This window comes from Scleropages formosus, chromosome 8 (genome assembly GCF_900964775.1).
Source record: "Scleropages formosus chromosome 8, fSclFor1.1, whole genome shotgun sequence".
Taxonomy (NCBI): Eukaryota; Metazoa; Chordata; class Actinopteri; order Osteoglossiformes; family Osteoglossidae; genus Scleropages; species Scleropages formosus.
The window spans coordinates 3,531,287-3,819,644 of record NC_041813.1 but is presented as its reverse complement, the minus strand read 5'-3'; the positions used below and the strand labels follow the sequence as shown (position 1 = coordinate 3,819,644).

General features: G+C 41.6%; 5 protein-coding genes across 9 annotated transcripts; 3 read left to right on the top strand and 2 right to left on the bottom strand.

Moving 5' to 3' along the window:
* Positions 1-135,997: 135,997 nt before the first annotated feature.
* chac2 (ChaC, cation transport regulator homolog 2 (E. coli)) lies at positions 135,998-138,859 on the top strand. Its single transcript, XM_018766165.2, has 3 exons — positions 135,998-136,291; positions 136,811-136,846; positions 137,572-138,859. The coding sequence occupies exons 1-3, from the start codon at positions 136,157-136,159 to the stop codon at positions 137,968-137,970; spliced, it is 570 nt and encodes a 189-aa protein (XP_018621681.1). The 5' UTR covers positions 135,998-136,156; the 3' UTR covers positions 137,971-138,859.
* A 608-nt stretch (positions 138,860-139,467) lies between these two features.
* erlec1 (endoplasmic reticulum lectin 1) lies at positions 139,468-146,122 on the top strand. The gene is made up of 14 exons (XM_018766031.2): positions 139,468-139,725; positions 140,935-141,039; positions 141,243-141,323; positions 141,677-141,754; positions 142,370-142,424; positions 142,540-142,583; positions 142,710-142,933; positions 143,053-143,191; positions 143,427-143,588; positions 143,856-143,915; positions 144,124-144,248; positions 144,869-144,946; positions 145,066-145,141; positions 145,224-146,122. Exons 1-14 carry the CDS (start codon positions 139,582-139,584, stop codon positions 145,293-145,295), a joined length of 1,443 nt encoding a protein of 480 aa, XP_018621547.1. The 5' UTR covers positions 139,468-139,581; the 3' UTR covers positions 145,296-146,122.
* A 460-nt stretch (positions 146,123-146,582) lies between these two features.
* Positions 146,583-148,987, bottom strand: gpr75 (G protein-coupled receptor 75). The gene has a single exon (XM_029254374.1). It carries the CDS (start codon positions 148,696-148,698, stop codon positions 147,049-147,051), a length of 1,650 nt encoding a protein of 549 aa, XP_029110207.1. The 5' UTR covers positions 148,699-148,987; the 3' UTR covers positions 146,583-147,048.
* Positions 148,988-151,722: 2,735 nt separating this feature from the next.
* On the bottom strand, positions 151,723-192,400 carry psme4a (proteasome activator subunit 4a). 2 transcript variants are annotated; one of them, XM_018725024.2, is made up of 47 exons: positions 191,961-192,400; positions 186,237-186,377; positions 185,626-185,742; positions 182,190-182,234; positions 180,652-180,801; positions 180,341-180,404; positions 179,889-179,963; positions 178,148-178,270; positions 177,894-177,986; positions 175,949-176,214; positions 175,304-175,490; positions 175,051-175,140; positions 174,399-174,463; positions 174,152-174,302; positions 173,701-173,799; positions 173,551-173,620; positions 173,396-173,463; positions 172,712-172,927; positions 170,693-170,850; positions 170,112-170,207; positions 169,480-169,535; positions 168,986-169,042; positions 165,217-165,272; positions 164,752-164,850; positions 164,585-164,647; positions 164,342-164,437; positions 164,114-164,245; positions 163,436-163,645; positions 162,666-162,802; positions 162,476-162,529; positions 162,216-162,345; positions 162,035-162,116; positions 161,615-161,768; positions 161,381-161,450; positions 160,885-161,010; positions 160,630-160,782; positions 160,128-160,232; positions 159,779-159,870; positions 159,487-159,618; positions 158,590-158,798; positions 158,281-158,366; positions 157,978-158,106; positions 157,471-157,626; positions 154,131-154,296; positions 153,598-153,731; positions 153,125-153,264; positions 151,723-152,726 (listed from the first exon to the last, which is right to left on the bottom strand). In XM_018725024.2, exons 1-46 carry the CDS (start codon positions 192,155-192,157, stop codon positions 153,130-153,132), a joined length of 5,490 nt encoding a protein of 1,829 aa, XP_018580540.1. In that variant the 5' UTR covers positions 192,158-192,400; the 3' UTR covers positions 151,723-152,726; positions 153,125-153,129. The 2 variants fall into 2 exon arrangements, with proteins under 2 accessions (XP_018580540.1, XP_018580541.1); XM_018725025.2 differs by having other exon boundaries at positions 151,723-152,635.
* A 546-nt stretch (positions 192,401-192,946) lies between these two features.
* On the top strand, positions 192,947-270,875 carry wdr27 (WD repeat domain 27). Of its 4 annotated transcripts, none has more exons than XM_018766092.1 (25): positions 192,947-193,010; positions 196,144-196,357; positions 196,497-196,638; positions 197,044-197,168; positions 197,355-197,468; positions 197,688-197,739; positions 197,817-197,887; positions 197,965-198,079; positions 199,415-199,517; positions 201,059-201,150; positions 203,646-203,710; positions 206,463-206,584; positions 207,021-207,097; positions 212,058-212,136; positions 213,997-214,065; positions 214,185-214,294; positions 215,615-215,704; positions 217,828-217,949; positions 220,016-220,149; positions 223,997-224,094; positions 227,078-227,199; positions 233,143-233,240; positions 245,238-245,340; positions 250,682-250,780; positions 270,332-270,875. In XM_018766092.1, exons 2-25 carry the CDS (start codon positions 196,175-196,177, stop codon positions 270,410-270,412), a joined length of 2,466 nt encoding a protein of 821 aa, XP_018621608.1. In that variant the 5' UTR covers positions 192,947-193,010; positions 196,144-196,174; the 3' UTR covers positions 270,413-270,875. The 4 variants fall into 4 exon arrangements, with proteins under 4 accessions (XP_018621608.1, XP_018621607.1, XP_018621609.1 ...); XM_018766091.1 differs by lacking the exon at positions 192,947-193,010 and adding an exon at positions 194,046-194,095; XM_018766093.1 differs by lacking the exons at positions 192,947-193,010; positions 245,238-245,340; positions 250,682-250,780; positions 270,332-270,875 and adding an exon at positions 194,046-194,095 and having other exon boundaries at positions 233,143-233,327.
* The last annotated feature ends 17,483 nt before the right edge of the window (positions 270,876-288,358 follow it).

Below are 288,358 nucleotides of genomic sequence, written 5' to 3'. Positions count from 1 at the left end.
CTAATTCGGTCAAATGGCATAATGCTGACCTACTTTGACATATGAGCACATACACATATGAGCTATTTAAAAGGTTCAGGGATGGGGGGGGGGTGTATGATCGTGTTTTTTATGCCGTGGTTGATTAACCAGCCCGTCCTCAGAGCTGAGCAGGAGCACCTACTCAGTGGCCCACATCAAACATATGGAGCCTGCAAAATTACGTGTGCAAATTCCAGACTGTAAGAAGAAAAACTAATAAAAGGGGCTTAGTGGAGCAAGATCCATTTTACAGTACATTACGCCTCCAGACAGTGACAGAGAGAAAGAAAAAAGAGAGGGAGAAGTGGCCACGTAATCGATGGACATTTCTCCTCGCCTCTTACCATCATTTACTCCCATCCACATTGGGGCTCGGTCTCCAGACAGACACACTGAGCTGTCCTCCATCTTTCCTTGCATGCTCCATTCTACTGATTGTCTCTCCCACAGACTATTAATTTCTTAATTGCCTTATTTTAAACTGAGAAGGGCAATTGCATTCACAGACATTACTTTCTGTTGCTGTTTTTGCCTCCCCTCTTATTTGGGTTCAGATCTGCTTTAAAGTCTTTGAAGACCATACTTTGTATCCAAAAAGCTCTTTACTCCTTGTACTGTTTTTCGAGATTGTCTTACAATGCGCCACATATTTTGCCAAGCCAGGTCATTTGAGTTAATCTAAGTTACTTAATTGTTATTTTGCCAGTGTCCATTTTGACATATTTCAAATCTTTCATAAAACAGTACATTTAAATATTGTACTTCACCTTTAATGGTAAATCTAAAAGAGGAAAGCAAACGTGTATAATTCTCTTATGTTTCAACCATCCAGGAGGATGATAGTAGAACAAATAGTCTCAATGCCACACCAGCATAGAGCTGTGTCCTGGAGAAATGCCATTTCTTTCTCCTTAATGCAGAATTTCTTTGTGAAGTCAGACACTAAAACCATGTCAATCTCTATTAAAGGTGACATGCAAGCGCAATTTGCACCGAAGGCTTTAAAAAAGCAAAGAAAAATTTCACTGCATAAAAATGTTTGCATAAAATGTCCTTGAACTACAGTGGCTGCAGCTAAAATTTTTGTATTATGATTAAACTAAATAATCTCTGAAAATTTATGAGTACTATACACCTTATTAGTAGCATGTAATGAAAGATACTAGAAGTTTGGGATGTTAATGAGTAGCTAATGTATACTTTTCCCACCATGTGTTTAATTTGAAATTTCCCATTAGTGTCCTTTAAAGTCCCAGACATTCATATTTTGTTATATTTATGTTATTATACATCAAGGATTATGAGTACATAAAAAATGACATCATATGAGATTGTTTTAAAGTAAAGCTTGGTATTGAGCATAAACTGAGCAATAATGTTGCCTGGAATAAAGAAAAAAGTCAATCAATAAGTAATGATTTCCTCTTTTCTAACAGTATAAACAGGTAGTTTTAGAACATTAAGAACATTTAATACAGCATATTAAAGTACTTGAAAAGAAACCATTGATTTTGCCTGTGTGCTCTGAGAATGTCCCACATGGATTAGAACTTTAATAAGAAACCATTGGAAACTTGCAATCTGGGGTGCTCCTATCTTTCTTTGTTGTATAATGTGTGAATAAAAAAGTTTATGGACTTTCAAAACAAGAAGCAGTTCCCTTCCAGCTTTTCATTAGCAGAGAAAATCATTGTCCAGCAGAAAATCATTCAAAAAGCAGCCCACTTTCCTTTGCCATCTCTCTGTTTGGCCCTGGGTCAATCAGTCTATTGATTTTTGTCAGATATTACTAAACAAAGCTTTACATAGAAATCAATGAAATGGCCTCATTTCTTCCCAAGACAAAATAATTTGATTCGGACAAAATTGCCCCATTAGACTGCTTTTTAATCTTTGGTACTTTAGTTGCACATTTAAACCATCAAACATGAAACGTATGAAAATGACCAGAATAACACAGTTGTGCAAGTTTTGCCTACATGACAAGAAATATTATGTATATATATATCTATATTTCTTTCTTTTTTTCTGGCAGTCCCTAATGTTATGTTAGAAAATGTTAGAATTCATCATTGAGTGGGAAGTGTATTTCTCATAAATTAATCACTGAGGTCATAATTCTGCGGATACTCTGCATGCCCTCATTCTGCGTCTTATTTGAACAATGTCATTATATCCCTTTGCTTCAGAATTATTCCTCCCGGCGCAACGCAGGTTTTTTTCTTGGGTGCAGTCACACTGTTCTCCCACAGTTGTGTGGACAGAGTGGCAGAAAGGTCAGGCTGCCTTTTCGCTTAGCACTGTTAAAATTCTGCCCTTGTGACAACATGACAGGGATTGAGGAGACGTTAGCGCGGAGCGGCACGAGGCAGCTCATCATTTAATCACTAGGGATGTTTGCAGAAGGCTCTGTCTACATCCACACTTTGGTCACTGTTGCTAAGCGCAGGTGACATACTGGTTAAAGGCATGGATTTGTAATGCGAATTTTTTTTGCTCGGCTAAATATTATTTAGCTTTATCGGAGGCTATTTATAATATCTTTATGATGATTTGCACGTCTGTACAGCTCTTTCAATACCTTGCTCAAATGTACTAAAATTCTATTCAATTCAATTTATTCTTACAGAGAGAGGGGGGACAGTGGTGCACTGGGTTGGACTGGGTCCTGCTCTCCAGTAGGTCTGGGGTTCGAGTCCCGCTTGGGGTGCCTTGCGATGGACCGGCGTCCCGTCCCGGGTGCGTCCCCTCCCCCTTCGGCCTTACGCCCTGTGTCGCCGGGTTAGGCTCCGGCTCCCCGTATGGGACAATCGGTTTCAGATGGCGTGTGCGTGCGTGCGTTACTCTTACAGAGCACTCTTCTCACATAGTGACACAGTGTCCTGAAGAAAGATAAACAAATAAGATAAAATGGGAGTGTTATTCAAACTCACAACCTTTGAGGTAATGACTCCAAAAATTACAATACTTCCTGCCCCTGAAACATAACCTTCACTGCTTGTGTGAAGTCACTGGCTTTTTAAATAACAGTGTTGGCTAAGCAACAAAATAAGAAAAGAGGATGTGATACATATCGGATACAAACCAGAAAATCAAGATTATAACCCGATCTGACAATATTATAGATCATTATTTATATAAATAAGAAGTGGTAGTATGGCGGTTAGAGCTGCTGCTGCCTTCGGCTTCCCAGAGCACAGGTTCGATCTCCAGCTATACTGTCCTTTAGCAAAGGATTTATTCTGTATTACCCAGCTGTACAAATGGGTAAATAATTGTAAGTGGCTTTAGAAAAAAGTGTCATGTAAATAAATAACACGTTCCGGCTACAAGTATTGTGAAGACATCTCATTATATACGCACCCAGGACGGGACGCCAGTCCATCGCAAGGCACCCCAAGCAGGACTCGAACCCCAGGCCTGTCAGAGAGTGGGACCCGGCCAAGGCCCCTGTGCCACCGCAACCCCCCCATCGGTATAGTATGTTTCCTTTATGCAGGTTGGTATCACAACTAAAATTTGGTGAATACTGTGCAATATGAGAAAAATGTATGCCTGTGCGATATTCACCCATCTTGGAACACAAAGACTTACAACAAACACAATACGCACAGGCAACGTTCCTCCAAAATTTCACAAACAGGAGTTGGACCATATTTTACTACACTGCAACAGTGCTCCAGTGTGTCAGTTTTTATACACTTGACTAGACACGTACACTCTCCCTGCTCGCGCTCGGATACACATACTGTATACAATAGGCGTTCAGTAGAGATGATGTGCATGTTATCAAAAAGAGTTACTTTTTTCTTCAGTCCTTAGAGATACTATATTTTTAAAATATTGTGCAGAACCCTTAGTTCTTAGACAAATTGAAAGCAGCACATAAATTAAAAGTTTGTGGTCTTGATCTCTGCCGGTACTCGAAAGCTTTGATGGGTCAATATGCAGTTACGGAATACAAACAGATAGGCACAGATACATACTGATGCACTCCCACCTCCGAGCGAAGGGCCACAGCGGAGGGGCTGCTAGCCGAAAACTTAGTCGAGGCTCCGATCGATGGAGCCGGCAGCACGCGGCCGGTACAGGGACCACAGAAAGCAGCGGGCATAAGGCACAGCCATGCATTGAGGTTCTGCTCCGATGATTCCGAAGAACCGTCCCAGGAACGCGGTGGGAACTCAGCCATGGCCACAGGGGGAAAAAGAAATGGGAAAATACAATGGTCTTATCTGAATCAACGAAGGTTCTGATACTTAGAAAATGGAGTTAAAATGCACATTGTGAAAAAGCTGCACTGGAAGGAGAAGGTCTGAAATTTGATTTAAGTCAAATTTGCTTTCTTCAAAGGCAATTGGTGTCATAGGGGTTGGCGCTACCACCTTTAGGCCTGTAGGTTCTAGGTTCAAATCTCAGCTGTAGTACTCTTGGGTGAGCCACTAACGCTAAAATTGCAACACTAAAATTACCCAGCTGCATAAATGAGAAAATAATTGACAGTAGCTTAACATTGTAAGTTTCTTTGGAGAAAAACATCAGCTAAATGAATGAATATAAGACATTACATTAAAAGAGCCATTCTTAGAGCTAATCTGACGATGTACAGTATTGTAACGACCCACGTTACCGGGAGTTTGAACGGGAAAATTGTTTCACTGTAAATATTTGGACTTTGGGTAAGATATGAATGAAGCGTTTAACCGTTGTGAGGATTTATGGGGAATATAAGGGGGTGAGTGTGTTGGCCAGGAGGAAGGAGGAAAGCCTGAGGGGTACTGAGCAGGCTGGGAGAGCTGGCTTGAGGGGCGGATCCGGAAGGAAATAGGATCTTCGGACCGAGAGAATAATTTCTTTGTGCGCCGGTGTTCCGATAAACGTTCGTACTGAACGCCGTCCGTCCGTCCGTCCTTCTTCGCCCCATCCGAACCCAGGGTGCAGCGCGCTGCGGTACGTCACAGACTCGGAAGCTTTTGGCTGCATTCAGTTTGCCCTGTGAACGCATGCGTGGCTGCGAGTGTGCGTAAGCGAAGGAAGAACAGGTGCAACGTCAAGAGTGCGGCAGGGCGTGATTCGAGTCGTATTTCGCCGGCGCTCTGTAGGCAGCACGGCGGCCGGAGCAAGAAAGGAGAAGAGCAGCGGGGGATTGGAGCTCGGGGCCGGACACTACGGCGGCGGCGGGTGGCGTGGGCAGGGAGATGCGGAGACGGGGCGGCGATGTGGCCGCAGAGCTGTGAGGCGGATGTGCTGGTGTTAGAAGGCAGGTAGAAACAGGGCTGGATTTCGAGATAATACAGCCAGGAAAATGAGGTGGCAGATGGAGATTTATATGCAGACAAGGCCGGATTTTACCAGCTGACGGTGAAGCTGCATCTCCTTTTGGAATAACATTTCTATTCATTCTACCAGTCACTGGCACAACTGAATCTTTTGCAAACGTGATTTTTTGGGCATCGATACAGATCAAGCGCCGTGTATGACCAAAGTGTTCAAAACACAAATAATGCAGCACCAGGTTAAGTTTTTTTTAAAAATCAGAATTCCATAGTTTTCATAAAATAGTACATTTATGTATTGTATTCCATCATATTTAATATGAGAGAAAACTGAACGGCACTGGCAGTAAGCGTTTTTAGAGCGTACCTGTCAATACAGCTGTGATTAAGAGAGCACCAGCGATAACTGCTGCTACTGGATAGCAGATATGATTATAATAGTAATATCTGGATGATGAAGTGGTTTCAAGAGGCTGTTGCGGCAATGCAAAAGCACACCACATTTTACACTGGCCAAGACCGATCCTGCAGGAGCACTGATTCTGGAAGCCACAAGCTAACAGGAAATATCCTGCTCAGCCTGCTGGAACTTGGGCCAAACTATCCCCGGAGCCAGAGGACACGCGGCACTCTCGGACCGGCCGAGCCGACGAGCTCAAAACAGCAACGCATTATGAAGCGAACCAAAAACATCCAATTTGAAAAACAACAGACAACGACATGCTGTTCAGGTTCACCCGTAGTGTGTGAGTGACAGAGAGAGCGTGTGAGTGTGTTCCACTGATGTATGGATGAGTGACCCCGTGTAAGTAGTGTAGCTGGGTGCTCTGGTTTCCTCCCACACTCCAAAGACATGCTGTTCACGTTCATCCGTAGTGTGTGAGTGACAGAGAAAGAGAGTGTGTGTGCGTTTCATTGATGTATGGATGAGTGACCCGGTGTAAGTAGTGTATCTAGCAGTGTAAGTCACTGCGGTGAATAAGGTGTGTGGGCTCATAACACTACATAGAGTTCATTGGAAGCCGCTTTGGAGAAAAGCGTCTGCTCAATAAATAAATGTAAAATGTAACTGTAACAATGACGGTAATCTCTCCACTGTCAATCACAGGGAAGTGAGATGGATCCCGAACCGCTGAAACACTACGGCAATCGAACCAGAGGTCCGTAATATAATACGAACGCATTTATATAAAAATAATCACCCTCCATTTCCCAGAATCAAAGGGACAAAGAACTCTCGGTTCCTCACGTTCAACGGCCTGAGGGGCACTGAGTAACCACTCTGTTTTGAGACAATTAAACCTAATTGTGTTTTCAGTGTATTGTCATTTATTCCGCGCACTTCACTACATTTGGGGCGGCTACTATCTGTATCATTCCTATTAATATGTATTTCGTATCAACAAGCACAAATTCCTTTTTCTGTTATTGTCTCATATTAAAAGCATTTTAAGTAGTCAAATTTATTAGCCTTGGCAGTGCTTAGTGGCATGTAATGCAAATCAAGCCGAGCGAATTTGAATTTAAATTGGAGCGTGTTTAGAATACGGAGGACCGCACTAATCGGGGAAGCTAGCTCCCTCTGCGTTCCAACGTGCCAAAACAATTCAGAGCGTGGGGAAATGGGCGGGCGGTGCCATGACATGAGCAGGACAGGAGCCCGAATGAACCGTTTACAGCCAAGAGATCGGTCGATTCGCGCCGGCAGAATCTCATCGCCGCGAAAATTCTGCATGACTCCCAAGCTTAGTTAAGGGCCTTCGTTGCGTTTCCCAATTACAAACGGCCCAGGATCCAAGACGGTCCCCTATTGAGATCAAATAATGAAATGCAGTGTTTGTTGTTAATAGAACCATAAGAAAATTGAGTGGGTTGCTGGAAAAAAACAGTAATTTTTCCCTTTTCTCAGCAATCCCTTGCCTACCCACTCACGCTCACTCAGTGACCCTCCCACACCTTTGCATCTTTCTACGTAAAGAACAGGCATTTTAAATAATGTCTTGCATATTGAAATTGCAACAATGAAACATAAATCACACAAAGCATCTAACAACGGTTGACGCTACGGTCTTTTGAAATTTACATTTACGTATATTCACTGAGCAGAAACTTTTCTCCATCTCACAGAAAATACAACGTGTTCATTACATTAGCAGAAAGAGGCACTTAGATGCAGACGTGCGATTCTTAAGTGCAGTTAGTTTGTTTCTTTCCACCATATGAACCCACGTACATCACACGAGTAGCTGCATTGAACTGAATCAGAATATCCACGATTCCTGATCGCCTTCCTCGTCATTTTTTTGGAGATACGTACAAACATCTAAACATTAGGCAGGCTTTATTATATGTCATAGGCTAACACATGAACATATTACTACTGGTTCAAACAACAGGAAGGTACCTGCTGCAGGAATCATAAACAAGATCCTTCGACTGAATGTTTCCACCAAAAGGTCCTGCTGTACAAATCAGTAAAACTAGCACGCTTAAAACATATCCATATAATAATTACAGCGACAAGGTGACCGAAATATCGTATCCCCGTGCCGAAACGGGAAGACGATTCCTCCAGGCCAGACGGCCCCTCAGCTTCCTACAGGCGCCAGCAGCAAATTCCCATCTTCAGCATCAACACAGGGGCTGTGCTGTAAAATGGGTCAGTCTCACTTTTGGCTGCAAATGAACTGGTGAAAATAAATAAACAAACACAATCATTACAGTAATTTGCCCTCATGAGTGAGGTCTGTCTTCACAAGGTAATAAAGCCAGCGTGCTGCTTATTTAAAGGCCCATAATCGCCCAGCAATACGCAGCACATTGGGCAGCGTGGGCCCTTCCAAATAGATATGCCATAATTTTTAACCCATGCAACATGATCGCAAGTAAATCCCACACATTTAGCGCTAATAATCGTTGGCCCGTGTACAGCGTTCTTAGTTGAGCTAAAATTAATTTGCTTCTTATTATTTTTATGTAAATGCGGCTTAGCTATTCTAAGAGGTCTGGAGGAGAAGATGAAAAACAGATGAATCCCCCGGCTTGATGAAGTCATTTGGAATATTCCCATTAGCATCCTTGACAGCAGAATGGATGTGGGTGGAGAGGAGAGGATGGGTCACGCCGACAGAGGGGAGCTCGCGCTCCGACGGTGCCGACTGGAACGGGAAGACGGATGAAAGGCCGGCGGAGCGGCGTGCCGCTAGCGCCTCTGCCAGGCCCCGGGCGAGCCCCCGGCGGAGCCTAAAAACCACAGACCCCACCCTTCCATCACCCCACCTCACCGCCTGCGTTCTCTGTGTCACCCTCAGCTGCGCCTCCCAGCCAAACCTGCACCACTCTTCGTTTCCATTTTGTTTCGCTAGAGGCTCCACGGCAGCATTGAAATTTCCTATTACATTTCCATGTATTTATTTAGCAGACTCTTTTCTCCCGAGCGACGCACATCTCATAGAAAATACAACGTGTTCATTACATTAGCAGGAAGAGACACTTAGGCGCAGATGTGTGACTCTTACAGTTAGTTTGTTTCTTTCCACCATATGAACCAATGCTCACCACAATTTTTATTACATTATTGTGGCCAGTCCAGTCCTAGGGTGATGCTATGTTTGGTGCAATAAAATATTCCACTCTGGTTCGTCATCATCCGATCGTTTTCCGCTTAGTGTCTTTTTGCATTAAACTTTATCAGAATATCCACAGTTCCAAATCACCTTCCTATATATTTGAGATACACATATATATGCATATAAACATTTACGCTACATTACAAGAGTGTAAAGGTTTATCTGGGCATGATACGAAAATTATGGCGCGCGAACATTAACACCTTACGTGAGCTTAAGAGATCATAGGCAAAGTGAGTCTGGAAGAAATTAGTTTTAAGACCCTTTTTCAATGCGGACAGAGATTCAGCAGTTCCGAGTGAGGGGGGGAGGTCGTTCCACCACATCGGCTCCAGAACCGAGAACCTTTGTGCTTTACCTTTCGTGCGTGGGACCACCAAGCGGGCAGATGTAGAAGAGCGAAGCGGTTCGGTTGGCGTGTAGTGGATGATCAAGTCTTTTAGATAGCTGGGACTAGTTCTTGTATGCATCTGTAGGCCACAAGCATATTACGTAACATGTTTCACTTTTCTGCTTTAGCTTTCCATTGAAAGCAGAGGATTTGGCATTTTTTACTTTCCTTTTTGTTATGTATCAAGCAAAGACGGTGAATGATATTCAGGAATGCTGCCGTAATGCCGTCAAACATTGTTTGTTTGCTGCCTTTCCCTCTGTTTCCATGCAGAAGCATTACGTTGCTGTTTTGGAATATTAACCGATATCTTGGCACTGTTCCGGGCATCAATAATTCAACTCCTTTTTGACCTCCAGACAGGCAGTGATGGATGAGTTATGTTTGGATGCGATGCAAACTTTGTTATATATAATATTTTATATATATGGAATTGCTGTTTATGACTTCATGAAAACCTCATAAAGAAGCATGATAAATTGATCAGAAATTTAAATCATTGCCGCGGGTAATCTCTGCTTTCATCAATATACTTAAATAGAATTGTGATAATTAGTTGATGGCTTGTCTTAATATCCTTTGCTTGAAAAAAGAATCCAGGCTACTCCTTGCTACTTATTCCAACACCTTTCTGAAATGGAACAAACCATGAGAAATCTTTGCAGGTTCATTTTTGTAGCCTCCCTTTTATTACCATTGGTTAACTTGGTCCAGTCTGATCAAATCCCTTCTTCACCCTCATCCTCTCCCCAAAAACTGCATGTATTTTTTCCATCCATATTGATCAGCTCACATATATAGCGCTCCTGTGCCATATCGGGTAACACAGGAGAAGGAAGTAACTGAACGCTCCCACGGGGGGCCATGGATTCTCCTTTCCCCAATGAGCTTCCTGTGCGATCCAGTTGAGGTGGAAAGAGATTGTAGCATTAAACAGGAACTCTTAGCCGGACTTAAGAGGGTGGGACAATGGCCATGACAACTGGAAGAGCTTTGGAACGAACATGCAGGACATGAACTCCAGCCTCCGTTCTCCCCCACATAGACAATTTTCAACAGTATCTATTTTCTAAGTGTGGATCACTTCTTCGAACTAACTTAAAAATGGATCTAAATCGTGAATGCGAATGTGCGAATAACAACATGGACCCAGTCTACCTCTGCAGGACTTTGCATGTATTCCATGTTACACTGTGCACTGTACACTTTATACATGCACATAATTCTGTCTCTTGCTTTTGCACTAATAGTTATTTTGTAAAATTGTAATTTATGTCTTGCGTCCTTTTTCCCTATGTCTTTATAATCTATGTCATAAGATGCTGTTTCTTGCATTTGCACTAATAGCTATTTTATTTTGTAAATTTGTAATTTATGTCTTGTGTCTTTTTTTCCCTTATGTCTTTATAATTTATGTCATAATCTGCTGGGAGGATTCACAGAGTAAGAATTTCATTGTATGGTGTAACAGACTGTTTACTGTACATATGACAATAAACTCTTGAATCTTGAATCTTACTGTGCATATATTATCATTGCCTGGAATACAAGTTATTACATAATATTCTCCTTTCATCCACAGTGGGTGGTTACAACTTTTATATTACATGTAGCAGGACTTATATGCTTTTTGAAATCTTAATTTTAAATAATATGAAGAGAAATGTTTGAATGTAGGCCATGAGTCACTTTACCAGCCTCAGAGGAAAGCAGAGCATTTATGACTTCACAATAAGTAACAATGACAATTTGATGCAAATTTCCCCACACCCAATAAGCATAAAACAAATACAGAGGGAATCTTTAATATGACAATGAAAACAAAAAAGAGGCAAAATACTCAATCCGGAAGAACAAAAGAGCAAAATCCAGATGAATGAAAAAAAAAACTGATTGCAGACTGCTTTTGAATGCATGGAGAGGAAAGAATTAATTTTCAAATGATATCATTAACAAAATAATTACTTGTGTTCATCAGCAATTTGTTCTGCTTTTTTAGACTACTCTGTCGGTGGCGCAAGGGAGCGGAACTCTCCTTACCGGCATGTAAGGGCAAAATTCTCAAGCTCACAGTGCTGTGTCTTTCTTATGCGTCTTCTCATCAATCATGATTATTTTAAGGCGCCGGGTAGGGGGGGACGAAGGGGGGGCACATCCACTGGCGTTGCCTTCCCCTCGACTCACAGTTTGAAGTACCTAGGAGGCGACCATCTGTCTGACCTGTTTACCGCTGTCAGTACGGTGGTGTCTGCAGCACCTAAGAGAGTTATCCATCTCTCAGCCACCGACCTGTGTCCCCCACCGGCTCCGACTCCCCAGCCTCCCTGATGATCATTTCCCGGAGGTATTAAACAAACAATGAGGGGTGTCAGCGGGCCTCCTCTCCCTTTCCTTCTCCTTATCTCCTTAAATTTCACCCCCATCAGTTCAGCTGCTTTTGTTTAAGTTGTGCACGCTCGCAGGAGTATTACCAAACACATTAATCAAACTATTTTAAAAATCTCAGCACGTATACAACCACATAAAGATCACTCCATGCATAAACGGGGTGGAATAAGAATAACAAGGGAACATATGGGCAGCAATATTAATGGTATCACCCCAGTCTGTATTCACAACCTGGGTGCTTCCTTTCCGTGGCTCCTTCCACTGAAGTCTTAGCGAGCTGTCTTCGTGTTATTTTGACCAAGTTAGCTTTGTCCACAATGTGTAGGACCACCGGTGAAGATGAAATGGAAAGGCAGCTTTCCTCTGTCAGAATGTGCAGCTAGATCAATGACAGAGTCTGAATGCAGCAGTCAGCAGCGTCACTTGGGGGCGGGGGGTGCGGAGCACACCGGGTGACACCGGGGGTGATGCTAAAATGACTCTCTATAAAATTTGTGTGCAGTGGTTTAGCAGAAATTCATTTTTTTTTTTTAAAAATATCCCTGTAGTTAATTAGTTAATTAGTGTTTGTGAACCTATATCAATAACATTAAAATAAACATCATTTCGATGTAGTTCTTAAACGTTTTTACTTCAAAATCTATTGTTTTCTTACTGAATTTTCACTTTAACCACATGAAGCTATGTAAATGTAAACATATTTAGGCTGTGCGTATGATATTGTAATTTAAAGGTGTAATTTTAATTTTGCTAGATGTTTACGTCACTACTATTGCTATTCCATTCAGTGATATACAGGAATTACAATTTACGAGTAACATTAGTACAAAACACGTTACTAAGGATTCTTGATGGTCTGGTATGGGAGGAGGTCCGTGGGGAGGTGACACCATGAGTTACCGCACTGGGTGACACCAACCCTAATGACGTCACCGGTAGCGGTCTGTTACTCCAGTCCTGCCTGCTTGTAGGTATGCCACGGACTCTGTTTCAAAACACATGAGCATACACCCATTGGGTTTCTCTCAGATTTTCCTGGCACCCTCCATAATTTAATTTTTTTTTTTTTTTATACCGGGACAGAAATCATCAATGGAGAAGGCTCGAAATTAATGGGTGGAGAGCCAGCTGGCTGACAGCGATGGGTTTATTGTAAACTGACATGACAGGGTGTTGTCAGCAGTGAATGAGCGGTGTCCTCTGAAACCTGGGCCCAGCCGTGTGACTTAGACATGTAGTTGCAGGCTACATGTGCATTGTAATGATGTCTACTTCTTGACGGCAAAGCTATCAGGCCCAATCCACTCGATTTTAATAAGTTATTTAGTCTTCAAAAATTCTTTGCAGTTAATTGCAATTGGTTCGCAGTCAGCAGGGTAAAGGATAGAAGAAAACAGAAGGAAACGCTTCTATTTATTAAACAATACAAGAACCGGACTAAATCACAGCTCAGTCACACAAGCCTTCTGGATTGCACTCGTAATAGGAGGACTGAAATATGCAGTGTTCATATTAATTCTGTTTCTCATTCCGAATTTCCAGCAAAGCTCAAGCAACACAAAATGTATACAATACCATGCATATTATAGCAATTGAAAATTATATATAATTATATAGTCAGTATGTATATAGTTATATAATTGTACTCATATAAAATTGTATATAGACAGTATATAATAAATATATATATACATTTTTAGCATTCTGACTGTTTCATCTAAAGCAGCACACCTTTTGTACACCTGGATATCTTAAATGGACATGGTTATGATAAGGAGCATAACCCTGGACTATTCTATAATGTCAAGCAAGGACCTCACACGCTCCCGAATACAAGTCTATGTCCGAACCGCCGTGCTATCCGCACCACGTGGAGGTAAACGTTATTACTACTCTCAGCACTTGTAGGAGATTATACTTTCCACATTTCCCTGACAGGTTAAAGCACTGCAAAGCAGAATGTTAGAATTCGGGCATTGAGCTGGCTAATTTTGCATTGCGATGGTGTGATCTGAGAGACTGAACCGCCCAGGCCAGCTTTTTCCGTACCGAAATGTGCAGCAGCAGCTAGAACTGATTAAAACCGAAATGAAGCTATAAGGACATGACTGACTGAACAAATGAACAGGAAGCCATTTGGGAGATGAGAGGCAAGTTTTCCAAAGTTTTAATCGCTATCCTGACTGCGACTCGCTTTGTTTCGCCAGCTGTTCGGGCCCCTCGTGCACCCGCGAAAATTCCCGCATCTGCCCCACATGAGGTGCCGTGCGATGCTTTTCAAAATCCACAAATATGTAGAAATAAGTAAACACCATATGAGCATGAACCTGATTGACTCCCAAGGGGTGAAAAGATTCATTCCTGGAACAGATCTATGCAAGACTTTTGACTGGTCACAAATCACAGGACTGTACAGTAAAATTTATTGCGAGCACTACTGATGTTATAATATATTGAGTTTTATGACGTGTCGTTTTATATGGCTTTTAATGGCGTTGGCTCATGTCTCAAGAAACCAGCATCTTTATTTTCATCCTTATGTTTTTTAAAAAGAGGGGGTGCGGTGGCGCAGTGGGTTGGACCACAGTCCTGCTCTCTGGTGAGTCTGGGGTTCGAGTCCCGCTTGGGGTGCCTTGCAGCGGACTGGCGTCCCGTCCTGGGTGTGTCCCCTCCCCCTCCGGCCTTACGCCCTGTGTTACCGGGTTGGCTCCGGTCCCCCGCGACCCCATATGAGGCATGCGGTTCTGAAAATGTGTGTGTTTTTTAAAAATGTCTTATTTTTTATATTTTTCAGAACCTTTGCAATCTTTAAATCACTTCACACTGAAATGCATTGATTGGATGAAGCATAAAAAAAAATCCCTTAAAGACTCAGTCCTTACAGGACTTAAATAAGGGGTGAAGGGGAAAAGACTATATTTGCAGCAATATGTATAAAGCTGTCTAATGGTTTTCATAAAAAAGGATTTTCTGTACCTGTTTCTACTTTTAAGCAATCATACAAGAACACAGATGATCAAACACAGATGAATACTTTTTTTTTATTAAGTGATGCCATTAACAGGCAAAATTGCATGCACAGTCATTTGGTTTACATACTGAAATTGGTAATGGTCATGCTTTGTGAGCACAGCGTCTCCGTTTTGGAAAAGAAAAGAGAGAGAAAAGATAATACATGCAGAAGACGTACCCAGCAAAACGAAACACTGTAGATATACCAAGCCAATGGGAAGTGCTAAGCATATTCAGAAGGGACATAAATTGAGCTTGCTGCACTCATTATCTGCTTTCTCTCTCAAAGTCCACAGAACAAGAAAGTAGAAGTCCTGGTGCTCATGCCAGGGGCTTCTCCAGCTCAGCCAGATGAGACTAAGTGTTGAAAACAGAGAAAATAGCCTATACAGACTATAAGAACAACCAGTTACCAAAGAAGTGACTCACGCATGTTATCATTGCCAAAGGGAACCATTTTTCCAGAGAAGACAACATGTGCCAATATGGGCTTATGATACATTAGGGACATTTACTTCTGTAGGAGCCGTGTGGGAGACAGGGCTACTGTCAAAACTACAATGAGGTAATGGGGTCAGCCCCTCATTCGATGACCTCTATTTACATTTATTTATTTAGCAGAATCTTTTCTCCAAAGCAACTTCCAATGAACTCTATGTAGTGGTACCAGCCCACACACCTTATTCACCAAGGTGACTTACACCACTAGGTCACTATGGGTGAACCTGAACAGCATGTTTTTGGACTGTGAGAAGAAACCAGAGCACATGGAGGAAACCCACACAGATACAGGGACAACATGCAAACTCCCCAGAGACTGAGCAGGGATTGAACCCACATTTTCTCACACCACTCAGGCGCTGTGAGACAGGAGCACTACTGGCTGTGCCACTGTGCCGCCCCAAACTAACTGTCCCCCCAGCTGTGCCGGCCTGAATCACATAGACAAATCAAGTACCGCACTTCTTTGCTCGAAATTCCAGCACTCTTACAGACATTTTCTCATTGCACACCCATATTTTCTGCTGTAGAAGAAGAACACAACCTTTTCACATCACCTGCAAGACAAAGTGATTTAACTGTGTAGGAGCATGGAATCTTGAGCAAGACCCCTGGACAATCCTGCACTCGGTGTCAGGTGTGATGTCCTGCTTCACTAGGATGCCAGATACATACCTGTAACATCAGGGAAACACAAACAGCTGAGCACCAGGTTTCAGCCAAAGTCAGAATCCAGCCATCACTAGGATGCTGCTGATGACTAGAATCATGATGTCTAATGAAACAGTGGGAGGAGGTTCTAGCACAGAATGGAGACGCCCACTGAAGAAGCGGTCAGACAGGTTAGCGGGTGTCATCGTGCAAAGGGTCAGCGATGAACAAAATCAGCACGCAAGCAAAGGAGGAGATGAGAAAACCTGTTCCCGCAGCCTCCTGGAGGCTGTAATAGGTGCAATGACATGAGGAGGCTGTTGAAATATGTGGTGTTACCACTGAGTCATTTTGGGTGGGAAGAACCAAAAAAAAGGAACACGAAAAATTTACTGCACACATTAACATAGAAGAGCATGAAAAGTCAATGAATGACTCTTCACAATGTGATGTCTCAGCGGAACTCTTTTTCAGACCTGATTCTTTTTATAGGATAAGACAATTGTGTTAGATGATTTCCATTTCTTGAAGTGTTTTATGCTGTTTTTTAAAGTTGTCATATTACATATATATATGCACACATATATACATACATACATATCTATATACATAATGTGTTTACATTGCTTTCTTCGTCTAGTTTCCTCCGACAGTTCAGAAGCTTGTGGGTCAGGTAAATTCTTCACTAAACATTGCCTTTAATGTGTTTCTGACTGAGGGTATGTGACTGACCTGCAATGGACCAGCATTCAGTCGATTATGTAGCCTGAGTCACACCCTGAAATTCCAGGATAGGCTCCACACCATAATGACCCTGCACCAGGGAAGTGCTTACTGAGAATAAAAGAATAACTGAATAAATTAAATGTAGCGGTTCTCTGGTGGCATACTATTCATTGTTAGACTAATAAAGGAAATACTGCAAGATTATTTAACATAAATGAGAAGGGAATCAATTCCTTACAATTTCTTATTTATTCATGATTACATTTTAATTATATTTATTAATCAATTTATTTATAACATATGAAAGCAAATGTAAAATGTACAGATATATCATTTTTAATTTCTATATTTCAAGCAGGTCCCACTCTTTACCTTGTGTTCTCTGGGATGTACTTCATTTTTAAAGGCTACTTGCTAACATAACAACAATATTCCAAAATTATTTTGCATGATCAACGTCTTACAGTTCGGTGACTCGCACTCTTGTAGTAATACGTACAGCACACGGGATTGTGGGAAAGGCGGACTGCTGTCATTATGTTGAGGACAGAAAGTACCGTTTGTCTTAATCATTCTACTATTGAACCCTGATAGCACTGCAGAAATAGAGAAAAACACAGTAAGATAAACAGATACAGGGCTCAGGATGGGTCTGAACCGTATTTGCCTGGGCTTGCGACTGATTTTAATTTCTATCGGAACGGAAGCGGTTCCATTTGACTCGGTTTCACAGAGGGTACCTCACTTTATCCTAAAGCGCCAGACCATCTGCACAGCTGTTCAGTCCTCATCCTTTGATAGCCATCGTATCTAGGCAGGCAAATCAGGAACCAGAAACCAACACAGCTACCCAACAGTGCTCTCATGGAAATACGCTGCAAATAAACAGCCCACAAATAAACTACATAAAGACATTGCTTATTATATGTTTACATTACTTCATTCAGCAGACACTTTTCTCCAAAGCAACTTCCAATGAACTCTATGTAGTGCTACCAGCCCCCACACCCTATTCACCACGGTGACTTACACTGCTAGATACACCGCTTACACTGGGTCGCTCATCCATACATCAGTGGAACACACACACTCTCTCTCTGTCACTCACACACTATGGGGGAACCTGAATAATGTGTCTTTGGAGTGTGGGAGGAAACCAGAGCACCCATAGGAAACCCACGCAGACACGGGGAGAACATGCAAACGCCACACAGACTGAGCAGGGATCGAACCCATGTCGTCTCGCACCTGGCTAGGTGCCGTGAGACAGCAGCGCTACTCATTCTGCCACCATGCTACCTGTAAGATCTGTTTGTCCAAGTCAGGACTGTGGCAGTCTAGAGTCTATCCTGGAGATACAGGGCACTAAGCAGGTCAGGGGACACAAACACTTCATCTCTCTTCAGTTTCATCTGCTTGGGGTCCGCAGTGTTTCGGGGTGCTGAACGACTCCGCTGGACAAGAAAGGGGTTCTTCATTGGACACTATGCCCAGGTGGAAAAGTTTGAAGTTTTCACCCAAATGCATGTTCACAGTCTAAAAGAAAGTACCTGAAGTGTTAGTTAATACTACCCATATGATAGAAATAAATACTGGAGAGCCAGAGTTTAGCAACCAGCTTTTGTGTCTTGTTCATTCCTTCCACAATTTCAGCTCAGAAATGTCTCTGTTTTACATACTTATTGATTAAACCCAGTTAATAAGAGAAAATATTTACTCATAAATACTTTATTGACCTTTTTCCTTCTGCGCTCAAATAATAAACATGATATTATCGGTGTTAGGGCGCATGTTTGAGGAATACAGCACATCAGTGGAAAACACAAACAATGACAACTTATTGCACTCCTAAAATCCTACAGCATCAACTGGACATTGTCACTGCAATAGATCTATCTAAATCCATTCATTACAAGTAGCAGAAAAATTTGCCTTAAACAACCCCTTTTCAATCAGATGCTTCAAGTTTATTTATATTAAATAGGAAATCACAGCACTATCCCAAGCAATCATCATTATCATATCTGACAGTTTTAATTTGAAATAAAAGAATAGTATAAAATCCTGCAGTTCCAATATAGACAGTGAGCAGCAGACCACGTGGCAGATTTCGTAATTTTTTTTCGAATGTGTGTCTGACAGGCCTGGGGATGTCCCTTCCGTCTTCCAGAATAATTTAAAAAGGAATTTCACCTTGTCTGGCTGGAGAAAGTCTTTTTTTCAATCTCTCAGAGAGCTGCTCTTGGTTAATCCTTGAGTTAACATAAGAACCTCCAGAAAAACAAGTTGCTAATTCTTCAAAAAGAAGATCGAGATTTCAAAACGGAAATACGAGGAGAAAAATAAAATTCCAAAGAAAACACGAGTTTTGAAATAGCCCAAAATTTCTCTTACTTTGTGATTTTAAGGAAGAGAACACTCCAGCAAGGATGTCTCCTGGAGCCACGCTGCATAAGTGTCGCTTCAGTGGCCCTTAATTGGGTTCAGTCTTCAAAAGGCTTTCATTGAGTCGCCAGTTCAGAGCAGTATGGGGGATTACATCTCTTGATCATGCTTTTTTTATATCATTCTTTAACCTCAAAGACCGGGCACCCAAGTGAGATGTCCAAAAGATGGCTTCGCCAACCCCATGAGGGCCTTTGCACTGGGACACAAACTAAGGTCACGCTTTCTTTCATGCATGAAGGGAGACGACCCCACTCACAGGAGGCCCTCAGACCATGGGCTTGAATGACTGTTTTCTAGAACCCAGGGTAGTCCGTGGTATGAGATGCATCAGATGCACAAATGCTAGCAAGCATAAGCACAAGCGTACAGAAATATTAGCGTGCACAAACACAAACAAAGCCGTACACGCACGGCCGCCTCCGCACATCCCTAACGCTCTTCTCCCTAAGGCATTCAAGTTCTGAAGCTCAGGTCTATGATCAAGTCGGTGTTGTTGCGTTTATCCGCTGTAACAGCAACAATCTGGCAACACCCTCCATCAGAGAGGGAGAACAGCAATGTTTGGCATTGGTTGGAGAGTTTCACATAGGTGCTCCAGAGCATCTTTGACAGCTTCTCAGCTGCCAGAAAGAGTTTCACCGCTCTGTCAGGAAAAAGAAAAATCTGCTTGCAAATGCAGCCCCAGCTGATATTCATTTCATTTGTTCATTTTTATAAACCACTTATTCGGACAGGCTAAGGTTATCCAGAGGCAATTCTGGAAAGCATTGGAAAGTCACATGTGCTACTGGCATAAATTCATATATAAATCTGTTGGTGTTCAAACTACACATCCTTCTGCGTATAAAATATACACATAAACACACAACTATACAACCGTAATAGACACAGATTCGCACACCGCAACAAAATGCCTGCAGATACACAACTAATAAACATGAAAAATGGAATATTAAATATCAGCTGAAGGTTCTTAATATCATGTAGTTATATCCTAGTCAAAACAAAAGTAGGCTGATGTATAAGCAGCATATAATAATATAATAATATATATGCGCATATGATATTTCACACTGACAGTGTGCTTTTTGAATAAGGACATTTAATATGATGACAGATTTTTTTCTGTTTTTATTACTTTTATTCTTATTCTTTATTTTTATATTTACCCTATTTTGAGTTTTTACCATACTAACATGTTCCTGGTTTTACCCATTACTACATTAAAGATAGGTGCACCAACGGCCAGACTCCTGTTGAATCTGACTTCTCTTCTTTTGTTGCTACCACAATCTTCTCCTCTCTTCAGCAAGTCCTCCATCTTCCACATGCCAGTACCGGCAAAAAAAAAAAAAAAAACTTTCTTTTTGCCCTTACTGCTGAAATATTTAAAAGGGCTCATTTCGATTTGGTTGGGACATAGAGTGACCCCTCAGCATCCATCACTAGACAGGTTGCATCAACTATTCATTAAGCAATATGTTAGGAGAGCAAGCTCTCTTTAATTGCATTATGGGAAAAAAACAGAAGATAAATTAAAAAAGGATAAGGCATACAAACTTTTCTCCACCTTCAAGTTCTTTGATGATTTGTTGTACAGCCTTAGCTTCAAAACTATCTGAGAAAAATGAGTCAAGTTTTGTTGCTAGTTATATCTAAACTTGAGAAGTTTTACTTTTTACAGATTCAAGAGTCAAATCACATTACTCCAAGGCACAGTGCAACAATTAGTTATAAATACTACAAATATCATGTATTCTTGTTTGACTTTGCAATGTTTAAAAAATACATACTGACTAAATAAATGTATAATATTGATCAGTTGTAATGTTACCCTGAAAAAACACTTTTCAGTGTAATCATATGTCAATTACCCCTCTGTCTCAGTAATTGTTCTTCTAAGGGTCACAGTGGTCCAGAGCCTGTCCCAGAATCACAGGGTGCTAGGCTAAGATGACTACACCCTGAATTGGAAGCCTTGCATCACAGGGTCGCCCCAGAGACACACAATCACATACTACGGGCAATTTGGAGTCTCCACTTCACCTGAAACACGAGTCTTTGGACAATGGGAAGAAACCAGAGCACCTAAAGTAAACCACTGCAAACTCCTAACAGACAGCTGGATTCAAACCTATGCCCAAGTGCAGGGAAACAGCAGTGTTACCTACTGTAAAACTGTGCCACCCTGTGTATCGCCTAAATTCGATCTAAAGCCAGACTCCTGGATCCATATTTGCCGCTCCCGTTGAAGGGAAAACCTTCTGTAATTTCCTCACGTTCTGATTTTCACTTTGTTTTCACAGAAACTTTTTGTAAGCCGTGAAATGCGGAAATGGAAAAGTCTCGTCATCCCAGCAGAATTCAAAGGAACTTCCCTCCAAATTCATAGGACGTCAAGGGGATAGTAGAGTTTTCAGAGAAGGGGACAAAATGAGCAGCAAACAGGCAGCAATGTGCCTCTTCCTTATTTTTCCACGGTGCTCCAGAGATCCAACAGCTGATCCTAGGGAGTTGGCACCAACTGCATATTATGACGCTGTGCCATCCTACCAATGAGTTATATCACCACCCTCCTCACAAAGATAGCTTTAGGAGGTATTAAAAAAGACATGTCACGATAGACAGCTGTATTTTCTAAGGGATTTTGGATTTTAGTGTCAGACGAGAATTTGTGGGATGCAGGTCCATGAAATTGTCTCAGATGACCGTGTGCGTAATCGGTTTTGTGAATGACACTCTTCTGCATGCCTTGCTGGCAAAAGCGAGGGCTGAAATGCTAAAGGCAATGTGGTGAGAGTGGACAAAGTATCATGTGCTATGATGATACGATTGTTCAGCAATGGGACGTGCGGAAAGGAGGTCATTTAGGGTCTTTGAGCATATTTTAAGCGCAAAATAAACTATTTTCATGGAATTAATATCTCTAATTTTATTTGTAGAAGGATCCCCCTTATTTGATACAAAGGCAGACTATGAGATTGCATTTATTCTTTGAATGCACATTTTGCAGTGCAGCAAAAAATGATATCGTAGCCATCTCGTGCAACATATTTCAGTAAAGTAATTTTTATAGGTCTACGAATGACATAGGTAACTTTTCATTCAATCACTATACACAGTATGCATATCTAATATCATATTTATCCATATAGCTGACACTTTCCTCCAAAGGAGCCGACATGTTAAGATACCTAAAACTATTCACCCATTACCTGGGCGATTTCACGGCAGCAACTCGTTTTAGGGTAAGTACGCAAAGGGTACTACAGCTGGAGGTGGGATTTAACCCTACAACCACCAGCTCCAAAGGCTTCTGCTATTATCACTACACCATCTAGTGCCACATGGTGCCAACACCACCTGTGACATAACTGTAATGACAATGAAAATGCAAATCTGAAATGTCTATGTAGAGATCCTCTTTGACAATCTTGAAAACAAAATTTTCGCGTATGAATTTAAAATCAAGACTCAACAAGTAAATGAAACAGACATTGTCCCGACAGCACAGACAAGGTTAAAACTACAGAACTTTTCTTGGGTGCTGGGAAATGTTACACAAAATAAATGAATAATTTTCTAAGAGCAACCTGATGACTGTAAAAGAAAGCAGGATCCCATTTCTTAAAAAATGAACAGGGCACAGGACAGGGTAAATTAGCATGCACACACTCACTCACACACAACGTGATTACAAAGGTATAATTTTCCTGTAACAGTTCACCAGTATTATAAAAAAATTGACTTTTCTTACAGACAAGAGAGTGCTGAGTAAACCACTATGAAGAAAGGTAGATATTGAACTGATTTGCTCCTTTCACTATATCTTCATTGCTGTCTCCTTCCCTGCTATTTATATCTGTAGAATGTCTGCAGGTGGTGGGCACTATAAATAAATACCATTAAATATACATCAAGTGAGATGACAACGTAATAGGGCAGAGTGACTTATCAAGAAACCAACATGACTACAAACATGCTTTGTGTCAGAGCTTCTATCTCCCCTTTACTCCTGTTTTTTTTCCCAAAGATCAGCATTTACGCAAATTTAATAGGTTATGCTGCAACATTTCACATTTGCATATTTCTGAGTAGTTATTAAATGACACATGAATAAAATATCAAGATAAATGTCAAATTTGGAACATAATATTTACCCTTTAAATAATTTATCAGATGTTGGATGAGAAATGTTTGCTGCCTGCACCACATTTAACTATGTAACTATATTTTTTCATATATATGAAAAGATATATATCTGAGTATATATAGAGAGATATATATATATATCTTCATACATATTTGAATGTATATGTGTGTATATTTATATATGTATGCATTTATGTCTGTGTGTATATATATATATAAAAATGTGTAAAGCCTATCCTCCATGTGTAACCATATATACATTTATTTTTGGACAACTCAGCAGAGAAAATGGTAGTAATAGCAGCAGACATTGCTGCAGGGGTACAGAAAGGAGTAACCGTGGTTTGTTGTAATAGTGAAGGCAATCACGGTGTTTTTGATCCTGATGTTGCTATAGTGGCATCAGCAACGATAACAAGCCTGGAAAAGCTGGATTTATGCAAGAATATTATAGCTCGAGACTGTCCTTCAAAAGACAGTTTGCTTTGAGCAGGGCAAGCTGTCTTGCAAATGATAAAAGCTACCATTTTGCACATGGGCAAGATTAGGCTCAAAGAAAGTTATTAACTTCGGCCGTTTGAAAACGATCCGAGAGAAAATGACGAATAAAAAAAAATCACACACGTACAAATACAGAGCATAGAAATTCGGAACCACGATTTGCAACCATGATGCGTCAAAGTGACAAGAAACACTACAGGTGTTTGCCTGAATAACCCAGGTGCAGATACACCTGTTGTAAAGGGACTCATTTAGCACTGCTTCATTTTTTAAAATTCAATGTATATCCATCCATCCATCCATCCATGTACATAGAATTCACATTTGCATTTTTTGAGATGTAAACACTTAAATGAAATCGGGACCATGGGAAGGGTATTAGGATAGAGGAAGTAGGGCATTATAGCTCGGCAACAAAACAGTCATTCTCAAGCCGACCACTTTAATATATGTTTACAACAGACCTGCTTGCTGATGCTGTCTCTGTAAAGGACAAGGCCAAGAGGACACAGAATACAGAAAGATGGGGTATTTGCTAAACACACTCTATTGCTTTGCACACTTTACTACATTACATTTTTTTTTATTTAGCAGACACTTTTCTCCAAAGCAACTTCCAATGAATACTATGCACTAGCATTATCAGCTCACACACCTTTTTCACCAAAGTGATTTACACTGCTAGATACACTACTTATACCAGCTCAGTCATCTATGCATCAGTGGAACACACACACACTCTCAGGGAACCTGAACAACATGTCTTTGGAGCGAGGGAGGAAACCCACACAGACATAGAGAGACCATCTAAACTCCACACAAACTGAGTGGGGCTCAAACCCACGTCTTCTCGTACCACCAAGGCACTGTAAGACAGCAGCACTACTCGCTGTGCCACCATACTGTTACGTTCTGCCTTTATCCAATGAGACTCATATACCTGTATTAATTTCTGCAGCCAAAGCTTTTATCTGAGTGAGTCAGGTTAAGTAAGAAGGCTTAAAGCAGGACCCCTTCTGACACTTATTGACATGTTTTAGTGAAACAAAATCTGCAAACACACCTGATGAACCTTGACGTAGAGGACAAACGGAACGTGCCCTACTGGGATTTTTCCTATTGTACTTTTCCCATATAATCGTAGCCCATTAATTCACTCTTCTTCTTTTCAGTTTAAAGTTATTCTTGGCCTCAAACAGCAGGTAAAGCAGAAAACAAGTCAACACTTAATGATAAAACAAGACCTAATGAGGAGAAAAGTAAAATAAGTCCATCAAGGCTTGAGATTCTATGCACAGGTGCAGAAAACCGTCCTTTTGAAATAACAACTAAAATAATAATAATAATAATAATAATAATAATAATAATAAGAATAATAATGATAATAATTTGGTTTTCATATTACAGTTTGTGCAGCAATACAAAGATTAATAGATTCTGAAATACTAAGTCACTCACAGTTTGGCTGCCTCAAGCCCACAGAGGTCCATCTGAGGCCAACAGCTTATTAACAGGATGAACCCCATTATACATTAATTTGGCATGGGAGGTTTGTTTATGGGTATGGTTGCAGTATTGCCAGCTGAACAAGAGAGTCCTTATGTAGGCTACCGTGCTCAGCAATTTAATTGAGCATCATGTCATTAATGCAATCAGCTTTAACACATGTTACATTACGTGCCACATCTGACTTTTAAATCACACAATGTGCTTGTATTTCCTAGTGTAGTTCCAGCCTGTAAGTTTTTGCTTGACAAACTTTAGTCAAACCATTTTAAATTTTAATCCCGTTAATCCCAAGCGGCATGGCGTGGAGTTTGCATGTTCTTCTCGTGCCTGTGTGGGTTTCCCCCGGCTGCTCTGGTTTCCTCCCACACTCCAAAGACATGCTGTTCAGATTCACCCATAGTGTGTGAGTGAGTGACAGAGAGAGTGTGTGTCTTCCACTGATGGATGGTAAGTAGTGTATCTAGCAGTGTAAGTCACCGCAGTGAATAAAGTGTGTAGGCTGATAACACTACACAGAGTTGGTTGGAAGACGCTTTGGAGAAAAGTGCCTGCTAAATAAATGTACATAAATGTGAATGTAAATCTCTGGGTAAATGTAAAGTTGCACTGTGCTGCAATGTGACTTGATTCCATCAGTCTCGCCCCAGGTTCTTGGAAACTTACATGTTATATGGGAAAGATAGCAGGTTTTCACGTGTTTCTGGAAATGCATGATTTCTGGCAATTACAGCTGTACACATTGATACAACTCAAATGTTTGCTTCGGTTGGGCTTCTGCACGTGTTCAGGTAATTTTACATTGCTCTGACATGTTTTTAAAGAGAGGTGAAGTAAATTCTCACAAAATGAGAGAAAATCTAACTCTTTACACACTGGAAGGTGCTCTTCGGTCTCAGGAGATACTATTATAAAAATAATCGTAAAAATTCCAAGACAGCTGCAGGAGCTGGAACATTTAACTAGGCACTGAAACTATGGAATGACCTTTCATCACATGCAAAAGATATTTCCTTGGACTCAGTCCAAATCCACACGAAAGACAACCTTTTTTTTTAAAAAAATATTTTTGCGTTCTCGAATTCGCATTTGTTTAACTCAGTGCTTGTGGTTACATTGTGATTATTGCTTATCAGGTTATATCTGTCAAATGATGTACGTGAATGTACCTGTCATTCAGCCAGGTATATTGGAATTAATTGGTGGGAGGGAGATGGGACAGAGAGAAATGCTGTTTGCTTGTGCGTACCTTTATTACGAAAGGCTACATTTCGCTCCATTATGTGCGAAAGATGTGTTTATAGAGTAGACTGGCGTTGTGACTAGTACTGTACGCACAAGGGTTTTAAGCACAATACAATTGCTTTTAGAATAGCCTGCCTTTAAGTTTAATGTCAAAGACATTGTGTTGAACTCTATTCTCAAACGGGGAACCCTTGCGTGTTTCACATTCCGAGAAGTTGACTGTGTTCATTGTACTGAAATATTTAATCTATGTTGTGATTATGCTGAGCACCACTTTCGTTATATTTTTGGAGGAAACAATACATAAAGGTCTTTCAGTGTTTGAACTATGGTGGAATTATTTATTTAGCTTGAGTGAGAAAATACGATGGTTGATGGAAGCAGTTACAAGTTGTGTTGTGCTATTTACATTTTACAATCTGCATGTTGTTTACTGTGATTTTACTACAGCCAGCATTCTGGTATCCTGACATCATATATTTTTTGTTTATTTTAATATGATCTGGCGTAAGTGCATAAGCATGTTATACATATATTTCCATGTGCTCTATGAACTTCTTATGACTCGTCATTCAATGTATCCATTTATTCATCTGTTAACTCAATTATTTTCAGACTACTAGTGTTTTCAAAAACCCAAAAAGCATAACTTTCATGGAGGTGCATTATTTGATCTCAAAAAGTCGAAACTAGGAAAAAATCTGAAAGTGACTACATCTGACAACCCTGTTCAGCCATACAGCTGTACATTTCCGAAATATTTTACATTTTAACCATTGCATCAACTACTGTCGGGCCCAACTTCGGAGGTTTGCAACGCATTGATATTCGAGAAGAATACACATCTGAGAGCAAGCTTTCCTACAGGAGTATCTCAACAATTAAACTCACTTGTAAGAGGTGTCCCGCTTCTCTTGTCTACGGAATTACCTATTAGAGCAGAAACCATTCATTAATTTATGGCTCACTGCTGTTCTAACAGCTACACAAGGAAGTCATCTTGTAAAGTTATGCGTTACTGAATACTTAATCAGCTAGAGATTTTTGTTTTTGCCTTTTTCAGCTGCATGGTGAGTCACGTAAAAAATTTTGAGCATACTAGAAATGTGACTTACAGAGGAACTAGAGGAAATTAGTGTGACACCTCAGGGAAGGTGTAGACAATTGAATTGCAAAAGAGAAAAGGTCATCCATCTTTATCTTGCCAAATTTAGGAACAAGGACAGGAGAAGGCAAAGAAAGAGGCAATCCCTGTTTTTTGCACCAGATAAAAACACTGAGTATGAAAAATGTGTGCGTGTGTGCGTTAGAGCGAGATCTTCAAATAAACACATATATATTTATACATATACAGTATATATACACACACACACACAAAAATACTTGCTGCTTCTGTGATGCACATAATATGTCACCATATTTGGGAAAATGTGTTCCAGGTGGGGGCTGCTGGTAGCATAGTGGTCAGAACAGCTGCCTTTGGACTCAAAGGTCCCTCGATTGAATCTCACCTCCAGTTATAGTACCCTCGAGCAAGGTACTTACCGTGAATTGCTCCAGTAAAAATTACCCAGCTGTCCAAAACGGTAAATAATTGTAGCTAGATTAACATTGCAAGCTGCTTGGGGAAAAAAAGCACCAGATAAATAAACTTACGTATTATTTATTCTCAGTTGAAGTATTTTTTGTTTGTCTTAATGTACATAGTTGGACATGGAGTCTACTTGGACCATTGACTCAATGCTGAATTCTATTTCAATCTTCCAGAGATCATCTTTAATTTGTGAAAAATTGCAGCCACCAAGGTGGGGGGGTGGGAGGAAGTGACTGTGGTCGGTACCCAAGGAGGCGTAAGTGAAGAACAAGAAAACTCCTCTCAGTTTGAGAGGGAAAACCTGGGTTGCCAAAGCATCATCCTGAGTCTCATCTGTCAAATCTTGTTTTTTGCAGGTGGGTAATGTGCTATTTACATAAATCACATCAAAATGTGTTCATGGTAATAGGTTTATAATTGTGACAAATAAGATGATCATTTTAAAAAGTTTAACGACTTTCTATGGTAGGCGTGACAACTGAGTATTGGAGACGACAATGCACTTTTACTTACGAATAAAAAAAAGTTGCAAGCTGCTGTACTTTTTTTAGAAACAAGTTAAGTTTCTGTATGTTTTTTTTTTGGTTTTATGAACAAAACAATTGGGGGTGCGGTGGCGCAGTGGGTTGGACCACAGTCCTGCTGTCTGGTGGGTCTGGGGTTCGAGTCCCGCTTGGGGTGCCTTGTGACGGACTGGCGTCCCGTCCTGGGTGTGTTCCCTCCCCCTCCAGCCTTACGCCCTGTGTTGCCGGGTAGGCTCCGGTTCCCCCGCGACCCCATATGGGACAAGCGGTTCTGAAAATGTGTGTGTGTGTGTGTGAACAAAACAAACAGCACAAACAGCACAACATCAAAACAGCATTTAGACAGACGACATACCGAGAAATAGCAAATATGTCCGCATATATAGGCTGAGGGCGTAGGGTCAAAAGGACACAATTTATCACAGGTATGATCACATGACACTTGCTAATAATTTCCAGAGGGGTGTCCAGATATTCCAGAATTCACTGGAATTGTCAGGCAAATCACCTGCAAATTTTTCAAGGAAATGTGTGTTTTGATATGCTTGCAAACAGTAGCTGAGAATCTTTATCTATTTGTAGTTCTCCACTAACGACGATTTAAAGATCGCCGGTTTTATTAGAGCCATCAGGCATTTTGTTTGGCTTTTGCAAATGTACTAATAGCAGAAATGTTAGCATTGAGCATGAAGGAATAAGGGTTGAAGACAAATGACCAAAGATGATGCATCTGAGAATTTAAGAAAGTTTGAGAGGGAAAATGTGGTTTCCCAAACCACCATCCCAAGTCTCATCTTTCAAATTTAGTTTTTTACATTAACTCTCAGCGGAGGCCCGTAACACATTTTTTTTCATTTTAAATTTGATTAGATTATTTCAGGCTTGTTATGTGTTGCATCTTAGTACTTTAGTTACGTAACACAGATAGTTCTTTGTCACCAAAAAGACTGACCTCCCATAAACTGTTCCCACCGCTGCATCTCTAACTGTCAATCAATGCTGTACATTTTCAGCGCAACCTTAGTTCACAGATGACTCACCAAGCTATGACTCTTCACTGCTCCAATTGATTGTATTAAATAACTTCTCATAAATGCCTCATGGAAACAACCTTTATCAACATAATTTTTTTTTTAAGTTTCAACTTTATCGCTGAAAAACAAACCATCGGTACAGTAGGTCTTATCAGGGTATTTCCACATTAACGTCTCCAAATGAAATAAGTGATAACGGCTCATTAGTTAACTTGCCAGAGTTTACAGTTAGTTAAAACACAGCAGTGCCCCTGGCAAATTTCTAATTAGTCAGAGGCAACGTAGGAGGATTATCCCAGTGATTGGATTTCTCAGATGTCAAGTACCGTGTTGATTTTTCACGTGTTTGAGTGCTGATAAAGGTGGTCACGTCACAGTCCTCTAATACTGCGGTTAGCCTTTCGACGGGCATGAAATTTCAGATCTGCTTCGTATACGAATTTGAATGTGTGCCGGAGCTGCGCACCGTTACGGGCTGCATTCCATGTTCGCAACCGCACAACTTGCTCCCCTTAAAAAACAATCACAAAAAAGGGTCAGTCTGAATCTTTCCCCATAACCGATTAGTGCTTGGTATCCTACCTTTTGAACGAGGGGGGAAAAGGTCGTGGTAGCAGGAAGCAAAACAATTTAAAGATAAATGTAAGATACGTCTTAGACACTGGGTGTTCAGTGTAAGTCCCTGGTGTAGTTTGTCCAGTAATATCTGTCTTCATGTTATCTTCACCGAGGTTTATTTATTAATTTATTTATTAAGGGAGATGATTTCCCCCGAGTGTTGTGGATTACACAGCAGACTAATTATATCGGCTTAACGAACACCAGGCTGTGATGGAGTCATCGAGGGGGACATCTGGTAAGAATTCACCAAGCATCTGATAATTAAAAATACTTTTCAATAAAGGAAGAGCCGCAAGGGGGGTCTCTTTTGTTCTGATCTGTTACTCTGACCCGCACGTTCCCAAGATCTTGCACGCTCAACATGCAGGACAAAACAATGTCAACTAAGAATAACTTGGCATGACTACTATTATGTTATATGTGGTGCTTTTTAACATTGCATCCAACAAAAGACCAGAAAGACTTCATGTGTGGGTGCTTAAAGTACATTTGAAGAAGTATTGCTTTCGCAGATAGCAGGGTCTCTCCTTCAGGACCTGGTGGGGAAACCCAATACCACAATGAATCGATGAAGGTGCTGTGGTGAATGAAAGAATTTCTTACTAGTTCACATGTCCTGGATGAAATACCAGAAAAACAACACAACCAGTCCATTTCCCTACCCAAGAATGTCAAACTGGTCAATGAGTCACACCCTAGTAGAGTACAACCAGTTTCCTGTCTATATTCATTTTGTTTTTATTATTTTTTTATAGCTCCGTTCCCTAAAACTTTCCTCGGAGCACTAAACAAAGAATGATGCAAAAGGCTCAGAGAAACATGCAACATGTAGCGCCAGCAATAACAATAACTCCTAAGGCTGGTACAAGAGAAAAATACCTCTGTGAAAGACCAAGAGAAAGCCCATTCTTCCTGGGCATACAAACACGAGACAATTAGAGAAAGAAGTGTTTAAAAAGTAGATTTTGTAATAAAATTGGGAAGGACAGCTCTAAATGCATTACATTCATTCATATAGCTGTTGCTTTTCTCCAAAGCAACTTACATTGTTGATCTAGCTACAACTATTACCCATCTGTACAGCTGGGCAATTTAGGGTAAATACCTTGCTTGAGGGTAGTACAGCCAGAAGTGAGATCTAAATCTACGACATTTGGGTCTATAAGCAGCAACTCTAACCGCTACACTATCAGCTGCCACAGCAGAATTTCGAAGGGACACCATGACAAAATTATACTTTTGGAGGAAAACCTTTCTGTCCCTCAATTTTTCTTTGGTTTTCAAAGGAACGTTATTAACATTATTGTTTCCTCTACTATGTTCATTTTTTTCTATTAGATTCATGAAAGAAGCAAAAACAGATATTAAATAAAATGGTTTATAATCAGGCAGCACGGTGGCATAGCAAGTAGCGCTGCTGTCTCACAGGGCTTGGGAAGTGCAAGACAACGTGAGTTCAATCCCTGCTCAGTCCGTGTGGAGTTTGCATGTTCTCCCCGTGTCTGCATGGGTTTCCTCCTCCAAACATGCTGTTCAGGTTCACCCATAGTTTGTGAGTGACACAGAGAGAGTGTGTGTGTTCCACTGATGTATGGATGAGTGACCCAGTGTAAGCAGTGTATCTGGGTGCTCTGGTTGCCTCCCACACTCCAAACACATGCTGTTCAGGTTCACCCATAGTTTGTGAGTGACACAGAGAGAGTGTTTGTGTGTGTTCCACTGATGTGTGGATGAGTGACCCAGTGTAAGTAGCGTAGCTGGCAGTGTAAGTCACTGCGGTGAATAAGCTGTGTGGGCTGATAACACTACATAGAGCTCACTGGAAGTTGCTTTGGAGAAAAGCATCTGCTAAAAAAATAAATGTAGAATGGTCCAGTGTTTAGTTGTATCGAAGGTCACACTCTGAATGCCTTTATGGTGTATGTCTATGTAAAATATATTTTTAAAATGTACAACTGAGAAGAATCTTAACCAGTGTTAAGCAGTCCCATACTTTACATGCATTCCACTTTACCTTATTTATTGTTTTCTGGAAGGTATTACTTGAATTGTGAGACACTTGAACATTTCTTCCTGTTGTGAAACAGCTACTAAATTAAACATGATTCTACAACCTTCAAAACTACAGCCTTTAAGGATCCAGATTCCCCCAAAAGATAAAAATTATGATGGACACATCATAAATTATTCATATATAAATAATGAAATCCTCTGTGTTAAAGACCATAACTGTTTTATTCATGATAAACATTTTTTGATTGTTTGATCCTTCAAAATGGTTTAGTGATACAAAAAAAATATTTCAAAACCTTGTGACATGCAGCCATGAAAATTTATTTAGCAGGACATGCTAAATAAATTCTTTATTTTTTTGCAGTGTATGAAAATGATAGGGAGCTAGATAACAGGTGTTTCACCATATTTAGGGCAGCATCACATAACTTTATAAAATGGGGGAAATAAATTATTTGGATTCCCAGATGCAACTGAAATAACACTGGAATGAGATTTAGTAGTAAAATGCCACCCCAGTTTTTTTTCACCATAAATGGTATTAACTATTTCCCTATGAAGCCAGAGAGATATGTTTCTGTAGATGCCTGCAAAACTCAGAACAGCTTGAGCAGTCTTCTAACAGTCCTTATTTCATCAATATCGTTTATATAAAGTGGGAGTTTAGGAAGGAAAATAGGAACGTGAAAAAGAGAACTTATATTTTCTTTTATTTGCAAGTTCATTCTCAGATGCCACTATTTCCATCTAGTTCCCCATATATTACATTTACATGTATTCATTTAGCAGATGCTTTTCTCCAAAGCGACACACATCTCATAGAAAATACAATGTGTTCGTTACATTAGCATAAAGAGACACTTAGATGCAGACATGTGATTCTTGAGTGCAGTTAGTTTGTTTCCACCATATGAACCAATGTTCATCTCACGAGTAGCTGCTCCAAGTATCCAGGATTCCAGATGACCTTCCTAATAATTTTTTTTTTTTTTAAAAATACATATAAACATTTACGTTACATTACAGGAGTAGCTGTGTAAAGGTTTATCCGGGCATCATCTTACAGTTACAGAGCATGAACATTTACACCATATTAGTCTGGAAACGAATAAGCGAAGCTTCAAGTTGCAGCCACCAGGTTTGTTCAGACATGACTGTTAGAATGATACACCAGTATCTTTTGACATACAGAAACCTTTTCAAAAACTAAATGATGAATGAACACTGAAGGTTGAGGCATTAAACCACCCAGAAACACATGTATTCTCCTATACAGAGTTAAAAGGATCTGGCAGCACAGGTACAACTTAAGTTTAGTGTAAAAGAGAGAGAATGAGTAAATGTAAACATAAAATTCTTTTTTACTCTTCTTATTTTCAATCACGTAGTTTTTTTTTGAAGTTTACAGATTAGAATGAGGTGATTCCTAACAAGAACTGGTGTTGCGGCCAGGATCAGGATTTCTTTTCACATTGACTTGGAGTGACTGGTACACTCCCCCTAGGAATAGGTGCACTGATGCAAACTCCAATAACCTGAGACATCTCATTAAGGTTCCCGACATAACCTCATACCTCCGGGCTAGATGCACCTCTGTGTGGGAGGGGATGGGATCTAGACATGAGGAAACAATCAAAAAGAGGACAATTCAGCCACTCGGTAAAGCTGTGATGAGCTACAGCGCACGGCAGAACGGGGCACGCTGTGTACAGAAGGGTTAGGAGTTACTTTTTAGAGACATGAGCAAGACTCACACTTTCCAAAACAGCCAACAAGAAAGGAACGACCCAAAGCAACAAGAGGCAGATGATCACCCGCAGGTTTAAGATCTGTTTAGATGGATGTAGCCGAGATTCTATTCAAACACGCTGCTTTAAGGTCAAAAACCAAGGAATAAGCATTTACCATTAGTGTTTGTTGGCTGCGGTGATTTTTGGTAATGCTGGTCAAACATCTGCGGCGTAAGATCCGAATTCCATCCGAGCAATCCAACACTTGTGTTTATACAAGGCGATTTTTCACTTGTTTCGCCTGCCTGAAACATCTTGGAACGGGCTGCTGAAACAGAAAGCGCGCGTTTTCTGAACGGATTCTTGAGAGAAGTACGCTTAATTCTGTTGTACTATTCCTTCATGCATTTGCTATCTAGCCATTTTAGGTCTATTCTTTGTGGGAAACAAAATAATGAAACGTCTCGAGTGTTTGTTGCCGGCGCGTGGGTGTTTGCTGCAGAAGTAATGGCGATGAAATTGGACATAACTGACCTGTTCAAACTACAGGGATGGTGCTATTTTTGTACATTGAGCAGCTGTATTATTATGTATAAAAGTGTGTTCTGTAAATAAAAAAATAAACACTGTGATATATCTGATTCTTGTATCAAAAGCAATTTTGCTCATTTGCTCTGATGGATGTTTTACTACAGAACTTCAGGTTAAATACCTCGCTCAAGAATGCAACAACCGGCCCCTTTGTAAGACTTGCACCAGTTAAAGGATGTAAAGTACAAGGATGTATCCACGTGTAGATCGCTTCACGGCAAATGGGTGTGCTTTCCCTTTTTTCATGTCTAAGTGCAGCATAAGCCTTGTACATTAATTCCCCTGCCACTGTCTTTCCGGTAACTGCTCATCCTCCGCCGAATAAACTTGTCTAGTGGTAGTTGCTCAGAGTGTGACACCGTTCACAAGAGAACTAGCCAACTGCAGTTTTATCAAATAAAGAACACCGGGCTGCATATAAGTTCTCTAGATTCTATAACCTCCTACAACCTCTATAACAAGTAGCTGAAAAAACTTTTTAAGCCAAGTAAATTTTTTAATTTGTAAACATAAAAAAGCCTTTTGCTGTTTATTCATGTGCCACATTTTGTCCGAAAAGTTCATGAATGGTCTTCTGGAAAAACTTTGGTCTGATTTATTTTTGACAAAGTACCAGAATATATTTATTATATGTTAGGATATTGTATCCTCCTGCAACGTTGTATAATTTTCAATAGACTGGGGCAGCCTAGTCTGTCACATAGACCATGCAGCCAGAATTTTGACACAAATAAACAATGCTGCACAAACAGGGCTTAAAGATCCACAGTGGGAGATGAAATTTACATTAACATTTATTCATTTAGCAGACATTTTTCTCCAAAGCAACTTACAATGGATACTATGTAGTGTTACTAGCCCACACACCTTATTCACTGCGGTGACTTACACTGCTAGATACACTACTTACACTGGGTCACTCATCCATACTTCAGTGAAACACACACACTCTCTCTGTGTCAATCGCACACTAAGTATATGGAAATAAAGCTGTTCTTCCCCCATTCAGAAAACAGTGCTGGAACACAGCTTTGCAGCATGAAGGAGGAGTCCTAACTGCACAGGTAGTTGATTGATTGACCCTGGGGTGAGAGCAAAGAGCCATGCAAGGTCAATTAATCAATTAACTTCTCTCAGACGGCAGACATTGGCTCGCTAATCAAGTTCCTTAGGTAAAGAAAAAGTAAAAATAAAGCACAGAATGATTCAATAAAATGCATTATACTTAATTTAAAAAAAAAAACTTGGTCTTCATTTGAAAATAAGTCCAGAGGAATCCCAGTAAAATATACTTGTTATACTTCTGGTGAAGTATCCTGGTTAAGTTCTCTCGGATATGCATAGTGAATACAGTTTTTTCATATTCATAAAATTCTATATAATATGTGTGTTATTATATACATAATATAGAATATACATTTATATAATGCATATAATAAATGTTACATATATAAAATATATAGAAATATTTTTCATATTGTCATATAACACTGATTACCCCCCTCAATGAGGATGTTTCGGGGATCAGACATTTTAAAAACTGTCACCATTCTGGGACTTTGGAATAGTTTTGTGAGGTGTGTACCATGTACATATTATATACAGTAGGTAGAGAAGGCACAGAGTTTATTTTGTGGTGCCAATTATTTGATACCTTGAGAAGGACCCATGTAAGGCTCCTGTACTTGAGTTTTGTAGGATACAGGATATGGACAGTCTCACCTGACAGGCATCCAATAATAAAAGGTAATAGTATAATGGCAACACGAGATCCCTTCATGTATATGCCACGGGGTAATGTGTGATATCAATCAAAGCAATGGAATGGGGCACTTTGCTCCCTGCTCGTGCAGTTCTGGGGGCTCGTGGAAGGAGCAGGTGGCTTGCGCAGCACCCAAAACCGGAGGCACGGCCGAGTGATAACTCTTTGCTTCCATCTGTTTCTGCACTCCCTCCTTCCAAGTGACTCTCTCCAAGAGCCTGAAAAGTTGGTCTTTTAGGCTGACATTAAACCAGCATGCTCGGCAATATGTGAAATGCTGGGCAGCAGACGATTCATCGTGGCATTTGGTGAACGCAAACTAACACATGCTGATCTCGAGAAAGTCCAGGAGGAGATGACAACGCTGTTAAGAGTCAGACATGGCGAACTAGCAATAGGTCATTTTAGCCCTAGACCTAGTGGAGGGCCTGTGGAGCCATCTTTCTTTTTAACATGAGAATTAATCAAATCTCAGAGTGATCCAGGATCAGCAAGGTTTCTGTAAACAATCGTTATCGGATGTATGTCTCGCTTCTTATGCTTTCCCCATGATCTCTCAAAGTGCACCTTCGGCATTGTCAAGTAAATATATCGCGTCGCGTGGCAGCCCCTCAAAAAATCCAAGCGCAACTGATTGCAGCGCCGCGTATTTACAAAAGACGTATTATATAATATTCAAGAGGTACCACATACAAAGAGGAACATCAAAGGCCTGCCAAAGGTCAGAGTTAAAAGAAGCGCTCCATTCCAGGTCTGGAACCCACAGCAACATGACTCTTTGAGGATAGCATCCTGCTGAAGGTGTACATTTCTAATGAATCTGGACATGCAATCTAAGTCAACTGTGCAACCACTGAAATAACCAACAAAGTGGCCTTAATCTAGGTTCGTTAATCTTAAAAAGTGTTTTCCTTAAATGCGGTCTCACCATTTTTTAATTCAGCAGACTTTTCTCCAAAGTGACTTCCAATGAACTCTGTGTAGTGTTACCAGCCCACACACCTTATTAACTGCGGTAACTTACACTGGGTCACTCATCCATACATCAGTGGAACACACACACACACTCTGTCACTCACACACTATGGGTGAACCTGAACAGCACATCTTTGGACTGTGGGAGGAAACCAGAGCACTGAGAAGAAACCCACACAGACACGGGGGGAACATGCAAACTCTACACGGAGTGAGCAGAGATCGAACCCATGTCCTGTTACACCACCCAGGTGCTATGAGACCACAGCACTACTTGCTGTGCACTGGGGTGCATTGGTTACTTGATGAAGTTAAATAAGGTCCAAGCCTGAGGGTGATCATAAAAGCTGGAATGGATTAAAGCATGTGAAACTACATTCAATCATTTACATGATGCTTTTCTCCAAAGTGATGTTCAATATTAAGGTACACACTATTGTTTATCCAGGTATACAGGGTTTTCACTGGAACAGTATAGATAGGTATGTTGCTTAAGGGTCCTACAGCTAAAGGGGGGAACCAAACCTGCAACCTTCAGGGCCAAAGGCAGTAGCACTACCCCCTACGCTACCAGCTATCACAGAGATGAAAATCAGAGAAGGAAACATTTCCAATAATCCACATGTCTCCACTGCCAACCAGATTAAACCTGAAGTTAAACCTACCTTCTTCAAGGTTACTTTAAGCTCTCATTTTCCTCTAACTGTCTGGTTAGTGTCATACTGGATTCGTTGTCGTCTGGCATCAGAATATACCTATATATTATTAGTATATTATATATACTTACAGTATATATACTTAATAAATGGGTAACGAAGAAATCTTAAACAAAACAGCGCGTCCTTAAAATTATAAGCACTCAAACATTTTTTTCATAAAAATTATTTAGATGGAATGTTGGGCCTAGAAATGTGTGTAGATGAGTCCAGTAAAATGTGCAAAATGTATTTTTAATGCCCAGCCCATTTATGCAAACATTTTCCTTTTTATGTCTCATTATGCCTGGACCCCGAAGGCTAGATATACAAACAGGGAGATGTAGGACAAAGGCAACACATATAAACGAGACTTTAGCTTGGTTTGCTCAGTTCGGGTTTGGATAAAGGTTTTGTTAGATAGACAATTTAGGGCCCTGTGTTTGTTGGGATTTATTTAATAAAGCCATGAAATCAGTTGCTCTTAAAAATCGTCACCTTAAACTCACAGCAGTCTCTCAATTTCACTCAAATGTTTTTTTTTTTTCTTCTTCTTCTTTCTTCTTCTTTTTCATTGATGCCTTTCAAAAAGTCCTTGAAACTGTACATCGTGCCTTCCGGATGGTTCTGTGTATTACATCCAATCAAAGGAAACCCAATCCACATTCAGGTCCCCATGAGCTGCCAAAGGCATAATCAAAGATCCAGCAGGACACTGTGGGTCAGGAAAAGGTCCAGGTATGAGAAAGGAAAATAAATGCTATGGAAATGCTCAAAGGTTCTTAAAAGCAGCATGAGATGCCTGTGTGGAATTCCAACATATCTGTTCCTTTGCCTACCATCCCCCCATCCTTCTCCCCCCCCCATTTCCCATACAGCGCCACCATCCAGATTTGACCAGCATTAAAGCTATAGACATGCTGAAGAAGAGGATCAGATCACGTTGCAGGAACAGGAACATGTCCTTACTGAGTTTTGTGGGTTTTTTAATGCAGAACATGAGATCCAGACCTATGGAACGGAGACCAAAACTATTTACACGGTGACTGCAGTGTCACTCAATGTCAGGTTTACGACAGGGGCTGCATCACAGATGTTCAACGATGCAGTCTTGCGGTCACTTGGGGTAAACATACACAGGAGATGCCCTCATCGACAGACGACACGTGTCGTAAAAGAGAAATCAGAGTTGGGAGCCGGAACCTTCTACAAGATCCTGCTGTTGCTGGTTCCAAGAAAGGCTCCAAACAGTGCTGATTATGCGCTGGAGCACCTGTATCTCGCTGTGCCAAGCCACCGCCAGCAGTTTGACAATATTAACCATGTTTGCTGTCTCACATTAGCGAAAATGTCAGGCGCCCGTGGGGTTGGCCGATGCAACATTTAAGGAACCCTCCTGTGAAAGTGAGCAAAAAGAAGAAAAAAAAAGAGAGCGAGAGAAAGTGAGAGAGTGATGAGGTGGGATGAAAGACACAGAGTAGTGAAGACCTTTATCTCTCACCACCTTTCACGGCAGTGATGGTATTGATGATTCAGGCAGTCTGGTTACTTCTGATTGGTCCAGAGATAGAGCCGAGACTGCTGGATGTTAATATTGTGACACCTAGTGGCACAAGGTTGATGGACCGTCCCTCAGAGGGATGAGAAATGTGGTGTTTCTGAAAATCTGAACCCGCTGCCATCGCTTTTCAAACAACTATCAATACCACCCACTGATGTCCATCTTGACCTTAGATATATATATATATATAAATATATATATATAGACTGTCCATCTGCTGCGCTACCAACGACAATTGATTTCATGGAAAATTCTTACTGTATTTTCATTCTGTCTTAAAATGAATCACTTATGGTTTTCTCTTTTGGTGAGTCTTTAAGAAAAAGCAAAAACAAAGCGTGCTTGCGTAGAAACTGATGGCAGACCCTGCTTCAGAATTGTCTCTCCATTGAAGATGATTACAATCATCCTTGACTGCAGACGTGTGCCGCTTAACGACGGGATGCGTTCCGAGAAATGCGTCGTTAGGCGATTTGTCGTCGTGCAAACCTCACGGAGTGTACTTATACGCACGTAGATGGTATAGGCTCGATCATAGACCTCAAGTCAAGAGCCACAGTAAACACAAGATTCATGGCGCTGCTGCCGGCGTAACACAGCATACTGTTTTACAGTAAACTTTTTCATAAGTAGAAAGAGTACACTGTAATATAAGGATAAAAAGTACAGTATAGTAAATACATAAAGCAGTAACATAGGTGTTTATGATCATTATCAAGTATCATGCACTGAAGATAACTGTATGTGCTATACTTTTATACGACTGGCAGTGCAGTAAGTTTGTTTACAACAGCACCACTGCGAACGTGCGAGCGACACATTGCGCCACGACGTTACGATGGCTACGACGCAGCTAGTTGATCAGAATTTTTCAGCTCCATTATAATCTTACGGGAGCGCCGTCGTATATGGAGTAAGCCGTTAAGTGAAACGCCGCATTGTAATAGTTTGATGATATCATGATTATGTTAAAACTGAATAAAAATTAAATTGTCATAACGAAATGAAGCATGTTATTTCAGTGAGGTGGAGCGCCGGGGAGGATTTAAGCTACAATTTTCACTGCTGACCTGAGGAACAATTGTGCATCCTGTACTATTGCTTTGGACAAACAAACTGGTCGATTAAAACAGCACATACCCTGACTGCTGGGTAATGATCCTTTCATTACACTTTATATGACCGCAGCTGCTTTTAAATGAGCCCATGAACATTATACTTGTTTCGATTGCACAAAAAAACGACACTTTCGTTAGATTGAAGACGTAAAAAGTGGAACAACCGGCTTGCTCTCTAGAGACTTTTTGCGAGGCTCACCATTCTTTTACATTCTTTATGGAGCTTAAAGGATGTCAGCTCCCAAAGGATGTTCTTTGGAAGATGTTTTATATTAATAACAAGGGCCCACGATAAAAGTTTATGAGGAAGAGAAAATGAATAATTAACATTTAAAAGCTTCAACAGTATTCCGCTGTAACGAATGCGCATTCTTCTTCTTTATTGCCAGAAATTGTCAGAACTGCTGCACCAAATTCCTTCCACGACAGGTAAAGAAAGGTGCTAACTTGGGCTACAACAACTGATGTTGCCATGTGCAGGTTGCACCTTGCAGAAGACAGCGTGGGGCACTTCACAAGACCTACTTTGGCTTCACGCAGACAACGATGCAGGAAAACACAAAAAACAAGGTCACTGAAAATGAAATCATTGGAGGTTGCTGTCACCTCTATCGGTAAAGCTTGCGAGTCTCTTCATACTGGTCTCTTGCTTTATTGCCTTCACATCAAATAATCTCTTTCCATCTATCTGTACAATTTGAATAACTGCTTTTCCTTAGCAAGGCTACAAAGAAGTGGAAGCTGTCCCAGAAGCATTAGGTGCACGGTTTGGGGGAGGGATAGACCCTGGACAGGATGCTAGTCCATTGCAAAGTACACATATCTTCTATGGCACAAAATATTACTTATGATGCATATTACTTTTGTCATTATTATAATATCTGCTTATTTTTAGTCACAAATCTGATCCACATATGATCAATTATGAATGCTCGTGCAAATATTTAAAGCAGCCTAAGAAAAGCATTGTACAATATTAAGAATGTGCATTCAAGAGTTTCATATCATCAGTGATCAGAATAAGAGAGGTTTCAAGATTCAGTAGCCTTCTGACATGAGTGTAGGTAAATTATAATAATGACAGTATGATTATGACCATGTAATTGTTATTAATTGTAATTGCCAATAAGTGTGTTGTAATACAAAACAGGCTGGATGTTGCATTGCTGTGGAGGACAAGTAGCGGGTTTCCTGCCAGCATCAAAATTTCTCTTAATCCTCCATCTGAAGTTCATTGCTGCCTCCCACACAAGGAAAGAGCACTCAGTCGGTCCTGCATCGGTTCCTCTCGGGTACATGCCTTGCACGCCCCCATCACTCCACCTCAAACCAAGAGAAGTGAAGAAGAAGAGGTGGCTCCATTGAGCTAATGGTCTCTTCCATATTCCTTGTCCTTCATTAGAGAGCCTGGCCTCCTTTTTAAAGAGGTCATCACCACAACAAGAATGACTTCATTAGCTGATGGGAGGGGGTATGGGAGGACCTGCCTAATTATCCTTTTCATAATATCTTTCTTCTGTAAAGCAAGGGTGGATGAATGGTTCAAGAGCAATGAATATGTTGATATGTTGCAATATGCTGCGCATGTACATTTTTAAAACTTTATTCAAAAATGGTCATGGGTAATCACTTCATAATTAAACATAATTGCTCATTTTTCTACTCTGACAAGGTCAAGAACAATAGTCAATGGCCCATTATAAGGAGTAGAGTATTTCTACACTGAAACTGTCCCTGGTTTCCTACGGAGCTTTGTGTTGGGTTTATTCAGGAGCTGTATCCGTGTACCACCAGCGAAGGAGGTCCGACTTCACACTTTGAACTGCTCAAACCAAGTCCACGTTCCCCTGCACCAAATGATTACAGTGGAGCCACTCAGCTCCCTGGTCAATCTCTCATTTCCCTTTCAGATGACATCAGAACATAGGGAGGAAAACAAGACTTTTGAGGTCCAACTGTTGTGGACCTTCCAGACTCCTGGGCTCTGTTTTTCTTGGGATTCCATATGCCATGCCACATGGGTATAACTGCACCATATTGATTGTCTAGTTAAATCACAGGTACTCTTGCTGGATTTGTCTTGGTCGGATGTTTATTTCAAGGCAGCTGTTTTGTTTTGAGGGAAACTCTGGTACCTTTCCCATCATCCTTTCTGAACAATGCAACAATATGGCCATAGCATGTGAGTAATTGTAAAGGTATACATTTAAATTTACTAATTTGACACTTTTCTCCAAAGCAACTTCCAACAAACTCTCTGTAGTGTTATCAGCCCACACACCTTATTCACCGCGGTGACTTACACTGCTAGATACACTGCTTACACTGGGTCACTCATCCATACATCAGTGGAACATACTCTCTCCATTACTCACTCACTAGGGGGGGAACCTGAACAGCATGTCTTTGGACTGCGGGAGGAAACCTCACACAGACACGGGGAAAACATGCAAACTCCACACAGGATGAGCTGGGATCAAACCCATGTCCTTTCACACCGCCAAGGTGCTGTGAGACAGCAGTGCTATTCTCTGTGCCACCGTGTCGCCTGTAGAGGGGCACATAAAGGTACACAACAGAGCATGGTTCACCAAAGGGATATTATTTTAAGCCTACTTTGTAAGCATTGCGTGCTGAAACCATATTCACTTTCAAGCTCTTAGTGAATATTTTACATGTGTATGACCAGAAGAGCGAATGCACAAATACAAATACACATTTAAAGCGGTCTTAGTTCACTGCAACTAATACTGTGCTATTACTATTACTTATTAATATTTCATTGCCAAGGGCCTTACAGGGATTAAGCAGCACTGAACATTTTGTTAGGTGGAACAAAATGAAAAAATTTTTATACACCCATAAAACTTTAAATGTTGGGTGTCATTTGTAATATCCCTCACTGGAAGACAGACTGAATGCTCTTGACCTGAAGATACCAATATTCTAGTCTCATGGTTGAGTAGCATATGGGGAATATTCTCTTCCTGTCTGCTTACTGAATATTAACTGCCTGTTAATTACTTCTACATACAGTATGTCAGCCCAAGGAACGATGCAAATATTCCACATATTACCCTCTAATACCAAACCACTCGTGCAGTATTCTGCCACGGTTTTATTGCTGTAATTTCATTGTGCCTGAACTTTACATACTTGATTCTTTATTAATACTCATTATTCAGTATTATTAGTTACTGATTTAGAAAAATATCATATGACTCAAAATCCACCCACATTTACTCAGCTGCACGAAAAGACTTGACCTGATGTTTCTTTAAATATGGTATTGAAGTCGTACATGAAGCTTCATTGTTAAATTAATTGTCTGTTTATTGGTGTTGTATTTACCATGTGAGTATTTATTGCCTAGTTTGTTTTAGTAACTTTTACAGTCTGCAGGAGACATGGAAGCAAGAACTTCATCGTGCGATGTACACCGTATTCTATACACAAGCAGATAAACAATACAGTTGACTTGACTAGATCCATTATGTTACAAAATTGAGTTTTGAACTCTGATAGGAAAAACTATATTTGAGAATATGACAGCATTGTCTTTTGGGGTATGGGACTTCAACCTTTTGATTACAGATGCTCCTCGACTTACGATGGTTCGACTTACAATTTTTTTTACTTTACGACGGTGAGCTGGCAACAGTCAGTCAGTAGAAACCGTACTTTGAATTTTGAACGTAGATTTTTTTTCCCGGGCAAGCGATATGTGGAGCGATATTCTCTCGTGATGCCGGGCAGTGGCAGCGATCCGCATCTCCCAGTCTGTCATGCAGAGGTGTGTATTGGGTTATTAAATGCATTTTCAACTTAAGATATTTTCGACTTCGCAGTTTCGCAGAACGTAACCTCACTGTAAGCCGGAGGCCACCTGTACAAGGCCAGTTCATTAACTCATTAACTCCTACACCGTTTAGACAGGATACCGATGTCTCCATGTGTTAGTCTTAAAAAGAAAGGATCTGTATGTAGAAAGTGTGTTGTTCACCCTTTCGACACATGTACAGACAGCAATGACTGTAATTTATTGAGCCTGACATATTTTGTTTAGCCTCTCTTTAACTGGACATCTGTGACACTCACATTCTCTCATACAACTCGCAACAGACTGCAGCTCAGCGAAAGGGCTGTATTTTTTCAAATTGCTTCTGTCACCTCGTTGACACTATCAACGGAGCCACTGCCCGACAGACAGACGCATGCTAATCAAATATCTGAATGCAAAACCCTCCATCTTTGCGGGAGCACAGTGATGGAGCGGCTGTGGGAGACCATCAAGCTCTCTCTCTCTCGCTCTCTCTCCGCACCTCTCCTGTCCTAAACATTTGCAGGGGAGGAAGAAGAATGCTAATCATGAGGCTTTTTGGCAAGCCATCCTGGCCATGGAGCATTTCCCTTTTATTGATACCCATAAACGCGGCAGCTCTTTGTCTGGCCTTTGGCACTGGGGGGAACTCCCAGTGGATGAATGAAGGAGAGAGGCCATTGAATGGTGACAAACGGGATATTAATCCTTTCCTAAGAACAGTGCTGGAGTAATGTTGGAAGTGTGAAAATACTGTGTGGGTGGAAGGAGGGGATGAGAAGGGGATGGCGAACTCAGACAGGGCCATGTCTCCCATCTGCACCGCGGAGCAAGGAGGGAAGGGGCACTGATTTAAAGTATTTTGTAACATAATAAAAGAGAGGGAGATGGACTGAGAGAGACAAAGAGCACTGGGGGCCTGCAAGCTAGTGACAGTGAACACTCCAACTCTCTGAGACAATGCCAGGAGATGGGTACCAGGAACTCCTGTTTCCATGCCAACATCACCAGGCGGCTCCGTTTCCCACATCCTGCCATCTCCCATCAAGTAAAACACTCATACAGTAATAGAGCTGCACATGGCAAAATTTGATTTCTAAATATTGTGCGTGCAATTCATTTCATGTGTCTTTTAATGCATATATCCGAAATAAAGCAGCCGTTATTACGTACTTTTTGTATACTTCTCACTGCAAGGACAACTGTGTGGTATACAAGCAGCAGCTCTGTCTTTTAAACAAGGTTACCCTGGTAATTGTTTTCTAGTGTTTGGAACTGACGGCATGCAGCATTTCGAAGCAAATTGTATAATCCACATAAATGTTCCAAGCGGAGGGAAAATTTTTTCTTCTTTTAATTTTTGACAAAGGGCCTCTCTGATTAAAAGGGATGCATTAAATGAATTGTGGGAGGTGGGGGTGGGATGAAATAATGCTGTAGCATAAAAGCTATTTTTATCAGTGTGGGATTGCGACCATCTGTTCCCGATGTTCACATTGTACAGACAGAGTTTCGAGATGAGCCAGGGTTTAGAGAGCGAGGGAGAAAAAGAGAGAGATGGAGGGGGGGGGGTCATAATTAAAAACCAAAAGCAGAACTGATATAGCTACAGTTGAGAAATCAATTACGACAACACAAAGTTACGTTTCCCGTCTCCCGTCTGTCTCCAGCTCTTGCTTTATGTTTCATAAAATGCACTTGCTGTTTGTATCTACTGTCCAGTAACACACTTGTGTGGGCATACAAAGGGCTTCCTCTTATAACGGAGTTTAAATGGAGATCAGCGTTTTAATACATGGATTGTGATTTAATAAAAAAGAACCCTTGCAATGAGAGCAGTACTGTTAAAAAAAAAAAAAAAAAATCAGTGGCTAAAAGTAGGTTTGTGGTGTTCTACTGTTTCAGAGCTGAACCCACTTTATGAATTTTATCCCAATATCCCTCTCCGTTTCATTGTTCTTTTCAAAAATGTTACCAAGATGATACAAATGAAGACATGGGTTCGATTCCTGCTCAGTCTGTGTGGAATTTGCATGTTCTCCCCATGTCTGCGTAGGATTCCGCCGGATGCTCTGGTTTCCTCCCACAGTCCAAAGACATGCTGTTCAGGTTCACCCATAGTGTGTGTGTTCCACTGATGTATGGATGAGAGACCCAGTGTAAGTAGTGTATCTAGCAGTGTAAGTCACCGCTGCGAATAAGGTGCGTGGGCTGATAACACTACATAGAGTTCGTTGGAAGTCGCTTTGGAGAAAAGCGTCTGCTAAATAAATAAATGTAAATGTAATGTACAATTAGGTGAAGTCGAGGTGTAAAGAGGTGGAAAAAAGGCTTTCCTCTCTGATTTTGTCCTACTGTCCATGTGAACACAGGGAAATGACTGTAGTATGAAACATTTCAGTACTTATTTCACCTGAGTTCATTAATACTGCACATGCGAGAAATCAATAACAGGTCAAGGATCATGAAGAGGGATCCTGGAATGGCAATACCAGTTCAGAAATAAAATGTTATGACAAGTCTGCCAGGCTTCTTTTATCTTTCCAGAGTAAAGTGATATGAAATAGGATTTTATACTGAGGATAGATGGGGAAGAACAGATTTTTTTGCGCTATTACTGCAGCACTTTACTTTATACATGGTTCTTCACTTGCATGTACATTTAATGAAATTGCAACCACAACCTTAATCTTGTGTCCTTTTACTGCTTTTGAAATTGCACATTTCCAATGCTTTATAAGGTTTCTTTAATATATAAAAATGAAGCCTATATGGGTCTATATATCAGAGTCTATATGTGCTTCATTCATATACATTTTTGTCTCCATTTAGTGCTCTGGAACTGGACTTTGACCAATGGAGCAGTGATTCAGCTCTGAAACCGTTGCTGTACCCTGAGTCAAATGCTGCGCTGATACATAACTGGCTCAGTAAATGTCTACGTTTATAAACGGAAAAAAGTTAGTGTGAAAAAGGTAGTTTGCTAAGCAAATAAATCATGTACAGCAGTTTGCCACGTTTTGTTTCGCTCTAGGATATCACATGCGGTACTTCGACAATTTATGATAATAACTCTATTTGCAGCATTAGCAGGAGGTTAAATAGATGACCATATTTTTGTAGTTGTAACTCAGCTGGCATTTTATAGTTTGCTCTCCACTTGCACCCAAACATGTTCTGTGTGTCTCCCTGGGTAAAAGCTTTTACCAAACAGCAATGTGGGGAATTATTTGAGAGTGGAGCATGTTGAGGATTGTTTTAGTGGTTAGTGTTTGGTCCTACACTCAGAGTGTCTAACCTAAACTCACACTGACATAATCACAGATGGAATGAAGTGGAGGGTTTAACGGGATGAATTTTTTGGTCGCCTCAAGGGCGACACCTTTAGGCCAACATGGGATCGGCACCCTGGGGAAAACGACAAAGGCGTGGTCGAGGGAAGCGCAAACTCGATTCGCACGCACTGTACCCTCGCAATGGTTTACTCAGTCGTTCATTAACTGAAACGCAGGCCCTCGTTGTCTGTAACATGCCGCACGCTTAATGATGTAGGCGTGAGTCACGGCGTTTTGCGTTCTGCCTCGTTGCGCGGCAATTACGCGTGCGGCTGCCGGCGAAGGCGTTCTCCAGCTGGCTTGTATCCTAGATCCAAACAGACACGCGTGTCCCTGACATCCAGCGGCTGTCCAGAATAACGGACTGACACCTATCAGCTTTAACCGGATGGGCCCCAGCAAGATAAATTACCACTTGTTTCCCGATGCTGCTATCAGTTCTCTTGTCCTCCGCATTTCACACTGTCCTGTTTTTTTTTTTTTTTGTTTGCTTCTTTTTATTTCAGTGTTTTTCTGGTCTTTGTCACTGAATGAGCCGTTCACCGAAGCCCACCATTACGTGTCGAAGGAGCGACGCTTTCCCGAGTTCTGTAATTTAACAGGAGTGCAAAGATGCATTTGGGTCTGTGTATAGGTATGTGTGTGGACACTGATGTGCACGGGCATTTTGACGTGTGTTTCGTGTAGACATGGGAGATAGAGCTCAGCCGAGCTATTGACTGAATCCAAGCAGTAATTTTACACATCTGGACATTTTTGACATTTAGCTTGGCCCCGTATAACCTGAAGTCATCCGTAGAATACCCAGGGCAGGCCTCACTTCGGCACTCTCAAGAAAAGTGCTCAATTTAAATTCTCTCCAGTCCTTTACCTGCACATCAGACACACAAAGTGCAGTTTCCGCGTACAATGTGTTAACGTTGTAGGGGAAAAAAAAAGGTTTAAAAATAAAATTGCTACTGTAGAGGTGCGCCATAGAAGGACAGGGCTCCACTGCGATCTGTATATGATGGTACAAACATAATTTCAGAGGTATGTGCTTCTCAGTGAGTGTGTTGCAATTAAGCACCTTAATTAAACTTTTGTCGCCAGCTACGGTATCTTTTCTTGGCCAACTGGTTGCTTCATTAAGACAATCATTTGATAACTTAAAACCAATCTCTGGGGACTTAATGTCTGTTTTTCCATGGCTGTTTATCCATAAAGACCATCTGGAACCAAGTAATTAGTGCGAAACAACCTGAATGCTAACCCTGGGCAGTTTTGCCGAACGATGTCTGCCCTACATTGAAGGGTTTTACTCATGTGTCAGGTAAGCTACATGTAACTTAAATCAATACGTGGCAAACAGAGTCGCAGTGAGAATCTAATCAAAGTGCATGGCAGGGGGTTGTTTTACCCTCTTGAAGGGTAAAGTCACTTTCTCACATTTTTCAATTATTTATTTAGCAGACTATTTTCTCCAAAGCGACTTCCAATGAACTCTGTGTAGCGTTATCAGCCCACGCACCTTATTCAGCAAGGTTACTTACACTGCCAGATACACTACTTACAACGGGTCACTCATCCATACATCAGTGGAACACACACACACACTCTCTCTCTGTCACTCACACACTACGGGTGAACCTGAACAGCATGTCTTTGGAGTGTGGGAGGAAACCGGAGCACTCACAAGAAACCCACGCAGACACGGGGAGAACATGCAAACTCCACACAGACTGAGCAGGGATCGAACCCATGCCCGGTTGCACCACCCAGGTGCTATGAGACAGCAGCATTACTCGCTGTGCCCCCATGCTGCCACTGCACAAGAAAGGAAGTATTCCGATATTGCTATTGGCGAGGAAAAAAACATGGATGTGCTGCTTCAAACAGGCTTCATGAAACATGAGAAGGAACAGTTTTCATTTCGTTGCTTTAACAGACTACAATGCTCTTGCCTTTACCCTGCTCACTAGAAGGCACACACTCATCCACAGTGCCTTTTCCCTGCCTTTACCTCTTCTTTGCCTTGGGAAGCAATGCAAAGACTGCTGCCTCGCTCTCGTTGCCGGCACTCGCCGATTTGCTGGCTTTGAAACCAATGATTAGCTGCTTCTAAAGACCGGGGAGAAGCACAGAGGGAGGGCTCTGCCCTCAGCACCCGACCCCCCGATGAGCTGGAGGTATGATCACAACGGCAGCCCACGGGACGCAGGACTTTGTTGTTTTTCCATAGACCGTCGCTCCATCAGGGAAATTAGAAGTGTTTGTTTTGTCACCAAGAACACCACACCCATTTTTCTCATCTTAAGGCAGAAATGAGGGGCTGGTGCATATAACTCTTCCAGTGAGGCGGAGAAAGGAAAGGCAGAGCGCTAGCAACAAAATGGCCTGCAACCTTTCCACCTTCTGTCCCAATGCAACACAGGTACATTTCGTCAGTCTAAAGCATATTTAACATTTATTCATTTAGCTGATGCTTTTCTCCAAAGTGACTTGCAATGTTAAGGTTACAGTTACAACCTTACAACTATTTAACCATTTATACAGGTGGGTAATTTTACTGGAGGTGGGCATCAAATCTGCAACCTTTGGGTGCAAAGGCAGTAGCTGTAACTACTAGGCTACCAGCTGTCTACTACTGTCATGCCAAGCCATCAGCCCAAGTGATGGCACCTGCACCAAATCAAAGCAGCGGGGTATAATAGCACCACGGCAACTCTCCGGCATGTGGAAGCTTTTCGGAACCAATGCTTCGACTACGCGTCCACAGAGCGTACAGATACATTTCCCGTCCCTCTTGATCCTCTTCGCCTCTTCGTTCCTGATCCCCCGGCTTCTCGTCTTTGGTTCCAGGCCTCGGCTTCACAAAATCTACCTTGGCTCCAGCTTTGTTCCCGGAACAACGTTAGCCCCTCGGCTGACCCTTCCCTGCCCCACGACTACCATTCTGGTTTGCCCTTTTGGTGTTCTTAATAAAAGGTCTTATGATCTGGTCCACTGGGGGGTGCGGTGGCGCGGTGGGTTGGACCGCGGTCCTGCTCTCCGGTGGGTCTGGGGTTCGGGTCCCGCTTGGGGTGCCTTGCGACGGACTGGCGTCCCATCCTGGGTGTGTCCCCTCCCCCTCCAGCCTTACGCCCTGGGTTACCGGGTAGGCTCCGGTTCCCTGCGACCCCGTATGGGACAAGTGGTTCTGAAGATGTGTGTGTGTGTGTGTGTGTGTGAGATCTGGTCCACCTATCCTTCTGTCTCCCAGTCTCATCCATGACAGCTACTTACCCATTTATACAGGTGGGTAAGTTTACTGAAGCAATTTTAGAGTAAGTACCTTGTTCAAGGGCACTAGAGCTGGAGGAAGGGCTCAAACCTGCAACCTTTGGATTCAAAGGCAGTAGCTCTAAGCACTACACTACCAGTTGTACCACATACATGGCTAAAAGGTAATGTGTAAAAGTGGGCCTATGGGCCAGCCAGCCCTTGAGGGTATCCTATAACACATGCAAAATGGATTTGCCCGTGCAGATTTCTTGAACTATTTATCCTGTAATTAGTGTGTCATGGATTGTGCGCTCATCCTGGGCAGCATTGAAGGTTGTAAGTGCTCATACAGCAAAGTAAGTGGCATTATAGTTTTCATAGGTGTGTTATCACCTGCTGTGCATCTCAGAGGGAGCTGCTGTGAGTTTACTACACCTGGCTAAGTTGCAGCAAACCTTACTTTTTATCGCATGCATGCATAAAGGTCCATGAGGCACTATACATCTTTCAGAAGACTGCAGAGGGCAGTTCTTGACTGGCTCCACTTAGTGTAAAACTGCAGAAGGGATTACTGTACTGTACTCTTTTTTTTTCTCCGTTCAGTGTTGTGCTGTTGGTGATTTCAACCGATTTGTTTGAAGAAATTTGAAAAAATCCTCCATAATTTCTAGAAAACTAGCAGTTAGTGTAAAACACATGTTAAAGTCACATACTGTCATGTCTGGTTCCGGAAGGAAGCGGCGAACCCAAGTGCAGAGCGGTATACGTGGTGTATTCGGGGAAATCCAAGAGCGGAGGTCAAAGAACAGGCGATTGGTCTTCGAGGTGCGAACGTCGTTACGGGGAGAATCCAAAAGGCGAGGTCGGTACACAGGCAAGAGGTCGATGATCATAAAGAGGTACTGGATCGTGGGAACAAGGGACGGGATCGGGGAAGGCGTTAGGGAACAGGAATTAGCTAGGAGGTCGTAAACAACAAGGCTGAACAAGGTCGCAGCCTTTTATGCCCCAGTCTGCGCTGCGTCCCGGGTGTTCCGTGTCGGCTCGGAGGCGTGGGCGTGGCGCATACATGTGAAGTTTTACTTTTACACACATTAAGGCCATGAACTCAGACTGAATTTGGTGCCACTGCAACACAAGATTTCATAATTTAATAGCATTTTGTGCTGTAGAACAAAACTTTTTAAAATGGAAAACTACTGGATGCGGTATATTCTGTGTAAACGTATCAAAAACTTAATATTAGATAGTGTTACCCTTCCTTTAATCTCACACACTGCACTAAATTGACAGCTTACTTTTTTACAGTATGCAGTGGAAACAGAACTATATCCATAACATAATACACCTGAGTATTATAATAATGAGTATGAACGAACTACTAAAATAGGAGAAGCCCAATATAAAGAGAACACAATGAACTCAGTGACTGTTGGAAAACCTGAAACAACACAGCCTGCTTGATCAGCTTCCCAGCATTCTGTTATATGGTCAGTATTTGTTCCATGTAATTAATTTAATTCAGTCATGCAAATATTGCCACATTGAAAATTACATTCCTGGCACTAGAAATTAGGGTGTAACTGTTTTTAATAAAGCGAACAACTTAAAACAGAACATATCCTGAGCCATTTACAGAATGACATTATCAGAAAATCATTGACTAGCTCAGGTTATCATGGTAACAACATTTACCATTTTCTGAGAGTAGTAATCTCATGAATACTGAGTGAAAGTGAGTACATAGTAGCTGCTATACTTGTTTGGTATTTGCCATTGAAACAAGTTCTGAAAACAAACACAGCTGAAATTACATTACATACATTTACATTTATTTAGCAGATGCTTTTCTCCAAAGCGACTTACAATGGATACTATGTAGTGTTATCATACACTACTTACACTGGGTCACTCATCCATACATCAGTGGAACACACACTCTCTCTGTTACTCACACACCATATTACTGCTAAATTAGTGTAATTACTACTGTTGCGTGGGAATTTCATGCAATATTTGTTTATGTTTATTGTACTAAATGTGAATATTTATTCATGAGAAGTTAAAAACGGAAGACAATTTGATGCAGTGGCCTCTGTTCTGTAATCGGTGTACCACCGATAGTGCCTACTCAGTGTTTATTTTCTTATTCCAGTTCCCAGGTGCATATCTGCTCAAAGGTAAATAGTTTAATGAGCATCTGGCAATGGCTAACAAAACAAGCTACTGTGCATCGTGCAAAAGCCCCTGCATCCTCCGTGCCCTAAAGCCCATCACTTGTTTTGAGCAATTATTCTAATTACAAATTAACAAGATTATTTGTTTGTGGTGTAATCATAGTGTTTTGCTGTGATGCACATGCATTCCGTCTGTCTCAGAGAAGCGGTATAAATACTCCTTGCATGGCGGTAAGAGTGGGGCATTGATGTGCCAGTCTACGTACAACTGCCAGCTGTTTAAAAACGTACGACGTTTTGAATGTAGCAGGACCGCAGTAACTTTTCCATGCATTGGATTTGTGTGATGCCTCGAGTTCAAGCTGCACTCCCCTGGTTCTACATGAATCAATGGCCTGTTTCTCACTAAGACAGAGAAGTCATCTCTGGGATGAACAACAGCGAGTATAAATACAGGAAAGCCAACCTGATAATCTACTGCTGATACCTGCTGTTGCCAAAACACTCCATACCTGTGGTACCCGGAGAACCAGAGGCAGAAATTCAGTCTGCCTTATATCCCTTGTCCGTTACTTAGTCGGCACTTTAATCCAAAAACAACCAAAAAAATCTGTGTTACGTCCCTGTACAGATTTTGAGTGCGCTTTGTCATTCCATTCTGTGTTTGCGTATTCTTGCTCGCCTGGGGTCGTAACAGGAAGTAAAACCGGCAAATATCAGTTTATGCACCTATTGTTTGGCAGCAGGAGGGGGTGCGGTGGCGCAGTGGGTTGGGCTGCAGTCCTGCTGTCCGGTGGGTCTGGGGTTCGAGTCCCGCTTGGGGTGCCTTGCGACGGACTGGCGTCCCGTCCTGGGTGTGTCCCCTCCCCCTCCGGCCTTACGCCCTGTGTTGCCGGGTGGGCTCCGGTTCCCCGTGACCCCGTATGGGACAAGCGGTTCTGAAAATGTGTGTGTGTGTGTGTGTGTTTGGCAGCAGGATTTCGAATTGGTTAAAATGGCTTTGTTCGGATTCACGGGTTGTCGGTTAAAACCCTACCTGCCGCTGTAGTGCTCTTGAGCCAAGTACTGTAAATGAGTGTAAACTGTACCTGTAGCAACTACCCAGCAGCGCAAATGGCCAAGTCGCTCTGGAGAAGCACTGTTTCAGCTGTTAGCAGTAACTGTAACTGCGAGTCGTAAACCCACTACATTCTGTGCAACGGGAAGATGTGTTCCCTCTTGTGACAAAAGAGTTCAATGCCTTAAAATGCTTCTGTCAACAACCACAGCAAACCCAAAAACAAACATTTGTTTCTCCCTTCAACAGCTAATTGATGAAATAAGCAGCGCTATGGAGCTACAACTTTAAAAATTATACTTGTGCACCATTCAATATACTGCACCTGTTAAGGCTTTACGTTGTTTCACGAACATGTCTGAACGTGGATTACAGTGCGAACACTTCACTTTCACCATCTTGATGTCTTAGGTCAGATTTACATGTTGCGGTTTGATCGTTTTTACATAAGCGCACAGCGTGGAGAGAACGAAATAAGCAGGCGAGACGAGCGCCCGCGACCCCGCGCTGTCAGTTTACACTCCGCCTGCCGCAGCAGCCTGCCTTTTGGTGTCGTTTAATGCAAAGTGACAGCTTTGTACAGCGTGTGTGTGTGTGTGTGTGTGTGTGTGTGTGTGTGTGTGTGTGTGTGTGTGGATGCAAATGCCCCACTCACAAGCACTGCGCTTTCTCCGATGGGAGAGGGCGCTGTGCTTCCTGGGTATCAATGAGGCCCATGACACCAGTGCGGGCAGTTTGATCTATGGGCATCAGCACAGAGGAGCCCATTTTATTATCGGCAACCGGAAGATAACTGCCTGCGAGGACAAATAACTGCCCCGGTCTAATATTATGTACATATGCAGCCAGGGCTAACGGAGGAAACGGCTCGTTGGGCAAACAGGGGACATCAATCTTGGTTACGACCTTCGAGAGGGACCCGGGATGGGGCCCTGCAAGGCTACGGTTCTCTGCCGCCCAGGCTAGAGGCCACTGAGAGCTCTGGTTTATTTTCTTGTGTATCGTTCCAGTCCATTTGTCCCACGCACTGTGCTGTGCATTTGGACAAGCGCTGGGGCGGCATGTGACCGAGAGGATAAGGAACTGAACTCATAACTGAAGTATGGAAGGCTAAGGACAAGTGTCACTGCCATTATACCCAAGCAATCCAGGGTCACAGCTGATATACCGGCTGGATCCCAGGGAGGCTGTTGATGGACCCCCGAGGAAGGTACTTAACCTGAATTTCATCTGCAAAATACCAAATTGCATACGTGTTCATGAAGCTCTTGACAGAATATGAAATTATAAAATAAATTGCTTTAGACAGAGGTGTCTGCTCAGCGACTGAATGACTAAGGTGTGCTCATGAAGACCAAAGCCTGCTAAAGAATGGGCTTTGATGACAAGGAGAGGAAGGCAATTAAAAATTGAGGTGTTGCAGCACACTGACGGCCAGCGTGTGGGGGAGGGTCTGGGTTTATTTTCCGTTTGCTCGTCATCCGCAGGCAGCTTTCAAAAAGAAAAATCACCTCATCAGTTGATCTAGTAAGCTCTCGCACTGCGCATCCACACATGAAGGTTAAATTTTAATATTCTCAGAAACAGAGAAGAACAGAAGAAAAAAGAATGCCGTAATGTATCTGTAATGAAAATCACTGAATGTTCTAGAAAAGGTCTCTGGGTCTCCTTCAGGTGCTCTGTAAGGGAGCAGTATGAAACAGTGAGATGTGTTGCCTCACTAGTCTGCTATCAGGGGAATAAAGGCACAGAACAAATGTGAAATTAAACAATAATAATAATAATAATAATAATGGGGGGTGTGGTAGTGCAGTAGGTTTGGCCATGTACCACTCTCTGGGGGGTCTGGGGTTCAAGTCCTGCTTGGGGTGCCTTGCGACGGCCTGGTATCTCGTGCTGGGTGTGTCCCCTCCCCCTCCAGCCTTGCGCCCTGTATTGCCGGGGTAGGCTCTGGCTCGCTGTGATCCCACTTGGGAGAAGCAGTTTCAGACAATGTGTGTGTGATAATAATAGTAATAATAATAATAATAATAATAATAATATCAGAGTCAAAGAACCAAAGGTGCACATTGTGCACTGCATTTTTTCACCCCTCCCCAGTGTCCAGTCGACTGTGTATGAGGTGTGTCCGGTTGGAACAATATGGATCACTGCGCAGCTTCAGTCACTTCTCCATGTGTCACAATTGCAATTTATCAGTGTCAGTTGCCTTTTTAGTTGCTTAGGAAACACACAGTCTCACATAGTGAGGAACGGGGGGGTCGATGGCAAGTAGGGTGAGCTGTACAAATGTCAAGGTGCAAGAGACAAAGTACATATACAGACAGTGAGATAACTGCTGTACTACCAAAAAAAATACTCTTTGCTGGCATGTAAAAATAGCATCCATTTCAGAACCACTTGTCCCATACAGGGGTCACGGGGAACCGGAGCCTAACCCGGCAACACAGGGCGTAAGGCCGAAGGAGACACCCAGGACGGGACGCCAGTCCGCCGCAAGGCACCCCAAGCGGGACTCGAACCCCAGACCCACCGGAGAGCAGGACTGTGGTCCAACCCACTGCGCCACCGCGCCCCCGCGCCCCCGTCCAAAATAGCATCCATAAAAAGAGAAATTTAACAATACACACTGTAAATAATAAAAAGCTTACCCTAGTTATTATGTGGGGGCGCGGTGGTGCAGTGGGTTGGACCGGGTCCTGCTCTCCAGTGGGTCTGGGGTTCGAGTCCTGCTTGGGATGCCTTGTGATGGACTGGCATCCCATCCTGGGTGTGTCCCCTCCCCCTCCAGCCTTATGCCCTGTGTTGCCGGGTTAGGCTCTGGTTCCCCGCGACCCCGTATGGGACGACCGGTTCAGAAAGTGTGTGTGTGTGTGTAGTTATTATGTAGTCATTTTTATGAGAAACGAAAGGTGGTGTTGCAGTAACAATCCATATTTTAGGTTGTTTTCATAGGTCATAACTATACTGTGACTAAAGAAAAATAATGAGTTGTAGGAGTTTTTAAAATTAAACTTGAATAGCTAAAAATCCTTAAAATGTCCTCTGACCAAATTGTAACACAGCAATACAAAATGTACAAAGAAATTAAAAAAAAAAAACACTGAAGAAAGAAGAAATAGAAGCAGACAGATCACAGGCAGGTGTAACAGGGCTGTAAATTAGCCAGCTTGTTTTCCTGATAAATATTGCATGCATGAAGTATCTTCATAACGCACACAAAGACATTCTACCATTTCTCTTTTTTTACAATACAGACTTTGCATAAAAATAAACCACACACTTCTATCTTGCCTTGTTTGTTCCAATTTACACAATATCACACACACACACACATTTTCTGAACCGCTTGTCCCATATGGCGTCGCGGGAAACCGGAGCCTACCCGGCAACACAGGGCGTAAGGCCGGAGGGGGAGGGGACACACCCAGGACGGGACGCCAGTCCGTCGAAAGGCACCCCAAGCGGCACTCGAACCTCAGACCCACCGAGGAGCAGGACCCGGTCCAACCCACTGCGCCACCGCACTCCCCTCGTACACAATATCATTGTGTGTTTAATAAAATGGTGTATAAGGTTGATGGTGATCCCATCTGAAAATACAGTACTAATGACTGATGCTGCTATTCATGACACTCATGATTTATATTGCTGTCACAAACGTTAAATCCTTTTTAATTATTCTAGATTACACAAATCTGTTTACTTTCAGTTTTTTAGTCTTAGACATCCCCTCCTTATTAGTGTCCTCACCACGATCTAGAGTGGCACTTTTATTTACATCGTCAGTAAATACAGACAGGTATCTTGGGATCTTGGGTTACCATGAAAAGAAAAGATATGAATCTCTAAAAAATCAAGACAGAATCAAATAATCTTTACTGTCTATAAAGACATCTCTAGTAACAATGACTGACAAATGCATTCATTGTCAACAACCGCTTATCCTGAGTAGGGTCACAGAGAGCCGGGGCCTTACCTGGCAACAAAGGGTGCGAGACTGAAGGAGGGGAGACGACACACCCAGGATGGGGCACCAGTCCGTTGCAGGGTACCCCAAGCAGGGCTCAAAGCCCAGACCCACCACACAGCAGGTATCAACTGAACCCGCCGCACCAGCACGGCCTCCCGACTAACACACGGTTTCTTCAATAAGAACAACAGCAACAACAATTATAATCACACACACACTTTCTGAACCGCTTGTCCCATACGGGGTCGCGGGGTACCGGAGCCTAACCCAGCAACTCAGGGTGTAAGGCCGGAGGGGGAGGGGACACACCCAGGACAGGACGCCAGTCCTTCGCAAGGCACCTCAAGCGGGACTCGAACCCCAGACCCACCGGAGAGCAGGACCCGGTCCAACCCACTGCACCACTGCACCCCCTTGCACAGAATAAATAATAAATAATTAAATAGTAATTTTGACAGTATGCACACATGGTTGCACCATTGCCATGTAAATATAATAATTTTACATAAATAATAAAATTAATAAAAATAATACGAATTAATAAGTAATAATAATAATTAAAATGACAGCTTCAGACTGATGTACATATAGTAGCACAGTTTTACACATATGTCCCAAACAGCCCTGCAGTGTCCTTAAATATGTGCGTGTTTGCCTGAATGCTGCGACGAGACGACTTTTGGAAGGAGTTATTTCAAAGCTCAGTGTCTTCCTCAGAGCATGTAATTGACAGGATATAACACGTTTGTGCTGTGGCGAGAGCTGAGACACAACTGTCACTTCGCATCCCAGTTGCACTGGGGTGGGGGGGGGTGCACATTTTCTTCTTTCTTGTTGCCCGTTATATTTCCCCTGTGACTCCCCAGTTTTCTTTGGTATTCATCGGAGCCAGTGACATAAACACACAGAACAAAGTGTATAAACAGAAAGAGCTCGAAATATAATCCTCCTATTCTCTTTCTATTTGTGGTTTTAAAGAGTGATGTAAGAGTCTCTCCTCTCTGCACACTATATATAGGACCTTTTTGTCAGGCATATCCCACCAGCCTGGAGAGAGCTTGCTGGTGTTGTCCTGCTTCACCAGCATTGGTTGTTGGGACGAGTTGGACGTTGGCTGGAGAGGAAGGCAACTGTCTCCTTGGGTTGTATATGTCTGCTTGATATCAACCAATCGATCGATCGATCAATCAATCAATCAAAGGTTATCAAAGATATCACAGAGGTTAAAGACTATAGGTTTGCAGGGTCATCCTTTGGACCTCAGAACTGAACCTAAATAACCCAAACATCAAGGCACATAAAAGAATCACAACTCAAAACTTTGCTAATTGCTCCAAATTACTGAACAGCAATCTGTTGTTCTTAGAATGGAAAGTGAAACATGATGATAATAACATAATCTGCTTCTCTGCACAGCATCAAATATGGATTTTGTGTTGATGGCCTTGGGGTAGATTTTGGGATGAAACATCCTTCTTGTTTCAAGCAGCAGAACAGTGCGGTCTGACATGGTCTTCGGTGTCCAAAGAGGAGCACAAAGTACACAATCCTAAAATGAATGTCTTCTGCAGTGTGTGGTTGCAATGTAACAACTCTGTTTCACTTGGGCACCTTGGCATTTCTACCACTGCATCTAATGACATGCTGTAGAACTCTTTATCAGCCATAAAAAATGCATTTTTTCCAACTACTGAATATAAAAGAATTAAAAAAAAATTAAATTTAAACATATAATCAATGTGAACTGAAATGAACACAAGAACATGACACATTTACAAAATAATACTGTACAGTCACCAAAATAGGGACATGCCATCACAGAACCATGCTGAAATGAAGTTACACTGACGGATCAGACACTGCACACCTTGCAGGTCTTAGCGATACCAGGGACAGCAATTGCAGGAGAACACAACAGGATATTTGACTCTAGAATTTTGGATGTAGCTTTACCAACAATATCTTTTAGGAATTTGCTATTACTGTTGAGGTGGGGGGTGTTATTTACAGTACTGGATGGTTGTGGGAACAGCTGGTAGTATGTTGTTTAGCACTGCTGAATTTGGACCCAAAGGTTGCAGGTTCAAATCTCTCCTGTAGCTGGAGAAATCATGAGCAAGGTACCTACCTGAAAAATTGCTCCAGTACAAAAATTACCCAGCTGTATAAAGGGGGAAATTATTGTAATGTTTAAAGTTGCTCTGGAGAAAAGTATCAGCTAAATGACTAAATGTAAATGCAATGGTCAGTGCTTCCAGGGTAATGTAGAGGTTCATCCATTCCAGAAAACAGCCAGATTGACACCACTGAGGAATTGAAACCTTTTGGTTGGAGGCACCAAGTGTGCATTTCAGGCCCAAAAGGTCATGTACAAGTGTCTGACACAAGTCATTGCACAGAATAAAAAAATCCTCTGAGGAGAAAAAATGACCATGTAATGGAGAAAAGTGGAGCTGTGCTGAATGAATTAGAAGGGTATGTATCTTCATCAGTTATTGCAGTATTTTTTATTCTATGGGAACATGCTACAAAAGGGATAAGTATAATTCAAAAAAGAGAATTAATTAAGAGAAAGGAACATTCAGGCAAAAGAAAATGCTAAAGCTATGAATTAATGTATATATGGTGAACGATGGATGGTATTAATCAACAGTAATACACACACACACACACACACACACACACACACACACACACACACACACACAAACTGTCTGAACCACTTGTCCCATAAGGGGTCGCAGGGAGCCGGAGCCTAACCCAGCAACACAGGGCGCAAGGCTGGAGGGGGAAGGGACACACCCAGGACGGGACGCCAGTCCATCACAAGGCACCCCAAGCAAGACTCAAGCCCCAGACCCACTGGAGAGCAGAACTCACTCCAACCCGCTGCGCCACCTCACCCCCCACCTCAACAGTAATAGCAAATTCCTAAAAGGTATTGTTGGTAAAGCTACATCCAAAATTCTAGAGTCAAATATCCTGTTGTGTTCTCCTGCAATTGCTGTCCCTGGTATCGCTAAGACCTGCAAGGTGTGCAGTGTCTGATCCGTCAGTGTAACTTCATTTCAGCATGGTTCTGTGATGGCATGTCCCTATTTTGGTGACTGTTTTGATCAGACCTGATGTGATGTTCGCAGCATCTCTACCCCAGAAAATCCACCTTCGGAAAAAAGAGAGAATGTCGACTCTCTCTGCTGGATCTTCGCAGTTCATATCACACATTTTTGCACATTTCTTTGTTTTTTTCCAATGTTGCGAAAGCAGAACGAGTCACATGCGGCCATTTCGGTTCCCCGTGTCCTCAAGTTGCACCAGACTATTGCTTTTCTTCTCCTGTAAGTGTTTCAAACAAGGACAATTCATCAAGCCCTCATTGCTATTCAACAAAGCGTCAGGAGGCAAAGTGACAGGGCATAACAATGAGTTCAATTTAGTTGTGGTGTTTTCAGTAATCAAACTGGATGCAACTTGAAAGTGTACTATTCGCTCTTGAATATGGAGTACCCATTAGCTGGACAATCTGACTTCATTTATTCAATGAATTATATGATATTCAGAGAGAAAACACATTCACAACTGCAGTATTTTAGACTTAATCATTTTATTCTTATATGATGGCACATGTTATATGTTATTTTTCTTAGTTATGACACACCGCAGATGCCAGTTTGCTACCGGTGCTCCGATTCAACAAGGTGTAACCCAAGGTCAAATGTTTTGTCCACTTATTTGAATATTTCTGTTTTTGCCAAAAGTCTTGGTTTTCATTTGCATAATGATGTACAACGAAATGGTACAACTAACACTGTCTCAGACAGCACTGTCAGTTTTAGCCATAGTATCAATAACCAGTGGTTCACCTCAAATTTTGCAAATCAGTGCTTATCCAAATTTATTGGGTTTAGTATTGGAACTTGTGGCTGACCTTATGTTTGAACATCAAAATAATAAGCAAAAAGACAAAGTCAGGTTGTGTCATCAACTGTTAAAATCTTTGTTTCCTCTCACCTTCACTGCCTTTATCGTCTGCTGAAGACCATCCAAGTTAAAGCTATGCATAAAGTTCAATGTGTCCATAACTTAGGAGCTAGAGTGCAGACTCATCACATCACCCCTTCCGTAGAAAAGAAAGGCTGGTTCATTGGTAAATCCTACATGTAGCTAAAGTGCTGTTGCTGACATTCAAAGCATTCAGCAGGCTCCCAAAAAAGTGTGTGTTGGGTGTGTGTTGGGTCGGCAACAGCTAAAGATGCCAAATCAGATTCTCATCCTCTCCTTTGGAGGATAACAGTATAATGGCACCTACTGCAGAACTTATATTACACTTCAGAGGAAAAGGGCATTAGCACTAGATTAAAGGTATACATTTTTCCATTTTATTAATGACGTTCAAAGTGTAATATATAAGGCAGTCGGTTTGTTTTATTTCTTCTTCAATTTTACTATTTAATTCCTGTGCTTTTACAGATATTCTGTTCATCTTTTTTCTTTGGATGCAATTTTACTTACCCTCAGTTTAGTCAAAGTAATATATATTTCCTTTGTACTTATTATTGGGGCTACAGCATGAGTCGCGTGTGACCCATAAAACAATCCAACTAAAGGCAACATCTCCAGTAAACAGTAACACAGGCTCTAAAGAAGGTGTTTCTAACATTTTATAACAATTTTTCACAATAACAACTATTAGTTTTTTTTCAGTAAGGAAAAAATGATAAAGGTAAAAATATTACACTGTCTCAGACAAACAGATGAAATGAACAAACTACTACTTTTGTATGGAAATATGCAAGGAAGAAAAAAGCCTCTTTTCTTTTAAATGTGATGCTAACATTTAAGGAAAACAAATTGTTGCGAACTGCTCTGTTTGTTTTTAAAAAAAAAAAAACATTATTTTCATACTCTGAGTTGTAGTTATTTGAGAAATTCATTCAACCGTATGGATAAAAATTCCATTAGATACATGTGAACTATTTATGAGCATTATTAACTATTGATTAGACACTATTCATAGTAATGGTTTGCTTAGAAAACATTTTGGACGATAAAATAAGTGTGCAGATTTTCCTTGCAGCTTAAGTCTGGAAATGCAGTTTATTGTAGGAACAAATATATTTGACTTTCAAAAAAAACTTAAAGTGCAAAAATTAAAACACCAAGATGATCAACACATTAAAAATTAACTGATTGCTAACCGCGATGGTGTTCAAAGCACATTTTCCATATCCAAAGCAAAGGCATTCCTTTTAGTGCAACTTTAGATCGCAAAGAAGTTAGAATTTCACCAGAGAAACAACGTAAATGAAAGAGGAAGGAAGAATTTAAATATGAAAATCGATGTAAGAGGAAATTTAAAAAATGTTTTGCATTTAAGAATTTTCGAGTGAAGTCTCAGAATTTGCTGCCACGTTCACATTTGAAGGTTTCCAATTTACATCCCACCTACTGCTGTAGCACCCTTCAGTAAGGTACTTACCCTGAATTACTCAAGTAAAAATGACAAAGCTGTATAAATGGGTATATCACTGTAAGTAGCCTAACATTGTACGATGCTTTGCAGAAAAGTCTTAGCAAAATAAAAATCAGCAAAACACACACACACACACACACACACACACACACACACACTTTCAGAACCGCTTGTCCCATATGGGGTCACGGGGAACCGGAGCCAACCCAGTAACACAGGGCGTAAGGCCGGAGGGGGAGGGGACACACCCAGGACAGGACGCCAGTCCATCACAAGGCACCCCAAGCGGGACTTGAACCCCAGACCCACTGGAGAGCAGGACTGTGGTCCAACCCACTGCGCCACCACACCCCCCACAAATCAGCAAAACATTAAAAAAAATTCTTGATTCTCATAAACACAAAGAAATGGCATGTTAATGAGTAAATTAATTAAGTAAAGGAAAAAAATGAATGAATGAATGACATTTATTTAGTAGATCCTATTCTCCAAAGCGACTTCCAATGGATACTATGTAGTGTAATCAGTCCACGTACCTTATTCACCAAGGTGACTTACACTGCTAGATACACTACATACACTGGGTCACTCATCCATACATCAGTGGAACACACACACTCTCTCTCTGTCACTCACACACTACGGGTGAACCTGAACAGCATGTTGTTGGACTGCGGGAGGAAACCAGAGCACCCAGAACATGCAAACTTCACACAGACTGAGCGGGGATCGAACCCACGTCCTCTTGCACCAACCAGGTGCTGTGAGACAGCAGCACTACTCACTGTGTCACCATGCCACCCTATGAATGAATGAATGAATGATCAATTAATTGATCAATTAATAATTAATTAATTAATTATTAATTAATTAATTATTAATTTAATTGACTGATTGATTGATTGATTGAAAGGAAAAAAAATCTGTTAAGCATGATTAGTGCATACTTTAGATGTGCTGTAGAGTATTCCGCTATTAAAGAACTCATTATTTAACAGAATCAGACCCTTCTGTGCTGTATTCTGACCTGAAGAGGGATATATATCCTAAACAAAAATATATTCTTGTTTAAGATAGTCAGGTGTAATAATAATAATAATAATCCTTTTATTCTGTTTCATTACTTTGATGCCTGGAGGAAAATAATAGCAAAAGGTCAGTCCTTCACAAAACACGGACAGGCGAGAGAAAGTGGGGGAAAAAAGTGTATAAAACAATGGCTGATGGTCTCGGGCCTGACAGAGGCGTACCGACATGCCATTTAAAAAGCAATGAGGCCCGGCTGGTAATCCATGTGAAAGCCCGCCGTCTGATTCTCCAGCCGCTGCTGCTATTGATTCCTGGTTTTATTGTACTTTGATTTCCATTTTGGTTATTTAACGAGGGGATGATGGATTGATGACCTTCAGTGGCGGCATTTTCCCGGAGTCATTTGCTCGATCGCACAGCATCACCGTCCCTCTGGCCAAGTAGCCCCACTGAAATGTAGGCTAAGGTCCCCTCCACGCAAACACTGTGTCTTTTTTGTTTCACATGTTCTTGTCTTTTCTCATTCTTTCCCTCTGTCCATCACTGCACACACTCTTTTTGGTTCTTTCCTTCCTTCCTTCCTTCCTTCCTTCCTTCCTTCCTTCCTTCCTTAACACCACACCACTTAGTTTCTTTTTCACAAATTCATTCTTTGCTGCTATCACTTATCATTTAAATTAGGTTGAAATCTCTACTATATTGGCCTGAAAAACATATGTTTGCAATATTAAAATTTGTAAATGGAGGGCTGCTCTGTGCTCGGTGTTTGCATGGATCATGTGGAGAGGCTTTCATTACCTCCAGTGACCTGATCTGGGTGCTGTTTCAGAGAGATTTCTGGAGACACTTCGGAAGTTCTTAAACTAAGACCCTGAGAACTTTAATGCAGAATATTTTATGTTGTATTACAAAATGCAAACTATTTTTTCTCCTTCAACTTTATTTTACACAAATCCAAACACCTAATTCAATAAGACACCTCCTTCTAGAGTTTAGTATTAAGATTAATTTTATATTTTTGGCTTTATTTAATGCCACTTATCTTACCTGCACTCTGCAACTGTTTTGCAGTAAGAGTACAAAGTGCATACATAAAAATGTGCTTATGATAAACTTAAATAAAATCACTCTCTTTCTATATAGAGTTGATTTGAGCTGTAAAAGCATTAAACCGAAGGGTCGTGAATCATCTCCTGGGCTTTGGGTTTAGCTGTGGGATTATATCCACGAGTTTGCATGCTCTCCCTGTCTTCGCATAGGTTTGTCCTGCGTGCTCTGGTTTCCTCCATCATCCAAAGGCATCCCTTTAAGGTATGTATATGGGTGTGTAAATGTGATTGCCCTGTAATGGGCTGCCACCCATCACCTCATGCTACAGGCTTCTAGGATTAGCTCTGGAAATCCATGAAGCATTTCAGCAAGTGGTGATCTACATGTACATTTATTCACTTAGCAGACGCTTTTCTCCAAAGCAACTTACAATGGATACTATGTAGTGTTACTAGCCCACTGTCACATTCTTAGAATAAATGTATCGAAGTGCCATAAGTGGCCAAGCATTTTTATTTAAAACAGCTGAAAACATGGACTAAGAGGGAAAAATGTTACTTTATACAGTGATACTTAAAGAATTTTATCCTTTTTGAATGAAAGGATTTTTGAATAGTTAATGAATGTTACTCCAGTAAACTTGTAGCCTGTTACATTCTGAGAATAAATGTATCAAAGTACCTGGAGCGGCTATATCTATAAATATGCACATTTTTCCGGCAGACTACGAAGGCTAGTTTTTTGACAGTGCACTGTAAGAATAAACATTTTCTCACTGTTGATATCAGTACTGGAAATATATGGACCGGACCAGTGAAGTGCCTCAAGAAGCAATAACCCTTGCATGCCCTACCTCCTTTTTATGTACATCTAAGGGTCATGGGCAGGACTACCTTGTTATATCCTCAATATCAGTACTTTAACTCAATTTCTCCATGAACCGGCAAACTGTTAAATAGGTTATAAAATGTGCAAAGGGCAAACTGCTGCCAGCATACTGATGTGCCCTGGAAAATGGTGTCTGCTACGCAAAAGTAAAAAGCTGCTGTATAAGAACAGGCGGAAGCATGCAGTGCAATCTTTCCAAGGAAGACAAATTTATTATAAAGGGTGGAAGGTTCCCTACTGGCCTTGTCTGCTCGGCCAGAAAAGCAATTAAATATTTAAAATAGAAGCTAGGTGAAGTGTTGCCATAGCGAAGCAAATAATGGTCGGCCAGACAAAATGCTGATCTCTCTCCTCCCAACTTTGTTCTGTTAATTAACAGACTCATAAGGTTCGAGACAAAAGGATCACCGGACCCCAGACTCTGAAGATCCCCTCTCATTTTGATGTGCAGCCTGCTATGGAAAATAAGAAAGTAGATGATATTGAACCTTTCACCTGGAAGATAATGGAAAATGGCAAAGCTTGGCTACTTCGTGCTCCCTTCCCAATCCCCTAAACTATTGTAATTCCAGGGGTCCAGGGGCCCAAAGTCTGACCACAGAGATCAGTAGATCTGCTACTTACAGTTATAACTGTGGTTAATTTGGACTTCAGGTTAATTGTGCAACATTCCCAAACTTCTTGTTTCAGTTCATGAATATTTTTTAGACTTATTGCTTGCTTGAATGGACTGCATTTGAATGCCTCAGCATTACAGCAAGATTTGAGGTCAAAACTGAGCCAGCCTAAAATATTGTATGTCATTTTTTTATTTTGTACTGTGTTTTGGATTGTGGTCACTTTTCAGTTTTATACCACAGACAACCTGATATTCTGCTGTAGAATTTGCAGATGTAAATTGGAATACGCTGGTGTCGCAACCGGACGCAAGTCGGACACGAACACGTGTTGCTGTAACGTCTGAACGTGGACATTAAGTATAATGACCCAGAGTGTATTTATAAATGCACAGTGCAAACTGGGAATTACAGTGTAGAGGTGAAAGAGATGCACAGTGTATTGTCACAACGGTGAAAAGTGAAACGGGAATCTGCGAGTGGAACTTGAATATGGAGATGTGACGGAATACCGGACTAGAACTCTGGACCTGGACAGGAGAACAAAAGGCAAGTGTAGACAGGAAGGGCACTCGAGACTGGAACATAAAGACCTATGGAACAAGACTTCAAAAACAGGTAACTAAAGTTCACCAAAAAATCACAATGATTAGGAATCACTGACTAGGAATCTACAGTTTTGCTTCAGTTGTTCGTTCCTTTCATACTGGACTAATCACCAGATTGTGAACAGGTGAATAGGTGCATGAGTCTGGGCTAATGGCACCGAGTGGTACCTCCTGTGGCCCCTAAAGGTATTGTCCCTGTGGATCATGACAATTGGCCCCTCAATGGCTGCAAGGCCTCCAGGCCCTGAGGAAGCAAAGCAGCCCCACAGCATTACATTCCCACCACCTTGCTGCACGGCTGGGATCAGGATTTGATGCTGGTCTGCAGTGTTTTGTTTTCTCAAAACACAACGTTGTGTATATTTACAGAAAATTTCTACCTTTGTCTCATTTGTCCAGCATTGTTCCAGTAGTGCTACGGAACATTCAGGTGGTCTTTTCATAATTTTAGATGGGCAGCAATGTTTTCTTTTTTTTTTTTTTTTTTTTGGAGAGCAGTGGTTTCCTCCATGGTACCTTCCCATAAACACCACTCTTTCTCAGCTATTTTTCTGATGATCTTCACACAGCAGAAACCAGGAGTAAAAGGGTTTTTTCAAGCCAGCCATACTGAATTACAGCAGCCACTATCTCTGTGGCTCTATTGATATACTAGCTGTCACGGAGCCAAACAAGCCTATCCTTTCAAATTACGTATACAAATGTGTTATGTCAGTCATTTCAAATGACAAAGTTGAAGTGAGAGTTTCTGTGAGTTGCAAGACCAGGAACCTCAAGACTATGTCTTCCACAAAGTCTTGATTGTATTCCCAGGGAGGATTTTTAAAAAGACTGGAAAAAATTTAACAAGTATAGGAATATCAGTGTTTCCAATAATAAATATATCATAAAAGTGTATGTGAGTCACTACATTATCTCATCTATTTTATCATCTATTTATTTTTATTTACTTCAAAAGAAGGGTTAGCTCTTTAAAAGGTAGAAGATGACTGTGAATGATGATGTATAAGGTTAAGTGAAACAATGGTTTTTCCTTTCGAGATCAAGGGCCCAGGGGAGCAAAGCCCAGTTCTTAGATTTGGCACCTCGATGTATGAGATTATCAGGACAACAGCAGCACCATTTTTTCTTGCTTGCTATTCCTGTCCTGGCTTGCTCGAAGTCAGCAAAATCCCTAGACCTAATAGCAGGAAGGGGAGAGAGAACTACTCTCATTCCACTCTGGATGTAGTTAGAAAAAGGCATCTCATTAAGTGTCCTCACATGATTTTAATTGTAAAAAACTTAGTGATCGTTATTTGTGCTTGGAAAAAGATTATCACTGCACCACATTACTCTCCTGCCATTGTGGGAAGCAAAGCGGGTGGTGTGCCAACAACTGTAAGAGGGGCATCATGGGAAATGTTGACAAATCATCAGAAATGTTCCCGAGCTCAGATCTTTCTAATTCGCTGTGATTCCTTTTGCTGGTGTTGTTATTGCCTTTCCATGAGGGAAATAAAAATTGGTAAAGAGAGATGAGTTGTGACTACAAACCAGCATAACAGTTTTGTGGGATGGAGGATACAGAAAAGACTGAAAAGGAGAGCAATTTGTTACAACTCCAGGGTGACATCTGGATGTAATCTGACCAGTTTTCTTGCCTGCAGTTTAAAAAAAAAAAAAAACAAAAAAAAAAGTATAAAGGGCTGCAGACAAACATGCCATGCACAGTAGCAATCTTGTTAAGGATGCAAGGAAATACGTATTTTTTTCCATTTGGCTTTAATTTTTTTCCAGAACTAAAATGCAAGGATTTACTCAGAGCACAAGAAAATATTTTATTCACACAGCTGGTAGAGCAGCCGTTAGAGGTGCTGCCTTTGAACCCAAAGGATGCAAGTTTGAGTCTCACCTCCAGCTGCAGTATCCTTGAGCAAGGTACTTATCATAAATTGCTCCAGCGAAAATTACTCAGCTGTATAAATGGGTAAATAACGGTAAGTAGCTAAACATTGTAAGGTGGAGAAAACTTTGGAGAAAAATGTCAGCTAAATGTAATCAATAGATCCATCGGTCCCTTTTCAGTTACTTTTTATTTTTAGTGGTAAGGCAGCACAGTGGTACAGCAAGTAGCACTGCTATCTGTGCGCCTGGGTGGTGTGTGAAGATGTGAATTCAATCCCCACTCAGTCTGTGTGGAGTTTGCATGTTCCCCTGAGTCTGCATATGTTTCCTTTGGGTGCTCTGGTTTCCTCCCACACTCCAAAAAACATGTTGTTCAGGTTCACCCGTAGTGTGTAACAGAGAATGTGTTCCACTGATGTATGGATGAGTGACCCAATGTAAGTAATGTATCTAGCAGTGTAAGTCACCTTGGTGAATAAGGTATGTGGGCTGATAACACAACATAAAGTTCATTAGAAGTCACTTTAGAAAAAAGCATCTGCTAAGTGAAGTAATCTAAATGTAAACATACTTACAACGTTAACAATACTACGACGAAAAGTGAACCTAGTAATTGACAGGGTATAAGGAGTCCACCCAGGACAGGATGCTTATCTACTTCAGGGCACTCACACACATTCACTCACATACTAGCCGTTTGCCCAAGGAATGTGATCACAAGTACAGCAGAGCAGGGCCATGCATGGGGACAAGGGCCTCCGAGTCTCTTCAGACGGGGGCAAACAGGCATATCGCACAGAAGTTGCTGGCAGAATCTTTACCTTTCTCCAGGCTCGCAGAGGCAAAGTGCTGGAATTTCTGATTCAAAGCAAAAGATGACCTCTGAAACTCTTTCTCAACCCCTGGGTTTAAGCATGCATGGCAACTCCATCACAAAACCGTACCACTTCAGGGCTCAGAGGCTTTGGCCGTTCGTCGGCTTTGTCATTCTGGGGGAAACACTCGCATCTTTACCGACAAACAAAACGAAAGAGCACACGGAGCGATACCAACTTCATTGTAGGATGCTTCTAATGTTTACATTCACATTTATTTATTTATCGGACACATTTCTCCAAAGCGATGTCCAGTAAACTATGTAGTGTTATGAGCCCACACACCTTATTCACCAGGGCAACTTACACTGCTAGATATACTACTTACACTGGGTCACTCATCCGTACATCAGTGGAACACACTCTCTCTTTGTCACTCACACACTATGGGTAAACCTGAACAGCATGTCTTTGGACTGTGGGAGAAAACCCAAGCAGAGACGGTGAGAACATGCAAACTCCACACAGACTGAGTGGGGATCAAACAGACTGAAGCGGGGATCGTTATGTGAACATAATGACTGACCGTAAATGACTGTACCGCAACGCTCCTGCACGGCCTAACCACAGCGTGCTGAGACTGAGCAACGCATTCCGGGGAACTTTATTTAATGCTCATAAAGGTTTCATCTCAGCACATGTGCTTCTTATAGTGTTCCCCAATGGTGAGCGAAAGACTCCCTTTGTTGTGGTCCAATTAAGGCATTAATTGCCATCGGCCTGAAGAAACCCTGAGATGAAACTTTTACAACGGTTCTATTAAAATTCAAAGGTTTCCAATGAACAGCTGCAGGCCAACATTTCTTTTTTGTTTTTCCAGAAAACGTAGTAGCACAGCAGTTATTAATTTGCAACATACATAGCTGTTTCTGTCCTTGTACCTCGGCAAACGTGAGCTGTTTTAGCGCTAATGATCTTCGTATTGTATGTTAGCGAGAGTGCTGAATGACCCACAGTCTTGATGACGGAACCTGGCTTCCTCTTAGGGCAGAGGTGGCATCAGTAGAAGGAAAAGTGTGTAAAGGGGCTTAAAGACAGTTAGAAATGGGAGAGAAATTCACTGTTGGGTGACTGAAAATTCAGTTGAAGCCAGTTCTCATTTCACTGTCAATTTGCTAGATGTTACAGCACAAAAAATTTGCTTTTTTGCTCATCAACTCGTAATGCGCTGGAAGTTGCATAGCTGCATTGTGCGTGTGTGTAATTATTCACAGAATAATTGCTAATATACTCATATACAAATCGTAATAATTATATGATAATTATACCAAGAAAGTATCTAATATAGTAATAATTACTAATATAATTACTAATAACTACACAGTAGTTACTGTGATTATGAGTAATTTAGTACTTGGATGTGAAATATTGCAAGGATTTTTTTTTACCCCCAAAAACCTTGGTAGATACAATCCTGAATTAGATGCCTTGAGTTTGCTCTATGAACACTGTCACTTGGTTTGACAGTTTGAAATGCTGAGGATCCATTAACTTGTAAGTCAGAGATGACATGGACATTTAGACTGACATAGTGAATATGTAGAGTACAGATACTGTGCTTTGACTTGTTGTGCTGTGTTTTGACACACAAAGTTCATAGCTATTGTCCAGCCTCAAGGCTACCACAATTTCAACTGAAGCAGCACAAAGGTCAGTGCAAGACACCCTTTGCTTCACCGAAGTGAGGACGACAAAGGTAACCATTTATACTGCAAGTTTGTGATATACAGCATTGAAGCTTTGAAAGTGTAAACAGCAGGTGTGCAGAAATGGTGCAGAAAAGATGCAGGGTTTGGTACACACAACAACACACACAGGGGGCCACTTCCACACACAGGAACTCTGGGTTCAATCACAGACTTGGGTTCCGAATCTCAAACACCCCTCCCAGCTGGAGACAGTCAAAACAAGTAGTCAGTGGTGATGTGTTGGGTTGCCGGTGTATCTTGAGGGTCTGTTCCCTCCCCCTGTCAAACTAGTCATGCATGCCTCAACCAGATTGATCAAACCAGGGTGATCCTTGGGTGCTGTCCTTTCGAAAGGTCACATCAACTTGAAGTGTAGTACCTAACATTGAAAGCACTGCACAGACCAGATGAACCAGCTTGAACCACTAAAGCCGGCTTGAAACCTCTTGAAAATGGATCTGAACCCATAGCAGTCAGTTTAGAAACCAGTAATATATCACATGCAAGACACAGAACCTATTGTATACTTTTTACTCTTTCAACTTTAACCTTTTCACGTACTCTTGTGCCACAATGAAGTAATGCAAAAAAAAAACAAAAATTGTTGAGCACATTATAAAGTTTCTAAGTTATCGATTGTACATGGTTTCATTCCTTTATTAATTATATGACAGCTACATGGTTGTGTTTATACAACAAGAACATCCTGAGTTTATGTAGAACCTGAAACTGTTAACGTAAAACTGTTGCCCTTCGTGGCGTCAAGTCCATAATATTCTAGTACTATTTTCAGAGAAGTGTAAAATTCCCACTGAGTTAAGTCTCTTGGTATGAGGGCGGTGGGTCTGATATTCTTTAGGGAGGTTCATACGCAAGTGCTAGTGGAGTGAAACTGTTCCTGCTGTCGGAAGTTTATTGCTTTACTGCTGGTAGCTCATGTCACTAAAAGAAAGGGATTGGGCTACATTCTCCCATGACATAGCACTTGAGTAACGAACAATCTGTGTTTAGTTCATCCCACCATGCTCAAGCCCAAATCCCTTCAGCATACCTCCCAGCACCATTTTCTCAGAGAACATGAGTCCCAGGATAGGCTGCTCTGCAGTTAATTACAACTTAATTACACCACATCGCTAAGGGAAGATAGAGAACACTGGAGCCCTTGCAAGGCTGGCTGGCCTCTGATGAAAGCAGGCTGGGCTGTGGGTTTGCTTTGTGTTCTCGTTAGAACCAATTGTAAGAACTGAATCCCTGGACATTCCTTGTTCCCCGGAGGGAGAGCAGTTCTCAACAGAACCTGAGTACAGACATGCCTCACTTAACGACGGGGATACGTTCTGAGCAATGGGTCATTTGGCGATTTCGTCATTGTGTGAGCATCATAGAGTGTACTTATACACACCTAGATGGTATAGCCTCGATCATAGAGTGTAGTTATACAAACCTAGATGGTACAGCCTCAATCACAGCATGTACTTATACAAACCTAGATAGTATAGCCTCGATGCAGTAGAGACACGGTAAACACAATATTTATGATGTGCTGCCGGCGTAACACAGCATACTGTTTTACAGTAAACTTTTTTATAAGTAGAAAAAGCACACTGTAAAATAAGGATAAAAAGTAGTGTATAGTAGATACATAAAGCAGTAACAGGTGTTTATTATCATAAACAAGCATTATGTACTGTACATAATTGTATATGACTGGTAGCGCAGTAGGTTTGCTTACAGCAGCACCACCACGAACATGTGAGTAACACGTTGTGCGATGACGTTACGATGGCTACAACGTCACAAGTCAATCTGAATTTTTCAGCTTCATTTTAATCTTATGGGACCACTGTTGTATATGGGGTCAGTCGTTAAGAGGCGCATGACTGTATCAAAGTATTCTGTAGCAAACAGGTAGCAAAATTATTTCAGTTAGCTGACTCTTTTCTTCAAAGCAATGTTATATTTACATTCTAAGGTACTTAAAATTATTCAGTCATTTATGCAGGTGGCTTATTTTTCACTGGAACAAACATTTTGTGAAATGTGCTACGGTAGGAGTGGGTCTTTTGACTGCAGGCAACATCCTTAAAATATATCCTGTTGACCCTGCTATCAGTATTCTTACTTTGAATACCTAAACCGCTGCTTCTGCTACTACTGTCTTATTGCTAAACTGGAGCTTTTATTCAAAGCGATATATGCTGAGATATTTCATGCTAAGCACATTGATGGCGTGTAGTAAAACACAACTACTCTTGGGAGCTGAACGTACAACCTCCCAGTCACAACCCTTACTCTACCAGCTGCCATACGATATACATATACAGAATCCTGTATTATACACAGTTTTACATGTTCACAAGAGGTACTGAATCATTCATACATGTATATTTTTAAAAATAAAAAGACAAAGTATTGCTATTTTTATTTTATTTTTGTTTTTTTTCTGATCTACTCACAAAAACAGCTTTATCTTTTACTGCTCCTTACAATTTCTCATCAGTAAAAAACACATACAAACTTAGAAAAGCTTGTATATCTTTATGACTTATGTGCTGAATATTTGTATGCTCTTCCCCTTGAATGAAGTGAAATCCACATGATATGTTGCGGCTGCTCTCCCTAATACAACGTGGACACTTTCACTCTAATTTAAAGTATAACCCAATCCAGCAGGACAGCCAAAGCAATCAAGTTATGTGTGTTATTCACTGACTGTAGATTGTGTTATAAAACATTGCTGAGTGGCACTTTAATACATCTATGTTCGGTGTTTTACGTAACACAATGAATTGGCACGCCACTAGCCGTAATAACCTGTCCCTTCGGCAATGTTATTGAAGGAAAGGTGCTGGAAATTCAATCAAATAGGAGTGTTTGTGTCGAATAACAAGATTGTATTTATGCTGTAGCACTAAATCACAAGTACCTACCCAGTCGACTGCACCAGTTATGTAAGGATCTGCGGACACCGTACTTGAGAACTCCACTATGCCACTCAGATTTATACCAAACAAATGGCATTTTCCATGTCATTCATCTGGATTCAGTCTTTTTTTTATAAACCCAAACTTTTAGCACATTACAGTACTATACGGTGTGGCCTAAGTGTTCATATAAAGTACTTTAATGTGTTCAGACAATTTGGCTCCATGAAATACAGAATTTGCTTTGCATGACTTATAGTCTTCAAGCCATTTTAATTATAATCACATTAATGCAAGTGCAAAGAGGTTCTCAAAGGAAAAATGGATGATTAAGACAAACCTGTGGTAAAGAGGTGGGATATCCCAAACCTAATTTTTTAGAGTCACCTTGTCAATTAGTGAGTGATTTATACCTGGAATGCCAGTCAAGGTGATCTACAGTACCAGACAGTGACTTCCATCTAATTAATATAGATGGTGCCCAATGCCGTACACCTTACTGCTGCTGTGGATCAGGATTTACCACGTGCTGAGGAAGAGATTTCACTGCAAATCAAGTATTGGCTCATTAGAGCACTTGACCATATGGGTATATTAAGATGCATTTGTCTTTCAGTGACTTGAATGAAAAGTAAAATGAGGCTTTGGAGGCACTGCAAAAGACAAATTTCTGTCTTACAGGCATTTTACTGAAGTTTTTGTGATGTTGCATTGGTGTGGTTAGTCAGAGAGCCTACGCTCCACTTGGCTCTCTCTGCCTGTGCTGAATCATTTGTTCTGCTTGTTCCTTTAGACACAGATTTTTTTTGGCAGTGAATTTCATTTGTTTAGCCGACACTTTTCACCAAAGCAACTTATAACGTTTATCTACCTGAACTTACCTATCCAGCTAAGTAATTTTACCGGAGCAATTTTGGGTAAGTTCCTTGCTCAAGGCCGAACCTGCAACATCCTGCGTCTTTATGATCTGCAGCGAAATATCACAGCCTCACCAAGAAAATGAGATTTTTAATATGTTTTCAGTCGATGCACTGGACCAACCCATCATGTTTCGGTAACAATGTGTTTGACTGCATATTTTTCTTTGTCTGCCTAAATAGTATAACTGATCTTAGCCAATACAATGTCTACATTACTGCAGATGACACTGGCAGCACACCCACCTTCACAATGTATAATGCAGCGGACTCACCAGAGTGAGTGTGTGAGAGAGATAAGGGCCCAATAAGGATGTCTCTCAACTCAACCACGAGACTTAAAGTATCATTTGCCCAAATGGAGACAACCGATGCAGCTCCGCAAAAGGATTTGTCCAGTGGAGCTCTATGGATAGGGTACACATTGCATGTCCCCTCAGACTTCTGTCACTCCATTTCTATCCCACTCTACTTCATCCCCCCTTCCCCTATATCACTCATCCACTCAGTTCTCTTCCTATCCTTCCTCTTCCTTTTGAGACCCACTCTGTATGGACTAATGGAGCCTCAGTGAGATTCAGATTTCAGCTGAACCACACTGAACTGGGTTGTTTCAAGGAACCCTTGACTTTCCTTAACACTCTTTAAGCTATTTTCAGCATCATAACAGTAAGTGCACACAGACACTCTGGGCACGTGCTATTACAGCAAGAACAATAAAACACTGGCCATGTTTTGCAGTGTTGTCCGCACCACATCCAGATTCATTCAGGGATCGTCCAGGGGTAATGTCATCGGTATCTTGTTTTTTGCGGTGCTGCGCAGAATGCCAGACAAGCTGGAATTCTCCGGGGGCAGTTTGGTGTTGTGATGACCCAGCCTTTCAGTCCTCTCACATTATATTCTCATCGCTATCCAAAGGACCACTCAGAAAAACTGACTCCAGACATTTGCCTTGAGCACAACAGAGATTGAGGAAGGAAAGTCCACACCTTGCACTTGACCTCAGAACACCCTAGTCAGTCAGTTTTGCCTTCTGTCATAAAGATAAATGCAGTTTGTTTGCTTATTTATTTATTTATTTTATTTATTTTATTTAATTTCTGCATCAAAGTTTGAAAATCTGTGTGTATGTATATGACCAAGGCTGTTAAACTCCCTTTCCTTTTTTCATGTATTAGATACTTTGTTATACCGCATAAAGTATCACTGAAGACAACTGATTAAGTGATTCAGTTCAGTTTAATTACATTTATTTTTGTATATTACACAAGCTGTATGAGGTGAAAACTGGTTTTTGAAGGATATGGGAAATGAAACATAGTGAAACTGTGCTGACTTAGTGAAAAACACACACAAACCATTACTTTAACTTAACCACAGCTGTGCTATCTTTCTTTAAAATCAAACTGCTGAAGTAACAGAGGAGCAGAGTAGCACAAATTACTCCCCTCCTCCAGAAAAAAAAATGTATAAATATATATATATCTATATATTATATAGATATACATATCTAGATGACCATATCAGACAAAACTTCAGAGTGATCTTGTAAATAAAATAAAGTGATCTATGGGCTCCTTCATTTGAGCACTGAAACAATAAGGTAGTAAAGACTGCATTCCACTGATCCCAGTGACCAAACTATAAGGGAATCGGATCATGATGACAAAACGAAGGACTGGAAGAAAAAGACGATAGTTAGTTTATGGAAGGGGGAGTAAGCCGTGATGGCAGATGCCACAGGCTGTTATGCCAGTGGCTCTAATTAAAACTTTAATGGGACGGCTGCTGATTTTTGCAGCACGGTCCTCTCCCCAGGATGCTGAGCCCTCTGTGAGATTCCACACCATAGGGACCCCGTTAAGGACCCCCTCATGTTTGCATCCACGGGGGGTAGGAAGAGACGATGAACAGCGTTCTGACATCGTCTTACTGGCAGCAGCCACCTAAGAATGAGCAGCAGCTTGAGAAGATCAAACCCAACCTTGCAGATGACTGGAGTTACCAAACAAAGAACATGTTCAAAAACCCCGCACTGAGAATGATCATGTTTAGAGTGAAAGTTTACATTCTCCAAGTTCAGCAGTAAATGGTGAGTGCGGTAGGTTGCATAGTGATTAAGAAAACACTGTGTTACTGTGTTTTTTATCCATAACACCAACCACCCACCCACATAATTGGGTGTACAGTGCATGTGTCATACATATATAGATTTCCCACCCTCCAATGGGTTGAATAGAGAGGAACCAGTACTGACAGAGCTCACTGTTGTACAAACTGGTTGAGCAAAGCAGAAACACCAGTTATGTAAGTTTACCTGACCCACATTACTGAACCATGTCACCAAATTGGGTTATTGAGAAAACCAGTGCCAACCCGTTGCCTCCCCCAGTTCCCCAGTCCCCCAGTCCAGACAATGCTAATGCCTCGGAGTTGGTCACCACCAGTGTCCCCTCTGTGTGACAGTGCTGCAGTCAGTCTTGTGTCGTGGGAAAACTGACATGTCCATGTCCTGCATAAAATTGCTTACTCTGGTATTTTGAGATAGATATAAACTGCTTTTCTGTACTGTATACTTCAAGGCTGTAATAAACGAGTGTTAAAAATAATCAGCAATTTTGGAAATTTACTAAAAAATAAACTGAAAAACACACACACATTTTCTGAACCGCTTGTCCCATACGGGGTCGTGGGGAACCGGAGCCTAACCCGGCAACTCAGGGCGTAAGGCTGGCAGTGGAGGGGGAGGGGACACACCCAGGACGGGACGCCAGTCCATCCATCGCAAGGCACCCCAAGTGGAACTCGAACCCCAGACCCACCGGAGAGCAGGACCCGGTCCAACCCACTGTGCCAACGCGCCCCCCTCTGGGAAAACACAATGTAACAAAAATTTTCTGATGTTGATTTTTTTTCATTTTCCATTCAGTTTTGTTAGATTCAGAAAACTTCTGGCGTTAGTTCGTACTAAACGTCAGTTCTTAGCAAAATATTCCAAATTCTTGAAATTAAGAAATTTTGGCAAAATTTGGACCCGAGTTCCAAACATAACGTATTCCATTACTTTTTAGGATCTGATGCTTTCCAGAATGTTCTGGGGCTTTCTAGAATCTTCCAATGGTGGTAAAGTACCAAACTAAAACTGACACTCTAGAAAAACTAGTGGTGTTTCAGTAAATTTTAACCGATTATAATCAACGCAAAAATCAACATAACTAAGAACTTTGAAAAATTTTGTTGTGTTGTGTAATTAAACCAAGGACTACTTTTAACCCACAAATCATTTTGGACAAAACTGATCTTATAAACAATTATTTTCAATTCGGTATTGAGTTTCTGAAGAGACAGCACGACTAAACTCTTTTCATTTCATGGTGAAAGCTGGCTGTTTTCTGAGTGAAATTGACCTTACTCACAGAGGAAAAATGGATGATGAGATGATTACAGGGATGAACATCCATGAGAAGGGGGAGTGTGATGTGGTTTCATTCCTTAATCACCCCATCCAGCAGAACAACAAGCTCATAAGCCCATTTTCATTCATAAACTAAAGTCTAAAACACATCAGTAATAATACAGCACACATATATTCTTCTTCGAGGTCATTTATGCAGTGGGAAATCTGACATCTATCTATTTATCTATAAATAAATAACACAGTGACATTGCTATAGACTACAGATACCAAAGTAAAGTAACCAGTCATTAAGAGAAAGAACTTCCATTTATTTATTTGGCAGACACTTTTCTCCAAAGCGACTTCCAGTGAACTTTATGTAGTGTTATGAGCCCACACACCTTATTCACCACGGTGACTTATACTGCTAGATACACGACTTACACTGGGTCACTCATCCATACATCAGTGGAACACACACTCACACTCTCACTCACACACTATGGGGGAACCTGAACAGCATGACTTTGGACTATGGGAAGAAACCCACACAGGGAGAACATGCAAACTCCACACAGACTGAGCAGGAATAAAACCTACGCCCTCTCACACCACCCAGATTATGCGAGACAGCAGCACAACTCGCTGTACCATCATGCTGCCCCTGACTGGAAATGAAGGACTGGGATTCAAACTGTGCATCTGAAAATTCCCTGGAAAAATACATGGCAGAACATTACAAAAGCATTCCCATCAGCTTTGAAATAAACGCTGTCCTTGACATTCTGTAATTGATGGAATATTTCACATCGCTAATGGCAATGGTGAAAAGCAGAGTTTTTTTCCTCTTTTTTCAGAAAATCATTTAAGTTGTCCTTTATTTGTGAAAGGAATGTTCTTTTTATCTTTCTTTGTTTTGTTCTTTCTAAACTGAGGGCAAAAAAAAACAAATTACTCCTGTGGATGTGTCTGTGAAAGACACCTTACAATTGACTTGTTCTTGCTGCATGTGTGAATACAGATCTGGATATCTGGATGTCAGTGGTCACTGAAAAATCATTTACTCTCATTTGTACAGGTAGGTGTTTTTCTGAAATTCATGTGATACATTTGACTACAAAGAAGTACAGCAGGACTCTTTGTTGGACTTGAACCAAAAACTTGTGGTTGTAAGCACAGGTCCCCATTCGAGCACTTACTTTCGTGGATACTGTGAGCTCAGTTGCTTTCTTTCATTATTAATACACAAAATGCTTGCCATTAATATGCCACCTACTTAATGAATGGGTTACACTAGTGTGCAATAAATACACTGAATGTGTTTGAAAGCATCTAGAGGTTAAAGAGACCACAGCACTGACTCAAGTGACATATTACCATCATAAGTGTCAGTTGTTGGCAATAATGGCATAAAACGGGGGCAAATTAGCATCTAAAGAACAATATAATGATCATTGTTCTGTAAAGTGACACGGTGGCACAGCAAGTAGTACGGCTGTCTCACAGCGCCTGGGTGGTCTGAGAGGATGTGGGATCAATCTCTGCTCAGTCTGTGTGGAGTCTGCACGTTCTCCCTGTGTCTGTGTGGCTGTGCTCTGGTTTCCTCCCACAGTCCAAAGACATGGTGTTCAGGTTCCCCCATAGTGAGTGAGTGACAGAGAGAGTGTGTGTGTCCTACTGATGTATGGATGAATGACCAATTGTAAGTAGCGTATCTAACAGTGTAAGTTACCTTGGTGAATAAGGTGTGTGGGATGATAACACTACATAGAGTTCGCTGGAAGTGGCTTTAGAGAAAAGTGTCTGGGAAATAAATAAATTTAAAATACTCTATTTCTGGAGGTACATCTTAAAGGAAGCTCCCAAGACTTCTTTTTAAAGGTGTTAAACATGGACAGTATGAGAGTTATTTCCAGGTCCTGTCCACTCCTTCCATTCGAACAGTTTCTACAACATCTCCTGTGACTGCTGTGTCCTCCACTGTGGACTACCAGTTTGTTCCACACTTCCCCAAACGCATAACGTGGCATCTCCATGTCCCCGTGGCTCTCCTCAATCCCCTGCACACCCGTGCTTCACACAGCTTCCAGCGTAAAAGCAAGCAAGGTGCTGAGGAAAACAGACACATGCTGCACTTCTGCATCCAAAAAGCAATGGGCCCTCGAGCCCTACAACGTCTAATCCGCACTGATGATCCTGATTCTTGAGAAACTTATGGCCACAGGTACTGCCCAAGGTGCTTCTATTAAAAACTTGAGAAAAAACAAAAGAGAGATGGAGGGAACAAGAGAGCGGGAGACAGCGCCCACCGGAGAGTCCGGCTTATAGACTCGTGTTATTCCAAATTTAAGCATTTATGCATCCGAAGTTTTGTTTAGGTTTGTTTTTTCCTGCCGGGTTTCCTTTTTGTCTGCACGTCAGTCAGGCCTCTAAATGGGCTCCCGCTCACCACCCCCCCTTCCCCACCCAGTCTTACATCTCACGCTTCAGAGCCTTACTGATCTGAAGCTGTGAAAAGCGGTTATTGCTCTCCAGCAGCCTGCACCGATGTGCACATGGGGGATTTCATGACATAAATAACAAAATGCAGGAACAGATTGAAGCCTTTCCCAGCCTCCTGCACAGACGGAGCACAGCAGCTATGCTAATTGCATCAAACAAGTCCCCTGGTTTAATTTATGTTGTTGCTATGGGCTTCTTTCTTCTGCTTCCGCAAGTGCTTCATGATGATGACTTTTTTTTTCCCTGTCTATACTCCTATAGTAGATGAACAAGAAGAACCATAAGGGTGCCTTGTTGAGGGTTAATGCCACCAGCAATGGAACTCCGCACCAGAGGTGGTTAAAGGATGGGCAAGGAAAAGGCAATGTTTTGTTAACTCCTCATATCTCACACCATCATTTCAAAGTGGAGGGGGAATTTGAACCTTAAGTTATTGCACCCACTCCAAATAATTGCCTCTTCAGGTATATATCTATGTGGTGGCAGGGTGGTATAACGAGTAGTGTTGCTGTCTCACAGTGCCTGGGTGGTGTGAGAGAATGTGGGTTCAATCCCCACTCAGTCTGTGTGGAGTTTGCATGTTCTGTCTGTGTGGGTTTCCTCCAGGTACTCTGGTTTCCTCCCACACTCCAAAGACATGCTGTTCAGGTTCACCCATAGTGTCAGATGTATGGATGAGTGACCCAGTGAAAGTAGTGTATCAAGCAGTGTAAGTCACCTTGGTGAATAAGGTGTGTGGGCTGATAACACTGTATAGAGTTCATTGGAAGTTGCTTTGGAGAAAAATGTCTGCTAAAGGTAAAATCTAAATGTGTTTGTACATACGTTTGAATGAGCAGATACAGAATTTTTATTTTATTATTTTTTATGTCCATTTCCGTTGCTTGTTGAGCACATCTGAAGCATGACTCCAGTGTACTATCTTCATTGCAGCTGTCAGCTCCTTTGAGCTCAGCCTCAAAACTGTAATAATATTATAAAATATGAGATTCTGTAAAATATGAGACTCCATGCTGCGACACACAGAATCCCTAGCCAGACACTTTGCTGACCAGTATGCCGGTTCAGGGAGTCTAACAGCAGACTGAGTTCAAGACCTCATGTTCCAATGTGCAGCTTATCCAACCTTTTCCAATGTCAGTTATGTCAGAGAAAATTTTTAAAAATTACATTAGATCAATGACATAACAGTTTTTCAGGGCAACAAAAAAAAATATTAGCAAGACTACCTTAGTGGAGTTATGCAGGGTACTGTGTTGCATTGCTTATATCTACAGACAAAACACACTCTTTTAAAGCTTAGGCAGTAGTAAGTAATTTTTAAACAATTTAAGAGGTTCTTTGGGTGATTTCAATACCTCTGTGCTAACCAAATATGGTCTTTTTTTCTCTGCATTTGAGAACTGGGAAAAGCATGGTGTAGAATACACAAGCCTACAATGTCTTAAAAAAATAAATGACCATATATTTTCATCTCTTCTATGACAAGTAAATGAGAAACACATTGGCGTATTTCTGATCGAAAGAAGGAGATTGCTTGGACAGCAAATTGTATCGCACTTATCACAACGTGCATGAAGTTACAGGTCCTCCCCACCACATCTTCAAAGCTCACGTAACACCAAGAACAAGACTTAAACTGAAGAAATATAATAAAACCTACAGTAAAAGTGCCGTTTCAATAATCATCATCATCTCCCCTCAGTGTGATCCTGTGCCTTTGGAGCCTGATGAATTCCAGGAACAGGGAAACCATGAGAAGAGCAGGAGGAGCAGGAACAAGCATCTGTAATTGCCATTCTGTTGTTACTTTTTACAAGTTGGCAAGCGGGAGAAAATGAGATTGCTTTCTAATGAATCACTTTAACCAGATTTATTCTCCCACACTGTTTTAAAAGCAATTAGACGTCTGCGGGGTTATTGAAGAAAAATCTGTCAACTGTGTGCAGAGATAAATATGTAGATTTTTTTGTTGTTTTTCGTGTTTTATGTCATTCTTACCCACACAAATTTAACTCTTTGAATCTGGATTTTTGAAGCAGGACATGCAGCGAAAAGCGCAACAAGAAAAACATCTAAGCACACGATTTTGTTACTAAAGCAAAAATTCTTCCATCCATCCATTCATCCATGCACTTATAAGGTTAGACCTCCAGTGATCTAGAGCCAATTCCGGGAAGCACAGGGAACAAAGAGGGGTTCACCATGTGCAGCGCACTAGGTCATCACACAGCACACACATACACACACATACACATTTACTAAAACATAAAACATAAGACAAACGATATTCATTGCCACTGTGACTGTTATAATATATGTATAAATAGTGGATATTTTAACCTATTATAATAATATAATTGCACATTGTAGTGAGGTGTCATAATTGTATAAAATATCTACAATTACATTCTTATAAATATAATAACATTGTAAATAAATTATTGTATAATTGTATACTACTCTGAAGACTCCAAACCACTACCCATGAAGAGTAGATTCTCCTCCCAAAACTACAGAGGGAATCCCAAGGTTTGGTCCAGGACTTCACTTCTGGCTGACTAAAAATGTCCTTTTTGTAACGAATATCATTCCAGGGCTATTTTATCATCACCTTTCTCTGTAGTCCCATTAAACTTCTGCATAATTTGACTCCCTGCAATACATGGGCTGCTCCAGCACCCCCTGGAGGATGAGTAAGGAACTGGATGGTGTGGCTCACAATTACTGCTGATTGGCCAATCAGGGAGACTGCTCAGGGCAACGCTCCATCATTTCCCACCCATCCAAGACAACTTGGCATTGGGCTGAGCAATAGCCATGCACCCGCATCCTCAGTGCGAGGGAGATGTCGCTTTACTGTGATTGCACCCTATGGAGTCTTCCGCACTCTGCGGGACCAGCAGCGGCGCCATTAGGAGTCGATTGTTTGAAGCAAAGCGCAGGCGGGCGTCGGTGATGGGGCTTTCAGCACAATGTTCGTCACTCTGCAGCAGCTGCACCGGCTGCTCCATTATAGCCTGTTATTCACAGTGTCTGGCCGTGGCATTATCATACAAAAATGGAACTATTTATAAGGTGGCTGGTCATTATAATTACAATTACTGCTGTTGTGCGTTTTTTTCTTCTCTTTAACTTCTCCATCAGTGATTTTGTACTTTGATCCAGCAGCTTTTATTATTGTAATTCCAGCTCTGATGCAAAATCCAATCTCGCCGGCCTGTCCATCCACCCTTCCCTTCAGCCTCTTCCTTTGCAATGTGTTGTCTGTATGTTGACCCGTGTCACTTAAAAAAAAAAAAAAATTATGACTCAAGTGCCCCCTGCTGGTCACTATAACTCAAAGCAAGTACTGTACACAAAAAATTCTGGAAAAAAGACTGAAAAACCTAAGATAAAGAGGTCGCACCATTACTGCATCTAAAACTTTGTTGCATAAGTTTTAAAGCATATAGGTTTAATGTTTCCTTACTTTACATTGCATTTCCCTCTCATCTAGAAGCACAGAATCTGGAAGTTTCTGACCAATTAAACACTAGCAATAAGAGCAGATGGTGAGGAAGCCCCTTCTCTGTACACTCACAGGCACACACACCTCTCTCTGTTGAGTGGAAATCATTGGCTTCCATCTGTTACATGCAGCACTGCACTTTGCATCGTACACATCCTGATGAGGGAAACTGATCCAGAGTGTCCGTTCGCCCAGAAGAGGACAGGGGTCGGCCAAGATGGGCCAGAGCTCTTTATATCACTGTTAGAGCTCCGTTGAGGAATGTCATTATAAAGCATTCAGACCATCCCGAGGACACAGCTGCGCTGTGCTCATATGCAGGTAGAGAAATATGAGTATCCCACCATCGACACACACACTCCGTCTCACATTTCCTCCATGTCACTCAGATCAGAAGATGGCCTAGTGCAAGATGAGCTCCTGAAACATTAGTCTTCATCAAATAGCAAACTGTAAGTGGCAAACTGCACATCTCACCAACATGTTAAAGTCACAGCTCATGATTTTACCCTATCTGCAGCTCTCAGGAAAGAATAAAATATTAATATTTTTCCTGCTTCGCTTCTTTCTTCAGTGCAGTACACGCAGTGCAGCACCCAGTACACACAGTTAATTTTATGTTTTTCACATATGAATTATTGTATGAAGGTATGCCATGAGATAGAAATCACACAAACTCAAACATGATAATGCTATTCTTTTCACAGAAAACTTACAGTTCCAGCACTTAATTGCCATATTCAGCATTCACTAAGACTCTGAAGATACATCACATTGAGATGCTCATTCAAAAGTACATAATATCTGCATATTGAATACATCTAACAGATACGTGGTAAGAAAAAGCCTGTTTTCATATAATTATTCATGAGCATCTATTCAGAGTTATGAGGATGATCAGTTTAAGGTACATGGCTATTCAGTTCAACAGCTGCGGAGTGCAGAGATACAGCCTCAGAGAACCTGGGAGCTGGAAACTCTGAAAGACCAAAGAATTTTCATAACAGCTGGCAGATATTACAAGGTCTGCTGGAGCATCAGCTTCATTCGATCGCGGGCAGCCATTGTCATGCACAAGGGCCCTTTTCCAGAACTTATGGCAAAGCCACAGATAACTGAGGAGAAGAAGAAGAAGGAAGAAGAAGAAGAAGAAGAAGAAGAAGAAGAAGAAGAAGAAAAGAAGCATGCATCTTTAATCTGCTATGAAATAAAGACTGCAGGTGGGCAATGATGGACTCCTCTTGTTCTTACTTCTGAGGCATCTGTCACCTATTATGTGTTATGTGTGGTATTATTAAAAGAGACAATAATGACAGTGACATTCTCTCGCTCTTTCCAACTCTCCCACTCTCATCCCCCTCTTGTTTCTAAACTCAGCAGCTGCTTATATTCCCTCATACGTACTTTCTCTCCTCCCCACAGATCATACTGCAGTCATTTTCCATATGGTCCAAATTAGAACTCAAAGAGAAGGATGATGTTATTGAGAACCTCTAATTGCTTAAGTAAAGGTTGTGGGAGCAACAAGGGTGCAATTCGTGAATGACAAAGGGGCTGGCTGTCGAGAATGGGGGCGCACTGATTATCGTCAGCAAATTGACCTGAAAGTTAACAAGAGCTCAGCGGTCCACATGACTGCAATATTAGTGCAGCGTGGAGGAAGTGAGAGGGGGGAGGCGAATACGCATGTGCCCTCTATTGCTACGCCATTCCCTTTAATTGTGGCTTCACAATAAGCGTGTATAGAGGGCACGGAAAAGCTAGCTTCACCGAATTCTTGTTCACCCTTTACCCACATCCAGGTGAATGAATTCCCACTGTAATTCAAAAGAGTTCTAGTTAAGACAGTCCACAAATAAACTAGATAATAAATACATTGTTTATTATATGTTTGGAGGGGGTGCGGTGGCGCCGTGGGTTGGACCGCGGTCCTGCTTTCCGGTGGGTCTGGGGTTCGAGTCCCGCTTGGGGTGCCTTGCGACGGACTGGCGTCCCGTCCTGGGTGTGTCCCCTCCCCCTCCAGCCTTACGCCCTGGGTTACCGGGTAGGCTCCGGTTCCCTGCGACCCCGTGTGGGACAAGTGGTTTTGAAAATGTGTGTGTGTGTGTATTATATGTTTACATTACTTCATTCAGCAGATGCTTTCTCCAAGGCAGCTTCCAATGAACTCTATGTAGTGTTATGAGCCCACACACCTTATTCACCACGGTGACTTACACTGCCAGATACACTACTTACACTGGGTCACTCAACCATACATCAGTGGAACACACACACTCTCTCTGTCACTCACACACTATGGGTGAACCTGAACAGCATGTCTTTGGAGTGTGGAAGGAAACCAGAGCACCCAGTTACACTACTTACAATGGGTCACTCTTCCATACATCAGTGGAACACACACACTATGGGTGAACTAGAATAGCAGGTCTTTGGAGTGTGAGAGGAAACCAGAGCACCCGGAGGAAACCCATGCAGACATGGGGAGAACATGCAAACTCCACACAGATTGAGTGGGGATCGAACCCATGTTCTCTTTCACCACCCAGGCGCTGTGCCACCTTTACACACATATTAAATGGTTCAGGTGAATTTGCGCTCTAAAATTCCCCCAGCGCACATGTCCAAGTGAATGATAGTGTGTGTGTGTGTGCTTGCCTTTCAATGGACTGGCATCCTACACAGGGTGTACTCTGTCTCACAATCTATGCTTCTACAATAGGCTCCAGACCACTGTGATCCTACATTGGACAAACAGGTATTGATAATGAAAAAAGAAAATTTACAAAAATAAATAAAACTTGAGCAAAGGTCAAAAAAATGCCTAAGAGTGATAAATGTCATCCTAAAGGTATTATAATCAAATCTGTATTCACCAATTTCATGTACTACTGGAGCCAAGAGGAATAACGGAATAAAATGCTATTGAAATACAATATGACTTATGACAAAGTCTAGTCTATGTGGATTTTAAATGACAACTTTATAAACCTAAGTTTTATTCTTTTTTAGACCATATTTGTAATTTGGAATTTTGATGGCCTTAATTAACAGCAAAATGAATTTCTTAATTGACTGCTTGCCCAAAGCCCTTCTCAGCAATAAGATATCTTCACTAAACATCAAAGAAATGTTCAGCTAATTGAGTGATGTCAGATATTTTCATTTGTAATCTCCTTCCAGCTCCTGACACCCAGACTACCTTTCGGTTGAGATCAGGGATGGCGAAGTTGACATAAATATTATATAATGGAAAATGTGCCGTCCAGCCACAAGTGTGACATGAGAGGGAAGAGCAGCTACATCAGAAACATCAAAGGGAGACAGAGCCGGAGGTCCATGTCCATCCTGCACAATCTGAGCTGCTGTTATTCATTACAAGATGGGTAGGATCTCCTGTTAGAATTACAGACAGGATTTACAGCCCAGTGTTATCAGCTCAGATAGGCAGCCTATTTATGACATGCTAATGAGAAGGAGAAACATGACATAAATTAACTAGGAGATGAAACATCAACTATACAATCAGAAGCTATTTACATTAACTCATTTAGCTGACACTTTCCTCCAAAGCAGCTTACAAGGTTAAGGTACTTATAATTATTTTTCTGTTTATAGAGCTTGGCAATTTTCACCATGGAAATTTTAATGTAAATACCTTGTTTAAGGGTACTACAGCCAGAGTTGGGACTCAAACCTGCAATCTTGGGGTGTAAAGGCAGTATCTGTTACCACTATACAAACAGCAGCCCCTACATTTGTTCATTTTTTATGTTTCTAAACGTTATATCATTTTTTTATTTTACACTGTAACAAATAATCCAAATTGGCCTGTAAAGATAGCCATTGTTTCCTCAGCAATATGTGGTGATGGTGGGGGGGTGTAGTGCTTAGAGCTGTCAGCTTGTAATTGAAGGGCTCAGGTTTAAATCTTCTTTCCTGCTGTAGTACACTTCATCAAGGTACTTACCTTGAATTGCTCCAATAAAAATGACCCAGATATAAACATTACGCTAGTATATAACGACTAACATTGCCTGTCACCTTGGACAAAGGCATCAGCTAAATAAAGAAACGTTAATGTGTTTTGCAGACAATATCAACAAAGAATAATACTGGCACACTCATTCTCACTTGCCCAGTATCCATCACCTTTCATGTGAAGACACAGTGACGATGACCCCAGTAGGTTATGGCAATACGCTGGTTAGGGAATACCCCGTATATGAAGTCAGTCCATGACAAATAAAAAATATTGTTTTAAAAACTCGAAATTTTTCATTATTCCAAACTTTTTTATAACCAAACACCTGACATTTACATAAACCGTTTGCAGCTGAGCAAATGGTTGATGGAAATATTAATTTAGCTCTGCAGGCAACTGAAAGTTTGGTTGGCCAACAACAGCCTCCAAGGACCACTGGATGTTCTGCCTTTTCTGCTATCTCAGGTCTTAATTTTTCATTGTTTCATTTAATTTCTGAGTAAGTCACCTTGCCTGGGGATTCAGCAGTAAATTAGATACTAATTGAAATTAATTCCAAAACTTCCAGGGCTTGTTTTACAATGAACTTTTAAACTTTTTAATTTGATTGAAGAAAACCTAATTTTAAAATATTTAAACTATAACCTGATTACCTGTTTTTTCCTGTGCAACGGAGCTGTATTAATTGACCATGTATTGTCATTTTTCCAATATATTATCAAATTTCAGCTACGGGCAGTTCCAGTCCTAGAGAGTCAAGCAACTCACACACACACACACACACATTTTCAGAACCGCTTGTCCCATACGGGGTCACGGGGAACCGGAGCCCAACCCGGCAACTCAGGGCGCAAGGCTGGAGGGGGAGGGGACACACCCAGGACGGGACGCCAGTCCGTCGCAAGGCACCCCAAGCGGGACTCGAACCCCAGACCCACCGGAGAGCAGGACTGTGGTCCAACCCACTGCGCCACCGCACCCCCTCGAGTCAAGCAACTTTTAAAATAATTTTCAGTTACCATACGCTTTACCCTGCTTACCTTTTAAATAATAAACTATAAGGTCCAAGGACTGAAACTGCCCATACCTTCCCGGAACAAAGCAACCACTATGTGTCACTTCTTGCCATTGTTACTGAAACTATGTCCGACATTGTGGTTTGCACCACCACCAATTCTACAAACCTTAAATAATACTAATAAAGCTGCTAAATGAAGAAGCTTGTGTATTCATTTACTGCGAATCTTAACACGATTTCTATTGACAGGACATTCTGCAGCCAGATTAATTGCTAATAATCATCTGCTCCTCCTTTCCGTAGAGAAATACTTTAATTTAAACCACATTTTTTATACATTACACACTTTCTTAAGGCTGTAGGACCCGGATGGTGTGCAACAAGCATGATGTTCTAGCTTTGCAGGAAATACAAGTACTGTCAGTGTAAGTGAAACATTTCACTGAGCTTGAGAATAGGAAGAACACAATAGCTATTGACCTTAACCCACGAAAATGGAGCAAATTTCACTCTTCCACCATATTTATGATTTTCAAAGGCTGGAAAATGCGGCAAAGTTAAACTGCAAAAAAGAAAATACACCTATCTGTTCCATTCAAAGTTTTGGACAAATGCTTTTGCAGTTTGCTTAAATCTGGGCATAATGGTGAAATAATCGCTTACATCTGCTGACATGAATGTTGTTTCTCCTCTTGGGGAGCTATGGAAACAAAGCCAAGACGTAATTCATGAACAAAAACAACTCTTATGTCGGGATATGCTATAACCATAAAGCAGGCTCACTGCAGGACTGTTAAAGAATGCACCAATCTAAACACTGAAGGCGAAGAAAAGAGAAGGGGATGAAATGAGGCATCATCCATTGCTATCAAACTGTCAGCCAACACTGACATGAGACTTTTTGTGCTGCAGCTTGGGATTCCTACAAGCAGAAATAGTCCCATGACATGTTTTTGGGGGTAGGAAGCAGATCTGATCAAGGAGGCACTGATTGTGGCTAATGCCCCAGGAGCCTCACGAGGCTGAGCCTGGAGGCAGAGGAACTGGCTGACACCTTGGTTCCCAGGGCATGGATCTTGGTTCCAGATTATCGTATCCATCCAGGATTCCTGAAGATCCCAGCAGGAGGGATGTGAACACAGAGGAAAGGAATGGAATCACTCCAAGGAAAAGACATCAGAGCTTGTCATTTGGTGGCAGCAGACTGGTCAGATGGGACTCGTGCACAAGAGAAAGGAAAACTTTAGTAACAAAAGGCTACAGCTGACTGAGTGTGAGCCTCAGACTAAGTATTACGCTCATTGGTTGGCTAATATAGGCACTTGAAAAAAGTTTTGGTTCTAAATTTGTGTATCCTCAAACCTTCTTTTAAAATCCTTTGGCCTCTATAAAGTCATTTGAATATGATAAAGAAACCCAAGGGTGCTTTGCTTTTCGAGACAAAACATCCCACCCTAACCCCCCACGATCTGCAGTCTGGAACAATGAAAGCGCATCCGATTGAATAAGTAGAAGCCATCTCCACTGTTGAGGGGATGATGCTGCCTGTGTACTCACTTTCCCATTTTCTTCTGTGGGAGCCAGAGGGGGCGACAGCATGAGATAGAACGCAACATTACCCGTCCCACATGGGCGGGCGGCGGGGCGAGGATAAGGCAGGTGGCCCCTTACTCCTTCCTGGCAGAAACTAGACACAGGGGAACTGCTGGGCAACCACACTCTGCCACACTCAGAGACACTGCTTATTTTCCTGTTCCTTTTAGACGGAATACACCTTGGAATGTATTTTATAGATTTTTAAAGTTGTGAAACATTACATTATGTTTGCTTTGTAGATACTGTTATGTGGTTAGTGGATATTTACTCGAGAGGGGGTGCGGTGGTGCGGTGGTGCAGTGGGTTGGACCACAGTCCTACTCTCCAGGGGGTCTGGGGTTCGAGTCCCACTTGGGGTGCCTTGCGGCGGACTGGCGTCCCGTCCTGGGTGTGTCCCCTCCCCCTCCGGCCTTACGCCCTGTGTTGCCGGGTTGGCTCCGGCTCCCCTCGACCCCGTATGGGACAAGCGGTTCAGAAAGTAAGTAAGTGTGTGTGTGTGTGGATATTTACTCGTTCACTATAGATGAAACCTTGTGTGGAGGCACATTTTAAAGAAACAATGCTGTACATGATTAGGTTCTGGTATTATAAACACTTCAGCTGAATCTATGTAACGTTGCAGAGATGTTACAGAATGATATATGTTATGATATGCTGTGTGGTATTAACTGTGCTCCAACATTAGAGTGACCGGCTTGGACAGCAAAATGCGAGTAGTCATATTCCTCACAAGTTACAAGCCACTAGCACTTGGGTTTCTGATGCAAACATCGTACTGCACTGTCAGTTCACTCCAGTCTCCCTGCTTTGCCTGAATTCACTTGCCTCATGTTTTAGTACCAGCAGCCCGAGTTTGTGTCTCGATTGATCCTGACAGTGCTGGTATCAAAGCCCCAGTAGGCGAATTGTTTCCAGGCTGACAGAGAGCCTCGCACCCTCTGTGCGTCTTGGTAGGAATCCATTCTCTTTCTTTCCTTCTTATTCACTCACTCTTCCCTCCTCGTCTGGACCTCATGTGTGTTATGAATTATGTCCAAACACCTAGATCCAGGGACCCCTGGTAGTGTAGTGGTTAGAGCTACTGTCTTTGGATACGAAAGTCACTGGTTTAATTCTCACCTCCCACTGTAGCAACCTTGCCCAAAGTACTTACCCTAAATTCCTAAGGTAAAATTACCCAGCTGTATGAATGGGTAAACAATTCTCAATATTTTAACACTGTAAGTCATTGTGGAGAAAAGTCAGCTAAATGAATAAATGTAATGTAATATTCAATGCTCACTCACTGAGCCACTGCCTTTTAATTTTGTAATGTCTTCATTTAACTTGTTCCATCTAGTTGGTTTTTTTTAGTTTTTTCAAGTGTCTAAAGTACAACTATTAAAATAACGTGTTTGTGAGCATACCTATAGCACATACGTGCAGACAATGTAATACGAGCAGCATCCAGAAGTGAGAAATTTGGGAGATACGGCACAAGATCAGATTTGGCAACCACGTTATTATTAGAACTTGTAATGAAAGCTCTACTACTGAATTTAAAGCACCATGTTTTAAGGCCCCCTTGGCAGGTGGGAGCACGGGACAGAGCAGCTGCCTGTTGGAGAATGTGAGATTTAGCCTTGTCCTTGGTGTTGAAATTCCCGAAGTCAATGTCTGCAGTGCTGAAGAACTGACATTGAACTGCTCTTCATGGGGCTAAAGTTTCTTATGGCACAAAGGGTACTGAATGAACAGCTAGCTGTCAGCGTCATTCCAATCCTTCAGCCGGCCAAACAGCACCCTAACCAATCAGTGCTGCCCTGCATTTTACGAACAAGACCACCTAAAACATCTAAGGCAATGTTCAGAAGTCTGGGAACTGAGCATCTTGGTTTTCATTTATAGTGTTTATTGCTTGGCAAAGAATTTCACAAAAAGCATCCTACACTGTTCATCATCTTAAACTTTGCCAATTTCCTCACAGTGAGACAGGTTTAGCAAGGCCATTCAGTTTAAGTACCTTGCTCAAGGGTAAAAAGCAGAGATTTCTCCCAGGAGTCAGGTCCACAGCCTTTCGATCAACCACTGCTGCCCTTGTAATTTCACCTGGTTTGTATGTCATACTTGTCCATTTGCAGTATGCATAGCTTTGAGAAAGCTTACAATCACTAGCAGAGAAGTGGCATAGATTTCCAGTAAATGGGAAATATCTGCCAGGTGACAGGTTTTCCTTGGCTGTTGATAGAGAAGGGGCTGCTGGAACATTTCCAGATATAGAATGAATGAAAAGGGGATAGCTGGTGAAAAGAGGCAGCAGCCACTATTCCAGAGTACCATCACGTGTATCAGAACTGTGGTATCTTATCAAAAAAAACCAAGTGACAATACATTTTAGGGAAATGCTACAGGATTTACTTGTGTTGTGCAAGTATCATATCACAAGTTTTTGCTTTCATTTCACATTCATAGCTTTACTTATTCAGTCCCTCCTGGGACTAAAGTTCAATGCCAGATCAGATAGGGAAGAAGAAAATTTATTTGTTTGCCAAGCGCAAAGTGATTTACAATATCACTGCCTTTCGGGGGAGTTGACAGAGGAGATGAGAATGAGAAGACAAAGGGATGAGATAAGCCCCTCTGAGAAGAATTTATAATAAATTGATCGCAGTCCAAGCAGGGGAAAGTCTCAATCAGATATATAGCTATGTTTCTTCCTTCATGGTCAACTGCATCAGCCAAGCTAGAGGAGCAAAACCTCGATAACTTTCAGTTTATGCATTAGCCTTTCACTTCGGAAAGTGCTGAATCAGCTATAATAAGGAATGGAACAAAAGATGTTTAAAAATTGAGCATTATATTTAACCTAGCCCTGTCTGAATATGCATTTGTACACAGTTGTTCTATAATTCTTTGTATATCTCCTCGAAAATAAAAGGAAATAAAAGATTCCTAACCACATATCAATAAAACATAAAAAATCAAAAAGCGTACATTGCCTTCAGAGGTATCCCCAAAAAGTCAGAACATACTGCACCGTGTCTGGTGTGTACAAAATTTATATCTGTCCATTACTTGTGAAAACAATCTGAGAGTGGTGCATTCATTATATACTACTGATCCTTATATACTACATCCTCCTGACCAGGCAAGCCGTGGCTGCAAGGTGGCACTTGGGTCGGGCAACCGTGGCGTCTCTCTGACCAGTCCAAAGCATGATCTTCCAGCTACCTTCCACAGCCTTGAGTCCATGGCTAGCTGATCACAAGCTTCTTCATGGCACACAGTACAGTACTGCAACATTTACATTTACATTTGTTTATTTAGCAGATGCTTTTCTTCAAAGTGACTTCCAATGAACTCTATGTAGTGCTACCAGCCCACACACCTTATTCACCAAAGTGACCAGATACACTACTTACAATGGGTCACTCATCCAAACATCAGTGGAACACACTCTCTCTGTTACTCACACACTATGGGTGAACCTGAACAGCATGTCTTTGGACTGTGGGAGGAAACCAGAGCACCTGAAAGAAACCCACACAGACACGGGGAGAACATGCCAACTCCACACAGACTGAGCAGGGATCGAACCCATGTCTTCTCACACCACCCAGGCACAACTGCCTTAGACTTCGTAAAGTATGTAACCTATGAAATATCCCTTTTAATCATCTTAAAAAAAAAAAACAAAAAAAAAAAACCCATCAAAATATATCACAGACAAAAAAACATTTAAATTAATATCAAATAGAATGCATAATGCCATGGGTAACTAGATGACATTGTCAGCATAAATTATTTTTATACTTTTCTGATAATCTTTGTTTGTACACAACATCAAGAGGAATATTCCTAGTGCATATTTTCTTGATCTCTGTACAGATCATTTGAAGTGGAATTCGTGTTTGATTAAAAGCTTAATTTTACAGAGCACAGTTTACAGGGAATGGTGAAAATCGCGGTTGAAGCAGGGAGGGTAATACAAGATGTTATTTCATGCAACTGAATCAGAAGGTATAATTTGTGTTAATAATTTGCATGACTTTTGAGCAGTATTTAAAGAGTGTACTAAAATCGCTACCCTGAAGGCACTACATATAGCATTCATGGGACCAATATTTCATTTATGTTTGTTCACGTAGTACTTAGAATGTCACAACACATTGCAGATGTTCTATACAGATGCTCCTCGATTAACGATGGGGTTACGTTCCGATAAACCCGTCGTAAGTGCAAAAATCGTAAGTCGAAAAAGAATACAGTACCGCACCTACGAAACATCATAGCTCAGACTAGCCTGCTCAGAACACTTACCACAGCCTACAGCTGGGTAAATTTAAAGAGACACACATGGGCCTTTAGTAGACATGATGGGATGCGAAAACATAAAATGAAAAAAAAAAAAAGCGTTTTCAACACAGTATCGGTCGTTTACACTCGTTAGCATGATTGCTATAAAGACTGCAGGCGTGACTGAGTGGATGCTGCGGCTCGCTACTATCGCCTGGCATGGAGAGAGAGTATCGTACTGCATATCGGAAGCGCGGGAACGGATCGAAATTCAAAGTACTGGTTCTACCAAATGCGTATCGCTATCGCACCGTCATAACTTCGAAAAATCGTAAGTCAAACCATCGTAAGTAGAGGAGCATGCCATGATGTCGTCCGGGAGCAGGAGGCAGACCCAATTGCGGAGCACTCCGGAGTCGGCGGGGTGAGACAGAAACCGTGGTCAGGGACAGGCGTGGGTCTTCTACGGCAAACTTCGTTTAATGGACAATCCAAAATCGTAGTCAAGAAGTCAGGCGAGGGGTCAAAACACAGATCGAGAAACCACAGAAAGGAAGGGGTCACGGGAGAGGACGTCGGGTTATGGACAGGGGATGAGGAGGAGAGTAAGGAGCAGGTTTGTGCAAGCACGGACGCTGGTCGGGTCGGCGAATCAAGGTTCCGCATTTGTCTCGGTTAGACTTCTCCCTTTTATCTTGCTTGGTCCAGGTGCATCCTATCCTCGCGATGGCATGGGCGTGGCAGAGCATCTGTATTTATTTTGCCAAGTATGGTTGTTGATATTTAAAAATGAACACAGCGCTTGTGAGGAAGTGACAAATTGCAGTTCAAAAGTGGTATTAAGAACTTTTCATATTATATTACTTATATTAACATAGGTCCATTAAAATGAGAAAAAAAACTGCAAAGGTTATGTAACCAGTCTCAAGTTTCCTCAAAGCCACGTAACACACAGCAACACTGTACCCATGTGCCCCAACTCGACTCTGAATTTCCCCGTTCTTACTGGTCTCCTACAGCATATCTGGCTACAGTCTACTATCAGTTCACACCCATTTTCTCCTTTTTCTTTTTCTCCTGCACCACTGTAACTCCTTCTCCTCTTCAGCTTTTTTCTTCCTCCCTCCTTCCCTTCCACTGTGCTTAAATCTGTCTCCATCCCTCCCCATTTCTGGCCTCCTCACCTCCTATCTACATGCAGCTCTCCATTTTGCTTTCCCTCTTCCACTTTATGCCCCCAACCTCACCTTTTTGCTTTCCCGTTCCATCTTGTGATGACCTATGAGGGACCAAGCAACACGCAAGCACCCACTCCTCCACCCACTGTCCCACCCATTCCATTCTTGTTTCTTGCTGAACTTGAATCACACGGTTGGTGCCACAGAGAGGTGAGTGAGGCCTTTAGGGGACGTTTTTAGAGGTGGAGCAGGGGGAACGACAGACACTTTTTTTTTTTTTTTTACAGCACTAGAATAATGCTTGCAGGTTAGTGCTCCCAAATGGAAGAACAAATGGCTCCTGCTGTGGTGATGTGGCAGTATTGGACCTACTCACGAAACGTCCACAGAAAGACTCCTAGATGAGTTAACGTAGTGGTCCAAATGATCCAAATGAAAGATTATGAGATCATCGGTCGAGCAAGGCAGTTTTCAATACCTGTCTAATGGCTCTAACACAACACAGGAGTCAAACATAACTGAGAAATTATTGGAAAGCAATTTGCTGTTTTTTTTAAGTTGGATGTATAGAAAAAGGTTTGTAATAAGGTGAAGGCAGTCAATGCATTGCTACAATCTGTGGTATAAATTTGCATAATCAAGTTTCCGTAAGAAAATACAGGTTCTGAACTATTACGTTGAATTCATTTCAATTCAGTTTAATTTTACATAGCAATCTTGTCAACAATTCTAATGCTGAACCCGAAACTTAACCATTCATATGGTTTATGCTTTGCCTAAGGATGGACAGTTGAGCTGGAGGTATGGACCTCTTAAAAACTGAAAATAATCATACACAGTGCTGCTTGAAAGTATGCGAACCCCACAGGGATGGTCATTATTCTTGCATAAAATATTAAAATAAACTAATTATGATTTACACAGCTAATTCTACTTACCTACTTTGTTCAACCAATGCAACTTGGGGTTCACATACTTTTGCACCTGCACTACTTCTGTGTTTCTGCTACACACGATTTCCTCTAAACCAACATATGGAATCGGTCATCACACATCTATTATGTCACATGAGAAACACTGGTTCTCATTAAATAAAGATTTCATGGTAAAACGAAGAGACAGGGGTTTCCATACTTTCAAGCAGCACTGTATACACGCACACGGACACCTACACACACAGCACGTCACACATACATTTCCATATGCTCGGGTGCGTCGCTCTGTAAACGTCGCCTGAAGCATTACGGCTGCCGCTGAGTGCTGCTCTGAGTGCCTTGCAGGCCCACAGCCAATCCAGCAAAATGGAATTTTAATGCTGTCACTTTCAGTTTCCAACAAAATCAGCTGACTCAGCATACCGAAATCCGTCGTTTGTTTTCACTGAAAGTGGGCTCAAATTAAAGAAAGAAAAACAGCATGCTGCCTCTTGGGGAAACTTTTAAGCTTCTTTTTTCTGTCACTGGAAAATTAGGCAAGGTTTTAATTTCTCACCCCTGACTTATCTGACGAAATGGGCTTTGCTCTGAAGTTTTGATACGAAAAATAGAAGGTGAGGGTGATTACTTAGTGAGATTCCCTACAAGAGCCTTTCATTCCACAGAGGGCTCTTGTCCAATGAAGGTCATGTGGCGGACAGCTTGTTATGAGCACAAGAGCTGCGCAATGAAGACTCAAAGCTGCAGATGATACAGGACTCAACTGCATGGAACCCCAGGTGATTCTGGAGCTCAGCTCTACTCCTATAACCCTCAGAAAAAGGTCAGATGACAACCACTAAATCTGACCTTTATGTCAATCAAAACACCAACCTCAATTAACTCTCTTACACTACACTCTTCACGGTAAAGTAGCGTATTCAGATCCTTGTACTGGTGACAACTACGCTGCTACTGCAACCCCAGTGAGATTTTGGAAATTCCCGAAAAAAGACATGTTTGAGAATGTTTCCTATTATATTCTGAAGACTGTTGGGAAAAAAGAATAATTTTTTTATTTTAAGAGCATTTTGAACTGAGCTGCATTTTCTCTGGCCAGAACCCCAGTAACTACCCTAGCAACCACTGCATGCTGGCCAGAAGGGTCCTGCTGTTTTTGTGATCTAATGAGCTTTCAACAGCAACGTGTGTAGAGAGATAGGAATCATTCAATGGCAAGATAATCTATACTTTCAAAACTTTGTTCTTTGCAGGGAAATGAAAACATTGCAGCTCTTCATTGAGTTTCTTTTGCATGATCAGCTACAAGGCACTACTAATAAACAGGGACACTGAATAAGGACCAATAGTATGATAGAAACAAAGCACAGCTGGCATGCTTTTACAAGAACAATGCATCTGTTCATTTATTTAGCAGATGCTTTTCTCCAAAGCAACTTCCAGTGAACTCTATGTAGTGTTATCAGCCCATCATTCACCAAGGCAACTTACACTGCCAGATACATTACTTACAATGGGTCACTAACCCATATATTAGTGGAACACACTCTTGATGAACCTGAGCAGCATGTTGTTGGACTGTGGGAGGAAACCCATACAGACATGGGGAGAACATACAAACTCCACAGAGCAGGGATTGAACCCACATTCTCTCACACCACCCATATGCTGTGAGACAGCAGCACTACTTGCTGTGCTACCATACCACCTCTGAAATTTCCACTTTCAGAATGTTTTTTTCATTTTTGACTTTTTAAATAATTCTCATGACTCATCACTGCTACTTTATCAAAATAAACAAAAGATCCTGAAGATTTAGGGATTTATTGTAAAGTGCTTCAGCTTCACAAACTGGTAAACCGTGTTCAAGAATCTTTAAAATAAGCAATTTTAGCCATTTCAAATCTCCACTCATAGATATCTTTCTGCCTGAAATGTACCTCACTGTGCAGTCAGTCTCCTTAGACTGTGTTCATGGCACACACCCCAACAGTGAAACTGTCACTTGGCATTATAAAAAAACTGCCATAGTAGCCTTGGTCATAAATAACTCTCACCATTCTTGAACTAGAATACCACACGTCTCAGTGCTGCTTAAAGGAATATTTGTAATAAGTCATTTGTATTGCCCACCAGTTATTTCTACATAAGATGTTGCAGTAGTCATAAGTGAAAGTGTAGTGGATTTAGCTCAGCCAAAGCTCAGTTAATATGGTTTTTCTAAAATTGCACTCTGGGATTATCCTGAGTGTGTCTTAGTGCATTTTTATTTGTGTTTGTGTGTGTGTGTGTGTGTGTCCGCATTGGGAGGAATTACTGTGAAAATGCTGTCCTTGCCTGTTTATCAACATAAACCATCAAGAGGCCAACTGCTCTCCAGCAAACTACTGCCAAGTCATTCGCTCAGTGAAACAAGGCAGAATTCGTTGCCTCGTCAAATCGACGTTCTTTTCCTTTGCAAAACCCCATCCAACAACACAACGTGACTCTGGTGCCTTACTGTCCTTGAGGCTCGCGGTCATGACAGCGATACAGAGGAGGAGAACTTTGGCGGCGCAGTTTGTCGCATCTTCATCTCTCTGCTGAATACCGCAGTATCTGTAGGGTGAAAATTGCTTCATGCAGCACCAAAGGAGTAAAAAAAGAAAAAAAAAAAAAAAAACAATAACAATCACAGGGCCTGCCTGGCAGCCAATCTAAAATTGGAAGTAGAAAGATGGTGTCCCAGAGCCCCTCATCTCTGGGATGAGGTTATCACTTCAAGATTCTCTGCGTTCCTGTCTCCAGAGGTAAGAGTTAACCAGCAGAGAGAATAAGACGCATCTGTTCAGTAAGAATAGGCCCACGCGAGGAGGGGGTGCTCATCCTCAACCAGAGAGATTGATTCTCCCAACTTCCTGTCACAGAGGGCAGCCGGCCGATGGCCAGGAAAGCAGGCTGGTACTCAACCTGGCAAGGACTGAGGGGAGCAGGTGGGGTCAGAACCCTCCTTCTGTCAGCAAAACAGGTCTGTCACCACACCCCTCCCCAAGTGCACTGGTGTTCTGGAGGGCAAAACAGTAAACGTGGAGCGAAGAACATTATTAAGAAGAAAAGGAATAAATGTTACATATTAAAAATCCTTAATGTAAACTCTCCTGCTGCCTTAAAATGAGCCCCGCTTTGGGCTTCTTCGTACCATTTCCTTCCCTTTCGCATTCAAGCACAAAATTTATTTAGCTTGTAACAGTAGGATTGCCTCACAAACAGGAGACTGCATGTACAGCACTGAATATTTGGCCATGGGGGTCATGTTTATTAATGAAGACCTTGGGTGATGGAGAAGGGTATGGCAGCAGCCCAGAGAGAGTGGCTGTGCACTCACACTTTATATATGGATATTTAACTATTTTTGCTCCAGTTGCAACAGTAAAGGCAGACAAGGACAGGACAGGAAGCCCCCAATCAAAGCCCCCCGACCCACCATGCATAAATAACGAGGCCTAAGCTTTTAGGATCCGAAAAACAGAAGCGAGGCTTTCTGCTCCGATCCCCTTCAAAGGCAGAGCTGTTTGCAGAGTGGTATTTGTGTTTGGTGGATTTTGAGACAGACGGTGACCGGCGCGAGACCCGTCAGATCCCTTTTTCCATAAAATATTTAGCAAGTCAGCACAACAGAGAGCAGTGGAGAGCAAATACATATTTCCGGTGGTTTTAAATAATACAGTTGCCTTTTTTTCTGGTTTTCCCAACACTGTGTGTCCTGGGCTCTGATTACTGCTGCAGCAAATAAGAACATTTCAAGCAATGAAGTGATAAGTAATGAAAGTTTCTTTACCCATTATTTCCTCTTGACAAGGTGGAAGAGAAAATTTTTAAAAATAGAAAGATCACAAAGACTATTAAAGATAAGCACATGTAAAGAATGATTTCTGTCAAGGACACAATGAATAAACCATTAGCCCTACTTCCCCTGCATGAAAAAGTGACATACTTTAGACCAGCTATAACTGACTGTTTTGCAAAGCAATGGCTTTTCAAGAATCATGGCTGAGAGAACAGAGATCTGGAGGTGAATACAATATTGTGTATCAAGAAGCACCAAAGGGTCAAATTGTCTTACATTGTTTACAAATTGAGAAAACCTGAAAATCAAGGACAAATTCTGCCAAGCAATGAAACGGACAGAAAATAAATATGTTTATAGTGAGAGTTACCCTCTAGCTTTTTTTGTTTGTTTGTTTTTTGAGTGAGGGTGTAATACGATTGCAGTATGCAGTAAATACTTCTAAACAACACAGGGTAACAACTTTCACATGGAATGACACAACTTATGACAGACACAGAGCCAATAGGTCAAGACTTCAACACACGTCCATGGTTTGGCAGAAAAATCCATCATATATTAATTCTTTCAAGTCATTAAGCAGCTTTCTGAATAACGCCTGTCACATTCTGGTCAGGATACTATGGCAGTGGAAAGGCAACACGATGATACACAATAAAAGGGGACAGCCAGTAGAACAACGGTTAGAGCTCCTGCCTTTGGACCAAAAAGTCCCAGCTCTGAACCTCACCTCCGGCTGAAGTACTCTTGAACAAGGTACTTACCTTAAAACCGTTCCAGTAAAAATTACCCAGCTATATAATTGGATAAATAATTGTGGGTAGACTAATATGTTAAAGTGATTTGGAGAAAAGCGTCAACTAAATGAATAAATGACATCACAGCAGCAATGTACTGCTGTACAGAAAGATGCTTTTGCCAGAAGGAGACTGCACTACCTGGTATGATTGCTGACAGTATGATTAAACAGAAGGGAAACCATACATTGGGGCAGCATGTACCAAGAGGCTCACTCCACTTTGAATCTGGAAGTGTAAAGTGCTGCATACTAATGGCGCCATTTGTCAGGGAATGACGATCGCTGGAATGCCCGAGGACATCAACAGATGTCGGGTGCGTCTGTCAGGGCAGGTAAGAGGCACGGCGATGGGCTTTTCGACTTGCAGCTTGTGATCCCTTGCCTTGCTTCGCACTGAAATGAGAATCACCAGGATAATTATGAAAGCATAGCTCTGCTTATTGGTTTAAAGAAGAGGGGAAAAGAGTGTATAAGAAAATAGTGCAAAGCTAAAAGCTCTTGAATCCTTCGCTTTCATTGATGTGTAATAATCATTAGCCAGCACACTGGCGAGAGAGTCAGCAGTACGCTTTCTCAGCTCAACACTCTCGCCCACACGGTTTGCAACTGTCTGTCTGCATGGCTGGTTGCACACACTGCACCTACTCCCTGGTGGGACTAAAGCAGTTCAAAAAAAAAAAAAAAACCTGAGCCAACCATGGAAAAAGAACAAGGCCTCTGATAAGAGCAATAACTGGCCTACTGCAGGCAACATCTACAAAATACCCATACTTTTCATAGCGTATGTGTCAATGTAAATGCACCCCTTAGAGCAGGTGCTTTTACACACACACCCCTAGTACAAAGTCCAAATTTCCACAATGCAGCACGCCTTCAAAGAGCAAAATTACATTGATTTTATTTATTTAGCAGATGCTTTTCTCCAAAGCAACTTCCAATGAACTCTGTGTAGTGTTATGAGCCCACACACCTTATTTACCAAGGTGACTTATACTGCTAGATACAATACTTGCAATGGGTCACTCATCCATACATCAGTAGAACACACTCTCTCTCTCTCTCTCTCTCTCTCTGTCACTCACACACTATGGGTGAACCTGAACAGCATGTCTTTAGACTATGGGAGGAAACCAGAGCACCTGGAGGAACCCACACAGACACAGGGAGAACATGCAAACTCCACACTGAGTGACTGAGTGGGGATTGAACCCATGTCCTCTCGCTTCACCCAGGCACTGTGAGACAGCAGCGCTACTCACTGTGCCACCATGCCACCCATAAATCAAATTTCCAGTCAAAAAATCAAGAGCACAGATCACCATGTGCTGCTTGGCGTTTCCACTATACAAGTAACTGCCCAAAATTACTCATTGCCAGCTATTCCTGAACAACTGTTTTCACCCACTGTCCCTAGCAGATCGTTTCCACACAACACTGGATTTACACTGTATTTTAAAGATCCCACTCCCTATCAGTAAGTAATTCCCACTTTCCACACTTACGCAGTGGACTAAAATGTGTGTGTACATATACATATATATATATATATATATATATATATATATATATATCTGTGTACATATGTGTGTATGTATATATATATATATATATACACACACACACATATATAATATATATATTTTATATATACAGTAACACCAGCTTTGCACTGTTGAATGTACAGTGATAGTAAAAGTGGGAAGGAACACACAAAGCACAAGGTCTACACAGTTAGCGCCAAAGAATCCCTCGAGCATTAGACCGTGAAGCAGAGTTAAAAAAAAAAAACCTGTTTCACTGAAATTTACATTAGAGTGCAAACTGCACGTATTATTCACAAATATTTTAGTGGCAGAGTGATGTTTAATAGAAAGAGAGGTATATGTTTGACTGCATTCTCTTTTCTACCAGTCTTCACTTTAAATAGCTTATTTATGAAGTTGCAAAGTGTTTGACTAGGTTATCAGTCAAGAGAACAGAGGACTGTTGGGAAGGACTGACGTAATATTCAGAGCTGGTCCATAAACAAAGACATATTTTTTAGAAGTGCTACCAGTGCCTGTACTGTGTGTAAAATCTCTTTCACAGTGGTAATAGCATTGCAGTGGCATTTGTATCCGTGGCAGCCGTGTTAGCTATGCTTGAAGTGTGATTCATTTCTTAACCATACTCCTACTGTAAGTTATAGCAACTGAAACAAAACTTGGGGTTCCGTTTTACATACCGTTGACAGTATATCGACTCAGGACTACTGTGGCACACACCACCCATAGAAGTACAGAGGGGAAGGATTATTCCCATTCAAAAATCAAGCAACCATCTCTATAATGAGATAATGGCAAGCACGTCTATTTAAGTTCCCCCTGTGACAGCAAGAGTGAGCAGGGAAAGAGGTTTACCTATGAAAATGACAGCAAGCAAACCACCAAGCAATTTATATTCTACACTTTTATTTGTCTCCTACATTATTCTATTTGTTCAGTTTGATTGACTTCTTGGTTTTGTTATATTTTTGATATAGTTGCTTTTTGTGTTTATTTCTTTGCGGAACAGGGATTTTTACCTATGTTATTGACAATGACCTAGTGTTTTATCAATTCCTGCCAAGATATCCATGCTTCTCTTCTGAACTGTGAGAGCTGAACTTGTAGCAAGTGGTGCCAAAACCCAGAAAGGACTGCACAAGCATCATGGGAAATTCATAGGTGGTTAGACATGTTAACATAGTGTCACCTAAATGTATGATATATGTTCACAATGGGAGGTGCCACCACCAGGTTGCCACCTTCAGACTGTGGTATGAAATTCCACCCAGGGGCATTCTAGACCTGGGAATGCAAGTTCAAGCAAAAATGGGGTTCAATCCCTATTTGCCCCGCAGGCGATTTATCCTCTGGGAGCAAAACACAGGCCCGAGGATTCAACACACTTTACTAGAACAGGAGGACCCAACTGAAGCCGAAGAAAATGGAGATAAAACTCTGGCATGAACAAGGCCTTTAGGGTCACACTCCAAGTCATGGGTGTACATTATGGGGTTATTCAAACAGACTGGTTACTTTATGGCAACTGTGTCACTACTTGTTGAAAAAAATGGCACTTGAGCTGCTCCAACCAATTTCTGGTTGCTGAAATGCGCAATCTTCAAAGCTTGACAAAAAGAGGAGCAAACACACCCATGCAACAAGCTGCATAATGAAACAATATCAATCAGGTCTCTAATTGCTATTTGTTTGCTTACAGGGGAACATAGCAGATGTAAAGTTTCAGATAAACGTAAAGTTTCATTATTATATCTATTATTTTGATCCCTAAAGGTTTTTAAACTCCACTGAAAACAGGCTGGAAGGAAGGAAATTGTAGAAAACAACATCCTAATTCTTCATTTTCATTTTCCTTTATGCACTTTATGGAGTCATCCAGTTACAAATCTGATCTGTCTTATTTTCATTAAATTTTAGTACTTTCTCCCCATTTTAAGAATAAATTTAATTGCGCAGACTCTACTTGTTTGCTGTGGTATATCTGCACACATTCAGTCTAGAAAACAGCTTTTGGCTAAAACCAAATGAAATTTTATCTTTGTGGCTACTTTCTAGTAATTTATTACAAAAAAATCAGTTAAAATGAGGGGAGAGCTAAAAGCTAATTTAAAATTTAGGAAGATGGAAAACTAGGCTCTGGGTACAAGTGTATGGCTAATATTCCTGAAGTTGTTAGGTCAACTCTTATGTCATAAATCTATAATTATTTGCATAATTTATTAAATGGCTTGGACCGGAAGACACAAAACTGATTTCTTATACATGTGTGGACAACTAATTTCTTGGTTACTGCATGACAAAGTTTAGAGGAGAAACTAAAACTCCATGACTTGAAATGATTTATACAGATTGACATCTGTGGTGTTACAAGTGCTAATTCTGTGTCCAAACCTAATTTAATAATATTCAGCCAAAAGTACAAATCACACCCCTACTCTGAGAAAAGAAGGAAGGAGAGTGCTGCCAGTAATCAGTAAACATACTAGAGCTTCCACATTTTACTCTCTTACTTTACAGCCTTCACAACCTAGTGTTCTGACTAAGGCCACAATACTGTAGTCTTTCCTTCTAGTCCTTTTTTGGCCAGTGATACTACAAATCTTAAGCCCAGTTCTTTCATCATTGTTGCACACTGTACTGATATCATACGTAAGATATCAGTACAGTGTGCAACAATGATGAAAGAACTGGGCTTATAAATCATATGAGGTCACAGATTTAAAAAAAAAAAAAATCAAGCTTTTTAAAAATCGAAACAATTCTAATAAATCTGAATAAATTCTATTACATTTTTCTTCTGTTTTATTAAACAATTTAGTCTCAGTAGTGACAACTTTAGGGTGCAAAAGTTTGAAATTTCCATAATGTACACACAACCACACAGAGAACCACAAAAAAAGAAATTCAGATCAAGTTTTCTGTACAAGAAGTAGAGATCAACATATACAGTATGTATTGCACTTCTGCCTATGTAACTCAAATTGTTTGTTCTGGAAATACAATGCAGCTGCAGTGTTCCATTTGGTTTATGGAGCCACTTAAAATATTCAACATTAAATATGAGATAATATCACTTTCAATGCCTGGCAATACACTGCCCTATACTATGTTCACCTGCAGAATAGAGTTTTTATTAGGTATTTGTACTGCTTACAATGGAAAAAGGGGGAAAGGGGCCAGCAACAAAAAGCCATGCTAACTTTTTCCTTTACTTCAATTTTATAAGGTGTATTGACTTTTTTCAAAAGGAGCTTGAAATCAATTTAAAGCTCCAATTGGATCAATGCTTTAAATGATAGCAGTGAGTACTGATCAATACGGGTCATTGATCTTTACCACAGAACAAGGGAAAGGGTGTGGATAGGGAACAATTCTGTGTGCCCTCACTCCAGCAACTGCGGAGCACATGTGCAACCAGCAAAATGAGGACTGAGCTCATTACTTCTTGGACACAGATCAGGGGCTGTATTAATCATGTGCGGACAACATATTTGTGGCAATCTGTGCATTTTACTGAGAGTGCAGAATTGAAAGGTCTGTGTGGGGAAATTACCAAGTTTACATACTGTTATGTCCATTTTAATAATGCAGTAAAAAGTAATCTTCACACATCTGGAAGCATTTGTTATTTTTACTAAATGCCACACTGTAACTCGTAATTTAAGAGATGCCATGTATTGCTAATTAAATTCATTAATATAATTTAAAAGTACATCTGACTGGTGCGATTCTTCTACGAATCAGAGGAACTAAGCCAATAAATTTATTTTCTGATAGTCTGTCTATGGTTAAAAAAAAAAAAAAACTGCTACTCAAATTCAAAATTATCCATCTATATGTTTAATGAAGCACAAGATAATACATGTTTCAAAGTTTCATTGGTATAGACTGTGTCTGTGTGATGTATAAGGTCCTCCACAACACCACCACCGCCAACCCCCAGGTGTCTGGTATTCTGCTGAAAGAGCAGAAGGCAATAGTAGCAGAATCTCTACAAAAACAAAGTTACACACATAAGAACAACAAATTTAATTGATACTAAGAAGACTTTTTAAACCAGCTTCCTAGATTAGGGGTTAATGAGAGCTTCATGGATGGTCTGCGACTCCAGAATGGACTACTCCCCAGTGCCAGTAAGCCCTGGTCACAAAAATAAGACCCTATATTAAAAAGTGTATTTAGAATTCACACACACACACACACACACACACACACACACACACACACACATTTTCTGAACCGCTTGTCTCATACAGGGGTCGCGAGGAACCGGAGCCTAGCCGGCAACACAGGGCGTAAGGCCGGAGGGGGAGGGGACACACCCAGTACGGGATGCCCGTCCTGCGCAAGGCACCCCAAGCGGGACTTGAACCCCAGACCCACTGGAAAGCAGGACCTGGTCTAACCCACTGCACCACCGCGCCCCCCAGGGGTTAAGAATAATAGGTATAATTATTTTAAATATTCCTGTATATATGTAACTTTGTAACAGTAAAAACATTAAATAATAAAATATTGCTCTGAATTTGTGTTACAGAATGCTATTTATGCAGATAGATTTTATGAGTTTTAAGCACTTCAAATTTGTCATTGTTTCAACATCACACTTGTTAAAATGTACACAAAATTCTTAGAGTGGCTAACAACAGAAGGGGAACCTTGATGCAAAAAATGCCATCTCTTTTCCAATCATTTTTTTAAAAAAAAAAAAGACTTGTACAAATATGTGTTACAGACAAGTCTATAGAGTAATCTAACCTTTATCGGTGCTTTAAAAATGGGTTGGAAAAAAAAATGCATTCATAAACCCATTCACAAACTGCGATATGCAGACATCCATTTCTGACAGCCTGCATCCATCACAAGGTCACCTTTGCCTGGCTTTAATAAATTGCCTTGTCCTCATCTTTTTGTTATGGCTGCTTTCAGGTAGATAGTGTTCATGTTCTTTGGTCACCTCTAAGTAAAGTTTTGGGTAGATAAAATTCCAGCAAGCACCTTTAGATGTTTCACTTAATTTCTTTTTTAAGTTGTTCTGAGCGCTAGATTCTAGTGGTACCAGGAGGTACTTTTCTAAGATTAGGGGCACAACATGATCCTGGTGAAAGCTTTGTTTTCACTGCAGTTTTGACTTAAAGGTTCCCGTAAGTTGATTTAACTTCTTTTGTAAAATTTGAAGACACTCATCAGAAATTTAGTCTTTAATTTTCAAATTAAACTATTGCTTTCGGTAGACAAGAAACTGTCAAATGTTTCATTTTCCTGTCTTGTTTCTGGTTGTTTCTCTTATCTGTGACACAGAAGATAATAAATCTCAGTGCATTATCTGAAAACAATTTTTAAAAAAAAAAAAATATTAATGAGTGATCAAGCGATATATTGCTAATATTTTGAAGTGCAATGTCCAGCAAGAATAATGAAGAAACATCAACCTCTAGACAGTTTTTAAGAAACTATGTTGAACAATACCAGGAAGCATAAAAAGATCTTTTTTTGTTTAAGACATTTTTCAGAAAACAAATCATTAAGTTACTACACCTTGGTACATTTTGAACAATATATATACTGTATGGTATGACTGGTGTGCAGAACTTTTAATGCTGTGTGCTAACATCTTCTTCACATGTAACCTCTAAGTACTGTAGCACAAAACATTTTTGTAATGTTGCAGCAATGCCTTGAAGCAACACACAAATCACATTAATCTCATAATTTGTGTTAATGGGAAACTGAATGTTTTAAGATCATCCATGTTGCTTATGGAATCAGAGATTAAGGCGACATCCATGTACAAGAGATCCTATCACAGATCTATTATGAACTCAACAAACTAACAGTGCACAGGTGCTAAACCACAGACACAATGAAGACACATGGTGCACAGATATACCCCTGCCTCTATTACAAAAATTAACAAAAAATGGATATATACATTCAATGGCTGCTGTAGCTTGCCTGTGGCCAATGCGATCTTGTGTGTTACCTGTATATTACCTTAAACCTACATCAACAAGTAATCAGAAAGGGGAAAGGAAAGTGCAGCAGAAAAAAATGGATACTGCAGATGTAAGGCTGAGTGCAAAAACCCCAAAGTCCAAAAGAAGAACATGCTGCATTCAGGTCTATTTGGTTCACCAGACTACACAGTATGCAGGCTGCAGATTCCATAGTGAGAGTGAGTGTGTGAATTATGTGTGCCTGTATGCACATCCCTGTCCAGACTCAGTGAAAGAGATGAGAAGATTTAAAGATTGTGATAAAGAAACTAAGGCTTAGCAAGTATCCCTCGGTCCCTCCTGCATAGTTTTCTTTCTTTTTCCTGCCCTTCCACTCTCCCCATTCTGCAACCAATCCTGGAATTAATGGGATTTAGACTAAGAGAGGTAACACCCTGGATGGGGTCCCAACATGAAAGTCACAGTGCAGCTTTAGTGTACTTCACAGAGGTGGCTAACCTGAACTGTTCTACTAAAATATCGAGCTTCACAACTGGATGTCGAGATCCATCAGCTCCCAACTGGTCCATTCACCTGTCGAGAGCTCTCTATTGAACTGCAAAACTTGCTCGTTTCACCTGCTTCATCGGTTCAGAGCCTGGGACGATCGACTCACTTCTCTGCTTCCCTCAAAGCACTGATGCCGTAACCGGGTCCTACAGGACGTCTACAGAATCTACCCTTATCTCACAACAAAGTCTACGCAGCTTCAGCTCCAGGGCATGGTGATATCATGCCTGGTCTACTGCAACTCTCTCCAGTGTGGTATGGCTTGAGGAAAGAAGACCAGACTGGAGAGAGTATTGTTAGTAGGGACAATTTTTAATATTACAATGAGTATTATTAATACTACAAGAATTAACCATAATAAGCATGAACATCATAATTATCAAAATTGTTAAATTAAAGCACATTAAAGTAAATGAACTTATTTCATTCATGTGTAAATTTTCTCACTGAGTGAACGAGAAAAAGAAAGACAGATCCATGGCATATAGCAAGGCTGAACGTAATAGATACCTCCCTGGGATAAGTTCATGGTAGTTTTCCTGGGAAATTAAGGACAAGTTGCCTTTCATTAAATGGATAACTGGGAGAGTGCATGAGGCAGCTGGTCTGAAGTCTGACATAACAAGACTGAAAATTCAGAGGAAGGAAAATAGCCCCTTGGCTTTAAGACAGTTTACGTCTCAGTTTTTTCATAGTTCTTTCAGGTCTCTGCTTTAAAAGGTTCACATTTCTAATGTATGTTTGACAGTGCAATTAATAAAAACCTTTTTATGATTTTTGTTTAAAACCCCTGCTGTACCTATGTGTTTGCAGTACAAATACAATGTTGCTTAAAGGCATTATTCTTGTATAAAATATATATTTTTTTTAAATCTAAATCTTAAACTTATAAAATGATTAAATAATTACGATGTACATAACTGATTCTACTTACCTACTTCGTTTAACCAATGCAATTTGCGATTCACTAATTTTTGCATTTCTGCCATTTTTCTAGTTCATGCATGATTTCCTCTCAGCCAACATATGGAACTGAGATTTGGACTCCTAATGTACCAGATGAGAAAGACTGGTTCTGATTAAGAAATGATTTCATGGTAAAACTAAACAATGCAAGGAGTTCATATACTTTTAAGAAGCACTATACATGTCACACACAGTACAGATATAGTCTGTATGCACACTTTCTTCTATTATATTCTTACATGCAGAATTAAAATCAAATAAATTACACACACACACACACACACACACATTTTCTGAACCGCCTGTCCCATACGGGGTCGCGGGGAACCGGAGCCTACCCGACAACACAGGGCGTAAGGCCAGAGGGGGGAGGGGAGGGGACACACCAAATAAATATTTAATTTAAATAAATTAAATATTATTAAATATTAAAATCAACTTTCACCAAGAAGAGAATAAACTTCAAAGCTCTTATATTAAAAACGGTGAATATTACATTTTCTTGTGTTTTGTTCTCTTTGCTTTAAACTGTGATAATCTGTCAGGAGCATTAATTGACAACTTTATTTTTTTTGCTGGCTGCAGCTCAGTGTTTCAAGGATATCAATCAAATCTCATTTGATGTATTTTCTGCCTTGTGTGCACTGTTTTTTTATTTAGCTCTATTTTTCCATATAGATAGTGGTCTTTGTTTAAATTTTAAAAAAAAAAAAAAATCTCATCACAAAGATTAATTGATGTTTTAATTCTGAGCAAATCAGAAGGTATTTCATTTGTACAGTGGACTGTTATATTGGAGAAATTCAGGTTTAGTTCCTAACAGACTTAAAATAGCAGGGTCCTTTCTGAATAAGTTTGTGAACTATAAATCAGTGCTCATCATTACCCTGTTGCCGTGTGTAAGAAATTACATACCTCCTTTCTGAAGAACACAGCGAGCATTCAGACTGAAATGTTTTCTCATTTCTTCTTTCTTCGCACCTTGAAACAAGAACATAAGATTCTGAGGGGTGAAACAGAAGCATTGAATTTGACTGCATGTTCACAACAGCCTACAGTCCTTTTGGGCTCAAGAGTACTTATGTTTTCTATTGCTGTTGTTTATATTTCTGATGCTGCTGCTATTTATTCTTGCTGTTGTTAATTTGCTTCTGCTTCAAACCAAATAATCAATCATTCTATGCACTCCTTGGACATTTAGTCAATTAAAAGAACAAGAGACATCTCCTTGTGCAGCAACTGCCTGATGACTTGACAGCCCAGCATGTTCTAATTTACTGCAATGCATGCAGTACATGCTACTGAAAAGGAAACTTTTTTATTCATATTTGCTGTCATTTTGGATTTGTTTCCAAGCTGTTTTTGCTTGTAATTGATGTAATATGCTGGAGCCCAAGTGATATAAAAGTTCCAAGGAATAAGTGAGAAATTCACTCACACAAATTAAATTAAATTTTAACAGGATTTATGCAGAAAATGTAATGCAATTATTTAAAAAGTATTTAGTTTGTAACATGTCCTCAGCAATTATGTGTAACTTTAACAAAGTACTCCAGGTATTCTGGGCAAAATGACAAAGCGATGCATGAGAAACGTGAGAAGACTGTAGGTCATAGAGCTCCATCACACTTACACATGAACTATGGTACAGGTGAGCACTGGGAGAAATAAATGTGTCCTTTTCCACACGGACAGCACAATTTATACAATTACAAATAGGCATGCTTCCATGACTTAACATTTTCCAAAAATTGGAGAAACATTAGTGATGGTTCAGGAACTCAGTTTAAAGCAAGACTTATTCATTACATGGTGTCCTGAAGTCAGACAACACTCCGCCCCATTTTTTTTTATATTAAAGGCAAGAGCCTGCATCATGCAATGTCTTTGACACACTGACTGAGAAATAAATCAGCACATCCGTTTCTTTTCTACTATTTGTTTTTTTTGTTTCCAAGACTAATTTCACGCAACTCTCAGACATCTCTCAGTAAAATTACTTTCACCCAAATGCCTCAGACGTCTATTACCAGTATCAACCTTTTCCCCCAATAGAGCCAATGCAAACACTACCATATAAAATTGCAGGAGGTAAATGGAAATAAATGACAAGGATGTTATTAAAATTAAAAACAAATGAGGTGATATTAAATCCAATCAAAGTCTCTGCATCCAGTCACCTTATTTTCCCCAAACAAGGTTTGATATCGTGTTCAAAATTTTCCATTTGTCTTTATAACATTGGCACTCCCATGATATACCATGTTAAGATTTAGCCCTTATTACCTTTGGCCAAAGAAACCAATAGGTATAATTGCTATACCAGTCATTTGGGATGTTTTACATTTAGCAGTTTTACTGCTAGAATAAATGAGGCAAAATTACTGACCAGAGTTTTCTTCTTTTATTTTAGGACCATTGGCTCCACACTTCTTCAACAGGCAAATGTTAATGGAGTTATATTTATTTCGAGTTTTGTTGATTGTGAATGCCTGGTAAAGGAACCACTGAATGATACGGCAAGGGAACATACTTTGAGGTCTGCATGCTCGGCGATGCAGGTATATTATTCATTAGCCAAAACAGAATGAAATCATTGCTCGCACATTGCAAACAAATCATCACACCATTTTTGGTTGCCGCTGAGAAATCTGTAATGAAAGCTCGCTGGTTCTCATACATTAAAGGGAGAAAAAAGTAGGCCTGTAGGACTGAACTGTCTACCTCTGCATCCAGGGAAATGACAGATCATCAGCGGTCATTCAATGACACGTGGTAAGCTTTTGAAGCAAAGATGCATTCGATAGACCCAATACAAATTTAGATTTGGACAAATTCCACAGAAAAACACAAATCTCATGACTTCTTCCATGGCAATCGGTAGCTCTATAGTCCTTTTTCAAAAGGATAACAAGAGCTAAAAAAACCTTGGACTATGAAGAGGCATATAGTTTTGTGAATGTATAAAATTCTTACTCTCCCATGCAAGGCTGACTTGTTTCTCATCATAGTATGTGTATATTGCTCTTCCGAGACGTGCATTATGTGTTTGTAATAGTAACTCATTCAATTATTCCCTCTCCCCCTCTTTTCAGAATATAACAAAGTCCGAAAGACTCAGATGTATTTCGGATTCTGTAGAATGCGTTTGTAGCACGCACTATAATGAAGTAACAGGAATTCGGTGACATACAGTAAAGAACAATTTAATTTCAAAATGAATATTTAATTCGATTTCTCCACTATAACGAGGAACACGGAGCTACACAACGGGGAGAACCATTGTGTAGCAAAGGTGGAAAGGCTGTGCTATATTAAATGAGAATGAGAAAAAATTCAAAGGACACCACAGTTTACACTGTCCCCTTTAGGTCTTGGGAAAAGGTGGAGTGGATAAGACCTTGTCATGAATTCAGTCCCAGTGTGACAGCAAGTTGCACAGGGAGATTCATGCCGCTTGCCGGGCATGAATTTTGAAGCTGGGATTTAGGCAGTGTAAGAAGGCAAGTCAACAGACAACAGCTGAAGTGAAAAGCCAACTGATCACTGGGACTCTAAGTGATTCACGGCAGTTCTCTTGCTGTTGTCAAATCCGTATCCATGGAGTACCCCAGCTATGTAACTATAAAACCCAGCTATGAGCAGTATTTCTATTTACTGCAGTAAATCAATGCAAAAATGATTTGTACACTATTGTAATTTGTATTCAATTTGGTTAAAAGTGGGGGCAGTAAAACAAGATAATAGCAACAATAATATAAAAAGAATTTTAAAGTGCTGAACAGAACGAGGTACAAAAAAATAAGTTGTTTTGCTGTCATCTATTAAACCAGCATGGAGAACAGTTGCTTCTCAGTTCCTCTGCAGACACTTCTCCCAAACTTATTTTTAATTTGGTTGGTAGCCACTTCCCACACTTAGGTGCAAAGCAGAAATGATCTGTGATGAGCAGCATATTTGTTCAGATACCGTTATCTCAGCAGTATCAGCGAGTGGGACCAAATCCTGCACTTCTTTCAGGCATTAACAAAGGCACTAGTTCAGACACGGAACTAATTTTTAACGTATGCAACCTTAGGTTCTTAAAATTAATGTTTTCAAATATCGTACAACACTATCTGGAGAAATCAACTTTTTGCAGGACAATTTGGAAGATGACAGAGAAAATGAAAACTGAAAGCCAATAATTCACATGTTCCATTTAAACAGGACAGGTAGTAGTGTAAAAGTTAGAGCTACTGCCTTTAGACCCAAAGGTTCCAGGTTTGATTCCCACCTCCGGCTGTAATACCCTTGAACAATATATTTATCCTAAATTGCACCAGTAAAAATGGATAAATAATTATCAGCACCTCACCTACACTGTAAGTTGCTTTGGAGAAAAGCATCAACTAAATAGATTGCCATGTTTTCACTGTATGATTTATCACAATGATCCTTGTGTGTACCTAGGAAGCTTTGCTAATTCTGCTGTAATATTCTTGCTAGGGTGAAAGGACTGAACTTAAGGACAAAATTGTTTTTCTTTTTTTTGGGGGGGTGGCAAGGAGGTGATTAAAATGGTACGTCTGCAAGCTTGTTGCCAGGATAGGAAATGCCAGCTGGTGTGTGGTCAACTGCCAGAAGATGAACACAGCACAGGACTGCCTCTCTCTTCCGCACTGTAGGGGACCATGTATGGTTCCAACACAGTGGGGTAAAAGGGAGCTCGGGGGGCTGCCACTGGCGCAGGTGGCAGGTGGACAGGTGGAGCAGGCTGCCAAATCAGCTGGCCGGGTCGACATGGTTCGCCAACACGTTTGCTTTGCCCTCAGGCCCAAAACAGATAGGCTGTTTTCAGGGTCATGTAGGGATTACACACACTGTGATGAGACCTCTACAATAACAGAGCTGACGTATCAATGTTCGTCCATTTAGTTAATGTGCTGTAAATGTATGGTGCAAGGGTAAGCATACGAGTGTGGTGATGAAATTTAAAATATTTTACTTTTATAAATTTAAAATATGAGCAAATAAATTTATTCTAAATGTGAAAAAAGAAATTTGAAGATGATTGACTCCTGGGAAGCATAGTACACTGTGCCCAACCTTGGCCATAATATCCACAATAGCTGTGGTGACTTAAAAACCACAACTGAAAATAACGATACAAAAATACAATTCAGGCAAATTGCCTTGTCTCAAAAAAGCTACTTGTTTTTGCAGCTATGATTCGGTCAGTCAAAGTGTGCAGCATATGACAGAATTGTGTAATTAATTATGTACATAAATCTATGTTACCTATCTGCAAAAACTTTCTCTCTAATCAAAGCTATACTGTAGGCCGATGGCTGGTTAGGGTTTTACTGATATCTCACTCTTATTCTAAAGATCCTTCTCTCTGTTGAACTGAACTAAGCATTCAAAAACTTGAAACATTAAAGCGTGGATGAGCTCTCAGCAGCCCATCCTTTACACATAAATATTAAGTTTACAAAAGAACACAAGACCACACCCCACATGCACACTTGATGAGTCCCCCCCGCCAACAACAGTGGGGCTGCATCCTCCTGCTCAAGACTTGATTATCAACATCCAGAAGTCTCGTGTATTTGACCAACAAACCTTACCGTTATGAAAAAACACACCTCGCTCATTTTCAGCAATCTCTGATCTGCAAATGGTATTTTTACTATGTCACTCAATAGCTTTCAACAGCAAATTGTCCATTTTGAATGGAAAACTACTTTATAGGCAGATGCTTTGCTTTTACACTTTCTACTTATTTTTTAGTCATTACCATATGTTTATCCATGTCTCTGAACTTACCAGAGAGTATTGAGACCAGGAAATATGCACACCTAGAAAACATGGTCCAGTCAACCAGTCCCCCACACTGTGAGGCTGGAGGTGAGTCTGCAACCATCGATTCACAAACTCAGCCCAACACATTTTTGACAGGTACTCTTCCACAGAAACAACCTCGCTCAGTTTTTCCCTTGGTTAGTGGATGAATTCTAAATAATACCACAGACTTGGCTGTAAACTAAGATACAAAGCTCAGGATGAGTACATTTGCCAGCATAGCTGATCTGAGTCCCCTACTCCATTTTTAATTATCATACAACACATAATTTGTCTTCCCTTGCAACTTAGAAGAGATTCAGGCCTGTCACTGTGGGGTGGCGTGTGTTCCGAGTTAAACAGAAATTTTATTTAAAAAATATAGGTGGTAGCTAGGCCCTTTGTCAGTGGCGAAAGGTCATAGGTCAACTTGGCAGCCGCGGTCCTCTCTGTCCCAGGAGCGCTAGGGGCTGGAGGGCATGCAGCCTATCAGTGGAAAAGAGAACAAGCTGGCAGTGCATTGTTAATTACCTAGGCTAGGGCATCAAGTGGGGGCTGCGAACTGACCTGACACTCTTTTTTGCATGCTTTCCTCAGGACAAAGAGGCCAGGTGTAGCGGCATGCGGATGTGTGTGGTGGGAGAGAGAGCGCCCAGGCAGGCCCCTGTGATCGGACCCCGTCATTCAAATGGGGCCCAGTGAGCGGAACAGCCGGGAGCCAGCAGGACGGTCCGACAGATGGCTGCTCCAGGATATTGCCCTTGTGACATCTGCACAGACCGTAATACATACAGATTCACCTGGCTGCTTAAGGGACCACTCTGCTACCCTCATGCCATTATGGTATTCACCACCCCTTCATCTCCCCTTCTGCACATGGGTCTGAAATCCAGGAAAGAAAATTAGCTTTTTAATATTTGCAGTTTCCCAGATCACTCAAAAAGGACAGCTTACGTAGTTTCATCAAGAAATATTACACTCTGCTGCAGTGTCTCATAATGAAAGAAGCCTCTTTTTTGCTCCTTTAGATCCAGTCGTGTGTTGTATCAATTATCTGAAAAAAAAACTATATTCAAACTGTCATCTACAGATGCCTTCATGTGTATTTCCTCATTGCTGCATTTCTGTTGAATCCAGTATATTTCATGCACAATCATTTTTGACAACAGTAAAAACTGTAACTGTCATGTTGTAGTAGCCATTAAGAGGAAGTCTGACTGATCATGAGCTTATATAGCAGATACATCAATCAGCGGTCTATCAGAAGGTTGTGTGTCAAAAGGTGGCAAGTACTATAGATATATATATAGTACCCGCCACCTTTTGACACACAATAATATATATACTGTATATATTTTAAATCTAAAGGCTAAATTTGTTTTTTTTTTCTGTTTTGTTTTCACTCATTCATCCCTTATCCTATTCACTCCAGTTTTCCAAGAAATTTTATTTTTCCTCTCTCTGCCCTTCTATTTGAGCATAAAAAAGAAACCCAAAAATGTTTCCATTTTAATTAGCTTTCAGTCTTACTCTGTCAGCTTTTAGAAATTGTTTAATTTTATTGTCTCTAATTGTGTGTTCTTGGTTTCTTATCATAAAAGTTATCATTTTATTTTTTTAAGAAAAAGTAAAGGGAAGATGATAAAAAGACAGACAGAGCATCTGTCATTCCCAATATGAGAGTTAACCTGACAACCCTTACTTAATACAGATTTTTATTCTTGCCGTTTTTCCGAAAAAATGGCAAATAACACTTGGAACACAGAACTCTGCTTCTTGCAGTCCCTATGAACTAATGTCTTCTGCCACCATTATAATTCCGAGAGTCACTCTGCAAATTAGAATTTTTGAAAGTCTTCAGATCCAAACTATTTGTCATATTGCTCGTGTCCATGTAAAACAGCATGCTATTATGCTGTTAAAACTACGCTATGACTGTCAGAGAGGTATAGCAAATACTAATGTGATTTTGACAACACAATTTTCTAATTTCACTATAACATTAGACTCTCCAGGTTTCATGAAATGTACTGTATGAGGCACCATATAGGAATGCATATTGGGTTTTCTATGTACAAAACTCCAAGTCCATTTTAAAAAAACTGAACTAACCCTGAGGAACTAACCTTTTGGAACCTATGACTTAGGTCCCAAACATTTTTTGCTTGGCCTCAGATATGTGCTTTATAGTAAGCCAAGGAATATTTTTATGGAATTTTTACAGCCTGACTCTAGGCAGAATCTTTTTCACAAGCTACATTGGTGACAGAACAGGATTCCTTTTGTTGCATCCAGCAATCATTTAAACTCCCTGTACTAGTTTCTTAGTCTCTGTAAAGCTTCAATTGATGTTATTCAGTAGTTAAAAATGTACTTCTTTTCACTTATTTATACTCTAAAGTACATCAAACTACATTTATATACATGACAGAGCAATAAAAGCAGCTTTTCAGTGAAATCTAAGACCAACTTTGAACTTGAATGGTCTTACTTGGCACAATCTTCCCTTCATTTCCCCTCTAGAGTCTGCATTAGGAGAAGCCTTTGGTACTGATAAGGCAGACTGGCAGGGAAACCATTGCTTACCTCTTCTACTTTAAATTCTTTTTGCAGGTCTTCTCACATAAAGAACTGCTAGTTTGGACAAAAAAAAAAAATCAAGGACATGGAAAGCCATTTAAATAACAGCGAGTGTTATCTGCTGCTTCAAGTGGTATACAGAAAATTGACAGGGACAAAGTTGGGAAGTTAAATTAATAAATATAGAAAGAAAAAAAGATTTAGGTTATCAATCCCTGAAAGTTTTACAAGGAGGCAGAAAAAAGGGCAGAGGTGTATTGGATACATCAGTAATGTCTCTCTAGCCTTTAAATGCAGAAGGGACCTTGGGATTGAATGTGGACCTACGTGGGCAGAAAGCAAGGACTTGTGGGTCACTGCCCACTCTCTCCTGCGTACATCTGAATAAATTCACTCAGCAGTCATTTACAGAAGGAGTGAAGGTCATCTTTTTAACAGGGAGCGAATGCTGGCTAGTCTGCAACACAGCTCCAGGTGCCAGACTTACTCTCTTGCCACTCCGCCCTCCTCTAGCTCCAGGGGTCACAGAATGGTTATGTCACAAGAAGTTCCTCCCAGGATGGAGAGACTGACAGCCTGATAGGTAAGGTTGATGGATGTCTTTTAGCTCAGACCTGCAGCAAAGCTGAACTCAAATGTAAATTATTCTTCCTATTCTCTTCCACTTTCTCATCCCAGGCGCGGGCCTGTCTGTTGTAAAGAAATTATGCTCTGCTTATAGTACCAGGACGTGACATGGTTTGTGAGGACAGATGTCATGGAGAAAGGGCTAAACAGGGTTCACTTGTCGGATTGAGTAACTTCAGATGTTTCTCCTTTGTGCTTTGTGGTCAATATCACTCTTTCCGTGTCTCCCTTCCAATTAGCTGCAGCTTGAGTGTCACTCTACTTTCAGCTCGGCAAATGTGTCCTTGTTACCTGCATTTTGTCGACTTCTTGAAAACTAACTTTTACTGATGGGTTAGACAAGCTGTGAACAACGGAGTCATCTATTTCTTTCAAAGACTGCAATAAATGACCTATTATGGTGATATGTCAACCTTAAAGTTAACGCAGTACAAGCAATAGAGGCACCCATGAAAATGAAACATTGACAGGTTTTCCTCAGTCATATCAATTCAATTTGTAATGACTAATCATTTGTGTAAACATTCAAAAATTATCCTACTCCATATCTGAGTTTATTGTGAACAGTGACAGCGGCAGCAGTGAGTTTCAAAAGTCACCTTGCTTTTTTACTATTAAGGCAATTTAACCCATTGTTTATAAAATAATATTTTCACAGTTAATCTAATATCTCTCCTCAGTACTCCTCAAGTACAGAGATCCACAGCTGGATAAACAGATTTGCCTTCGAGGACCACTTTACAAAATTCCCATGTGTATAAGCATGGATCAATACATGCACACAATATCGCCTGTCTCTTCAATGACTAATCAGCATACATTAGCTATGGATGATCAGAGTCTGGGTGCTTTGAGGCTCACAAGCTCCATTTTTAATTTCAGGAAGAAGAGACACACCGAACCAAATGAAAGAGAGAAAAATCTAAGCCCTTTCAAAAAAATCCATGCATGTACATGGATATATTTCTACAGACCCTGAACTATAGACACAAACCTTCCATCAGTGGGGGGAAGGACCATGACATACATCTATTTTTCTAGATTCCAGGGCAAAGATGTCAATGTTTTCACTAAAGTTTAAGCTTATTGCATGCAACAGGAAACTGGGTCTATAGCAATTCCTGGAGGTTTTGGATAAGTTAAATGAGCCCTTTTGTGAGAAATCTAAATGCCACCGATTTCTATACATTTCTTTTTCTATGTATACGCCTTTAATAGGTTAGGGAAAAATTACTTTAGATAAGTAGCAATGCTTAAATCAACTGCTAAGGCAATACCTTTAGTTTCATACAAAAATAGTGCAAAACTAAGAGCAAAAAAATCTGTTTTTCCTTTTCAAGCCTTACGATACTTTTCTATGGTGAAGTCGGCTAAGCATCACCAGTGCAGAAAATGAAAAAATCAGCAGCCCTTTAGACAGAGTATTTTGCTCCAATTCCAATTTTTAATATTGTACTTAAACGAACCCAAAAATGCAGAAGTGTCTCCCTTCTGCTTGTTTTCTTCCATGTGAACGTAGGGAACCCAAAGAGAAACAAGTCGACCCGAGGAGGATAATTCACCAATTGGCCACTCATACGTGAGCTATCCAAAGTGGTTACATTCTCCCACACACCAATCAGCCAATTAAACCTCCTACCATGTTTAATTAAAACCAGGGAGACATGCCCTGCTGCATATTCATTCTTGAAGAAGAAATGGAATTTGTTATCTTGTGTGTGTTTTAACGGTTTTTCTTCTGCTTCAGTCATAATCAAAGTCTCTAGTTCTTATGTCTCCCCCTTAAAACAGGAAACGCACTCCAGCTCAGGAGAGATAAACAGAGGTGCACAATTCCTCCGACATGGATAGTGTGAGGCCTTCGGTTCTTCCTCTCTGAAGGCTACAAGTGCCATAAGAACATGTTTGGAGGAGAGCACTACTCACCCAGTTCCACAGAAGATGTGAAGATACGTAGCTGACAACTGGTGTCAGCGAAGAGCACTGAGGAACCGGGTCAGCCATCCAAAGGAGGATGGACCAGTGCGTGCCCCCTAGGACTTCTTGCCACAAAAGGCTGTCTGGCTCGAACCCAGGACTTCACCACTGGTCACACAGAACACACCACAGGGCACATATTTGCCAATGCTGTTCAAGGCAGTGGAATCTTAATGATTCCTGAGAACCTCAGACAAGCTTCATTAATTGCACTTTAACAAATTAAATCAATCATTGAGTTGTTTTTTAATCGTGCTGCTTATAAAGAAAAGGAAAAGTGGCAGCTGGATTATTAGCACTAACAAAGAATCAAGAAAAAAGAGTTTATTCAAGGATGAGAAGACAGCAGTGACGACAACAATTATGCAGTGATAAAGTCTATGGAAATGTAACTATCCGGCAGTATGATATAAGGTAATGCACTCAGAAAATGCACAAACATCAAAAATATTTTCAAAATTGACCATTTTTCCCTTTTATCAATCCTATCGGAACATTATGAAGCACAGAAATCAGGTCTGGAATTTACTGAGGTGAACTTTTAAAACTGATCACTTTCTCATTTTTTCTTCACTCTTGTTACAAAGAAAATGAAGTATTGGTCCTTATTATAAAACAGTGTGAAAAATGTGTGAACAGATAACACGTAAAAAACAGTATTGCAAATATAATGAAGAGTATAATGAAGAGTAGCAATAAAATTTGAAATGAATGAATTGGGGGGGAAACTGGAGATTATTAATTCAAATCACTCAGCAGAAAAAAGATTTAATGTGATTAGATTACAGGTCCAGATCCAATTGATTCCACACAGTGAAATTATCTTATACCTCATGAAATAGGCACAAGAAAATTGCAGGTTTAAAGCTGAATATCTTCCAGTATATTTGAGTTAGTCAGTGCCAGCATCTTACTCAGCGTTCACACCAGAGCTTCTTCAACGCAGAAAGCACAGCCCAGCCCATGACCTTTTACACTCCCAGAGAATTCCCACTGAAGTCTGAAAGCGCGCAGAGAGGACATCTGCCTTCTGGAACAACACACACACACACACATTTTCAGAACCACTTGTCCCATACGGGGTCACGGGGAACCGGAGCCTACCCGGTAACACGGGGCGTAAGGCCGGAGAGGGAGGGGACACACCCAGGACGGGACGCCAGTCCGTCGCAAGGCACCCCAAGTGGGACTTGAACCCCAGACCCACCGGAGAGCAGGACTGTGGCCCAACCCACTGCACCACCGCACCCCCTTCTGGAACAACACACTCTGTCTCAATGTCCACAAAACAAAGGAGCTGGTCTTGGATTTTAAGAGGAAGGGGCAGACCACACTCTAAATCCCGTCTAAATCAGAGGGGGTATGGAGGGCATCGGCAACTTTAAGTTCCTGCATCGTGGTACGGCACCTGCTCAGCCCAGGACTGCAGACCACTACAGAGGGTGGTGAGACTATTACCGCTCAAACCACAAGACTCGGGCCAGCTCGTGCCCACAAGTCACAAGGGTACTCAACACCCATTCACACTGACAGCTGCATGAAAATACCTGACCTGATATTTCACGTTTCTCTATATATAGTCTTGATGGCGTAACGTATCGGTGTTGAATTTATGGTCTGTTTATTCCTGTTGCGGTCAATATCTATGTATTTATTGCCTAGGTTGCATTGATAACTTTTGCAGTGCGGGAGACACAGAAGCAAGAGTTTTACTGTGCAACGTACATCCGTACTACACACGACAATAAACTTGATTGGACACTTGACTTGTTCAGTCCATAATGTGGTTAATGTGAGGCCTTAGGACTCGTCCAGACCCTCACTTTACATATCAGGATCAATGTTTTGACTTAATCGCTTCAAATGACCCTTTATTAAGAGGATTCTGCATTCCGTTAGAGCGAACTGCGCATTGAAATCAACTCACTTGAACAGAAACTCACAGGATGAAATTAGTTGCACTGTTCTATGAAAGTAAAGAGAAGCACAACTCTTGTTTTGTCAGGCTTTCCAGTGGGAAAATGACAGCTCCTTATTAAAAATCTCAATAGAGGAAAAAAGTGAAATAGGGACCAAATGAAGCATAACACAAACACAAAGGCCACATGCAACAAATGTAGAAAAAAAAATCATGTAACATAAATGATTTGTCCATACCACAAGTGCTGTCATTTACAGACAATAGGAGTCTTTTCTTTTTAAGTTACAGTTGATGAGGAGCCAGAAATAAAATGTGAGTCATTCTAAAGGGTACACATTTCACCAACCAGGATCTAAACACTTAACAGAACATCCTGAATCCCAGTCTGATTTGCTTCCACAAGACATCTGTCATGGTATGTTTATATATGTGTTCTGACACCACACAACTGTTTATGAAGAAATATAATGACAGTAACTGCCAGAAGTAATACAGTAAATATCATCGTTTTAATAATGCAATGACACCTGGAAAGTGTAGCACTGTAACGGCATATATAATTGGCTTGAAAATGAAAAGGGTCACAGATGGCTACTTTGAAGCAGACATGGCTTCGGAGAGATACAAAAAAACACCAGTTTTCAGTATGTTAAGTGAGGCATCTCAGAAATGTGTATTTACAACTTTGTGACATTTTTTTCACCAGGAAAATTTATGGTTTTCCATGGGGAATGTAGTATTATCTGGCCTTCTGCTGAACTAAAAACCTCCTTGTTAAATTATATATCCTGCAGATGAACACAATCTGCTTTGTGTGTTCAGGCTGCTCGCAAACAGCCCACCGACAATATTTCATAGCTCTGGAAATGTGGACACAGTTAAATAGGAGTAATTATACAGAGATATAATAATACATGGAATACACAAACATCTATTCACAACATTTATACTAAAATTCAACTAGCAAATGGAAGAGAAAACACTACAACATACAAGGGAATAGGAGGCAACTGCTCAGATGTGCTCAGAAGTCAGGAGATAAACACGGAATGACAGACACATGAATGTCTTTAAGGGTGAGAATCTATGCTCCCAAACCATGCAGGCCCACACCTTGCACACTGTGCAGACATCTGTCTCACATTCATGCTGCTATGCAACATACACCTCCCTCTGTTTTCATGCACAGGGTATGTGTACAGTCTGCCAACGTGTTTACACACACCTTATGTACATGTGTACACATGCTCGCATGTTGGGTAGACATCTGTCCATATACCTGCGTTCAGCACACTTGCCTCTTAATGGCCGCACAATTATGCGCATTTTTTCTACATAGGCACGCAGCCAAATGCATGCATGTAATGTAAATGTTTTTAAAAAATATATACATATATATATATAAAAGGAATATGACTAGGAATTGTTGTTTATTCAGATAAAAGGTTATGCAGCTACTTGTGTGATGTACATTGGTTCATATGGTGGAAAGAAACAAACTAACTGTACTTTAGAATCACACATCTGCATCTAAGTGTCTCTTTCTGCTAATGTAATGAACACACTGGATTTTCTATGAAATGTACATTGCTTTGGAGAAAAGTGTCTGCTAAATTAATAAATGTAAATGGCTATGTAAATGTAATGCCGTGCTGAAAAGACATGCTCAACTACCTAAACACTAAAGCAAGTGTTATTAAGGTAGCAAATGTTTACCTGCTTATGGGTCCCTGAATCTGTTGCTACAAGGGAGTGAGGAAAAGACTAAGAGCAGATTGAGGGGACAGACAGTACGGACTGCGCTGACCCATCACTTTTACACTGTGCTCTTGTGTTTGGTGTGGCTTTTCTGTCTGTCTTCCTCCCACTCTGTCCCCTGTGCCGTCTGTTGCTCCAGGCATCCCTAGCCCGTAACTTCTTAGTCCCGTCAGCTGGCAAGTGAAACCATGGGCCCTGATCTCCGGGCCCGGCTGCCCCAGGAAAGCCACTGTGCTCCAGCGCCCCACTTTCACACTCTTCTTTATTCTCTTGGTGTGTCTAACCTTTCGCTGCAGCAGCGGGTGTGACGCCGCGGTACTCGGCAGCTCAGAGACACCAAGGAAACCTAATTATTCGCCAGAAAAAAAGTCTGCAATGCAATTACGTTGAAGGCGTGGAGTGTACTTTTGAGGGCTGCGCTGTCAGCTGCTGAAGGCCAGGGCAGACCATCAGACTACTTCAACGCTCGGAGAAGGAGCCCACCTCAGCGTTGTCCCCATGCCGCCTCATTCAACAGCAAGGCATCTCGAGTCAAAGCCCTCCGAAGACCTATAACACTGACGCTTTTGGAACATATCCAGAACAATTTGGAGAAGTTTTTTCACCAGATACTCTACAGGGATATATAAAGCTACACACTTGAATTAACTGGCAAATTCTCTCATTAAACCAGGCTCTCATCTATTTTTCCTCCACTCACACTAATCTAGTTTTGTGCTGTTGTTTTTAGGGTACAAACCTCCCTATCAGATTCATTTACAGAGTTTCCCAGTACTGTGTAAGAAAGAATGAATTTTTAACATGGTAAAAGGAATGAGGAATGAATTAGTCTATACCCGTGTGACATATGCCGTTGGGGTTTGAAATGTACAGATCAATGCGTGGTTAAATATGAGATAAAACAAGGGTTAGGTGCATAAACATACAGAACAATGAAGTAGACAGTACTGGTGAAAGGCATTGGTTTATATCCTGAACAATGCTAGTTCAAGTCTTAGCAGGTGCACAGCCATAGCGCTCTGGAGCAAAGCAACTAAATGCTACTGTACATTACAATATCTACATTTACACTGATTCATTTAGCGGATGCTTTTCTCCAAAGCGACGTGCATCTCAGAGTACAACACAAAAAGTGCATTACATCCATAGAAGGAGATATTTGGAGGCAGACACTTGATTCTAGAGTTCATTCAACTTGTCACTTACCACAGTATGAACCAGTATGTATTACATGAGTAGCTGCATATAGGCTTTTCCTTTATTAAACTAACTTGTATTAACAATTATTACATAACAAACACATACACATTTATTTAGCATTTATGAGATCAGACAGGATAGAGGATTCTGGAGGTCTCTTGTTGATGACCGAATCTTTGATGGGGTCTAACTAACTAATTTATGAGATCAATGGAGAAGCAAGTCAAAAAGAGATGAGTTCTGAGGCCCTTCTTAAACATTTGTGCGTTTGATTTTGGACCTCTTGTGCATGGGACCACCAAGCAGGCAGAGATGGAGGAGCGCAATAGTCCAGTTGTGGTGCAGAAAGTGATCAGGTCTACCACTACAAGTGTGTACAATTAATTTCGATATTAAACTGAATTAAAAATATTATCCTGCAACAGGTTCCAGCAGCACACATAAGACACAGCAGTGACATGAGACAGCAAAGGAGTGTGCACCATGCAACAAAATAATGTTAACCTCCCTGCATGATGGACAATGTAGGCCTCCCAAGCATACATTAACTGAAGTGCTTCAGGTACTTGGCCTGTCATTTTTGTAGCACCACGGGTGCGAGCCTAAGCTGAGATCTGCTTCACAAATGGACTATTTGTGAACACAGCCCCAGGGGAATCTTAAAGATGGTGTCTCTCTGCCGTCTCTCACACTTCCTTTATCGGTTTTTCCCATGAACAATAAAGGCACTGGTTTAAGCAAATAAATAAGAAAAAATATTGAATCAGGTGATCAGAAATGGTTAACAAGTGATCTGGAAAATGTAGGGGAAACTCTGCCTCTCTTTACTGTGAAAAACTGTAAACATGTATACTATTTTAGCAGAAAATGAGTGGCTTCATGCTCGTGAAGCTATTCCCGATTCTACTCTTGACAGCTGCTTGCAGGTCAGTCCATTTCAATTTCTGAGAAACTCCATAGACTCCAGAGGCTTTCATTTAAGCCCCCCTCCCCTTCTTATACACAAAGGCAGTGAATTACCTTGATTATTAAAGGTGATATCTTCAACATTTCATGACTCAGGCTCAGAGATATCGAAACACTCGACACAGAGTAAAGGGAAATGTTGACACCTCTTTCCCTTGCATATCATGGAAGCAATGCTGGCGAGCGCCATAAGGACTCGGTTTTGAAGCAATATGTATAAATGAAATGTGATTAAGAATGAGCATTTGTATCGGCAGGGAATCAAAACATAATACTATCACCAGAGTACAAATGTAGCAATTACTAGAACAAGGCCATTAGCACAGGCAGAATGGAAGTGTGTTAATAATGAGGACTGGAGAAGGGAGCTGCCCAAAGCCCGCACTCATGACTCTTAATGACTGGCGCACGCACAGAATGAGAGCCGGCCTGCACGATACAGCATGCACACACACACACACTCGCGCGCACATACATCCGCTTCCATGAGCACACTGCGAGACATTTGCAAAGCCTGGGCACACATGCATGACAGCAATCGCAAACACGCAGATACACACAAACTGATGCACGCTCGTAAAATCAGCGCGAGTCGAAGCTGACACTCCACGCACCATCAAGCCATAGAGGTAAGTTGTGTGCATGTGAGAAAAAAGGGGGAGTATCTATTTGTCTTGTAGTAGAGAGAGATCTACTGCTACCAAAAATGCCATCCCATTCTTCCCGCTCGGTGCATCCCCAGCTGGGCCTTCGAATCCTGTCTTTTTGTTTCTTTCCGTCATCCCTCCTTCTTTCAAATCGGCACCTAAATCACTCTCTACCACTCCCTGTTCAGCAGCCTCCCCAGCCCTACAGAGGCCTCCACCTGCAGCCCACCTCAGAAACGTCAAGAGCTCCACCAAGTGGCAGCACAACAAAGTGCAGCGCTTAACTTCCTGCATTTTTTCCCCTATATCCTCAGACCCTCTTTCTGCTCTCACTCCCACCGGCTGGAGTGTTACGTACTGCCATGTCGTAAATAAGAAAAGAAAGACCTGTAATAAAAATCGTATTTCCTGTAAATGCTTTGGCCGTTTGTATGTGTGTATAGGAACTCGATCCATTACATGAAGCAACCTGGGGTAACTATAGATGCAACGATCCTGTGCAAACCAGCCTTTTCAGTGCTATGGCACTAAAGCTTGTCTGACAACAGCAGTATCAAAATGCCACGTGCTTGTTTTACCAGTGTGGAGTTTTTAGCAAGAGTGGTTGGTGAGAAGGCGTCTCATATGAATCAACGTTTACATTTCTGAAAATAAAGTATTTGTCAAATAAATGATAGTATGGACTAATTATAGATATATGAGTGTATTTTATTTAAACTGTGCTTAGTCTGTAAACTTTAGCATGATTTGGAATATTACGACTCAGGTTTACATACTATTCAAAATCCAGTATGGTTGAAATGTCTTTCTTTGATAGGAACATCACATTCAGTTTATTTCCCCTTGGTCACCTAGAGGATGAAGTTTAATCCCCATGGCTGTGCTGTTCACTCTCAGCGCTCCTGTTTCTTTCTGGGTAAATGAAATTACATTGAGCCAAAGACACTGCATATCCACTGGCCTGTTCCTCCTTGATTGGCGTTTCACCGCACCAACCACTTCATGATAGCAGTGCTCAGTCTAAAGCTGTTCTTCACGCACTCATGCATGCACCTGTGCAAACACGCATTCCCAAACACAGACATGCACAAGCAATTCTGCGGAAAACAAACAGATAGATAGATAGATAGATAGATAGATAGACAAACATGTTAAAGGGTGGTTTTGGAAATCTTGTCTATCATTTCTTTTTAAAGGGCCTGCCACCCATCCTGCGCTGCCCACTGGTGCGGTCACTCCAACTGTGACCAGCATGGGGCAGTAAAGGGTATGAGTACAGTACTGCATGTCCCCCTTCCCAGGATCCATGTGAGCCTCCCACCTCTGCCCCTCATAAAACATGGAGGACCCAGGCAACATAGCCCTGGGCAAACTGTTGAGCACATGCCAGGTGAAAGAACACCAGTACAAAAACAAATAAAGAAAAGCTCTTCCACTGACAACCCCTGTTTTAAAATATAATTTTTAAATTAGCCTGTTACTTCAAACAGCAGAATCTGAAATATTCCATGAACATAACACTTGAATTTATTACTACATGCAGCACAAACTGAAAATTTCTTTGAGTGGGAGTAGCATTCTTGCCTCAAGCATATTTATAAAGATTACACTCTCCTTAAATTCCTTTAGCACAGAATTGCCCAGCGTCTTCCACTACAGCCTATACATTGTTGTGCTACAGAAAAAAGGTCAAAATGTCTTGTTAAAACAGCAGCATCCATGTACATCTGGCACATGTATGGACCCTTTCACAGTATCTGCAATTTCAACAGTATCTCCGATATCATGTTGTTCACATGCAATAACAGCAATGAAGCAAAATGCTCCTCAGTTCACTTTGTGTGTGCTTGTGTGTGTTTCTTCACGATGGAGCGGAGCTGCTGGGCAGGGTGGATGAGATGTGCCCTTAGGACCCGACAGCATCTCTTCACGGCAAACGCCTCCGTAACGGACCAAGTGAACAGGGTTAAGTCGGCCCAGCAGGAGCTCAGCCTTCTAACAGACCCCCATATACCTCTTGCTCTCTGCTGCACACGGCCATCACAAATCTTGTGGGGTAAAGAGGCTGTGACAAGGCTGCCAACAGCCGATTATGCCATGCAGCTTAAGGGCCACAGTTACCAAGGTAAAGATGCTGCCTACTGCAGTTTCACCCCGGAGGATTCAAAAGAGCACAGCTGAGTTTATCAATCTGCACCTCTAACGCTCACCATCGGTAAACAGGGTGCAGCCAGAATACTGTATACATGTGCACACACACCTGGTGCTGCAGCTGTCCAGCTGTGCTCTCCAGCCTCGCTGGGTAGGCGTTTATTTTTCATTGCGTGTTGGTTTGTGCACAAGCCAACCCTGAGTCTTCTTGAGTGTCGAAACTGAAAGTCTCAATGCTTGACTAGCCATGGCTTTCTAAGCAGCAACTGTAACCGTGTTTGTTCTGCTTGCTACAGAATCCCCAACCCCCTTAGAAATACAATCGCGTCTCCTGTCACTCCAAAAAAAAGGGGTCCACATCTGTTTCCTTCTGGAAATTCTCTCTTCTAAAATGAGACCTGGCATATTACCAGCTATATTCCTTATCAAGTCATACTATCGTTAGTCAAACAAAAATTAATACATATTTACAAATCATAATCCATTGATATCTTATCAAGTTTTACGTAACACTTAACTACATGATCTGCCAATTAATTTTGAGAGGAATACTCGCATTCTCATCCCTGACTGTGATACATGTATAGGTGTATCCAAAAAAACATAAACAGAAAATAGCTTTAGTAAGATAATAATGAATCCATTCATGTAGCATGAAGCAGGGAGGGAAAAAAAAAAAACTATTTCATCAAATGTAACTAGGGGAAATTACTGGCTAACCAAAAATAACTTTACAGTCATTTAAGAGGTGATAAAAGGGAGGCACAAGGCAATTAATATAAATCAGTCCAGTCCAATTTACTCATTGCAGACTATTCATGAAAGCCTTAATCGAAAGAATAACCCACCTTTCGGACGACTGCATAAAATAACTTGAAGATATAGCAGTGCAACCATAACTGAACTAAGTGAGATGATGGCATGACATAAGACATATCTGTGTTAAAACTCTAAAACCTGGAAAATTAACTAACCCTCCTAGAGCACTTATCAGTTTACCAACCACTGTGATTTCCCATAGAGAGATAGTGAACATGTCAATTGCCAAACGAATTGAACAGCAAAATGTACAAATCGCAATACAACCAGTCTTGAAAGGCACCTAGGGAACATGGGTATCCCACAGGTTATTTAAAAATATTCTTCTTTGGCTCTGAGGTGTGCGAAAAGTCCAAGAGAACTGAGCGTGACACAGCAACGCCCCTTTCACACAGAGACAGGATCAGTATGTGTCCACAGGCTGTCTGCAAAAACATGCCTGCTGTGCTCTTTTTTTCCCACTTCAAAACTGAACCCACCAAAGCAGAAGAAAAATCTGGAGTCGTTACTGAAATCCTGCTCGCAGTATCATTTACATGCAAAAGCTATTTAAAAAAACAGTACATAATCAGTTATTTCTGTCAAAGATTCAAAGAGAAGCATTCTTCTAGCACTGCATTTTCTTTACTCTACCAGAGGAGAATTAACCTCATCGAGCATTCAACTTGGCACCCCAACAATGCCACAACATCTGTTTAATGTAAGCAAAAGAGGCAAGGAAACAAACTGCTCTGCTAGTTAGAAGATGACAGTAATAAATTTAGTTCTGGTCATTACTGATTCTCACTTGCTCATTCAGTGCATCTGCAAATGTATTTTTATATCATGGGACTTTGTTGCTGTTAGCAGAAATTGAGCAAATTATTATTACACATTAATGTGCGCCCAGTTATATGCACTTACAACAACGGCTCATCCAAGTGAGGATCGTGGCAGTCTGGATGGGATGCATGTATAACTGTCCATCCATCCATTGCAGGACTGCTGTGGACTGGAACCTATCCTGGAAGCATAAGACAGGGTACACACCGAATTGAATGCTCATCCATCAGAGAAAATACATTCCTACACACACACACACACACACACACACACACACACACACACACACACACACACACACATTTTCTGAACCGCTTGTCCCATACGGGGTCGCGGGGAACCGGAGCCTACCCACTAATGGTAATTTAGTCACAGTTCATGTGATACCCAAATCCTTACACAGTTTATCAATAATAAATTTAGAGACATCTCTCCATAGCTTTCTGGTATAACATCAGTGCCAAAAGAGGTGAGGCATCATCTCTGGGTGCAAGTTACAAAAAGAACAATTTACATCTATCCCATCCTTTAATCTTTGGAGAAAATGCTTTACAGGGTAGAATTTGTTTATAACTTGAAAAAAGATTTCGTTAACCTTGTTTGTTAAGAAGTATTTGTGAGTCAGCAGGCAAACTTTCTCCCATGGGACATTATTAACAAAGCTATTCCAATAAACAGTAACATAAGGTAAGGTGGCAACCTCATTCTGAAACAAAGAACAAACAGTTCTGTTATTAGTTCTGAAAGACCGTGAAAGAAAGAACCTTGCACAAGGGGTATCGACCAGATTCACTATAGAAATAAGAGCAGGGTAAGAGACCTCCTTAAGCAGAGTCACAGAACCTTTAGGAAAAACCTTCATTACCAGGCCAAACTCTTCCTTTGTGACATGACACCCAAAATATGACACAAATTCAGTGTAACTCATAAGAACTCCTTGTGAAGTCATCAGCTGGCCCACCAGAAGGATATTTCTGAAAAAACAGCTCCTTAAAAAGATACTCTTACCCTTATACAGGACTTCACCATTGTTCCAAATATAATACCGATGTGGAAAAAAATTGCGCTTGTAAATTAATGTCCATGCCAACACAACCTGTTTGTGAAAGGCTGACAACTTAACCGGTAACTTCTCTATTTAGTAATTGCACATCAGAAGGAACGAGAGACCACCGATTTGGTCAAAAATAAATTCCAGAATGAAATTCCAGATGTAGGCATAATTTCTCAGAAATCGCTTCATCCATTTAAGAGTCAAATTCAAGATAGTAAAGTCCAAGAAATCAAGCCCAGCATTCTTATATGAGTTACCAGCAACAGACTTCCGAATATAGTGTACTCGGTTTTTTCATAGAAAATTGAAGAACATCTGGTCTATTGTTTTAGCAGTTTTGCTGTCTAAATGTACTGAAGAGGCTACATATGAGCCTGGAAATACCCTCTGCTTTGGGCAGAAAGACCCACCATTTTAAAGACAGGTCCCTTTGTAACCAAAGATTAAACTTATTTGTCTTATCAATCACAGGATTGTTTAGAGTAATTCTGTCCAGTGAATCCTTAGTTATCTGAATTGCTGAATAATTAATTTTCTATAAAACAGGGATGCCACTAATTGATGTTACAGGACAATCCCTTAAAGCAAGCAGCTCACATTTTTTAAAGTTAATGCACAAATCTGAAGGCTTAGAAAACACTTAAATTACCTCAAGAGCAGGCTGTACCTGCGAAACATCTTCGAGAAAGTTGTATCATCCGCCAACTGAGTTATAATAATACTTCTTCCCGCAAAGGAAATACCTTCCAGACTACTTAATTTAATAAAGTGACAAAAAACTTGAGCAACAAAGAGGAAGAGATATGCAGAAACTGGGCAACCCTGCCTAATACCTCTTTTGAAAGAGAATTTTCGGGAGGTGCCATGACTTAACTTCACAGAGCTATTGCATAGAGGGTTTTTCATTGCGCTACAGAAGTAACTCCTGAACTCTGTAAACAGCAAAAAAATAAAGGGGTGCTTAACAATATCAAAAGCCTTGTAGAAATCCAAAACAATATAAAGCTATCATCTACTACTGCAAAAGGTTATGTCTTACTTCACCTCAACATAGGAGATGTATTTCCAGGCTACACCTGGTTGCCTGGTTACTCTTCACACTTTCAGATCATTGGCTGCTTCAACTGCCAGTCAAAGATAGTATTATACGTATCGCTGGACGTTGTAGTTTTCAGTACAGTAAAGTAATACACTGGTTGTTTCAACATACGTTTAACAAAAGCTTAAATGTAAATACCAAGCCACTATTGAAGAAATTGAGCTTCTACGTATATCGCGTTGAATGTCAAAAGCTTAAAAAGTCCATTTATAACATTTAAAGCGCTTCTTCAGCATTGAAATCCCAGAGTCCTTTGCGCGCTTTCGGCTCTCCGCTCATCCTTACATCCGAGGTAGCGGGCAAGTTACGACAGTTCACAGTTAATGAGATTGAGAGGCTGAAGTAAATATGCCGAAATCCTTTCAGTGTTTAATGGTTTTCCGTTTTAACTTATAGTTAACTCGTCGGAGGAGGAAAGGAACAACGGAGTTACAGTTTTGACGAGATGTGGGTTTTCGGATACGGCTCTTTGATCTGGAAAGTTGACTTCCCGTTCGAAGAGAAGCGCTTCGGCTACATCCGGGGATTCAGCCGCAGGTTCTGGCAGGGGAGCACCGATCACCGTGGAGTGCCGGGCAAGGTACCGTAACCGTGTGTATCGTCGTGAGCCGGCTGGCGACGCTATGGAGCAGTGTAAAACTGCGTCCAGTACTACGGCCCAGCGTTAAATCGGTTACAAACGGTGTGACTCAGTATGAAACGCAAGTTGGAAACGTTGACAAATACAGAAAACAAAATGGTATGAGCTCCCTTGCCAACCATTTCACTGATGCGATGCTGGTTATCAGCTGGCAATCCAGCAACAACATTCACCTTCACGTCGTGGTTCTCGTGTTTCTTTCAAAAACTGTCTACACTTCTATATTTTAAAACTTGCGTAGTATAATGTCATTTTACTTGAATAAAGATTTTTATCGGAAATGATGAATAGAGAGAAATTTTTATCTGTCGAGTTGGAGTGTGTGTGGAACCAGATACTTGCGGGCTGGTGATTCATTCTGATCCATAGAAAAAAAAAATGTAACTGTAATGTCATTTATCTCTGTCTTAAGTATAACAAAATAAGTAATATCTCCCATCCCTCCCCCCTCTTTTTCAGCCAGGGAGAGTGGTCACCCTTGTTGAAGATCCTGAGGTAAAAAGGGATTTAAAAGTGGTAACACTTGATTCATGACACTAAATGTCCATATTTTAGTACTTTACAAGTCATAGATTTACATTGTATTCAAAGTCTGTTTGATATAACGTATATAGACACCAACTATGTATTATATATGTAGATATATAGGTTTTAGGTTAATTTATAAAACATGTATTATATATTAGTTTTAGATTGATTTAAAATGATGGAACAATGGGTGACAGTTTTTGGGCTCTGAATTTAGACATGGGTTGGAATCTGGTTCAGTCCATGTGGAGCCTGCATATTCTCCTCGTGTTTGCATGGGTTTCCCGTCACAGTCCAAATAAACATGTTTCACGTTAACTGTTGACTTTAAATTGCCCCATGTGAGTGTGTCTGTGATTGCCCTGTGACAGACTGGTGCCCTGTCCATGATGTACCTTCCCTCAAACCTCATGGTTCTGGAACACTACAACCAGTGATTACTGATAACATATGGATAAATGGATTAATTATACAGCAAAATCTTAGTGTGGAATGCCATTGCCTAATAAATAAGGGACAATACAAACTTTTACATAACACAAATATTATCAGCTGTTAATAGATTAAAAAAAACTGAAGAAATCAAACTTGAAACAACACACACATGTTCCTATGACAAACATTCCTCAAAATTCCTGCTTCCATTCAAAAGCAATGGTTTAATAACTGTTTGGTTTCACCCCAATCTACAGGGTTGTGTGTGGGGTGTTGCCTACAAACTGCCCACAGGAAAGGAACTGGAGGTTAAGCACTACCTGGACTACAGAGAGAAAGGGGGCTACAGAGTCATCGGTGTCACCTTTTACGACAAGGAGCCTCACAGAGAGCCCCATGAGACATTAATCTACATCGGGTCATGTGACGATCCCAACTACCTGGGCCCCGCACCCCTGGAATCCATCGCCCAGCAGATACTTTGTTCAGTAGGCCCCAGCGGCCGGAACACAGAATACCTGTTTGAGCTTGCCAACGCTATCCGTGAACTACTGCCCGAAGACTCAGATGAACACCTCTTCTCTCTGGAGCGACTTGTCAAGGCACTGCTACAGAAACAAAGAGATGGAGCTATATCCAATAGGCAAAATGAATGAAAAACGCTGTCCATTGTGTTTCACACTTTACTGGTGCTCAGATCAGGAAGAATTACTAGTGACAGGTGGCAGTTATATCTCAGGGATGGACTGTAATATAAAAATGAACAGGGTGACATTAAATTATTTATGTATAGTCACTTGTAATTTTTCTTTTACTTGAGAATAATTTATTACAACTATCTGAACTTGGTGCTTCAATTATATTTACACCTGAGTTCAGACAACTCATTAAAAAATAATGGTAGCATAGGAGCATAAAAATGATTACAGGGATTTAAGTTATAAGAGGATGAATCAGTAAAACTTCAGCAGGGAGTCAGAAGAATTGTACATTTATGGCAAATTTAATTAATTCTGTTACATGTAACACAAGAACATGACATTCAGACTTTAATGTATAATCTATTTTAAGACCTGTTTTTGACATTTTTGTGTTTCTCAAATCGTCCTACTGTGGGCCGGGTACAGACAATGTGGCCACAGTGTGCTGGGGAGATGTTTCAGTGCTATACTTACCAGACACTTGAAGTCATTTCAAGGTATACGGCTACATCTGTCCTGTCCCACAGAAACACATTTACAACCAGTTATTTTAACTACCTTTAAGAAATGTAAAAAGTGCTTCTACCCTAAGATTTGAGTTAGTAACCCTATGGCTGTAGTGTTAGTTTATAACTACGGTATGACACCACTTCTGTAGGGCCTCTCGTTACATCCCATGGGAGCGAGTACAAAATAATGTATGTATTCTCTTTGTGTATTCTTCTCATGAATGTTGACCTACCGTGGAATATTATAAATACTATCCAATACAGGTGGGACTGAAAGCCGTCCACTGAAGTCCTGGAAGATATGAACAGTGCTCATTATGTTGTCTTCCACTGGCCAACTGAATAAACGATTTACTCAAATACATGTCTTTGGAATTGTGGCTTTTTAGAGGGTTATTTTTCTGAGGCGAACCTGTACCTGTAACCTGGCAGCCATTGCTTGGCTGGAACTATAGGAACAACCGGTGTTACTTTTTAATAATGCGTTTCTGACCAGTTGACTTAAAAACCAATTGAAACAGAAACATATGAAACCGCAAACTATTCGAACCCATCTCTTATATTAATATTATTTTACTCTCGATATTCACCGGCGTCACGTCAGGACGTGACAAACTTAAATTCAAAATTTATAATTTAGTCAAGCGAAAATTTTATAAGAAAACAGGCAAATGGTCACGTGCAATAAAACATGACGATTGAACTTACATGATGAATTACACTAAAAATTAAATGACAAAACATGTATTCTGTTTGTACAATGAACTACTGTGTGAAGGGAGGCGACGTTCTGAACGTGTCCTGAAGGGATTTTTTTTTTTTTTTTTTTTCTTTTTGACGGAAGACGAAACGCTCAGGTACTACGGAGGCCGGTAGCTACGCCGGATGTTGTGCAACGTGACACCTGGGTGTACCGGAAGTGGACGTGGCAGTCGCAGCAGCCTCTTCCGGTTGACACAATGGCTAATGAACGGTAGACAGCTGGTCCGCGAGTCGCAACGCCTCCGAAAGCAGGCTGGCTTCCTCCTGATCGCTGGCCTTGGCGGAGACGAGGGCGATGTTGGCGGACGTGGCGCTGCTCGTGTTCTGGGCGCTTGCGGAGCTGTGCGGCGGCGGCACGACGGTCAAAGCGGGATCATCGTCGCCCTTCAGCGATGAGATCCCGTTCAAAATCAAGTGGCCGGGAGCCCATTTCTCACTGGTGCGCAGCGAATCAGCGTCTGTCTCGTATCGTAACGGCCGGGTGCATGATAATTTAAACCATATGTAGCTGCACGTGTCATGATGTATATTATTATGTATATATAATATACTGCTTTTTTATGCGGTTCTGTTTGACAAGCGTAGATCACGTGTCTGCGGTGTTTTCATCGATCTAGTGTCAAGTGTGTGTGTCGGAGGTGATGGGTATTTTTCTGTAGTGTAATTTCAACACTAAGTTACTGACTTGCATTTATTCCTTGTCTTCCAGCAGACCCCTTAACTACTAAAAATGAGGTTTTCCTCCTTGCCATAGTTGTTTATTGATGTTCATTCATTTAAAATAATGCTGTTGTCCAGAACAGTTTAATTTTCCTTCCTCAGGAGGCACTTGAACTGAGGTTATGGCCACATTGTATCATTATTTCTCCATTACATTTACATCATGCATTCATTCAGCTGATGCTTTTCCTCCAGTGACTCACAATGTTAATCTATTTACAATTTTTTATACAGCTGGGTAATTTTACTGGAGTAATTTAGGGTAAGTACCTCGCTCAAGGGTACGACAGCTGGAGGTGAGATTCGAACCTGCAACCTTTTATCAGAAGGCAGCAGTTCTAACTAGTAGTAGGGTACCAGCCGTCCCCACATCTGTCATGTTTCCTGAAGCGCTTATAATAATAGTGAATCGGTTACTATTTGCTTTTTATCATGCATTATTTCATTAAATATCTTTGCATGTGATTTAATTGTAATTGCCAGTTTTTTTGTCATTTTTGTCACTGTCAGTAACGTTTACTTAATTGACAGCAGTGTCCAAGGTTTACATTGTTAGATGGTCCATTATACTGTATCAAATCACTATAAGTACCTTAAATAAGAGTAATGTTTTACAGCAGCTGGTAGCATAGTGTTTAGAGCTGTTCCCTTTGGTTCTGAAAGTATTTACTCTAATTTGCTTCAGTGAAAAAATTACCCAGCTCTATAAATGGGTGAATAATATTGGTGTTGTGAGTTGCTTCGGAGAAAATATCAGCTGAACGAATAAATGCGAATGCTATAAACCCAGCGTGTTCCGATTACAAGGGAGCAGCCCTAAACACAACGCTTCCTGCAGCCCTCGCCATGTTTACATACATGCGTAATCCGTTCTGTGAGCTCCTCCTTTAATCAGACTCGTGCTAACAGCCACGCTGCTCTTCCACAGCCAGCATCGGGGGCGCTTTACAAAGAGGATGACTTTGTCATCATGACCACCACGGACAAGGAGCAGTACAAGTGTCTGCTGCCTTCCTTCTCCGACGGAGACGAGGTACGGCCGGCCTCGAGCTGTTACGCCTCTGTTCCCTTCATTGTAGGCGCTTGAATGGAATATCGTCGGTGTAGAAAGACGCTACCGAAAAGGATGTGAAAATGTGCAAATGAGCGTACTTGGTTTAGAGGGAGATCGCGGTGGTCAGCTGTCCATTCTTACGTGGCTGCATGACATCCAGTCGTCTTTGCCTTCCTGATCAGAGTGAAGAGAAGGAGTATGGTGGGCCGAGCCCACGTGCTCTGCTGGAGCCGCTTTTCAAACAGAGCAGCTGCTCCTACAGGGTGAGATGCTTTCTTTCACTTCCACTGCCACGTGTCTTCTGCTTACGAAAGTATTCCACCCCCCCCCCCCCCCCCCCCAACACGGTACTTCAGCGTGGCTCTTAAATGAAAGTTTGCCGTGAGCTTGAAATTTGAAGCTCGTAAGTACAAGGATCCAGGAGCTGGATAGTCAGGCGCACGTGTTGACCTTTGATGGGCCCTAAAACTTAGAAGAAAAAGTTCATTTCACAAGTGTAAAGGAATTCCTCACTTATGATCTTTAAAAGATTGGAAAAAACCTCATTTCATGAGGAATGCAGTTTGTCGATATGGAGTAAGTGACCAGGGACCTTATTCAAGTGGTCGCCTTTCAGATCGAGTCTTACTGGACATACGAGGTATGTCACGGGAAGCATGTGAGACAGTACCATGAAGAGAAAGAGACGGGTCAGGTAAGCATGGACAGGGTTTTCCTTTTCAGAATTTATAGATGGGTGCATTCTACAGAGAGCTTTAAAATTCTGAAAGGCACAACATTTGTAGACGTGTTATAAACGCGCTTGGAAGTCATGTCTTCAGTTTTACTTGGTTTTCAAACATAGTGTATAAATGATGGCTGCATAGCTGACTGTTTTGTTAAATTTAAAACATGATTTTATATTTGTATATCTGTTTTTCATGGATGATCTCAATGTGAAGGATATAGAATGTTTATCCAGCTGGTAATATAGCGGTTAAAGTTGCTGCCTTTGGATGCAAAGGTCACAGGTTTGATCCCCAACCCCGGTTGTAGGTACTTACCCTAAATTGCAGCAGTAAAATTACCTAGCTGTATAAATGAGCAAATAACTAATAATTGTAACCTTTATATTGTAAGTCACTTTGGAGACGTGTCAGATAAATGTAAATGTTTCCCAAAAAGGGTAGGATTTTGAAAAACCCCTAATGTTTCAAAAGATGCTGCAATGGAAGTTTCAGAAAGTACAAAAAGTACAGTGAAATGAACAATATGACTGCTGTATCTGTTTATTGCCCAATATCCAGACACTATGTTTTTATCATGGCAGAAGATAAACATCCAGGAGTACTACCTTGGAAGTTTTGTCACAAAGACTGAATCAGGTGAGCATCGTGGGCTCTCAGGATCCTCAGGCAATGCAAACCCTTATCAGACTAATTTTTTGGGCTGTGATGGAGCAGAAGGCATTGTTTCTCAGTGTGATTTCCTGTCCTGCAGAAGCTGAAATGGAAAGTGACTCTGAGAGCACAGAAAATGAGCAGGTTGGTGTGCTGAACGGCCCAGTACCGACAGAGCAGTACCATTAAAGGCAGCACACATTGCAGTCTGTTCCTTTATAAGATTTTTCTCTCTCTCTCTCTCTCTCGCTCGTTCTCCGCCTTGTCAAGGTGCCTACCAAAAATGTGGAGGGCCAGCTGACACCATACTACCCAGTGGAGATGGGCAATGGGACACCCTGCGTTCTCAAGCATAACAAGCCGCGTTCCACCTCTGTCCTGTACGTGTGCCACCCCGAGGCCAAGCACGAGATCCTGTCCATCGCTGAGGTGACCACGTGCGAGTACGAGGTGGTGGTGCTGACACCGCTGCTCTGCAGCCATCCCAAATACAGGTGCAGGGTGCCCACCGGGCTTTCTGGTGGCGTTACTGTGCTTCGGTTTTCTTGGGCGTGCGAGAGCTGGGAGGTTAAACACAATAGCAAACTCTTAATTCCCTTCTCTTCTCCTTCAGGTTCAAGACTTCCCCAGTGAACAACATCTTCTGCCAGGCTCTGGGTGGCTCGCCGTTTCAGCCGCAGCGCCTCACCCAGTTGGAGAAAGAGCAGGAGGAGCTGGTGAAACCACCTTTCAGTGCACCGCCGGAGCGGGAGGTGAGAGGGAACGCGGCCATGGAAGGAAGCTGAGAAGGGAGGCAAGGGTACCGTGCACTGGGTGACTGGAATCACCGAGGAAGCAAATGGATGGAGTTGAGATGACGTTTAAGTAGCTGTCACACACCGGCAAGGAAAGGCAGGAAGGAAATTTACTCTTTGAAAAGACGTCTCCTCCTCTCCCCGCTTCCCCCTTCCCGTTCACCTTTGGCTATTTGTTCTTGATGTCCTGTAGGAGGAAATGTCTCCCATAAGAGAGGAGGTGCTGTCCACCACTCACAAACCCTTGACAGTAGGTGGCCAATCCCAGATTGCTGTGGGAACGACCCATATCTCCCGCCTGACGGATGAGCAGCTGATCAAGGAGTTCCTCAGCGGCTCATACTGCCTGCACGGGGTGAGCAGAGTTCCTCCACGTTTGCGTTAAATGTCCACTGACGCAGGTGAACCATTTCTTGCCGTTTTGAAGTTGTGTGTGTTTGTATAACAGAAGAACCTGTGGGATAGATGCAGCAATGTTGTGGTGTCAAGACGGGGACACTGCAGCAAAGTGGATCCCCATTTGGTTCTGTGAGAAGAAATGGGTTTTAATTTCTTGACGTCAAGTGGAAGTGGGTCTCGCTGGGAGTTCAGAAATCTCAACACTTTCCATTTCTTGTTCCAGGGAGTGGGCTGGTGGAAGTACGAGTTCTGTTACGGGAAGCATGTCCATCAGTACCACGAGGTACGGAATCCTTTCCATTCTTCTTTTTATTTTATCGTCAAGGCCTTCAGTGAGCAGTTTTAAGTTGCGTACAGCAGTAAATAGCTGGTGGCAAGTTTGAATTCCTAATGTGTATTTAAAGGAAGTGGTTAAGGGTAGAATGTCACAAATGCTGAAGTTGAATGTTGGTTCTGTAAAATGAGGTGGCTGATGCTCACTCTGCACCCAGGACAAAGAGCATGGGAAGAACATCGTGGTTGTTGGCACCTGGAACTCCGAAGCCCATCTAGAGTGGGCGCAGAAGAATGTGGCTCGGTCCTTTGCGCTTAAGGATGATGGAGTGCAGAAAGTCAAGTATGTCTCCTCCCACTGAGCAGTTAACTTTGTACTTAATCCTTTCACCAGCTGGCAACGTAGTGGTTAGAGCTACTGCCTTTGAGTCCAAAGGTCGCAGGTTCAATCCTCACCTCTAGCTGTCGTACCCTTGAGCGAGGAACTTGCCCTAAATTGCTCCAGTAGAAATTACCCAGATGTATAAATGGGTAAATAAATCCTTAACATTGTAAGTCACTTTGGAGAAAAGTGTCAGCTAAATGAATAAATGTAAATCTGTACATAAGCTTGGTCATTTGCATGAGAGTCCTAAAGCAGCGATCTCAAACTTGAGTCTGGTTTATCCCTTGAGCAAGTCTGTCGTTAACCAGTATACCACCTGTTGCCTATATCTTAGAAAATATATTTCAGGTCAGAGTGAGTAGTTAGGTTACACAGTTCTCTCTCCCATTTTCTAGAGTTTATCACATGACTTTCTCAGTGTTTGCTTGCTGCTTGTTAGAGCCACACCTTGTGGAGGATATCCTTGAGGACTTGTTTACTGAGAAAGTTGTTCTGGTTGTGCTAAATGTCATCACTTGGAAAAATGATAGTAGGTGTTCTTATCTTTGACCTTTGACCCTTTCCATGTCATCATATAGGTTGGTGTCCCATTTCTACGGCCAGGGGGATGTATGCGACCTGACCGGCAAACCGAGACAGGTCATCGTCAAGCTCAAGTGAGTCTCCCGTTACAGCTGATCTGACAGTCAAGCTTCATGCATTCAAAAAACATCTTTCTTATGTAATACTCATATAAACTTTCTCACTGTTTTCCCACTTTCATTTCCTTTCATAGGTGCAAAGAGTCTGATTCTCCGCATGCTGTCACTGTTTATATGCTGGAGCCACAGACCTGCCAGTACATCCTGGGGGTGAGCAACATGTGGCTGCATTATCTGCATAGTAAGTATTTAGGTGAAAGGAGTCTATTTTAACCTTTTTCCCCTCCCTCAGGTGGAGTCCCCAGTCATCTGCAAGGTTCTGGACACTGCTGATGATAATGGCCTGCTATCTGTTCCCAGCTAAGCAGAAGGAGGAAAAGGAGGGTATGGCGATCAAGAGGGGAAAAGGAGTCTGGCTGCGCTCAAACGAGCGGGCGTCTCTCCTCTCGTGCACTTCTATGGGGAGAAGAATGGAGTCAGTGGGCTCTTCCATGTCCACCCTGCTTGCCACACAATCCAGGTCTCCCCACTCAGTGTCTTAAGGCCTCTCTTTGACACCACCACTACTTTGTGTACTGAATTCAACTGTTGGACAAAAAGAGCGCAGGAAAAATACTTCTTAGTCCCACCTTGAGAGGTGAACACTGAAGGCAAAGTGCTGCTTTTGCCTGAACTGCTAAGGAAAAAACAAATTAGTCCTGTCATTTTACAAAGCCAAATATGGATGATTCCTTGGATTCTGTGACCACTCTGGACTGATGTCATTCAGACAGAAAACTCACTAAGCAACGGAAGCTTAGTGTCAATGAAACCATCAATAATTGTTTGCCATTTTGTATTTTTTTTAAACATTTCTGTATTTATTTTAATAAGCTGGACTGCTTAGGTGCGTGTTTGGGCTTTGGCATTTTTCCCCCCTAGCTTCAGAAGAGAATAATTCGGAGCAGTTAATTGCTAAATTAACAGAGTAAATAACTATACCTTTGTTTGATGCTGTAGAACTGTGTGAAATTGACATATCCATGAATTTAAGATGGAAGTGAAATATGAGGAGGGGAGATAACTGGTGGCAGTTTAGTTGTATTTGTTTTTACTGATGAGGCTGAACAAACTTGGTTTGTTTGCTGGTAATCTGTGACCCACAGATGTTCTGTGGTATTTCTGCTGCACTAATAAAATTTGTACAAATGTCCTGGTAAGTTGGAATTTCTCAGTGATTTAAAATCCCTCTTTATCCACCAGGGGGCAGCAAACATTTGCCTAGCAGCCAAACCTGCACTATTATTTATGAAAGGCAACTTTATTAATGCCAAAACATTGTAGAAAAAATATCTAAATATTTAGTATGTAGTGAAGTTACATGTTACATCATCCATATATGTGATGTAACACTTGAATGCCAAAAAAGTATGGAGATCGGTCCCGCATAACTACGGCTGAGAATGTTCTGAACCCCTTAACGTGTAGAAAAACAAAAATGATAAAATTAGTAAAGAAGAAAAAACTGCAGTTGCCATATGTTTAATACCTCGATAGAAAAATGTATGAGACTTCCACAAATACAATATCTTTTATGAGGGAAAAACACAATATAGTATCTTAATATCACAATATGAAAAATGCAGTATCAATGTAAAAATAGAGTTCTGCCCTTCTGCATATTAACAATGCACCAGTAACACTTTGGGATTTTTTTTTTTTTCTTTTTCTCCCACATTTGCTTATTGTTGCTTCTCTTTCGCTGGAAGGAATTTGATTTTGCACTCGAGTGCCCTTTTCCTCTTCTACTTCTCAGCCTCAAGGCTTTATTACATCAGGATAAAATACACTTGAAGAAAAACAACTTGTCTTGCTTCCTACCTCTGTCAGAAAACTTGTGCAAAAAACAAAGCAAACACTTTCCAATCTAGAAGATTCCAGTCCAGCTTCTGTTCCTGTCCCTTGGTCCTCTAACACTGACAAACCCACACGCAGTTGTTAATGCAGCCACATTCCTGCTCGAAAGTTCCCATCCGCTTAGAGCCAGATGATCACATGACCTCTGTGAAAACTCTTCTACAGTTGGAGCCCTGGTGCCCCAGTGCCCCATCCACAGCTGGAGGTGGCTGACCGGGCCTTCACACAGAGGGCATAGGGATCTGGCGCACAGAAGTACTCTCAAAGTCCTGCAGCGCCTCCTGGTGGGTGTGATAGTGCATGGCCACGTAGGACTTGGCAAAGCCAAAGGCAGAGTTGGTGGGCAGCAGGCTGTTGGGAGAGCTGGGCTCCTCGGAGGGGCTGCTGTTGTAGATGCTGTAGTACGGCTCGATTCGGGTGTTGATGGGCGTGGAGCTGCTCGGCGGCCGTGTCTGACGGGCTACGGTGGCCCGAGGGCTGGGGCCGCTGTCACGGGTGTGGCTCGGCCCACAGGCCTGGTCTACCAAGCGGCGCTGTGGCTTAGGCGACAGCACGTAGGCCGAGTTGGTCTCGTGGTGCGAGGACTTGTTGCGGTTTGCCTCCAGGCTACCCTTGCCGACGGCGCGCAGGCGGGTCTTGCGTCCATGACACGGCAACCCCAGCGCCACGCACTGGAGGCACCAGAGGCCACGGCGGCGCAGACCGGCGCTGTTGCGCGAGTAGACGAACGGGTTGATGCCCGACTTGAGGAAGACGAGGGCAAAGCCGCACAGCTGGAACTGGTAGAGGCCAAAACCGCTGCTGGGCACCAGTACATCCCGCGCCAGAGAGATGGCCATGGGGAGGCAGCAGAGAAGCAGAGAGAATACAATCACCACACAGGTGGCCACGGCGCGCGAGTCCTTAGCCGTGGCTAGGTTGACAGAGGAGGCCAGCTGGCAGCAGGTGGTGCCGGAGCCACCAGGTTGGGCATGCGCCGGGCCGCTGCTGCGCGTGTAGGGATGAGTCTGCACGTGCTGCAGCTTGTTGTATGCCTGGTTGCGGTACAGGGCCGGCATGGCCACCGGGACAGTACACTGCATGCCCTCGAAGCCCGTGGTGATGAGCGGCGGCGGGCGAGTGGCATCCACGGTGATCACCGGACACTTCCGCACCTGCGCGTTCCTGCGCAGTGCCCGAGCAATCATCACGTAGGATAGCGATACCACGGCCACGCAGAAGGCAAAATCGGCCAAGTAGAGGCAGAGGGTGACCTTACCGTCACCACCGGCCAGGCCGAAGCGGGGTAGACAGGGCCTGGAGCCCCATGGGTGGGCATGCAGAGTGAGCAACGTAGCCAAGGTGAAGCTGGCGGCCCACAGGAGCGCGGTCAAGGCCAAGGTGCACGGCAGCGAGGCCGTACGGTTCGGCTGCTGGCCAAGGACCATGCGGAGCCGGTGCAGCGCAATGACCGCCACCGTCTTGAGCGACATGATGACGAAGCCCGAGCTGGTTAGGTGGAAAGTGAAGCAGAACTCCTTGGAGACACCGGGACTGCCACTGGTGCCTCCGGCGTCCAGGAAGAGCACGAGCGCAAACATGGGCGTCGTCACGCAACAGATGAAGAGGTCACAGAAGGACAGGTTGAGGATCATGAAGTCAAAGTTGGTGCGGAACTTGCGGAAGGCCGGGTCGAAGAAGGAGAGGAACACGACGAGGTTGCCGTAGGAGCCCAGGCAGAAGATGAGGATGAGAATGAGGGAACAGGACACCAGGGTGGCCGTGTGGATGAACGCCCACTTCGGGGACGGCGGCACACCCAGGCTCCCGTTGTACGACTCCAGGTGCATGGCACCGGGCAGCTCAGAGGGTAGCTTGGTGGTGTTCATCATACGGGACGAGCTTCTCGGGCGTCACGGCAATTCTACGGCTTCCATGAACGCCTCCAAGCGATCCAAGGTCACAAAAGTTTGTGCTGCTCCTTTAAACTCATCAGCAGGCCGTGTGCAGCTCCAGATGGGAACCTCTGGAATACAAAGCAGAGACAACAGACATTTTACTCCCTGTTGGTGACATCAGCAAACATTTCCCAAGATCTCATTAAGGAAGGCCGCTTGTGCAGAAGAAAATATTTACGCTTCTTTCGAAAGCAGATTTGTTGGCCTCTCCATAATTTGAAAATATGCGTATAATTTCCAGAAGTGAACTATTCCAGGTGTTAATATATATAATATATAGATATATATATATTTGTATGGGCAGATTGTGAGGAGGCAAGACCCTTCAGAAATCCCTCCATCGGTGACCATCATTTCCTAGAAACTCCAATTCTTCATCAGCCGGACACGGATTTCTTGAACCGGCACCGTTACGCAATTCAACTGTTGCTCTAAAAGCACAAATGAAGAAATTGTAACGCGGCGCTCGGGGGGGTCGTTTAGAGCAGCAACGGTGACACAGACACGCGCTAATAAAACGAGATCGCATCCGATACATTTGATTACGTAACCAGGCATGACCTGGTTTGTTCACTTACTCTGTTGCCTTGTTGCGTAGAGGAAAACAAACAAAAGAACAGTTTGAAGCACGATCGATCTGAGTATAAGCGCATGCAGGAATAACTGAAAATGTATGTATTGTATATGGCTTTGCTTGCGTGTAAAAGAAATATATTGCAATGCGATGTAAAGACGATGATGGTGATGGTGATCATGAGAGCATGAAAATAAGTAAATGATGGCATTTCAAACACAGTGGTGGAAAAAGCCGCCTTGCTTGATGCGTGATTATTATTATTATTATTATTATTATTATGTAACGCATCATCAGAATGAGCTTTATGCAAATGACCGTGGTAACAGTGATGGTAACAGTGTACTGTACTCGCCATGACGCTCTCAGAAAGCTCCGTCACCCCGGAGAGTCCAGCAGCGCATCCTCTCCTCCGAACCTCTCTCCTCCGTTCCGCCGCCCGTCTCGCGCCTCCGCCTTCCCCGCAGTGGATCACGCGAGCGCTGCCTGCACGCGCGGCGACGGATGCGCGCGATCTCGAAGCCGGCGAGTCGGAGCTGGAAGCGCGCGAGGGGAAAGGCGCGTGAGCGGAGCGCGTGCTTGCGGAAGGACGCGGAAATCCAGAATGTGTGGTGTGGGGTGGGGTCGCGGGGGGGGGGGTAGTGTCTCATGGGTCAACACGCCAGCAAACAAGATCATGTTTTGCCAGTTCTTGAGCGCAGCGCGTGGCCCGAACCACGAACCACCGAGCCGAACCATTTCAACGCAGAGGGCTTTAGGATTATCGCCTTGCCTTCTGGAGGTTGTTGGTTCGAATCCCAGGCACTTACCTCGAAGCCATACAGTAAGAACACACTGCTGTATAAACAGCTAAATCACCATCCCCTCTGAGATGTTCTAACAGGAAGAGTAAATGTGGACAGACACATGAGGTTCACGGCTTTGCCTCCTGAACCTCAGCAGAAATGAAAAGGGACGCATCGTTGGAGTGGCCGAGAAGACGGAGCCCCCTCCTTCCCCTGTGTCTTTGTGAAACGCAGCTGCTGGCAAGAGCCCCCACACCCCCCCGCAGCTCGTCTGCCTACTACCAAGTGGTCAAGCATCTCTCCCGCCGGACACTTTGCACGCAAAGCTAAAGAAGTGTACGTTGCCCTGGAAACGGTGACAGTGGAGGGGTCGTCTGCTGCCAGTGTATTTTACAGTAAAATACACCCACAACACAGGCTAAGGTTACAATGTGGTAACGAATCTGCTCTTAAAAATTTCTAATAAGTGTTTAGTGGGAAAGGACACATCGATGGTGTTTGTGATGACATCTGGGCTGTACCCAAACTCATTCTCAGCAACTCGAAACACCTGGAACGGTCGATGGCTGCAAGATATGTCCGAGTCTCCCCTGGAAAATGTCACCATCATTAGAGTGATTGCATGATTGCATCACAAATGGGTCGCCCTTCTTCAGCTGGTATGGGAGGAATCGAAGAAAGTGGCGCCGAAGCCTGATTGACAGTCATGGGGGGGGGGGGGGGGGGAAGCATGAACGCGAAGCATGAAACTGTGCAGCCAGCCTTCAAGGAAGGGCACTTTCCGGAAGAGGTCAAGGAAAGATCCGGATGCAGAGAACCCCTAGGGTGACGGGGAGCCGTACAGAAGGCTAACGTCCAAGTATTTGGGATTCAGGTCATGAGCTGCGGACTGACGCGAGAGGCTGAAGAGCAGCCGATCACCATGGGAACGGAGGTAGAGAGGATTTTGCTGCTCTCACTTTCATTCTCTTAGTCGCCGTCACTGGCTCTGGTGTGTATTCAAAAGGAGCTTGACTGGGAGGGAATGGAAAAAACCAGCACTAGGCACTGAAATTCTTCAAGTCACAGTCCATATCTATGACGTAACAGGCACACGTATTATCGAACTGTTAATTTAATATTTTTTGTGTCTTGTGCCTATGTAGGCCAAACAGTTGAAACATTCCAGTATATTTACACACATTTAACTCAAACGGCCATAATTCATACAGGATTTATCAGAATACTTAACAAATGTCAAACACAAAAAAAAAAAAAAAAAAAAAAAAAACTTAAGTTTGAACAATTTCAGTCCATATCCCAGCACAAAGAAAATGACTGATTGTAAATATGCAAACGTTTGTTGAATGTTCAATACAAACTATGTGGACGCCATGTTAAACTGCTTTTTACTAGAAGCAAATCACAACAGCTGAAACATGCACACAATTTTAGGCTTTGTTATAAACAGCTTGTTTTATTGGCATTTTAAGTATAAGCAAATAGTACATCTAAAAATCACTGCAGTTTTGGCACTACACTATAGTGGCTCCTTAAGAGTATTACACTCAGTGAGATACTAAACCGTATTCAGTCATACTGGTCTGAAGTCTCAAAAGAAAAAAAAAAAAAAAGTCTCCTCTCCAAGTAAAACAGATCAAAATGACAACAATGAAGATGTGTGAAAGGTAGAGAGGGACTGTGAAGGAGGGGTTCCTCAGTCCTATGCCATAGTATCTACCACACTGCACCAAGAGAAACACAGCTGACACACACACACACACACGCACAGAGTCTGGCAAACCCACTGCACGCACACAAGAGCCCTACTCACACTAACAAAATCTGTACCAGTAAAACTAAGTAATAAAAAGCACTTCAGAAAATAAATAGATACTTCTGTGTCTTTATAGCATATACACATGTAATATATACACATTATTACATATGTACATTATGTATAATTTATATCTATATAAAATAAGCACAAATGTGTGTAGGTGACTGTGTGTAGGTAAATGTGTGTGTAAGTGTTTTTTTTTTTTTTTAAATTAAAAAAAGTGCTACAATGGCATGTGATCTGTCTGTTGCACAGCAGCAGCTACCAGGTTCCACCTGATGCACTAATGCTGATGTTCACTGAGAACAACACCTCACTTTGAGGGCACAGTAAAGGTCAAGTTCTGTATGATGGAGTCTGCTTGGGGGACGAGGATCAACGTTCAAAGTTCAATGCTTGTACACAGGGTCATGAGAAGGGAGTTCACAGGCATTCCTCAGCATACACTCATGCAAAAAAAAAAAAAAAACCTGTACAGTAATAATAAATTGCAGGCAATTCATTCCTGCTTTTGTTTACCTTAAATATTAAGTATATTAGAAAGTTATAATCATGCTAAAGCCATAAACAAGTGTACATTTTGATTTTTTCCTTCTTTTCTTTTGAATCCTCCTGGCTGGGTAATTTGACATTTCTTCTCAACTCAGGTGCAGGTTTAGTTTGTATGACTTTTGTCAAGGGAGGATCCACACACTGTGAGAAAGAATGTAGAAATCTTCTGAGTGCATATTATTTCTCCTTCCAGACAAATAAAGCAGTCCTTACTGAAGGGTCATGCTTTGTCCTATGAGAAAATAGAAAGAGCCACTTCAATTTGGACAGATGCTTTGCTATACTTCAGTATTTATTGTGAGCACTACTTTTAAATCTCACGCCTTATTTGCTGCATATTCTTATGCTGTATGTTGTCAATGAACCAGCTAACCAGCATAAGTGATTATAATTTGAGTTAAAAGACTCAAAAATACTTGTGAAAATTTTGCTGGTTTAAATGCCCAGAAGGGGCCTTCCTGTAGAATAAACAGTATACTGTACACATATACCACCAAAATACTGAATTAGAACTGCTTCAGGAAAAAAAGAAAAATACATATAAACAAAACTGTAAATTGGTTTCAATATTTGCATGTGGTAAAAATGGTGGCACAAAGAAGAGGTGAAAGAGTGAAACAGTGCCAGTACCTCCTCTAGGCATAGTAACAGGGTGAGACCAGCAGGTCTGTGAGCACAAGCAGCTGATCATCAGTGAACTGCTGCTTGTGCTCCTGCCAGTTGTCATGGTGAGTGCGGCGGAAGTTGGACAAGGTCTTCTTCACCGTCATCTGCGAAGACGCGCCAGGAAAAGGGCACAACAGGGAAAATGAGACAAGATATGGCCAAATGAATGGGGAAGAAATCAGTTTTTTCCAACTACCAGTGATTTAAGGGAAAAGAAGAATCCACTAGGATGACATCATTCACTAAAAGCAGACTTTTACTCATAGCCATACCCAAGAGAGAATTACAATTTGTTCTTAAACCTCAGCAGGCTTTTTGTAATGTCTGCCAAGTATCCCCCTTCACATCTACATGGGCTACATGTGGTTAAGATGGATGCCAGTTCTGCATGTGACCACATCCCCTTGTGGAAGGTAGCATCCTTCTTCCTGACCCACCTCGATGGGCTGAGTGTCATTGAGATGGGCGCTCAGGTCCATCAGCAGCTGTGGCATCCAGGTAGGAACGTCATAGGGGCTGGAGAGGATGCAAGCGCTAAGGCCTAGGACCCCAGCATGTCGGCGGACCAGGTCTAAATGCACACAGACACAGATACACACACGAGAGAGAGAGAGAGAGAGAAACAGAATGGAAACACCTGAAGAAAAAGTGATACAGAAGCTAAAGGTTGCTTGTGTATCTGGACACTTCATAGAACATATCCCTATTCAGCAGTACAAGAAAACATGGGCTTTTTACAAGAGAGCAGGCAGATAAGTGAGAAATATTTGTGGTGGTATCAATGGGCCAGAACTACAGAACTTAGCAATGCTGTGTTTCAGCTAGGAAGGGCAGCAAACCACCTTGAGACATCTACTGTATTGTTTGAGCGCATGACTCTTCTTGAGTTCTTGGTGGAGTAAGAAGAGCTGCTGATCTCAGCCCTTCAAGACCCCTGGGACAGACATGTGAGAGGAAATGGGACTCCAACCTGCTGAAGGGATGGTGTCCACCGCAGAGCCGAGATCCCTCCTCTTCCCCCTCTTGGGCAGCCGTGTTTTACACAGAGCCTCAAAGTGAGCCTGCATGGGGGCATCCATTGACAGGAAGTTGCACTGCAGGAAGCCACTGAGGGTGGTAGCTGCCATCTCGCGTACCTGGCAAAGAAAATGATGGTTCAGAATAGGTTCACTATAGTTTTGGCTTCCACAGTATGGATAGCAGAAGGCACAGCGATCAGAATGAGGGCACTCATACCTTAAAAGTAGCTGGTTTGAGTCCCATGAATGATAGGAGCACCTAGTAGAACCAGCTGTACTACTGACAGTGCTCCATGAAATGTACCCCACTTTATCACATTGTATGGTCTGTATGCCTCATGAAAGCATCAGCAAAAGAGCAACAAGGGCAGCACAAGTGTCTAATATATGAGTAATCACCTTGCAAGTAAAACAGTGTGGCGTAAAGGATGTGAAAGCAAGAACATTCTCTATACCAATTCCTTCCGTCAGATACCTGAAAGTACCAAGACTTTTCTTTACCTTACAAACATGGATTGAAGATTTATATTCAGGAACAGTCTGTACTCGCTTTCTTTTGAAAACTATATTTCATTTTATTATCACTGCTTACAGGCTGTTTTCCATTAATTTTTTTCTCACTTTTAAAAACAAAGCATCTATGCACATTCAGTGCTGAACTGCATCTAACATTCAAATAAAGTTTTCTAACTGAAGCGACTTGAACGGGAAAGAAAAAAAAAAAAAAAAAAGATCATTGGATGGGGACTATAATTTTCTCTATCCAAAGAAACACTATAAACATCACTGTGACCAACACTGTCCTTATACCGCCATTATTCAAAGCATTTTATTCATTTTTATCATTAATAACAATAAATTGTGGTAATTGTGCACATGCTGTGACTTAGCAACAGCTTGATCTAGACCAAAAGGAACAGGTCACTGAAGCCTGGGGTATCTACTTGCATTATTGATGCGTGGCCACCTTGGGGGCTTTGAAAAAAGCGGGGAATGCCAACACAGATGCCCTGGGGGCTTTAGAAGGGAATGCCCATCGGCACCCTCCACTCGCTGCTATACACCATTTGAAATGTGAATATGAGGAGGATTTCATGCATGTCGCGAGAAGAACGGGAATGGAGGATTGCTTTATGTAATACATATGAAAAAAAGACCTTTGAGTAAAAAACTGTCAGTGAACACAATGTTCCACAGAAGAGCTCAATTTCTACCAGAAGTGATTCTGCAAACACACAACCGATTACAAAGTAGAACTCCTTCGCTTCACAATCCCTTTGTCTCCGTCAAATATAAACACACTGATACATCAGTCTCATTTTTCCTCCCATATTCCAGTAACACCCATCTCATATTGTTGTAGCTTTTTCAGGAGGGGGAAAAAAAAAAAATATCTAGGTACTTCTATGCATGTTTCTTCTTTCAGTGCAACACAACAGAAATGGGCCAACATGTTATCAAGTGTCAGTACCGGTGCATATACACTGCATGTTTGAAATAGTTTGGAACTATGAACAGAGACAATCTCCAACTTGCAAGGAAAAATCAGACAAGTATGGTCACCTTTCATTAACGCTGTTACTCTAGGCTGAAGACCCAGTATGCTTCTTTAGCATTCCTGAAGATACTGGCACATGTTGGTGTTGCTAAGAAGGACCTGTCCCTTCTCTGTTTCAACTCCCTGGGACATGCCAGCATTGTAAAGTTGGGACAAGCAAGCCCTCAAGATCTCCATTGCCTGACCTGCTGCAGACCACTATTAGCCATAAACCGTTTGAACACTAGACCCTGTATATTAAACACTAATGACAACATTCCATACTGGTGTGAAGCTGGCCCCTGGACCACTGGACATCTCTTCTCTTGTGCTACCTCCCACCCATTCATGTCATCTTCCAAATTTGTCTGAACTTAATTTTTATTTTAAAAATGTTTGCTTATTGATTTTATGATGAACAAAAGTAACTGAGATATTAACCTGCACTCTACTGCAACTGATTCCTGGCCTTCCTGATGCCTGACAGTTATAAACTTGAGTGTAACCTCAGCTCTGTCTAAAGGGAGCTGGATCTTTGCAGTTTCCTAAAGTGAATTTATAGTACAGTGTGTGAATGACAGCAAGAGTATCTTTCACTGATGTATGGATGAGTGACCCAGTGTAAGTAGTGTATCTAGCAGTGTAAGTCACTGCGGTGAATAAGGTGTGTGGGCTCATAACACTACACAGAGTTCGTTGGAAGTCACTTTGGAGAAAAGCATCTGCTAAGTAAACAAATGTAAATGAATTTGCTACCTTACTGAGACACACCCACTATAAAGAGGACTAGAAGCAGGGAGAGATGGCTTCACTCACCTACAGGACTGGAAGAATGTCAAGTGGAACTGACAAAACGAGCAGCTTCAGCCATGGAAATTAACAGTGCTCTGGCTACGCAGAAATAACAATTGACGAGACCGCCTGAATACCCAGCATCTCCCCTCCCCCTCTACTTCAACATCCAACTCGAAGTAACCAAGGCAACAGAATAGCACTGCAGCTCATGGTTGCCTTAGCAACAGCAAGATCAGCAGAGAAAGAAGGCATGTGGCAGGATGGGATAGTTGCTCAATCACTGAAAAGGAGGCTATACGAAAGAATGAGCATGTGCATACACACGTGCACGCACACACACTTTGATGTCTCCTTTCCCTCAATCTCGATAAGAAAACCTTACAGATTACTACACACACCTTCCTATGACATTACAAACAGTTCTGGTGACTATCAAATAAAGGGTTTTATGCACACCGACAACCTTTACACAAAGGCACTCCATCTCGTGTTCTCACCACACAGCACACAATGTAATTTTCACACACCAGTGCAATTTACTTTGCTTCTGCCACAGAGCAGCTTGCAAATTTTAGAAAGGATTACCAGAGCATCTCACAAAAACAGCACTCACATTTCCCCCCCCCCCCCCTCTCCCCTACTATCGATCCCAAAAAATGGTTGGCTGTGTTTCAGAGTAACTATCTTTCACCATAGATGAGTACCTATCGGAACTCTGATTCACTCTCATTCAAAAAGATAAAACACACACACACACACACACACACACACACACACCTTCCTTCCCTTTTAAAATCCATCCTACACACACATGGGGTGGAAACAATGTCAAATGGAGCATTGCTGAATTTCAGCAGGCAGGTCTATTTTGGGGGGCCTTCTGTAAAATCCATGTATGTTCAGGAATAAGAGTCTGTGTTTGCACACGTAACATGTGCTCATGTTGATTCACAGTGTACCTCCAGCTGCTCGTCCTCCAGTAGCCTGATGACCAGCGCCTGCACGTCCTGGACCGCTTGCTCATCACTCAGGAAGGTAAAGAGGTTGTAGAACACCATGATCTGCAGGTACGTGAGCACAGTGTAGCGCGCATGCCAGGAGCTGCTGCCTGCAATCTGCAACACAGAGCACCCTCTGCAGTCAAGCTGGATGAACTGCTCCATAGCTTGGAGATCCATGAGTAACAGTGCACTGAACACTAATGAAGCACCAGCAAGGTCCAGTTCGTTCAGAAATCAACAGGTAGAACCCTGACCATGCCCTGCTCAAGTCACTTTTGATCATAAATACAAAAAATATAAATGAGAGTTGTTGCTAAAAATGCTATAGCCGGGGGGGGGGGGATTTACAAAATGGACATTTTTAAGGAATAAACAGAGATTTAATGCAACCATTCTAAGAGCTATCCTTTCTGTATCTTAGGAAAGCACCTCATTGCAAAGAATTGTGGTAGAACACTGCCTAACCTCCTGAAGCATCTGTAGGACCTGGGGGATCTGCTCTGGATAGAGGAGGCCCTGGGACATCAGAGAGAGACAGGTCTTGGCATCTCTCTTTAGCTCATCGTAGCTATCGTCATTCTCCACTGGGGCGATCTGATGCCAAATGCACACAAAAAAAAAAAAAAAAAAAAAAAAAGAAGCATTTATGCAGTCTTCAACAGAAATCCATGAACACAAGAAATTTTAATTAATTAATTTAGCAATTAAATCTAACATTCATACCAGCAAAGCACAATTTCAGCAAGAGGCAGACAAAGCAATTCTCACCTTGAAGAGCAGAGGCAAGAGCTTTAGTTGCTCTGGTACAGCAGTAGAGAAAGAACGTCCTGCGCTGGCCATGAGCCACTTGAGTACTGCAACACACGTACAGACAGACACACACATTCAAAATCCATGAGCCATTTCAGCACTACAATACAAAAGATAATTGTGACAACAAAAAATCCTGCACGAGACACTGCTGATCAGGCTTGATTGTATCAGATCTCAACCTTTTTCCACACACTTGATATACTGCTCATTAGTAGTTCAACGGCCCACGCCCTTCATTTCTCTTTCTCTCCCTACAACCCTCACCGGTCTTCAGCAGCTTGATGGCCTGAGTGCGCTCATCTTGCTCTCCGACCCCATTGTCCTCCACCACGTGGTTCTGGATCTCCTCCTCCCCCTCCATCAGGGGCTTCAGGCGGGCCAGAACACGCTCAGTGAATTCGGCAATACGTGGCGATGCTGTGGGCCGTGTGTGAGGCAGGTTGACATCAATCATGAAGATATAAGTCAGCACACTAGGGATGGTGGTGGAAGAGGAGGAGCAGGGACACAATGAAAGAAGAGGAAGGTAAACATAAGCAGAATTCACTTTACCATTTCCTTTCAGCACCACAACCACTGACTGATATGCAATTACACAATAGCCAATGCTGCAATGAAAATTTAAGTTTCTGGTAATGAAAGACACTAATAATCTCAAAAGAAGCAAGAGTGTAAATGTGCAGATTTATGTTTGTATGAATTCTCCTAACCTTGTGGGGACTCTGTAGAGAATATTCCCCACAACAGGAGCAAACCCTAAAAAACTGATCTTGCGAGGACTTCAACATCAGCTCGATAACTTTTACATACATTTACTTAGCTGACGCTTTTCTCCAAAGCAACTTACAATGTTAAGCTACTTACAATTATTTACCCATTTATAGAACTGGTTAAATCTTACTCAAGCAATTTAGGGTAAGTACCTTCAAGGGTACTACAGCTGGAGGTTGGATTTGGACCTACCACCTTTGAGTCCAAAGGAAGCAGTTCTAACCATTACTACCTACTAGCTGCTTCAACTAAAAAACATTTTTAGACTTTTATCTATGAATTTTTGTATTTTTTCAAGTTTTGTTGTTATGAAGTTAGGAATTATTAACTGGATTAAAGTTAAGGTCCCACAATTAAGAGGTAACCATGTTTATGAATCGTGGACCTCACCTGCCAATGCGCTCACGTACATTCTTGTACACCTGTGTGAGCTTGGGTTCCAGATACTCTAGCAGCCGGTGAAGAAGCTCTGGGACCCTCCACTCCTGCTGGGCCAGCCCACCCTGCAGCACATACAGGCGACTGGCACGGAGAGCAAGGGGAAGGGAGACGCACAACTCAGGAGAATGCACCACATTGCACAACTTCCCACAAAATCAACACATACCAGACATAACAGAAATTGCATTTGTAAACATTAATCGTAACAAATGTTAACTGGGACAGGAGAAGAGAATCTCACCAGGCATCTACAAAGGAGCCCCCCTCCCCATTAACCGGTGATTCCATTAGCATCTCAAATAGCCAGTGGAGCTTCCTGGGGTCTCTGCTCTCCTACAGAAAGGAAGTAACCCCATCAGGACCCAGAATGTTTTGTTCTTTCAGTAAAGCATTTGTGAACATGACAGACCAATGCAACAGGGCAACAGAATGGAGTGACGATCATACGGAGAGAAGAATAGAAGGTAATAGTCACTTTCCACCATGCAAAAGGGATGTAACCCAAAAAAAAAAAAAAAAAAGCAAGACAGGGAAAAGGAAGAGAATCCACAAAGAGCAGTGGAGGGCAGTACGATGTCACGAGCACGCACACAAGCTGTGGCAATACAGGTGCCCCAGTCCGCATAGGTCTCCACTGTGATATTGGAGAGTGCCGTGCGGAGCAGAGGGCAGAGCAGCTTCCAGAGAGATTCAACCTGTGACAGGGTGGACAAGAAAGAGCACATGAGGATCCAAGGTCAACAGGTAAAGGGGTCCATCATGAATACTAACAGTTCTGTAGAATGCTGGTGTTGAAGTCTTTGGCTCAGTATTACTTCTGTTAAATTCCTGCTGATACGCATATGAAGGACATTACATTTCCATCGCAGGCAATACTGTCCTCAACAATAGTACAGGTTAAAGTTTAAGAAGTGGTATGATATATGATAACCTAGTGTGATGTAGCATTATGAACTCATGCACAATGTACAGCATAGTCCATCGTTGTGGGTGCTTCTAGATTAACAGAGAAGCCATTAGCACAACATACTTTCTGTGTGTCAATGTGCAGTTGTGAAATGAAAAACACCAGCACAGCTAACAGCAACCCACCTTGCTGAAGCTCCAGTGCTTGCAGCCACGGATGAGGCCTGCAATGATCTCGGCCACACATCGCTGCGTGCTCTCGTGAGAGTCAGCCACCAGTCGCTCCATGTGGGGCTGCAGCAAGGGCAGGAAGCTGTCATGAAAGTTCCGGAACAGCCCCTGAAAGGAGTATGGGAATGGGAATTGAGATCTGTGCTGTTATTGGTGAACTGCAGCAAATCAACCTCACAATTCTATCACCTCTTTAGTAGTGTTTCTCACCTTAAAGAGGCAGAACCTGCGTGGGCTGAACTTATCTTTGCCCTTGCGGTCTTCCAGGGACAAGAACTCAATTAGCTGATTGATGAAAATGGGGTCGGAGAAGTGGTCGTAGATTATCTGCTCCCTCTGAGGTTTTAAACAGCAATATACATGTTAATGTCAAGTTCAGCTAACACCTCTGTGCTCCTTCATGATTTATCTGCTTTCTGCTCAGGGACAATATAAGCAGAGGATAACAGCTTACAACTAACAAGACAATGAACATTCAATAAAAAGTGGTGAAACTACAATCAGTGAAGCCACACAAACCAAGAACAACATTCAAAAAACAACTTTCTATATTCAGCCATTCCTCAGATATCCCTTAAATAACATCCACGTTAAGTGCAAATGCATCATATGCATGAGTGTTTGTACACATTACTGTCATCCTTCATAATGAAGGATATCTCCTAGGTAACTTGTACATGGGCACATATGCAGATATGAGCTGTACCTCTGTCATCTCCTCCCTTGTCATGCACTGTTTGGGCTGCTCTGACAAAGGGGCGTACAACATTAGCTTCCTGGAGGCATAAAGAAAAACAGACCAATAAAAGACATCAGATGTAGGAGAGATGACCAGCACTGATCATAAGGGAGAGGAAAAATCAAGATGGCACTATGGGATGGGAAAGCGGCTCCTCACTTGATAGAGAGGTCACAACAGCAAAGAACAAGAGATTCGTACCGAGGCCAGCTGTAGTAACCCCAGTGCGTCTTCTCCACAAAGTGGCAGCGGTCCCAGTCCTCCTGTGTGCGAGGCAGACAAATGCTGTTGTACTGAAGCCACCGGTTATCGGGCCTGTCACCAGCAACGAGCTCCCCTGAATTTGTGAAGCCAGCTGCAAAAGCATTAGAGAGCAAGAAAGATTTTTTTTTTTTTTTTTTCTAGTGCTCTTCACAACTGGTTAAGGTACTTAGCCGATACATTCATTCAAACACCCATGTACTCACTAATTTTTACAGCAGAAATTTTCTGGAAAAAAAACCTAATTTAAAAATCTCATAATGGGGAAAAAAGGAAAAGGAATGCCTCTTAGTATAGTTTAATATAACATTTTGATAAATGTATAATTTGATTAGTATAATCCTTGTGAAGGAGTCTTACTGAGGTCAAAGGGATCGACGGGAACTTTCTTGTGTGCTCTCTTCAGTTGCTTCAAGATACCAGCAACTGCAGAGATTGCCACCTGGTGTGAAAGTAGAATCCATTGTTAAACTGCTTGACTGTGTGGGGATTTGCAGGTGTAATATTGTGTGTGCATGTATGCAGGGTGGCAAGTTCACACCTTGCGGACGATTAGCGCATCATGGTTGAGGCTCTTCACAAAGAAGAGTACCGCCTGAGTGGGGAGTGGGTGATCATCCCGAAGCAGCAAGGACAGAAACCCAATGGTGATGTGCTCAAATTTCCAGGGCCTAGAAACACAAGAATGGTGTAAAACACACACCCACCACAGAGTAAAGTACAACCAACCACACAATACAATACTGTGACACACAAAACATTTTAAGGACATGCAGAAAACCAGTGTAATGTTATACTTACAAGTTTCTACCACTGAGACAATCTAGCAGATCGCTTACAAGCTTCTCGTACTTTCTGGAAAGTGGAAGAAGGAGTTACAGGTCAGAGCAGCCATTTGAACACTGTGGTTTTGAAGCAGACAGTGTAGTACACCGATTGCCATACTTAGGTCAGACTAATGGTTTACAGTACAGGAAACATGTACACTCACTGAACTGCGTCAAGGTTCTTGGCCTGTTGTCGCTGGATGCCCTCTTCCACCACTTCAGCAGTTGGCATGGGCTCAGCTGGGGTTGGGTACCCGGACTTCATCATCTCCAGCCCCAGTACCAAGCAGCTCTCCGGCACCTACAGTGCGAAGCACAACGTGCCTTAAGAGTCAAATCATGCAGAACTGGGAAAGATTTTACTTCTATTTACTGAGGCGAACCATTCAAAACCCATCCTAAAAGCAACAGCCACTGTGAGGTTATCACCACATTTTATCATTACTACTACAACATTTACATGTATTCGTTTAGCTGACGCTTTTCTCCAAAGCAACTTTCAATGTTAATCCATTTATAGTTACTTCCCCATTTATGCAGCTGGGTAATTTTACTGGAGCAATTTAGGATAAGTACCATGCTCAAGGGCACTACAGTTTGGAGGTGTGATTCGAACCTGCAACCTTTTATCCAAAGGCAGTAGCTCAAACCACTATGCTAATAGCTGTGCCCTTCTAAAACTAATGATAATAGTAATGAAAATTTATTTAGCTGGTATTTTTCTCCAAAGCAACTTAGTGCTTCGCTACTCAGAATAATTTTGTCATTTATACATCTTGAGCAACTTGGGTTAAATACCTTGATCAAGGGTATTATAGCAGGAATCTGATTCAAACCCAGGTCCTTTGAGTAGAAGGCAGTAGCTCTGCACACTACATTGTCCGCTGATCCCCACTTTCCCCATAGGCAAAAAGAGGAGTGGCTGAGCTCTTACAGTGAAGTCAAGGCCAATGGTCTCATACTGGCGATGGATCTTGTCGGCAAGGTCGTCGAACAGGCGCACAATGGACGGCTTCTCCAGGGACATGGCTCTGCTGAGGCCGGAGCGAACAATGGCAGGCCAGGTTTGTGCGATGCATTCCCAGTCATGCAGGTTAGCTAAGCACACCCCGCTGTGGTTGCCCAGGAGACAGTACAAGGCACCCTGAGGAATGGAGCAGATACGGTGAAGAGAAGTGAAGGGACATGGGGTAAAAGACTGAAGTTGGAGAGTATAAGGTTTGAAAGACAAAAAGTGATTTCAACAAAATTCTTGGAGGGCAGGAGAGGGAGAAAAAAAAAAAAAAAAAAAAGTCTGGCTTTAGAGAGAGAATGCACATACAATAAATATCTTCATTACCCATTTCCCCCACATGGATTCATCTATCTTTGCTCACATTTTAAAACTCCCATGCTGCTTTTCATTATTGTGCATTGGGTTAAAACTAAATGCAATATCCCTTATGCTGTATAGAACATGAAAAATTCTGGACAACATTTGGTAGCAAAGACTGGGGTTTGACAGCCAACATCATAATTAGGAAAAGCACAAGAGCCATTTAAGAGAGTGTGGGTGAGGACAATTTAGATAAAAATACTGGTACACGCAAACGGCAGAGGGGCTCTGGTATACTTTGAACTGCTGCTGTGTGACGTCACTGCGGCCTGGCTCCAGGAACTCCAGCACGTGGGGAATCAGATCCCTGCAGCAGAAGTTGTAAGTCCCTAATGCTGTGAAGAGCACACTCTGTGCTTTGCTCCGCACCTGCAAAATGTCAATGGGTGCCGCCAAAAGACAGGTCAGTCACAGACCAGAAAAGGCACAGGGTTTGAGGTTAGACAGCATAACAGAGGTAAGTACCTGGCTGTAAGTGCTGGTGGAGAGTCGGAGCAAATCTCTAAGCAGGTCCTGGTGAACCGTCTTGTACAGGCAGCCTTCCACAGTCAAATTCCGAAGCTGTGTCAACACACAAAATTATATACATTCTACAGATCAAGAAACAAGCCACAAAATTGCATGTTGTCCAGTAAGATTTACAGTAAAACAACATTGAAAAAAAGAAGAATTAGAAAGAGACAGACTGGACTAGCCTGCAAAGCCCACCTCGTGCTGCAGCATCACTCTGTCAATAAGCAGTGCTCTAATATGCTGTTTCCTGCCATGGAGCTGTTGAGAGATTGACAATTTCACTATAGGAAAGCTGAATATTTTATCTGGCTTCTAAGAACGTGGGTAAAGATTTCCTACCCCATCCTCAGTGAGATCATTACCCGGTTCTCCATCGACTTCTTCACCAGGTTGAAGCTCTTCCATCGGGAGTCAAACTCGTTTTTGTGGGAGCCCTTAAAGTGCAGCAGGTCGCTGATGATCTGATTACACATAAAAGGAGGATAAAGCTACACTCCATGTTGTGTACCTTTGACTCCAATTCATGTAAACCAGCTGTCCTGCTGAATACTGTACATGGATATAACATACAGAAAGCAAGTGTAGCTCAGCACCTAAACTTACAATTCAGATGATGGTGGTTCAGAAGGTTGTAATTTCACCAGCACTGTAACTACGTATGTCCAAGTTATTTGGAAATCACACAACTGTTGGAACTTTTCTTGTTTTGAGTGTTTAACAGAATAGCTGGTTATGGAATGAAGTGTGTTCATTTTTACAAAGCATTACAGCCAAAAGTGCATACTGAGGGCTGGTCACATTTTAAATGTGAGGTTCTTCAGACAAACCTTGATGATGGAGAAAAGAGACTTTGTGTCATCCTCAGAGTTCTCCAGAATGTGATCTGGGGTGACAGAAAAATCATGATGATTGTGTGTCAGTGACAAGAGTCTCAAAAAAAAAAATCCATACTGAAGACATCACCTCTTGACCTGCTGTGAGTGTGAAGGCCAAGCTGGAGATAAGTATATGGTTGCTTGCTTGTTGTATCAAAGTTTTTGTTTAAAATCTCATAATTCAAGTCAAGCAATAAAGATTTTTAAAAACCACATTAAACATAAGCATGCACATTTATTCCTACTAATAACTTATAACGTAGATTGAAACATAGATTGGTAGTGTTGAGGAGAGCGGAAAAGCTTAGATTGAGGAGAAAGAAGAAGGAGCAGGCTAGGGTGGCATTTTTTAAGGACCCATTTAAATTTGTGAAGTCCTTGCTTGAGCAAGAGAAGTCTGGTTGTTTAGATGTTCAAAGGAGGGAGTTGGAGAGTTATCTGCGGGAAATGCACACCGATGGTGAAAGTGAGAGGGTTTTTGAAGTACCTGCAGATATTCCTCCATTAGGGGAGATTGTGGCACAAATGGATGTGTGTCCTCCAAGGTTGAAAGAAGTACAAGAGGTGGTACAGCGTGCAAGGGCAGCATCTGCTCCAGGACCCAATGGGGTTCCTTACCGGGTGTATAAAGGTGCCCCAGACGTCTTAAAGTTTTTGTGGAAGCAGATGGTGGTCGTATGGAAAAAAGGTATTATTCCAAAGGAATGGTGGCGAGCAGGAGGAGTGTTTATACCCAAAGAGAAAGATGCGGTAGATATAGGGCAATTCAGGCCAATATGCCTTCTTAACATTGAAGGGAAAATATTTTTTAGTGTTGTGGCGCAGAGGTTGTCTGCATATTTGTTGGTCAACAATTTAATTGACACCTCTGTGCAGAAGGCAGGAATTACGGGTTTTTCAGGCTGTTTAGAACATTGTAGTATGATTTGGCATCAGATGAAGGGGGCCAAGATGGAAGGTAAAGACCTCCATGTGATTTTTTTGGACTTGGCAAATGCCTTTGGTTCAGTGCCGCATGTTTTGTTGTGGAGGGCATTTGATTTCTTTAAAGTCCCAGAGTGTATTACGAGACTGGTTAAGGTGTATTTTGAAGACATTCAGTTTTATTTTTGTACCAAGCAATACACCACATCTTGGCAGCGGCTGGGGATTGGTATAATGGCCGGATGCACAATCTCGCCTCTGGCTTTTACCATGGCTATGGAGGTGTTAATAAGGGCGTCGAGATGGGTGGTTGGGAGTATGAGGCTGAAGGATGGTTCTCACCTTCCGCCAATCAGAGCGTATATGGATGATATGACTCTGCTTACTACTACTGTCCCATGTACTTGTCGCTTATTAAAGAAGTTGAATGGAAATCTAAAACTGGCCGGATTGAAAATTAAACCTAGTAAGTGTAGGAGTTTGTCAATAGTTAAAGGAAAGTTATCACGGGAGAATTTCCAGATTGATGGGGAAAAGATTCCGTCAGTGGCTGAAAGGCCAATTAAGAGCTTGGGTCGCTGGTATGATTCTTCATTTAGCGACAGGGAGCAGGTCAAAAGATTAAGGGAGGATGTTGTACAGGCAATTAATAGGACTGATAAATCTTTTTTTCCAGGGAAGCTGAAGGTTTGGTGCCTTCAGTTTGGTTTATTGCCTCGTATTAGATGGCCGCTAACTATATACGAGGTCTGTATGTCAGAGGTTGAAAGACCAGAAAGGGTTATGAGCAAAGCTATTAGGAGATGGTTGGGGGTTCCTCATTGTCTGAGCAGTGTGGCTTTGTATGGAAAGGGGGTCTTGGAATTACCACTGACTAGCCTTGTGGAAGAATTCAAGTGTGCCAAGGTTGGTTTGGAATTAACACTGTCAAGCTCAAGAGACCCAGTGGTGAGATCGGTTCCTGTAAGTTTAAAAAAAGGACGTAAGTGGGATCCACGGGAAGCTGTTGCGCAAGCGCAGACAGCGCTTGAGCACAGAGATGTGGTCGGTCAGGTGCAGGTAGGTAGGGCGGGGCTCGGTGCCGGCGATCAAACAAAGTTGTGGAGTAAAGCTAAGTTGCCGGAGAGGAGAAAGATGGTGATTGGTTTTATCCGCAAACAGGAAGAGGAGACAAGGCGGGTAACTGCGACGTCACATGGTGTGCAAGGGCGATGTTTGGCTTGGGAGCATGTGGGGAAGCGGAAGATCAGCTGGCGTGATCTGTGGGCGATGGACGCCGGTCGTATTAAGTTTCTCATCGGAGCCACCTTCTCCCTACTCCACAGAATCTTAAATCGCTGGGTAGGTACAGAGCCGACTTGCAGCTTGTGCGGTGGTGTAGCCTTTTTGAGGCACATTCTATCTGCATGTAAGGTTAGTTTATCTCAGGGAAGATATACTTGGAGGCATAATGAAGTGTTAAGATCCTTGGCATGCTTGTTGGAGAACAAGCGGGTTGAAGTTAATTCACTCCCGCGGTATGGAAGAAATAAGCTTATTTCTTTTGTGCGGGAGGGGGAGAGTGTTGTAAGTCACGCGCGTGGTCGTGGTGATACGAGTTTTAAATGGGGGGAGGTGCGTGACTGGAAGTTGGTAGCGGACGTGGGAAAACAGCTGCAGATGCCACAGTGCATTGCGATCACGGCGTTGAGACCCGATATTGTGCTGTACTCCGAGGGTGCACGGATAGTGTACTTCATTGAATTAACGATACCCTTTGAAGACTCATTGGAAGATGCCTTTGAGAGGAAGAAATTGAAGTACACTGAGTTGGCTGGTGAGGTGAGGGAGCGAGGCTGGCAGTGTGTTATCAGACCGATGGAGATCGGTACTAGAGGGTTTGTTGCAAAATCAACCACGTCGCTACTGTTGGAGTTTGGTTTTAGGGGTCAGTCGTTAAGAGCAGCGATTAAAAGCTTGTCAGAGGTAGCAGAAAGATCCAGTCAGTGGTTGTGGATGAGAAGGCACCAGGGTGTTTGGGGGAAGCACACTTGAGTGGGGAGTACTCGCCTATGTGAACATCAATGGTTTGAGTTTTGTTGTCACCTCCATATGCTGATGTGGTGTGTTGGTTGGTTGTTGATGTATGATTGGGGTGGATTATTTTTTATTTTTTTTTTTTTGTGGGTGGAGTCGCTGGGATGGCACTGTGGGCATGGAGGGGGGTGGGTCTGGGATGCCAGATCTTGCCGTTGAGCCTTCTGGAGGTGTCGTGGGCTCAATTTAATGAAACATCAACAAAGGAAGGTGGCCACTTGACAACCCCAACGAAGTGCACACGGTGGCTCCCAGCAAGGAGGATGGTGTTTGCCCATGATGTGGGCTGATTTTTTTTTTTTTTTTTTTTCCCCCTTGTGAAAGGAATTGTTTGGTGAGGTTTTGGGAGGGATGGAATATTGCGGCGTAGTTGGTTTGTGTCCAGCCCCCTTTGATTTTGGCACGAGGGGTTGAACATCTTTCCCTGTGTATTATTGTATGTATAAAATTACTTGTTTGGCTTTTTAATGTAAACTATGACAAAAAGTCTGGGGCTTCCTCAGTTAGTCTTCTAATACTAGTTGAAACTTTAATGCCCGAATCATAAGTTTTAACTATCTCATGCTCCTTTTTTAGCAATGTATTAACCTGTGTGATTTTTATTGAAAAAACTAGGGGAATGATACTTAGAGGAAAACATTTAATAAAATTCCCCCATGTAAAATGTATAAAGAGAAAAATTTTTTTTCTGACGACAGTTTACTGACAAACTGATACTCACGAAGCAGTTGCCGCATCACTTTGTAGACGGCCTCTCGGTAGTTCTCCCTGGTGTAGTCTGCGGAATGGGGTGGAGATTACTGCATTAGAAAGTAAATCTGGTGACAGGCTATATAGGGTTACAGCTCCACAGAGAGGAGGTTAAGGGCAGGAGGGAAATGTGTGCTTTTTTTTTTTTTTTTTTTTTTAAACCCAAATCTGTTCCAGCAATTTTAGTTTTTTTTCCCCCCAATATTTTGCATTGGTAGTTTTTCTGGTTAATAGTTCCTGTGCAGTTTTTACCTCCATTCATTTCTTTTTCATGTTTCTTTGGTAAACTCTCAATTACTGTTCACTTACTATAAAATAATTCCTGTCTTTTGGCTACAGATAATATACCGACAACACCCTTCATCAGGTCACATACTGTCCTCATTTCCAAAAAACACCTTTGTTCCAGCAGGGGGAGCATCATGCATACATCACTGAAAGACTCCTGCATAAAATCCAACTCACCATATTCCACACCAGTGTGCAGAGTTGTCTCCTCCAGGCTCACCATACTGTGTACCCTGGTCGGGAGAGGACAGATAGAACTTGAAGTGAGATCATGATAGCACATGGTGGGACAGAGTGTCTCGGTGAATGGTTGATTATTTCAGACTAATGTCAAAGCCAGTGTCTATACTGTAGAATTTTGAGAGAACATCCTGTGACACGGCAAGTTTGTCTGTGGTCAGATGTGATGAGAGGTTGTAAATCATTGTTTTTTTTTCCTCATTCCTGGTTCTTTCTATATCCTACGTTCTCCCTTGTTCTTCCAACCAACACTATGTAATCTGTCCTTATGAAGTTAATCAGTGAATAAATTGTACAATTAAATTGATCAATGTAATTGACAGCTCACCGTAACACTTTCATTCAAGATAAACAAAATTTGTGTTATTAGAAAAAGAACCCATCTGTAATGGCAAACCTGGTGGAGCATAAGATTTAACATGAGTTCAGTCATTACATCTACAAAAAAAAGTACAGCTCAACCAGGCCTCATTAAAACTCAGCAAGAACAAAATCCATTAAAAAGAGTGCCGCTGAAACCTGGATTACTGCATCCAGTTAAAGCACAGTGCACGGGGTGTGATACTCACAGGTCAGGGACAGGATCCCCCTGCAGAGGAGGGAGCATACTCCCAGCTCCCAACAGGCAGTGCTGCACGATACACAGGCTCTGTAAGACGTCATCCCTGCAAAGTGAGCAGAGCGTACAAATGGAGCAGTTCCCAAAAGGACTCCAAGAAGGCTGCACCACTGGGTTCTATGCACCGGACGGTGAGGACACACATTTAAGCAGGTGTTCAAGATGAACAAAAATAATAATGGATTTAAAAAAATGTCAAATTTTAAACAGACATTTATAATGCACTGCAAATTAATAAGCAAGTAAAACCACCAAAAGAAAAAAAATAAATAAATAAAATGAATAACATGGTCAACAGGCCAAACAATTCCACCACTCATAACGCCATATATTAATATAAGAATAGATTTTATGTTTGACTGTGATCCTAAATGCCTGATGACACCTAAAACCACAGGATCACTGCAGCCCACTGTGAAAGTTAACTCAGTCATGCCCTGTTCTCATCCTGTACCGTCCTCCAAAACAAGCAGTTTTTCTTTAAGCCCTAATTTTAATTCTACTGCCCCTACTGCAACCGTGATGTCTGACCTGCTCATGTTCTGCTCTCCCTGCGCATGACTTTGCAGGCGTTGGAGTTCAGGTTGCAGAAGCAGGTCCAGCACATAGAACACAAAGGTGACCTCCTCTGCACTAGGTACATGCCACTGGATCTGTAGGTCCATCAGGTCCCCTGGCCGACCCCAGTCCTGCAACAGAGCTGGGGGTCAGGGACGTGGGACTGGGAATCTGAACACAGCTGCTTTGAGAGATGAAGGAGTACAGAATTAAATAAAGAGAAAATTATGTACTAAATTGATGCATTGAAACATACAAATGGGTAAAAGTGCTAGCTAAACAAAACAAAAATAATTAATCTTAATCTTAATTACTTAAGTCTTGCACTGGACTAGTGGGGGAGAGAAAAGAAGGAAAAAAAAAAAAACACGTATTGGGCCACATTAACTGCACACCAAACAAAGGTGCTTCGTTCTGCTTTTCTTTAAAGTTTTACAATAATCCCCCCCCTTTCTTAAATGTAATTCTATAAAAATAGTCTTGACAGAATGATGCTGATTACAAACAAGTAAAAAAAAAAAAAAAAAAGTATGACTATTAACAGTATTAATGTGACTAATGGGTAACTGCTAAGAAATGTGTAGGAGGCATTTCACACCATGATTTAAGAAGTGGTTCAACAGGCCATTGAGCTGAATGTTGCCTTGAGACTGAAAACAGTTTCACACCATGCCATAGCAAGATTTTAAAAATAAGTTACATCATGGCATTATGGAGCTGAACTGAAGTAGTGGCTTGTGCTGCCAAGGCTACTAATAACACTTCACATTCTGGGGCTGGTTTGGGGGTGGGGCTCAAATCCCCTTTTCCCAATTTATGTCCTGGAATAACACCATCTGGTTTGCATGGACTGGATAGAAGAAACAAGTAAGCACACAGTTACAGTAAAATCAGAACACATATTGGGTTTGAATGATGCTGATGTTTCATCCATTCTGCCTGTAGTCCCACACCAGCCCCTTATATCAATCCCCAGGAAATGTGCTGGAATATGTATGAAATTGACAGAGAAGGGCTCATAAAGTTGTGTTGGCTAATTGCATGCAAAGCACCTCCACCTACGACTATGACAACATACTCATACTTGCTTCATTTTGTGACAGCTTAATTAAAAGTCAGTTTTGCTAACCGTCTCATTATTTACATTTGGTATCTGGTATTAAATGACAACAGCAAAATATATGTCCTGACTTCTGGAATACCAACAAGATAACAATGACTACAGCAGACCCCATATGGTATTCAGTTATGCTTTCTGGTTGAGTAAAGGTGCCCAAAGGTTAAGGTCAAATAGTTGCCAGCTGTGAAACTGACGATGTTGGCTTAGTCAATTTCAGAGTTCCGCAATTACAAAGGCAGGAGAAATACGTATAGCATTTAGACAGCAGATATTAACTCACATCCCTCTAAATCAAGACAGGGCAGTGAGATCAGCATGTGGGTTAGTTATTTCACTGCAGGACAGTAATCCCGACCTCTCATCAGGGAGGAGACAACAGGATTGGGGGGGGGGGGTTGGGATTATTGACACTGATCCCATTAGCACCTGGAAGAGGGACAAGCTGTTTTATAACCAGTACAAGGCAAAATTGTGCAGGAATTCAAGAGCCCCTTTCACATCAACATATTTTCCTTGTCTATCCAAGACTGATACAGCAGGGAAGGGGTGTAAAGAAAGCCCAACCTAAAAAATGAATGCCAAAAACTTCTCCTCTCCTAAAATTATTGCTGTTGCTTTCTCAGAAGATTACTTAGCATAAACAAAACTACGGCATGGCTAACTCCACACTCACACAGACCCATCAAAGAAAGGTGTAGGCAGGACTATTCAGAGAGCAGAGAGCACAGAATTATCTTCTGATCCTGCAGAAAATTTGATCTTAAATCTCTTCAATGTCATTTTAACTACAATGTGTCTTAATGTTATTAAATAATGAATAGGAGATGTCAGTGTGTGCAAGGAGGGGGAGCTGCTCTCTTCTGTCACCCTACCTTGATGGGAAGGTAGCCCTTGAAGGGCTGATGGAAGCCCCCAGGAACACTACAATAGTCAGTGGGGTAGGTGAGGGCTGTGGAGCGTAGGATGTGGTGCAGCAGGTTGCAGGCCAGGCCGTAGCCCTGCTTACACTTGAGGTGCAGAGTGAGTTGTAGAATCTGCACCAGCTGTGTCGAATAGGGCAGTAGCTTGTCTCCATCCACACGGGTCACCTTGGGGTGGGGGGAGACAGAGTGAGACACTTCAAGTGCGAGATCCTAGCTTCAAGTTATATGGATAACGTTTGAATACATAGATGCAGAGCACTAAAACATTATTACAGGTAATCAGCTCAATGTGACTTTCAAATACAGCAACACATTTAACAAACAAATTTATTCAACTGCCATTTTTCTCCAAACTGACTTGCAATGTTAAGCAGTCTACAATTACCATTACCCACATTTATTCAGCTGGGTCATTTTTGCTGGAGCAATTCTTGGTAAAGTCCTCAGCTCAAGCGTACTAATGCAGGAGGTGGGACTTGAACCTGTGACTTTCAAGTCCAAAGGTGCCAACTCTAAACACTTACTTTCCTCAGATGCACACCCTTTCCTCACTGCTAAATCTGCAGCTTCTGGGCATTAGATCTCAGCAACTCTTAAAATGTAATCTCTTTGGCTAAGTGATCTTTATATCACCTCTGAGAGTAGCTGGAGGTTCCAAAGCAGTTCCTTGTCCAACTCCTCTTCACCAAGCACATCCTCATCTGTGGAGGAGAACACTATGAGCACACTTCGTCAGAGAAACCAGCATGAAGACTCACACACACCAGAGGAACAACAACGGGACTTACTGGCTGTGATCTGGGTTATGGCGTTAGAACAATGTGGCACAAAAAGTTTCAAAGATTGTGTGGGGTGACACTGGAAGAGAGAGATGCAATGAGACTGAGATCCAGGACTTTTTCTGCACAAGTCTGTGTGGATATCGAGCAGAAACTTACTTTGGCAGCAGCTCTGCACATGTCAGCCACCATTCGGCCAGCCACGCGCGTCTCAAAGATGTTTGTCGTGGCAAAGTTAAAGACCTTCTCCAGAGCTACCTAAAAATGCAAACAGAAGGAAGTTGTTTAAAAAGCCCAAATGTATGTTAGGCACTACTGACACAGTCAGTGTGCCAGTTTACATTGCACCATGAAATGGTGTCCCATCCAGGGGGTAGTGCCCTTAGCCAGGTGCCCAATTATTCTGAGATGGGCTACAGACTTCTGCAGCCATATCCAGGAACAGGAGTCATCAAAAGCAACTGACTGAGACAGTTTGCATTGTGTGAAGGCTTCGTCATGTCTGTATGTGATTAGCAGGAGTATTTAAATATTAAAATGTTCAGAGAGAACAATGATTTGAATGCCCAAGAAATATTTATATATTGCTTATGTTGCTTAAATATTCCACCTTAAAGATGTCCATGGAACACTGTGTTAAAATGGTGCTGAAGGTAGAGGAAAGGCCCAGCTCCACAAGGCTCTCCAGGTGGGTCATCTTCTCCGTCTCCGTCTCCTCCCGGGTCTGTTCCAGAGTACTGCTGTCAATCAGTGCAAAGCACCTGGAGAGAAATACAAATACAACCATTTACTCATTTCAGACATACAGACATACCCATTTATAACCACGCTGTCATCACTCAAAGAGTTACACCTACCTGTCCATGAACTGCAGAACAAAGTCTTCAAACTCTGCTGAGGCAGAACACAACTCACGCTCCACCTGACAATGTAGGGAGGAGACAAATTGCAATGGAGGTTGCACATAGGTGACCAATCTTTGTTCTTTGTTCCATGGAAACAAAGTGATCTGAGTAGGCGTTTTTCAATTCCAGAGGGACAAAATGACATGGGGAGGGCAGATTTACAGTCGATACAGTCAAACAAAAACCAAATTATTTAGGGTAATACAAAATAAATGTATAATTTCATTATCATATCTGTGATTACACAATGCAAACAATTTTAGAGTTCCTATATGAAAAAAGTTAATGATTAGAGTCCAGTTCTTGAAAAGGCCAACTTATTGACCCAAACAATGATTCATTCAGTATGACAAAGGCATCACAATTGCTATACATACTATAAAAGAATAAGCCTCATTCATCATCGTTTTCTCTAAATGAGTAAATAAGCCATCTGTAGCACTTTAGAAAACTTGTTGATTCCAGTTGTCATATGTTGCTTCCAAAGCATGGGTAAGCAGTACTAAGCTGCTTGGTGATAAAATCGCGGCTGGTGTACGCTTCGCCTCACATAGGACAGACAAAGATCAGTGAAATATATAATACGCTAGCAAAAGCAACTTACTTCTGTAAGGTCGTTTCTTTCATGAACAGCAGATGAACAGTCGATCAAAGGCACAAGAGTAGAAAATGTAGCAATGAACTGGAAAGTTATCTGAAAAGGAAAAATGAATCAGTTACTGATAGTACAAAGTACATTATTCTTCTAATTCTTCTAATTCTAATACATAGTACATTATTCTTCCAGTCGATCACCAAGTGCTGTACAGGGGAGAAAGAGAATACTGGGAGGATGAAATCACGTGCAGAATACCCACCATGCACTTGCTGAAGTCGTTGGGGTCGACCCCAGGCAGTGCCCTCATGAGGAGCGGCATCATGTGCGTGGGCCCCTCAGGGTAGCGAGATCCTCCAGAGACCAGGCTCCGTGCAACACCAATCATGCAGCTAAGGGTTGCTGTTAACTGGTGGGGCTCTGTTAGAGTCTCCATGGCAGGGTATGTCCTACAGTAGGTCACAGAGAGAAGAAATAAGGATTTTATCCAAAGACCTACACAACTTTCTGTAATACTTCAGACATATACAGCGTTTACAGGCAAGTGGTTCTTGCTTTAGTCACTATGGAGAACATTTCAGTGCCGCTGCAGGTAATGCTAGTGCCTCACAGTACCTGAGCTGAAAACCATTCTAGTGGTCACCCTGAGTTGAATTTTACTCAATAGCACATACATCTACCCTCAGTGACTCTAAGGACTTTGTAAAGACAGAATAACAAAGCCGATCTGTGCGTCATCAAGAATTACAACCTTCTAACTTTAGCGATATTAAAAAAAATACTGCTATCCCATTAAATACCTACAGTTTGAAGAGTAAGACTGGCTGCTTGGTTTTCCACCAACTCTTGGTGTTTGCAACATGGTCATTGATCAGTGTTTCCCTAGAGCAGATTGTAGGAAACTCACTTCTCCAAAACTGGTGGTATGACCAGCTCTGGACGCATCAGCGCTAGGTTCTGTAGGGCCTGGGCAGCATCCAGGCTACCCGTCTTGCTGAACATGGCCAACAGGACTGGTTGCATCATGCTCTCCACAAAGTCTGTGATATCCTGCTCAGTAAGCTTATGAATCTCCGGCACGGGGGTCAGCCATGTGGGTTTCCTGTAGCGCTCGCGGTGCAGTCGCCGCACCACACTAGCCGGGAGACGCTGAAGGAGCTTCATCAGTTTCATCTAAACACAGGAAATGTGAAGTACAATATGAGACATCATTACAATACAAAAGATTTACAGCGTAATCCATTAGTAATTAAAAGTAATATGTTAGTCTGTTTTAACAAATGCAAAGAATGGTAGAACTGAAAGGTATAATACAAAATTTTTTAAATTTATTAGAATTAAACACATGGGGAAAAAAAAAATTAATTACAGTTCTACAAATGCATACAGTAGAACATAATACTGACTTTTCCAAATGGACTGGCAAGTTAAGGAGTTACCTATGGAAATGAATATCCTAATGGACTGTAACTGCATTTGTGTGCCAGTGAGCTGCACAAGTAGACAGTTTTAATGTCATATGAACCAGTCTTGCACAGAGTGACAAATTGGACATTTTCTAGTAGAGACAGATTAAACCGATTTTCAGAATGGAAAAGCAGGATAATGAAACAATGAAACAGGACACCAGTAATGAGAAGTGAGTTAATACAGATCAGTTTTCATACTCCTGGATTTCCGCTGGCTATTCCAACATTCCATTAGAACTGAGAAAGGATTTTCACTGTGTCAACAGCAGAATTCTGAACAATGGCGAAGGGAGCCAGTGCTAAATGAGGCAAATGACAAAGGTGAGATTCTGCAAATACAGTGGCATGTGCTGTGAACAACTGTGGAGCCCTTTATAGCTCTGGCAGCCATGGCTTGTGTCACCACGGTATGCCTTCAACGTATACAAACCCGGAAAGAGTGACAGTGCAAAACCCTAAACTCCACCTCCCAGAGCACCTGGACCCGAGCCACAGTGGTCCTCCTGGAGCAAGCAAAGATTTTGTTGAGCAAGGCCAAGATCAATTAAATTCCAATCGCCTTCCCACGCTCTATTTCGCAAAAGAAGCCAAGCAAATAATGATTTACCAGAAAGCTGAAAAGTTAAGGTACATTACTTGAAGTTCAATAAAAACAACATTAAAAGTTTGCCAAACCTCTGAAGCTGGCATTTGTTTAAAAGAACCATTTTGTCTCCTGCCAAGTATATTCTTGGCAACTTCCATTTAAACTATGCTATTCCACAAATTTAAGTATTCAGCAAATGTCCTCAAAGAAACAAAACAAACGAAATCAAATATACTGATATTGTAACATAAGGTGTTTAATATACTGTAATAGTAAAGTGCTTACCTTGAACTAAAAATCTTTCAGCCTGGTATAAGAATACTAATAATACCAATACTTCAATAGTGTTATTATCCCAACTGTAGCCACTAAAACATAAGATGTCCACAGGATTGGACTGCGTTTAAACTTGTTTAACCCACAAGAAAAAAAAAATCTACGGTACTTTTGAGGCCATTGAATGAAATTACTTTGGTAGAAACCAAACTTAATCCTTACTTTTACCATGTCCACTAAATAAAAAAAAAAAACACCAGGCTATGAATACCATATACTTCTTGTGGTATCCACATGACACTAAAAGCATCAGCTAATTAAAGTCTTCCAGAATTATGTACTTTCTGTACGGTTTATGTACTGTTCTGAAGTATGTGAATTTTTTTCTGAATTATGTGCTTTTATTATTGTCCCTATTCAGTAACTGCCCGCCTCACAGTAATGTGAAGATGCTACAGCAGTCGTCTTAGGCAAGAGAGAATTACATATTAAAGTCCATTCAAAAAGAGAGAACAACTCACCAGCCAGCGGCCGTGGTTGGAGGGATGCAAGAAGGAGGCGATGCTGTTAAAAAGACCACTCAGCTGTTTCTGGGCTTGCTTGCTGGGTCCTCCCTGTGAAATAGATCAGCAAACATACACTCCTGCTGCACAATCCAAAAAAACAGCCCAACTTCATCTAACAGAACATGTATTTTGTAAACTAGTAATTTCCTATAGAATATATTAAGATGTATGAAGAACCATTGTGAAACATGACTAGTATGGACACAAACCAGAAGGGAAGAGATCCAGATGACCACATGGCCAATGTCGTAGGCATTCGTCAGGTACCTCGGGACCAGCATCTGATTGGTTCCAACTGGGAGATTCAAACTACGCAAGATTCTAGTAAATATCTGAAATTATCAAAGAAAAGCATGATATTTTTAGTGTACATCTTCAATATACACTTAACTGCTGATCAAATAATTGAAAATGTTAAAGTCACTAAAGAAAAAAAAGAACACTTATTACCTTAAAAGAAAAATTAATAGGATTTCTTCTTCAGATCACATAAACTACATTTTTGACTTTGCTTTGACTGAAACTAAAGAACATGCAACTAAAGAAAAAAAAAACAAAGATCACTAATGAATGTAGCACTTATTCATCAATTCATTAAAACCTTCTGAATTACACAGAATGGTCTTGTACTGCAAAAACATGGCAGGAACACACTGCCCTTTCAAAGCCATATAGAACATTGTTGATCCACTTTAGCAGGAGAAGTTAAAGGTGAGGGGTCAGATTGCAGCATTACAAGAAAGAAGCAAGCAAGCAGGAAGACGAGGCAGAGAGACCGCTTTGACAGATACACCAGTCGCAGGTCAAAGGTAGAACTGGTGTGGAAACAGTGAAAGTACTCCAACAGCAGTATGGTAAAAAGGAATGGCAAAAGAATACAAGTGAGGGCAGCACAGTCAGGAGAATAATAGAAGTGAACACAAAATATTATAGGTTTAAATGTAAGCATCTACACTACTGTTACCCAAGAGTAAAACCACTGGCATAGGTACCCGGAATATCCAAGCTGAATAAATGCAGCTGAAGTCTAAACCTGTAATGAATTCTGGACAAGGAAATAAAAATTGAGAGGAACTGAAACAATCTGTGCTGCTATGCTCTAAAAAACCCATGTGATAAAAATCAATAAAAACAACAAATAACTTCACCCTCAGTGAAAAAGCTAGATGCACCTGACAAAGGCAGAGTGACTCTGAATAACCACACACAAACATTAACAAGGCTCAGCTGCACTTTGCTGCCAAAATATAGAAAAGAAACACACACCTCCAAAAACATGACATTGCCAACAATGCCTTCTGGATTCTAGTAACCTTACCCAATAAAGGGCCACAGAAACCATATTCAGACAGCAACATGCCCAGAAAACATTTCCCTGTTATGTTTGACAGGAGAAACTTGTTACATGTAAGACTGAGTAGTACATCTATTCAGCTTCCTTTCAGAAAGATTTTCTTCCAAGTGTTTTACTGAGCACTTGGAAGGTGGGGTTTTAGTTGAAGCCATGGCTCTTCCAACTTAACATAAAGTGTGTTTACATTACTTCATTTAGCAGATGCTTTTCTCAAAAGCGACTTCCAATGAACTCTATGTAGTGTTATCAGCCCACACACCTTATTCACCATGGTAACTTAAACTGCTAGATACACTACTTACAATGAGTCACTCATCCATACATCAGTGGAACACACTATGAATCACACCCTGTAGGAGACTTAGAATCACACCTGAACAGCATGTCTTTGGACTGCAGGAGGAAACCAGAGCACCCAGAGGAAACCCACACAGATACAGGGAGAACATGCAAACTCCACACAGACTGAGTGGGGATTGAACCCACATCCTCTCGCACCACCCAGGAGCTGAGAGACAGCAGCAGTACTCGCTGTGCCACTGGGCCGCCATAATAATGTATGGCAGGTCCATGGTAGCAAACAAGACCATACCTACCTTAGGTATATAAGGGTCCCAGTCGATGTAACCAATGTTGTCATTGGCGAGGCGAGCAAACAGGTTCACCAAATGCTGGGAGAGTTAAAGAGAGAGTTAGATTGTAGAGAATGACATTTACATTTATTCATTTGGCAAAAGCTCTTCTCTAAACTGACTTACTATGTTAAGGTATTTACCCATTTATACAACTGGGTATAAATAAATTTTAGGGTGCTACAGATGGAGGCTGGGATTGAACTTGTGATTCCAAAGACAGCAGCTCTAAGCACTACACTATCAGCAGCAAACCACCATTGTATAACAGACAGAGGCTGATAGTACCTTTGCATGCATTGTCAACCTGCCTCTTCATTGAATAAAATATTTATGAATGCTTTCTTAATGACATTTTTAAAACGAGCTTATGTGTGACACTCACACACATACTACATAAATACATACATACATACCACTTCCCACCCAGGAAGGTTCTGGACCGACACCCACAGGTTCATTAGCTCCTTGAACCACAGGCTGGAAAATAAAGACCATGTGCTCTTATACAGGGTGGCAAACACAAAATTTCACACAGAAACTACAGGTTTCATCGAGGATATTAAGCAAGCACTTAATTATGTATTATATTAGAGGCACTGTCAATGAAAATGAGTACCATCTTCAGGCCACTTTGATAAAGGATAAAGATAAATGAGTGGCTGAGGTGAGGTAATTTAAAGCAGTTGTACCTTAGGGTGGGAAAGGGAGAAAAGATGATACTCACTGAAAGCCCTGGTGGTGCAGCTCTGGGGGGAGAGTGGTGGGCAAGAAGAGCTCAAAGTAACCAACGGCTCTCTGCATGGTGACGTCAAAGGGGCAGAGCAGCGGTCGCCATTCGTCCAGCATCTCTTGTGTGGAGGATGCTGGGAAATATCTAACAAAGACATAATGAACCTGTTCAGTCTCCTTCCCTTATTGCAAATGCACACATTCTAAAAAATTTTTTTTGGAAGTCGTCATCAATTATGAATGGCCCGCAGTGAAATGCTGCGTTTTGTCTTTCTGGTCCTTTTTGGAGATTACCCAAGTAAACCGCTCACAGAGAAAGGTCATCCCATACCTAGTGGTTATTTGTGAAACAGAATCTACTCCAATAGTTAGCATCTCATAAGGCCCAGAGGGATATCCCATGATGGAGATGAGACATGACCACTCATAGGCCCTACCCGCATAGAGACAGGGAATGTGCCTCCAGCTCAAAGTGGTGATTAAGACAGCCATTTGACTGACAAGATCTAAGAGTTCCTCCTCCGTAATCCCAGATTAGCTGAGATCTTTTCACGGTTCACATTCCCCACGTTGCACTTCATCTTACTTTTTTGGGCTGAGCAGAGATACATCACCGCATCCCCAATGGATGAGGCGGAACCCGGCCACTGCCCCAGAAAGAGAGCGCACGTTCTATTGCCTTGTTTTTGTGAAGGGCGTTATCTTACTTGAGAAAAGAGGAACCCAGGCCAGTAATCTCCCTCTTCCAGCAGCCATGCATTTGGAACAATCCTTACATGGCTGATTATCAAGACTTCCTGATTGTCAATCAGCTGAACACTCACCTCAAATTGCTCCTTCACCCAGTAACAGGAAACTCTCACACAGGCCAGAATTAGACAAGAAGGTAATAGGATTACTGGCCTAGACAGACTCTGTGGAGCTGCCTGCAGTCTACATGCTCAATGACTGGACAGAATATTAGGTAGGTCTGTGCTTTGTGTAAAGTGTAGGAAACTTGGGTGGTATATTTTTTGGTTCAAAATAATAAGTATTCTTTCCGCAATGTCTTGCATGTCTTCTGCAATCATTAACGTCAGTTTTTACAGGCAACATGCCTTACTATTAATCATTAATTTAGTGATGTCTCCATCAAAACTAACTTACAACGTTAAGTTCGTATGCAATTATTTACCCATTTATACAGTTATTTTTACAGAAGCAATTCAGGGAAAGCACCTTACTCAAGAGTACTACAGTGGGTCTTTTGACTGTAAGGAAAATACTAACTTCCATGATATTTGAAAGTGGTGGACACAGTCAGTTATAAAACCATGCTGAGACAGAATGGATTCTTTTAACGCTACGATATATTGTGATGCATTATTATATTGATTTACAGGTTATAGACAATTCAGAGTCTCCAGTTCACTATAATGAAATGTCTTTGGGAGATTCGAACTCACATCTACCAAATGTGCCACCATATTAGGAGCAATCATATTCAAAGGAAGCTGACACAGGGGAAAAAAAAACCTCTAAAACAATACTTACGGTCTGCAGCTTTTCACAAGTGTTTTCAGCACGTTCTCCACAGAGCTAGAAAGAACAGGGAGAGGGAAGGGACTCAGCTTCCATTCTGTCATAGCAGATGCCCAGCAATAGAGCAGTGCAGGTGATTGTTAATCAAAACAATGAGCACAATGAACACAATGATGCAATTAGACACAGCCTGACCACATGCAAAGCCAAATCCTATGCTTCTGACCTGTATACATATAGGTCACCGCATCTGTTTAGACCCTAACCTCACACAACCACATGACCAACGTGGAAGCAACTGGTCTTACTTTAGCCTGATTAATTAGTTTCCCCTTTACTTCTGATTAAGTAAGAATCACAAAAAAGGAAATGCTACGATATAAGAATTCTGGAAATTACAGTTTGCTTCTATTTATGCACTCTAATTTTCTCTCTTCCCAAGTAACTCTACAAGTTAGACAGACTAACAAAGTCCAGATCTTCCATGCTGTAGCCTTGTAGAAAATGACCATCCATGGGGGACAGTTTGGTTTAAACTAAACTCAGTAGCTCAAAGAAGCTCAATGCAAGAGGCTGTTAGACTAGACAAAAATGAAGTACACTGGCTCCTCAGCTTGTGTCTGCAGCCTGTCCTGGAAGTATAGAGAGTGAGGGAGGGTATACCCTGGATGGAATAGCAGTATATTGAAGTGTCATGTTTATTCTTTTTTTTTTTTTTTAATTAACTTCAAACTATATTAAAATTACAAAATAAATTAGTAAAAATAAAAAATATATACACATCACAAACTTCTATTCAATTCCAACTGCTGACCAATTTATCTAATAAAAACATGCAACATTCTTCAGCTTCTGGCTACCTTCAACTTTGCAGTATGAATACGTTACTTACAAATTTACTTGTTAGGTGCTGTAAAAACCCTTGAATACCATTTTAATAAGAAAAATAAACTTTATCTGTATTAACTTTGAGCTACATTGTTATTTTAAAAGGGGTGCGGTGGCGCAGTGGGTTGGACCGCAGTCCTGCTGTCCGGTGGGTCTGGGGTTCGAGTCCCGCTTGGGGTACCTTGCGACGGACTGGCGTCCCGTCCTGGGTGTGTCCCCTTCCCCCTCAGGCCTTACGCCCTGTGTTGCCGGGTAGGCTCCGGTTCCCCGTGACCCCGTATGGGACAAGCGGTTCTGAAAATGTGTGTGTGTGTGTGTGTGTGTGTGTGTGTGTGTGTGTGTTATTTTAAATCTATTAAAATAAATTAACTTCTCGCTACAAGCTACTGTTCAATGATGCGTCTCGTAAACATGCGGACAATCACCTTCATCATCTTGTTATTCATCACCAACATTCATAAACACCAGACACAAGCTATAAACACCATGAATGCGAGCTGAATCAAGTCAGTCCAACAGTCCCAATCTGTTTCTGTGTGTTTCACTGTCAAGAAACCACTGAGTGCAGGATTGACAGTTGCATTTGTTCCGCAAGAGACAGACACTGTACAAAAAGAAATGGATGAATGTGTGGGTGGATGAAACAATTATTTTAAGATTATTATACTGCAGCACATTTTTTTTTTTTTTTTTTTTACAAAATTTGCAGACTTTTCATTTGACACAGTCCACAAAAACCGCTCTGAATTATCCACCAAGTTGGTAAAAATAAATTCTTATTCCCACTTATATGAAGTTGTACCTTGATGAAATCAGGTCAATTAGCTCTACATGGCTAAATGTGAACACTAATAATAGTCGAGGGTGGGGGAACTGTACAGAAGACAGAAGCATCCCTCAAGGTCACACATGAAGGCTAAAAATCCTAAGATTGCACTCTTTCAGGTACATTATATTCAAATGCACCTTTCACATCTTACTGGACTAGACTGTAAAAAAGACCTTGATCAACCAAACCAAACCAAAGACAACTGAACTGAGTTTCACCAGTGATAAACCCACCTTAACTCTACAGGATCAAGCTTTTTTTTTTTTTTTTTTCCCTTTCTTTAAAAAAACCTTCAGAGGGCCAGGTATCATAGAACAGATCATCTAAACTAGCAACGACTGGGCAGAGACAGCTGCTGTAAGCTACAGTATGGAATTCTCCAACGTGAAAGGGATGGAGAGTTTTTTTTTTATTTTTTTTTTTAAATTGTACTTTGTTTTAATATGTTTTTACCTAATGCAAACAAAGCTTTGTGGGGGTGTCCAGTGTGCTTTGGAAACACATGCGCGCGCACACACACACAAAAAAAGAAAAAACACGCCAAAGTGCTTCAAAACAAAACCAGCAAACAAAAAAGCCCAAACATGAAAGAAAGTATTGTTCTTACCACCTCTGTATAAATTTTATCATTACGTGATTAGAAGAAGCATTTGGCTGAGGAGAACTGAATGTGAAAGCAGAGAGAGGCAAAAAGACATTCAGCACCCTAGCGGTCCACCAGTCAGAGCTGATTAGGAAAAAAATAAAAACTCTAAGATCCTCTTAAATCACTTAAATGCTACACTGAATAGTTGAATCACTGACATTTCATATTTCACAAGTGGGAGTGTCACTGAGATCATACTTGAGAACAATGACTGGCCAGTTCGGGGGAGGGACAGAAGTCAAAAGACCAGGTAAAAAGAAACCATTAAAACCAACCATTATAAGACAAATTGGGTTGTATAGTCAGTCCACACTCTGATCTACAAGTAAAAATACAAAAAGTCTTTCAGTTTACCAAAGTGCAGAAGCTACAATGATAGAACAAAAACTTTAGCCTCATCCATTCATTCTTTTAGATACATATACATTTTAAACAATTGTCATTATGAATGACAAAAGTTTAAAAAAAAAAAAAAAGAAAAAAAAAAAAAACATGTGTACTAGACAACTACGCAGCATAAACATCAGTGGAAGGGCGTGTGATCACTCATGCCGCTCCAGTGCGGCACAATGACAAGCTACTGGACGTCACCTTTGCAGATACCTGCTGAAATAAGGCAATGGGTCTTGCATAAGTGTAACAAAGCAGTGCAGCATGACTGTATTCGTGCTTAAATATAGTATATAGTCCTTCAGTGCATAAGTAAAACAAAAATACCTAAACATGGAAAAGGACATCTTATTTTGGCCAGCCAAAAGGCCTCATTCTTTGGATACACCCTGTGGTCGCAACAGGAGAAGATGATGTGCTTCAATTTAATTGATTGGCATTTAGATCCTAAAAATTTTGCAAGACCTTCACTCAACAGAAGTGTGAAACACACCCATTGTTTCTGATATAGATGGTAAGCAGTACAAATGTGGTTTCCCTTCCTATGCCATCAAACGGTTCCTTGCTACTTGACACATCAACGTCCACACCTATTTTCACTAAGGTCAGTGGTCTGAGGTCTATCACAGCATGATAAGTCCATACCATTAAAAGGATGAGCTCTCACTACTGACAAATTCAAGGCAGGAACCTACTTGGGGAACCAGTTGAGGCCAAGGTGTTCAGTCTTGGAGTACAGAATGCGCTCCTGCAGCTCATAAAGAGGCCTCCAGGGCAGTTCCAGGTCTTCCCGTGAGAGCAGCTCCTTCTTCCTGAGAGATATGGGAAACAGGAGAAGAGGATCAAGAGCTAAATCTTATTTTATTGGTTAACTCAATGGTGAACTGTACTGTTGTACCAAAAAGTAATTTTAGTCTAAATAACCGGGTAAATAAGTGTGAAGTCAATAAGGATAAAGGTATCTGCTGAGCAACTAAACATGAGTCGTAATGTAAGTGACCAATATTTACACCACAAATGATCAACTACTCATTAGCAAACAGCTTAACGCTTAGTCTTTAACACCAAACTCTTTAAAAAAACACCACATGCAAATATAACTGGAACTAATGCGAGAAGAACTGAGTACAGGCTGCCACAGGATGCCCCATTTTAAAATGACACAGAGGCAGCACAACCCATGATGTATGAGACGCTCCACTGGGGCTTACTTGGACTATGCTCTTGGCTGGCTTTGGACTAAGTGCAGTGCATCCTGAGTCTACTACGGGCATGTAGACACCCAAAGACAGGATGGACAACTTACTTCAGAAGGTTGACAAGGAGACGTGCAAATCCCTGCATCATACTGATCTCCAGTTTGGGAATGGTGACCAGCTCGTACAGCAGCTTAATAAACAGCACATGGTCCTCTTTGCTGAACTTTCTTCCATACAGCCGCATGTACCTACGAGAGAGTGTTTGACGTATGTAGTGAGACAGGGACTGGTGGACATCTTTTTGAGGAGGTGGGGGGGCTTATCCTCAGCAGTTAAGGTCAGGAAGAATGCTCTGTGCTGGATTTAGTTCAAGGGGAAAAGGAGAGAAAGGGAGGCATGCTGCAATGAGTTTAATACACCGTGTTCCCAGATAAACTGTTCGAGGTTTTGAACAATTCAGACACAGCACAAAACATTTCAATACAGATGAATGCACACAAAATTATATATTCTACCACTCGGAGATAAACAGCAACAATACTACTATGTAAATACTGGAAGAGCTTAAGAAATACTTTAATAAAAAACAATGAGCTGTAAGGTTTTCTGCTATTTCGATAAGTATCTCTAAATTTCAAGGCATATCAAACTGGTAAATAGGAAGAAATGACTCCTTTCAATGTGTGGCTGTGAATATGACTAAGAACTGAGAAAAAAGGAGCGGAAAAGGTCAGGCTGGAAGAATCAGCTAAAGGAAGACCTTGAAGTGCAGATGCAGGACTAATAGAATCCGCCCACTGCCGACGCGGGTCGCCGTCGTGACCAAAGCGCACCGCCCACCTCACAGTCAAATAGACCTGCCAGGAGGGATTTCTCTCCGCTTGGCAACCTCTACATTGTGAGAATGTCAGTTTGCTGTGAGATGTAGAAAATGCAGCAAGGTATTTTGAAGGACATTCCAGAAACATTTTAAGCGGAGGTTACAGCCAGTTATTCCTTAAACTCTAGCTCAAGTGGTTAGGATAGAGATGTGTACGTTTTTTGGCAGACCTATAAAACATTACCATCTCCTGCAGACTCACTGTCCTATCAAAATTTTAAAATGGAACCAATTACTAATCTTAACTTATGAAGTGTACTTCTTTCAGGCATGCGACCTGCAAGGAGACGTGTAAAGGTAAACTGAACTGAAACCTAATGAATACCGAGAACTGGCTGAGTTACTGATCCTTATACATCAATTGATAAACAGAATGTTATATCAGAGAGTTTGGAAAACAAACAAGACAAGGAATCGCCAGAAACTAATGTACTGTGGGGGATTCCCCACTGCTTCTGCAGGCAAGTCAGAGGTATTACCCACCATAGCTCACTCTGGCACTTGCCCTTTTCCGTGAAATCTCAAGAGCTCCATTCCTCGGCATCTGGAATCAGCGCCATTTATTTAACGTTCACAGAAACTTTTCCAAAAGCATTAAATCTCTTCAGTTGGGAGAAACAAGCTTTGAGTCATTCAGACAAGCAAACAACAAACCCAAGCATCCTATACAAGACTACTGAGTGCTTTCTACATACGTACACACTTCCCTGGGGTTAGAAAAGGCTGTACAACCAACTAAAACATCTGATTAAGCAGACTATAATGCACTGAATACAGATAGTTGACGTGTCTTTATATATTACCAACTTTCAGACAAAATGCAGGGATTTGTGTAGAGAAGATTATATTGACAAAACCTCTATAAAAGAATTTCTACAGAATTCTGATTTAGAATCAGATGTTATGCCAGTCTAAATCACCTCCGACTGCAGCAACTAACACATAAAGGCCTGAGACATGACAAAGAATCAAAAATAATATTGAATTTCAAGGCATTCTACTGTGCCTTACTTTTTCATAAGTGTTTTACAAAGATACATGAAAGCAGCTTGCCCTGAACATCTGCAAACATCTGACAGGCCAAAGGATTGCTGGGCTTTGTCTACCATCAATAAGGAAGAAAGTCTAATACTTAGTGCATATGTAAATTTCTGCCTTTCTCTGTAACAGGTGATCTAGAAAATGTGAATAATACAGCATCTTCTATTGTTCAAAAAATAGGATATGGATGAGTTACCTGCTCAATGTGTTCACCACAGAGCAGTACTACAGTCACTTTGCACTCCACAGCAAACATAGATACAAAGACACACAGATATACACATTTGTCCAATATCTTAGAATGCTATTTGTTTGGCATAAGCCAATGAGCCACAAGACTCTGGTGGAATCTAGGTCAGCTCTTGTCAACATACTTTCCACCTCTTTAAACCGGCAGTGACTGAGCCCGAAGAACTACAGCCAAGCAGGCATTAAAGCATGTGATCCGAGTGTCCTTCATAAAATAGCATTCACACAACACCTGACAGAGTTTTATTCCAATTTTATTGCCATGGAAATACCTGTACAATATATATTGAGAAGTGTGACAATTTCCTGACACAGATCTCATTACATTCTCAAATGAGACAAGTATGAAGTTGTCAATTTCATTCTTCTATGTATAGACAATAATGCACCTCCATGGAAAGTTTATAATGTAGTCCATCTGTATTTCCATTTAGGCTACTGTGTGTAAAAAAAATAAAAAAAAATAAAAAATTGCATAGACCAAAATTTCCATAATACTGCCAGGAGTGATTGAGATAGTGTTACAGTGCAGCTGAATGTCACTTTTACAGATAAATTACCCAGAATTTACATCCCTCCTGCAGATGCCAATGAAAATAACTATACGTACACAAAATAATTCCATCTTCTGCAAATACCTATAGGGCAGAATACCAGTTAAAAATGTGAACTTGTAAAAGTAGAACATGAATCAGAGACCTTGAGGTGACAACTGCGCTATTATTCTTGGGCTACATGGAATATATAAATTAACAGTTAACCACGAATCTGTCTATACCCTCCAAACAGTATTTAGGTTGGACTTGTCCAAGGATAAAACAAGCTCTGTGGAACAGCCTCGGTTTTTAATAGACATACTCACAGTGACAAGGGTCATACAATGCCAGCACCCTGACATGACTTAGACCAACTAGCTCGCAGTCAACACTTTGACATATCACTATACACACCACAAAATAAGACAACAAAAATTGCACAACAAATTAGGACAGTACATTTCAGGAACATACCATGTTCTAGAATCAAGTATATATAGAAAACATTCTATCAGGTACCAGGCCACAAATTGCGCAAGACCCCTCTATATTATTTTTATAAACATGAATTCTCCATCCAAAGTGTGATTGACGAAAGGTGTTGAATACTGCCAAGTAATAGGAGCTCCATTTCAAAATCTGTTTATTAAAGCAGAAATGATTAAGGACCAGAAAGCATGTGTTCTATGTGATCCTGATATTCTGGCCCGATGATGCAGTATTCCGTTGGGCAATCACAGTGGTGAGTTTATACCTCGTGGCCTGGGTCCTAAGAATCAGATGTCAGACAAACAGGAAGGGGGAGCAAATCGATCCTGGTCCCATACAGCTGGCCAAAAATTTTTCCTGGAACGCCACATGCTGTGTCATACACAACTGAGCATGTAAACAACGATACTGCAAAAAACACTGACTGTTTGCACTAGCACTGTATCGGAATAGCTAAAAAATGTAATGCTTTTCAAATACTTAATTTATATTTTAAGTTTTGATACATGCTTCATAGCTCAGTGACAGAGTGTACACGAGTGAAACGTGATGTGCTACGTTTCACTAAATGCAAGGTAAACAAATGGATTTCGTAATCCTAATATTCATAAATAGAGACACGTAATCAAGGGCATATTTTGTGATTGTGTGCTTCATTGCCCTAGGCTACAACAGTCACGGAAATGCAGACGCTCACTAAACATAAAAAAAAAGAAACACTGTGGTTATGTGATAATATGACCAGAATAAAGTGGCACAGAGAAGTGTGTGAAACTGCACTATTGTACCACATAGGTGCAAAATTACCTTCTACTGTTTAGGGTAACCCACCAAATGTGAATCACAAAGCCTTATTTACAAACACTACCCTAAATAAAGTAAATACCATGAGCGCTTTCTCATTATGCAGACCAAATATTCAGGAACAGCCAGTTTGTAATCAGTAGGTACTGTAGTGTTTACAGCTATTGACTTGTAATCTCAAGGTCCTCAGTTTAACTCCCACTCCCTCCTACCTGTTAAAATATACACATACAGGGCTGTGGAGCCGGTACACAAAACCTTCGACTCCGACTCCAGTAACCCAATAACCGCTTCTGACTCAGACTCCACAGCACTGCCCAGAAGTTGCACGTTATTTTGTGCCTCAACTTATCCGGCAAATATATTTTCAAATGCCACCCCTTTCAATTCTATATACAGTAGAGCTATCTGTGCAATGTCCGATACGTACACAAAAACAGCAGTACTGGATTAATTGACTGTACTTCAACATGTCTGCATCTATCACTTCACCTGTTGCTGAAATGCACCTTTTGTTTACTCTGAGTTGTACCTCACTTTGGAGAAAGACACCTGCTAAAAATGCAGCAGCAGCTCTGCTCAAGCAACTTGCCTTCAATTGATAAGAACAGCCTGCTATCTGTGCACATCACCCGTACAGTTCACTACCTTTTCTTATCACCTCATACAAATGGGGAAGCAAAATAGAAGTGCATAATAATTTAACAGCTAACAGAAGTATCTAATGAGCTGCATCGATGGAAAAAAAAAAAAAAAATTACAGCAGCTAACTGCCTCAGAACTACCAACCAGGTGTAACTGTAAGCAAGTAACTAACGTATATCTCTGCTGGCTACAGAGAATATACACTTTTTTGGTATTAACAGATTTTACACCACTACAGGATTGGTTTTGAGCGCAAAGACTTTACATTATATTAGTATGAACATGATTATTATAATATTAGCATCAACATTTCTAATTCCACAGGTGAGTAACGGCGCGCGCTTTTCCCGCGAACGCCGAACGTCCCGCTCGCGCTCATGATATAACTCCGCGCTGCCAACTTGTTCGAAAAACTAGTAAAAGCAACATCGATGACAGCTCGGGTTCCGCTTTGTGTTGTCCATCTGAAACCCAATTCACCGATCCTCTCCATTTGGGTATTTTTAAAGGAGCCTGGTTGTCGTTTAAATAGGTTTTTTTTCTACGTACGTGCGCGCGCGCCATTTAGTTGTCTCGCCTTTTCCGCGCTCGACAGCCCGACGAAATTTAAACCGGTGACGAAAGGGAAACAACGGACTAACGGGTAGCGCCCGTTAACGCCGGGGCTGTGTGTGTGTCCCGCAAAGCGATCATTCTAGCAACTCGCACTTATAAGCGCGACGTTGTAATAAATAGCATTAACTTTCAAACTTACTCGGGGCTTTTGTGGAAAAAAAATAGTGACTGCACGAGAAGTCCAGTCTAGCGCTAAAAAAAGTGTGTAACGAGCCGGCGGATGGATACTTCACTGCTCCTCTCACGTCAAACTATACAGACGTGAACATATGATCTGCCCTTAAACTACTGATCGTTGCGAATATCAGGTATTCAAGATCATTAACACAGATCGAAATATTCAAGGTAAATGTAAGTAAATGAGTCGGGTGGAGGAGCACGGGGGTTGAAGCGCCCGTTACCCCACACTCACAGACACTGACTGACTGTGACGGGGGGAGTGAGTGCCGGCTCAGCGGGCCAGGCCCCGGCGGCTCTCTCCAATACACCGATCTCTCTTTCCTGCCATCCTGGGCTCCGTGCTCAGCTCACAGCCCTTCTCGATCACAGCCGGTCCCCTTCGCCGTACTTACGTGGAAAGTTTGCGGGTCCAGAAGAGGACTCCAGGCCATAACTCCCTGAGCTGCACCGCCCGGGCAAGATTGCCTTTGATTTTACACAAGATGTCATTGGACTCGCTGTCTAACTTGTCCGCGTATGGAAGGAGCTTGTTATATACGATATCTTTTTGAGGGACAAAACCTAATTCTTCAGCCTCGTCTTTTTTCATATTACAGATTCCAAACAGTTATTTCTTCTCCTCCTTGCTGTTTCAGTTCAGTATTCCACTAACTTAACTTACGAACTAAGATAACTTGTAACTGGAAAAGAGCGCTATTTTAGCATAACGGTGGGACAAAAAAAAATGACACTAAACAAAACCGGTGGATACTTAGACTCGCAGTCGGTTCTGGTCTAGACTGACACACACACCTTCAATCACACTTCTCTGTGACAAAAAAAAATACACACGGAAAGACCTAAGCTCCGCCCCTTTCGTAGCCTGTCGTAACTTCCGCCATGACTCACACTATCGGGGTCAAATACAAGGATTCTTTCCGGGTCAACAAATGAAATCCGCGTGATCGCGCATTCTAGGGTAGTTGTGTCAGTGACATGTAGGGCCTGGGGAGATGACCTGTTGTTATACAACCGGGGATTGAGGTGTCTTTTCACCGATGTCTTCTTGTTCCTGCGAAACAGTTATTGCAAAACACAGTACGATAAATGAGATAAATAGACACCTACATATAACTGCGTAGTATAATGCAACATTGCTGTACTGAAAGGATGTAATAGTGAAATTATACATTTTTTAAGTTCTCCGTTACATATTAATGGTTTTGAAGCTCTTGATTTCTTTTGTGTGATTTGTTTGCATAATAGAATGCGTCTCAAAATATGTTGTTGTCCCCCTTTTTAAAAAAAAAAACTACAGTTCCTATGGTGCCTTGCAGTAGGAAGTAGGCCACCGGCAATTTTCGTGTTGCAGCAATTTCCGCTTCACTAAAAGGTTTAACTCTCAAGCAGTGACACAAACAGGATCCCATGAAATTCATTTAAGCCTTTTCCAGGTTTTCACCGTGAGTGCTGTACTTGCTGTTGTACTGTTATACCTACCACTAAGGTACAAGAAGGAGTGAACGAAGAGTGTGGACCTGCCACGTTCCTCACTGTTCAGGCATGAAGAATGTGAATCTATCTTACTATGTAATTTATAACAGTATAACAGCTGGTTTTGGTTTTCCCATAAGGGTGGCTCCATGTTTCATAGTGTTCTAGTTTATGTTGTAGTTTATGGTTCCCCATGGCATTTGCTGTTTGCATTAAAAATGAAGTCTGTTGCCCACCTGTGTGTGTCAAAGACATTGCACAACTAGGGGACAGCAAGACCACAAATATAGAGCTGTCCTTGAGGTCTGAGATCACAAACATAAATTCAAATTATGTCTTGAGATATGGAATATTGTTTTAATATTAGGCACTGTTAACCCAAGCAAGGGATACCCTGTACAATCTGTGGCACTTGTTCTATTGCCATTACTGTGTGTGTGTCACAGAACAGTGTGTTGAGTGATTTGGTGCTGGACCTAGACAGTCTGCTAGACATACCTATGGGCCTCCGAACACAACAAACAGGTGTGGACACTGTACAGACATCAAACAAGCTTCACTGTGACTCCTAGATACTTTCAGATTTATCAGTTGCATTACAAATTATTTTTAAGGCTATTTCATTAAGGGAGGGAGTAAAAATGTGACAAGCAAACACAAAGAACGTTGCTGACGACACTCCGCGTTTTCATTGCTTACTTTTCATTGTTACCCATAGCTACAGCCCCCTCTAGCGAACACTCTAGGGAAGCAATCATGCAGTTCTCGTGCAATGGGAAGCTACTGCATAACATTATTTTGCCATTGAATGTTATGCAGCCTATTTTCGTCGCCCTTCATGTGAATTTTAGAAACAAGATTTTTCTTTTAAAGTAAGAAATGCAAATTATGCATAAACAAAAAGCGTACGGTTGCTATTTTTTTCCTGCTTTTTTATGAAACGCGTTTTTTTTTCCACCGCTAGTTTTGACCCACCTCACCTGCCGTTGTTTGTCTGTTTCTAGGTAACAGTGACTGTCCGCCGCTCAGTTACAGCATTCATTATACTGTAACCGTAAGTCATTTCATAACTTGTTACAGTACTTCTGCTTCCAGTTAAATTTAGATTTTTAAGCCAAATATAAAGTAGTCCAACGTATTATGTAATTCAATATCAACGTAGAACTGCATAATTCCTAGTATGATGTGGTAATGATATAAGTTTTTCGTTTGTCCATTATGTCATTCATGACTATTTATTTACACATTCATGATCCTACGTTGCACAAGTGGATACCGACATGTGTTAAATCGATCGGTGGAGGGAAATGTTGCAGTATTTTGATTTTTAAAATTTTTATGCTGTATTGTGGGGGGGCGCGGTGGCGCGGTGGCGCAGTGGGTTGGACCGGGTCCTGCTCCTCGGTGCGTCTGAGGTTCGAGTGCCGCTTGGGGTGCCTTGCGACGGACTGGCGTCCCGTCCTGGGTGTGTCCCCTCCCCCTCCGGCCTTACGCCCTGTGTTGCCGGGTAGGCTCCGGTTTCCCGCGACCCCATGGGACAAGCGGTTCAGGCAATGTGTGTGTGTATACTGTATTGTAACGACTATGCGTTACTGTGTTTTTGGACGGGAAGATTTTTGAAATGTGTGATTTGTTTAATGTAATTAGTTTGATTATGGGTAAATTGTAAATAACGTCTTCAACCACTCCACTGGGGCACTTCTGGGGAAAATGATGGGGTGACCGTGTTTGGGAGGGACAACAGGAGAAAGCCTGGGGGTACTAGGCAGGCTGGGAATGGTAGGTCCTTAAGGAAATGGGGTCTAGGGATCGAGAGTATTATTTCCTTGTGTTCAATTGACTGTTAAAAATGAGCTCTGTCTGTATGTACGACTTCCCCCATCCAAACCCAAGGCACCGTGCCCCACAGTATTTCTTATAAATTTAAAGTTTTTACAAAATGTAACTGGTGAATAAGTTGAGGGATTACTGTGTCATTTTCCATTCATCATGATTTAAGTGTTTACAAACTTTCACTTAGGGTCAGATTTTTTGGGCCCCAGCTATGTTTGTAAGTTGAGAAGTGAATGTATTTAAAAGGGGTGGCACAGCAAGTAGCGCTGCTGTCTCACAGCACCTGGGTGGTGCAAGAGGATGTGGGTTTGATCCCAGCTCAGTCTGTGTGGAGTTTCCATGTTCTCCTCGTGTCTGCCTGGGTTTCCTCCGGGTGCTCTGGTTTCCTCCCACACTCTAAAAACATTCTGTTTATGTGGATTGGTGACTCTAAGTTACCCATAGTGTGTGAGTGACAGAGAGAGAGTGTATGTTCCGCTGCTGTATGGATGAGTGACCCCAGTGTAAGTAGTGTATCTAGCAGTGTAAGTCACCGCGGTGAATAAGGTGTGTGGGCTCATAACACTACATAGTATCCATTGTAAGTCTCTTTGGAGAAAAGCGTCTGCCAAGCGAATAAATGTAAATGTAAAAACACAGAACTGAAACGGTGCCCTTTGTTTTTGAGATTGCTGTTCTGTTTCAACTTCGATACACTTACGTTAGATATGTATATGCTGACATATACACTCATTCATGTAACATTTGCACTTCAGGTTACAAGCAGTAGAGTTACTCATTTTTAATGAAAAACAAATATACCAACTTTTTTCCTAAAATAGTGTATTTTCTTAATGTCAAAGTGGCGGAAAAGCAGTGTGTGCTTATGGCCCACGAACAGATATTAGTAAAGTGCAGCCAAGCGCTGTAGATTGTGATGTCACTGAGACCCTGTTCCCATGGAAACCAAAGTGGAGATGAAACAGCTGAAAGTGGCAAGATGGTGATGAACACTGCATTTTGCTCATGAGTCAGTGGACAATCTGGACTGAATGGGGGTTTGCAGAACTAAAATATTTTCATTCACAGTGCTGTACTTAAACTAATTTTTATTTTAATGCAGTGTGAATTTCTCGCTCGCTTTCCTTAACCTGTTCATTATAGCTGTTTATTTTCATGCCTTAGGATGGAAAAGAGATGAAATTTAGATCCCTTGTCCAGACCAAAGTTGTAGGGGTAGGCAGTACCCTCCCCAGCCCACAGCTGACCCGTGGTTTCTTTCTGATGCAGCACAGCCAGGTAGAGGAGCGGAAAGGAGGCCATGTGGGGTCACAGCGGTGAGAAATCGCTAGAGGATGAGTGTCCTGTGGTCACAGAGAGATTCGCTTCAAGCTGCGGCGTCCTCGTGTCCCGTGTCCAGCTTGCCTGCTGCCCCACTCACTGTGCCTACCCATGGCAGGGCAAGGAACTGCGAGTCCATAGCACCACTCACCAAGAGCTGGAAGTCAGTCGTTCCCCATATTTATGTTACATTCTGTCATTTAGCCGATGCTTTCCTGTGAATTGATACACGACTGAGTTTCACTGAAACGTAAGAAGAGATTACTTCCCAAACAAATGATTTATTCATATGTTTCCAACAGCCCCTCCATCTCATTGGTCACCACGAGAACATCTCTGCTGTGATTTTTGGAAATGGGACGAATCCACTCACCCTCTATTCTGCTTCTAGAGATTACATCATTTCATGGGACATTGAACGTTGTTACAGCAGTGCGGAAAAAGGTGTGTGACATAACGTGGTCTGAGGGCCAAATCTGTCTTAACTTTGGAGCAACTGCATTAGCAGCACATGGGCTTTGTTACATCCAGGGCTGCGGAGTCGGTACACAAAACCTCCAGCTCCAGTAACCCAATAATTGTTTCCGACTCCAACTCCACAGCACCGATTACATCCTAGCAGAAGTACATTGCATATAAAATAGTTAAGTTCATATCATGGGAAGAATCCAGCATTAATTCTAGTTACGGCTACACTTGCACTGATTCTGTGTGAAGGCTGTCCTCTGGTATAACAGTCTAGATACCTTTGTAAGGTGGAAATGGTACAGCACAGTGGGCTCCTGCATATAGAAATTGTTGCTGTCGTACAGGTTTCTTCTTATTACTGAAGAGAAGTGTTATTGATAGGTGTGATAGCACAAGGCACGGTTATTGGGACGCTGCTGGGCAATGTTCACCACCTGTCTATGTGTCCTGGCGACAAGAGGGCGGCAGCGTGCGTAGCGGACAAAATATACATTCTGAGCACCAAGGTAGGGCCCCTTCGTGCTACTAGCATGTGTGTCGCCTGTGTTCTCACTGCCATCTACTGAGAAAAATCAGAAGTGTTATGGTGGAGTTCGACTTTGGCTAGTAAAGCCAAATTTAGTTTTTTTTTTTTTTTTTTTTTCCCCTCTCCTCAAAAAATTAACCCTTTAAAGTTATGTTACCAATTACAGAAAGAGGAAGTTCTGCAGGTGCTGGAAGGACACCTGGGCAGTGTGACATCTGCAGAGTTCTGCTCTTGGGATGAAAACATCGTCATCTCTGTTTCGGAGGACAGAACTTTTGTGGTGCGTTGAAGAAGCAGCTGGGTTTGAATTTTTACCAGCGAGACGCAGTCATTATATACTGTAATTGTCATAATCCATACCTAATCTATGTTGTTTCTGTGTGAATGGTAAACCAGCAAGTTTTGCTGAAAGCTTCTGAATGTACTACAGGTATATTCTACTTACTGAAGATGCTTGTTTTTTGTACCTCTTATGTTTTATGAATGTTCTCTTTATAAGGTGTGGGATTTGATAAAGGAAGACATAATTTATCAGTCTGCAGTACTTTCAGGTGAGTGAACTGAGTAATAAAACATTACATATATTGTATAGTATTATATTATATTATATTATTGCTTTGTCTTCCAGCATTTCCATTGCTCAGCTTGAATCTTTGTGAGGAGAACAGGCAGCTCATTATTGGCTCTGCTGATGAACAGGTCTGTGAACTTCATGCATGCACAAGAACACAAGAATCTCCCGTAGTTCTCTGCAGTATAATTCTCTGTGGCTTTAGGTATGGTGTTTCACCCTCCCAGATGACCACAAGTGCTGCTTGGTGAGCAAGACTGACCTCCACAAAGTGGCGCAGAGGCGCCAGAAGCTTTTAGATGGCAAAACTGAGCATGCAGGTAAGTCACATTAAATGCATCACCTGAGAGGCACTTAAAATAAGAACTTGACCTTGGCGGCATTTTCCTCTACCCAGGAAAAGATTAATCTGCAAACTTAACCATCTAGAAACAATGATGCATTATTCTTCATCTTCCAGGATGAGGTAACGTTGCACTACCTAAAATTATTTACCAATTTATACTGTGCAGTTCGGTAAGTTTTACTGGTGCAGTTGAGGGTTGCCAGGCCTGACTGAGAATAAGAGACGTCCGCAGAACATATGTTGACTTCTCATGTTATCAACATCTGAACTGCAGACACTCAGAGATATATGCCTTTCCCATTTTGCTTGAAACTGAATTTTTCTCTCTTATGTTCTAAGGAAAAAATCTGTCTCTGAATATTGCCTGCGTTTACCCATCAGAAAGAAAGATGGCAGTAAAGTACATCAACTGTAGTCAAGGCTTTTACAGAACCCAGACTGCAAGTAAACTGAGTGTTTACATGCTGTGTTATTGTTTTCATGGACTGAGACTTGGGAGTTAAACTGACGGTGGAGTTAGAAGAAGTTAGTCTTCCAATCCCAGTTCTGTTTTTTGAGTTGATGAGCCAGCGTATTATATGTAAAGTAATGTACCGTGCCGGACTGAGAGGCAGAAGGTAGCGTAGTTATAGGTAGAATGGTGGTTTAATAGTTTCCACCATCATATCATAACCACATCATCTAGCACTACTTAATGTTATAGCAATAGGCCAAGAAATTATAATAGCTGTAATAGACTTGAAATAATGGCTAAATAAATGAAGCAAAAATTCTAGTATTTAACTCACAGTTCTGTTCAAAAGTGTAACAAATAGAAAACCTTCGTTATCATGAGAGCCAACAGGGAAACTGTTTAAAAGTTTCTTTTTTTTAAAATAAAAATAACCATTGTGTACGTGCAAAGGGCATTATATTATTACTGTTTTCTATTTACTTTGGGATCTTTTTTCCATAACAACCACTTTTGTAAACCCTCAAACCTGAGCTGCATCCCACTATATGACAGAGATGCTGTGACCACGGCGGTACATGCCCTCTGTGGGAAGTTACCACGTGGCTCAGGCTGTTGTTCTGTGGGAATCTCTGTTTTGCTTTCAGGACATTGCAAATGAAGATTGTTGCCCTGCTCTTGTACCCTAGAGAGAAGCTGCACACTAAGCATTTGACAGGGCCACTTTGTTTATAAGTGTGCTTCACTTTCTGCAAAATATAATAACACATTTCAAAGGTGTAACAGTTGTGCTTTTTAATTTAGATTAAGTTTGAGACTTTGACAAATGGATCCTGGATCTGGTTTGTTTCTTTCCAGGGCGACCCCAGAGGAAACACACAGATGGCATGGAGACGTCAAAGCCGGTGCTGAGAATTGCAGCTTTCAGGCTGTGGCTCGATTCCTCCGAAAAGCAGGACAGGTATAAAAATGAGACATTTCCATGGGCTGCTGTTCAGTACATTTCAACCTTCCTTTCGGTGTACAAAGTGATGAAAATGCTGGGTATGTGCAGGTAAATGTTGATGAAAATGTATCGGAAGTTAACAAGGACACTTTGTTTGAAGCTCGTTTTATTACCTGCTTGTTACGCCCAAGATCAAGATATGTAGGATAATTTTCTTTCATTAATTTTATCCTATGCCAATATTTAAATAATCTATTGAACTCTTAAATGGCACAGGGGTTAAAAAAAATACAGGTCACGGTATCTCGCTTCAGCCAACAATAAAGCATTTATAAACCACGTGGAAATGTAAGAAAATGTACAGCATGTCACCACCTGGTAGACGTTTAAGGGAAGTGTGAATTATTTTGAGGTAACAATCACAGAACGGCTAAAGCTGACCTTGGAATGAGCTGAAATACGTGTTTGCTTTTCTTTGTGGGTCATGTCGGTGCTCCTCTTAGAATGTCTTTTTTTATGCTCTTTTCCAGTGGTTGACTCGTAAAAATTGTAGGAAAATATTACACTTTAAACTGCCATAAAAATTATCATAAAAAGTGGCATTTAATGCGATGACTGCCCTTAAAATTGCCACAGGTGTCAGCCACAAAGGCCTGGACACAGTCCCACGCTGTATATGTGGTGTATGTCTCAAATCATGTGGTCCACTGCACTATTTGTGTTTCCACTGCAGCAGCAGGATGCATCACGTTAAAAGGCAGTTAAAGAAGTTAAAGTGGCATTAATGGCTCTTGGCTGGTAAAATGTTGTCAGTTACAGGGATTAAACAGGTGATGAAAATTCCAGGGTTCAACTGGTTGGGGACCAGTGAATCATTTGTACTCAAGGCATTCATGTCCATGTTTGGGTTGTGACATTTAGATGTTCGCGTCATCGCTCAGGTCCTGCACTCTTCCACCCTCCTGTTCAATTACATTTTTATTTATTTAGCAGACGCTTTTCTCCAAAGCGACTTCCAATGAGCTCTACGTAGTGTTATCAGCCCATACACCTTATTCAGCGCGGTGACTTCCACTGCTAGATGCACTACTTACACTGGGTCATTCATCCATACATCAGTGGAACACACACTCTCTCTCTGTCACTCGCTCACTATGGGTGAACCTCAACAGCATGTCTTTGGAGTGTGGGAGGAAACCAGAGCACCCCGAGAACATGCAAACTCCACACAGACCGAGTGGGGGTCGAACCCACGTCCTCTTGCACCGCCCAGGAGAGAGCAGCGCTACTCACTGTGCCACCGTGCCGCCAGTTATAAATAAAAGTTGTAGTAATGATTGTTTAGTATTTTATTTCAGCTGGTTGAAGGACCGTGAGGAGGAACTTGTAGGAATCCCGTTGGCGTCGCACGTTTCCTCGCCGGTACGGTTTTCTGCTCCTGGAGGTCACGGTTGCGTCGTCTTCTGCTCGCTGTCCTTCTTGGAAAGGAGCGGCAGCTCTGCAACTGTCTCCACCGGGGAGGAATTTCTCATCTCTCTTTCGGACCTCTCCCACAGGAGCAGAAGCTGTTTCTGGATGGGTAGCTACGATGGGTTGTACCTCATCAACATGGCCACTTCTGAGCTCTACTCGGCACTCGTTCTTAGAGGTAGTCCTGCGTCCCTGTGTGTGTGTGTGTGTGTGTGTGTGTGTGAACACATTGTATCTCAAGAGTTCACACAAAACATATCCATGCTTCCTCTCTGACCCGTTCAATGCTCCTCCAGGCCCTGCTTTTCCCCGTTACTCCAGTGTTACTTCTCCCTGGAGAGTAACTGTGCTTCAGTCCCACTTAGAGTGCCTGAGGGAGGGGATACCAGAAATAATAATAATAAAGACAGCAGGAGACATAATGGTTAGAGCTGCTGCTTTCCCCTCAAAGGTGCCAGGTTCGAATCCCACCTCTTGCTGTAGTACCCTTGAGAAAGGTACTTACAGTGAATTGTTCCACTAAAAATTACCCCGCTCTATAAATTGGTAAATCATTGTATCTTAGACATCATAAGTCAAAAAAAAAGTATGAGCTAAATAAATAAATGTACATTTTTTTTACTATGAGTACAGCAGCTCAGGATGGTGGGGGGTAACAGCACATTCGCAGGCTTCTTGTCAGCGTGAATGGAAAGAACCCTGTGGGCGTATATGCATGGGGCGGTGTGTCACGAAGAGTGTCATCCTACATGCATGACCTGTGTTTTCTGTGAGGTTACACATTTACATTTACATGTATTCATTTAGCAGACGCTTCTCTCCAAAGCGACGTACATCTCACAGAAAACACAATGTGTTCATTACATTAGCAGGAAGAGGCACTTAAATGCAGATGTGTGATTCTTAAGTGCAGTTAGTTTGTTTCTTTCCATCATATGAACCAACGTTCATCACACGAGTAGCTCCGTAAAACTAGAATATCTACTGTTCCTGATCACCTTCCTAGTAATTTCTTTTTTTTTTGAGATATTAAACATTTACATTACATTACAGGAGTAGCTGTGTTTATCCGGGCATCATCTTGAAGTTATAGTGTTATGTCAGTGGGTTACATCTTAAAAGCTTAAAGTTATAGTGTTATATCTGTAAAGTTATGGAGTACAATATGGGACAGGTGGTAGCGTAGTGGTCGGTGCCTTTGGATCCACAGGTTGCAGGGTCGATTTCCCCCACCTCCGGCTGTGGTACCCTTGAGCAAGGTCCTTACCCTGAATTGCTCCAGTAAAATTACCCAATTGTATAAATGGGTAAATAATTGTGACCTTAACACTGTTAAGTCGCTTTGAAGAAAAGCATCAGCTAAATGTAACACGTCCTCTGTCCGCGAATACCTGAGGAAGCTCTCACCTTTTTGTCTTTCAGTCTGTTTGTGTCTGGGTATGTCCGCACGCTCGTAGCACCGGTCAGCGTGTCCAGGAAAAGACACACTCCCACACGTGGCAGGCCTCCAGAGCACCGTGACACTTCACAGCTAAAACGCTGACATTTACAAAAGCGGCCACATTGACTGATTGCACACAGCCTGCTGTAAATCAGGATATAAAGCAAACTGAGTCAACATGATAAATAGCAGGTCGGTAATGGAACTCGTGATTTTTGCTGACATTAAAAGATGTGGCTCCTAAACTAGACATGTTCTGAATGCTTGGAATAGCAAATAATGACAATGCTTAATCACCGATGCTATTTTTTAGCAACTCCTTCATGCAAGGTGACTTACAAGGTGACTGACCCATAGTCGTTCCCTAAAAATCAATATTGTAATGAATAATTCAATCCAGTGGTCAAGGGTAGGAAGTCAGAATTACTTTGTTTTCTTCATCTCAGCTGCTGTGTATGTTGTCAGTAAATATTTTACCCTCCTGGTTTAAAGGGGTGGGATGATGTACTAAAACCCAAGTTTATAGTCAGACTCTGAAAAACTGGGCAGGCCTTGGGCCAGCTGTTATATAAGTGTGATCCTCCAGATTTGCAGGGGGTGATCTAAAAGCCTTCCTTTTCTAAATTCCACTTTATTGTTCGCACATGTCAGAGTAAAAAATGGGACGTGCATGCGCTGAGAGGAACATTAACCCTGTTTTTGTGAACCAATAAAAGCTTAAAGATAGAACCGAAATAAAAGCCATCTGATTTGTTTACAGCTACAGTTCCTGTCTGGTCCTGGTTAGGTCGTGGTTATGTAAGGCGGTGATGTCCACAGCTCAGCCCCTCATAATGATTCCTGTGGCTTCAAGTGTGGTGGTGCAAGACAGTAGTGTCTTAGGCAGTAATGCAGCCTGAGCCGGCCAAAGGGATTTTTACCCGGTCCATTCTGCGTGAAGGGTGGGCGCTTCCAGGCCATAGTCCTACGGCTTTAGTGACTGATTTGTACATGAAACACTGGACGAGATGACTGTCCCACCAAGAATGATTTAAAGTCACGCTTGAGAAAATCGGTTGAAAGAAAGCGACTGAGAACACAGGTTCAAAGAAAACGGCACATCCTCCAGCCGTGTGCCTTTGTTCTAGGTACTTCAACCTTTTCTATGTCCGAGATGAGGAATGAAATGAATTGTGGGTGCAGAGACATGGACGTTTGGTGACACCTCTTCCCTCCTTTTTTCTTTTTTTTAGACCACACAAACTTGAGCATCTCAATGGCGGCATCTTGGACCATCGCTTACAGGGAAAATGGAAATGCAAGTATTTCGTGTCCCTCGCATATCCTGGCCTGTGATTGTGTGGCATACCTCCTGTTGGGCCTTTTTTAGAAATAATTTTGCAGTAAGGCCAGTTATTTTCTTACCAGTTTTATGTGTTTGTCTATCCTTCTCTCCGCTTTCACATATTTTCACTGTGTGCTTCCTTGTTTACTGGATCAGCAACCTTGAATTATTTTGTTTTCTTTGTCAGATGACATTCTGCTTCATGATAAAGTTGCTAAGAAATCAAATATATATGAATGAACTCTTTTTGCTCTTTTTTTTGCAATCTTCTAATGTTCACATGTGCAGCACCTTTGGTATTTTAACTGCACAGCAATTATCAATTTACAGTTTTGTTAAACCAGTATTATTCAAGATGTAAAGCTTTTACAAGGTTTGGCTGCAGTTTTCATCCTGAGGAAAAGGAGGTTTCTCTCTTCCTGACAAGAGAGGCTGTTTAGTGTTACAGCACAGCTTGAGCTCTCGAATTGCACCCTTCGATTGCCCTGCTCCACTTTCAAAATCTTGCGTTCGAACTGGAGTTGCAATTCCAATGGGAATCTAATTGAGCACCCACTCTGGCCCCAGTGTAATCCTGCTTAAATAATGAACAACGTTTAATTGACTTTGCGTACAGTCCCTGGAACTAGGGATAGCTGGTAGCGTAGGGGTTAGAGCTACTGCCTTTGGATCTAAATGTTGCAGGTTCAATCTTCAGCTGTCGTACCCTTGAGCAAGGTACTTACCCTAAATTGTTCCAGTAAAAATCACCTGGCTGTATAAATGGGTAAATAATCGTAAGTTGCTTTGGAGAAAAGCATCAGCTGAATGAGTAAATATGCAAGTGAATAAGGTGTGTGGGCTGAACACTAGTGTTTATAGGTGGCACAGTGGTACAGCGAGTAGTTCAATCTCCACTCTGTGTGAAGTTTGCATGTTCTCCCTGTGTCTGCATGGGTTTCATCTAGGTGCTCTGGTTCCTTCCCACACTCCAAAGACATGCTGTTCAGGTTCACCCATAGTGTGTGAGTGAATGACAGAGAGAGAGTGTGTTTCACTGATGTATGGATGAGTGACCCAGTATAAGTAGTGTATCTAGCAGTGTAAATCACCTTGGTGAGTAAGGTGTGTGGGCTGATAACACCACATAGAGTTTGTTGGAAGTCGCTTTGGAGAAAAGCGTCTGCTAAATAAATAGGTAAACCTTTAAATCATTACACATAAAAATGTAAGAGCGAACAAAATTTCAACAGCAGTCTGGTTCTCCTGAAGAAGTCGCCTCTAAAAGATTTCCATAGCAGAGCATATGGTTACTGACTTGGTGGTTATTTGGAGCTTGTTTTTACCTGAGGAAGGAGGCGGCACAGTGGCGCAGCGAGTAGATCTGTAGTCTTACGGAGCCTGGGTTGTGAAAGAGAACGTAGGTTCGATCTGCGTGGAGTTGCATGTTCTCTCCGTGCTTGCATGGGTTTCCTCCTGCGGTCCAAAGACATTTTTTTCTGGGGAATTGGTGAGCTGCCCATAGCACCAGCCACTGCTTGGTCAGTGCCGGTCCCAACCTGGGTAAATGGTGAGCCCTGACATCAGGAGGGGCATCCAGCCATAAAAATCTGTGCTCCCAACTCCAAATGTTGAGGCACCTGGTGGTAAAACAGCCAACTGGGGTTCTCGTATAAAAATGGTAGTGGTTTTCCATAAGGGAGATAATGTTATGTACTTCACTTTATGTTAAGAAGTCTGCGAGGGTTCTAGTTTATTGTCGTCCTTTTCAAATTTTCCAATGTGAAATACATTCAGCCTTGTTACTGAGGTCAATTTGTTTTACACTGTCGCAGTACTTTTTCCACTCGAAGCACTGTTGAGGGAGTTGCTGTGCTGGTTTTTTCCAGGGGTTTGTCTCCTGGGCTCAGCTCTCTGCTCTGGAATTGTCTGGATGGCTATATTTATACATATAACATACATAAACAAAATTCCAAATAAAAACTTTTGATTTGGGATATATCACATATTTTTGATCCCATTGGTTGACTAGATGTGATACTACTTTGGTGATATGATTCTTTGGAGGTTCAGTTTGTTGTGGTTTTTATGGCATTTAATAAAAATTATTCATTTTTCCTTCTTGTAGGTTTTGTGATTTCTGTACACGCAGTTGATACAAACTAACATTAGCCAGCAACACAGTCATTATTTAATGGCTGAAGCACAGAACACTGGTTTGTAACAAGTTATTTTCTATATGCGTTCTTTTTTCAACATTTTAAGATGTTCATTCATTGAAACAGTGAATGTGCAGTTAAACTTTTAATGTCTGTTTCCAAATTTTATGCTTTCAGTCGCTTTTCCCCAAATGGTTCCCCTTTGTCTTTGTTTTTTCCCCTTAAATTCTCTTTAAATATATTTGAATACAGTTTTAAATAGAAATATATTCCTTATCTTTGTCTTTATACAACTGTCCATTCAGCTTTGACCCATATATCAAATATTTGTTTGTACAAACAATAAAATATTAACATCGCCTGCATGAGCTCATCCTTCTGCTTTCTTACTAGTGGATTTATTGATCAGTTTCTCCATCCTTGTACTATCAGTACATTAGTTTATTATTTCTTGCCTTCTTTCTTTCCTTCCTTGAGTTTTTTTTTCCTCCCCTGCCTGGAATCCTTTTGTTGTGTCTAATCCTTTTTTTTGCACTGTCTTTGACTTGCCAAGTCATGCTGACCTCCTGGGTCTTCCTTCTATTTAGGCGCTGTGCATGGTGGCCTCTCTATTTGATCCCTGCGTGGCATTGTTGGAGGTTCGGGTCCATGGGCTCCTGGATAGTCACAGCGGTCTCTCTGGGCTTGAGAATCTATCTGTGATACCAAGGTATGGTACGGTCAAGACATTTTCACATCAGCACCATGCGGTACCACATTTTCTTGCACACGACTTCAGTTTGGTATGACAAAGTCCCCAAGCTGAAATGGCAGGCCCTCCGTGAGCTTTTTTTTGGCCGACGTTTAGTACTGCTCTCGGCATCCCCACGGCATCTCCTGTAGCTCCTCTGCGACCTTGTGTGGAGCCAGATCTCGAGGCGCTTTACTTGCTTCACTGCTGAGAAGGAACAGGGTTGTACTGACTGGAAATAGTATGCCTTGGGTGAGCCATCCCTCTAGTTTATCTTTTAGACTGCAGATTTGATGAGTCAGCTAAATCACAGCTCTTATAGTGCAGTATTAATGGGTGCAATATAACAATAATTATGCAGTATTAATTTAAGTATGGGCCAGGTGTTTCTAAAGACTCTTGTTCTTTTTCACAGTACACCGCCAATGCCGGAGTCACCTTTGAAAGCAGAGCTAATAAGGAAGGATTCCCGGAACACTTCCAAAAAAACAGGTTAAGGATTTATCCCGTCAACTGTATGTTTGCATTTAAGTGTATGTTTGTACTTGAAGAGACTTATCAGAAACAAGCATTTCTTTTACTGCAGTTAGCGTTGCAATGTTTTTTTATGTACTTGAGACAGCTGAGGGATTCTTCCTGCAATGGATTGCTATTACAAGCTGTAGTTAGAAGTGCTGATGGTGCCCCTTTTGTGCTGTAAGCCATGGCGTAAATACCCACACCCACTGTGTGAAATCGCTCATCCCAAGCGAGGTCGCAGTGAACTGGAGCCTAACCCGGCAACACAGGGCACAAGGCCGGAGGGGGAGGGGAAACACCCCGTATGGGGCGCCCCAAGCAGGACTCCAACCCCAGACCCACCAGAAAGCAGGCCCCGGCCAAACCCGCTGCGCCACTGAGTCCCCCCCCATGTTGATACCCAACCATGGAATTTTTCTGAAACTCTAATATGATTCTGTTGTAAACTGGGAGCAGGACATAAGTCACTGCTCATTTTTGTTGGTTCCTAATGGAAACCATTCAGGTCTGTCCTGGGGGCTGTGTAAGCATCACCAAGCAACCAAACAACTTGGAATGGTCAAGAGCTTGGTCTCGTGTCTGAGTAGGCCTATAACCAAGGACAGAGGCTGGAAATGTTTCTTGCGGTGTGGCTTGTTAGGCTGCAGCTTGTTTTGAAACATTTGGGAGGGAAAAAAAGAAATATGCACTGTTTCCTACCATGTAATTGAAAAAAAAAATGGGTACAGAAAATTTAAGTTCTGTAATGGTGCCTTTAAAAAGTTTTAAGGAAATAAATGAATAATGAGCCTTCTAAACATCAGCTTACCCCCCTGCCAACGGGTTTGGACTGCTGAAGCTGGATGCCGGTCCAGCTCTCTGCACACTGTTAATGTGTCCTCGGGGTGATATCTGTGCTTTAGGTGAACAACGTTAAAATTCTTCTGTTGAACAGGGTCTGAGGGTGACCAGGATAGAGTGACATCCTTTTTCCTTCTTAGAAATCCTTGCTTCTACATTTAGTAGCTTTAGAGGAACATCCCAGAATGTAAGGGGTTTTCATCTTTTGTCTGAGTAAAGCTTTTTAAGCCCCGGCCATGGGTGCAGGGGAGCGTGACTTTGCCGCTGTAGCTGATTCATGGAGCTGCAGGGCTCAACAGTACAGCTTCTGCCCTGTCATTAGGTCCTGGCTGCCTGGCCCCACTCTGCTGGAGACAGTAGCTCAGACAGTGGTTACAACAGTGCTATTATTGCTAATTAGCATTGAGAAACATGCTGTTAAAAACAGAGTGGTGAAATAAAAGGAAGGGGAGGGTGTGGGGTTTTGGCCAAGCCTGAGTTCACTGGGGGTGATGCAGAAGATGGTGCGTGACTTTCAAATAATACTGGAAAAACCACAAATATTTCCACCGAACCGCTCCCATTTCCTCCTTTCACCCTGTTCTTGCTGGCATCTGCGTATGGATCATAATGACGATGAGACGTTAAAAATGATACATAGAGAAATTATACATTATAAACTGTCTTGGGTCTCATTTGCCTGCTCGCTTTCTATTCTCTGGTCAAAATGTAGGCTTTCAGATTTAAGCACTGACTGCAAACTTGTTCAAGGGTAATTTAACAGAAACAGATATTTGAATTTACTGTGATTAATCAGTTGGCCACAGTTTCGGAAGTGATTGATTATTGTAATTGATCAAAAATACTGGCTGAACACCTTTGTGTGACTATGGGCTGAATGGTTTTTTCCACTTGTGAAAAGCACTCCTCATCTCTCCAGATACACTGCACAATTGACTTGTTACAGTAAAGTGTGTGAAGTGTAAACTTGACCGCAAACAGTTTAGTTAAATTTACATTTATTTAGCAGATACTTTTCTCCAGAGCGACTTCCAATGGGCTCTATATAGTGTTATGAGCCCGCACACCTTATTCACCGCGGTGACTTACACTGCTAGATACACTACTTGCACTGGGTCACTCATCCATACATAAGTGGAACACACACACACTCTCTCTCTCTCTCTCTCTCTCTCTCTCTCTCTCTCTCTCTCTCTCTCTGTCACTCACACACTATGGGGGAACCTGAACAGCATGTCTTTATATTTACATTTATTCATTTAGCAGACGCTTTTGTCCAAAGCGACGTACATCTCAGCAAAAGTACAATTTATGCATTACGTTAAGAGAAAGAGACTAGCTGCAGACATGTGACTCAAGTAAATGTCTTTGGACTCTTGGAGGAAACCAGAGCACCCAGAGGAAACCCACACAGACATGGGGAAAACATGCAAACTCCTAGTTGTACCAATACTGTAACCATTTCACTAATTATTCACCATCTTGGATTTTCTCTGACATGTTGCAACAGTTATACCTATCATGGTCTAAAGCGTTTTTCCTACAAGCTTGGCTTGGCTTGACCAAAAACCTACTTGCATCTGGAATGTTATTCTGAGATGAGCAACTGGGTAAGAGCATGGATTTATTGTGGTGCATGACAAAATTTTTTTGCAAAACAGAAATTAATGCCAAGGAAAGGGTTCATATTTCTTGAAGACTAGCATTTCTATCTGTCAATGTGTTGCTGCCCAACTTTAAACAGGCAAATGGAAACTCACCACAAAAATGACCTCACAGAGAGAAGCAAACTGTGAATTCGGTGAAAAAGAGGAACAAGTAATGAGTAGAGGTAGCCTAGTCTGGGATGACATGGCTGAGGTTCTCTCAAGATGGAATGGTACACCATAATTTAGATTGATTTACACATGGGACATCAGGTGGGATGACTTAGCGTCAAATTTTTAATAGCTTAAGAAACAAAGTTAAGCAAAAACAGACCTGACAACAGAAAAAATTATATTTTGAGCTTGATATTGGGGATCTCAGGCTGGGGTTACTTGATCCACTGGTTTTCCATGTAGTGGGTTTAGTTCGGAACTAAAGTTTCTGTGGGTGCAGCCTTCACAGATTTCTAGAAAATAAAGATTTTCATATAGACCCCTCAACTTACGCAGATTGACCGTTCTTCAACCCTTTTCGTAAGTGAAAAGTTACATATGTCAGATTCCCCCTCCTCGTCATTCAACGTAATAACATTAAGAATTTTTCCATCTCAATTATTGCACCTTGACGTTTCTTTGTTATTTTCATGCCATCTGTTCCTTTCATGTGCTTTTTTATACCTGCAACATCTTTCACTATCGTATTTATAGTGAATACGGCTAAACCTAGTTCCCGTGCTATAGACCATAATCTTTGTCCACCTTCATACTTCCTTATTATTTTCAGTTTCATGTCCAAATTGATTGCTGTACATTTGTGAGACGCTTCTCGTAAATAAACTGTAAATAATGAAACGGGTTTAAAAAAAAAATGTGCGGAAAAAAAGCACTACACTAACGAGAGGAGATGGGTTCACGGCTCAAAATGTGCGGGAACTGGGAAGATGCAGCTTTCTGCCTTGTCTGGCTACGCCAACTTGCGCTTCATGTGTTTCAGATGTTTTGCGTAATAGCTGTCAGTAAATAATGTGTATGTCTGGAATTTTTAACGTAAATCCGGATTTACGGAAGTCGAATCTGCTAAGTAGAGGGGTGTCTGTATTCAAGAACTATACAGGGCAATAAGCCTGAACTGTCTCTGAAAAAGACAGTCTGGGACATTTGAGAAGTGCGGTATAGTGTATTTAAAAGAAGATGGGCATTAGTGATGCTGTTTTCTGTCAACAACAGAAATGAGCAGCTGATCAATAAAATACAGGTAACAGTGGTTACAACTGCTGCCTTACAGTCAAAGACCCAGCTTTGAATCACACCTCCTACTCCTGGGTTATGCCAGTAAAAATTATTCCGCTATATAAATAGCTTAATCATTGCACGATGCTTTGGAGGAAGCATCAACTAAATTAGAAGTAAATGTAAACCAACCAACATTCCGGATGTTTTTTACGTCGCATTTTTGTCACAACACGATAGAAAGTTTACCCTTTGCTGACAAGAACAACGCTTTTCATTGGGTGTCAACCAGAAAGACGCCACTATGTACCATATGTACCAATACCTGTTGCTGGTCACTAGTTGAAAGTTTAAATTTTTTTTTAGATTTAAATGGGTTTTCCATATTTCGCTGTCGAGAAAGGTTTTTTCTTTCTTTTTTTTTTTTGGAAAACCTTACGCACTTTGTAATGGACCTGGAAAATAATGATCTCACTGCAGTAAGGGGAAGATCCTGTCCTTTAGCTCTCCCCCAACGATGGAGCTGAGGGTTGCCCACCCCTTCCTTCTCCACAAAACAAATCACTGTGTGTACCTGCCAATTCACATGTTTACCCATTTAATCACTTACCACCAGAAAAAGCAGGAAGTGGCAATACATTCCTTATGGATAATGAATAATAAATAACGAATGAATAATGATGTTAGTATTGCTGTGTGTTTAGGGTAATTCTCCTTAACATCAATTTAAGGTTAGTGTGGGCGTCAGGGACAGATTTTTATAAATCATATTTGACCTTATAATGACATAGCTTATTTGCCAGTATGAAAACCCTCCGAGTACAACTGAAACAGCTGAAACTCAAAATTGACTCCATTGTCTTATCATAGTTTACCCTTCATTTACCCCTTTGTTTGAGGATCCATTGCCGCTTTGATGTTTGTTAAATATTTTGGTTTTCATTTTTCCTTTCAGAGCTCCCATTGGCAAGACAAACATAAACTGTTGACACATTCTAAAGCCTTTATGAAGAATTCCAACACTGATATTTCATAAACAAGTACAGAGAAAGAGTTTTAACAATAATAAATTCTTGGCAATTGAAATAATTTAAAAAATGACTAGCATTGCACTAATATTTACATTAGTAACAATAACAGTGAAATTGAAACACACATGAACATGAAGGAGAGTGCTGATATTAATGAATGTGATGCTTGTTCTCTCTCTGGGTCAGATGTGAAAGGTGGCGTGAAGAATCACCCTCTTGTCTTCCACTCCTGCATAAAGTCATCAGGATACACAGCACCTAACCGGTGAGATCAGTTTGTATTAATTTTCTTCTCATTTGTTACGTTCATGAAACTGATTCAGTAAGGAGCTTTGGACAGTGGAGAAAGTATATTCTAAACTTCCCGAGTGCCAGTTTGTTTCCTAAATAAAATGAAGTAGATCATCCTGCTCGATGATGCACCTCCAGTGTCTGAATCCTGGTTTTTCCATTTAGCTGTAACACTCCATTTCTGGGCTTTTTTTTTTTTTTTTAAACCTTTGTCTTGCGATCACACACACACACACATTTTCAGAACCGCTCATCCCATACAGGGTCACGGGGAACCGGAGCCTACCCGGTAACACAGGGCGTAAGGCCGGAGGGGTAGGGGACACACCCAGGACGGGACGCCAGCCCACCGCAAGGCACCCCAAGCGGGACTCGAACCCCAGACCCACCGGAGAGGAGGACTGTGGTCCAACCCACTGCGCCACCGCACCCCCATACTGTCTTGCGATCAGTTTTCCTCCATATCAGTGCCCTCTCTGTCTGCAGTGTTATTCTGTAATAAACTTTTTTTTGCCTGTCAGATGTCTTCCATCTGCACATAATTCAGTTTCACTCACACATAACTGTGATGATCCCAGCTAGGAAATGTGACTCGCTCGCAGCTATAAGAGTGATGACTTTCTCCATAAGGATTGCGGGGCAGGCAATTTGACGTGGGATTTGTTTGATCAGATGACTCAAGATAATAAAAAAAAAAGCAACCAAGGAATCTTGAACAATTGCCCTCTATCATGTGGAGTCATAAAATGAATTTTTTTTATGGTCTTCTACATCCTTCTTGAATTATGAAACAATGAATAATTGAAATCATTCCTGATACAATGCATATTTTCCCAGTGAGCACGTTTGTTTTCCATGTGCGTGACCACGCAGTGTTATGTAATCAGGGGGAGCTGACTTACTCACATTTATTCATTTAGCTGATGCTTTTCTGCAAAACGACTTACACCGTTAAGTTACTTACAATTATTTACCCAGTTGGGTAATTGTAATGGAGCAATGGTAGAGTAAGCACCTTGCTCAAGGGTACTACAGTCAGTAGAGAGGATTGAACCATCAAGCTTTGGGTTTAAAGGCAGTAGCTCTAATCTCTATGCTACCAGTTGCCATTACTGTATGTTAGAAAAGAACATCTCTTACATCTATTGGCCCGTTTCTAGCCACTGAGACCAGGACCAGCAGCTCTGCTCAGGTTTATCCAGCTTTCATGCACTGAAACTGAGGAGATCTGCAGCTCCAGCTTGTGTCTGTATGTAGTTTGGTGCCTTTTTCTCAATTCTCCTGAAATCACACATGAATGCAAAGTTCCAGTAAGTACCTTCTCAAAGGGTGCAATAGCAGGACCTTTACTTTTTCTTAATTTTTCATGTGGAAATATGGCGTAGTTCTTGAAAAATGCACACGTAACTAAGATATATATGCTGCCGCTCAGCACTGAAGTTAAAACTGTGGTCTTTGGTTGGTGCTCAGGAAAAATTGCACTGGGAGAAAATGCCTTACTTATGACTTAAAGGCTAGATTTGCTTTGTACCTCTAAACCACACATGCCATGTTCTAATTGTCCTTTTCATTTGAGCTTGGAAGCTGAAAGTTATTTTCAAGTTCCCAATGTGAATCTCAATGTGAACTGGTAAAAGCTGTGGACACTTAGTGGATATGACTATGCCAGTGAATTACTGTTGTTTTGGCAGTCATACAGTGATGCAGCTCTGAACAACAGTGACGGCATTGCAGTTGATGGCCAGTTGGGTTTTTCTCAACAACCGTCGTGAACAGTAGTGGCTGTGACTGTGGGATTTCACCAGGGCAACATTTATTGGCTTGCATGTTTCAGAAGGACCATGTTTAACCCTGAGACAAACAAGAAGAATAATCCAAGGCCTGTAAAGAGCAAGAAAACAAAGTAAGCAGATTCCTACCAACTCGTATGAAGCTGATACGTGATGTGAAGCCATAAATGTATTTGATCTGTTGCTTTTTGTATGTCATTTTTAATGTCTAATCCCACTGATCTTCTCCCAGTGGACGTCTCTTTGTGGACTACCCAGCAAACACTGCTGCACCAAGCGTGCTGCATGCCCAGCTGAGTATGGCCGACAGACCCACTCCTATCTGCAGCCTTCAATATTCAGGTGGACCACTCATACAGACACCTTACAGTACAGAAGCACCTAATAATGTATGAATATCAAGGATCTAATAAGTGGTAGGGCCACCCTTTGTCTTCAGATCAGATGAAATTCTGCTCAGAATGTTGTCGTGCAACTCCTGAACTCTGTGTAGTAGGACATTGCAACACTCTGGATGTCCAGGTGTTTGCCGAGCTCTGCATTCAGATTGCAAACGTGTCGTCACCAGTCGAGGTGACATCAACTGGTGACGACACGTTTGCAGTTTGAATGCCAAGCTCGGCGAACACCTGGACATCCGGATTAACAACCCAAGCTATGAACACCATCAGTCTTTACCGTACTGAAACACTGTTCAAGAACAGTAAGTCTCCATTATCTTTGAGGAGTGAATGAGGTGAAAATGTGCGTTGGGCTCTGCAGTCCAGAACCTCCAGTAAAAGTTTGGCGATGATTGGGGGGTGTAAAGGCATGCGCCCCCCGATGTCTGGGTTTGGAAGGCGAAACTCGCAGACAACGATAGATGGACAGGCCACGTGATATCTGTTAAAAACCACAAAAGTACAGCTCCAAAAATTATCACAGAATTGAATTAACACCTCTGCGACTCAGTTTTAATAAAAACTGTATGTTATGAGCTTAACAACCTGGAATTTAGGGCTGCCGTTCAGAAACCGTTTGAATCCCAGGCCAACACATAAAGATGCATAACCTGGTGTGAGGAGCACAAAACTTCAGCTGTTGAGCAACTGAAAAAAGTAACTCCTGTCACCGTATTTCCTGCATCCGGACAGGTTTATGTTTGGAGAAAGTCAAAGGATGCCTTGAACCCACAACATCTTTCGATAGCTCTTTAACACGGTGCAGGGTCCATAATAGTATGGGTTGCCATCTCCTGGAAGTCATTAGGTCTGGCAATTTTACAAGACCAAATGCACCCTATAGTGCAAACACCGTTCCCATCATCATGTTTTTGTGTTCCAGGATGATAATGCTCACATCCACACCACTAAAAAAATTCAAGAATGCTTTTATAAACACTATAATGAAGTTAACTGTCTTCCATGTCCTTTCCAATCACCAGATCTAAACATCACTGATCCTTTGTGGGAAGTTCTGGAGCACGGAGTGAGAAGTGGGATTGAAACTGTTCTGAAGGGAAGGGTGGCCGTACTCCTTATGTGGTCCTCGACATCTATATGTACAGACATACATATTATGTGGATTTGGATTTGATACTTTATTTGTGCTTGATTCTTTTTGTAGACCATGGAGCAGTTAAAGTCTGAGTTTAAAAACATTCTCTTGCATTCTGTTGCCCAGGGGATGGAAAACAGATCCTGTGTGGTCTCAGAGATGGATCAGCATTGTTATACAAGTCCTCTTTGGCTGATGCCTCAACCATTTATACAGGTAGTGAGCAGAGTGCAGCCAGCTTTCGCAAAGCCACGTTTTCCTTTAACTCTCTGCACAGTTTTTGCTTCTTTCATTTTAAGCCTGGCACGGTGGCACAGTGTGTAGCGCTGCTGTCTCGCAGCATCTTGGTGATGTGAGTGGACATGGGTTCAATTTCTAAGCGGTCTCTATGGAGTTTGCGTATTCTCCCCGTATCCGCATGGGTTTTACCTTCCAATGGGCTAGCATCCCATCCAGGGTATACCCTTGTGCCCAGTGTTTCTGGGATAGGCTCCAGCTTGCTGTAACCCTGCTCAGGACCAGCGGTAATTGGATTGGATTTTAAGCCTGAAAGTATTTCTGCAGAAGAAAGGCTGCAGAACCCAGTCTGAAAGGCGACTGCTTCCGTTCTCGGTTCACTTTGAAGTTACTGGTTTCATCCCATCGTGCCTCTGTCTGGTGGTGTCCTCAGCTCTCCACTGACTAGTGTCCCACTCCACGAGGATGAGCTGGATGTGCAGTCAAACAGGTAGTATGTTTTTTAACAGTGCATTAACAGTGATACACACTGCAAAACCACAGGCTCATCCCTGGGCTGAACTTTCCTTTAAAGAGGAATGGTGTGTGTTCCACTGGCCAACGTTTGCCACATTTTAATGGGCTGATGGTTTTTGTGCAATGAAAACCGTTCCTTGGTGTATAACGGGCCGAGCAGTAAAGTGTTCTTTGACCCCTTAAAAAGTTTCCTATCTTAATTTCCTCCATCTTGCATCCAGAGGAGGAATTTATACCTTTGCTACTTTTTTTTAAAGCAGTTTTTTCTTACAAGGGAGTCAGGTAGGTGGAGGCAGAAAATGGAGCATCAGCATGGCAACTGGAAGGAGCTGTAGTCCAGATAACTGGCGGGCTGATGTGGCTGTAAAAGAGTTCTGGAAAGCAGCATTTTTTTTTTTTAAAGTTCAAAGCGCTTGCCCAGTCGCGCCCCCCCCTCCGCCATTCTTAGTAAATATATCCCAGGATTACCGAGAACATCGTGATGGAGGAGGAATGCTCTTATTTAAGGAGCTGTCTGAAGTCAGAACACAGAGTTCTCATTTTCTGGCTTTGTGAGGCACCCAGTTTAGAAAGAAACACACTCCCCAGTAGGTTTTTTGAAGGCTTGAGCACTCAGCTAATACTGAAAATATCAAATAGGCATTAAATAAAACTGCATACCTTATTTCATCCTTCACACTTGAGCGACACTGCACATTTGGGAATGGGCCTCTGGTCCTCCCTGCCTTGTGATGCACCCTGGCTCCCAGTAGGGGGCAGGAGAGGCGCAAGGAAGAGCCCTGTACCCAGGGGTCGTGTGGATTCCTCCCACTTTCCTACTTGTGGCCCGTTTTATGTCTTTTTAAAATGCTGCTATCTTTCTGGTTCAGAGAAAGCCACATTTGCTCATTCTTAACTGGCCCTGAATTATCTGGACAGGACAGTGATGTCATCATCACTGTATAGACAAGGATGACCTGATAATGTGTGTGAAACTGACATTTACATTTCTATGTATTCATTTAGCAGATGCTTTGCTCCAAAGCGACGTGCATCTCATAGAAAATATAACGTGTTCATTACATTAGCAGGAAGAGACACTTAGATGCACATGTGTGATACTTAAGGGCAGTTCATTTGTTTCTTTCCACCGTATGAACCAATTGTCGTCACACGAGTAGCTACATAAAACTTTATCCAAATATCAACGATTCCTGATCACCTTCATACTAATTTAGTTTTTTTTTTTAGATACATATAAATGTTTGTTACATTACAGGAGTAGCTGTGTAAAGGTTTATCCGGGCATCATCTTGAAGTTTCAAATTTTCACTTAAAACTCCAAATTAGTTTAGAAGACCGGTGTGAGCAGTGCTTTTTTAAAATCTTGATCCTTGTACTGACATTAATTTCTGTATAAAACTTTTTGCTTACAACCAGGATGGTCTAAAATAAGCAGAGTGTGGATATTATGGTATTCACCTTAGGAGCTAGAGCACAGCCACTTAATAAATCTCTGTGTTGTACTCTGTCCTCCTCTTCCAGTAATGTATGGAATCAGTCCCATTCCAGTCACAGTATGGTCATGTTCCTGGTGTGCTCTGCAGGTCACGATGGCCCTGTGAGCACCGTGGGGTGGTGTCACAGCCGCCAGTGGTTCCTGACTGCGGCTGAGGACCGTACTCTCAAGGTCTGGCCCGCTGGGGTTCAGGAGCCTGCGCTTACTCTGGTAGGGAACGAGTCCAGATAACTCCCAAAAGTGACTCTTGTGTCGGGTACATATCAGCACAAAATTAGCAGAATGGAAGGATTAGTATCATTTGCAAAGTTATTGCACAGTCCAGCCATTTGCTCACTAATGTCTTTGAATTTTATCTCTTATACAGTATGATTCTTTACCAAAGCAACTTATGATCATTTGTACAGATGGGTAATTTTAAGTCAAGTCGAGCTTTATTGTCATTCCACTACATGTGTGGACATACAGTGGGACGAAATGTCGCGTCTCGCAGGACCACGGTGCTGTGCACTAGACATAAGGACAGCTTTTAGACCTACATAACTAATTTACTAAGTCGGTAATCTGAAATTAGTGCAAATATACATATACTATAAACAGTTAACTATACAATACAAGTACTTCCATAATAACTGTACATGATATTGTGCAATAGAGGTATTTAAGAAGGAATAGTGCAATATGATTTTACTGCAGAAATTTAGGATAAGTACCTTGCTCAAGGGTACTACAGCCAGAGGTGGGATTTGAACCTCTAAGCTTTGGGTCTAAGGCAGCAGCTCTAGCTACTACACTACCAGCTACCCATTACTTTGTGTGTTAAAGTGAATAGGGCAGAAGGTAACATGATAGCTAAAAATAGCATTACTGCATATTTATGTATGTATGTATGTATGTACTTATTTAGTGACTTAGTGTTAGAAATTTGCGGGTTCGAGTTCCTGGAGGTGTATGCTGTTCACTGAACTACCTAACTAATCTGTATTGCTCTAGTAAAATATTTAGCTGTATAAATGGTTAAAATTGGATAAAACATAACACATTTTCTTTTGGTTGGGTATACAATTTTTATTTACCATTTGCAGTTCTTTGAGCTAATTTGGATATAGACTGTTCTTTAGGGTGCCCTGTTAGGCAACAGTTGTGTTTCTTGGGTAGAGACCATGCAAGCTACTGCCTGGCACTATATACACCGCGCACGGTGGTGTGTGTTAAGAAATCCGCGTGCATGTGTGCCTATGTGCATGTGTGTATCATCCAGCTGCCGAGAGCTTATGAAAACCCACCCACTACCTCACTGGGCACTCAAGAATCCCAGAAGACCCCCTTTTCCTCCCTCCCTGCTCTCCAAGCCAAGGTGGATGACTCCCCGCCAGCACTAACAGCCGTTTCTTTGCATTTTAAGCATCAGCTCAGTGTTAACAGGATTTAGGCACGCTGGCACTCCGAGACATGTAATTCTATAAGGGGAAATAAGAGAAACTTAGAAGAAGGAAAACAAGCCCTACTGTATGTCTCAATTCTTCTGGCATGAGACTTTCCCTACCAGTGAGCTGTGAAACTGACACGGCTAATGATGTGTTTGCAGGACACCCCCCCGCCGCACATCTCGCGAAGTCTGACAGAGAAAGAGCCCACGTTATGCCGGATGTACGACAGACGCATTCGATAGGCAGCGTTAGATTTTTACAAGCCGTGAGCAGCTGTGTAACAGAGCAGTGAAGCTTGACAACCTGTAACCAGCCTTTCCTCTCGGGGGGCAGCTGACAGCCCTCCAGTTCCTTCCACGAAACTGATGGCGATGACTATGGCCCTGCTTTTCTCATATTATTCTGATGCTGTGTCTTTCATCAGCTCTACTTTCCGCATGGAAACTTGAACATTTCTACGCAAACGCTCACAGATCAAGCACCGCAGCATTCGAAAGTCTTTTAAACAGTAAAAGCGTATGAAGACGTTTCACAATTACTTCATTTCAAAGCCTTCTGTAATGTAATTTTTTACAGCTGCTGTCTGTGGTGGTAGTTCTAGAATTTTACTCTAGATAGCAAAGTTGATGAATGAAATCACGCGTTGTGCAGAATTTGAATTTTGGCCTTCGTTAATATTATTGCATCTGGAAAATATCAATCTGTATGAATAAGAGTACTGTGACCCTTCTTGGGTTTCTGATAATGGATGGAAAAAATGTGAAGTCTCTCATACACGTGCAGTGAAGTTGCTGAGAGAAAATGGAAAATGGAATTTTATTCATTTTGTTTCCCATGGGCCTTTAGGGCAGCGACCGATTCCCCATGCCGGTCAAGTGTGCTCAGTTTTTCTACCTGGACAAGTTCCTCCTCCTGGCTTCAGCCTCTACCTTGTACTTGTACCTTTACCACCTGGATGTGGCCCGCGATGACATAAGAAGGTATTTACAACATTCAGCTGGGCATCAAACCCTTCATTTTTGTTATTCTTCTGACGTATCATTTTTCTGTTACAGGTGACCCTCCCACATCGCTCAGCCCCCCCGCGATATGGAAAAACCACGTAAAATTCTCAGCTCCCCCAGAGGAAATTTTTGAGATTTCATTAGTCTTAGGACGTTTCTAAGGATATTTGGGATGGGTATTTGATTATATATTAAGGTCAGTGTTACATCAAAATTTAATGTTAATATTTTTTTATATAGCGGGGGCGCAGTGGCGCAGTGGGTTGGACCGGGTCCTGCTCTCTGGTGGGTCTGGGGTTCGAGTCCCGCTTGGGGTGCCTTGCGATGGACTGGCGTCCCGTCCTGGGTGTGTCCCCTCCCCATCCGGCCTTACGCCCTGTGTTGCCGGGTAGGCTCCGGTTCCCCGCGACCCCGTATGGGACAGGCGGTTCAGAAAATGTGTGTGTGTATTTTTTTATACATTATTGTATTAAATGATAAAATACATTAATATTATACATACTATATTTTATGCATTTATGAGTAACTGAACTTTTTTACATTTACTTTTCATCCGCTGCACGGTTTCCTGCACAAAGCCGCAAAGCTCCCAAAAATTTCCCATTTAATTGTTTCTTGCCGACCCGTGAAAAATCGAAGCCGCGATGTGGGAGGATCAACTGTGTTTTGTTTTCTTAATCCGCTGTATGCGCTGTGTTATGTCCTGCAGAGCTGAACTCGCCTCTCTTGCACTTGAGAACTGTCACGATCAGTCTGACCTGTTTGTTCTGTTAGCCATGTGTTTGGAAAGTGTATGAAGGGCTGTGTCATTGGTGCTTTTGAAGGGTTTGCTATGTCCTGTTTGGTTGCACAATGTTTCTTCTGTATCTTATCGTCAGTTATGGGATGAGAATATGATTGTGAATAATTTCCCGATAAAATATAAACAAAGCTACGTACAAACTCCGAGAGGCAGAAGAATGCCGAAGTGGTTAGAGAGGATCTTCCTCCGGCTGCTCCTGTTTATGAACAGTCAAACCAAACAAGCCGCCTTTTCCAGCTTTTGGTGTAAAAACCCTCGGGAGGAGACCACCGAGGTGGAAGATGTCTGCTGTTGGCCTCTCGAGATGTTTTTCTGAAGAAAAATATGGATTTATTTTTTGCAAATATGGGGTTGCGGTGGCGCAGTGGGTTGGACCGGGTCCTGCTCTCCAGTGGGTCTGGGGTTCGAGTCCCGCTTGGGGTGCCTTGCAACGGACTGGTGTCCCGTCCTGGGTGTGTCCCCTCCCCCTCTGGCCTTATGCCCTGTGTTACCGGGTAGGCTCTGGTTCTGAAAATTGTGTGTGTTTTTGCAAATGCCCACATTAGAACAGCGGTCACAGATTAGCCGCGTTTATTGGTGGAAATAAAGTCGCTGTAAAGGAGTGGGAGCAAAAGAGCAGTTGAATAAAGTGAAATTGTAGCCTCTCCTTGGGCTCAGCCTCAGTTCAGCTCCCCTTTTTGCCTGCCAGCAGGTATCATTCTCGTGGTAGTGCTCAGGTAACTGAAGCTGCGCACTTGTGGCCATCCCTCTAGGCAGCGACTTCCAGATGGACCTCTGAAACTGTGGAAAGAGCTACCCCCTCCTTCTGTGCAGGTGGCACCAGTAGCACAGCCATTCTATTTGGTAGGGCTTTAGTGGGTAGGCTCCCAGGAGTAAGGGAGGGGTTTTTTTTTTTTTTCCGGCCTTTGTTTGGGCGGTATGGTGGCAGAGTGAGCAGCACCTGGGTAGTGTGAGAGGATGTGGGTTTGATTCCCGCTCAGTCTGTGTGGAGTTTGCATGTTCTCCCCGTGTCTTTGTGGGTTTCCTCCGGGTGCTCTGGTTTCCTCCCACAATCCAAACACATGCTGTTCAGGTTAGTGTGTGAGTAACAGAGAGTGTGTTCCACTGATGTATGGATGAGTGACCCAGTGTAAGTAGTGTATCTAGCAGTGTAAGTCACCACGGTGAATAAGGTGTGTGGGCTGATAACACTACATAGAGTTCATTGGAAGTCGCTTTGGAGAAAAGTATCTGCAAAGTAAATGAATATAAAATGGCAAGTTGATTCAGAGAAAACCAGTTGGGTCCTAGCAAGGCCCAGGGGTTGGGGAGCAGTTTATAAAGGTGAGACTGATCCTAACGCAGCCCCTCCCAACACCCCTTTAGTGCGTCATTCCAACTGAATAAATACGGATGTGATCGCTGGCCAAATATGAGCGGTCTCTGGATTATCAAGTTCTTGCTGGAAATCCAGCCCCGTGAAACCAACATCGTAGGTCTCTGCCGTCTGCTCAGCACACAGCCAGGAAAGCCCAGCGGTATGGTATTCCAGTGCCGCATGGTGCAGAACAGTTCTCTCAGCTTTCGGATTTGCTTTGCCTGTGCATTTCATACTACTAAAATGCATATGTAAAAAATACACACACACACACACACACACACACACACACACACACACACACACACACACACACACACACACACACATTCAGAACCGCTTGTCCCATACAGGGTCACAGGGAACCAGAGCCTACCCAGTAACACAGGGCATAAGGCCAGAGGGGGAAGGGGACACACCCAGGACGGGACGCCAGTCCGCCGCAAGGCACCCCAAGCGGGACTCGAACCCCAGACCCACCGGAGAGCAGGACTGTGGCCCAACCCACTGCGCCACCGCATGTAAAAAATATATAAATATATATATGCATGTACGTTTTTCCTGTCCGCACTACAGGTTTGAAAGATCCAATCACATCCTATGAATGACTTCTTTTTAGGTTCAGTGGCGCTCATGCGAAAACCCAGCCCTGAGCACTTAAGAACAGGTCCAGAGCTAATCCAGCCATCCAGTGAAAAAAAACAAGTGGTCTGGCACCAGGCTTGCTGTGGGTTTATGTGCTGTCAGAACAGAGTGATGGGATAGGATAATCACTGGAAATTTTCTGCAATTTGCAGTTTTTCGGATGGATGTGTGTGTGTGTGTGTGTGTGTGTGTGTGTGTGTGTGTGTGTGTGTGTACCAGGGTTTTCTATTGCTTGTAAATGAACCTAGTTCCTTTTTTCTTAAATCACCAAAGTGAGGTATTTCATGAATCCTGTATTTGTTGCAAATAGGGGGACGCGGTGGCGCACCGGGTTTAGCCGAGTCCCATCCTCTGGTGCGTCCTGGGTTCGAGTCCTGCTTGGGGCGCCTCGAGACGGACTGACGTCCCGTCCTGGGTGTGTCCCCTTGCGCCCTGTGTTGCCAGGATAGGCTCCAGTTTGCCGCGACCCCTCTTGGAACAAGCGGCTTCAGACAGTGTGTGTGTAATTGTCCTCTCTTTTTTAATATCAATGAGTTTTATAGTAAGCGAAACTTCTACCATCTTTCAGTCCCCCTGGAATTTCTCCCAGTTATCACTATCTTCAGTCAGAGGTGAAAGTGCCTTTTTTCAGTTTTCTGAATTACATTATTGAAGACCTCATTGATTTGGTATGCATGACAGTTTGGACAACAGTAACATAATTTATTTGGCTGCTGGAATTGTTTAATGAAAACCCCAAGGACAAAAGAAAATTTGTAAAAAGAAAAATTAGGTGGCATTTTGTGTGTGTGTGCGTGCGTGCGTGCGTGCGTGCGTGCGTGCGCGTGCACGCGCGCTTCATGAAACGCCACTACAAAAGCAGCTCTGACCCCTAACATGAAGAGTGACTCTCTGTATTTTGTTAGGCTTCAAACCCAATTTGATATGAGAGAAGCGCCTTTCTGATACTTAGCTTCAAACTTACTTTTGGAACTGTGAGGTCACTTATTCTGTCTCCAACAGCAAATCCTTTCCCTCAGGTACCAGCAGAAGAGCCTGGTCAAACTTGCCGGAACTTTTCAGACCAGTACAGGGACCAACATCACTTGTGCTACTGCCATCAATGAGTTCTACTCGTGTATCCTGCTACTATACTTGAGTCATTGTCTGGACTGTTCTCTCAGGTCGTAAGTTCTCCTCTTTTGTCCTTAAATCAGTAACTGCACCCTCTGGCAAGCATCTTAAGACTAGAACCCTTTCTTTGACCTGGTGCAGTTGCTCAGGTATTGCACGTTGTGAATGACCCAACACTGGGTTCATTATCTATATACGGTGATAGATGTGCTGAATAACGATGAGTTCTAACAAATGTCCTGTGTTGCGTTTCTTAGACGCTCACTGAGCACAGCAATCATTTCTGCAATATTATTTCCATTAATTATTAATTGTTAGCAGGCAGCTGGTAGTATAGTGGTTAAAGCTGCTTCCTTTAGACCCAAAGGTTGCAGGTTTGAATCTTACCTCCAGCTGTAGTACACTTGAGCAAGGTGCTTACCCTAAATTGCTCCAGTAAAATGACCAAGCTATATACATAGCTAAATAATTGTAAGTATAATAACATGGTGAGTTGCTTTGGAGAAAAGTATTAGCTAAATGTATACAGAGGTCCATTCTTTCTGGAATTTGCCATCCCTAATCTGTCTAGGACATGGTGGTATAGCTGGTAATGCTGGTGAATCACAGTTACTGACCTGCTTGGTATGAGTGGGGTTCAGATCCATTGTAGGATTTACGAAATTTCCATGTGTTCCATATTGCCCCTCCACCCAAAACAATGCACAGAAGAAGGCAATGGGCAAACCCCTTCCATTCCCGGCCATGTGAGTGGTTGGTATGAGTTGGCTTTAACTCGATGTCACATCCATCCAGTGTGTGTAGGATCTAGGGCTCCACAAGGGGAAGGATCAGTTAGGAACACTCTTAAGTATTCAAATCATACCTATGCTTCAGGGCTGAGTCACTGTGAAATTTCATTTACGGTTCAACAGTTAATCTCCGATCAGCACCGGTGTTTTCTTTTCCCCCCGTCTTCCACAGAGCTTTTTTGGTCATGCTGTTCAGAACACATCTAATACAAATGTGGTATCTGGACAGAGTAGACAGTTTTAAACAATAAATTAAAGAAAACTCAGCTCTTACTCAAAATTTCCAGGTCTTTAACTTTAAAGACCATCAGCAGCAAGGCCAGTCCTTAGCAATTAAAACCATTTTATGATTTATGGTGGTCGTGCTCTGGTCAGTCCAATTTCAGATCAAGTAACAGCGTCGAAGGCAGGCTGTTTATATGATATTACTATATGATATTAGAGATAATCTGAACAGGGTTATCGCAAGATTGCATTGTGAAATCAAGTCCCTCACACAAGCATATTTCTAATGTTGGAATCCTCATCGCAGAGGAGACGGGCTTTCATGTCAAGATTGGACAGCTGCAAAGAAACACAACCTAAAGGTTTTTAATGGTGTTTTCCAACATTCTACCATCATATCCAATACAGTTCCCATCCTTGTGCTTAATAAGCGGCTGAAAAGTCTCCTCGGTGGGGCTAGCACTGCCCTTTCTCAGTAAATCATCCAAAGCACTTTAATTCTCTGGAATGTCTTTTTCCTGACCCGTAGTTAAAGGTACACAGCACATTTACTCCGCACTAAATCTGCTGAACCTGGTTGCTCTTGTTTGGTTGAGCTCTTTTTCTCGTGAGATAAGTAACTCGGCCATGTCAGTAGAGGAAAATGGAGATTAGATGTTGATTGCCGATTTCCACTTTTCATGTTGTGGAAACGCATGGCGGCTGTTGGGTAATGGGGGAACCGTTTGCTTTCTTGCTGCTGTTTCCATTGATCTCACTGGAACCATCCACAGTTCCCAAAAAGCTCTGATGAAATACATCCTGCTTTGGGTTTTGGTGGGTGGAGGTGTTAGGGTGAAATGGGTGGACGTGGAGCCACAAGTATAAAACGGCTCCAACCCTGACAATTAAAACATAGAAGAACTTCAAGTATAATTCTGTGAACTGGTATGTGAAAATGTATCCTACTACAAAAGGAATGGGGGCCAAAAACTCATGTGTTTTGTTACAACTGAACTACCTATTTGGTACCATTAATTAGTGTAAACCAGTGGTGGGAATTTTCAGGCACTGGGGGCCAGAGAGAATCCTACTTTACACTACCATTCAGCTCTTAATTAGACTTAACTAAACTGTTCACGAAAAACCCAGTTACAATAATGGAAAATGAATAGTAATGTATGCATTCCGCCAATAGCCGGTTAAAACAAAGTAATTAAGACTTTGGGATACCCTGTGACCTTTAAGGCAGAGAAGGCCCACCACGGTCTAAATTGGCTGAGATATTATCCAGAAAAAGAAAATTTTCATCCCTTAATGTCATGTAGTATATGAAGGCATACTGTATAACCTCCGCATGGCAAATTTTTCCATGTTTAGGCTGAATAGGCAAAGATCAGTCAGGGTTAAGACTCAAAGATGGTAGGATTATTGTGTTTTACATTATAGTTACTCGCTGAGCTGGAACCCTCTGTTCCCCAGTAATGAGAATCTACCACAATAGTTTCCATCTCTGCATCCTCATACCCTTCATTTGCCATATCCACAGGCATGTCGCATTGATTTACATCTCTGTGTAATACTGATGTTTTATGTATGTCCTCCTGCTGTGCCATACATGAAAACAGACACATTCACTTTTCAGTTTTTCCTGCTACTCTGCTGCCTATCTGCTGGTTTTTGGCTCGTGCGAACCGTTTCATTTTACTACGTTCTCTACTGGAACGTGGCATCTTAAAGCCGTGTTCTTGCCGGGGGGGCAACTAAAATGACACTTTGTAGGATGGTTATGGCCTTGAGGAGGACTGTTTTGCTTGTACCCTTTACATATGTTTAATCAACATCCAGATATAATAATGAATCCTGTAATTATCTCTACTATAATTTTTACATTGTTTTTTCACAAACATTTTTAAACATTGCATTGTTTAAAGTTCCTTAAGTATGGACTTGCTGAGTCAGACCGGAACCTTTCCTTAGCTAGTTTCTCAGACATCGTGCTGGTGTGTGGGAAGGACCGCTCTGTGACAATATTTGACATGAACACAGGAAGCATCTCTGCATCCATACCTGACAGCCACACGAAAGCGGCCCATCATATTTCTCAGAACAAGGTAAGACGGCACTCTTACACGTTCCCTCAACGTCATCGCATGAAGATGACAAATTTGCATGGAATGAAGCGCAGTGTGACAGTGAACTTTTCAGTGATGCAGGATACTCAAGTTTGGTTGGTTGATGTGAAAAGACCCAAAATTATATCATTTATAAATGTATTCAGTGCAATACGGCATTGTGGGATACATGGGAGGTGTGTGGCTGAAGTCACTGTACCGTTGTGTTGCTCAGGCTCAGAAAACAATGTAAAACACTGTAGAATTAATGCAAGGGCCAACAACATACTGTAAACTTCACCAGACAAGTGTTAATTTGGACCCTTTGATGACAAGTTTATGGCACAAGCTCTCATGACAAAATATAAAGAGGTCCAAGTCCTTTAGATGGAAAATATGGTAGTTTCCTCAAAAGGTCATCTTTTTTCAAGGCAAATGCTATGAAGTCTGAATTAGTTTATAAAAGCATACTTTCACCTATGAGGTCTTTTTAGATTGCTTTGTTTATGGATTTATTTTAATATGTCTTGAGTCAAGACATGTAAAAAGTCTATATAGCTTATTGTAAGATGCATCAGATGGGACATATTATGATGTAGCCTCTGAACTCTGGATCCAGGCAATGAGTAATGTAACATTTAGCTGCTCGAATGCTGCCTTATTTCATCGACACATTTTACTATTGTGGTTTTAATTCTCTGTACTTCATTAAAATGTTAAATAGAGATACTTGTATAGTTCTTTTCGGTGATTTTTTTTTCCATCTAGGCGGTCTTCTTTGAACAGGGCTCCCCTTGACACTTGTGGTAATGTCAGTGTTTTACTGTGTTTCCCAGAACAGAAATTGAAATGATGAATATATGCAGGCAGTATTTTGAGAAACAATGGCAGTTTAATATTCATGATGAAAAAAAGTAAAACTGTTGGCATGTTCATGTTCTGGTTCCCGCTTAGTTTTTCAAGTCTGAAATAAAGCTCACCCATTGGGTTTCCCAAAATTATGTCTATGCTTTGAATCAGTTTGGCAATGAAAAAAGTGGTGGGGGGTCAGCTGACTGGGATGTGTACTGATTCATAAATCAGAATCCAGAAGCCTTACCAGAAACCAAAGCCATTTTTCCATTCTTCCTCATATTTGTCTCTATGCTTGTGTATTCCATATCTACCCCACTGATCCCAGACTTGACATTAACGGGGTTACTCTCTGTACTGCTGCACGCATTTGGAGTTTTTTTTTCCCTTCTTGGATTCCCTGGATACAAAATCCTTGCCTGCTGTCCTGTGTTGCCAGGAAGAAATAACAGCAAAGATCTGAAAATGAGAGGGACAGAGACAGAACTTGCCAGAACCAGTCTTCTCAGAGTCTAACCCTTTTTGTATCACCAATAATGAGTAGAGAGGTTTCTTGGAGAATGAGAAGAATAGGCAAAAAAAAAAAAAAAAAAAAGAAATTGAGGAATATGAAATTAGGAAAAGAGTGAAATGGGGGGGGGGGGGGGGGGGGGAGTCAAATTCAAAGTTTGTACAGGAAAGTAAATTGCCAGTGAAATCTTGCCAGCAGTTTTTCTACAATGGACGTTGTTGCTGCTTAATGCCCAAAGTGAAATAGTACATTTTTTAACAGTGAACTGATCATATAAAGGGGGGCGCGGTGGCGCAGTGGGTTGGACCAGGTCCTACTCTCCAGTGGGTCTGGGGTTCGAGTCCCGCTTGGGGTGCCTTGCGGCGGACTGTCGTCCCATCCTGGGTGTGTCCCCTCCCCCTCCGGCTTTACGCCCTGTGTTGCCGGGTAGGCTCTGGTTCCCCGTGACCCCGTATGGGACGGGCGGTTCTGAGAATGGGTGTGTGTGTGTGTGTGTGTGTGTGTGATCATATAAATAAATGTCAAGCCCCTCTTTTTATTTCTCTCTTCTATCTACAGTGTCAGAACTCTGCTTCCTCTACATTTACATTTATTCATTTATCAGACACATCAGACGAACATCTCATAGAAAATACAATGTGTTCATTACATTAGCAGGAAGAGACGCTTAGATGCAGGCGTGTGATTCTTTAGTGCAGTTAGTTTGTTTCTTTCCACCATATGAACCAACGTTCATCACACGAGCAGCTGCGTAAAACTTCATCAGAATATCCACGATTCCAAATCACCTTCCTAATTTTTTTTTGAGATACATATAAACATTTATGTTGCATTACAGGAGTAGCTGTGTAAAGGATTGACCCGGGCATCATCTTAAAAGTTATTGTGCTGCTGTATCTATAATATTAGGAGTAACTTCACTGAGAATATTGCTTCCTCTTGGCTATTTTTTTAATATAAGGGTGAGCTGCAGCCACAATGCTGATTCATCTGCGGCCTGTTATAAGGGTGGGCTGGAGTTGGAGCATGCTTTCTGATATTTATCCTCCTGTATTCTATTTGCTGAGTGCGATCCCCCTTCGTGTTTTGGCTTCTCCTGAGATATCGGTATTTGGAACCACACTGACAAGGACAGAGGTGGAAGCAGATCTGTCTTGATGCTTTGGATGGAAGGGGAAGGTGTGAGTGGCGGACGCTAGGGTGGACTCTAGCGTCACAAATGAAGGATAAACCAGGGGCTTATGGACGGCTACTGTGAAATGACACCGAAGCCCAAATGATCCACGACACTGACAAAAACTCTGCAACTGGCAGAGTTACTTCTGAGTTACGTAAGATGTTGACACGCATTATATAAGTGATGTTCCGTGAGGAAATAAAGCCACGGTGAGATATTCTGGTCTGCTCCTTTTAAAGGTTTATGGCCGTCGTTTGTGTCCGAGCGAGAAATCGCACGCGAGAAGAGAGGATTCAGTGCATTGCGTAAAGTGAATTAATTTCCTTCTGTTCTCTTTTTTTTCCATTTTCATGGCTGAATTGTAGGCTGTAAAACTGACAACTGTAATATTGACACGTGAAAAAGAAAGGACACCCACTTTCAGTTATATGGTTTTATATATGGGGAAATAACAAAAAATCTTCTGCTCCTTACCAGGTCCCATTATAAGGTAAATCTAACCTCAGCTGGCAAACAACATATAGCAGATCTCACTGTGTCATTAATTATTGAAATAAAAAGGGAATTAGTTTATGCACAGCTCTACTGAGGTCCTGTCTCAGCATCTTAATACGGTTGAGGTCTGGACTTGTTAAATGGAGGACCACTTACTTGATGGACTGTTCTTTCTTCATGTTATGTGTACTATTTCAACAACCGAAAAATGTCAAAGTAACACTATGTGTTGGACAGGATTTGTTTTATACCGCTCTTTCAGATGAAAATATAGGCTCTGTAACATAGCATGTACGGCTGGCATGGGTGGTATGATGGCACAGCGAGTAGCGCTGCTGTCTTACAGCACCTTGGTGGCGCAAGAGGCTGTGGGTTTGATTCCCGCTCAGTCTGTGTGGTGTTTGCATGTTCTCCCCATGTCTCTGTGAGTGTTTCCTCTGAGTGCCCTGGTTTCCTCTCACAGTCCAAAGACATGCTCTTCAGGTTCACCCATAGTGTGTGAGTGACAGAGAGAGTGTGTGTGTTCCACTGACGTATGGATGATTGGCCCAGTGCAAGTAGTGTATCTAGCAGTGTAAGTCACCGCAGTGAATAAGGTGTGTGGGCTCATAACACTACATAGTAGAGTTCACTGGAAGTTGCTTTGGAGAAAAGTGTCTGCTAAATAAATAAATGTAATGAAACAGGTTTCATAGATGTGTTTTCTCAGTTCAACCTCTCTTTCCCCGAAAAGTGTGGTCTTAGCAAGAGTGGTGCAGAATGTATCTAGTCCCATGACATAGACCCCATATGCACTCCATATATCTATGATAAATTGAAAACTATTTTTTCATAATCCTACAGAGAAACCTTGTTTTTAAAAACAGGAGCCTTGTTGGTAGTAGATTTCTTTTTAACCCCAGTAATGCAGCCCCTCCCACGGCGAGGACGGTCTCTCTCGTGCCGAACACTTGTTCCTGTCCCACTACTCACTTTGCGCACTGCAAGATGAGACATCGGCAGGAGGACTGATGGTTAACGAATTGTTCTGGGTGTGTAGAGGGTGGCCATCTGGGTGTCTCGCTGGACTCTGCATTTAGCTGTGTTTGACAAGGCATTCTTACTGCAACGCTGCACCCTCATCTCGGCAGCAATCACCTGGAAGTCCTCAAGGATGTGTACTGCTGGGAAATCTCGATTAAAAATAGCCTCTCTGGCTCAAGTTTTGACTTTCTCCACCAAGAAAACCCAAATAAACGATACAGTCATCACTGTATCATCAAAGAATTTACAATCAGTACCAGCCATAAATTGCGCTTCTAGCCGAGCAAAGGAAAAATGTGTTGTTTTAGTGAATAAAAACATAAAAAGTCTTTTACTCTCTTTGCGTGGTCACGGGGAAATGGAACAGTATGACAAATATGTTTCCACTCTTTACTTTGTTGGGTACTGTTTAATGATGGAAACTCTGCTTCAGGGTTCCCTCAAACCTGATTCCAATCTCTTCTGCTCTTGGGGACATTGATTATTTCCTCTAGTGCAGTTCTGAATGTGCTTGCAAAATCAGAATGGAAATGAGATCTGTCAGTGTTTATGTTCTTCATTACTCAAAACAACTGATCAATGGATACGACGCATCATTATTATTATTATTATTATTATTATTATTATTATTATTATTATTATTATTATTATTATTATAGGGGGGCGCGGTGGCGCAGTGGCGCAGTGGGTTGGACCACGGTCCTACTCTCCAGTGGGTCTGGGGTTCGAGTCCCGCTTGGGGTGCCTTGCGGCGGACTGGCGTCCCGTCCTGGGTGTGTCCCCTTCCCCTCCGGCCTTACGCCCTGTGTTGCCGGGTAGGCTCCGGTTCCCCGTGACCCCGTATGGGACAAGCGGTTCTGAAAATGTGTGTGTGTGTGTGTGTATTATTATTATTACTATATCTGACAATTCACGGTATGCATCCATTTCACAATTGACAAAAAAACTTTAGAAAATAAAGCTATTTATTTACAATAGCTAGGGAGAGCTGGTAGCAGTGTGGCTCCTGCCTTTGGATCCGGAGTTTGCAGGTTCAATTCCCACCTCTGGCTGTAGTACAACTTTGAGCAAGGTATTTACCCTAAATTGCTCAGGTAAAATTACCCAGCTGTATAAAAGGGCAAGTAATTGTACACACACAACATCTACAACCGCTTGTCCCAAGTGGGGTGGTGGTGAGTTGGAGCCTAACCTGGAAACGCAGGGCCGAGGGGGGAGAGGACACACCAAGGACAGGATGCCAGTCTGCTGCAAGGCACCCCAAGCAGGACTCATACCCCAGACCCACCACAGAGCAGGCCCCGGCCAAACCCGCTGTGCCACCGTGCCCCCCCCCACAAGTAATTGTAAACTTGTAGTAATTGTAACCTTAACATTGTAAGTCACTTTACAGGAAAGTGTCAGCTAAATGAATAAGTGTACAATAACCTGTTATTTCTAGTAATATATTTAAATGGAGCAACTTAGACAAACCCCAAAACTCATGAGTCAGTCCCAGATTAGAGAAAGTTCTAGGTTCTGGGGTTGTTCAGGGGCTACATATTAACATGGAGAGCAGTTTTGTAAAGAAAAGTACTGAGCATCTTATTTTGTCACCGCTAATAAAGTTAAATACTTCATTGAGCTATTTAACCACATGGTCACCACTGTTATTTATGCAGAGTCCCTTACATTTTTTGTATAGGACAAAAGTGGTTGAGGAGACGTGGTTATGAAAGATTGAGCAGTTGGTCTATAAAAATGTGAAAGAAAAAGATTTGTCCCTCAATGATACTTATATATTTCTGCTTCCGAAGGCTAACGATACTCCAGAGCAATGCACAAGCACAGTGTTTTACCAGCTTGCACTCAGAGTGGGAAATGTGAGCATCTGTTTGTCTTTCAGGGTTCCATGTTTTGCTCACAGGACGCGGAGAGTTACAACCTATTCCTCACCAGTGCCATAACAGATGGAGTCAAGCTCTGGGATATGCGAACTCTCAGGTGGGTCAAACTCTGAAACATTTAAGTTACAGGCAGTCCCCAAGTTACGAACGTCCGACTTACGTACAACCCGTAATAACGGACCAACCCCAGTATAGCCTATTATATTAAAAACTCGAGTTACATACAATAACAAACGGGTCCTACTTTGCGATGCGCATCAAAACATTGTGCATCTACAGCGGTTCGTCAACTCGCGAGCCCGAGGTAGGACAAAGACTTTGCTCTTTTCAGTTGGACCACGATGCTGTTAACAGTGTCTTTGGTGTGATACTGTATTTGGCTTAATTTTTTTCTTTTCTTTCTCTCATAAATACTGTAGTAACATGTATCATTATCTTGTTATGTCTCTGTCTATTATAAATACTGTCGTTAGATTTATTATTATTATTACTGTATTATGTTAAACATGTTTTAGTGCTATAATGTAAATATATAAATAATGTTTTATGCAGCTACTCGTGCGATGAACATCGATGCATGTAGTGGAAAGAAACTAAGCTTACTTAATCACACGTCTGCAACTATGTCTCTCTTTCTTCTCATGTAATGCACAAATTGTATTTCTCTGAGATGTACGTCGCTTTGGAGAAAAGCGACTGCTAAATGAATAAATATAAATGTAGTGTATCTGAAGGTGTTTCTTTAATGTTTTTTATTCATAGAAAGGTACACTATATATCAAGACAAACATTTGACTAACTGACGTTAGATATGAACCGGTACCTAACTTTTGCAACTTACATACAAATTCGACTTAAAGACAGACTTGGGAATGGAATTTGTTCGTAATCCTGGGACTGCATGTGTTTGTTTGGCCTTTGATGAAGATGTCTTCTACAGCGTATTGAAAATTTATGCTCTCCTACTGGAATTCATGTTCGTGGGGACGAACAGCGCGAGTCTTCATTCCAACTTAACACATTGGTCTCAGTGACTGCACAAGTACGTTGTTGCAAATGTCTATTTTCTGATCGTAAGATAATGGTATTCTGACGCACTCGTTCTTTAAAACATTTGTGGATTCAGGCAAAGGAACCAGTCTTGACCTTTGCTCTGAACTGCAAACTCCGCAATTTTTCTTGCCAAAGACGGAGATCAGGGTTCACTGTTGCCCGTAGTAGCAGTTACTCTAGACAAGCTATCTTTTTAGTCATTGCTTTGAAAACAATTCTCTCTGAATCTTAGGGTTTTCCTGTGACTTTTTGAAGGATAATGTTGATTTATAACTCAATCTACTTTAGCTAACAAAACTGATACTGCTCTGCTAGCAGTGACTTAAATGTGGGGAATTTTTGTTTCTCCTGACCGACAAATGGTTCATTGATGTTCACTAAGCAAGGGAGAGATCTACCACCCTGTTTCAGAACTGATCTCATAATAGGCAAATACGCTTTGGTGGAAAAGATCACATTTTCAGTGTTGGTCGTTCGCCATGGATGCTTTCAGCAGCAAAGTCTTGAGTTTTCATCACTGGAGGCAGAATCGCTGAAACTGACTTTTTAAACATTCCTTCTAATATCATCTCTATTATTAGAAGTTCTCAACCTCCTTTTATTGAAAAGGCTATATTTTTCTAATGTCCCAGGCTAACGTGTACACAATTATTTTTATGATTGCATCATCAAAAAAACTGTATTTTTGACATTTGCAGATATACTTTTTAATCAGCAAACAACTATAACCTCGGTAAAAGCAAAACGTTCAATTGGCTGAGCTGAGCTGGAATGAAAAACAGTATGTGGGACAGGGTGCCACAAACTGAGATTGACACCTTAATTTTCTTGTTTTATATGTACCTTATGCTTTTTATATATCATTAAGGCGTCGCTACCGTTGTTCAGTCTGTTGAGCAGAATTCTGTGTATCCTGTCTCTGTGTGGATGCTCTAAAATGTAAGAAAAGGACAGACAGGTTAACATTCCGGTGTTTTCCTTCTGAGTTGCTTCCCTGAGACATTTTATGAACGCCGCATCAACGTGTCAGTTATCCAGCACTTGAGTGTGAGACCGCACACCTCTGACCTGCTCTCCTTCCTGTGAACCACACTGCAGAGCTCTCCGTTACAGTTGTACTTGAGGAGTGCAAACCTGTAGGTCTCTAGGAGCCACACAGTCTGAAGAGCTATGCCCAGGGTAGGGGTGGCACAATGGTGGAATCCAAACTGCCTGAAAATCATTAGACTGGGCACTGCTGAAATGTCTATAAAGCACCAGTGGGACACTTTCTCACCTTCCTGGTTGCCAGAATAACGAGTTTGACCGATGCACTGATAGCTTCAAGAATGTTTCTTTTAACTTGAAGTCTTTGCTCTACATGCACCCCTTGAAAACGAAAAAGAAAATTACCTTTTGAGATGATGAGGTCAAATTCCGATAGTCATTTTGAGTAATTGACACGCTTAACATTGGTTTTTCATGAGCGCCAGGTAGATTTGACTGAAATATTAGCCAAGAAGTAATGGAATATCCCAGTATCCCACGAGGACTAAACAGAACCAGTTTTTCGCCACTCCAACACCAGACTTGTATTTGAGACAGATGGCCTGCATGCCCTGTACAAGCGCATGGCTGGAAATGATGCTAACCAGCTCAGTTGTTCCAGGATTGCAGTCTTTGTTCTTTTCTTTCTCCTTGGTCATGTAGACCTTCTGTCCGTATTGCACTAAGGAAACGTCCTCCTCTTTGGTCCGCTTGACAGATAGGGTAGGGTAGGGTAGAGTAGGGTAGGATAGGGTAGGATTTTTACAAGCACAGCTAGAGCCATTAGTTGAAGCTGTAATGTGACAAAATAGGATACTTCTCTTTTAACTCATTTTAAGATGCGAAAACGTTATTTAGACAGAAACATTCCTTAAGGTTGCATTTCAGTTTTCAGCTCCTTTGCAGAGTCAGCATTATATTTGTGTCAAGCACGTTTCGTGAACTGACCATCTTAGACTCGCAGCTGCAGTCTATCTGGGTGGTTTAAAAGCAGCCCCTTCTAGCCTCTTTCCTTCTGCAGAGAAGCCAGAAAGCTTCCTCCTCCAAAGGTTTGTGTGATTTCTCACACTTTCCGACCACAACCGCAGCAGTAGGGTGCTGGCAGCATGTACCCCCTGCTCCCCCACCCCCACCTCTCCAACCACCTCGCCCTGCCTCCTTCGTCCTTTGTGGCTCCAATGTCCATGCAGTGGCAGAGGACTGCCTGTGTTTCAGCTCACTAAATCAGTCCGCTGTGCCAGGCCTGGAACCTTCTTTACATTACATTCAACACAGGATCCATCAGATCTTGGATTACAGAGCATCCTTCGGACCACCAAAAAACTATTGACAGCTGTACGACTAAGAACATTGGAATCAGGTTGAGTAGAGGTTAGAGCTGGAGCCTTGGACTCAAAAGACCCAGGTTTAAATCTCTGCTCCTGCTGTAGTGTCCTTCTGCAAGGTCCTTGACCCTAGGTGCTCCAGTAAAACGTGAGTCAGTTGCACAAATGGGCGAATGATAGTAAGTAGTTGCTTAACATCTTCTTTTAATGACTTAAATTTCATTCTCATTGCTTTGAAACTGTTAGCAACGCCAAACCTTTTTTCTTTTCAGTTCACAGAAAGTTCAAAGAAACATTTGTGAATATTTATAATTGTCACCTCTGGATATGGTGCTCGAAAGCTATTAAATGCAAATGTCTAAGAATTTACATTTTCCTGACACTTTTCTCCAAAGCAGCTTAGTGTTAAGGTTACAATTATTTACCCATTCATGCAGCTGGCTAATTTTACTGTAGCAATTCAGGGTAAGCACCCTGTTCAAGGGTACTGCCGCCGGAGGCTGGGATCAAGCTTGCAACTTTTGGGTCCGAAGACAGTATCTCTAGCTACTATGCTACCGCCTGTCCTTTATAATTTACTTTAGTGTGTTGTCATTTGTTTCATCCATAGTGGTTGTCACAATAACGTAAAGTTGTAGCAGTGACTCTCTTATTTTTTTATATTATTATCGGGCGATATTGCTGGAGACACACACACACACACACCCCTTGTCCCAAGCTGGGTCGCAGCGAGCCAGAGCCTAACCCGGCAACACAGGGCGTAAGGCCGGAGGGGGAGGGGACACACCCAGGACGGGACGACAGTCCGTCACAAGGTACCCCAAGCGGGACTCGAACCCCAGACCCACCGGAGAGCAGGATATTGCTGGACCCCTGAAGATAATTGTAGGTTTATATGACCAATAATTGAAGGTTATTTATAGATAAACCATTTAGTTTGATTATTGTGATTGTTTTTGCTAAACAAATACATATAAGACATGGAATAAAACTTGCAATGATGTCATTAAGTGCGATTAAAAGTTACACGCACCTGACCATATAAGGAAGAATAAGATTAAAGAAAGTATTTACTCAATACTGATTCTTTGCTTCTGGCAAAAGTATGAAAATGTCAGTATTTTCTGTCCTTCAGCATTCTTCTCGAGTGAGAATCTTTCCCCTCACATTGCCTGACACTGCTAAAGTCTTCTCCATGTCTGATAAATATTTGTGCCCTGTTTCCAGGTCATGTCCTGGTCAGGTTTGGGTCCTGCGGTCCATCAGAAAGCAGCTTGCTGCTCTTGCTTCGTCTTAAGGAAAAACACATGGAACATTTCAAGGAAATATGTGGAGATGATCCTACTCCCCCCCCCCCTACTTTTTTTTTTCCCCCTAACCCTGACGGGACTGTTTCGTCTGAAAGAGACACCACTCTGTGTTTCACTTGAGCACCACACAGTCAGTAGGACACATTCCCTTTGCGCTTGTCTGTGGTCCATTTCATATTGAAATAAATCTGTTAAATCAGTCATTTATGTCTCTGAAATAATGAGGGGAGCTAAAGCGTAATCCATCCGAACATGGCTGCGTCAATTACAGGTGCTTTCGCTCAGTATTATATTAGGCTAGATACCGATTCTACTTCTCATTGACTTTTTGTCTTTTATAAACGCAATTGCTTTCAAACCGTTTAAACTAGTGAACATTATAAATTTCCATTTAATCATTTGGCAGACACTTTTATTCCAAGGGACATACAGTGATTAATATGTAGAATTTAGCTGACACTTTTATCCAAGGTGAATTACAGTGCTAGATACCAACCAATGTCAACAACCACTTGTCCAAAGCAGGGTCGTGGTGAGCTGGAGCCTATCCCGGAAACACACGGCACAAGGCTGAAGGGGGAGGGGAAACACTCTAGATGGGACGCCAGTCCATCGCAAGGCACCCCAAGCAAGACTCAAACCCTGGACTTACCGCACAAGGGGCACTGGCCAAGCCTAGTGTGCCACCACCAATACTAGATACACCACACTAAATTTCATACAGTCATTCAGCCGTCCATATGCCAGAGCAATGAAACTTATGTATAATATGGAGAATTTCTAGTTATCAGTTAATCTCAGGCACAAGTCTTTGGATTGTGGGAGGAAACCGGAGCATCCAGAGGAAACGTGTGCAATCGTGAGGTTGACATGCGAACTGCACACAGACTGAGCGTGAATTAAACCTTCATCCAGTTGATGTGAGAAAGCAGCATGACCTGCTGCATCGCCATGCTGGCCTATCAGTTCTTGACCTGTGGAAGTGTTTTGCCTTCACCTTGGTCTAGACACCAGACAGAGTGGATGGAAGGTATGTAAAATTGTAGATGTTAACGTTGAGACAGTTAATCTGACTCTGATTTTCAAAGGAACATCCTTCAGAGCTGATTCAGTTCTCGCAGTTGATTTAACTCTGCTGCTTTTCCTCTGGATTTCTGGATACACACAAACGCATGCTTGAGTGGGATTACCCTAACCAGCCCATAAATACTTAATACTCATAGTCTTGATTGTTTCAAGCCACAGATATCTGGATAATCTCTGTCTTTCAGAAATATCAAAGTTGAAACCAGCCATCACGTCCAGAACGTGATGTTGTCAGTGAAGTTTCTTTCTGTGGCCAGCGACGATGAGCTATTTGTTCCAATTTGTTAAGTGGCTGATAGTCATAGGAATAAATATTTCCTTTACAAAAGCCCCGCTGAGTTTTTTAAACAAATTTGCGTATAACATTTTTAACTTTTCCAATTTCTTAGGCCTAAGATCTTTACTATATGGAAACACTCGGAACCAGCGTGCATTGAAATAAGGTTCTTCTTTTCCTCAAGCTCTATTAAAAGTGGATATGACCTCATCTTGGGAAACCAAGACATATAAATGCATAGAATTGTTTGCCTGTGGAAACAAAGTTTGCAAGGAAGAAGGGTTTGTAATTTTTTTTTAGGATTCATTCTATATACATTGGATACGTTGTAGGAGATTTTGTCCCAACTAGTCCAACTGGTCCCAGATGGTGCTCTGTGAGTTATGGTGGATACTGGGCACACATCTGGTCTGTCGTGCAAGAAAGGCTGGGGCATATTTAATGCTCACGTCAGCTGCGGAAGATTTCTAGGAGTACTGGGTTCGGATGGAGCGGTTCCAATATGAATTTTGGTTCTCTTGTTCTGGCTATCACGTCTGACGTGTTCTATTTATTTCATAACCACAAGCCAGTTATGTCCAACATCATATGTTCTGTTACTCGAGAAGTAGGTCAGATATCTGGTTTATATGTAAAACAGGTATTTGTGCCATATTTTTTATTATTTAAATGGATTCTGCAGGGCATCGGAAAATCTATACAAAGTATAAATTTTCTGCGCATGTGACTGCTTGCTTCTTTTCCCATAACATGTATTTCTTGTACCGACTTCAGCAGGTGATGATATTGTCTCAGCTAAATTAGCAGATAACAGTTTGAAAATGACTGTCAGTACATGAGTTAAAACATTGTCCTGGAGAATATGTGCTACCTTTTATTTGAACTTTTCTTTCTTTTGACACTCATGTTTTATTCTGCCAGGGCTTGGCATACTTATAATATTTATTAATTATTAATTACATCTAATTAGTGTAGAAAAATGCATCATGTAATATTACATGAATTATATTCTATTTTTTGTTAGGTTGTGCATATTAAAGTAATAAATTGTGAGGATATACAGTATAAGGCCATTTAACATTGTTTTGTTTACTCCTCTTCTCAGTTTACACATTTTTTGGTCCTGTGGAAATGTGGAAGGGTCTTGAAATGAATGTGGATGATGAATTAAATGTTTAACTGTAAAAAATTAACCCTTCATGTGACTGTGAGGAGAAATAGATCTATGCAAGGGGCAGATTGAAAGACAAGGGTCCACGATTTGAGTGGAATGAACATTAACTCTGCAATTTATTTTGACCTTTGCATTAATTTTCCACTGTTCCTGACAGGAAGAATGTCTTTTCTGGTCAGGGAAAAAGGAAATAATTGTTTGGCAGTCTGGACAGCATTATTAAGGAAGTTAATTTATTATGTTACTGTGCTGGTCCATAAATGCTGATGATGAATGGTTGGCTAATAAAATGCAATGATTTGTATTAAACTACTTTATATGGCTGTGCCCATTGCAAGATGGTATTCTTGGAGTTATGCTCTCATTGGACACAAATCTCTGCTTTATGGCCAGTTTAGGATAGGTTAAGCACTGTGTGTAATATTCCCTATGTGTCTTTTAAACCATACTGATGAAATTGTGGACGTGGCACATTGAAGTTGAGTATTTTGTGCAGGCTGGTTTTTTGGGGTTTTTTTGTTTCTTTTTTTTTTAAATCAGCATTTGTTTTTGTTTTCCCCGCTGCAGCCTACACCACAGGTACCAGCTGAAAAAAGTTGACTTTATGTACAATGTGTTCTCAGATATGGGATATTGTTGCAGCTTACAAATGCCTTTGTCAACCACACGATCCACTGGAATGACCACCGCTTAGCCTCCGCTTCAATCCTTTATGGTCACTTCAATCATGGTGACATTTGGAATGTGGCATCTCATTTCTGAGGTGTAACTGAATGTCCGTCTGTCTTTTCCTGCATAGTTTCCTGCATAGCGCAAATATATGTAGCTTCTGGGTAACAGCTGGGAGAGTGGAAGGGCTTCTTATTTTGGTGGTATTACCCTGTTTTGTGACACCCCCTTTAAATCATGTGAAATATGACCAATACGGGTGGTCCCCGACTTACGATGGGGTTACGTTTCGCAAAACTGTCGTAAGTCGAAAATATCGTAAGTTGAAAATGCATTGAATACACCTAATACACACTTCTGCGTGACAGACTGGGAGATGCGAGTCGCTGCTGCTGCCCAGCATTGCAAGAGAGTATTGCACCACATATTGCTTGCCCAGGAAAAAATCAAAATTCAAAGTACAATTTCTACTGAATGTCTGTCGCCAGCTCACCGTTGTAAGTCGAACCATCGTAAGTTGGGGACCACCTGTGTGTTACATTACATTACAGATACCTGTGAATATCTGTTAAGATAAGTTAGAGCTGCTGCCTGGCCTTTCAGATGAAAAATTCAGTTCTGTAACAAACATTGTCATGACATTCCCTGACATATTTCTGTAGTCCAGTTCAGATGTGAAATTTCATAAACCTGCTCTTCATGATTTGTGTAAAGGTGACGGTAGCTAATTTAACTTGGCATACTAATTTATTTTATTGAATGCAATCTGTATTAAAAGGATGGAATTGAATCTGCAGATGGAAATTTCGATGTAGCTGGGTCAGAGGTATTAAGATAAAATTAATCTCCTTCGCATCAGCTGTTAGTATCATACTATTTTCTCTGTCAGGATTGTAAGGGTGAGGTCAGGATCAAAATATTTATTTCCCCTGTATTCACAAAATAAGTATTGTAAGTATTACAGCCCATCTTGAAAACATTGCACTATATGGGGAGAGGCAGTGTCCATTGCTCTGAAAATCTTGTGTTCATGAAGTTTTGTATTTTTTACCTTTTTTTAAAAGTTTTAGAAGTTGTTAATTGTTCCTGAAACCTATTGTTCTGGTGTCTGTTCTGTAGATGGACTCTAGTTCTGTTCAGCAACTTGACAAAAAGGAACTTCACATGAGCAATTGTCTGTTAATGGTATTTCTTTGCACTTACGACATCACTGTGCTTGTACTTGTGTCCAACAACAAACATCCAGTAATATGTACTCTATTTTTCTCATTTTAACTTCAGTGCATAAATTCTTCCTCTCAGGATATTTTACATTGATCTGTTGACCATTTCTCAAACTTTACAGTACACGGTTTGTTTCTTTACAAGACCTCCATATCCAGGGCAACTTATAGCGCTTGTAATGCTTATTCTGCACATTTGTGACCCGCTTGGTACAGCAACTTCTTACTGCAACCTATTTATACAGCTGGATATTTTACTTGAGCACCAGTTATGTCCCTGAAGGGAAGTGAACACGTGTTCTTGTCTGGCGTCTGCTGCTCTTACCCAGCAGTCCATGTGCTGCCCACATATGCATGTGTAACATCTATCCATTCAGTAGCCAGGGAATGTGAACTCTAACCTGGCTGTAACTGTAAACCATTATTGCATGAATTACAGATGCCCTTATTTCACATCCACACGACAATGTCTGCAAGTAACTTGGTTTAGGATTACTGCAAAAATGTTGTCTGTTATACTTTCCATCATAGCTTGCACAACACATTTATTGCGTTTCAAGCCAAAATCAAGAAAATCTACATTTTCAGCAACAAAAAATGTAACACCTCTTTAAATTAAGTTTGCAAGCTAAATGGGAATTCCAGTAAACTGCTGTCATTTTTTTTCTTTTGCTTCACAAAATGCATTAATCCCAGACAGGAACATGTGAATAGTGTTCACGTCACAGACGGATGAGACGTTTCCTAATTCAAAATCATACTCAAGTGATTAAGATAAATGTTTTGTATGTGCTCTGACGCCCAAATAGCTGACCTTTTTATGAATCAGTCTCTGTAGTTTGCCCTCGAGAATATTTATTTCAACATTTAAACCATGTCCCTGAAGTGCATTTCCAGCCCAAAGCTTTTGATGTCATCACCAGACTTTTGAGCACATACACACCTACACATGCTTTTGTGGTCAGTGCATCGCACTTCTACCACCAGCCTGCCTTGGGAAGCCATAACAGATATTTTAATGTCTATGCTTCTTCGTTTTGTCGGAAAGTAACTTATAAAAATGTGTCTACCAAATGAGGTAGAAACTTTCATGTCAACTGGCAGACTTTTGCACTTTGCACCTCCAGTATATTTACTTAAACCAGTGGAAACCATTCCTTTAACATGACACTTTTACTATTCACCCCATTATATGGCTCATCTTGTTATAATGATGAGCCACAGCTTGTATCTGGTATCATATGTTTATATGTGTCTCAAAAAAAATTAAAAAAATACTAGGAAGGTGATCAGGAATCATTGATGTTCAGATAAAGTTTTATGCAGTTACTTGTGTGATGAACGTTGATTCATATGGTGGAAAGAAACTAGCTACTTTAGAATCACGCGTCTGCATCGAAGTGTCTTCCTGCTGACGTAATGAACACGTTGTATTTTCTATGAGATGTTCGTCGCTTTGGAGAAAAGCGTCTGCTAAATGAATACACGTAAATCTATTTAGAGAATCAGAAAAATTGTAACTTGTAAATGATTAATGCATGAACAGTAACAGTGATATGTTTGCAATGTCAGACTTAAAGGAACATGTTTTAACAGGTGTTTCATAAAAGGATTTTGATTATTAAATTATTATTCAACATTGTTTCATGTGATTTCTTCTGTCAAAAATGTCTAATACAGATGTGGAAACAGACATGATGTGTCTGAGTTAAGAATCTTTTTTTTGGTCAAATTGATGGACATCCAAGACTTCATCCCAGTTTAGGTTCACAAAAGCCTTTTTGCTTTGTCATTATATACATCTTTGGTGCTTTCCTGTGACAATGCAGTTACATATCTGTGCCTCGAAATGAGTGAACACGGTAGCCCTGTCTGACATGCTCACAAACCCCATGTTGGTGGCTCCCGTTCATCCCGTATGAAACGTATGCGACTCGGGGTACTACTGTCCGCTAATCCTTCGGGTAGCTGTAACTTTCTACTTGCTTTATACTGTTTTATTAATTGATGAGTTCCACGCGTGATATCTTAGGCTATACCAGTGCCATGCCTTTGAGGTCTTTGAAAGGAAACGTGAGCATTTTTTTCTGTGTAAGCATTTTCTGCAGTGAGAATTTTTTGAGCTGGAATCAGGGAAGCTACTTGCCTCTGATGGGGATTTCTTTACTGAGTTATTATAATGTGGAAGAATTTAACTGTACTGCATTATTATAACCATTATTCATTTCTGATTCTGTTTGCTTGGAGTGCAGTGAATGGTGTTATGGGAAATAAAACAAATCATACTAATGTAGAAAACATTTCAAACTTGTCTGAAGCAAATGATCCACTGGGTTCTATCTGAAAGTTCTTTGCTCAATGAAACTTCCCCCTCTCGAGAGAGACGAGGCCTCGCACAGAAACATTTTGTGCTTCACATTCTTCCAAACGACATGACCCATGAACATAAAGGACGGCGTGCCCACAGTGACGGTTTTTGGTACAACATACGCCTCGATAAAACACTGCTCTCTCTTCAGTTCGATATTTTGTCATTGCCACACTGAGCCACTGATCTTTTATGGATAGTGTGGTGCTTTTTAGTTTTCCCAACTGTTGTGAGTGAGGGTCAGAAGGTTTGATGTTGGTCAAATATTTTCAGAAGGTCTGTTGATGTACCTGTATCTGTAATTATGGGAGTATCAGGGAGCACATCAATTGATGGTCCTTTAGGCCATAACCAAAGTCTTGAACTTAAAGATGAAAACGTTGCATGGACTGAGACAGACTTGAAGAGCCTAGGAGCTATAAGTTGCTTACACCCTGTCATAATAGGGACCTCACACAAGTGCAACCACTTAGTTAAGCTCAGTCGCTCCCTATTGAATTGAGGTGTTCACACACAAGCTGTGTTTCTATGGTAACGGGAAACGAAAACAAATGGTATCACTTTGTTTTCTATCCATCTTCAGGTGTGCCCGTCGCTTTGAGAGTCATCAAAATCGATGTCACCCCTGTACCGCTGCCTTCTCTCCCTGTGGGCGCTACATAGCTACAGGCTCTGAAGATAGCTGTGTAAGTCTGACTCATCTTCCTTCCAACAGCAATGGTTTTTTTTTTCCTTTCTCTTACTTCTTCTTCACTTTTCTTCTCATTTGCCTCAAAATGTGAAATCAGGATCAAATGTCATGCTTACTCCTGGTGTTAGTCACCAGCACAGACTGCTCTGTATGGCTCCTCTATTAAGTTTGAAATAGGATTTAAGAACATATATTCATTTGATGTCAGTGGTTAGTGTGGCTTAAATTAAAGGATGCAACAGGATTTTTGTGGGCTAGAATTTTCATATCTGGAGTATGTGAAACTGGGGGAATGTATACTTCTTAAATGACCTCATCTCATTCTCCTGAGTCTGTGCGAGGACTGGTTTTACACGTCTTTGACAAGACCACCCCTTACACACCTGATACAGATGCTCCTCGACTTCCAATTTTTCAACAGCAGATAATTGCCCAGCATGAAGGCGGCAAGTCCGTAACAGGCATGGCACGTATGCTAGGCTATGATGTTCGGTAGGTTAGGTGTATTAAATGCATTTTCGCCTTACGATGGGTTTCGCGGAACGTAACCCCATCGTAATTTGGGGACCACCTGTCCTATTATTCTCAACTTTGATCTGCGTCATTGTGTTCTTGAATAAAGCATATTGCTGATTTCTTCTGGCTACTTCCAAACAACACCCTGTATTTGGATGGGTTGCTTCGAATGTGAGACCTACCGCAAGCCCCATATTAGGCTAGAACAGCTCCTGTGGTGGATGGCTGGACAATACGAAGAAAAAAAGGGATGAAGAGAAAGCTTCAAAGATTCAGGCATACCTCAAATTATTACCATATGTAATGGGTGGAGATGGGCAAGAAGTAGCTGCATCAAAAGCACAAATACACATTCGGTGTCAAATTAAATTTTCTTTCCTCTTCTGTATTCCTTCCCTCCTTTTTTTCCAGCCATCTCCGTTTCTCTGCGTAAATCTTTTTCAGCAACAGGCAGCTGCTTTGCATTTAACTTTGAGCATCGCTTCGCCTGCAAAGCAGTGCCAGAATTTTTGAAACTTTTCCTCTCCGCCGGAGAAGGCAGTGGAATTTCTGCGCTTATTGCCTTGGATTGTGCGCAACGCTTGTCAGGGAGGTTCTCTGTTCTGTCAAACTGTCAGGCGTGCACCGTAACTTTTCGACGCATGCTTCCCTTACAGGATCTCTTTGTAATCCCAGGTTGCTCATTTAATCAGGTTTTTTTTTTTTAAGTCCTTTTCTAGCTTGAGGTACCAAACAACAAAACTGGCACTGCTTTTTCAGTGAAATGGCTGAACATTTTGTACATTGACGAAGTACCCGATTTTGTAGGTGCTGGTTAGGAGTCAAAACGACAGTGAATGTTTTTGCCCCTGAACTGGCAGCAGTGGAGCCCCACTCTGCGGTGCGTTTGTCTGTAGCCCCTTTTTGGGGGGAGATGATCGTGCTTCTGCAGTCAGGAGCTCCTCACCACACTGGAAATACCACAGCTCTCCACAAAGCAGCTACACTCACATATTCAAATTCCCAAGAGGGTTAAGTGACTGTTTTAGAGATTAAATTTGCAGGAATGCTAGACATTATTTAGAACATTACCATGTAGACCTGGATGTGGAGGCCCTCAGCATCCGAATGTCTACCCTGACTTTGAGGTACCCTGTTTCAGCAGATCTAATGTTGAACTGAACCTCTACTACAAAACACTTTGACAAAGTATATTAACTATTGACGCAACCCAATACAGCATCTGTTTAAATACATATTAGAAGTAATTGTGATTATTGATCTGATTTACTAAGTTGGCTTGGATAGAGGTACATTTACCTGATGCCTTTCTCCAAACCAACTTACAATGTTAAGGTTTTTTTTTAAAACCGATTTATACAGCTGCGTAATTTTGCTGCAGCTTTTTATAGTAATTTCTTTGCTCAAGACTCCTACAGCTGGAGACCAAACCTGCAACCTTTAGATCCAAAGGTAGCAGCTGTAACCGCTGTACTACCAGCTCTCTCTAGGTGCTAGTTTAATAATCATCATCATCATCATCATCATCTAAGCTTCTAGACCTCTTTAGACCTCTTGTGACAACCAGTGTGTCTTCAAAATATTAAGTGCCAAGTTAATCTGTTAAAGTTAATGTCTAACATCTCTGACTTGGCCAGTTGTAAACTCACAAGTCTTAGGGCAGATATCTGTGGTCAGTTCTGTGATACACTTCCAGTGCTGTGTTCCATCGGGGCTTAGTGTAGCCGAGTGAGGCGGTTTGTTCCAGTGACGCTTTTCTGCTCAGGAATTTGGATATGCTACTTAAATATTGTTCCAGAGATTTTTTTTCCCCTTATTTTGCTGTCTTATGCCATTTTTCACTGGAACTTTAGAGCTCAATTCAGATTATTGTTAATTGTGAATTTCTATATAAACTGTTAACAAAATGTTGACTACCTTACCTGCAGTTCTTTACCTACCTTATGTTGGACTGAAAGGGAGATGGGTTTGACTTAGTGAATGACTGATGCAACATGTGCCACACACAGGGTGTGTAGCATTAGTCTGATTCTTCGGTAGGCCTACATGCCTATGGCTACAATAAAAAGTCATAAAAGAATTGGATTTGAGACAGATCCACGTGTAAGATGAAGGAGTCCGATGTATTAATAAAGGGCCTTTAGTTAATGATCTTTGTTTAGATTATTTTTGTGCAAGTAACTGCTAAAATGTAACTTTGGTCCCTCACTCTGGGTTTGTTAAATTTTATGAAACAACTTTTTTTCCCCCAAATTCCTTACTATGGTATATGCTTTTTTGGATGCTACTGAGGTGAGACCTAATGTTTTAACTTGGATAGGGTTCCTGGCATGTTGTTGACCTGTTTTGTGGCTTATGTTACAAACCTGGAACAGAAGCTTCGCGGTACCAGGTCACCTCCGTTTGCCTCCGTATAAAATTTACCGTAATTACTACTTGAATTGGCTTTCAACACAGGGCCTCTTTTTATTGGTCAATGAGAAGAAATAACCCAGCATCGTTTTCCATCAACCTTGCTGACTTTCAGAGGGAATTAGATATATTTTCCTTCTCCATAGAATCTGAAGACAACCTTTCTTGCTGAGAGCAAATTGTCTTAATTACTTTTCCAGGGTACCCCCAAAATCCACCCAGTCCAACATTCAAGCTCAAGGAAGACCGCCCCCCACACACACACACACACACACACACACACACACACACACCATACTTCTCTGCATCCGGCTCTTCTTTTTGCTCGTGCTGAAAAGGAGAAAAGGCTTTAGTGTGTTTTTTTGAAAATAGAGGAATAATATATGAACACTGATAGCTGTTATTAATCGTGGGGCTTGCCAGAGTGGAGAGGTTTGAGAGGATGTCTATAGAGAGAAACAGCATCCAGGGCCCCTTGGACACAGCAGCATGTACGGTAGTGAGTTGCTCCGCTATTATTTGTGGCTACCGCGAGGCCTTCCTAAGCCAGAAACATTTGTATGCGTCTCAACATTTCACCAGACAGTTGGAGACAAAAAGGTTCAGATCCCGTTACACAAAAATAAGAAATTTAGTTCTGTTAAGGTATAACTCTATTGTGGTATATTCCTATAACCTCAACAATAATCACTCTGAAAGACTTTCAATATCTAAGGAACCGAAAATATATTCATGGCTCTAAAATATACCACTAAATATTTTTGTCAATTTTTTCCACATACCTGCATGCTTGGCTCCAAATGGGTTAGTGCATGACCTTCACAATACAGGTATAGTAACCAGAAATTGCGCTAAACTCATCACCTTATTAAAGCTTAAGGTTTGCTATATATTAGACTTCCGAAAAGTATCCGTATGGTACAATAATTGTTTATTTTACTATTAATTGTTAGCATCTTACTGGAAAGTTCCTGCACACCAGGAACAGCTGATAGCGTAGTGCTTAGAGCTACTGCCTTTGGATCCAAAGGCTGCAGGGTAGATCCCCACCTATGACCGTAGTACCCTTGAGCAATGTCCTAACCCTAAATTGCTCCAATAAAATTACCCTGCTGTATAAATGGGTAAATAATTGTAAGCTTGTAACATTGTAAGTCACTTTGGAGAGAAGCGTCAGCTCATTAAGTAATTGTAAATTCCAGAAATCCACACCAGAGTAGGTACTGTATGTACATGGTGTAAATCCTCTGATTTATCTCACAACAATGAATGAGTGAGGAGCACATGTCTATTGTTGTTATCTCAGGCATTTCAAGGGTTTCCTGGAAAGGGCAACAGGGGCATTATGGGAAATCCAGGTATGATTTGGAAGGAATTTCACATCCATTGATCTCCATTTGTTTACCCACATTTTGGACCTTCTTCTGCAGCCGAGCACTTCCTCACTACGACACCAAAGCTGTCTTGTCAGAAAGCCTGCTCGTTCGTTTTCGGGCTGCATGATAGAAACCATCTGCCAGAGAGACTGCTCTCCTCCGGTTAACAAAACCATCAACATCTGGTTTTATCTTGTGCCGGCCTCTTGGTCCCACTCTCTCCCCACTCTCTTTCTCTTTCTCTTTCTTTTATTCTTCTCACTTTAATATTTTATGGAAAAATCTGTCTTCTCCTCTGGAAAGTCTTTCTGTTTTTCTTTCGGTGAAAACACTTCGTGGTGAGCTTTCTCTGGACGTGTACATGTATATTTGAGTGTGTGTATGTGGGTGTGTGTGTATTATGAGCTTAGAAGTAACAAATGTGGATAAAGGTGGTACAGCAGGCAAAAGTGGTTTTCAGTAGAAATGAATGAAGTAATATATTAAAGTATTGGTGGCAGCTCTCCAGCCGAGTCAAGCTGCAAGCGCTGCCACCAGGAACCAGACAGATTCTTTCTTCCATCTCCTTATGTCTATCAACTCATTTTAATGATGGCAGTACAGTGGCACAGCAGGTAGCTCTGCTGTCTCACAGCGCCTGGGTGGTGCAAGAGGGCATGTGTTCGATCCCTGCTCAGTCTGTGTGGAGTTTGCGTGTTCTCCCCGTGTCTGCGTGGGTTTCCTCCGGGTGCTCTGGTTTCCTCCCACACTCCAAAGACTTGCTGTTCAGGTTCCCCCATAGTGTGTGAGTGATAGAGAGAGTGTGTGTGTGTGTTCCACCGATGTATGGATGAGTGACCCGGTGTCAGTAGTGTATCTAGCAGTGTCACTCACCACGGTGAATAAGGTGTGTGGGCTGATAGTAACACTACATAGAGTTCATTGGAAGTTGCTTTGGAGGAAAGCATCTGATAAATAAATGTAATGTATTACCTTTTTTGTTTTGTTTGTAATGCATTTCAGTGGCACTTACATGAGCCTCATCTTCCACAGGCCTACCTGTATGATATCCGAAGCAGTGGCTATCTGCACAAACTGCAGAGGCACTCGGATGTTGTCCTAAACGTAGCCTTCAACCCCTCGGCTCCTGAGGTGAGTTCTCGGTTTCCCGTAACTTACCTTCTCCATGCTGTATGTTATTTTATGTTCTTTATTGAAGAACCACCAAAAAAACTGGGGTGGTTCATTGCTGAAAAACCCATGAGAAAAATCTCTTTGAAAGAACATTTTTCACCCCAGTTGTGAAGATATTCTGTAGCTCAGAGTATTGAAACACACCATGTTTAACTCCAGTGGAGTTTCCAGAGATTCTGAAAGAATTCTGAAACTCTCTCTGGGAGAAAAATCCCTGTTTAGGGACACCCATGAAGAGCAGGGTGAGGTGTAACCCGGTAACCGCCACGGTCCTGGCCAGAGGCCCTGCTCCCAGGGTGGCCGCGCCAGACAGCCTGCTTTGGTTCGGGTCTCTGAAGTGATATGTCAGCTAACAAAAGTCTATTTCAGACCAGCTAGACCACAGGTCTTCCAGTATGCCTTGTGACTCAGTCCACCACTATCTAAATTCACTCCTATACACCTTGTGCACTCATCCTAGTGGGATCCATCAGAAACCCATGAGGGCCGAATCAGTTTAACATAAGTGTTGCGGTGACCAGAAGGCTCAGACTAACTCGCCAAAGCCTTAACAGACTGAAAAACTTTACTATGCTTGTCAGGGACATTGTTTGTGTGCTGGAAACAATCCCTTCTCAGAACCCAATGGACCCTGTAACCCTAACTGAATTAAGAGGATATTACGTGGTCCTTACATCACACATTTTCAGTGTGTTTTTGGAGTCCTTGTGAGTGACCAAGAGTCATCAGAATGCATTGAGTGCGTAGAAGGCAATACTTTCTTGTGGGAAACAGTGAAAAAACATTGGCCAAATTCACACGTCTGGATTTCCCAGACCAAAATGTCACAGTTTGTATATGGGCCAGCAATGTAACTTGATATTCTTCGAGAAGAGAGAGGAAAAATATATATGTGTGTGTGTGTGTGTGTGTGTGTGTGTGTGTGTGTGTGTGTGTGTGTGTATCTGTGTGTGTGTGTCTGTCTGTCTATATAAAATAAATAAATTAATTAATTGATTAAAAAAATACACACACACACACACACACACACACACACTTTTATCTGCTATGAGTGTGGGTGACAAAGGCCTACACGGTAATCGGGTACCTTGGGGAACCGATCCCATGTCATCCTTGTAAAAGGTTCCACGCAAATTCTGTGACATCTGTGTCCTTGTCAGGCTTTGGGAGGTAACAATAATTTACTGTTTACATTTATTTAGGAAACAATTTTCTCGAAAGCGACTTCTAATGAACTCTATGTAGTTTCGGGGATCGAACACATGTCCTCTCACATCACCCAGGCACTGCGAAACAGCAGTGCTACCCGCTGTGCCACCGTGCAGTCGTTGAATTAACTCTTTACTTGGATCTCAAAAAGACGCAGGTAGGCTTAGAGTAAATCATTTCCACCTACTCCTCCTCATCGCTACGTTAAATCACATGGTGACCAAAGGAACAAGCAAAAATTCCAGTTTAATCTCCATTTCTCCTAACAATTCTTCAGAATTGTTAACCTGTGTGCAACGCCAATGTATGTGCATCTCCGTGGATTTTTTGTAGCCAAATCTCTGTTCATGGAGGTTTCATGATGTGTATATCACATACCCTTGTATGTAACTTTAGAATATATTGCACAATTCAAGGGACTTTGTAATGCTTGTAAATTAAAAACAGAATTAACAGAAAAATGCCAAGTAACAAGAATTTTTTTATTATAGTTTCTTCATAGTTTTTCAAATTGTTTCCCGCAGATATACGGTGGGAATTCCTTACTAGAACAATAATAAAAGGATGGGAATTCCTCACTAAAAACTTTAAAGAACACAGGGCAAGATGTTCTGTGAGTAATTTCATTTACGACCACATTTAACTAACTCGGGGCAGATTTCGGGTGCTTCAGAAACACGTTTTTTCCTTGCAGTTGTGACCGAAATGTTACGTATTGACGTTATTGTCTTAAAACTCATCTCTCTGTCAGCTCTTGGCTCTCTCCAGCACCTTGTCAATGGCACTAGCAGTGCTACAATGACTTCACATGCCGTCAGCTCACTATACTATAACAGCAGCTGGGAAAGCGATGCTTCATTCTGTAGACACTGAGCTAATTGTGTGTGTTGGGCTCAGCCTCGCTGTTATTCATATATACATGTAGAGATTTCCTGTTGCGCGTGTTTCACCGAGACTGAAAAAGCTACTTGGCAAAGCTTAATCACATCCCCTGCAACTATTAACATATGTTTAAAAGAATAGCAGTGGTGACTTAACATTATAAGAGTACTTGACGTTGGACTCAAAGATCAAGAAAAATATTTCTGGCATTTATTTTGTGTAATAGGCAAAGGTATTAAGTTCTGTAGCCGAAGCAGGTTGCATGATGTCTAATGCTCATGTGCCATAAGTGTTGAGGGTCTAAATTTACCGTAAATTATGTGGCATGAAAATTTATCAAGCTTATTACTGAATAATATCATGATTCAAATCTCAACTAACACTGTTAGTTTAATGTGAGGCTATCTGCTTATAAAATTGCAGGTTATTAGTAAAGGTAAAGAAAGATTTTTATTAGTATTAATAGCAATAATGAAATCGGAGGTGGGATTTAAAACACGGCCAAGAATAAATCTTAAAACGGTTAAAATTAGACTGTTCCATAAAACATTCTGGTTCTTCATATTTTCCTTTCGTGGGCAGTAGTAAAAAAGATTTACGTTAAATGGACTGAAAAGCAGAAATGTAGTTGGAATAAACCAGAGAGATCGTGATGTTTTGTGGCTTCTTGGAGTTCCAATGCCAATCAAAGGCATACAAGGTGTTAACAGAACACACTGCTCTGATTTTTGTGGAGTCCCTCTTCTTTGACATTCGGTGTCCAGTGACCAAGCAACAGCTTTGCATTGCGTTTTGCCTTCATTGTTCTTATTCATCTTCTCCTTTTCAAAGAAAGAGCCAGTAATGGTCATTTACATTTTGTTCTGGAAAGAGCCACACAGCATCAGATAGATTCAGTTTCTGTCTGATGACTTGCCGGCACTTGCCGGCAGTAGGCTTAGCCCCAAGTTCCTGAACTTTGGGTTTGAATCCTGTAGGAACCTTGATAGCCGTCACGTTAATGATGTCCCCCTTGGGCAACCTCGTCAAGATTTGACAGCTGCTCAGTCACCCAGTACCTTTGCAGTCATAACCTCAGATGTTGACCTTGGGTCCATCTCATCTCCTTTTGCTAAGAAGAAGAAGAAGAGATCCATTTCCAGTCCTCACTGACTGCCTGTCATTTATGTGTTTCATGGATAATCAAATAATGAATGATTATTTGGAAGAGACACTTGGAAAAATCTCGAGTCTCTCCCCTGATGTTTTCTGCTCTTCTGGAATAGATTCTTGTGATGCTCCAGTTCACATGAAAAATACAATTTTAGCCTTGTGGCCTTGTTGGATTTCTAAGTGAATGGTTGTTTGTGAGGAAGGACAAATGCTGTGCTGTTCCTCTTCTTTTCTCCTCACATAGGGACTAATCTTCACTGTGCCCTGTGATATTATTCCTGCACAAAATATCTCAGGTTCAACTGTTCAACATGTACATCCAACAGAAAGGCAGACAGCAAGTATTTTCTACTCATGAGTGAGATGGTGGTTTTATTTCAAGTACATACACATGATATTTGATCCAGAATTTAGTGTTGCAGTTGACCAAAGTACAGAAATTGTCTGTGAACCCTAAAGGTATACGAGTATCCCAAAGTAAATTCTTTCTGTGGAGAGGGGTCAAGTTGGAAACACTTGAACTAATGTTCTCTTATCATAGTGACAGTTTCACATATTTTCTTGAAGACCTCTCGACCCCTTCTCTATCCCCATGTATGTGCTTGTCCTTCTCAAATGTTTTTGATTTTCTTTCTATGTACAGGTTTGTGCCTCTTTACAACGTTTCGGGTGGCAACGGACCGCATGCACGACGGTGGTCCCATAAAAATATAATGGACTGAAAAATTCCTATCAAAGAGCGACGTCGTAGCCGTCGTATGGGTTATAACGGAATATGAAAGCTGAAGTATTGCACGCGTGTTTTTTGTGTGTGCATGGTTTACAAAAGCGTACATTTTTGTGAGGTGACACATTGTTAGGTGTAATTTGTATGTCCTGTTCTCTGACTATTGACAACATGTACAGTCTACTTATCCAAGTGGGGGCCATAGTGATGTAGAGCCAATCCTTAAAGTACAAGGCACTAGTCCGTCAAAGGGTAGCTATGCACACACCAAGAGCAATTTAGAATCACCAATGTACCTGAAATACATGTCTTTGGACAGAAACCCACACAAACATTACATTTATTTAGCAGATGCTTTTCTCTAAAGCAACTTCCAATGAACTCTATGTAGTGTTTTCAGTCCACACACCTTATTCACCGCGGTGACTTGCACTGCTAGATACACTACTTACACTGGGTCACTCATCCATACATCAGTGAAACACTCACACACTATGGGTGAACCTGAACAGCATGTCTTTGGATTGTGGGAAAAAACCAGAGCACCCAGAGGAAATCCACACAGACACAGGGAGAACATGCAAACGCTACACAGACAGAGCAGGGAATCAAACCCACGTCCTCTCTCAGCACCCAGGCAGTGTGAGACAGCAGCACTACTCGCTGTGCCACCATACCGCCCATGTCATAAATAAAGGGTGAACATGTAAAGTCTATACAGACTGAGCTGGGTTTGAACTGAGGTGCTTTGAAACTGCTCTGCTACCATCTCCACCACCACATTGCTTGGTTTCATGGTCCTTTATGTAAAATTAAGGCAATACAGTCTGACATTTTGTGTATAGTTTCATTTATTTGAATCTTAAGTCTTTCCTTGAGATCCCTCTAAAAATACCTTTATGAAATTACTGTAATCCAAAGTTATTAGATATTCTCTTCTGGTTTTGGAAAGTTGTAGGTTGTGAAAGTCTTCCACTTAATTTAGTACTTCACTGTACAAATTAATTAAATCACAGTTCCAACAAATCTACTGTAGGCGCTAGATGGTAGAACACAACTTGAATACCTATTTATAGTGGACCAGAAGCTCTAGGTCAAAAAGTGTAGCCCTAAAGCCTAGGCTAGGAATATTAAGTCATGGATTGTCAAATTCAGGAGGTTTTTATTCCAGCTTGGAACTGGTCCTCTAGGACTGTTGTACATCCCTGGCTTAAGCCGCCTCCTGAAGTGTGGCATGCATGTGTGAAGAGAGTGAAAACCAGATGAACAGCTGCCTTCTGCATGACAAAGGGAGCCTGGACCAGACGACAAAGAGAACAGGGTTGTGAGAAACAGGTGGGATTTTTGGATGCCGTGGAGGAAAAATTGTTAAACTTCTGCAGTTAAACTTATACAATGGAGATATAATTCAGTGAAAGTCTTCTCCCATGCTTCCTCTGTTAATGCTATAAGGAAAAGTAAGGAGTCATATTATGCAGTCTTAAGATCAGCAGGTAGAAAAGTTAGTCAGTGCCTTGCAATCTGGAGATTCCCTGCATTCACATTTATTCATTTAGCTCACACTTTTCTCCAAAGCAACTTGTTATGTTAAACTACTTACAGTTATTTACCCATTTATATAGCAGGGTAATTTTTTTTTCTTTTATTGGAGCAATTTAGGGTAACTTCCCATCTATAGCAGGAGATGGGAGTCAAACCTGTCACCTTTGGGTCTAAAGGCAACAGCTCTAACCACTATACTAAAAGCTGTCCCTATATGAGACTGTGAGTCTCAGAGTTATGGCTCCAATAGTCTTGAGCAAGGTGAGTACCTTGAATTGCTCCTGTAAAAGCACCTTGCAGTCTAAATGGGGACGTAATTATTTTGCTTAATATTTTAAAAAAAAAGAATTAGTCTTTATATGATGCATTTATAATACTGAAAATGAAAGAAACAGCAAGAAACATCTGTATATATGGTGCATTACTTGTCTTTGACATAAGCAAACAAATCGTTCAATGCAGATCTCAGTGGTAATCTCACTACAAAGCATTTCTGATGTCTTGTGTGGTGACCTGCACTTAGACCAGATTAGTTACTCATAACCATGTTACGCTGTTTTTCCTTTGTTTTCTGTTTTATTAGTTTTTGGGGTCGCTTTGACAGATGAAGGTTCTCAGGTGGCTTAGCGTGAGCTCTCTTCTGGGATAAAGTGTACCAGAACTATGTCAGAAATGCTGGATGAGTCATTGAACATGTTGGTTTCGAGCTCTGGGGAGCTGCTTCTTCTCATAGGCACCCTAGGAAATGGATAAACTGTGCTATGGAGGTTAATGCCTAAAGCTTTCTGTTTTGTTCTGAATGAGAATCACAACCTCCTTGAAGTATTTCACCTTCCAGGTACATCTGGAGCTCAGCAGTTTGACGGCATTGCTACTGACGGAATCAGTCTCTCAAAACATTTGCTAGACCACCCCTCTTCAGACCACTGATGCTAAAGTTCAGCATGTTTTCAATATAATGGGTATATTTCAGATACAGGTGGTCCCCGATTTATGATGGGGTTACGTTCCGCGAAACCCATCATAAGTCGAAAATATCGTAAGTCGAAAATGAAGTTAATACGCCTAACACACCTCTGCGTGACAGGTGACAGACTGGGAGATGCAGATTGCTGCCACTTCCCAGCATCGCGAGAGCGTATCGCACCGCATATCGCTTGTCCGGGAAAAAAATCGAAATTCTAAATTCGAAGTACGGTTTTTACTGAATGTGAATCGCCAGCTCGCTATCGTAAAGTCGAACGGTCGTAAATCGGGGACCACCTGTATTTGGATTTGTGGTCGGGCATTTTTGGTTTCGCCTTAAAAGTTATGTCGACAGTGTAAATGCTAGATAATAGACAATGGAAATACTCATCTGTTTTGATGGACATTGCAAAAATGGCAATGGTGGTGTTTTTGTGTGCTTAGGTCACTGCTGAGCTTCTTCAGAGCTGAATTTGTTTTTTCTCTAGACTCATAATTCTCTGTTTCAGTATTTATACAACTCAAAATGTTGTATGTTACATGTTCGAGATACTGCATGTATCACAAAAAGTATTCAGCAGCACCTTACTCAAATTATCTCATCTTATTGCATTTAGGTTTGTTCTGCTGACTGATTGTGGCTTTATTCAGAAAGCAGAGAAGTCAGTCAAATGCTGCAAAGGATTATTATATTTATAGTTATTTATTTAGCAGACGCTTTTATTCAAAGCGACTTCCAATGAACTCTACGTAGTATTATCAGCACACACACCTTATTCACCAAGGTAACTTACACTGCGAGATACACTACTTAAACTGGGTCATTCATATATATTTTATAATGTTTTAACACACATACAACTGTATCTTAAAAATGTTTACCCTTTCAAGCTGTTGTAGATGCACGACTTGACTTCCAACACAACATAAAATAAACATGATGAGACCTTAGCAATACTTTTTCTGTTTTTAAAAAGCAAAGCTGCATCGCTTAAACACACGTGACTGGATCTCATGGCTGCTGTTTAGTATCTCAAGCTATCTAATAACTGTGGCACATGGAGCGTGCATATGTTATATATAACTAAATATGAGACCTCTAATCCCCTGTAATGTTCAGAATGTGGAAGACTGCTGGCGTGGCTCCTGGTGGAATTTAGTTCATGGCCCCCTTCTATTTGTTTAATATGGGCGACTGAATGTTTACATTTAAATTTGATAGGAATTAAGTTCATAACTTCTGTGCAATTATAGAAAACAAATAGTACGACAGTGTAACTTAAATAGGATCGACACAGTATCAGGCAGTAGCTTCCCATTTCTGAGAAAGAATAACTTTATGAAGGCTATTAAATGGAAAACCTAAATTCTACAAGACCCTTTGAATATCCCTCGCTGGACTAGGGTTTTGCCATCATGATCTTTCAAGAAATAAATGCAGTCCCAGGGAGACATCAATCTCTGAGATGGGCTGATCTCCCGTGCTGGTGCTGCATTCTGCCAGCAGTGGGAAGAGGTCTCCCAGGGCTCTTGTTGTTTACTGCTCAGTGGAAGCTTCTGGAAGGCAGGGCATTCTCTGTCCCAATGTAAACTCTCCCACCTCTGCCTAAAAGTCCCTGCTCTTATTCAGTTTTACATCGTAGCCCGTGTTTCATTCGGACTGAGTCTCAACCTCCTTCTCTAGTACCCCTGAGAAAGATATTTACCCTGAATTGCTCCAGTAAAACAGTTACCCAGCTGTATCCATAGATGATCAGTTGTAAGTAGCTCAGTATACAAACCTCACATTGTAAGCTGCTTTGGAGAACATCATCACCTAAATTAATAAAAAATAATGATTTCCACACCTATGCTCCTCTCTAACAGGGCAAAACGGCATCCAGCCTGAGAAGAGTGAAGTCTCCATTTCCTCTAGGGACTACAGTTTAAACTTGACTCAAATACCCAAAGTCATCACTGTTGGCTTTTTTTTGGTTTTCACATTTTTTACAAGGCTTCTCTCTTCTGCCCATAAAACAAGGATTCCCACCACCAGGAAGAGCACGTGGTGTGATTTATGTTGTGTTCAGTAGGCCCAGATTGGCCTGGGTTCCCTAATGTACATGGAGCCAGGCTTGGCCAAGAGAATGGGAAGTTGCAGCTTCCAGCCTCCAGACTCTACCTAACTGTAAGACTACACTGTAAGCCAGGCAATGTGAGAAGGGGTAAACTGGAGGAAAAGCGCTGGGAGAAGATAGTCGTTAAAATGTAGGTCAGATGTTTGCAAGCATGGTTCTGGGCGAGAATTTTTGTTGACCCAACACACAATGGCAAGCTACATCTTAGATCCAAGGCGTTGTGTCATGCCCCAGGTCTAGGATTGTACTGTCCATTGGTCCCATGCTCAGGGGTCTAGGTGCTGGTGACTAGTCACACTTGGGAGCTTTAGGTCAAGTCAATCCTTCCAATTGTGAGACTTCAGTAAGATACACAGCATGAACAAAGGGTGACTGAAAACCCACAGATGCATACAAGTTCTCACTAAAGAAAGAGGTAAATTGAATTTTGGCAACACCCGTGAGAAATCATTATACTTAGAATGATATAAATGTACATTTCCAATATTAATCACTTTGGCCAGCTGTTAGTTTCATTTCTAAATAGCGACTGTTCCTTGATTAATATGCAGAAGGATGAAAAGGATGATTTAGAACACTTGGATGATGCATGAATGCATGTCAATCTGAAATTCTGAGAGTGGCTGTAATTTGTGACACTCCTGACATCCCATCTGGGAAAGTAATAATAGTCGGTGAAGTTGGATGGATGCGCGGGGGGGGAGTATTGTGGTGGAGTCCAGACACACAGCTGCAGACATTGGATATTCACATTCTTTTGTGTTTTAATATTCAGCTAAATGTTTAAATGACTGATCCAGCGTAATGTAGGCCAGCTTTGGCTTCCTGGCGGCAGCAAAATCAATTCACGGTTTTTATCAATTTCGGAAACAACGCCGTCATTTTTGTGATGGTCGAAAATTTGTTCCGATTTTATTGACAGTTCCATCATAAAAGCCTCAAATTCTCTGGTCATTTTTTTTTCCATAATCAGCATATGGAATTTTTAACCCTTTACACTGGTTAAAACGACTGCAAGACGGTTTGGTTTCATTCCTGAGTGAACTGAGATTGAAACAGCTGTTTTTTTCCCCTCTTTTAAGGCATGACCAGTGTTTCTTTCTGTCCAGTTCAAGTTGTTCTTTGTCTGTTTGACTAGAGGTCCGTGAAATTCCAATTCATTCTTGTGGGGATATGCTGATAAAACAGACCCCCATTGTGCCTGTTACATTTATCCTTTGTACTTGACAGAAGATTGGGACCAGTGAGGTGCAGGTGTTCAAATTCATATTTATACAGAAGTTTCACTCTGCAAATATCTGTTTTTTGTTTTTGGGTGGCAAATAACCTTCCCGTTTTCCTGTCTGTACCATGGTGAATTGTCCTCCATGCTTTGACATTCCATCCTGCTTTTCGGAAAACAGTGTGATGCCACTCACAATAACAGTTGATGAATCGAAAGTAATTATATGACTTGTTCTTTATTTTTGCAACCCTCTTACAAATGTGTTAGAATGATGTATTTTCAGATTTTTCTGTTTTATCGGTTTGTTTTCTCACATTGCCACTTCAGTTTCAGTTAAGGCTTTTCAGGGTAGTTTCAGCTGAAAGATGGCATCTCCAGAAAGCCATTCTAGTCCATGTTTACTGCCTGAACATTGTGTGACTTTCCATTAAAAATGGCACTCCGGCATAACCATGTATGGACGAGTGACCCAGCGTAAGCAGTGTATCTAGCAGTGTAAGTCACCGCGGTGAATAAGGTGTGTGGGCTCATAACGCTACATAGAGTTCATTGGAAGTCGCTTTGGAGAAAAGTCTCTGCTAAATAAATGAATGTAAATGTAACCGACCATGTAACACTGCAGCAAGTCTTAGTCTGTCTTGTGGAATCCCAGGTTAATGCGTTCAGCTTATTATGGCTAAAGAAGAGAAGACGGCAGCCAGTCCTCACGGAGATAAGTGGAACAGTTCATTGGGTCAGGTTTGAGCTATGACCCCAAAGGTAACACGCTGTTTGAGTTCTGCCTATCACTATGTCATCACATGGTGTCAGTTGTCTTACTCCTCGACCAAGCTCCAGATCATGCCGCCACATTTTCTTTTTAAAATACCAGCCAGCCATGAGGTCATTACTGACTCCCTCTATCAAGGCCCACTTTTAATGTGTTTCAGAGCTGGACTGGGCAGATGTGCATTGTCTTAATTAACCTAGTTTAAACAATCTCTCATCTAGTCAACATATCCTGCCCTTTCTCCTTTTTCCCCCCCATGTCTTTATTTTTCGGTTGTTGTTTTTCCTGTACGTTGGTTTCCGAACAGATGTGTGGCTTTATACTGTGGAATAACCAAATGATGACTAAATCAGTCAAAACAGCAAAAGTACCTTGTTTAGCATGGGATTCTGATTGAGAATTCTCATGTAGGTTCTTGGAGGACAGACTGAACTGCTCTAAATTGTTTGAGATTCAGTAAAGAAAAATAAGGGTAAAGGAAACAAACACAATTGAGCTTATTGTGCTTTACACTCAGTTACGGTGAAGAGGACCACTGTTGGAACAGCTTTGTTACATGGCGGGAATGAGAAGTACCCATTAAGTACCCAAAAAGTCCGTATAAACATACGTTACACTGATAATTTGATATTAGTGTGTGAGTGACGGAGAGAGTGTGTATGTGTGTTCCACTGATGTATGGATGAGTGACCCAGTGTAAGTAGTATATCTGGCAGTGTAAATCACCGTGGTGAATAAGGTGTGTGGGTTCATAACACTACATAGAGTTCATTGGAAGTTGCTTTGGAGAAAGGTGTCTGCTAAAAAAAAAAAAAATGTAATGAAAATAATTGGTTAGCTGTTGACGTAAACACAAATTCTTCCCCCCCATGTTTTAATACACTTTATTGTCAGGTTTTTGAGAACTTCTTGTGAATTTCTTGTGAATTTCTTGGAACTACAGTACTGTAGTGCCCTGAACTCGGGATTCAGATGGGGCAAAGAAAGGCGCATGGCAAGTATTCATTGTCAACGTTTTCTGGAACACCGGCACACAGTGAAAGGTATAGGCACGGATTACCATCCATCCATCCATCCATCCGTCCATCCATCCATCCATCCATCCATCCATCCATCCATCCATCTTCCTCCGCTTATCCGGGGCCGGGTCGCGGTGGCAGCAGTCCAAGCAGAGTCCCCCAGACTACCCTCTCCCCGCACACCTCGGACAGGTACGGATCACATTTACGTTTATTCGTTTAGCGGACGCTTTTCTCCGAAACGACATACAAAATACAGTTTGTGCATTACTTTAGGAGAAAGATACAGCAGATTTGTGACTCTTAAGTACAGTTAGTTTCCTTCCTTCACCATATGTTCTGACGTTCATGACACAAGTAACTGCATAAAACTTTACCAGAATATCGCCGATTCCTAATCACCTTCCTAGTAATTTTTTTTTTTGTGGGAGATACATATAAACATTTAGGTTACATTGCAGGAGTGGCTCTGTCAAGGATTGATCTGAGCATAATCATGAACATGTATACCTTGCGGACGTGAACACTTATACCTTACATGACCTTAAGAGATCGTAGACTGAGTCCGGAAGAGATGAGTTTTAAGACTCTTTTTAAACGTGGACAGAGATTCAGCAGTTCTGAGTGAGAGGGGGAGGTCGTTCCACCAGAATGGAGTCAGACCCGAGAACCTTTGTGCTTTACCTTTTGGATCAATGGACCTGCACCTCAAGCCAGCCTTTCCAACCCTTTTAAGCCTTTTTCAAACTTTTCTTAACTTTTTTACAATGGCCAACATGCACTCACGCCCTTGTAATCCCTGGCAGATAGTATAATCCCTATAACATCTTTAACACTCTTCCCACTATTGCCAACTATTTCCAATGATCATTGTTTCCCAAACGAACATGACACTTCTCATTAATGCTGGTCATTACAGAACATACATTTTTCGCCCCTTCATTTCACATTTGTAGTATTCTTGTGTTTTTCTTGTGAATTTTGCAAATTTATTTAAATTAATGAAAGTAAAAAAAAAAAAAAGGTGTTAATCTACTGAAGAACAATGAAGAAATCTGTGTCCTGGTATTCCCAAACTACCTAGACTTACTTTATTTAAATAGCTATTAAGAGAGGAAATGGAGTAATAGTAACATACAAATTTAGGATATCTTTGTTTTTTTAGAAATATCTTGTTCATTAGAGGAACACTGTTTAAATGAGCCTTTGAAATCTTATTTGCATTGCCTCATTTGCGACTTTGCGAAATCACAGCCTTGGAAAATTTTAAGCAGCTTTAATATTTTTTAAGACTGTGACATCCACCCCTGACTTTTCTGGACAATTACACCAGAACTGGCCTGGATTTCAGAGAACGAACATGACATATCCAGGTGTCATCCCTTAGGAACTTCCAGAAGATCCAATTGTAGAAGTTAGTTCAGGGGTGTGTGACCGCTTCATGACACCAACCATCTGCAGAGGGGTGCAGCGTTCCCTCTGCTGGCTGTCGTCTCGCCAGGGCAAATGAACAAAGAATAAATCATCTGGGCGGCTATACTGGCTATTTCGAGTGAGCCTACTTAATTTGGAGCTGTGCTCTGCACTGGACTGCCACATCTGAGATGCTCATATAAAAGTGCCGAAATCAGTCAGGCCTTCCCATTGCATGCTGACCCCACCTTTACCTATTCCATTATCTCTATTTGTCATTATGAGAAGAAAGACGCTGGCTTCAGGCTTTGAGCTCAGTAAACATTGAAGAGAGCTCATGCGGCCCATCCAGAATTTCACATCGGTGCGTGTCTTGTTTGTGCGGGCGGCTGTAAGAGTGGACAGAGTGAGGATAAATCAAAGCACCCACCTCACTGGAAAGTGTTAAGTTACACAACTATTTCTGATGATCATGAGACACAGTTCTGTGAGAGGCCTTCTGCTCCACATCGCTAAACATGCACTGATTGAACTGTGCAAGTTAAGATCTAGTATGGTAGTCAGTGGACAATGTATGTGGATGAGTGTTGCCTAAGTTATAATAATAATAATAATAATAATAGAAAACAGACATAATTCAAATGTACGTTATCTGACTTGATACAAACTTGAGTACATATATTTATGGTGTTGTGTATTTTTTTTGGCTTAAAAATGTAGTTAGTAATGTAAAATAGTTTGTTTCCTTATATTATATCCATGTATCGTAGGTAAGCTGTGTTAATGAAAGCAGTAACTCTTCGGACTCTCAGGGCAAGTTTTCCTGCACTCCACACAGTGTACCCTGCAGTATTCTCCAGGGAAAATTCTCCGACATTCCAAGCGTGACTTCCACAGCGGATGTGCTGTATACAATTCCTCCTGTCTGGTATGATGTACATTCCTAGTCCTTATGTCTTTCCTACCAGTGGCTCCTTGAGAGGATTTCTACAGACTTAAAGCACCCTGCAATGTCCACACACAGCCTGCTAGTATAATGACTAGTATAAAACCCTACTGGTTCTTGTGAACGGGCAGTTTTTCGGAGCTGAAATTTTTTCTGAAAACAGATTTTTAGTCTTTGCTTTTATTAAGACCAGGGGAAGCAGTACAAATGTAAGGCATGAACAATTTTAAAATATTTTCTTTGCGGCGCTTCTATTGTTTCAAAATTTGTTTGTCGTAACACTTAAAACGTGGCTCATAAATTGAAAAATAGTGTAATGACTCGTGTTACTGAGGGGTGTCATGTTTGAGCAGGAACAGATGTTTATTGTATATAGTTGGGAATTGTAGGTAAAATGTGAATTAGTTGTTTAACCGCTGTGGGGGGCTGACGGGGGTCAGTATGTTGCAAATTGTGAGTGGGGGGGGGGGGGGAAGCTCGAGAACGGCTAAGCAGGTTGGGAAGACTGCCTTGAGGTATAGGTCCTTGAGGAAAAAATGGTCTTCGAACCAAGAGCATTATTTTCTTGTGTTCGTGCTTATATCTCTCTCGCTCTGTGCCATTGTTCCAATAAACGTTCGTAATGAACGATGTCTCTGTGTCCTTCTGTGCCCCATCCGAACCCAGAGCACGGCACGCTACAGTAGGTATAGCATACTTTTTGTGGATTTGATCCCTGCTCAGTCTGTGTGGAGTTTGCATGTTCTCCCTGTGTCTGTGTGGGTTTCTTCCGGGTGCTCTGGTTTCCTCTCACACTCCAAAGACCTGCTGTTCTGGTTTACCCATAGTCTGTGTGTTCCACTGATGTATGGAAGAGTGACCCATTGTAAGTAGTGTATCTGGGTGCTCTGGTTTCCTCCCACAGTCCGAAGACATGCTGTTCAGGTTCAACCGTAGTGTGTGTGTGTGTGTTCCACTGATGTGTGGATGAGTGACCAAGTGTAAGTAGTGTCTCTAGCAGTGTAAGTCACCGCCATGAATAAGGTGTGTGGGCTCATAACACTACATAGAGTTCATTGGAAGTCGCTTTGGAGAAAAGTGTCTGATAATAAATATAAGAACGTGTTTGTATATCAATACCAACCTGAAGGTGTATAGCTGTAGCCATATAATTTGCATCATATTCTACACTGTTCCAACAGACTATACATCCTAACACATGCATTCTTCATCAACTCATCATCACTCCATCCCATGTTCATTTCTGTTGAATAACTTTTAATTGTTTAGTTCTCCGTACGTTTGTTGCTGACACATGTGAGGATGAGTTGACTGGTTAATGTGTCCTGTCTTCCTGTGACCTTCTCTTCTAACAAACAGCTCAGACTGAAATATGAAGCATCGATACGTTAGAAGACGAGACCACTGGGTCTCACGTTTAAGATTCCAACTGCACGTTAATTCTAGGTTTTAAAAGCTACCTTTAATTGTTACCAGAAACAATCATCACTGTATCTCAGTCCCTTGATTTAACATATTTATCCATTTTGTAGTCTGAGGTCAGTTTGTGCTTCTCTGGAAAATGCCAATGAATACTTTTTGGAAATGAGACCCAAATGAGAAGCTGTTTGCTTGGGAACACCGAGTTTAGATAGTCCTGCTAGCTGGTTACCTTGGCAATGAGATCTTAAATTTCCTTCAAATATCTACATCCATCTTTTTACCTTCTCTGCTGTGCTATTGATTTTTGTTTGTTCATCTGGAAAGTCCTGCGGTAATTAAAATTACATAAGTTGTGTGAGCCTTATGGTGATTCTTAATGTGGATTTATTGTTTAGCAACTCGTAAAAATATTTGTGGGATGAACTGCAGGATTCCTGTTAATGATTCAGAAAATAAAATGAAATGTTCCTGGGTGGAAACAGATGAAAATGAGGGGGGGGGGGGGAAAATCCACTCTGAAATTATTTCTATTCTTGGTTTTTATACACCAGCTGTTAACTGAAGAATTCATCATGATTTACCGAAGCGCTATTAAAACTACGTGAATATTACGAGAATTCGAGTTTCTTTCGGTCTAAGCGTGCCAACAGTCTCTTGAACAAATATGGGTAGGAAACACTGTATTTCCATCCGACGCATTTGGCACATTTTATATTCACGACCATAAATTGAGGATGGTGCGCAACTATGAGAAGACGAACATCTCTTAAAACTGTTTGTCTAAGAAGCTTAATCTAGTCATCTAGCGTATTTGCGTCATTACATTTTGTCAACCCCGATTAGCAGTAAAATGTATATGATATGGCATGAAATGCATATCACAAACAAGAGAAATAAATACTGTTTTCAGTGGCTGGTCTCAATACAGATTAGCACAATTTATGTATTTATATTTACATATTTATTTAGTTGATGCTTTTTACAAAGTGACTTACAATATTGAGCTACTTATTATCTTGTGCCCCCATATATTGTAATACTGTAAAAATGTAAGGATGGGGTAGTTCTTCATAGTGATGGTACTGAAATAGTGATCTGGACAAATTACTTTTAATAAGCTGGGGGAATTGCATGATCCTTAAAGGAAAAAAAGGATGCTGAATGATACAGTTTATTGCCACTATTTAAGATCCAGCTTTAAAACTGGGTTTTATGTCTGGAACGAAAGACACACTATGTTAGGCTATCTCCTTAACAAACAACAGATTGCAGTGCAGTCTCACTCGCTGAATCACAGCCAGCCAACACATGGGAAACAATCTGCCTCCGAAGTGCCGTCCCACCGGAGAGTACTCATTCGGAAGAGATGCAGATACATTTGATGAACCCCCTTTGTGGTGGAAATCACTGGAAAGGGTTGAGCTTCTGTGCTAACGACGCTTTGTCGGGCCTTGTTCGAGCTCGAAGCCGGCCCCAGCGCGCTGACTGCTGTCCGTTCAGTATGCGCCTTAGGGCAGGACGTGGTGGGGGCGGACGGTGGGGTGACGGGAAACCGGGAGAGGTATTTACCTCTGCTGCGCACAAGATTATTAGGAGTGAGGGGCATCAACTTTGGAAAGGGCTTGTAAAGCTTTCTTGAGTGACAGGTGAGATTCTTGCACTTTAAAACCCCCTGCGCTCCTCCGCATTGCTCTCGTTCAGCTGCGCGTTCACACACACACACACACACACACACACACACACACACACACACGTGCCTGTGTATTTGAACTTCTCTCTCAGAGTCACATTCCTTTTTTTTAAAGTTCCCGACTAAAAGGCATACAGCTGGATTTTATCTTTCTGCTGCTAGAGGAGAAGAGTGGACATGAGGATAAAGTGCAATTGTGTCTGACTTATGGTGTTTTCCAACTTTACACACACACACACACAAGAAATCGCTTACAAAAAATTGATGGAGCTTCTTTTGTTGTCTTGCAAGTTTATTTAAGGAGATGTTTAAAAATTCTTTCCTAAGGGTTTCGTCTAACTTGGTCTTTAGTGTATGAGAGATCTATCAAATTTCTCATTATTCAGCGTATTATTATTTTTTTCTGCGCCAGTCAAAGGAGGCTTTAATTGACACTGGGGTACCAGACTGAGGAAAGTGTGTGTGCCTGTGTATAACCTTCTGCCCACTATAATAACTCGACATCCTACTTCCCCAGTTCGCAGTGTCCCCACCCAAGTCACCGGTCATCAGTACCGACAGGCCTCCTCTAAAGTTCATTGCTGCTCAGTGACCTCCTGACCCAATGGTATCTGCTGTTGAGGAGTGAATTTTACACCGATCTTTTTGAGGGAACCATAGCATGACGTGAGACGAAACCCCGGTAACCCCTGACATGAGCACACATGTGGCCTCGCATTTCGCTACTCCGACCCCCGTTAACCACTCACCAAGGGAACATGCAAAGGTTTATTTTACTAAAGGTCATTTCAGTAATAATTTCTAATCTGTTTTATTCCCCCTTTATTTCTGCAATAGCTGGGATTTTACATGTTTCTTTTAACCAGTCACATTTAATAATGGCTATGTAACTGATCTTTTGCAGCACTGTTTTATATTTTTGGTATTCTCTGTTGTGATTATACTGTAATTGCAAATTCCTTTTCACTCTTAACATAAATAAACTCCTTTATGCACTAAAGCCCTTCTTCCAGCTGATTGGTTATGGGTACAATGATGTAATGCAATCCTGCTTTGCTGATTGGATGTCAGAAGCAGTGAGGAAATGTACCGCAGGCTAATGCTGTGTGGAGGGTAGAGAATGATAATTGCGTGAGAAACGTGTGTGAAAAGGGAAGGAAATGCGTGGGTGACATGGTGGCACAGCGCCTGGGTGGTGCGAGAGGACGTGCGTTCGATCCCCGCTCAGTCTGTGTGGAGTTTGCATGTTCTCCCCCTGTCTGCATGGGTTTCCTCTGGGTGCTCTGGTTTCCTCCCACAGTCCAAAGACATGCTGTTCGAGTTCACCCATAGTGTGTGAGTGACAGAGAGAGAGTGTGTGTGCTCCACTGATGTATGGATGAGTGAGCCATTGTAAGTAGGGTATCTAGCAGTGTAAGTCACCACGGTGAATAAAGTGTGTGGGCTGGTAACACTACACAGAGTTCACTGGAAGTCGCTTTGGAGAAAAGTGTCTGATAAATAAATAAATATAAATGTAAATGCTGTAATAAACCCTGTAAACAAATTCAATTCATGAGAGCCAATGATTTGCTAACCACAGATGAACCTGCTGATTGGACAGAGTTATGTAACAAGATACACGCAAAACAACTAACTAACAAGGAGATTAGCAGCCTGTGTTGCAGATGAATTAAAAAAGGCACTTTCAGAAAGAGTCTGATTTTGCTTCTTGAGTCATTGGAAGAGATTGTACAGTAGTGATAGTCTCTCAGTCAGGTATCCCATCAAGTATCTCATGAAAAATAGGGAACATAGAATATACACGCTGACTGAAACCACTTGTCCCAAGCGGGGTCGCGGGGAGCCGGAGCCTAACCCAGCAACACAGGGCGCAGGGGGAGCGGACACACCCAGGACGGGATGCCAGTTCATTGCAAGGCACCCCAAGCAGGGCTCGAACCCTAGACCCGCCAAAGAGCAGGACCCAGTCCAGCCCGCTGCGCCACCGCATCCCCTGGCACATGTAATACTTTCTTAAAATGTGATGCAATCCTTTCTTTTGAACAGGGAAGCTAGAAGGATGAGGATAATATGATGATGTTTCGGTGATTTTGACTAACACCTCATCTCTTATTCTTCGACACAAATGTTAAGTCAGAAGTGAACAACTGTTTGTGTGAATTCTCACTGAAGTACTGCTCTTCCAGCTCAGATGCTTTTTCAGGCTAAAAGATGCCCTGCATGCAACAGTGTGAGCATAAACTGGTTAAAATTAATCCTGTAGTTCAATAGTCAGCATGTGCTTCATCAGTTTTCCAGTGCTGTTCTTTTCAAAATCAATTTTTCTAGGTTCTTGGTCGGTACAATTGAAACAACATTCACATGTCAGTCTGCATTTGTATTGCAGGTATCTGCGCTGACCCCTGCTTTTCTCTTCATTTTTTCCAGCTGTTGACTGGGACTCTGGATGGGAAGCTGCAGCTGTTCAGACCCAGCGATGGAGCCGCCGTCTCCGCAACTGGAAGTTAAAGCAGGAAATCACGGCGAGGTGAAGGCTGAATTCGCCTGAGTGTTGCTGTTTTTATTTTTCATTGCGTGCGCGTGCTTTGTAAACCGTTGATGGGATTTCTTAAAACGTCCACAAAGTAAAAAAAATGACAATTTCAAGTTGAAGTCTCTTTTACTAAATCACAGTAGTGTTTTTTTTCATAGACTTGTAATTGGAAGGTTCCTAGTTCGAATCCCTCTTCCCACTGAGGTGCCACAGAGCAAAGTTTTCGTCCTGGATTGCTCTCGTAAAAAGTACAGAGTTTTATGCATGGGTGAAAAAACATCTACATTTTCGTTTACATTTATTCATTTAGCGAACGCTTTTCTCCAAAGCGATTTGCAATGAATACTAAGTAGTGCTCAGCTGACACTTTTTCATCGAAAGTAACTTACCCTGCAAGATACACTACCTAGTACACTCATAAACACCGTAGTACAGTAGGCCCGACATTGTAATTCTCCTTGGACAATGTTGTTTGACAAATATTTCACAAACTTGTTTTGGTTTTGATATTTTCTTTGTTGGAATTTTTGTTGGAAAACCATTTACTGTGTATATGAACGAAGTCTACAGTCTTACTGAAATTTAAGATTTTCTTGCAATATTTATACACGCTTGGGTGTTTTTTTTGCGAGAAATGGGTTCTGTCTTGCCACCCTTCCACAAAGCTCACACCTATGGAGAACATGAAAATTGGTTGTGACATGCAGGGAACAGCCAGTTACTCCTATAAACCCCACAGCCCCATTAAGATTGCACTTTTGTTACTCTCAATAGCATCAATGAATAGTTTTCTTCATGCCTGGTCATCAGTTTTGGAGGGAAATCCTCATCTTTACAGTGCTTCGATCGTGTCGTTTCGTCCACTTCTTAATGATGGTTTTTACAGTGTTCTGTTTTATATGTAATACCTTCACCGCTGTTTTATATCCTGCTCCTGATGTGAAGCTTCCAACAAAAACGTCCCAAAGATCTTTGGTTAGCACCTTGTAGACCATGGTCGTCTCTGAACCGTGCAACCGTGAAACTTTCAAGGAAATCCTACAGAAATGGCTGTTTTAATTGCTGCTAATCAGAATCAATTCTGCTTATGTCAGGAGAAGGTTACCTGCATTTGGACATGATTTGGATTTTGATTGGTTAAATTTGAACAAAGCTATAGATGCCTTATGTTAGGTAATCGATATGGTGTACACATATGCGGTCAAGACACTGAACGTTCCTACTTTTAACCTGTTTTTCAAATTATTAATTTGTTTTTCTGTTGTTAAAGGTGAAGAGGTCTTATTAAAGATTAAAATGTTTGGCATTATTTGTCTTCACGTGTATAAAAGCTGAAATTTCAACAGGGGCATGTAGGCTTTTCATATCCATTATTTCATACACTTAACGAGTGATACATTCTGTGATCACACAAACCTACATTTATTTATTTGCCCAGAGCAAACTTTGTTATACTGGGGCAAACACACTTCAACAGCTGACCAAAAAAATACATTGTACAATGTTATTTAAGTTTATGTACTCATCACACTTTAGTTTTACGGTGTATGTTTGTATTGTCCCCTCCCCCTTCGGCCTTACGCCCTGCGTCGCCGGGTTAGGCTCCGGCTCGCCTCGACCCCGCTTGGGACAAGCGGTTGTAGACGTGTGTGTGTGTGTGTGTGTGTGTGTGTGTGTGTTTGTATTGTTGCATACAACTTATTTGTCAAATTTTTATTATTTTATTTATCTTAAGCGGTGTCTATTCAGCGGATAAATACTGGATGAGCGTGACTGGAATTTTTCATCTCTTTGAAAATGAAAATAACTATATTCTGTTTGCTAATATTTCCAAGCTGCTTTGTGCTGTAGCTTCCTGAGGTATTGATTGGAGGGCTGCAGACGACAAAAAACTGGGGAATTGCAGAATGGTTGCAACTGACTTGGCAGGCGGAGGCCACACACCGGATAGATCATATGAGATCATCCACTGCAACACCCGTACTGCAATAAAACACCCCTTTGTTTCAGGGAGTTTCTCCAGCAGGTTTTGGGAAGAGACCAGGCCTCTAAGTTCATTCTTGGCTGCATTTTTGCATAGAGACACATATGATATGGCATTGAAAAATAACTCCGTTTCAAGAATAAAATCCCCCAAATTTCTGTTCTGGTCTGGTTCCATGATGGTTGCGACTCTTCAGCTCATCTGTTAACATTAAGACGGTGTGAGTCAGTACAGCCGAATACAGCACCGACGATGGTCTTTTGTCGTATAATTTTTAATAGCGGCCAGCTTTCATTAAATGTACGTCTTCTGTCCATCCATCCATCCATCCATCCATCCATCCATCCATCCATCCATCCCTCTTGTCTTTTTCCTGTCTCCTTCCACACACTAGAAGCAGCTGTATTTCGTTTCCTCTTTGTCTGGGCTGCTTCTTGTCGGATGTTTTTACACAATCGGTGTCTGAGTATGTGACTGTGCTTGTTGGAATGGGGTTCCGAAACCGGCAAAAGTCACTAGTTTTTCTGATTGGAGAGCAGGGAGTAAAAGGCAGTCAAAGCAGCAAATTTTGGAGTATAAATAGCGAACCTTCATCAAGTGGAAGATAAATTTGTCTGCGGATCACTCCCTAAATGTCTGCCCCATTTCCCAATTTCCCATTAAAGAAGCGGGACACACCGACAGATTCACTGTCTGAGAGGATGTTATGTCTTTTTTATGGCCTTGAGGAAGGCATTCATTTATCTTAGTCATCACGTGAATGGACCACCGTGACACGGCATCATGACAAGTAATTTTTCACAATGAATGAATGAACGAATGAATTCCTCATGCTCAAGTCACCTTACAGATCTGTGACTTCTGTGAATTTCTGAGATTATTTTAGGATTCTAAAGTATTGTGAATTACTGATAGCTGTCCTGGCACAATTTAAGCTGTCGAAAAGGGTATTTATAATGTTACGCATTTCTGAAATGAAATGGAAAAATAGATGTTAAATTACTAAGAACGGAAAGCAATTCTTTTTGTTTTTGTTTCAGTCTTTTTGCATTGCACTCAGTTGACCAAATACCAGTTTCTTTCATTACTCTTGAGCAATTTAAAGTTGCACAGATATCTAGATATATTTTAATATTATAAGCAATCATCTAGAAATATTTTGGCAGTGCTGTTGAACATCATGTTTTTCCACTGAAAATGAAAGGCTATGAATTTATCTTCTAAATGCCCTGCGATGTACTTTATCAAAAATACACTTTGTTCAAATTCCAGGCCAATTACTTTCAGGCACAAGCTCTGTTGTAATTTGTGTCTAATGTCTGGTTGTCACGTACTGCAATCTTTTCATCGAGTTAACATATTCCTTCCCTCAAAACGCATGGGATAGATAGCTTTCACCCCTAAAGTAAATATGATGATTTGTTTTCATTCATGATAGATGGCATGATTTGTAATTTCTCTTCATGAAAAGATGTACATTAATAACACGTAGCAACATTTTATTTCTTTTTTGCAGTGTAAAATCACTTTTTAAGTTTTCGAGAACCTCAAGTAGACTTTCAGAATTGTTCCTTTGTGTACATAATATGCCAACATGTCAGCAACTGATCCGAAAAGTGCCAATCGGTTTTAAAAGGTCATAATCGTTCTTTAGAGTAATAGTGAGAAAATTATATTTCAGCAAAGAAGAGACACGCAGGGGGATGTGTTTTATTGTCATGACCTTCAGCAGACAGGTAGGCCCCTAAAATGTTGAAAAATATTTTTAGAAGTCCCTTAACCGCTTGCGAGTTCAAGAGGTCATTCAGGTAAAAAACAGAAGGAGTCTGTAAGTTCTTTGCACTATGAATTGGAAGGTAATTTTGAATCTGAGACAGAGACAGTTTTTAAACAAATGCAACTTGTTTTTTCCTGCTCTTCAATGACATTTTGTTTGCTTAAACAGCTTTGCATAAATCAGTCGACAAACACTACACATCATCCGAACCGCTTGTCCCATACGGGGTGGCAGGGAGCCGGAGTCTAACCTGGCAACACAGGGCGTAAGGCTAGAGCGGGAGGAGACACACCTAGGACGGGACGCCAGTCCGTCGCAAGGCATCCCAAGCGGGACTCGAACCCCAGACCCACCAGAGAGCAGGACCTGGTCCAGCCTACTGCGCCACCACACCTCCCTCTACAAATGCTATGCTTTGTTAATTAATTGCTTAATTGATGTAGTTTGCTTGTCCAAAATCAAGAAGGTCAAGAACCAGGCAGCCCTTTCACCCCTACAACGAAATGTAAGAAGAACACATTCTGCTGAGTCGGAAAAAAGGGGTTTTTCATGAGCTCCAAAGGGAACGTTCAGGCCACGAATGAGTAATGCTAATTGGGCCAATGCAAAGGGGTCCAATGTGTCACTAGAGTCCTAGACAAAACAGCAAGGGGTTGTGTGAGTGGTGCCAGAACCACTTATAGCTGACCGTATGACTCTGTCTCTGAACTCCTATGATTAGATGAAGTTAAATCTTGAGCAATAGTGTGAAACAGATACGGCAAAGCAAAGACATGCAGTAGTTTGAGCCAAAGAAAGCATTTACTTAAAGCTTCCTCTTGCTCTTGATGCACAGCAGGAAAGCAACCTGGCTTGTCAGTAACTGATAGGCTAAAATATATAGTGTAAGCATTACTAATATTTCCTGTATTTCCGAGTTATATTCTGGATGTGATTTACAGACGTTTTTTTTGCTGCCTCCGTTCACCATACTTTGCCCATCTTTGGAGCAACTGAGAAGGACGGGGAAAAGAATGTGAAAGGAAATGTTTTTCACGAAGCAGGATCGCCCCGACCAAAGTGCTACTCGCTTCGTAAATTTCGGTAGCCCGGTTTTCGCGTCATCTTTCCGTGATTTTGGCCGTATCTGAAAAGACTGACAAGACATACTATCCCCTTTGTGTGATTTACCCCTTAGTAACAGTCTAAGCCACAGAGTATTTGGGAAGGAAGGGTTCTGAAAACAATAACTTACATCAGACAAGAATATTCTTTCTTAAATCATGTCTACTGCCATGTAAACAGTAAGACATCACGCAAGGGAGACTCACCGTAAATTTGCACTATGACTAGGGAGCAGAGCTCTATAGATAGAGGAACAAGAGCCTGTCAGGATGTATTGGTGATGTTCTATGTGTGAATGTCAGGAACAGGCTCTTCATGTCCATATTGACATGAACTAGATCATGACCTCCCATGGCTAGCTTCTGGTCTCAGTAATTTGTACGCAGAGGCCATTATCTTAGCTTCGTTCCTCCCTCGTCGGTTGACGTATTGGGCAAAGAGTGGGCAATGGGCTCTGGTGGCAACAACGATCTCAGCATCTGTCCGTTCGACGTTCATGGTCTTGAGATCTTCTTGAAAGGTGGAACGCCATGGTGGTCGAGCTTGTCTGCGCTTTCCCTTTGGCGGCACCCATCGCATCGCCACCTCTGTAAGTCTCTGGTCGGGAAGTCGCAAAATTCTGGTCGTATCCGTCGTCCAGCAACAGTGCCTTCCAGCCACAGTAGACCACTACGTTGTAGCACCTCTTTGTTTGTGATCCGATTGCCGTAGGAGATGCCCAGAATTTGACGCAAACTGCTTTGGTGAAAAACGATCAGTTTGTGGCCTGTCCTTTTCGTAATCGTCCAGGTTTCACTGGCATAGATGGCTTTTCGGATCACGATGCTGTTGTACCATCTGATTTTGATGTTTGTACTTCGGCCATTGGGTTCCAGTTATACACAACTACCCACCCGCCTCTCTTACTGCAAGGTTTTATCGATCTTTTTAAATGACTGCAGCCCATCCATTTCACTGTTATGTCAGGGTTATTTTGTATTCTGTGGGCTGGGCTGCGTGACGTCTGTGGTACTGCTTATTGGGCAAATTCTTCCCCAGTCAAAAGTTTGAGCGCACATGCACAACCTTTGCAATACCTTAATGAGACAAACTGGGCAGAAGGTTGAAATTTTGACTCTTTCTCTCGGTCTGGGAACAGTCAGTTACAGAACATCTTCAAGGAGAAGAGTAGCTGCAAAGAGCATATTTTTTATCAAACAAGTGAAGAACATTTAAAATTGTTTATGGCATTATTCAAGGGGTTGCTTAACCTAGTGATGTATATGCTGCACACAGTGGAACTGATTATCTAAACCATCTTCAATTAGGTTAAATTTATTGGTGAGGCCTGGAGGCATCTCAATGTTCACTGCCAGTAACAAATGACTTGGATGGTATTAAACTGATTTGTGTTCATGTGTGCATACATGTGTTTGTGCTTCAACATTTCTGTATTTTCTTTATCATATGCATCTGCTTGCATTTACAGCACGTTTGCATGTGTATCCCATTGCGGATTTCTGCACATGCGCCCACAAGCATTAGGTGTCAGTGCATATTCCAGAGATCACATTTTTTTGTCATCAGTAATATTCGCAAATTAATATAAAGTATAACTTTTTTCTCTAATCATAATCTTCAAAATCAAGATCTTCATAATCAAAAGTGACTGAGTGTGTTTGAACAAGAGAGAAAAAAAAATGACAAATAATTTAATAAATATACCTTTAGAAAAAGGATTTCTTAAAAATCATTATATTGTTGAAACCTAGACACAAATATTATGGCATGACATTTTCCAAAGGTTTTTTTTCCGCTTCTCTCATATTAATTTTTGCCCCACAGAGCCACTATCACTTACCTTTACTGTGAAAAGAATGTAGAATACTACATATTGCCACCTATTAACATGGTATTTAAAAATCCAAATTTGTTTTAATGTGTTGAGCTGAAACAAGGAGTTACATGATGAGGACAACGATTTTACTGGAAAGTGCCGAACTTTTTGCTAATTCTCAAACTAGTCTGTAGTTTTTCTAGTGAGTATGTAATGAAGAGGAAAATTAGATTAAGACCTGGGGCTCATCGCTGATTTATTCAGGCGCAGGCCTTAAATCAGAATTTACAAATACAGCCAAACCTCAGGGATCATCGTTCTAGTTACCGTTGCTGCTTTGAACTTGTTTAGGATCAAGATGAGCCAGACTGATTACATTCAAGTTGTCAGAACTGTAAATTAATCCGATTCTTTTTACTGTCCTGAGACAACGTCCCGCAGGAGAAAGGCACTGTCAGTTTCCTGTGCGAAAGCCCAGTCTTTAAATTAAGTTGCAGAATGTGCAAGATAAACTGTCGACTTTATAGCACCGGGTAAGAGTGCCTGCTATTCAGATGGACAAGGTATTGCATAGGGTCTGTGCTAATACTGTTGGAGGAAATCACCAAAAATTGTACATTATTTCATCTAGGTGGGAAACATTAGACATGCACCTAATAAAATTATTAAAATGTCAAAAGAAAAGTTTGCTATCTGTGCATCAGTGGAATTCTGCACTGTTTCAAAGTAGGACAGAACGGTACATTGCAAACTGCTCACGAAATAAATTATGAGCGTATGCACAAATATCCCAATTCCAGGAATGGCCACGCCCACCTGAAGGAGAATTTTGGCCCAATTTCCATTATGTCTTTGCTTCATTTTCCAGGGCTTCTGCTCCAGCCGATGACATGTAGGCTATGAAAATCTTCTCGCTCCAAAGACACTAACACTAACTTTGGGAACTTTAAGCAGGTCAGAATGTTGTGTACAGAAGAATGGGATTAACGTTAATCCAGACGTGAATTATTTGATAGTAGGGGTGTCCGATCAGATGTCCTCTATCTTGTTCCTTTTGTCTTGAGTTCACCGAAAAAAGAAAGAAATAGCCGTTCTGCTTTGCCTTTCATTAAAGTTTTTTTCCCTTTATGGAAAAAAAAAATTAATCTTCCCTGCGATTTTACATGTCTGGCCCAGCTCAAAGTGCTGCCGCACCGCGTTGCCTATTTCGCTCACGAAGGGCACAGGGTTCTGTTCAATTTCGGTGTGTTGCATCTTGCGTGGTCAGTGGTAAAGCAAATTTGTTTGAGTAATGCAAGACAAACCCATGACTCTCACCAAACCACAAAACCACAAGCACCACATACAACATTTGCTCTTGCCAGGCTTTCACCTTTACTGAGCAGTAAACTTTCCAGATACAGATGAAATTTTCCATGCATTTCTAAATTGGACGGCGCCGCATGAAAAGGAACGCTAGACGTGTTCATCGGAGATACTCTTATTTTACCCATCATATTGGTCCTCAGTACTGGGAATACAAATGACTCTAGAGGTGAATGTTTTTTTGGAATATAAGTGCTTCCCTTCGATGACGTAGAAGATATTAACCCCTTAATGACTGTAAAAACCCCCACTTATTCTAAGCATGATTTTCTTTTCATTTCTGAGGAAACAAATGTGAAAAATTGAAAATCGCCGTCACGGAATTTAAGAACCCGCAGTAGATGCACATGTTTTCTACTTACTCAGTCGTAGACTGGGATAGAGCCACGCGTCTTAGAGATGCAGCCTTGCCTGTTTAAGATATTTAAAGGCCAGTCAGCAGCAATACTGTAGAAACAGAAACATTGAATATTTGACAGGTCAAAATACCCCTGATGCATCGCCCTTAAACCGATCAACAAACAGCGTCTTTATGTCCGACAGCAGCGGTAGAGCTAGATGGGAGAAAGACATAGGACACACGTAGCTGAAAGCGTCATGCTGTGCACGTCAACTGTGTTTCATCTGCAGAGGACCCAAGCAGTAGGAGCTGGTGGAACGTTCACTGTGCATAGGGCATTCAAACAGTCTGATGGAACGCCAAACTGTGCATACTCGTTGCCTTTGCATCAGCCAGGGGCGACGACGGACACCGAGATTAAGAGCAGATGCGTCAGCTGCTGAATGCACAATGTATAACAGTTTTTTCTGAGGACATGGATTTAGCCACTGGATCTCTGCTGGATTACAAGGGTGATGTTCTCTCATGTGATACACAGTATTTGTTTATGCATACGCACTTGTGTTTTGGCATTGTACATAGTCCCATGCGGCTGAACGATGGAAAAAAAAAGAAAAAAAAACTTTTGGCTTCATTAGTACAGCTTCCTGATAAGTAATCCGTTGAATTTGCTGAATGGAAAATAGATAGTACGCTTCAGTAATGCTGATACCCTTGACTCACATTGTCAGAGGCGGAAACAGGCACAATAATGGGAATACTGTGAATCCCAGTGTTTGTGCTGAGCACAGATGTGTTTCTTTCTGCCCAGTCTCTCTGTTTACTCTGTTATGATGTCATGACATACAGGAAGCAAGCTGAAATATTGCACGTGTCACAAGAGCTGGTGACGTATTGGAGTAAATATTTGTCTTTATGCCTCGTCGATGTGTTAATATGTACAACTGTGGCATGTTTCGTCTCGATCATGTACCGCTCCTTCAGTGATCCTCTAACTATCCTGCACTGCTCTGAATGAGTAACCCTGTAATAAATGACAGCTGGACAACAGCAGTACCTACTTTTTCTTAACAGATGGATAAAGTTGCGGAACTGTACGTTTGGTAATTATATGTACTATAACCTATATGTGACTAAATCCTCACTCAGAATCATCAGCATAATCTAATCTGGAGAATTGCTAATAAATCATTCCTAAGCATTTAAAAATGACCATGAAAAGAAAAATGCAAAATTATCACATGACTATATAAAGAAGGATGAAGTTTTGCACATACTTAGAAATATGAATTTCACGATGAATCCATTGTGGCACCTCTGATGTCATTGTGCATTCCTCTGTGTTTTGAAAGAATGTGCTTTTTCTATGATTTCTTTTTCCAACACATAAGGTGTTTCTGATGACTGAGAGAAGCAGCACATTAATTCTGTTCAAAGGCACAAACGTCACTGGTTTGCAAAAGCTAATTCTCATAAACTGGGCGTCCCGAAAAAGGGTTTGCTCGTATTTCCTTTTCCGAAATGATACCTTCCTCCATATGATCATGTCACGCATCGGTAAGTCCTCACACCCAAATAACATACAATAGTCTGCTGTTTCCTTATTTTCGTGGGACAGGCCGCTTTATCCAAGTGCTTTCCACAGCTAACAATTTATCTCGTATAAATCTTTAAACGGCTTTACATAAACTTTTCAACTTTTAAACATTTCAAGGCAAATCTATTTCCCAAGGGTAGCACAGCAGTTTTTCTGCTATTGGCAGCCTCAGGTCCAGCTTGCTTAATGGCTACACCAGCGCTCCAGGAGTGTAGAGAGAAATGCTACCTGAAATGGCCCTGCAGATGGACTGGGGTTTTGATGGCCAGTTTGGCTCAAATTCAGTGCCAGTTGGGCAATGTGGTTTCACTAACAGTCCAAAGCGTCTGTCTCGAAGAGACGCTTCAGCTCTTTTGCGAAAGCCTGCGGGAAAGTGATCGTCGTTTTAACTCGGTGCTGCAATTGCCCGTGACGCTTGATTGAACATTTTATTGTGCGGAAACACCAGGCAGCATTTCCCATCTGTGCCACGTGGCTCTTCAAGTCGTTTCTCTTCAGCTGAGCTCTGACATCTTTGCAAGCATCTGGTGCTTGATGCGGGCACCTGCCATTCACCCTCCCCGATTCCTCAGGGATGAAGTTTTTTTTTTTTTCTTGAGAACGTGTCACGGACAGCCCAGGGCTCAGAATGACACGGTCAGCGGGAGGCTATCAAACCGGATGAGAACTTCGAGCCAGTCGTGGATTTGATCTCTGCGAAAAAGACCCTCCTCCTCCTATCCTTCTATTTTTTCATTCTTTAGACGACACGTCATACTCTTAAGATTTTGACGGCTGACACCGCGACAGTGCGGTGACACAGTTAAGCTATAACCACATGTACGGTACTAGTCAAAAGTATGGGTACACCTTGGCATCTGCGAAAAGCTTGTAGGAAATGATCTAGACAGAAGAACGAAAGCAAAGGAAGCCACAGGGGCTCCGCATAAGAACGCGAAAGGCCTATCGAGTGATTTCGTTTTAAAATTGTTAAATAAATATGTTGTGGTTAGAATTACCTTGCAGCCATTGTGCTCAGTCTTTTGACTGCTGCTGCAAAGAAAAAACTTTCTGTATCCATTTCCTTCATATTTTGTATGAAACTTGAGTTCCACAGTGAGCACTGGATTTTGAGCTATGGTGTTATATTGTGTTAGGGTGAGACAAAGAGCGAAGTATAATCACTAATTTGCCCTGTGATGCAGCAATTGCATCAGGTATTTTAGTATATCAGAATTTTATATACTCCAGCAATATGTAATCATACATGTCAGTGTCAAGGTTTGTGTTTCAGATCCTAAAGGGCTACAGCTATACATAGTTAAGTGTGATATAAGGTTAAAATGCAGGTCATTTATAAGTGAGCACATGATAACCCAGTCTTACAGTTCCAACAGCACACGTAGGCTGTCCAAAAAACAGGATTTGCAGAATTCTGCAGATATAGACCATTCCCATCAGTGGTTTTGAACCTGATTAATTTGTAAACATGTAATATCTTCAGTGGCTGTGCAGAAGAAACACCCCTTAATGTCTCTGTCTCTAGCCACGTTTCGGTTACCACGTCTCCGGTTCGCCGACCCCGTAAGGTCAGGCACTTCATTAACGTTATTAAAAACATCTTGAGCCGCGCAATAAGATAATGTGCTTTGGTTGAATGGTATGCAACACCTTAATTGAATGCAATAAGTGAATCTAAGGAGATAGTATGAGAATTGTGCGTGCGCTGTCAAAAACCGCACTGGAAAAAAGTTGTATTTGGAATTGGAATTGGAAGAGGGAGGAAGCCAAGGACTGATTGGAAGAACATTGCTTCTCAGCAGACAGAAAACGTCAAGGAAACATTGCGAAAAACAGGACGGAACCTGTCGTGCAAACTGACTCTGATGCACTTTATCAGTTAGTATGCACAATACAGACATACCGATACTCCGTCTTAAAAATGATTCGTTCAGCAGCAGTAAATCTAAATATTTCTGCCTCTGACTGAGCAATTTGCTGCTATTTTAATGTTTTATTTCTGGACAAAACCACAGTTGACCAATGATGGTTTTGAGCCGAAATACCAGATCATAACCGACTGGTGACTGTACTGTAATTGTAAGATATTCAGCCTGTGGTACTGTAAAACAGCACTGCTAGGCTGCATTGATGCCTGCAATTCTACACAACTGTCTGACTGTATTGTATTCAGCCCTCAAGAACTCTTCTACTAGATTAAATTTATTCCTCCTTATTCCTTATTTATTGTTAAAACACCACTACTGGACTATATTCTGCATATAGCGGCTCAAACCTGCAGCGCTGGACTACATTCGGTCTTTCAGGCTGGATGATTCCAGTACTGCTTCATACTGACTGAAGTGCCGTGAAACCGTGCAGCTCCTTTTGTGCCCAGGGACCCAAAGCCAAGCTCCTCCTCTGTAGGACGAAAGTCGATCATCGAGTTTCCCTCATACTGCGTTTCGCTCTCTCATTCCCAGACTGCTGTTCTAGTTTCCTTCTCATTTCTCTCCGCTTTCTTCTCCTGCTTCGTCTCCGTAGCCATTTATCCACTTTTTTCCGTGTTCCCAAATTCACTTCTATCCACAGCTCAGAACTCGCATTCATGGTTTTTTGCTGGAGTAGTTGTGGGAATTTCCTCTTTTCTGCAGATCTTTTTAGAAAAGTTTTTGTTGTCACTGGGCTTTCTTATTTCCAGGACAGTTGTTTTAGGTTTGTGCTTTATGGATTCGGGTTTATCTCATTGTAGACAAGCTCATAATCATGTAACTTCTGCAGTCCAACATAGGTCTTTAGCTTTAGACTCAGATGAGCATGTGCAGTATGTCATACATAAGAAGCATAATTACAGGTATTGGGGGTGGCAAAAAATATTAGCAATAAGACTCAAAAATACTGGGGCAGACAAATAATAGCTGCTTGAACATTGAGAGGACATGCGTCCCCACCTCTTGTTACCGTATTCTGTGCATCCCTTCATCTCAGATCGACAGTTGCCTTTTCTTCAGAAAATGTCCTGTTTTCAGAACCTTCAGTCAACTCTTCCGCAATCCTGTGTTCCAAGTCTTCTCCTTCTTGACTGGTTTATGGTATCCCTACAGTAGTCCATCTTTCAGTGACAACTCTGTCACATCCAGTAACACTGAAACACCAAGGAAGAAGACAGGTAAAGTATTTTCTGTCTCTTTCTTTGAGATGTTTTGAGAGTGGAGAAATTCTTGACTCATTCCTTTTCCTTACATGAGAAGAAGAGGCAAGGTGGTTTTATCAGAAGTATAGAGGAAAAGGTTTTAAAATAGTCCCAACAACAATATCAAGAAGCTTCCATCTGGCCACTATGCAAAAAAGAGCAAATCGGCAGAGTGCTGCAGTGATGGTTGACCTTCTGGAAGTTTCTCCCATTTTCACATTGGGAGACCATTGGGTTCTTGGTCACCTCTCTTACCAAGGCCCTTCTCTCCCGATCGCTGAGTTTGGCTGGACGACCAGATCTAGGAAGATTCATGGTTGTTCCAAACTTGTTCCATCTGAGAATTATCCAGGCCACTGTGACCTTGGGAATCTTCGATGCTTCAATGCTATGGAAATTTTTTTGTAGCCTTCCCCAGATCTGTACCTCAACATAATCCTGTCTGTAAGACCTGCAGCCAATTCCTTTGATACCATGGCTTTGCTTTTACTGTGATACACATTGTCAGCTGTGGGACCTTACATAGACAGGTGTGTGCCTTTCCAAATCATGTCCACTCAATTGAATTTACCACAAGTGGACTCCAAGCAAGGTGTAGAAACATCTCAAAGATGCACCAATAGACATGGCATGTACCTGAGCTAAACTTCAAGTGTAAAAGCAAAGTGTCTGAATACTTATGTCAATGTGATGTTTCAGTTTTTTGTTTTCAATAAATTTGCAGACATTTCTAAAATCCAGCTTCTGTGTTGTCACCATAGGGTTTTAGCATAGATTGTGAGTGAAAAAATGAATTCAAACTATTTTAGCATAAGGCTGCAACATAAAAAATGTGAAAAAGTGAAGGGGTCTGAATACTTTCTGAATGCACTGTGTTTTGTTTCACGCCGGCTTATAAAAATTAGTGTTTTTAACCAGACATTCTCTTTACTTTTTCATTTCAAAAACAAGTTGAAAGAGAGAGCACGGAGGTGGGGAGTGTGGATAAAAAATAACCAAATGATTTGAGAAAAACATGTATTTTAAAAGATCTGCCATTTAATCGTCTGCAGTGTCTGAGCAACAACATATTTTTGGCACGTTGCTCTCCCACAGTATGTATCACTATCACATGTCTGGAAACTATTACACGATTGCATTTCAGTGCTACGAAATGCAATGAAAGATGGGAAAGAGAGGAGAAAAGAAACCAAGAGACACGATGACTGTGATCATATAACTTCCCTTATTTATCTGAGCTTGGTGTGTCCGAAGGTACGCTTGTAGGACAGTGCTGAGCCTCCAGTGTGCCGTTACAATATTGTACTTTAATATGGTAAGACAAGCAGTCTCTGTGAACATTTCTGTTTTGTAGCACTTTAACTGGTTCACACGCAACATCATCAGTTGTTATCAGATTTTAATATTTGGCAAGTTGCTTGAGAAAGGAAGTTGTTTAATATAAAGTCAAGTTGTGTCTTCACTGACAACTTGCATATGGGTGCAATATGTGTAAAAAAATATCGTAATGAACCCCAGCAGACATGCCCCCTGAAAACAAGAAGCCAGGGGTTATGAACTGTTCAGAATACACTAAGTAGAACATTAAATAGATTGATTTGCCGGAGTACTCAATGCAAGATTCTGCAGTACCCTGTCTATCAGTTCCATTTTAATATCTTCTTGATTTGCTGATGCGTAGCCAGTCTGTAGGGGCAGTGACTCACGTTGCAGTCCGGTGCGTACCTCCTGGGGTTCGACACAGACATCTAAACAGAGTTTCTCAGCTTCTTGTGAAGTCCACCGATAGCAATGTCATAATTTTCTTTTTGCACTTTTCAGAAAGGAATATAACAGTTTTGGGTGTAAATGTGCAACCATAAGCTCAAATCCTAGTAGGGGACATGCTGTCACAAATCCCAATGAGTAAGGTCCTTAACTTGAAAATGTACAGTATAAGGTATGTATAAAGAGGAAAACACTAAGTTATTCAATTTAGTCATTAATCTAAGTTAATAGTCACTCAGTCTTTGTGTTTTGATCTTCCTGGGCCCTACCTCTCTGTGTCCTTCCCTCTCACTCTTTCTCGTATGTTTGAGACACAGAGCAATGAACTTCCAAGTTATGGCAACAGAAGGATCTCAACTGACGTCCCTGAACGTGTTCATGTTTGACAGACAGTGACTGTTTCTCAAAAGTTCAAACGTATAGAGCTGCCAACAACTTAAGGGAGGCTAAAGATTATGAATGGTTTGGAAGGTTACAATAAGCTTTCAATTTCCAGTATCTGCTTTTTTAGTGGTGTTGTGTCAGTAATGACAGAAAACAGAAAAGGTCAACGAAAAAATATTTTTCCTGTATGGAGCGTTGCTGGAAAGTGTCAATTAAACTTAAAAGACATAATTTCACATTGGAATAAAAGCAGTTTGACTTCAGGTTCAGCAGAGGACTGTGATTAACACATCTGGAGTATCGCAATAGGATTGTGGCACAACCCTATGTTGGAGGTGCTCATTGGGATGGTTGTGGAAAATTTGAGGTCACCAAGCTCAAGGTGAGGTAGCAAGTTATATATGCAATTATAAGGGTAAGAACTCTGAGATGTGCCTTTGTCCTTTAATCCATAGCCTCCGATATTGCCATTTCAACAACTAGTTGTGCACCTTGTCTTTCAGGTTTCTCTACCTCTTGAAATTTTGTGCCTATAACATTATTTAGTAGTGTGTACCATGAGAACCAACTAGTCAAATGAAGTAACGTGCTACAGAAACACTCATATTTCCCAACATTTGAAAAGTTTTGTACATAATGCAACTGTCTCGGAACAGCGTCCACACAGGACAGCATAAATGTTTGACCTTGTAAAGACTTGTTGTTATCGTTGTTAGGTGCCGTCAAGTCCGTGCCGACTCATGGCGATTCTATGGATGGCTGTCCTGAAAAACGTCCGGTCTTCCGCCAATCGGCTAAGACTTGAAAGTGGGGCATCCATGGCTGTGGTGATTGTGTCGATCCAAATACCCAAGTATTTGTTTTCCAAGCCGTCCAGGATAAATGCAGGATTCTTTGCCAGCACCATAGTTCAAAGGCATCAGTTTTCTTCCCGTCCATCTTCATTGTAAAGACCACACGGCTAAATCGCAAAACATGGTTGAATTTCGTCTGTCAATTCATGATGTCCAAGAATTGATTTTCATCTCCCAGATGAAAAGAGCACATTTTATAACCTTCAGGTGCCAGGTATAGTCAGTGAGTACAGTCATTTGAAATTGTGCAATGTCTGTGAACACTCCAGTGCCTTCTCAACCGGCAGCTTCATTATCTCGATTTGTTTTGCCATTGTCCTTTAGCTAGTACCTCATTCCCTGTAGTCCCCCTTCCCTTCTGTTGAGAATTCAAGCTGACACTCTTCTCTCAAGATGATCATGCTATATTAATGTCTCCTGTTTGAATTGTTTCGGTGTCTATCTCTCCCTTTTCTGTGCGCTGTTCTTTACTTTTTCTATGATTTGCATTCTTTGAAATGATATGCTCAGACAAATTTACCTTGGAAATAAATACAGATGAATGTATGTAGATGATTTCACCTTGAGAAAATAGCAAAAAACTCCCTGAAGACATCAGTGTACGAAGGCAGTGGTAAACCTCTTCCTTACCATCCCATACAATGAAAACCATTCAAGTAGCCATGAGTTAAATTTGGCTCGATGGCACTTTAAACTATCCTCATATTGAGATGTGACTGACTGAACCAGAGATCCCACTTTTGAAGTTAATGTTTCCGCCACCCTTTATATTCCTTTCTTTCCCTTTCATGATCAGAATCTGGTCATGTGGACGCAAATGCTGAGCTGAGTTTCATGAATACGTGGACGCAGATGTTGAGTTTCGTGAACCTGAGTCCAAGCGTCATCCTGGGAGAGTACATTTTCTAACGTTCTAATTTTCTCATGCTGTATATTCATAACTGCAATAAATCAAATATTTGTAACTGTGCTACAAAAAGACACACATAAAGTTTTTGATCCAAGAGTGGAAAAAATTATGCAGTTCAATTCCCAGTCATTCCTGTGTGCTGGTCTACTAGAGACGGACTATGTTGCATACATTAGGCATATTTTGGGTTCATTTTATTTATCCTTAATAACAAATGAAATGGTGTGATATTCCCTGACTCAGGCTCCTCTAGAGGAAAATATCACCAAGGATTTTTGTTATGGAATGAAGCATTTAATGGATTTTAAAAATGACTCAGCCAAAGAGATCAGCACAAAAATATGTCTGATTTATAAACAGATCTTCCCTGACGGTTGTATTTAATCTCTCAGAGGACTATCAATCAAATTGTGGAGACCTTGCTTACATTAGAAGGGCATGTGTGTAATGATAAAAACAGGAATGGATTCTAGATGAAATCATGCACCTTTCTTTTTTTAAAATATATAAATTATATATTTCATACGGGGGTGCGGTGGCACAGTCCTGCTCTCCGGTGGGTCCGGGGTTCGAGTCCCGCTTGGGGTGCCTTGCAATGGACTGGCATCCCGTCCTGGGTGTGTCCCCTCCCCCTCCGGCCTTACACCCTGTGTTGCCGGGTAGGCTCCGGTTCCCCGTGACCCCATATGGGACAAGCGGTTCAGAAAATGTGTGTGTGTGTGTGTGTGTGTGTATATATTTCATATATAAATTATCTGTATAAACTACAAAGACGTTGTTTTAATGGATCCAATGGTGTTTTTTTCCTCGTGTGTGTGTGTGTGTGTGTGTGTGTGAGAGAGAGAGAGATT

Excerpts from the sequence above, each read along its gene's own strand:
- chac2 (XM_018766165.2), top strand. The coding sequence starts at position 136,157 with ATGTGGGTTTTCGGATACGGCTCTTTGATCTGGAAAGTTGACTTCCCG. Across the intron at positions 136,292-136,810 it reads ACCGTGGAGTGCCGGGCAAG|CCAGGGAGAGTGGTCACCCT; the intron begins GTACCGTAACCG and ends CCTCTTTTTCAG. Across the intron at positions 136,847-137,571 it reads CCCTTGTTGAAGATCCTGAG|GGTTGTGTGTGGGGTGTTGC; the intron begins GTAAAAAGGGAT and ends CCCAATCTACAG.
- erlec1 (XM_018766031.2), top strand. The coding sequence starts at position 139,582 with ATGTTGGCGGACGTGGCGCTGCTCGTGTTCTGGGCGCTTGCGGAGCTG. Across the intron at positions 142,425-142,539 it reads TGTCACAAAGACTGAATCAG|AAGCTGAAATGGAAAGTGAC; the intron begins GTGAGCATCGTG and ends CCTGTCCTGCAG. Across the intron at positions 143,916-144,123 it reads ATGTCCATCAGTACCACGAG|GACAAAGAGCATGGGAAGAA; the intron begins GTACGGAATCCT and ends CTCTGCACCCAG.
- gpr75 (XM_029254374.1), bottom strand. The coding sequence starts at position 148,698 with ATGATGAACACCACCAAGCTACCCTCTGAGCTGCCCGGTGCCATGCAC.
- psme4a (XM_018725024.2), bottom strand. The coding sequence starts at position 192,157 with ATGAAAAAAGACGAGGCTGAAGAATTAGGTTTTGTCCCTCAAAAAGAT. Across the intron at positions 164,246-164,341 it reads CCACCAGCACTTACAGCCAG|GTGCGGAGCAAAGCACAGAG; the intron begins GTACTTACCTCT and ends GACATTTTGCAG. Across the intron at positions 162,117-162,215 it reads ATGCGCTAATCGTCCGCAAG|GTGGCAATCTCTGCAGTTGC; the intron begins GTGTGAACTTGC and ends CTTTCACACCAG.
- wdr27 (XM_018766092.1), top strand. The coding sequence starts at position 196,175 with ATGTGGGGTCACAGCGGTGAGAAATCGCTAGAGGATGAGTGTCCTGTG. Across the intron at positions 197,169-197,354 it reads TATACATTCTGAGCACCAAG|AAAGAGGAAGTTCTGCAGGT; the intron begins GTAGGGCCCCTT and ends TACCAATTACAG. Across the intron at positions 201,151-203,645 it reads CTCGGCACTCGTTCTTAGAG|ACCACACAAACTTGAGCATC; the intron begins GTAGTCCTGCGT and ends TCTTTTTTTTAG.